The sequence below is a fragment of the Schistocerca serialis genome, chromosome 6 (assembly GCF_023864345.2).
Source record: "Schistocerca serialis cubense isolate TAMUIC-IGC-003099 chromosome 6, iqSchSeri2.2, whole genome shotgun sequence".
NCBI classification, from domain to species: Eukaryota; Metazoa; Arthropoda; class Insecta; order Orthoptera; family Acrididae; genus Schistocerca; species Schistocerca serialis.
This window is the reverse complement of record NC_064643.1, coordinates 216,912,829-217,201,186: the sequence shown is the minus strand read 5'-3', so window position 1 is coordinate 217,201,186 and position 288,358 is coordinate 216,912,829.

The following is a 288,358-nucleotide window of genomic DNA, read 5'->3' as shown; positions in this document are numbered from 1 at the left end:
TTTCTGATCGGCATCCTTTGTCACCTGCCGCCATTTGTCTCTGTCGATTGCTTTCGTTATCCAAGTCCTAAATCCTCCCCCACATCTTCGTCACCTTTTCCCTTCAGGCTTGTCTGTAAAAACTTCCTTTACACTTCGAGGTCCCGGCATTCTTGTACATGCTCAGCCCATCTCATTCTTCCTAGCTTGATTTTCACTACAATATTCATCTGTCCATAAAATCTCTGTAGTTCTGCATTTGTCCTTATTCTCTAGGTTCGTTCTTCCCTCACCGCCTCAGATATCTTTCTCAAAATCTTCCTTTCCCATCTCAATAATCTACATTCCTCTTTTGTCATCACCCAGCCTTCCGATCCATACATCACTATAGGTCTTAATATAGTCAAAAATATTTGGATTCTGGTATTCCTACTAGCATTTCTGGATTTGAATACATTCTGCAAGGACTAATAACATGGGTCTCCACTTGCAATACTTTCTTGAATTTCTGCTGATGTTCATCATCTATTATTATCGAGCCTAGGCATTTAATCTTTTCCATTCTTTGGTACTCTTTCCCATTTATTTTTATCGAAGTTTCTCCCCTATCCCCATCATGAACTCCATCGTCATGTGTATTACCTTTATTACTTTCCAATCCTAACTTCCGCGCCGTTCCTTACAAAGCAGCGTAATTATCTTTCAAGGCTCTAACATTCCTCTTAATTGATGCTACGTCTTCAGCATATACCGCCACCTGGACCTGCCGGATAAATATTTTTCTTCCTGGATTTGTTGATATTTGCCAAATTACCTTCGTTAGTGCGAAGCTGAAGAGTAGCGTATAGATAACGTCTCCCTGCCGCAGGACTCTCTCCACATGGAACTCTCCTGACAACTATTGCTATATTCTGACCTTGCAAACTCTTGCTTTCATGGTCACTTCAGTCGGCCATTAATTTTAGCGGGATTCTAAAATCCATCATACTTTGGTGAACCATATTCCTGTCTAGGCTGTCGTATGCTAGCTTAAAATCAATGTACAGCTGATACGGTTGCTTGTCATATTCATAGGCGATATATGGACGTGTGAGTCTTACTTTCTCCCAATGTATTTGTTGATCGACTGTCAACGGGTGTACTAATGGTTCATAGTGCCATAGTGACTGTACGACAGTACACCCGTGGACAGTTCGATTATTTTTGACCTATTTTTCTTCATAGTCCTGTTTTAAGTGAGTGCACTTTTTTCCTAGATTTCATCTTTAAATTGCTATTCTGGAAAGCCTATGGAATGTCCGTCTACTGCTGCCGTAATTTTCTTCATTGCACGTGGCACGTTTCCCAGCCATAAATTTATTTTAATGTAGAATTGGTGGAAGTCAGAGGATGCCTTTTCTAGTGAATATGGAGCATCTTTCACAAGTCATTGTTAGTGGGATTTTAATTTGTTCTGAAGATAGAAACAATTTTCTCGTCAATAACATTCTTCTGGGTCTGAGGCCGCATTGTCATCTGTAAAATTGCGACGTTTCGGCGACTGTTGCAAGTCGCCTTCCTCAGGGTGTATTGCTAATTGCTGAATGAGCACTTGTTTGGATACTTATATACTATGGAGGAGTGCTGTCATTGGATGTGAGGGTGAGGAGGAAGGGCATTAGGAGTTCATTTTATTGGTCTTAATAAAATGAACCCCAAATACCCTTCCTCCTCACCCTCACACGTATGGGACATCATCGAACGACAACTCCAGTGTCATCCACAACCACCATTAACCGTTCCTCTATTGACCAACTAACTGCAAAAGGCATGGAACCCACAATCTGACATCTGGCACCTGTACGACAGAATGCAACAACGTTGCATGCTTGTATTCAAATTTATGTCTGTTACAGCGGTCATTAATGCACTAACATTTCACATTCACAATGGCTTATCTCACGCTTGCAGTACCCTGTGATCTTGGAACGTTAATCACTTACATGCGTTACCTAGACAAAAGTATTGCTAAAATTTCTTGGTGGTGCGATTCTTTTTCCGTTAGTGTATGTCGTTTTGTTAGTTTTGGATTATTCGACCATAGACTAACAAAAGAAACGAATGCCGTCCGAATAGGTCTTGAACGCCGAACGGTGCCGACCGACCGCCGTGTCATCCTCGGTCCTTAGGCGTCACCGGATGCTGATACGAAGGGGCATGTGGTCAGCACACTGCTTTCCCCGGCCGTTGTCAGTTTTCGTGACCGCAGCCGCTACTTCTCAGTCAAGTAGCTCCTCAGTTGGCCTCACAAGGGTGAGTGCACCCCGCTTACCAACAGCACTGTGAAGACCCGGGCGGTGACCCATCCAAGTGCTAGCCAAGCCTGACAGCGCTTAACTTCGGTTATCTGACGGGCAGGGGTGTTACCATTGCGGCAACACCGATGGCTCCCATAGACTAATAAATAAATTAAAACCAAACCTGGTGAGCCCAAAAGTGATAATTAAAAGTCCTGCTTGATAATGAAGTTTCACCAAACGAACAACGAACATTTAGTAAGAGATAAACTGTTTTCCTTTCATTATTTTGTTGGGCTGTAAGCGAGAAAGGTGTATAAAAGGTTTGAAATAACGTGTAAAATTTGTTGGAGGTCGCTAAGTGCTCTCGTTCTCAAATAGTGGATGAATATGATATGTTTAATTTGCGCGCCATGAGTTACTCTGCCTCGAGGCAAATACACTGTAAAGCGCGCTTCTCATGTGGACGATATGTTGTGTGATACGGCACATTGCAATATAGTTTGCACGGCATGACGGCTATTCGTGTGACACTCGTGTTCCCAGAGGAGTGGTACGACAAACAACACAAAGCAGGCGGCAATAGCATCGCATTTGGCTGTTCGCTGCCAGCCTCTTTGCGGGCAACTTCCAAATATGTTACGTATTTACTCGAGGCTGGAAAGAGGTATGGATCTGCTTCCAGTGTTAGAAATCTATATATTAGCTACATTTGATATGCAGCATTGTAGGACCAAAAATGCACTATAGGTAAAATGTTCCCGACCCCCCCCCCCCCCCCCCCCTGCATGAACCATGGACCTTGCCGTTGGTGGGGAGGCTTGCGTGCCTCAACGATACAGATAGCCGTACCGTAGGTGCAACCACAACGGAGGGGTATCTGTTGAGAGGCCAGACAAACGTGTGGTTCCTGAAGAGGGGCAGCAGCCTTCTCAGTTGTTGCAGGGGCAACAGTCTGGATGACTGACTGATCCGGCCTTCTAAGCAAAACGGCCTTGCTGTGCTGGTACTGCGGACGGCTGAAAGCAAGGGGAAACTACAGCCGTAATTTTTCCCGAGGGCATGCAGCTTTACTGTATGAAAAAAAAACGTAAAATGTACAGCGACTACATTATTTTTACTGCAATTTGACTAAAATATGCACTGTGTTAGTGTACGGATTTTAAGTTTTGAACTTTTTCCTCCTGGGCGATTGTGGATGTTTCCGTTCCGTACTCTGCCGTTTACTCTACGGCTCGAAATGGTGCATGCACCACCAGTGATGGTTCCGTCTAAGAATTTTCAACGATCCAGATGTTTTTGGCATATGTCCAACTGCGTTTGCTTATACAACACCGTGAGTTGTTTCGAGACCCATCGTGCACAAACTGTATGGACCCCAAGTCTGTTGCGGATGATTCTGTAAGCAGAACCATGACTAATTTGCAGATGATGTGCCTCTTGATCAGTAATCAGTTGCCTGTCTACCAGAACCATGTCACGTACACGCTCAATGTCGTCATCATTTGTCGCCTCGCTCCTTCGTAATTTCGCAGTTCATTCGTAGACACTTCGTTGCGGCAAGACGCTGTTGCCGTGTTGTAGCGGAAGTCTTTCACCGATTGCGGCTCCCGATACACCTTCCGATCACAATAATCGGATCACCGCTCGTCGTTCCTCTTTGGAGCAGACTTCTAATGGCGCGGCCGTGGTCTGACTGCAACAAAAGTAAGACAAACGGAGGAATTACGATCAAACTCTCATTACAGGAACCGCAACAGCATAACAATAAAATGAACAAGGACAGAAGCAGTATGAACAATGTGAGACGAGAGATGTCAACATTGTGCATTATTTTTGAGTGTAGCTCTATAAAAATTTTCAAAATTTTTTTGTATATTGTCTCAATCGCATTTAACATTAAATTTTTTTACAAAGTGATGAGCAGTTCCGGTAGCTTAACTGCCATCGTCAGATCACGTGCAGTATTATTTGCAGCTAGCAGTGTATAACACTGTTGCATTGCCCATAACATTCTTATTTTAACTCTTCGTACAAAATCTGTTGCAATCAGGCACGCTGTCTGTGACAGCAGTTGAAACATAGAGCCTGTGTAGCGCTGTAAACTTTTTATTTTAGTGACACGTCGATGTAATTATTTTCATTACAGTAACTGCAAGCAGAGATTTACCACATAGAGCTCTATAAATGCAACTACGCCAAACTTAAAAGCAGAGAGTGAGGGAGAAGTGATATATATGTGTGCATTATGAACCTCTTCCTTCTAAAACATTTCCCTCTTTCATACCTCCTCTGTGTTACCACAGATGACGTGTCACTGATCTCACTCGTACTAAGATTGCAGTACATGCGAGGTGCTTATTTGCTTCTGTTGCCCAGTGTGAAATGCATAAGTTCTAACAAAAGTTCACCAAATGCAGTCGTTGTTGGCCCTTGTGCAGAAAATAGCACGTAGGTCATGAATCCGTAATCTTGAGGCTGTAAGAAACTGTTAGCGAGGAACTGCTATTTTAGAAATAGTTAAATTTCCGATCGGTTTTGTTTATACGGGATGCCACTCACTTTTTATTAGCAGATCACGAGAAACTGCACAACTGCATTGCACTTTAGAGTAACAAATGATTTCTATTTTGCAACAAATTAGTGAACTGCATATTTCTATAATTAGTATCACACTGTTCTCAACTATCTGTCCAAATAGTACATTGCTAATAAAGTCTTAACTAACACCGACCGCGGCAGACAACATTTCTGTCCTCCGACTGCCGAACCAGCTCTGATCTTACAGCCGAACCACTTCGCCCACCGTCCAAGCTAGGCGCGATCCGAAGACCACCGAAGTGCTTCGTCTGCCTTGTCGTTTAACAGCTGTTTATTATTCTGCTGGTTATTAATACTTGTGAAGTGATGGTATGATAGCACGCTATTGAGAGGTGCTTTGAATATGAAATGCAAGTAAATACGCTGTGTAGTTGGTCTATTTTAGAATATTACCATTTTAGCGCTCAACTTTCAAACGCAGCAGCCAATCCCGGAGAAGGACCACAATTTAGGCGGTCTTTCTCACGATACCCGTACCTAACAAACCATCTGTCATCGGTACCTCACACCACATTTCCTGTTGCAACTGCTGTCTTCTCAACTGCTCTTAGAAGAGCTGCTTGTATCTGAATATGATGGCTTCAAAGCCAGAAATATTACACAACCTGTTTTTCCTCTCGGCCAGTTTCGGTTGAAAAAAAGCGGAATATTTCTGCTTCCGCCCCTATAGTTTCATGAAGTTCGGATAGGTGACGGTGATATTGTAGTCTCCAAAATGGCTTCTGTAACGGAGGCACGTTCCAAGCATAGAGCTGTCATTGAGTTTCTTTTGGCGGAAAACCACGACGTCGCAGATACTCATAGGCGCTTCCAGAATATCTACGGAGACTTGGCAGTGAACAAAAGCACGTTGAGCCTTAGGGGTGAGGTATCTGTCATCTTCGCAACAAGGTCGCGCAAATTTGACCGACCGCCCGCGTGCTAGCCGGCAGCACACAATTGTGACTTCTGCAATGTTGGTAAGTGCGGACACACTCATTCGAGGTGATTGACGGATCACAGTAAAACACCTCGCTAATCACCTGGACGTCTGTGTTGATGGTGCTGACGCACTCGTGCACCAGTTGTGGTACTCTTAAAGCCGTCGGCACACGGACCGTGCTGTCGAACGTAAAAGTTGAGCGTGCTAAGTTCAACGTGCTGCTGAACGCTCAGGAACGATGCGACTTGTGCATACGGTACGTGGGCCCCAACGTGGTATACGCGATCGCAACGCACTCCAGCGGCAGTTCAGGGATGTTTCTAGTTCGTAAAATCACATTGTTTACTAAACGGGCGCGCTTAAAATTCCCACGTTAGCTCTGTTAAAACGCACATTTCCTCCATGGTCCACGAAAAGGAAAGTACCATTGTAACGTTGTTGCTTTAATTTCTGGTGTAAGCGGTGCTGATAGACAATAAAAGCGGGTTAAAAGCTGTGAGCGATCCGAGGAAATAAACCTTGCACTACTGAGCAACTGTTTCACCAAGTATCCAGTCTAGCTTATCAAATTCCCAACTAGACTAACATTAATTATAATCTTTTAATAGTCATACAACAACCGGTGATATATATATAAAAGAATTTAAATAAAAAGAAATAAATCAGTTTACATTTGGAAATTTATTTTAACATTTATCATTGAAATTTCTGCATATTAAACTTGAATCATAACTAAGTTGGTGCCTTATTTAGGACTGTGAAAATGTGAGTTTGTAATCTTACGGAACACATTAAATATGGAGTCAAGATTGGGAGACTGCATACAACACTGCATTCATAAAATAACACACCAAGAACGTTGAAACATATGCAAGAGGAAATTAACCACAACCAACCGATTCAATTTTCACCCAAAGAAGTTACATTCGTAGCGCAATCCTGTCCGTCATGAAATTACCACACCCTGGTATACTAAATTCATACTAACTGTGTGTGAAATCTTCCCGAAAAGAATAGCTGAGGGCTACTTTGATGCTTGCACCACATGCTTCACGTGGTCAACTTGGTTTACACGAAGAGTGTAACTCCACAATAATTTTGATTATTAAAATAAATTAGTTCGAAAAGCAATTTACAAAAGAAAAACCTCGAACTGGTTACTATCGTCTTACTATTAACCTGATGGGTCAAACAACTGTATAAGCACGTGGTACTGGTCTCACAAAGTACACCCCACGTGGGTTGAACATAAAGAAAAGTTGCTATATTGAAAAATATTGTCAAGACGAGACGTTATAATCTCACGCACATTCGCATTTAAGATTAATGATCTTAGTTAGAGTTATTGATCAACACGTGGTTCCACTTTACTCACAAAGTAGTGACAAAGCAACTACCTGAATATATTCTGAACTTCACACTCGAATTACACTGCTTTGCAATTTAAGATAACATTAGATATTTTAGAGCTAAACCTGAAATAAAGGTGATTAAATTTTCAGTTAGGCTGATCTTAAGAAATCCTTTGTCCTCCGTAGGACTTAGCAGACACGCGCTTAGCCGGAGATCTTACCACTTCAGACGCTCGCCGCGGACAGACTGACCTGTTCCCTTCCTGAGGGTGCCTCACAAATACAAACGGAAGTGACCAGAGAGGCAGCTTCCTATACCAACATGACAAGGGACGGACAGGACCATGCTAAGAATAGAAACCTCTCTGCTTTTAGAAAGCGTAGCTACCTGTTCTGACGTTGGTCCTACTGTTCTCTAGCAGACAGGCTTGTCTGCTATCCTCAAGCATGCAACTAGAAATACATTTGCTCATTCATCCTCTCACACAGTATCTTATCATATACAGTATAGAAAAGAAGGCGGATGTAGGTTCCGTATGAGACTGTGTGACATGAATTACATATAAACTGTGTTTTAAAGTGTAGTAGTGTGACAGATCGTTCTTGTTTATGTGTAAAAGTAACACGTTACACTACTCAGTCTCCTCCCAGATAGTCAGAAACGCCGCAGTAAATTTAGAAGAGGAATTTGTGTCGTAAATGACAACAGATTTAAGAAATCAAACATGAAAGGAATCCAACAGAGACCTTTCATAACCCCAACGCTCCGGGAAAGGACTCTGCAGGGAATTTTCTGGCCATGCTAGGACATTCCCAAGCAGGCTTCTCACACCCAAGTTAAACCAAACATGTAAAGAAAAGGCAAAAGGTCACCAGCTACTTGCTAAAACACAATAATTTCAACACATCTTTAGAATCTACCAATTTCAAAGTGAAAAAAAAAATCAATCAGTGACACCTATTTAAAAGATAGTGTAGACCTAATTCGGTCAGCAAGTAAAAACAATGGTTCCTGTGTCATTAATATGAAAACAATTTCTGGTTGTTACCCATATGGAGTTCACCAGTATTTGCTCATTGCAAGAGCCAACTGATCACAGGAAAATTTATGACTGTTTATTCACAAGTAAAATTTATGAAAATAGCAAAGGTGCCACAGCAATTAAAAAAACATGAAAATAACATCAGTATTATAAAGCAGAATATTACAATGCACAATCCGCAAAAGCAAAAAAAAAAAGATAGGAGAAAAAACATGTTTCACAAAGTGGTTATCGCAAAAAAATTCTATATCTTGTAAAACTAATAATTTGTAGAATTAAAATAACTATGTGGCACTAATTTAATCACTCTACTATATTTCAGTTAGTTAGCAAACAATGAGCACTGTGTCATTATACTGAAACTACAATAATTATGTGATTGTTACCCTTATGGGGTTTTCACTATAAATATGCCACATGCAAAGGCTAATCGATCACAGTCAAATGAGAATGAATAGCTATCTGACTGATAAACGAAGCAATGCCACAGGAATGAATTTACGAAACAAAATATCACAAAACTAATACATCACACAAGAACAAACATTGATCAATAAAACAGCTCTGAAAGTACAATAGTCAACATAAAAAAAAGAACACCAATAAATAAAACACCTGCAAAATACAATAGTCAAAGTCTAAAAAAAAAACAATAAATAGAACACTTGCAAAATACAAGAGTCAGTCTAATAAACACCAATAAATCGAACCCCTGGAAAACACACGAGTCAAAGTTTCTGTTGCAGAAACACACGTATATGTATTGAACTAAGAACCGTATAATCACTGTTCACTGACACACTCAGTAGTTCCACTGTTCCGAGGCACAATATAATGGAGGGGGGGGGGGTTCGTCGCCGCAGCTGTCAGTAGGGATTTTTGCCCATCTGTTGCGTGCAATCCCGCCGTCTCTGCCCTCTCATGAAGTTTCTCTTGGTGGCCCGTGTCACATACATCTCGATTTGGTTCCATGTTTGTGTTGTCAAATTCGTGCGGTATCCTCGTTTGACAAGCCAGGTTGATATTCCTGGGCAAGGATGACACTTCATGGCTCTTCTTTGTGCCACCCTTAAGTTACGTTGTGCAAGACGCGACAGTTGGCTGCGACTGCGACGCTGCCCCCTCCTCTTTTCCCACCCTGGCAGACGGCGACACGGCCGCAACACGACTGGAGTCGTCGCCGTTTCCCAAGCTCCGGTCGGCGGCGGCGGATTCAAATACATAAGAAAAATAAGAATTCCGATTTTCTTGCTGTAAAAAATACTGTATGTTAATGCAACAAAGTTACATCGGCTCCCAGAGTTAGTTTTTCGATACAGATTCTCCTTTTACTTTAAAAAATTGAAAAGTATCTCTTCCTGTTTTGCGTGTTTTTTTCGCTGTATATTACTTCTCTATCAATTGTGAGGAAAGTAAAAGGCACAAAAAATTGATGTTTGCGTATCTTACAGTTTCACATCACAGCTTGATAATGAGGTGTCTATTTTTCCGATATTCGTCACAGTTATCCCGATACTTAATTTACAAGTAACCTACTGCATAAAATTTGAATTGTGTACAGTGAAAAATGTGGTCGCTGGCTACTTCACGTATGGTTCACGTTAGGTCATACATCGTTGCCGATGAAAAGAAGCTAACATATCGAAATTATTTTTTAAGTTGAGATCAGATTGATATCGATCTCCGTTTCCGAGATTTGGGCTCATATATCTCCGGGAGCGTCGCGACTAGCCGCCAGTTCTGTCGACGCGCAACGAGAATCGTGTGGTCATCACACGATAGAGAATGCATTTGTTTTGTTTCGCTGAACCATTTGGACCTAATGAAACCATTTTATGTCATATTCCTCCGGTATGAGTTACTAATATTTCTCCATATGCTCTTGACAATTTCATTTAAAATGCCACGAAACGTAGGTTTCTTAAAGCCAAGTGATCAAGCAGAACCCATTTTCTTGGTTTTGCTGAGGCATCTGAACCTGTTCCAAGCTTTCTTTCTCGTTTATTTCTCTGATACGAGTCCCGAATATTCCTCCATCTGTTTTTGCACATTTCACCTAAAATTCCAATGAAAGATAAGTTTATTAACAATAAGCGCACGCTAGCTTCATTGCATTGTTTCAAGTTCTTGACAACAAGATAGGGTTACACCTTAAACATCTCTAGAATTTTGATTCTGAACGTCTACAGTATACACTGGCAGAAATGTGGAAGAAATAATGTCCGTGCTTGTTCACAAAATTTCCCCAAATTATACTTGTCAGTTTCTCCCATGCAGAAACTTTTGGAACAAGCTAAGGCAACTTTCATAGCCGACTGAATCTTTATTCCCATCCAAATGAACTTCCATATTCTTGTATTCTGACAGCATACATCGTTATGGATGACATCAACATTTAATCCATTTAATCTTGCCAAGCTGCACTCAAAAGATGACTCCAGGATTTACAAAAGACGAATTTCAATTGTGAACTGTGTCAGACCAGAAGGGCCTTGTAAAACAGTAGTGCACTTTTGGCACAAGTTTTTTGAGCACCATCTTCTACCAATGAATTGAAGTGAATGTGACAAATTACTTATTGCAGCATACTGTTTGCGCAATCTGTTGAGAAACGCCTTCCTCAAAAACGAACGTCTATTGATTACAGAAAGCTGTACAACAATCTGGCGGTGGTTTTTCACTACTAGAAGGTATCATCAAGACACCAATCTACCGTTTACTTTCAAAGTGAAGGTATTGTAAAATGTAACTTTCTCGTTGTACGTTAGATTGTTCATTTTATAATGTATTTGCCGTTTTCAATTTTTATCGTCACAAAAAAGAGTAATGCGAAAATTGACCTTCAAGTTCATTTTCATCATTCTAATTCTACATCTGCATGGATTATACTGATTTTCGTAACAGGCCTGAAAAATTTGCATTAATGGGAAAATATTATATATTTCACTCACCTGCCAGTTTCAACTGTGCACCAATTTCTTTCCAAATTCTGTCTCTGAACATAGTGTCTCTATATTTAGGGTTCTTCAAATCGTAAAGGCAAGGCTGTTGCGAGACCAGCTCACAGAGCATCACATCCTGTGAGTGGCTCATTTCAGTTTTCCTTGACTGGCTCGACATCTTTCTCGCAGCCGTACGTCTTTGTGTCGTGCGACTTCCGTCGCAACACTGCTCACTGGTGCAGTGCTGCGACAGCTGCCGCAACAGTCGCGCGTCGCATCCCAAACTCGAACTGCGCATGCGCCAGCGGACAACTTCTGACGTCACGTAGCGACCCGTCGCAGTCGCTAGTGTGCGTCGCGTCTTGGACAACGTACCTTTAGCTACCAGCGAACATCGAACTATGATTTACTGTCGCTTGACAGTGGGCATCCGCCAGGAAATGTTGATAGGCGTCGTTGAAGTCTGCCAGTTTCTCTGGACAGTATGTGTCAAAAGGCTCCACGCCCCTTGTGTTGTTACATTCTTGAGTTATCCTCAATTGGCTCGCCGGTTTGATATTCCTGGGCAAGGATGACACTTAATGGCTCTTCTTTGTGCCACCCTTAGCGACCAGAGAACATCGAACCATGATTTACTGTCGCTTGACAGTGGGCATCCGTCAGGAAACGTTGATAGGCGTCGTTGAAGTCTGCCAATTTCTCTGGACAGTACGTGTCAAAAGGCTCCACGCCCCTTTATCCCCTGTCTTCTGTCGTTTCACCGCGGCCGTCTCGTCACGGTCGCGTGCATGTGGTGCGTTGCCAGCAGATGGATTTCCGCGCGGTGGACCGCTCGGCCATCTCAGGTCATCGCCTCCACGAAGGGTCGCACTGGTGCGGCCGCCCATTAGCTCCAGGTGCAAGGGAAAGTGTTTGCCGCGTACCCTTCTTTTGTTGTCGACCGCGCTCCCGAAGTGGCCCGGTTGACAGTGTGTCCTGCTGGGAAACCCGCCTGTTTACAACTAGGCCTCCTCCTCGCTGCTCCCGCTGTCTCGTAAGAGTTTAGCCGGTTCGCTTTCACGTTCTCAATTGCACTCACAGAAATTGTACATCATAGTTATGTGATTACAAAATGTCATACATAATACCGCTTAGTATTGTCTTTCACAATTTTTACGAACAAAAGTGAGACCTATTCTTTTTTTTAAAATAAAAAAGTTACATGAATCGACTATATAAAAAATAAAAGTTAAATGACTTGACAATATAAAAAAAATAAAAGTGAAATGACTTGACAGTATAAAAATTAAATGAACTGACAATATAATATCTAAATCCACATCACTAATGTGGTTCACTTGCGTTTTAATAAATCAAATGCTACTTATTAATTCACTAAAATGAATAGGATTATGCCTTGTGCAAGTATAGGTCAGGACAGCATAGGGTTCACATGTTATTTACACACACACATGCACACCTGTTGTCTATACTACAAACTAACTACCCATAAACATGTATTACTCAAAATTCTACTTCAATCCACTACAAGTTAATCCAACAAGCTACTTCAATGCTACTTCAACACAGTGTTTATACCACTACAACATTGTTCTAATTCGTCCTCTTCTTGACGCTCGCGGCATACGTCTTGTCACATGATAAACATGGAGAAACGTTCCTTAAACATACATAGTAGAAAGAACAATGGTTATTTGCACGTCAAAACATTTATACCAGTTCACACACCTGATAAAGAGACTCGCAATTATACATTTATCATACTCATATATTCACACATAAAACAGTAAGAAAATTTAATCTAAAATTACGTTATCACAAGAATTAATCACACAGATGACTCTGAGAAGGGTAAAAATATTTTCATTATACATGTTATACTACATTTTCTTACCCATTTCGTTCCTTCTTTAAGTTACCTTTCGCTTCCAAATCAGTTATTTCGCCTGTGGTGGTCATTCTGGATTCATTTCTCATGAATGGCAAAATTGTGGTCACCTCTATTCTGTAAAACAGTTTCATCTTGACGTATTGATCTTACAACAGACACAAAAGATCCGAATCCTCCTGTAGTTTAAATGACAAATGTTTTGCTTCATCCTTATTACCTTAAACCAAGCTTTCCTTCGGTCCCATAATCAAAATTATTTAATCTTCCTCTACCTTCAAGAGGGAAATTTCCTCAGTACAAATCATATAGGCTGCAGTGCATCCCGCACCAGCGAAAACAGTAAGCTGTAATGCTCACAGCATCAGCAAAACACATACACGTCGCTTTTCTAGGACAAGTATTAAAGCAGAATAATTTTTCAGGCTCTGGCTCAACAGCTGTCAAGACTACAAAAAGGACCCATATTTCCGTTCCAATCTCCATTTGCTGGAAAACTGCTCGTCATTTGACTGCCATAATACTATTTCAGGGCCATGTAAATTACACAAACCACAACTCTTCTTTCACCTTGAAGGGAATCAATCTACTTACGAAATCCACAGACAGCACTTTACGTACTCAGCTATAAAGAACAAAAAAGATATATCATCAATATTAACATATTAGCGCATATTGGGAAGCCATTGGTTAAACAATCTTATTATCGCATCCTGTTTTCAAGATTCCAAACTTACTCGTTCCTTTCTCAGAGTTCTCCTATCTTAAAATATTCATACAGCACGCATACTATAGTAAGAGATCCTCATTTATACTGACGGATATAGAATAGTAATAGGTAGATAGTAGCACTGAAAGCAGAAAATCGTAAACAAGGCTACTAACAGCTGGGGACCTGGGTTTGCCAGACCCATAATACCCACAGATTGGATATTCCCCTGAGTTTTGCATTAATTCAACACAGATCTTGCTTCTCTCAGGAGCGACTATTTTCAATTTACACAAAAAACCATAAACATCACTTCAATCAATCACATAGAAACGTCTTTATCATTATTTTTACCAACATGTTATTCAAAATACATATGTCACAAATGTAAACTAATCAATTCATTCTCCTCTCTGTACACCCTATGTACTCATTTGCCATGTCACACATTTGTTCCGATTGGGCGCCTTCTGCGTTGATCATTTGTCATTGCCAGTTTTGTTCATTTCCATTTGCTGGATTATGTCTAGGGTTAGCCGGCCGAATTTCAACATCATGTGGGGCTCCGCCTACAGTCCTATTCCCACCGTGTTCACCGTAGTATCGATTCTGGTTGCCGTACCTGTTGCGTTCACGATCTTGTCCACGTCCTCGATCATTTCCGTTGTTCCACCTGTGTTCGCGACTGTTACCCCAGTTTCTATACGGCCGGTCCCGATTACTGTTCCGTTCTCGTCGCGACGACCAGTCACGCCGTTGATTAGTACTACGGCCACGACTGCGGTCGCACTGCTGTGCCCCGTAATAACTTTGTGCCTGATAAGGCGGGCATTCTCCTGTATTATATTCCATCTCTTGGAGAAGTGTCTTAAACGTTTCCACGTCCTATTTGCATCTTCCCGCAAGAATGACGTGGCGCAAGTGCATCGGCAATTTGGTGATGCATATCCTAATTAGTTCCGCAGGCCCGTATGGGTCATATAGAAATTGATTTGCCTGCAGCATGTGGTCGAATAGGCGTGTTGGGCTGCCGAAACCAGACTGGTTCAAATTTGGCAGCATAATTATGCCATGCCTGACCCTATCTTGTGCCGCTTCCGACCAATAGGCGGACAGAAAGGCTTGTCGAAACTCCCGGGGTGGCCAAGCGGTTAAAGGCGCTACAGTCTGGAACCGCGTGACCGCTACGGTCGCAGGTTCGAATCCTGCCTCGGGCATGGATGTGTGTGATGTCCTTAGGTTAGTTAGGTTTAAGTAGTTCCAAGTTCTAGGGGACTGATGACCTTAGAAGTTAAGTCTCATAGTGCTCAGAGCCATTTGAACCATTTTTGAAACTCCCGAGTGGAGTTGCAGTGACGCGCTGCTGACCTCATGCGAATCGCCGGTTCGCCTTCCAAATAGCCACACATATATTCTATCTTATGTGAACTTGCCCCGTCGGGGGGAAGACAAAACTCAAATTGCTCGAGCCATGCTCGTGGATGTATTCCTTTTTGCGAATTTCGAAATCTCAAACTTTCTCACCGTAAGGAAATGTTTGAAATCAAATCCCCGCATTTCCTCCCGGCGAGGCCCTTGAATGTTTTTATTTTTCTCATGACTGCCCCTCAAATTACATTCTTCCCTGTCGTCAAAATCTCCCTCGTCGCCGGAGTCCCTCTCTGCACTGTTCGTACGGCTATTTTTAGTGCTATTGGCGAGTTCGGAATCACACGCCATGCGGTTTTCCAGATGCGCCACGCGTTCTTGTAATTCGCCTGTTACAGCTTTGTGCCGCCTGTTCACTTCGAACTGTCCCTTCTGAAATCTAAGAAGCGAACGCACTACTTCGGTCTCTGCGACCACTACCGGTGTAGTATTGTTCTCCCTTTCCGTCACCTTCATCGTGCCTACGATGTCCGCCAATGCCGCAATCTTATCATGTATTTGTCTGTTGTCCTCCGCCCCAGTCTGCTTCAATTGTTGTACTTGCTGTTCGAGTGCGTGAATCGCTTGACTGTTGTCCGCTACTGTGTTGCTAACGGACGCGGGACAATGCGTTTCCGCCTCCTGGACCCTGGAAAGTACCTGCTGGTGGTCTCTTTGGCATTCTTCTCTCAGCGCTTGGAAATTCCTAAGTAGCTGTTCTTCGCTCTCTTTGGATTCTGCATCGCGACTCCGCTTGCCCTGTTCTAAGGCTTGCAGACGATCATCGATTTGTTCAAACGTATGGCCTAATTCTTTCATAATACCACTTTTTATTTCACTTGCCAGATTGTTTATTCTTTGTGAGATATCATTGGGCACTCTCTGCATCGACTTGCCGACATTATTTGTCTGCTGGATCAGTTTCTCGTCTATTTGTTCGCCTAGCTCGCAGATCGATTTTTCAGTTTTCTGCGTCATTTGTTCGCCTAGCTCTCGGATCGATTTTTTAGATTTCTCTGCGTTTTCTTTATTTTGTTGCAATAAGGCTTTCATGAGTTCTGCCAAATCAATTTGGTTAGTTGGAGGCAAATTAATTTCTGGCTCTGATGTGAGCCCGTTCGTCCTGTTTTGCATTTCCTCTGAAGTATTCCCCAATGCATTTTCGGAACCGTCCGACGCGTTGATATTCGAAATCAAATTATCCCCTTGGTCCATGTTGCGTAAGTTGTTGGACCGCCTGCTTTTAGCTTGGTTACGTGTCTGCATTAGTTCAATTTATACCCAGTACGCAACACACTAATCAGAATAAATGTATCCCCCAAAAATTACGACAGTCACACGAAAGGTACCCTACCTAGTATGCACTTTTTCACACGCAAAACAAATTTATATCTTTGATGGAAGTCAGTGCAGTTTACAAGCGAGAAAAAAACACATACATATATAACACACAAATATAGAAAACAAAACAAGACAAACAGAACAACGCCGCTCAACAACGCTGTGAATCTTTTGATAGTCTGCACAGACACAACGCAGAAGTTGTTTGAGCGCTGCAGGGAAAAAAATTAAGATTATACAACTCTCGCAATCTAACGTTTCAGAGATTCCAGAGTCTAGCGGAATCACAGAACAGGGTCGCCATGTGTAACGTTGTTGCTTTAATTTCTGGTGTAAGCGGTGCTGATAGACAATAAAAGCGGGTTAAAAGCTGTGAGCGATCTGAGGAAATAAACCTTGCACGCACTACTGAGCAACTGTTTCACCAAGTATCCAGTCTAGCGTATCAAATTCCCAACCAGACTAACATTAATTATAATCTTTTAATAGTCATACAACAACCGGTGATATATATATAAAAGAATTTAAATAAAAAGAAATAAATCAGTTTACATTTGGAAATTTATTTTAACATTTATCATTGAAATTTCTGCATATTAAACTTGAATCATAACTAAGTTGGTGCCTTATTTAGGACTGTGAAAATGTGAGTTTGTAATCTTACGGAACACATTAAATATGGAGCCAAGATTGGGAGACTGCATACAACACTGCATTCATAAAATAACACACGAAGAATGTTGAAACATATGCAAGAGGAAATTAACCACAACCAACCGATTCAATTTTCACCCAAAGAAGTTACGTTCGTAGCGCAATCCTGTCTGTCATGAAATTACCACACACTGGTATGCTAAATTCATACTAACTGTCTGTGAAATCGTCCTGAAAAGAATAGCTGAGGGCTACTTTGATGCTTGCATCACATGCTTCACGTGGTCAACTTGGTTTACACGAAGAGTGTAACTCCACAATAATTTTGATTATTAAAATAAATTAGTTCGAAAAGCAATTTACAAAAGAAAAACCTCGAACTGGTTACTATCGTCTTACTATTAACCTGATGGGTCAAACAACTGTATAAGCACATGGTACTGGTCTCACAAAGTACACCCCACGTGGGTTGAACATAAAGAAAAGTTGCTATATTGAAAAATATTGTCAAGACGAGACATTATAATCTCACGCACATTCGCATTTAAGATTGATGATCTTAATTAGAGTTACTGATCAACACGTGGTTCCACTTTACTCACAAAGTAGAGACAAAGCAACTACCGGAATATATTCTGAACTTCACACTCGAATTACACTGCTTTGCAATTTAAGATAACATTAGATATTTTAGAGCTAAACCTGAAATAAAGGTGATTAAATTTTCAGTTAGGCTGATCTTAAGAAATCCTTTGTCCTCCGTAGGACTTAGCAGACACGCGCTTAGCCGGAGATCTTACCACTTCAGACGCTCGCCGCGGACAGACTGACCTGTTCCCTTCCTGAGGGTGCCTCACAAATACAAACGGAAGTGACTAGAGAGGCAGCTTCCTATACCAACATGACAAGGGACGGACAGGACCATGCTAAGAATAGAAACCTCTCTGCTTTTAGAAAGCGTAGCTACCTGTTCCGACGTTGGTCCTACTGTTCTCTAGCAGACAGGCTTGTCTGCTACCCTCAAGCATGCAACTAGAAATACATTTGCTCATTCATTCTCCCACATAGAAGGAAAGGGGGATGACAGTATCTTATCATATACAGTATATAAAAGAAAGCGGATGTATGTTCCGTATGAGACTGTGTGACATGAATTACATATAAACTGTGTTTTAAAGTGTAGTAGTGTGACAGATCGTTCTTGTTTATGTGTAAAAGTAACACGTTACACTACTCAGTCTCCTCCCAGATAGTCAGAAACGCCACAGTAAATTTAGAAGAGGAATTTATGCCGTAAATGACAACAGATTTAAGAAATTAACATGAAAGGAATCCCACAGAGACCTTTCACCATGTCCAGTCAATAAGGACACAGGCTTATAAAAGTTCCATTACAAACAGTGCAATACAAATTTGCAATACTTGTTCACAGCCGGCCGGAGTGGCCGAGCGGTGCTATGCGCTTCATTCCGGATCCGCGCGACCTCTACAGTCGCAGGTTCGATCCTGCTTGGGGCATGGATGTGTGTGATGTCCTTAGGTTAGTTAGGTTTAAGTAGTCCTGAGTTCTAGGGCACTGATGACCTCCAATGTTAAGTGCCATAGTGCTAAGAGCCATTTTTTAACTTGTTCACATAAGATAAACATTATTTCATCATTCCCACATTTTAGTAAAACCCCAAGGTCAGTCTTACTTAATCACTGTTCCTATCCAGTAGCAGAATCTTTGCAACACGTGAATTACGAAGCGTAAAAGAAAATGGAGCAAAATAGCTTTATACAAGCAGTGCAAGGTGTCCTGTAGATCAATCCAATCGAACACCGAAAGAAGGGTGAACTTATATTTGCATAACATCAAAAATTATAGTATATACTTATATTAAATTGATAATAAAGTAACAGAACCTGATAACAACGCAAATTTTAGGAAAAAAATTTATGTACTGGCGAGTCGCGAACCACCGCCCAAACATAAAAGTTTCACGCTACTCACCACGCTAAACCAACATCATAAAATTAAGGGCCAGTCTAGGAGCTTACCAATCTTAGCACTTGCTGAAAGCTTTAATCGTAGCTATGTTACTAACTGAAATTTATATATAACAAATTGTACCAAGAACAATGCGTTTTGGGTGCATCCTCAGTGTATTGCTGCCTTCAAATCCATACTCTCATAATACGCAAGTTACAATAATTCTCTTGCCACGAATATGATGTTTCTCTTTATTTTATTACAACGGATCACACAGTTAACAACGGGTTTTCCAGTGATTCTCAATTTGCTGGTACTCAGAAACGGCATGTATACGTATAGGCTTGAAAAGAATGCCAATATGGCGGCTTACAACTTTGTGCTGAAGGGAGATGGCGTGCATGTGACGTAGGGGGCGTTGTGCTATCTGATTGGTCAACGCTCAGACTCACGCTCAGAATATGTCATGCTAGATATTGCTCTGCACGTTCGGAAAGACTCCCTTCGAAGACTAAGTTTGAAACTGCACCCTTGCGAGGTGCCGGGGCTAGCACGTTCGGAAAGACTCCCGAACGTGCTATTCCACGCTATGACGTCAGAAACTCGGCACGCACAGCGCTCAACGTTTGGATGCACGGTCCGTGTGCCGACGGCTTAAGGTCTGTGTCCGATGGGTTCCTCGCTGCTTCACAGAAGACCATAAAGTGCAACGAAGGACCATCTCTGCACAGTTGGTTGCGTGACGCTAGGGTCATTGTGACAATTTTTTGTCCATCATCGTTCCAGGCGATGAAACAAGGGTCGTCACGTCCAATAGAAAACAAGATGGCAAAGAATGGAGTGGTGTCACACCGTCTCTCCTTCGAAGACTAAGTTTGAAACTGCACCCTTGCGAGGTGCCGGGGCTAGCAGTGTATTTTAACACTAAATTCTTGTAGCATCTTCATATGGAAATGATACTCTAAGCCCCCCTTTTCTAACTCCGACTTTTGCTGTTGCACATGGAGTAAGAAGAAACGCGAACTGACTGTAATCGACCCTGCAAGTGGAGTAGAAAAGAGATGTGCACCTGCGATAATTTAATTGGATAGAAATCAATTAGGTAAAGGAAAGTTTCATTAACGTAGTGAGAAATGAAAGGGTTGCTCTACCGATTAACAGAATGAAAGTTTTGTCCAAAATAACAATTTGATTTAATATGACTAAACTCAAAATAATAAACAAAACACATGAAAAAATTACAATACATCAAATTGGATACTCAAATAAATTCTTTGAAGGTGAGGTTGTCCATAAACTAGACTGTGACATTTATGACGAAGTGGTATGTGGAGCCAATTCCTTGCAACTCAAATCTTACGAGAAACACCCAGCCAACCCAACATTAATGGCTGCTACAGTAGTGAGAACTCAGGCAATGAACATCCAGGACAGAACCACGTAAGAAAAGACGGGAACAGGCGCGCTCTGCTGAGCTCTGATTATCACAGAGCAGATTCCCTAATCTGCCGGTGCTGCGGACATACATTACCAAGCTGTCTTCTTTAACTGCAAGGACACGATCTGGCGTAGCGGAAGCGATGGCTGGTTGCTTCGACGTCCCGTCGTGGTGATGATAATGTCGCGAGTATAGCCCGAAACAAATTATCCTGGTCTGGTTGTTCCACAAATACAAATGCCTCGCTGGTAGCCCGCCAGAAAGTATTTTCACTAAGTTCCTATCAATACAAATGCGACTCTGAGGGAGACGAAGAAGGTTCGCCACACAATCACTGACGGTACAGTGATTGATATTATCAAGCGAAGTCACACAGTAACTCCGATACAGTCAACTTTAGCCAAAACTGCTCAAGACGGACAACATAGGCCGCTTGTACGCAGAACGCTCAATTGCCAACTGTACTCGGAAAGTTACGTTGAAGTCGAAACTTCAGCAGCTTCGTCAAACAGTTACAATTAATTGAAAGTATATTAGACAGCCAACGGAAGGCAGACTCTCCAGAGCAGCGGGAGTCAGTCTTGTAACCTACCACGACCGAAAGGCGAGAGCCAACTCTCTCAAGAGCACCCATACAAGCAGAACACAGAACATTCCTGCCCCCACGACATTGGCCGTGGTTAAACGTTCCAATCAGCAACTCGAAAACAGGCGGAAAATTCCACTCTATTGCCGACACACTACTAGTCCACCAATGGAGATTCTTGGCGCCAATTTCTGCGCAGATTTTGCTACATCACGGAGCTATGCCCTGAGCAAGCCAATCACAGTTACGATTTTGCAGAAAATGCGGGAATTTGCCCGCCAAGACTGCCTGGGAACACAAGTCATGCCCACGCCTCGCTGGTAGCCCGTCAGAAAGAGTTTTCACTAATTTTCTGCGAAGTAACGGAATCTCTAGCCCAGCCGCCCCTTCTGGCCCCTCTGGGCGTGTCGCTCCCGCTCTTATGACAATGTCGGCGTCTGGAAAGCATCCACTCGACTCCCTCACACCCGTCGGCTTAACCCTTTCAAGATCAGCAGTACTCGCCTGTCACCAGACCACCCGGGTGGCGAGAGACGCTGCGTGGTAAGTCCGGGTGTGAAGGAATAGCAACTTTTCACTGCATGCAATTACAGAGGAAAATCGAATTACTCAGAGTAAGATAGAAATATGAGAGGGGGCTCATGCCACCTCTCACCCTCAGGTGGTCAAGTCATGGCAACTGTCTTCTGGAACTCTGCAGGGGTTAATCTGTTTAATATCCTCCTTCGTGCTGTAAAGATCAACTCCAAAGTGGACTGTGCTTCCCTCAGGAAATTGGAGAAACGACTTCAGCGTCAAAAATGTAAACAAATTTCTGCTCTTTGCATGACATCACAAGGTCTCACACAAGTCTGCCCATCTGAACGGAGCTCAAGAAATTTCATTGGACTGTTCTTCCTGATCCTCCCTACAGCCTGGATCGCGCGGGTTCTGAATTGCGTCTGTTTAGCCCAGTGCCCTCCACGCCAAACAGTACGTGGAGGATGGGGAGATTTTTATGCAGGAAGCTGTTGGCTCCGACTGCAGGGAATCGAATGGTATCATGCGGGCATACAGCCCCTCTCAGTAAGATGGCGTAAGGCCCTTATATTGAAGGGATAGTATGTTGAAATACAGGTTTTTTTTAGTCAAAACGGCGGATAATAATATGGTGTACTGGAATCCTGAATAAAACCAACCTAGCCGAGCGGTATAAGGCGCTGCAGTCATGTACTGCGCGGCTGGTCCCGGCGGAGGTTCTAACAACCCTACCACAACAAAGGTCAAAATTTAATGATTGTGGTGTTGCTCACACTGCTAAATACTGCATTTTCGGGCAACAACAAAGTTATTATGTGGCAGGTGTCATTAGAGCACAGTTAATAAAGTCATTTCATGTAATAAAGAATAAACGAGGCACTCATCTTTTCGTGTTTCCCACGCTCGTCTCGTTGTAAAATCATGGCTCAATCGTCGAAAGTCTAGGGGGTGCAAAGAGGCCTACGTTTTATTCTGCTATATTCAAAAGTTTTGTAGATGTGCTTCACAAACTATTCTTGAAGATTAAACCTTTCAAAGTTAGCACAATGGTGATGTAAAAAAATAATCAGCACTCCGAATTTAAGTTACACTTCTTTCTTATCGCTTTTGTTGCCATAGCACGTAACACACAAAACATCACTTCACAATACAAAACATACTTGAAAACATCTTCCTCACTGTTAAAGTTCACATTTTATAAACTGGCTACAATATGGGTCTTTCCAACATGTCGTCCAAGACTTGACTTTCTCAAGGTCCGACTCTCTAACAACTAAGTAATAATCGCTCACGCGCCAAAAAATCAGAGTTACAAGTAAGTCAAAGATCATAGTGAGAAAAGAAAGAATACACATAAGAATAATATCATTGCAATATAAACATATCGATGTATCACAAATGAAATCAACTCTGAATGTTGTCTCAGAAATATGTTAAGTAGTTAACAGAAACACAGTAGAATATCGCTGGTATCGAGAGGTTCAGATGAGGTGCCGTAATGGTTACGCAATTCAAGTACCATTACAAGGTTCGAGTCCTCCCTCTGGCATGGGTGTGTGTGTTTGTTCTTAGGGTAATTTAGGTTGTTTGTAAGCTTAGCGACTGATGACCTTAGGAGTTAAATCCCGTAAGATTTCACCCACATAAAAAAACCAACCTGCTATTAAAAAAAGTGTTACTATATTTATTGAACGGTCAAAACCGAGTAAGTTTACCTAGATGGAGTCGGGCACTTATCCGCGGGTGAAAAATTCCCGAGTCATTTCCTGCTGGGCGCGCCGCACCCGCAGCCGCGGTTAATCGGCGGTGCCAGTCGCGCCCCCACTTGACAGCTGCAGCGGGAGCTCAGGCCTGAGCGGCAGCGGCGCTCATTTAATTTCCCAGCCAGCGAGGGCCGGAGCCGGCGGCCGTGGCCGTGAGGCGAGGCGGCTCCACGCCGCGCTGCCGTCGTGTCGGCCACGGGCGCGATCGATCCAGCACAGCAGCAGCAGCAGCCTGTGTACTCGTGGCTCTGCCGCACTGCACCGCCGTCCATCCGTCAGCTGCGGCGAGGCCATGCGGCCAAGTGCACCTCTACGCACACACTACTGTCTGCGTAACTTTCAGCGCGGGCAGGGGTGCAAGCAAGCACTGAGGTGAAAAGCCGGCCGAAGTGGCCGCGTGGTTGTGGCCCTGCAGTCTGGAACCGCGAGACCGCTACGGTCGCAGGTTCGAATCCTGCCTCGGGCATGGATGTGTGTGCTGTCCTTAGGTTAGTTAGGTTTAACTAGTTCTAAGTTCTAGGGGACTAATGACCTCAGCAGTTGAGTCCCATAGTGCTCAGAGCCATTTGAACTGAGTTGAAAAATGTCGTGGGATACGTCCTAATATCGCATCGGATCTACTTTTGCTTGGCGTAGTGCAGCAACTCGCCGTGCTATGGACTGCCATTAATATCTTTGTAGACAATTCTAGGCACATTACAAAACCAGTAGTAAATGGGCTATCTGACCATGGCATGCAACACCTAGAATTAAATTTTGAAAATTGTCCGGGTAAAACATCTATCAGAACTGAGTACAGAAGGCCAATAAAACAGTCAAAAACTGATAAATTTAGGAGATTACTAAAATAAATTAATTGGATGGATGTTTACAGCATCCAAGACACAAATGGAAAATACAAAACATTCATTAATAAAGTCAGCACTTTATTTGAAAAGTGTTTTCCCCTGAAGGTAACTCAAATTAAGCAGAAGTCTAATAAGAAACCATGGATCACACAAGGGATAAAGATATCATGTGAGACAAAAAGGAAACTTATCTGATATGTAGGGACACCTTTGATACTAGCATTATAGCTCATTACAAAAATTACTGCAAAATACTGAAGAAGGTTGTCCAGAAATCTAAACACCTGCATTTTGAGAAGAAGAATACATCCAGCAATAAAATAAAAACAATATGGGATATAGTTAAGTCAGAGACAGGTAGGACCAGAAATGAGGAGGAACAAATAGCTCTAAAAATAAATGAAACCCTGGTAACAAACCCATGTTGTGTTGCAAACCATTTAAACAAGTATTTCGTCTCTCTTACTGATAGCATGGAGTTGTCAGGTTCAGTAAATAATGCAATGGAATATCTGAGACCAGTGCACACAAGCAATCTCAGTAAAATGGAATTGACACTAAATTCACCCAACGAAATAGAATCCATCATAAAGTCATTGAAATCAAAGCATTCTAGTGGTTATGATAACATATCAACGAAGTTAATGTAAGAGTGTTCATGTGAGCTTGGTCATATTTAAAGTTAATTGTGTAATCAATCACTTATCACAGGAACATTCCCGGACTGGCTTAAATACGTTGATGTTACACCTCTCCAGAAGCAAGTGGACAAAGAAATGCCGTCAAATTATCGACCAATCTCACTTTTGCGAACATTTTCAAAAATCTTTGAAAAGGTTATGTTCAAGCATCTACTTAAGCACCTTAGTGAAAATAACATACTGTCAAAGTCACAGTTTGGGTTTCTTAAGGATTCTGATATTGAGAAGGCTATTTACACTGACAGTGAAAATGTCCTTAATTCATTAGACAACAAAAAGAGGCAACTGGCATATTCTGCGACCTGTCAAAGGCTTTTGACTGTATGAATCATAGCATTCTTTTAAGTAAATTAGAATATTATGGTGTCATTGATAGTGTTGCAAAGTGGTATCAGTCATATCTTACTAATAGAAAACAAAAGGTGTCATTACGTAACACTTCAGCAGTAGGCAATCAGACATCATCTGACTGGGAAGAAATTACATGTGCTGTTCCCCAAGGTTCCATACTAGGTCCACTACTTTTTCTTGTATATATTAATGACCTTTCATCTGTTACATTACCAGATGCCAAGTTTGTCTTATTTGCAGATGATACAAACATTGCAAATTTAAATTAAGAAAGGGAAGCTAATCAAATTTTACTGACATTAATAAGTGGTTCATAGCCAGTTCACTGTCATTAAACTTTGAAAAGACCGACTATATGCAGTTCAGAACCTCCAAGAGATTTCCTTCTAGTGTGTTTATAAAATATGATGACATGGAAATAGGAGAAGTTGAGAGTGTAAAATTTTTGGGATTACAACTTGATAATAAATTCAGTTGGGAGTGACATACTAACGAACTGGTAAAGCGCCTAAAGAAGTCTGTGTTTGCAATGCGAATGATGTGAGACATAGGAAATATAAATATAAAAAACTGGCATATATTGCTTATTTTCACTCCATTATGTCATATAGTATCATATTTTGGGGTAACTCCACAAACTGAGAAAAATGTGGAGTACAGAAGCGTATAATAAGAGTAATGTGTAGTGTAAACTCAAGAACATCATGTCGAAACCTATTCAAAGAATTGGGCATACTAACCACAGCTTCTCAGTGTATTTATTCCTTAATGAAGTTTATTGTAAATAATACATCTTTTTCCAACTAACTGCTTAGTACACAGTATCAACACAAGGAATAAAAACAATATACGGTACATAAAAATTTAAAATCACTTTCTCTTGCCTAGAAAGGAGTCCAGTTTCAGCAACGCATATTTTCAACAAGTTACCAGCAACCATTAAGAGTTTAATTTCAGACATGACACAATTTAAACATAATTTAAAAGAATTTTTGGTGGACAACTCCTTCTATTCCGTCCATGAATTTCTCAACAAGTGCAGCAGACCAATTTAATGAACATTTATTATACTTTTATTTTTGACAATACTTGGTTGTAATAGCCAAGTAACTAGCTACTGTGTGAATTATGGATTTAATGAAGGCAGATGTAAATATTAAACCTGTGAATATTAGAGGTTTAATTTTAATTCATGTACATAATTTTACTGTTTATTGACGGAGGATCATTAAAATTAATGAAACTCAAGGTTTTCTAATAACATTTTTGTAATGTGTTTATCTGACATGTTCTACGCCAAGGAGGATTCCCTCTTTTGTGGGTCTATGGAATGAATAATTAATCTAATCAACAAGTCGTTGGAAGTCCCCTGAGAAATATTCAGGCCTGCTGCCTGTACAGCCGTCCATAATACTGAGAAGGTGTTGCGGTGCAGGATGTTGTGCACGAACTGACCTCTCGATTATGTCCCATAAATGTTCGATGGGACGAAAATCATTCGTTCGAATTGTCCAGAATGTTTTTCAAACGAATCCCGAACAATTGTGGCCCGGCGACATGGCGCATTGTCATAAATAAAAATTCGACCGTTGTTTGGGGAAATGAAGTCCATGAAAGGCTGCAAATGATTTCCAAGTAACCATTTCTAATCAATGATTGGTTCAGCTGAACCAGAGGTCACAGTCCATTCTGTGTAAATACTGCCCACGCCACTACCGGGGGGAGCTGGCGCATTGGTTACAACACTGGACTCGCATTCGGGAGGACGGTAATTCAAACCTGCGTGCGCCCATGCTGATTTCGGTTTTCCCTGATTTCCGTACAACACTTCAGGCAAATGCCGGGATGGTCCCTTTGAAAGAACACGACCAACTTCCCTCCCTATTCTTCTCTAAGCCGATGGGATCGACGACCTTACCGTTTGATCCCCTCCCCCAACTCAACCAACCAGCCAACAAACGCACACCATTGTGGAACTTGCAAAGTGCGTTGTTGACAGCTTCGGTCCTTGGCTTCGTGGGGTCCCCGCCACACTTGACACCTACTATCAGCTCTTACCAGCTGAAATCGAGACTCATCTGACCGGACGCAGGTTTCTAGGTTCAAACCGATACGGTCATGAGCCCAGAATAGTCACGGGCTGAGGTGGGGCGCTGCCGTCGATGTCGTGCTGTTAGCACAGCCACTCGCTCCGGCCATCTGCCGCCATAGCCCATGAACGACATATTTTCCCGCAGTGTCTTAATGGATACGTTCGTCGTACGTCCCACATTTATTTCTGCGGTTATCTCACGCAGTGTTGCTTGCCTGTTAGCACTGACAACTCTACGCAAACTGCGCTGCTCTCGGTCGTTAAGTGTAGGCCGTCGGCAACTGCATTGTCCGTGGTGAGAGGTAATGCCTGAGATTTTGGTATTCTCGGCATACTCTTCACACTGTGGATATCGGAAAATTGAATTCTCTAACTATTTCCGAAATGGGATGTCCCATGCGTCTAGCTCCAACTATCATTCCGCGTTCACAGTCTGTTAATTCCCGTTGTGCGGCCATAATCACATCGGAAGCCTGTTCACATAAATCACCTGAGTACAAATGAGAGCTGCGCCAATCCACTGCCCTTTTATACCTTGTGTAGGTGATACTACTGCCGTCTGTAAATGTGCATATCGCTATCCCATGACTTTAGTCACCTCAGCGTACTTAAGGAAGAGTACCGTAGCACGGGGTTCAGACTTTATTGAACTCTACCCTCATAAATATGAAACAAGATTGTGAGAAGTGAGGTTGTAGATTACGACGAAGCAATGATACTGTGGAGGCATCTGGAATCAGTCTTTCACAGTGTGTTGTAAACTGAACCCAGTGGAATTTGCACCCGGAAAAGGTCGAGGAAACGTTCGTTAATCCTGCTGTCCGAACCGCGCAACTTACCAGGAAGGGAAAAGAGCTGAGGGCTATTACCTGGAGTACCTACTGGAAGTGATCGAACAAGAACTGTAATAAACTGCCTATTGGCTTCTGTCTCGGGTTCTTCGGTCGACGTTCATCTAATGATTTTTCTGACGTTTCGCCAGTACGAGTGGCTGGCATTGTCAGAGCTTCACCCTCCATTGCCGGTGGTGAACGGGAGCTGAGCTCGCGGCCGCAGACTATATGTACCCGGCGCGCCAACGTCCGAGGGCTTCTCCGCGGTCATTTCCGGTGCGGTTCTCCTCTTGCTACCTGCGACGGTCGTTCGCTGCAGTACGGGAAGCCAGAATCCGTTTACCTTAAGGCTTTCCTCTTTCTTGTTGAAACTGTTCGCGTGTTTTTGTATTTCTACAGCTTCTCTGAACAAGCGCGTGTGATAGTGCTTCTCTACAGCCAGAACTTCCGTGTGGAGAATTTTATTACGTGGTCGGTCTCAGTCAGTGCGTGCTCTGCCGCGGCAGATTTCTCCACCTGCCTCAACCTGCAATGTCGCTTATGCTCTTTGATCCTGATGTTAATTGATCGTCCAGTCATTCCGACATAAACTTCTCCGCATGTGCATGGTATACGGTATATTCCCGATATTGCAAGTGGGTCTCTTTTCTCCTTCGCCGATCTAAGACACTCTTCGATCTTCCTTGTCGGTTTGAAAATCGTCTTTACGCCATGTTTGCGCAATATACGGCCGATTCTGTCCGTCACTCTGGGAATGTATGGCAGAAAGGCCGTACCCGACATTTCTTTTCCTGGTTCCTTACTTCGCCGAGTGTCTGGCTGTGTTACACTTCTAATACAATTTGTAGAGTACCCATTGCTCCTCAGAACAGTTTCCAGGTGTTGCATTTCTCGTTTGAGGTGTTGCGGCTCACATATTCGTCCTGCTCTCGCTACGAGCGTATTAATCATGCCTCTTTTCTGGCTCGGGTGGTGGTTTGACAGTTTGTGCAGGTATCGGTCCGTGTGTGTCGGTTTTCGATACACGCTGTGTCCCAGGTATTCGCCGTCCCTTGTGACCAGCACGTCTACAAATGGCGAGCTCGGCTCCAGTTCACCACCGGCAATGGAGGGTGAAGCTTTGACAATGCCAGCCACTCGTGCTGGCGAAACGTCAGAAAAATCATTAGATGAACGTCGGCCGAAGAACCCGAGACAGAAGCCAATAGGCAGTTTGTCAACAAGTGGCCACGAAAGACTTAACGATTTTGTAAGAACTGTAATGCCAGAATTTTTACCATTGAAAGTGATCGTAATTTATTTTATTTTCTATCAAGTGTAATTAAAAGGTTTTTACCTATTACTAAATTTGAGAAACTAAAATACGGAAAACAAAAATGAAATTATAAAGACGGAATAAAAAGTCACATCCCCCCCACTGCTAATCTGGCCCAACTTCGCTAGTACAAAGAACTGAATGCAGCACGTCATCTGTTTTTGTATACGAAAACACCGAGTTAATGACACACGAAGCTCTGTCCATAAAAGATAACACGAATGCAATAGAGCAGTGCCTTTGTAAACTGTACTGTGTGTTAGGCTTACCATGGTAGCTGTTGCACGGAAACAAGTGGGTATGGGGTCCAAGATAACAAACCCTCTTGCAGATTTAGCTGATTTTGTGGTTTCCACCTTGCGTATCACTCATGAGTGCATGTTAAAAGACTGCGATAGTGTTAATGGCCTCTGGGCCGGAGACGCACGTTAGACAACTGCACAACTAGCCAATTAGTGCTCATTGTGTTTCCGCGTGCTGTATAAACTTCCGTCATAGTTGAGCGTTCTACAGTGTTTTACGTGCACGAAACTGCGATGGACTAATTTCTGTGGTACTCCGTCTGTTCTGTGACTTTTCTCATAATGACTGAAATACCTAGAAGGCTCCCAGTGCTCCACAAAAGGGCAAGGGACCTTATTTTTAAAGTGTATTTCTTCTTCAAACACGAGGCAGATTCAGGCGAGCCGACTGCGACTTTACCGTGGTGCAGGAACGTAACGTAGTTGCTTTCTATGTACTTTAAGCTAAGTTGACGACGGCTTAAGACACGTTTGGCACGCATCTTTGTCACAGAATGTTATGACGTGTATGCTGCGTAACTACAGAACGCCAGCACCAGTGTCATCGAAACTAAGTATGAATCTGAATAAACTTTCTGGAAAAAATACCGAGTGGGAGGAGGGTTGAAATAAGGCACCGCTTGGAGTGGTGGTTGGGGTGAGGTGGAGGTGACATGTTAAAGTAGTCGAAAGCCACCGAAACGAGTGTCTAATATGCAGTTTTCGATTTAGCTACGCTGTTAGATTGATGGCAGTATCTATGGTGTTAAACCCCAGGAGTTTGTTAAACATGAGTAGGAGGTGACACGAAAGTGGTGGAAAACGAAGATCCTGAAATTTCAAGAAAGCGCAATCCGAGTCCATTAGTGGTAAAAAGTCTGTCCTCATAAATTTTTTACTCGGTTCTTTTTTTGAGCTCGTCGGTCACAACTGAAGGTCGGCCTGATCGTTCTCCATTATGAATATTCATTCATCCGCCATTAAACATGATCTCTAGTATGGATAGGGACTGTGACTGCTGTGGTCAGTTGCGAGCTTAGTTACGCTTCACTCACAGCTCTAGGCATTGCTGGCTTCAGCCACGCAACTTGAGGCTGTTACCAATGGGCATCACTGTGAGGGGCCAGACATGACGGACGTCCAGCTAGTTCCACATGCCCCAAACAGATCGACTGCTGTGGCTGCCCCTGTGAGTGCCTGCACTGGTGTTGACTCCTGGGGTCGAGTAAGAGGTCGTTCCAGTGAGTGGCAGAGAGCGAATAACTTTCCAGAGAGCCGATATAATGGTCCCTCTCCTTCGTCTGACGAACAGGTTTCTGGCGGCATCTACATCTGATAAAGATCCTGAGCCAGAAGCGGTCGTTTGACCTGTTCCAGAGGAAGTCTCTTCACCTGCAGAATCTGGGCAGTTACAGAGGGTGGGTTTACTGGTAGTTGGGAACTCCAGTGTCAAATGTGTAATGGGGCCACGTAGGGATAGGGCTGACAAGGAGGGGAAGAAGTCCAGTGTGTATAGAGGGGAATGTCATCACAGATGTAGAACGGGTGCTTCTGGATGACACGAAGAGCACAGGTGCAGACAGCTGCTGGTAGTGCTCATGTCGGTATTCACGATGTGTGTCGTTCGGGATTGGAAGAGATTATCGCTGGTTTTGGGTGGCTATCTGAAGTGGTAAAGTCTGGCACTTGCTTTGTGAAATGAAAACAGAACTCACCATCCGTAGCGTCATCGGCAGGACCGACTGCGGACCTTTGGTACAGAGCCGAGGAAGTGACAGAATCGGGGTGGCCGAGCGTCTGGAACCGCGCTACCGCTACGGTCGCAGGTTCGAATTCTGCCTCGGGCATGGATGTGTGTGATGTCCTTAGGTTAGTTAGGTTTAAGTGGTTCTAAGTTCTAGGGGACTGATGACCTCAGAAGTTAAGTCCCATAGTGCTCAGAGCCAAGTGACAGAATCAAAGGCTCAGACGGTTCTGCGACCGCGTAGAGTGTTGCGTTTTCGGGTTCGACGTAATAGGTCAGGGTCCACTACGCACATAAGACGACTTCATGGCAGCGGGTTCTGCGTGGAGTGGACTGGGCCGCTGTTTAGGTCAGAGGGTCTCAGGAAATTGTAGAAAGGGGTCACTCTGAAAGGGTGCAGGGCAGACACAGGATGAGGGTAGACAAAGTAACAATCGGTACTGTAGTTGTAAATTATCGTAGCTATATTGGGGAAGAACCACAATTCCAAGCGGCAATACAAAGCACTGAAGCTCAAATCGTTATAGATACTGAAAGCTGGCTAAAGCTGGAGTTAAGTTCAGCCGAAGTTTATGCGAAGGATATAATGGTGTTGAGAAAGGATAGATTAAATACGTTTGGTGGTGGGAGTGTTTATTGCTGTTAGAAGTAATTTAGCTTGTAGTGAAAGTGAAATAGATAGTTCCTGTGAGTTAATATGGGTAGAAGTTATACTTGACAACCGGAGTAAATTAGTAATTGGATCCTTTTACCGACTCCCGGAGAGATGATATGGTTGTTGAACAGTTCAAAGATAACTTGAGTCTCCTTTCAAATAGGCATCCCATTCATACAATTATAGTTGGTGGTGAGTTCAGTATACCCTCGATATGTTAGTGGAAGTACACTTAAAAAAAGACACTCCACGAAGGAGTTAAGCAAAACGGTCACAAATTGTTGTTCATACAGATATCGACAGAAAATGCAAAATTGCTAACTTTGGTGGCCGATGGCTGAACTTGTGACGCGGCAGCGCAGTTTCATCGCGCATCTGGGAAGGTAGTTAAGAGGGGACTTGTCGATATCAGGGCATAAAGTCTTTACGAATTTCATTCTATGGGTTGGGTTGTTTTGGGAAGGAGACCAGACAGCGAGGTCATTGGTCTCATCGGATTATGGAAGGACGGGGAAGGAAGTTGGCCGTGCCCTTTCAAAGGAACCATCCCGGCATTTGCCTAAAGCGATTTAGGGAAATCACGGAAAACCTAAATCAGGATGGCCGGACGCGGGATTGAACCGTCGCCCTCCCGAATGCGAGTCCAGTGTGCTAGCCACTTCGCCACCTCGCTCGGTTTCATTCTATGTACTCAGTTGACTAGTAACCGTGTCTCGCAGACAGGGGCGAGAACAATATACGGCCGGTCGTGGTGGCCGAGCGGTTCTAGGCGCTACAGTCTGGAACCGCGCGACCGCTACGGTCGCAGGTTCGAATCCTGCCTCGGGCATGGATGTGTGTGCTGTCCTTAGGTTAGTTAGGTTTAAGTAGTTCTAAGCTCTAGGGGACTGATGACCTCGGAAGTAAAGTCCCATAGTGCTCAGAGCCATTTGAACCATTTTTGAACAATATACGCAGATGCCAGCATTTGAGAGAGGACGTGTAGTTGGGCTCAAAGAAGGAGGTGAAGTAATCGGCGCATCTCCCGACATTTGAGAAAGAGCGACGCCAATGTTGGATGATGGGTGCAGGAATGGGTGGACCATGGCCAAACATAGTGTCAAGAAGGGATCGGTCAGAAGCGACAGAACTTGAGGACTATGCAATCGTCAGAGAGGCACTCAGAACTCCAGAGTCATCGTCATCATCGATCCGACGTGCATATTGTGCTTCAGTCACTACAAGGAACATTAATAGGCGTCTCACAGACAGGGGGCTGGGCTCACACCTCCCCTTGCGCCGACCACCATTGACCTCAGTACAGGAGCAAGGCAGTTTGCAGTGGTGTCGGACACATTCGGCCTGGGATCTCATTGACTGGAGTAGAACTGTTTTCAGCGATGAGTTCCGCTTCCAGCTGAGCCCCGATGACCAGCAAAGACGTATTTGGAGACGCTGTGGACAGTGGTGGAATACTACACTGACTGTCGCCTGCCATATGGCCCCACAATCAGGAGTGTTGGTCTGCTGTGCCATATCATTTCATAGCAGGACTCCTTTTGCTGTCGCCTAAGGGGCCCTTACAGCACAGCGATACTTCGACAATGTTCTACGTCCCATGTTGTCACCCTTCGTGGCAAGCCATCCTGGGCTTAAATTTCAGCAACATAATGTCCGCCTGCGCACTGCGAGGCTTTTACTGCTTGTCTTTGTGCTTGCCAGACCCAATCTTGGCCAGCAAGGACGCCGGATCTCTCTCCAGTTAAGAACGTTTGGAGCATTATGGGCAACCGAGAGCGCTAACGCGCTGCTTCCTGGACTCGGGTAGGCGCGCGCCGGCCCCGGATCGAATCCGCCCGGCGGATTAACGACGAGGGCCGGTGTGCCGACAAGCTTGGATCTGGTTTTTAGGCGGTTTTCCACATCCCACTAGGTGAATACCGGGCTGGTCCCCACGTTCCGCCTCAGTTACACGCGTCGCAGACATTTGAAAACACGTTCGCACTATTTCACGATTTACATTAGACGCAGACAGTTGGGATACACTGATTCCGTCCTGGGGCGTCCAGGGTGGCGGCAGGAAGGGCATCCGGCCACCCCTTACCATTAACATGCCAAATCCGATTAACCATGTCCGACCCTGCGTTACTGTGGGACAAGGCGCAAGTGATAGAATAGGAGCGTTATGGGCAAGGTCTTACAACCGGCTCGGAAATCGTCTCTTTTTAATAACTCCACAAACCTTCTCATCTTATCAACATTAATGATAGGAACAATACTGTCAATCTCATAAAATCCTGATTTGGAGTCTGAATAGGACTAGAGATCAACGCCAGTTGTACAGAATTTGCCACGATATCCCTCAGGAGGACATCAACAACTCTATCAATCAAATCGCAGCAGAAGAATTGCTTGCGTAAGGGCAAGAGGTTATACATATCCTCGGTATAGCGAGGTAGCTTATATAAAGGCATGGCCTCCGGTCCAGATTGTATACCAATTAGGTTCGTTTCAGAGTATGGTGATGCAATAGCTACATACTGTACTTATCAATCATATTCAACTGCGCGCTCGACGAAAGATACGTACTTGAAGACTGGAAAGGTGCACGTCACACCAATATTCAAGAAACAAAATAGGGGTAATCTGATGAACTACAGGCTCATAGCACTGAGGGTTTTGGATGATATACTGTGTTCGAACATAATGAATTACCTCGAACAAAACGTTCTGTTGAGAAATAGTTCAACGTGGATTCAGTAAATAACGTTCTCATGAAACTCAACTACGTCTTTATTCAAATGAGGTAATCAGTATTGTCGACAGGGGATCTCAAATTGACTCCATATTTCTAGAATTCCAGAAACTTTTGACACTGTTCCTAACAAGCAGCTTGTAATCAAACTGCATGCCTATGGAGTATCGTCTCAATCGTTCGACTTCCCGTCTGAAAGTCCTTAGTAACTGACGGAAAGTCATCGAGTACAACAGAAGTGATATCTGCCGTTCCCCAACGAAGTGTTACAGGCCCTTTACTGTTCCTAATCTGCATAGATGATTTAGGAGGCAATCTGAGCAGCTCTCTTAGATTGCTTGCAGATGATTCTGCCATTTACCGTTTCGTGAAGTCATCAGATGATCGAAACCATTTGCAAAATGATTTAGACAAGACATCTGAGGAGTGCGAAAAGTGTCCGTTAACTCTAAATAATGATGGTTCAGATGGTTCAAAGCACTATGGGACTTAATATCTGAGGTCATCAGTCTCCTACTTAAACCTAACTAACCTAAGGACATAACACACATCCATGCCCGAGACAGGATTCGAACTTGCGACCGTAGCAGCAGCACGGTTCCGGAATGAAGCACCTAGAACCGCTCGGCCAACACGGCCGGCTAAATAATGAAAAGTGTGAAATCATTCACGTGAGTATTGAAAGGAATCCGCTAAATTTCAGGGACACTGTAAGTCACACAAATCTGAAGGCTGACATTTCAACTAAATATTTAGGGACCACAATTACGAATAACTAAACTGGAACAATCACATAGACAATGTTGTGGGGAAGGCGAACCAAAGACTGCGTTTTATTGGCAGAACACTTAGAAAATGCAACAGATCTACTAAAGATATTGTTTACACGACACCTGTCCCTCGTCTTCTGGGGTACTGTTGCGCGGTGTGGGATCCGTATCAGATAGGACTGGCAGAGGACATCGAAAATCTCAAAGAAGTGCAGTTCGTTTTGTAGAACCGCGAAATAGGGGAGAGAGTGTCATGGATATGATATGCGAGTTGTGCTTGCAATAATTAAAAACAAAGGCGTTTTTCGCTGCGGCAGGATCTTTCCGCGGAATTTAAATCGCCAACTTTCTTCTCCAAATGCGAAAATTTTCTGTTAGCGCCCACCTATACAGGGGGAAATGATGTTGTTGTTGTGGTCTTCAGTCCAGAGAGTGGTTGATGCAGCTCTCCATGCTACTCTATCCTGTGCAAGCTTCTTCATCTCCCAGTACCTACTGCAACCTTCATCCTTCTGAATCTGCTTAGTGTATTCATCTCTCGGTCTCCCTCTACGATTTTTACCCTCTACGCTGCCCTGAGTTGGTGATCCCTTGATGCCTCAGAACATATCCTACCAACCGATGCCTTCTTCTCGTCAAGTTGTGCCACAAACTCCTCCCCAATTCTATTTAGTACCTTATTAGTTACATGATCTTCCCATCTAATCTTCAGCATTCTTCTATAGCACCACATTTCGGAAGCTTCTATTCTCTTCGTGTCCAAACTATTTATCGTCCATGTTTCACTTCCATCCATGGCTACACTCCATACAAATATTTTTAGAGACGACTTCCTGACACTTAAATCTATACTCGATGTTAACAAATTTCTCTTCTTCAGAAACGCTTTCCTTGCCATTGCCAGTCTACATTTTATATCCTTTCTACTTCGACCATCATTAGTTATTTTGCTTCCTGAATAGCAAAACTCGTCTACTACTTTAAGTGTCTCATTTCTTAAACTAATTCCCTCAGCATCACCCGACTTAATTCGACTACATTCTATTATCGTCGTTTTGCTTTTGTTGATGTTCATCTTATATCCTCCTTTCAAGACACTGTCCATTCCATTCAACTGATCTTCCAGGCCCTTTGCTGTCTCTGACAGAACTACAATGTCATCGGGGAACCTCAAAGTTTTTATTTCTTCTCCATGGATTTTAATTCCTACTCCGAATTTTTCTTTTATGACAATCATAAGAAAATAAGAGAAATTAGGGCTCACACAGAAATATTTAAGTGCTCGTTTTTCCCGCGTGCTATTCGAGAGTGGAACGGTAGAGAAAGGTCTTAAGTTGGTTCGATGAACCCTGTGTTACGCTCTTATTGTGAATTGCAGAGTAGATGCAGAACCTCAGTTTTATGTCAAAATTTCGATAGGTCGGACTATGTCAAGCTCATAAACAGTATTACAGCACAAACCTCACATTTGCTTGGATTGTTGATTTTGTCACACATTTTGCAATCGCATAGATAAACAGTAGACTACGGTTCCTGCTCGTTGTTAGCGTCGTTATATTGGTGCCGACGATTAGGAAGATCTGTGACACCGCGGCCGGGTGGAGGATAGGGGAGAAAGAGCATTGTGCGGTTCGTCAGAACCAAACGTCATTTACGTTTAGAACGGCGTTCGTACATCGATAAGAGATGAGAACGTTGACAAGAGAGAACGTGCATGTCCTTGCCGTGTCACCACAACCAGCCGCAGAGCTTTTACGGAGCTGCCTCGGCGGTAGTCTGGTTTGTTTGTTTGTTTGCTTGCTTGCCTGCCTGTGCCCCTTCTGTTGTCTCCGCCGGTGCCGGACCGCCTTATCTGCGCTGCCAGGGTGCAGGAGCGCCACCCTTTTAAGGCCACGCTAATACCGCGCGAGCTGCGGAAGCGATCCTTTACGCGCCACGAAAAGCTCCGGCGACGTCCACGTGAGTTCAGCGGATTGTAAGGCGATAGTGAAGACGAGGCTAGACAAGTGAACAGAGATCCACCTGGCCGCGTGCTATCCGTCTTCAGTATACAATGTGTTGCTCATAGATCGGCTAGGGAATTTTTTTCCAAAGTTTTGCCAACATCTCTCCCATTTCCGTCTCTACACTAATTCGTATTCGTGCGCAAGAGTTTGCTTGCGCATCAGGAACAGGTAAAGTTACAATTCATCCGTTGCGTAACACCATGAATGAGTCGAGAGGGATCATATCTGATGTATATGGTGGCCAAGATACATTCCTAAGTTAGTGGACGGATTCTGAGAAATTGTGTAATTGACGAATTGGTTTTAAATATTTGGGGCCGGCCGGAGTGGCCAAGCGGTTCTAGGCGCTACAGTCTGGAACCGCGCGACCGCTACGGTCGCAGGTTCGAATCCTGCCTCGGGCATGGATGTGTGTGATGTCCTTAGGTTAGTTAGGTCTAAGTAGTTCTAAGTTCTAGGGGACTTATGACCTCACAAGTTAAGTGCCATAGTGCTGAGAGCCATTTGAACCATTTTAAATATTTGGACATCTCCAAATTCCTGCCTGATGTCTAGTGACAACCTGCTGCAGCCTTTTGCGCCAGAATAAAGAACTCTGTACTAAACCCTAAGGAAGGATGTAGAACCTATTTGGAAATTATTTCTACTTTTAGTAGTTTGGTTTTGAGTTACGGAATTCAGCCTAAATTCACACTTCTTATTAACCGTAAATACCATTAGGGCGTATATGTTTTCCCATGTAAGTGTAAGAATCCATACGCCCTTGAAGAGGCTTCTGCAAACCGTCGGTTATATCTCTACAAAGTTTTATTTCACGCTTTTGTAGAGTAAACAGTTTATCCACCTTACCTACATTGCGCCAAAAGATTGTGCCGTAGGACAAAGCTGACAATAAGTGAAAGCTTGCAGGTGAACAAAATAAGAAGGAATACCAAGTGCGCCGGCCGCGGTGGCCTAGCGGTTCTAGGCGCTTCCGTCCGGAACTGCGCGACTGCTACGGTCGCAGGTTCGAATCCTGCCTCGGGCATGGATGTGCGTGATGTCCTTAGGCTACTTACGTTTAAGTAGTTCTAAGTTCTAGGGGACTGATGACCTCAGATGTTAAGTCCCATAGTGCTCAGAGCCATTTGAACCATTTTTTGAATACCAAGTGCAAACAACAAGATCGAGCTTTCCGGTTAACATACCCACATGTTGGTTCCACTTCAATTTATTGTCCTCCTGTACTCCTAGGAACTTCACACATGGAGCCTCATTCAGTGTATGCTCATTGACATCTTCTTTTGGTACCTGTCAGTAATTCTTATTTGTTTGGAACTTCATTATAGAAAGGTTAAGCTGTTAGCTGTGAATCAGTTGCAAACTTGTTCCATTAATTTCTTGGCAGCATCAATTATGGATGTGTTTGAAAAAAATTGGAAATTTGTGGTAAGGATTATGGTACCAAACTGCTGAGGTCATCAGTCCCTAGGCTTCCACACTAATTAAACTAACTTACGCTAAGGACAACACTCACACCCATGCCCGAGGGAGGACTCGAACCGCCGACGGGGGGAGCCGCGCAAACCGTGACAAGACGCCTCAGACCACACGGCTACCCCGCGCGGCCGGATGTGTTTGATCTTTTATCAGTGTACTCGTACTTGCGGCATCAGCAAACATTACTATTATCAAGGATCCTCCAATGTCCCCGGTAAATCATTTTCAATGAGGTGACAAAAGTCGTGCGATACCTTCTAATATCGTGTAGGACCTTCTTTTGCCGGCGTAGTGCAGCAACTAGATAAGGCATGGACTCAACAAGTCGTAGGAACTTTGCTGCAGAAATATTGAGCCTTGCTGCCTCTATAGCTTTCCTTAATTGCGAAAGTGTTGGCGACGCAGAATTTTTGTGCACGAACTCACCTCTCGATTGTGTCCCATAAATGATCGATGAGATTTTTTTCGGGCGATCTGGGAGCCCAAATCATTCGCTCGAATTATTCAGAATGTTTATTGAAACCAGTCATGAACTAATGTGGCCTGGTGACATGGCGCATTGTCATCTATAAAAATTCCATCGTTGAATGGCTGTAAATGGTCTCCAAGTAGCCGAACATAGCAATTTCGAGTCAATGATCGGTTCAGCTGGACCAGGGGACCCAGCCCTTCAACGTAGCCGGCCGGAGTGGCCGAGCGGTTCTAGGCGCTACCGTCTGGAACCGCGCGACCGCTACGGTCGCAGGTTCGATTCCTGCCTCGGGCATGGATGTGTGTGATGTCCTTAGGTTAGTTAGGTTTAAGTAGTTCTACGTTCTAGGGGACTGATGACCACAGCAGTTAAGTCCCATAGTGCTCAAAGCCATTTGAACCATTTGAACCTTCAACGTAAACTCAGAGCACACCGCTATGGAGCCACCACCAGCTTGCGCAATGCCTTGTCGACAGCCTGGGTCCATGGCTTCGTGGCTTGTGCGTCCCACTCGAACCCTACCATTAGCTCTTAGCAACTGAAATCTGCATTCATCTGACCAGGCGACGGTATTTCCGTCCTTCTAGGGAACGAGCCCCGGAGAGGCGCTGCAGGCGATGTCGTGCCGTTAGCAAAGGCACTCACGTCGGTCGTCTGCTGCCATACCGCATTAACGTCAAATTTCACTGCACTGTCTTAAAGGATACGTCCGTCGTAGGTGCCACACTGATGTCTGCGGTTATTTCGCGTTAACACTGGCAACTCTACGCAAAAGCCGCTGCTCTCGGTCGTTGTCCATCGTGAGAGGTAATACCGGAAATTTGAAGTTCTCCGCATACTCTTGACACTGCGGGTTTCGGTGTCTTGAATTCCCTAACTATTTCTGAAGTGGAATGTCTAGCACTAACTACCATTCCGCATTTAAATCCTGTTGATTCCCGTCGTAAACCGTTTCGCATGAATAAAAAAAAAAGTTCAGATGTGTGTGAAATCTTATGGGACTTAACTGCTAAGGTCATCAGTCCCTAAGCTTACACACTACTTAACCTAAATTAATCTAAGGACAAACACACACTCACCCATGCCCGAGGGAGGACTCGAACCTCCGCCGGGACCAGCCGCCCAGTCAATGACTGCAGCGCCCTAGGCCGCTCGGCTAATCCCGCGCGGCTCGCATGAATCACCTGAGTATAAATAAGAGCTCCGCCAATGCACTGTCCTTTTATATCTTGTGAATGCGATAGTTCCGCCATCTATGTATGTGCATATCGCTACCCCATAACTTTTTGTCATTTCTGTGTATTTAGGCCAAGATGAGAAGGGGGCGAAGCACCGAACGTTGCATTACATCATATGTAATGTTTTCCCACTCTGAATTTGATCTTATTCCTGTTCCGTCGGTTGATAATGGGACCCACTTTTTCTGTTGTTTAGCAACCGGCACAAATTTAATGCCATGCCATTGTAGTATTCCTAGCAGAATTTTATTACCTACAAAGTCAAAGGCCTTAGCAAGATCACAGAAAATGCCAAAAGGATAATTTTTGTTGTTGTACTGGAGTTGATCATTTATTTCCATCTCAGTAGAGAAGCCTGTACGGAAATCAGACTGAGTTGTTGCTGAAACGTTATTCGGAGAAATATGTTTCACTGGTTTGTTGAGAACACGAGAAGAAGTGAGACAGGTATGTAACTGGAGGAAATTTTTTTATCTCCACCTTCTGTATATCGATGTTATTAGCTCATATGTGATCCGTTTTAATCCTCTGCTCTGTTACACTGGAAAATCAGTCGATATAAGTTTTAACAAGAGGTGGAGCCCCTCCACGCCCACACCGGCATGATGGCCAACTCAACAAGTCTCCTGCCATCTCTGCATAAGGGTTAGTTTTCACTAAAGTGAGGTGTCGCAGGATGTGGGTACTGCGCTGTTTGCGTACGTCTGGTTAAGATTAACCATTAATACGCGCTCATCTGGAGATACATTGGGTCGAAAGCCGAACGAAGGGTAGCGGTTTGAAGGGCATAGGATAAAAAGTGCCAAGGCAAGAGCCAAGGGAAAAAAAACCTCTGCTCGGGTGGTAAGAGCAGTAGCGGATGTCTTGTTGCCTACGACAGGTCATGCAAGGGTAGGTTTTGTTAGTAGTGGGTATCATGCATGTCGATACCTCTGACGTTGTGCGATGCTGTTGCTCGGCGGCTGCCGCTGGGTGCCGGTGTTGAACTTTCGGCCAGCTTCAGCAAACGTGTAACTGTTAGGTTCATAATCGTTTTGTGTCCGATAAAAAAAATGGCTCTGAGCACTATGGGACTTAACTACTGTGGTCATCAGTCCCCTAGAACTTAGAACTACTTAAACCTAACCAACCTAAGGACATCACACACATCCATGCCCGAGGCAGGATTCGAAACTGCGCCCGTAGCAGTCGCGCGGTTCCGGACTGCGCGCCTGGAACCGCTAGACCACCGCGGCCGGCTTGTGTCCGATAGGTCATATATCAGTTGCACAGTGTAGGGTGATGTTGGTGATTTGTTTGTGCGGCAGTGGGCGAACTCGTCGGTCTCCCTGCTGTAGCCTGTTAGTCAGTTTAGTAGCAGCTGGTATTTCCAGTCAAAGTTACTGATATACAGGGGCTTGCCGACGTTTGTCGCTTGTTGGTGTGTGTTATCTTGCCATAGGTGGTTATGCCCTAGCTAGCAGTGTCTTTGGCCGCTTATGCTTCCACCAATGGTTGTGATAGTCGAAATAAGTGTCACGAGCGTCGATTAAACCCGTGACAAGCGGTCAGATTTCTCCCACTCTAAAATGAATAATTACAATTCATGTAACAATCCAAGCACTTTCAGAAATATTCCGATATGCGAACAGTAGAGTGGAATGCGGTCATTCCACTTAAGGTCGCTCTGGATAGTTAGTCCTAGATAGTTTTCGTTATGTACTGTTTGTAGCAGCTTGTCATCAACAGTGTGCACAATATGTTACACTTACTTACATTCAGGTCAAAGTTCCAGAGCCTGCACCCCTCATAAAAGCTCTGTAGATCATTTTGGAAATCGGTATTCTCTTCTGGCGTTGCTAGTTTGTTATAGACAACCCCATCATCTGGGAACACTTTTAAAGAGCTTCCGACGCTTTATAGGAGATCATTTATATACCTTGTAAACAGTAACGGTCCTATCACACGTCCTTGGGGTACTCTGGAAATTGCCTTCACATATTTCTGTTTAGAGCGACGTGTTGAGTTCTATTTGTAAGGAAGTCTTGTCGCATGCAGGCAGTTTCATTGTCCATTCACACTTGGGAAAATCACTCCACTGTAAAATATTGCATGTTGCCAGAGATTTTCGAAAGTTTGTTTCTGAGCAAGAGCTTTCAAGCACCTGTCATACTATGGAAAATCTCTCGCCCTTGAGCCTGCCTCTTCGGTGTCCTCCACAACCCATGTAGGGAGATTAGGCGTAGCAACTGAAACCTTCCCGTCTCCTCTATATCTCTTTTGTTACGCAACCTTCCCTTCTACAATAACCTATGAAACCTTCCCTTAGGATTTCTATCTTTTGCTTAATTATAACAAATGAAATCGTCCCTTTGAAATTTATTCTCTTTCTCGGTCTTCTCATACAAATTTAATTGCTGCTTATTTAAAGTGATTTTCTGATTATTTCGACGAAACAGAGAATGTGTCGTCGTGGTGGCCCTCAGTCGTTACCTGCAATAACCCAAAACTGTTCCTTACCTTTTTTACTGTTACTGGATCGCCATCTGACTGCTACATCGAACTGCGACATGAATATACTTACTCTGTTTTACTAAACTCTGTTATCTGTTGGTGGGCTGTCATAATAAGTGACTGTATTTATTACCACAGCTGACGTTATTCTTTAATAGCAAAGCTGACGTTATTCTTTAATTAATTTGACTGAAGTTACGTAATTCATAGTTAAACTTTTTCTTGACAACAATAAAATTTTGCAAAGTTTTACGTTGATGGTTTTTGGGATGGATTATAACCAGTAATGCAATATTGCTGGCAAAAATTAATTATATTGTGAATTAAATGATTTTACAAACGTTCAAATGGGACTTACTTTCTTACAATAATCTTACAACTAGCATTGCGCAAACATACCTTCAGTAGTCTTGAGTTTCTAAAATAATTCAATAATATTAGTTCCTCTTATGACAATAGTTAGCTGGTGTCTCTGTACATCCGTTTATAATCTCTTGTAAATCATAGCTGGTGGCTGACAGACACACCGCTCCTCTCAACCTCTCGCTTCAGACCTGCTACCGACTCGCTTCACTTCTCGCTTACTACTGACTTCCTATGAACGCTAAAGTGCGGTCTCTCCCGCCAACAATGCTTTCTGGTGCAGACAATCCCTGCTACTACAATTATTTCCAACATGACAAATATTGATTATCTCTACTTAATCCTGTTAATAAAATACAAACATCTTTCATAAATTGTGGTTTGACAGTAGGCAATAGAAATATATACGTCTTACACAACTTTGTGCTGAAGCCTCCTTCACCCGGAAACCAACCGTGCCGTAGCGAATAACCACTGTCTGGGCGCACAGGCGCGGTGAGGGAATTACATGGTGCAACTTTATAATCACAAGCTGCGATATGGTCGCGAATTGAACAGTGACCCGAATATAGAATAAATTTCCTTTACTTCACGTCCATGGTCACAACTTTTTTGTCATCAGACTACCGGTTTCGGTCTGTAATGACCATCTTCATATCTGTTTTATAGTGATTGGTGCTTCGAGCGCTTTGCCTGTGTGTCTCAGCCTCGCAGAACGGTTCGCCGTAACACGCACGTGGTGTATCTTCTGAAAGAGGAACTGCCAGCTATTCCGTGTGCCTTGTCTCCAGGACGTGCCTGCTCCTTACTCAGCGTGTCCACGTAACCTTGCCACAACTTTACTGCGCTTTTAACTCAGTTTGCCGCAAAACGTACGTGCATATCTCTCTGCAAACGATCCTCGCGGTGTCCGTGTCTGCGGAGTGCAACTGGAATCGCTTCTTCTTCGCCAGCCGTTTGCTACGCATTTCACCGGCTGGTCATTTGACTACCGAGCATGTACGAGGGTTATTTGGAAAGTAAGGAACGATCGGTCGCGAAATGAGAGCCACAGTGAAAATCCGATGAAGTTTTGCACAGGTGTTTTGGGCAGTGTCTCTAATAAGCCCGTCGATCGCGTTACGTCGTTCTTTTTAGTTCTGAGCACACAGGGAGCACATGAAGATACCTAGAACAATAGTGCCTCCCGCGAATTAGGAGGGCCTGGTGAGAAATTTCGCCTGAAGCTATGCAACCAATATTACATAACTGTAGTGCTGTTTCTTCTTCAAGACAATTCTCAGCCGCATTCTGCAGGGGCAATGAAGAAGTTCCTGCATCGTTTTGAATTGGAAATGTTTGATTGCCCACAATACAGCCCGTAATTGTCTCCATCTGAGTTTCGTCTCTGCTCACATGAACCGCTGGCTATGAAGACAACATGTTGGCACACGCAACGAGCTGTAGGTGAGCGTAGAGAATTGGTGGAAAGCACTGGCGGCTGCCTTCTATATCGAGGGTATTGGAAAGTTGGCACAACGCTACGACAAACGTCTAAGTCGGATCGACTATAGAGATAAGTAGCTGGAAGTTGTAGCTAACTGTTGCAAATAAAACAGTTTTGATTTCCACTGTGGTTGCCATTTCGCGACCTATCTTACCTTACTTTCCGAATAGCCCTCGTAATACAGTGGTTAAGACACTGGCCTCGTATTCGGGATGAGCGAGGCTTAAATCCCCGTCAGATATTTGTGGCTTAGGTTTTCCGTGGTTTCCTTTAATCATGACTGTGTCCATGGCGTTTACTTCAGCAAGAACATCATCCATTTCGTTCCTCATACGACTGCCATAGAAATATACACTCATGCTCAGAAAAAACAGATCACTTTGAACGACTAGAGATAAGACGTCCATATTCACAGGACGTGTACATTAGTATGTTCGACAGGAATGATTAGCATTTGAACCATGTTGGCGTGCGAGTTCTAGGTTAACATCGATATCACGGCACACCACCACCACCTAGCGGTAAAGTGTGCCTACGGCTCTCGTTGTCACTATAAACCAAAGGTAATGGATCATTGTGACTTGAGTAGATGTCCAGGATGCCTCGCAAATATATGCACGAAACGTACCGTCAAATCCGTGAGTTTGAAAAAGGGCGCCTTATTGTCATGACAGAATGTGATGCATCCATCCGGGAAATTGCTGCTCGTGTGTTGTTGAAATAAACAGGTCTATGTACTTATAAAAAATAGGAGACCTTACTTTTGGGATTACCCTCGTATGTGTTTTTTTTTTTCGTTCTTCTGGGCTGTTCTATAACAGCGTCGACGTCGAAATTGGCCAAATGAAAATATATTTTGAATAAATTGCAGCTACAAGCTGAAATGACCACTTTCAAACGATTTACCGAGGCTCTGGACCCGAGCTACAAGAAAGTTCTCCAACCATTCTTATCGATATCGCTGTTCTGTAACAGAAAAACAGGAGAGCGACCAGAGTACTTTGCGTACAGTATTGCTGCTCCCCGTGCAGAGTGATGCGGTTCCCAGAGGGCTGAGTGTTTGGGGACCAGAACGGCTCGTCCATTTACAACGGGCAGACGCGACCCGATACGTGGCGTGACCCGGCGGTGCGCGCTATCAGAGGCGGGCATCTCCGCGGCTGCGGAGCATCTGGCCGGCCGACGGGCTGTTTACCTGGTCCGCAGCTGCTGGAGGCGGCTGCAGCGCCACACGCCACATGGCGCCCCAAGCTGGCGGCGGGCTACACGGCTCCGCACAGCTGGGAGGCGCCTCAGCACGCGCTGATCTGGACGCACAGTTGGGGCCGTGTTCCCAGCCTCAAACGCGGAACGAGAATAATGCAGTATATAACGCTACAAATACACTACTGTTTACCAGGCACTTTGTAGTCCCGTCAAGGAGATACATTAAAAATCGGGCGCGACATGACTATCATTAGAAGCACCGTCGTTTGACCATACCGTATGGAGGACATAGCAATAAGCATTCTTAGCTTTCATTTATCGCGAATCTCTCGCCCAACACCAAGTCCCGAACGAGTGGAAAAATGCACAGGTGACTGCCCAACATAATGATAAAAGAAAGGAGCCTCATAATTGCATAACAATATCTTTAGCATCGGCTTGCTGTAGAATCCTTTAACATGCGTTCATTTCAAATGAAGTAGATTCCTTATCCAAAAACCAGCACGGTTGTAGAAAGCATCACTAGTGCAAAACTCAGCTTGCCCTTTCCTCACATGAGATCCTGCGAACCGTGGATGAAGGCCAACAGGCGGCTTCCACGTTCCTAGATTTCCGTAAAGCATCTGACACGGGTGCTACACTGTCGACTATTAACTAAGGAACGAGCATATGAAATACACTACTGGCCATTAAAATTCTACACCAAGAAGAAATGCAGATGATAAACGGAACAAATATACTATACTGGAACTGACATGTGATTACATTTTCATGCAATTTGGGTGTATAGATCCTGAGAAATCAGTACCCAGAACAACCTCCTCTGGCTGTAATAACGGCCTTAATGCGCCTGGGCATTGGGTCAAAGAGAGCTTGGATGGCGTGTACAGGTACAGCTGGCCATGCAGCTTCAACACGATACCACAGTTAATCAAGAGTAGTGACTGGCGTATTGTGACGAGCCAGTTGCTCCGCTACCATTGACCAGACGTTTTCAATTGGTGAGAGATCTGGAGAATGTGCTAGCCAGGGCAGCAGTCGAACATTTTCTGTATCCAGAAAGGCCCGTAGAGGACCTGCAGCCGGCCGCGGTTGTCTAGCGGTTCTCGGCGCTCAGTCCGGAACCGTGCGACTGCTACGGTCGCAGGTTCGAATCCTGCCTCGGGCATGGATGTGTGTGATGTCCTTAGGTTAGTTAGGTTTAAGTAGTTCTAAGTTCTAGGGGACTGATGACCACAGATGTTAAGTCCCATAGTGCTCAGAGCCATTTGAACCATAGAGGACCTGCAACATACGGTCGTGCATTATCCTGCTGAAATGTAGGTTTTCGCAGGGAACGAATGAAGGGTAGAGCCACGGGTCGTAACACATCTGAAATGTAACGTCCACTGTTCAAAGTGCCGTCAATGCGGAAAAGAGGTGACCGAGACGTGTAACCAATGGCACCCCACACCATCACGCCGGGTGATACGCCAGTATGGCGATGACGAATACACGCTTCCAATGTGCGTTCACCCCGATGTCGCCAAACACGGATGCGACCATCATGATGCTGCAAACAGAACCTGGATTCATCCGAAATAATGACGTTTTACCATTCGTTCACCCAGGTTCGTTGTTGAGTACACCATAGCAGGCGCTCCTGTCTGTGATGCAGCGTCAAGGGTAACCGCAGCCACGGTCTCTGAGCTGATAGTCCATGTTGCTGCAAACGACGTCGAACTGTTCGTGCAGTTGATTGTTGTCTTGCAAACGTCCCCATCTGTTGACTCCGGGATCAAGACGTGGCTGCACGATCCTTTACAGCCATGAGGATAAGATACCTGAAATCTCGACTGCTAGTGATACGAGGCCGTTGGGATCCAGCACGGCGTTTAGTATTACGCTCCTGAACCCACCGATTCCATATTCTGCTAACAGTCATTGGATCTCGACCAACGCGAGCAGCAATGTCGCGATACGATAAACTGCAATCGCGATAGGCAACAGTCCGACCTTTATCAAAGTCGGAAACGTGATGGTACGCATTGCTCCTCCTTACACGAGGCATCACAACAACGTTTCACCAGGCAACGCCGGTCGACTGCTGTTTGTGTATGAGTAATCGGTTGGAAACTTTCCTCATGTCAGCACGTTGTAGGTGTCGCCACCGGTGCCAACCTTGTGTGAATGCTCTGAAAAGCTAATGATTTGCATATCACAGCATCTTCTTCCTGTCGGTTAAATTTCGCGTCTGTAGCACGTCATCTTCGTGGTATAGCAATTTTAATGGCCCGTAGTGTAGGTTCTGCTGTGGTTGGCAGGAGAGCCAACACCGTGTTACTAGAGGAGTCCGAAAGGCACGCGTTTTAGCTCACGCAGGCTGGCGTGAGGTCTGGAACAGGACAAGGAAATTAGAATTTAGAAAAACGGACGTAGCTGTTGGAATACTTAACTTTAATCCATTAATGATGAACGTCGGTCTTGACGGTACATGATTCACAATATTTATGGCAAAACCCAATGAATTTATGCACCAACCTGACAGAGGCTGGGATCTCCATCGAAGCAGAAGACTGACGAAACCTACCTCCCCCCCCCTTAAAAAAAGTAATGTCTTAGTAAGACACACATTTAATTGTTTTTGGATTTTCTGACACTGCGGGCAGAAGCTTTTATCAGGGGGGTTGCAATTTTAGGAACTATTGACTTCTGATACACTACTAGCCATTAAAATTGCTACACCAAGAAGAAATGCAGATGATAAACAGGTATTCATTGGACAAATATATTATACTAGAACTGACATGTGATTACGTTTTCACCAATTTGAGTGCATAGATCCTGAGAAATCAGCATCCAGAACATCCATCTCTGGCCGTAATAACGGCCTTGATACGCCTGGGCATTGAGTCAAACAGAGCTTGGATGGCGTTTACAGGTACAGCTGCCCATGCAGCTTCAACACGATACCACAGTTCATCAAGAGCAGTGAGTGGCGTATTGAGACAAGCCAGTTGCTCGGCCACCATTGACCAGATGTTTACAATTGGTGAGAGATCTGGAGAATGTGCTGCACAGGGCAGCAGACGAACATTTTCTGTATCCAGGATGGCCCGTACAGGACCTGCAACATGCGGTCGTGCATTATGCTGATGAAATGTAGGGTTTCGCAGGGATCGAATGAAGGGTAGAGACACGGGTCGTAACAATTCTGAAATTTAACGCCCACTGTTCAAAGTGCCGTCAATACGAACAAGAGGGGACCGAGAGGTGTAACCAATGGCACCCCATAGCATCACGCCGGGTGATACGCCAGTATGGCGATGACGAATACACGCATCCAATGTGCGTTCACCGCGATGTCGCCAAACACGGATGCGACCATCATAATGCTGTAAACACAACCTGGATTCATCCGAAAAAATGACGTTTTGCCATTCGTGCACCCAGGTTCGTCGTTGAGTTCACCATAGCAGGCGGTCCTGTCTGTGATGCAGTGTCAAGGGTAACCGCAACCACGGTCTCTGAGCTGATAGTCCATGTTGCTGCAAACGACGTCGAACTGTGCGTGCAGTTGATTGTTGTCTTGCAAACGTCCCCATCTGTTGACTCAGAGACGTGTCTGCACGATCCGTTACAGCCATGCGGATAAGATGCCTGTCATCTCGTCTGCTAGTGATACGAGGCCGTTGGGATCCAGCACGGCGTTCCGTATTACCCTCCTGAACGCACCGATTCCATATTCTGTTAACAGTCATTGGATCTAGGCCAACGAGAGCAGCAATGTCGCTATACGATAAACCACAATCACGATAGGCTACAATCCTACCTTTATCAAAGTCGGAAACGTGATGGTACGCATTTCTTCTCCTCCTTACACGAGGCATCACAAAAACGTTTCACCAGGCAACGCCGGTCAACTACTGTTTGTGTATGAGAAATCGGTTGGAAACTTTCCTCGTGTGAGCACATTGTAGGTGTCACCACCGGCGCCAACTTTGTGTGAATGCTCTGAAAACCTAATCATTTGCGTATCACAGCATCTTCTTCCTGTCGGTTAAATTTCGCGTCTGTAGCACGTCATCTTCGTGGTATAGCAATTTTAATGGCCAGTAGTGTATGTTATGTGATGACATTGTTATCGACATTGTAATCATTTCTTTATGTCGTTATAGGCTGAATACGCAGATGTCGCTAGGAATGAACAGAAAGAAAAAGTGTTACGAAGTTCCTGAGTAATCGCATCGAGTGCTCTAGTACTCGACGGAAAAGATACTCGTAGAATGAGGTAGTTGGGCCGCGAATGCAACCTGCATTCTGTGAATTACAAGTTATGTTAAGCATCATCGCAGTCACATTGGTTTTACAAAGATAAACTATTTTAATAACTAACGACTTATTGGTGACTGCTTTTTTGCCCTCCGCGTTGTGGCTTTTTTGTTTTATCCGAATCCGTTACTTTGGAGATCTCATGGAGATTCCTCGTGAAGACGTCTCGATTGTTTGCCCCAGAAGCAGAGCGGCTGAGTTAATCCTCCTTTATTAATGGCGGCTCTCGCGCCGGGCTGTTATTAACTCGGAGGGCTTCGGCAGAGTAAAACATCTTTCACGAGGAAGGCGGCCGCCCAGTGGTATACGCCGCGCCCGGTTTCCGGACTGCTGACAAATGGCGACAGGACCCCGAGGTTCGTGGGCGGCCGGGCGCTGCGCTGTCTTCGCCGGCGCCGGGGAGCCCTGGGATTTGTGCCTTCCACAGTCGGCGCGACAATAAAACCCATTCATTTCCTCTTAGCAAACCCGAACTTCATCGCTTCGTGTTTTCTCCATCAGTTTACTCTGTGATTCTCTCTCTCTCTCTCTCTCTCTCTCTCTCTCTCTCTCTCTCTCTCACACACACACACACACACACACACACACATTTCTTTCTTTCTTCCTTTCTTTTCTTTCTATGACGACATAATTGGTATATTCCCCCCACCTTATCCATTAAGGGGTTGGGTTATGTCTGCAATGGCATACATGTCTAAGAGACTTAAAAATATGACCTACCTCCCTGTAGCGTAACGGACGAGCCCACATCGAAATTTGACACAGATCACGACAGAGCACACATGAATCACTGTACCACGTAACTTTCTGAATAAACATGTCTGTTCTGTCGCTCTTATGAGGCCAAGGTATTCCAGGCACAAAACGTTATACGAGGCTACTCCAAAGTAGTTGTTGTTGTGGTCTTCAGTCCAAAGACTGGTTTGACGCAGCCCTCCATGCTACTCTATCCTGTGCAAGCTTCTTCATCTCCCAGTACCTACTGCAACCTACATCCTTCTGAATCTGTTTAGTGTATTCATCTCTTGGTCTCCCTCTGCGTTTTTTACTCTCCACGCTGCCCTCCAATACTAAATTGGTGATCCCTTGATGCCTCAAATATGCCCCACCAACCGATCCCTTCTTCTAGTCAAGTTGTGCCATAAATTTCTCTCCTCTCCAATTATGTTCAATACGTCCTCATTAGTTATGTGATCTACCCATCTAATCTTCAGCATTCTTCTGCAGCAACACATTTCGAAAGCTTCTGTTCTCTTCTTGTCTAAACTATTTATCGTCCACGTTTCACTTCCATACATGGCTACACTCCATACAACTACTTTCAGAAACGACTTCCTGACACTTAAATCTATACTCGATGCTAAAAAATTTCTCTTCTTCAGAAACGCTTTCCTTGCCATTGCCCATGTGCATTTTATATCCTCTCTACTTCGACCATCATCAGTTATTTTGCTCCCCAAATAGCAAAACTCCTTTACCACTTTAACTGTCTCATTTCCTCATCTAATTCCCTCAGCATCACCCGACTTAATTCGACTACATTCCATTATCCTCGTTTCGCTTTTGTTGATGTTCATCTTACATTCTTCTTTCAAGACCATGTCCATTCCGTTCAACTGCTGTTCCAGATCCCTTGCTGTCTCTGACAGAATTGCAATGTCATCGGCGAACCTTAAAGTTTTTATTTCTTCTCCATGGATTTTAATTCCTACTCCTGATTTTCCTTTTGTTTCCTTTATTGCTTCCTCAATATATAGAGATTGAATAACATCGGGAATAGGCTACAACCCTGTCTCACTCCCTTCCCAACCATTGCTTCCCTTTCATGTCCCTCGACTCTTATAACTGCCATCTGGTTTCTGTACAAATTGTAAATAACCTTTCGCTCCCTATATTTTACCCCTACCACCTTCAGGATTTGAAAGAGAGTATTCCAGTCATCATTGTCAAAAGCTTTCTCGAAGCCTACAAATTCTAGAAACGTAGGTTTGCCTTTCCTTAATCTATCTTCTAAGATAAGTCGTAGGGTCAGTATTGCGTCACGTGTTCCAAGATACACATTATTATGAAAGGCCAAGTAGCGCGCATTAAATACTGCAACTGCACTTCAAAGTGACAAAGATATACACTCTAAGAAAAAAAAAGACGCAGGACGAAGAAATTATTCGAATGGAAGCGAAATCGGTACATGTGATGTACTTGTACAGACAAAGGATTGCAATTTCAGAAAAATTGGAGGATTTATTTAAGAGAAACAGCTTCACAAATTGAGCAAGTCAGTAAAGCTTTGGTCCACCTCTGGCTCTTAGGCAAGCAGTTATTCGGTTTGCCGCTGATTGACATAGTTCTTGGATGCAATCTTAAGGGATATCGTGTCAAATTCTGTCCACTTGGCGCGTTAGACAGTGAAAATCCCAAGGTGGTCGGAGGGCGCTGACCATGATGCTTCAAACGTTTTCAGTTGGGGACAGATCCGACGGCCTTGCTGGCCAAGTTAGGCTTGGGCAAACACGAAGACAAGTAATAGAAAATCTCTTCGTGTGCGGGGCGGGCATTACCTTCCTGAAATGTAAGCCCAAGATGGCTTGCCACGAAGCGCAAGAAAACGGATCGTATACTATCAAATGGTTCAAATGGCTCTGAGCACTATGAGAGTTAACATCTGAGGTTATCAGTCACCTAGAACTTAGAACTAATTAAACCTAACTAACCTAAGGACATCACAGACGTCCATCCCCGAGGCAGGATTCGAACCTGCAACTGTAGCGGTCGCGCGGTTCTAGACTGTAGCGCCTAGAACCGCTCGGCCACTCCGGCCGGCCGTATACTATCGTCGATGGGTCGCTGTACTGTAAGGGTGCTGCGGATGACAACTAAAGGGGTCCTGCTATGAAATAACATGGCACCGCAGACCATCACTGCTCTTCGTCGGCTGAAGATATTTCTCCTCAAGTCAGTAAATTCCAGACGGAGGACGTATCTGGGGCCGCCCCAGACACTGGTGGGATACCAATCTGCCTGTTGGCCGCTATACGGCTCGACATCCAGGTGTGATGATCTGGGGTGCCAATTTTTTTCATAGCAAGAACTCTTTGGTTGTCATCCGCGGCGCACTTGTAGCACAGCGGTACGTCGCCGATATTCTACACCTCGTTTTGTTGCCCTTCATGGCAAGCCATCCTCGGCTTATATTTCAGAAAGCTAATACCCGCCTGCAGAGAGCGAGAGTTTCTACTGCTTGTCTACATACTTGCCAAATCCTACCTTGTCCAGCAGTATCGCCGGATCTCTTCCCAATTGAGAATGTTGGGAGTAGTGGGGACAGGGTCCTCCAGCCAGCTCCAGATTTTGTCAGTCTAAGTGCCAGTTGGACAGAAGCACATTCAACAACTGTATCAAACAGTGCCAAGCCGAATAACTGCTTGCATAAGTGCCAGAGGTGGAGTAAAGCGTTATTGACTGGCTCAATTTGTGAATCTCTTGTTCTTGAGTAAATCATCCAGTTTTTGTAAAATCCTAATCATTTATATGTATACACATCTCATCTACCGATATCGGTCCAATTCGGATAATTCCTTCGTGGTGTGTCATTTATTTGGTCATAGAGTGTGTGCCACTATTTTTCAACATAGTCATGAAGACTCTAAACAACGGTCAAAACGCTCTGCCAATTGTACAGTTTCTGAACGATAGCAATGCACTCTTACATCTACATGCATACTCAGCAAGCCACCTGACGGTGTGTGCCGGAGGGTACCTTGAGTACCTCTACCGGTTCTCCCTTCTATTCCAGTCTCGAATTGTTTGTGGAAAGAAAGATTGTCGGTATGCCTCTGTGTGGTCTCTAATCTCTCTGATTTTCTCCTGATGGTCTCTTCGCGAGATATACGTAGGAGGGAGCAATATACTGTTTGACTCCTCGGTGAAGGTATGTTCTCGAAACTTCAACAAAAGCCCGTACCGAGCTACTGAGCGTCTCTCCTGCAGAGTCTTCCACTGGAGTTTATCTGTCATCTCCGTAACGCTTTCGCGATTACTAAATGACCCTCTAACGAAGCGCGCTGCTCTCCGTTGGATTCTCTATCAACCTTCTATCAACCCTATCTGGTACGGATCCCACACTGGCGAGCAGTATTCAAGCAGTGGGCCAACAAGTGTACTGTAACCTGTTCGTCTGTTTTCGGACTGTATTTCCTTAGGATTCTTCCAGTGAATCTCAGTCTGGCATCCGCTTTATCGACGATTAATTTTATATGGTCATTCCATTTTAAATCACTCCTATGGCCTACTCCCAGATAATTTATAGAATTAACTGCTTCCAGTTGCTGAGCTGCTATTTTGTACCTAAATTATAAAGGATCTTTCTTTCTATGTATTCGCAGCACATTACATTTGTCTACATTGAGATTCAATTGCCATTCCCCTACCATGCGTTAATTCGCTGCAGATCCTCCTGCATTTCAGTACAATTTTCCATTGTTACAACCTCTCGACATACTACAGCATCATCCGCAAAAAGCCTCAGTGAACTTCCGATGTTATCCACAAGGTCATTTATATATATTGCGAATAGCAACGGTCCTACGACATTCCCCTGCGGCACACGTGAAATCACTTTTATTTCGGAAGACTTCTCTCCATTGAGTCACGGAGCCATTGCAGAACCGCTGTATGAATATTTCATCTTTCCAAAATCTCTTTCCTCTCAGATTTTCTTTCAGATTGCCGATAATCTATACTGCGCGTCGGGTGTTTCCAAATCTTTCATCGTGAACGTTGAAGCATAGCTTGTGTTGTGCGCGCCGTGTGGGGTCGTGTTCTGTCGTGCTGGAGAACAGTGCCTTTGCTTAATTTCCCACGTGATGTATTCCGTATGGTCAGAAACTTGCGCCTTTGTGTGCAGCTGATAGTGATCGTGGAACCCAGCGCGAGTACAAGTTTTGACACTGAGGACGATCTCGGACGATGGAACGAGTTGTTCTGTCTATTGAAATTTCATTTGCTTAATAGTGTTCGTGACTGTCATTCTGCGAGTGCCGTGTAAACAGTTCCTCGGTTTGGAGAAGCAAGATGACATTCAAAAAATGCAGTGTTTGCTATCCGGTTCAGCGTATCGCAGGATCGCTGCCGAAACATCTTTCGTCAATGTGGTTGACATCAGAGCAGAGGGAAGTGTGTGGAAAATCCGGTCTCTTGTGTTGTCGTATAGCTGCACCGGTTGAGAATCATAATTCATTACCGTTTCTTCTGTCGCAGTACAGCACTTGTTGGGCCTTTGGCCTGCTCAAAAATCTGGCTCCACAAATATCTGTTATGTGCTTTTCGTCTGTGACCTCGGATCTCGATCTTGCTCGTGGTCAGTCTTTCCTTCTGGTGGACTACGACCACACTTTCGTCGTTCTTTTAGGTGTCCTATCTACTGCCATCCTCTCCATGTCCTGACTATTGTATTCACTGCGATTTGACAAATTTAACTACACGTTTCCCTTTTATGACGTGTTGTAATTTAATCCAATCTGCCGCTCTCTCCTTTCTAAAGATTTTTCGTTGAAATGGTGTTAGGTTTTTCATACCCGCTTTTGTCATCACCCTTGCTTCTGATTCATTTGTGACAGCTTTTTGTACAAGAGTGTAATGTACTTTTAACTTTGTTGTTCTTGTGAATAGAAAGTTCTTGGTATTTGTAAGTTTGTAAAATAGGCTTTACTTCCTATTTATATATGATTTCTAATACATTGTCCATTATTATTATCGCTGGTTAAAAGAACGCCTAGATAACTGACGCAGGTAATACCTTCAAAATATTTCACAGATGCCCTTCATGTCCTATTGTATTCTTCTGGCCTAAGATTTGGACATTATAGTGTATTTTGTTTTATTTTTGTCGACAGCGAGTCCAGTTTTTGTTTCATATACTTAAAAGTATTTATGTCTCTTGCTGCAAATGCAATAACATTTGCACGTACAAACGTCTGATTCTATTTAATCATTACTGTATCTATACTGTCTGTTTTGTGTCGTGCTAAGTTAAACAGGACTGCGTTGAGACCATCGCCCTGTTTCTCCCGTCCTGTGCCGGCCGGTGTGGCCGTGCGGTCTAGGCGCTTCAGTCTGGAACCGCGTGACCGCTCCGGTCGCAGGTTCGAATCCTGCCTCGGGCATGGATGTGTGTGACGTCCTTAGGTTAGTTAGGTTTAAGTAGTTCTAAGTTCTAGGGGACTAATGACCACAGATGTTAAGTCCCATAGTGCTCAGAGCCATTTGAACCATCTCCCGTCCTGTAAAGTTAAAATTCTTAGACATATTGTCATTTGATGTTTGCCTACTGCACAGAGCAAAATGAAAGAACAACACAGGAATGACAAAAAAACTCTAAAGCTATGGAGATCAACTTTCGAAGGTCTCCATGTACGTCTACACTCCGCAGGCCGCCTTACGGTGTGTGGAGGAGTGTACTTCTGGTACACCCATTTTCCCTGTTCCATTCGCGAATGACAGCCGGCAAATCTCCTTATTAGCTCTAATTTATCGAATATTGTCGTTGTGTTCATTACGCAAGATTTGCCTGGGAGGAAGTAATAAGTTGCCCGAATCTTCCCAGAGAGTGCCCTTTCGGAAATTCAATACTAAACCTATCCCTGATGCCCGTTGCCCCTCTTGTAACGTATGCCACTGGACTTCAGCGAACTCCTCCGTAATGCTCTCGCGCCGACTAAAAGTTCCCGTGACGAAACGCGTCAATCTTCGTTGGATAATCTGTATCTGTTCTTATAATCGAACCTGTCGAAAGTCCCAGACAAATGAACAATAGTCAAGGATCAGTCGGACAAGTATTTTGTAAGCCACTTCTTTCAATCATTATATATATTATTATTGGTGTTTTGCCTTTAAAGAGCGCAGTTGGACTAAACTATATGGCCAGTTCCTTTTGCTGCCTTCCTTGCTGCCCAAACTTCCCTCACTCGCTCACTGTGTTTCTCTTTCCGGTCCTCTGTCCATGATTTTTGTCGGCTTTGTGTCTTCGGCTTCATCTTGATTGCCTTTTTGGTTGCCCATATTTCTTTCATCTTCCGACTGTGATCTTGCTTGCGTTCTTCGGTCCATTTTACGCCTGTTCGTTTGTCACAGTGTATCTCATGTAGTTTACTTTTCTTAATGATGTTTCTGAATTTTATTCTGTCGTTTATTGTGTCTGCTGTTATGTTGAGATGGTTCAGGTCGTTTTTTACCTCTGCCACCCATTTGTTGTTTCTAGTGGTTACCCAGTCAAAGATCTGTTTGGTCAGTCTGTGTGATGGCATTCTGTATAGGTGTCCATATAATTGTTTTCTAATCTTTTCTATATTGTCTCCGTATGTTTGTATAGTTCCTCTGTAGGTTTCTTGATCCATATTCCATTGTTGTTAGTTACGCCAAATATTTTCCTAAGTATTTTCCGTTCTACTTTTTCTAGTTGCCTGATACGTGTATGCCTAGGATTAGTGTGGTCTCTGCTGCATATAATGCCTCGGGGAGCACCACCGTGTCTTAGTGGTGTAATTTGGCTTTTTGTGAGATAGACTTCTTGTTGTAATGATTCCACACTACTTTGTATGCCTTATCCAGTTTAGTTTTTCTTTCTTCGTTTGAGTCTCTGTTATGTCCACTCATTTGTGGTGTTTCACCGAGGTATTTGAAGTTTGCCGTTTTGTAAACCGTGCCGTACTTTGTGTTCAGAGATGAGAGTTTCTTTGTGCTCATAAACTGTGTCTTTTCATAAGAGATCTGTAGTCCAGTTTTGCAAGCGATTTCATGTAGTTTTTCAAAAGTTTCTTTTGTTTCGTTTATACCTTTCGTGACAATCGCCAAATCGTCTGCAAAAGCCAGGCATTTAATCTGTAGGTTTCCCAAGGTTATCCCCTGTTGTGATGTTCCCCATTCTTTTATTACCTTATCTAACACTAGATTGAAAAGGAGAGGTGAGAGGCCATCGCCTTGTCGGACACCTATGCGAAGTTCAGAACTCAAATATTAATCCACCACAGCAGTTAGATGCAGCTGTCGAAAATTTTCGAGAAAATCGACTTTGAAGATTACCAAGTGTGGTTAATACCAAGAAGTTAAGTTGTTTTTGCAGTTGTCTGCGTGGCTCTGTGGTAGTATCTTAGCCTGCCATGTGGGTGGCCGGGGTTCAACTCTTGGCTTTCGTAAATTTTAAACAAAAGTGCAAGTCCAACGAGAAGTTAGCAGCAGCGTAAACTACATACATATGAAAAGAATTAATTTTTAATGTTTTTAATTAAAAAATCTTCATTAACAATAGTTTATAAAAGTTCAGCAATTAAGAATATTTTTTCAAAGTAATCTAGATATTGTGACCAATATACAATAACGGAAAAAAATCACAATACCAAAAACTAATTAATGTAGAGTAATGAAATTTCGGAAATATATTTGTTTACTGACTAAAATTGCAAGGTCAAAGCTTGGCGTAAGCTCGAGAAAAGCCACTGAAAATGTGAAATTCTGGTACGTTAAAAAGCGGTGTAACCACCAGAATGTTGACTGCAAGCATGCAGACGTGCATGCGTTGTGTTTTACAGGTGCCGGATGTGAACTTTGTGGGGTGTAGTTCCATGCCTGTTACATTTAGTCGGTCAATACAGCGATGGTTAATGCTGTTTATGGATGATGCTGGAGTTGTCAGCCGATTATGTGCCGTATGTGCTCGATTGGAGACAGATCTGGTGGTCGTGCAGGCCAAGACATGTCGCCACTATTAGAACATGTTGGGTTGCAACAGCGGTACATGGGCGAGGGTTATCCTGTTAGAAAACCGCTCTGGAACGCTGTTCATGAATGACGGCACAACAGGTCGAATCAGCATATTGGCGTACAAATTTGGAGTCAGGGTGCGTGGGATAACCGCGAGAGTACTCATGCTATCATACAAAATCGCACCCCACACCATAACTCCAAGGGTGGGTCTATTGTGTCTAGGCCTAGACAGGTTGGTTGCAGGCGCTCAACTGATCTCCTCCTAACCAACACACGGCCATCACCGGCACCGAGGGAGAATCAGCTTTTATGAAAAAAACGCAACAGACCTCCACCCTGACTCCATTGAGCTCTCACTTGACACCACTGAAGTTGCAAATGGCGGTAGTTTGGGGTCAGTGGAATGCACGCTGCATGGTGCCTGGCTCGGAAGTGGTTTGTAAGTTTTTTTATATCTATGTACTTGAAGTAACCGATTTGTCATTGTTTTTTGCTGCTGCTGCTGCTGCTGCTGCAGATGTAGCACGATGCGCTAGAATCGTACGCTGAACGCTGTGGTCTTCCCTCTGGGCAGTGCCACGTGGCCGTCAGGACCCCGGTCTCCTTGTGGCCGTGCATTCTGATGACACCGTTTCCAGCAATAATGTACTAAGGTTATATTCCAGCCAAGTCTTTGTGCAATACCGCAGAATGAACATCCGGCTTCTCGTAGCCCTTTCAGACAGTCTCGTTCAAACTCAGTGAATTGTTGATAATGACGACTATGTCGCTTCAGGGAAGTGCTCATAGAACATGGACCTTCGTTTTACAATGTGCATCGGGTCGGAATCGAACTCATGCCCCACACGTGACAGGCTAGCGTACTACCACAGAGCCACAGTGCCTATCGAAAAATTGACCTTACTGTGGACTATTAAAGGCCCTCGGTAAAACTTCAAAGCCTACTCTGTAAAGAATTTTTGAGAGTTGCAAAGACATTCTTTTGGCGACTGATATTTGAGTTCTGAACTTCACGTACATATATATAAAAAACTTACAAAACTCCGATTGCCGTATGAACTCCTTGTCAGCCTGGCATCTGCTTATCCTGCAGTTACTTTTATGTGACAAATCCACTTTAGGTCGCTCTGGATGCTTACTCCTACGCAGTTTGCTATAGTTACTGCTTTCAGTAGTTCGTCGCCAGTATCGTAATCAAACAGTAGCAGATTTCTTCGTCTACGCGCAGTACTTCAGGGTCAACTGCCAGCCCCTGCATCGATCATCGGTAAACTGCAGGTTTTCCTGCAATTCGTTAGTCTTGTGGCTCTGCTACCGTCTTACAGACAACCACATGATCTGGAAACCGTCTCGTGGCGTTTTCGATGATGCCCATTAGATCATTTATTTCTGTTGTCAACGGTAAAGTTCGTATCAGACATCCTTACCGAGCGAGTTGGCGCAGTGGTTAGTAAACTGGATTCGCATTCGGGAGGCCGACGGTTCAAACCCGCGTCCGGCCATCCTGATTTAGGTTTTCCGTGATTTCCATAAATCGGTTCAGACAAATGCCGGGATGCTACCTTTGAAAGGAACGGCCGGCTTCCTTTCCCGTCCTTCCTTAATCCGATGGGACCGATGACCTTGCTGTTTGGTTCCCTTTCCCAAGTCAATCAACCAAACTGATCAGATATCCTCATGGCACTGTCGATTTTGTTCCATGAAGAGCGACCTGCCGAGTGCTGTCTGCAAGGGAGTCCTGAATCCAACCACAGATCTGGTACAATACTCGGTGAGCTCGTACTTTTTATCATTTCATCATTGCAGAGCTGTATGAAATGCCTTCTTGAAGCTAAAAAACACATCATCAATCTGAGCGCCGAGGTCTGCAGCGGTCTGCATCTCAAGAATAAAAAAATGGTTCAAATGGCTCTGAGCACTATGGGACTTATCTGAGGTCATCAGTCCCCTAGAACTTAGAACTAATTAAACCTAATTAACCTAGGGACATCACACACATCCATGCCCGAGGCAGGATTCGAACCTGCGACTGTAGCGGTCGCGCGGTTCCAGACTGAAGCGCCTAGAACCGCTCCGTCGCACCGGCCGGCCTCAAGAATAAAGAGAGAACTGAGTTTCACAAGGTCAGTGTTTTCCGAATACTTGTTGAATTTTATACAGGAAATTTTCGTTCTCGAAGTACGTCATAGTAAGTGAGCGTAGAACGTGTTCCATAATTCTACAGGAGATCGGCGACAGCAATATCGGCTCATTTATGTGCACGAGTCCTATGACTCTTCTTAAAAATGAGAATGACTTGCGCTTTTTTGTAGTTGCTAGGCACCATTTCGCTTCTATGGACGTGTATACATGTCCTGCTATGCCTTCCCACAGGTGCTGTGTATGTGTATATGCGTGCTGGTTGGGTTTTCCCACAGTGTCGAATGCGTCTTGAGCTGCCGACGTCTCATTACTGCGGACGAGTTACTTTCATATCTAGCGAATAAAAAAAGTTTCGAGTATTTACGGTGCAACATATGTGCCTCATTGCAGGCTATCATTTTTTAAAAATATTTATTAATACAATACAATACAATGGTAATCATACAAATAACCCACCATCGAAATTAATTAGTGGGCCTTAATTAATACAATAAGAAATGCAGCTTCTACTTAATTTGTGTCTGGCATTATTTCTATGGACAAGGTTAATTTAATGTACTAATCTACTCTAATGCTAGTCTATTCTGCAACGTTACAGGTGTGTCAGTTATTCTACAAACCTACTCTTTGTGGCCTGCCCACCGAGCTAATCCCAGTGGGTGTGCCCCTGACAGTGGACTTGGCCAAATCGCTGCAGTCCCTGGGCTTGGCCAAATCACTGCAGTCCCAAATCTTGTTAGTATTGTTAGTTTATATCTACATTCTAACTTATACTTCTAATACCTAGTATCTAATTGGAAGAGCCGGCCGCGGTGGTCTAGCGGTTCTAGGCGCGCAGTCCGGAACCGCGCGACTGCTACGGTCGCAGGTTCGAATCCTGCCTCGGGCATGGATGTGTGTGATGTCCTTAGGTTAGTTAGGTTTAAGTAGTTTTAAGTTCTAGGGGACTGATGACCACAGTAGTTAAGTCCCATAGTGCTCAGAGCCATTTTTTTTAATTGGAAGAGCTTTACTGTTGATGAAATTCTATACACCTGCCTGCCTGAACCTAAAGCGCGACGGACCTCGGTCGTAACGGCGACCGCCCATTCAACGACCGGCGATGTTGGGCAGGTTTCGGCAGGTGCACCTCGGTCTTTGTCGGTTTTTTGTTTGTTGACCTTTTTGGTCTCTAATAAATTCCCTCATAATCTTAAGTGATACCTCGTTTGCCAACCTATTTAGTACATGATAATGTCAGCACGTCGTATTAGGGAATTAGTGTCTCTGTTCGGTAGTTGTGTCAAATCATTCACCAAGTCGTCATATATTGGACAGTGATAGATGATGTGTTCGGGTGTGCTGTCGTGAGCGCCACAGTCACACGCTGGTGTAGCCCGTTTACCAAATCGGCCTAAGTGTGTCCGATATGACCCATACGAAAGTGCAGCAGACCTCTGTTTGGCCCAAAGTAACCCATCTCTAATATTTCCTTAATATTAGGCAGCAATTTAAATACCCTTCTCCCCGTTTCTTCATTTGCCCATGATTCCTGCCGTAGCTCCTACCACCTTCTTCTAATAGCAAACTTGTCACCTACCTGTATCCCCATGATTTCCCTGTTCTTTTCGATCTTCCCTTTGGTTATCCAGTACCATGTTGTCTGTTCGCGTATCTTGATGTCTAATGGACACAGCTCCATTAGCACCATCAAGCATTCCCCCCCCCCCCCCCCCCCCCCCCCAGCAGGAGTAGTTCCATATGCCCCAAGAGAGTGTAACAGCACATTCCGCTGCACACTTCTTAACTTCCTACAGTCATGGCAGTGATCACCCCAGCGAGCCTGGCCGGCCGCGGTGGCCGAGCGGTTCTAGGCGCTTCAGTCCGGAACCGCGGGACTGCTACGGTCGCAGGTTCGAATCCTGCCTCGGGCATGGATGTGTGTGATATCCTTAGGTTAGTTAGGTTTAAGTAGTTCTAAGTTCTAGGGGACTGATGACCTAAGATGTTGAGTCCCATAGTGCTCAGAGCGATTTGAACCAGCGAGCCTGTGCGCCCCGACCCCAACACCCGTATCCTACCATTGACGTTAAAATGCTATTGTGATTTTGTTTAAAGCTTCTAGGGCTCGTTGAGATATGGTGTCTATATGTGATGTGTAATTCCACCTTTCATCAATTATAACCCCTAGATATCTGGCCTCGCGGCGCCAAAGAACTGGTGTTCCCTCGATTCTCAAGGTTGGATTTCTATCAGAAACAGATACGTGGATTTGTGTGGTGCAACCTTCATTTCCGCTTCGTGGCACCATTCAACAAGTAATGTTATTGCTTATTCCACTTTGGGTTCTAGGTCCTGACGGCTACGGTTCTAGGTCCTGACGGCTACGGCCGCCAGCCAGCAGGACGAGGTCGTCTGCGTAGGCTATCACGTCTAGCACGTCCTCTCTGAGTTCTAGTTTTCTAGTAGCGGCTCTATATTTACATCCCAAAAGAGTGGCCCCAGGACAGATCCCTAGGGGCACCCCTTCGCAATGGTTTTTCTTATTTTTCCGCCAGCCGATGATAACCAAATCTCCCTGTCCTCCCAATATCTCCTCAGACAGCCATAGAGGGGCCCTGGGCACTCCTTCTCACGTAAGGGCCCCTCTGTGGCTGTCTGAGGACCTATTGTGAGGACAGGGAGGTTTAGTTATCATCGCCAGGCTATCATTTGCAAAAAACCGCGTTTATAAGATATGACGATTGTTATGACCACATGATTCTTGATGTGCAAGGAAATGAGTGGACGCGTCGCTCGCGACCGTCCTTCGGATATAAAACCCAATAACTCGAGAATTAAGTGAGATATCCTTCTGCTCTCAATTTCAAACAAAATTTCAATACCTTATATACATTTCATTCGTTGCAATGTATGAGCTAAAATGAACGATACGCAAAATTTACAGAATTTTTATTTATCTCTGGAAAGTCTTTAAAATTTCGCGCAATGTTTTACATAATTTGATGCAGCACAGTAACTACGGTGTAAAACGAAAAGAAATTCAGTCTTTTATCAAGGGAAGATATCATACTGTAAGATGTTCAATGTTTTTCGTCCATTCATTTTCTTAAGAATCGGTGATAAGTATTTCAGCGTAGCCGGGAATTCCGCATGGACGAAACTGGGCTCATTGCTCTCGACCGTCTGGCCGATATAAAACGAAACGAGATATGGTTCTGTTCTCTATTTTAAATAAAATTTCGATATCTTACCTACGTTTCATTCACGATAAGGTATGACCTCAAATCACCCATACGCAAAGTTCACACAGTGCTTTTTACCTCTGCCAACTCTAAAATTTGAGCAATGTTTTTCTTAATTTGACGCAACGCGCTAAGTATGATGGATAGCGAAAGAAAATTCAGTTCTTTATTGAGTGAAGATATCAGACTATAAGATGCGCAAAAAACAAATTTTTCACGTAATCGTTTTTTAAAAAATAGTATGATAATTATTTAAAATCGGCCAGAATGCAGTCTTTCAGCACAGGTGCCAGCATTTGGCGAGCCACATAGTCATAACAGAAACCGTCTCAGCAGCAAAGAGCACTCTTTGGTCTTCCATAGACCTTCGATGAACAACTGCTGGAAGGGGAGCAAGTTTTTAAGCGTATGTTTGTAGAACCTCAGAGGTATGTCGTCCTGTCCAGATGCTTTTCCAGTATTAAGCAATTGTAGCTGTTTTTCTCCCTGGGAGAAGAAAGAAAAATGTTGAGAGTTGCCGATGCCATTGTAATTCAGTAAGAGATAGCAAAGCACATGTAAGAGCAGTTGAACGGAATGGACAGTGTCTGGAAAAGAGGGTATAAGATGAAGATCAAGAAAAGCAAAAAGAGGATAGTAGAGTGTAGTCAAATTAAATCGTTAGGAAACGAGACAAAGTGATAGATGGGTCCTGGTATTTGGGAAGCAAAATAACTGATGATGGTCGAAGCAGGGAGGCTATAAAATGTGGACTGGGAATGGCATGAAAAGCGTTTCTGAAGAACAGAACCTCGAGTATAGATTTAAGTGTGAGGAAGTTCTTTCTGAAAGTATATGAAAGGAGTGTAGCCATGTATCGAAGTGAAACATGGACGATAACATGTTCAGACAAGAAGAGAATAAAAGCTTTTGAAGTGTGGTGCTACAGAAGAATGCTGAAGATAAGATGGGTAGATCGCGTAAGTAATGAGGAGGTACTGAATAGAAGTGGGGAGAAGAGGAATTTATGGTGCAACCTGACTAGAAGAAGGGATCGGTTGCTAGGACACTTTTTGAGGCATCAGGGGATCACCAGTTTAGAATTCGGTGCAGGAGGGGAGGGGGAGGTAAAAATCGTAGGAGGGGACCAAGAGATGAACACAGTAAGCAGATTCAGAAGCATATAAACTACTGACCATTAAAATTGCTTCACCAAGAATAAATGCAGATGATAGACGAGGATTCATTGGACAAATATTTTATACTAGAACTGACATGTGATTACATTTTCACGCAGTTTGGGTGCATAGATCCTGAGAAATCAGTGCCCAGAACAATCACCTCTGGCCGTAATAACGGCCTTGATACGCCTGGGCTTTGAGTCAAAAAGAGCTTGGATGGCGTGTACAGGTACAGCTGCCCATGCAGCTTCAACACGATACCACAGTTCATCAAGAGTAGTGATTGGCGTATTGTGACAAGCCAGTTGCTCGGGCACCATTGACCAGACATTTAAAATTGGTGAGAGATCTGAAGAATGTGCTGGCCAGGGCAGCAGTCGGACATTTTGTGTGTCCAGAATGGCCCGTACAGTGCCTGCAACATGCAGATTTGGCAGGGATCGAATGAAGGGTAGAGCCACGGGTCGTAACACATCTGAAATGTAACGTCCACTGTTCAAACTGCCTTCAATGCGAACAAGAGGTGACCGAGACGTGTAACCAATGGCACCCCATACCATCACTCCAGGAGATACGCCAGTATGGCGATGACGAATACACGCTTCCAATGTGCGTTCACCGCGATGTCGCCAAACACGGATGCGACCATCATGATGCCGTAAACAGAACCTGGATTCATCCATCGCAGGTGCTCTAGTCTGTGATGGAGCGTCAAGGGTAACCGCTGCCATAGTCTCCGAGCTGATAGTCCATGCAACTGCAAACGTCGTCGAACTGTTCGTGCAGATGGTTGTTGTCTTGCAAACATCCCCATCTGTTGACTGAGAGATCGAGACGTGGCTGCACGATCCGTTACAGCCATACGGATAAGATGCCTGTCATCTCGACTGCTAGTGATACGAGGCCGTTGGGATCCAGCACGACGTTCCGTATTACCCCCCTGAACCCACCGATTCCATATTCTGCCAACAGTCATTGGACCTCGACCAACGAGAGCAGCAATGTCGCGATACGATAAACCGCAATCGCGATACGCTACAATCCGACCTTTATCAAACTCGGAAACGTGATGGTACGCCTTTCTCCTCCTTATACGAGGCATCACAACAACGTTTCACTAGGCAACGCCAGTCAACTGCTGTTTATGTATGAGAAATCGGTTGGAAACTTTCCTCATGTCAGCACGTTGTAGGTGTCGCCACCGGCGCCAACCTCGTGTGAATTCTCTGAAAAGCTAATCATTTGCATATCACAGCATCTTTTTCCTGTCGGTTAAATTTCGCGTCTGTAGTACATCTTCGTGGTGTAGCAAGTTTAATGGCCAGTAGTGTAGGTCGCAGTAGTTACTCGGAGATGAAGTAACTTGTACAGGATAGCTGCATCAAAGCAGTCTTTGGGCAGAAGACCACAACAACAGCAAGCCGTTTTTGTATTACACGACCAGTAATCCCAATATCTACCATTTCGGCGTTCATACAGTAATTGAAAGGAGGAGTCGTATTTCGTCGTTCCGCATAGCGTGAAATATTTCAGCAACAGTCTGTAAAGAGAAACACACTTTCCTCGCATCTACAGCTAGGGGCAGTGGATGATTTTCCGCATTCCTCGCGATGACGGCAGCGGCGCTGACTTGGAGGACGGCGTGGGACGGCGCGCGGCCCATATCGCGAACAGCAGACACACACAGGCGGCCGTTGGCTGTAATCAGCCCATCAGCCGGCTGACGTCCTCACGCCCAACGCTGTTGACGGCATCCCGGCGCTCGCATCGTGCGCCCCATCTGCACGCGCGGCTCCCCTACTTGCTGGCAGCGTTCTCGCACGAGTCGCCTCCACTTGTTAGGCCAGGAACACCGGCAGCCAGCTGCCGATCATAAATTCTGCTCGTTCCTGGCAGTCAAAGCTCTCTTGGCTTCTTCTCACGCCAATGACTGCGCCATTCGCCCGTCGTCCGTATTTGAGGCGCACACCAAATTAACCCTTACTTCTATTAAAGCGGCCGGCCGCTGTGGGCGATCGGTTCTAGGCGCTTCAGTCCGGAACCGCGCTGCTGCTACGGTCGCAGGTTCGAATCCTGCCTCGCACACGGATGTGTGTGATGTCCTTGGGTTAGTTAGGTTTAAGTAGTTCTAAGTCTAGGGGACTGATGACCTCAGATGTTAAGTCCCATAGTGATCAGAGCCATTTGAACCATTTTTCGAGGAAGCGCCCATGAACGAACTGTGCCTCCCTAAGTCCCATCAAGTCCAACGTAGACCATATCCAGTGAAAAGAATCAACCGATTTGCTCCGTTTGCCTAAGCAGGAAGAAGTGTGCAATATTCATACTTTGACTGTGTACTGTAGGACAGTTACACTAAGACGATCCTTCTGCTGGGTATACAAACGGTCTGTAGTCCAAGGGCTATCCACAACACTTGACACTACCTTTTTATCACCAATAGAACTCAAGGTGTGTACACCGGAAAATCCTGTTTTTACGCGCTGGCGTTGGTACGCATTGGTAAGCACATTGTCGCATGCACTTCGGTGTCATCATTTTGATCAGTTTGGTTTTGATGTTCTAACAGTAGCTATATTCATGTTCTTTTGAAATTTAGGTATTAGTCATATGTCTCCTCTCCCTTAGCCTTTCCACATGTTTTCGGGGTACCGGATTATAATATCTGTCACAGTTAATTCTGTGGATATATTCACTACGTTTCTTCTATTGTCTTTAGTTTTATTTACGTTACGTATCTTTGATTCCTTCCTGTGTCGCTGCTTCTTAACCTGTCTACTCTGGTCCAGCATTCCACAGCCCTAGCAAATCTCTCATTTCTGCTGCTGAGATCTTTCTTCCTGGGCGTTCACTTCTGTGAAGTAGTGTGGTAACGGCCATTACTTTATAAAACGTCATTCGTGTTATTTTTTATTTGTTTTTAACGTACCCGTTTATTGTTCAGTGTTGTTGTTGTTGTTGTGGTCTTCAGTCCTGAGACTGGTTTGATGCAGCTCTCCATGCTACTCTATCCTGTGCAAGCTTCTTCATCTCCCAGTACCTACTGCAACCTACATCCTTCTGAATCTGCTTAGTGTATTCATCTCTTGGTCTCCCTCTGCGATTTTTACCCTCCACACTGCCCTCCAATGCTAAATTGGTGATCCCTTCATGCCTCAGAACATGTCCTACCAACCGATCCCTTCTTCTGGTCAAGTTGTGCCACAAATTTCTCTTCTCCCCAATCCTATTCAATACCTCCTCATTAGTTATGTGATCTACCCATCTAATCATCAGCATTCTTCTATAGCACCACATTTCAAAAGCCTCTATTCTCTTCTTGTCTCTGACAGAATTACAATGTCATCGGCGAACCTCAGTTTTTATTTCTTTTCCATGCATTTTAATACCTACTCCGATTTTTCTTTTGTTTCCTTTATTGCCTGCTCAATATACAGATTGAATAACATCGGGGATAAGCTACAACCCTGTCTCACTCCCTTCCCGACCACTCCTTCCCTTTCGTGCCCCTCGACTCTTATAACTGCCATCTGGTTTCTGTACAAATTGTAAATAGCCTTTCGCTCTCTGTATTTTACCCCTGCTACCTTCAGAATCTGAAAGAGAGTATTCCAGCCAACATTGTTAAAAGCTTTCTCTAAGTCTACAAATGCTAGAAACGTAGGTTTGCCTTTCCTTAATCTATTTTCTAAGATAAGTCGTAGGGTCACTATTGCCTCACGTGTTCCAACATTTCTTCGGTATCCAAACTGATCTTGCCCGAGATCGTCTTCTACCAGTTTTTCCATTCGTCTGTAAAGAATTCGCATTAGTATTTTGCAGCAGTGTCTTATTAAACTGATAGTTCGGTAATTTTCACATCTGTCAACACCTGCTTTCTTTGGGATTGGAATTATTACATTCTTCTTGAAGTCTGAAGGTATTTCACCTGTCTCATACATCTTGCTCACCAGATGGTAGAGTTTTGTCAGTACTGGCTCTCCCAAGGCTGTCAGTAGTTCTAAGGGAATGTTGTCTATTCCCGGAGCCTTGTTTCGACTCAGGTTTTTCAGTGCTCTGTCAGACTCTTCACGCAGTATCGTATCTCCCATTCCATCTTCAGCTACATCCTCTTCCATTTCCATAATATTGTCCTCAAGTACATCGCACTTGTATAGACTCTCTATATACTCCTTCCATCTTTCTGCTTTCCCTTCTTTGCTTAGAACTGGGTTTCCATCTGAGCTCTTGATGTTCATACAAGTGGTTGTCTTTTTTCCAAAGGTCTCTTTAATTTTCCTGTAGGCAGTATCTATCTTACCCCCAGTGAGATCAGCCTCTACATCCTTACATTTGTCATCTTTTTCCAGGTTATTCCTACACCCTTGTCTGTCCTTTCCCAACCCGCACCTCCTTCTGCCCTACGTTATTGATAAACGTTTTGCCAGTTCTATATTTATCTCTAACGTCATTGTGTTTCTTTGTAGGCTTCGTAAGATATTCATTAAATGAAGTGGGTGCTTGTTTTCTTCATTATGCTCCACAGTTTTTCTCTGTTGATTAGCTTCATCGAAGGCTTCTTTTTTTTTTTTTTTTTTCAAATCAATAAATGCTAAGTGAGTCTCTCTAATGAATTCACCATTGTTTTTTGTGACCTGTTTCATCACAATTTACAGCATCTGTTGTTGATCTTCCATGTTTGCAGACTAAATAACGGGAATCGGATTCCGCCAGATTATGTAACTACAAGATCTTCTATTGCCCCATCGTCTTTCGACTTGTTTGTGCCGTCCTCAGTGGGTTGTTTTAATCAGATGTGAAAAATATAAAATTTTTGCAGAATAATTACTAAATGAAAAATACAAAAAACAGGAAAACTGCACGTTCTACTACATCGCTAGAAAATGTTAAATGCGCGTCTCAATTAAAGAAGGGCCTATGAATATGCCCTGCTTGGGACTTCTTTATTTTCAGGTGTACCTTGAAGCATGTGCTAAACCTGTCGAATCGCAAACAATTCGTGTTTCGTTCTTTACACGTACTACCCTCTATCAGCATGGCAAATAGTAAATTAGGGTCCTACATGGTAAATTCAGTTTTACGCATCTTTTATCCTCCAGTTCGTGTACATCATTTTTTTTTCTCCGAAGAAAACAGTCTTAATTTGTCGTTGGTGTTGTTTAGTTAAATGACTGGAGAAAACATTCAAGAATCTTTACGGTTCAGATTGGAATCCGAAGCATAGGGCTACAGTCCTCTTAACGTACACAGTTCGCAGTCAGAGTCCTTAATGTATTTCCAATATCGATGTGCCAGCAACCGGCTTCTGAGATTAACGGCTGCTGCAGAAGCGCTGGAGACACGTGTTACGGCCGCGACAACTGCGGCAAAATATCTCTGCACTGCTCTGCTTTGTCGCCGCTCTCTCTCTCTCTCTCTCTCTCTCTCACTCTCTCTCTCACACACACACACACACACACACACACACACACACACACACAACTTGCTGCGCTGCCAGTTCGCGGATGCCTGGAGTGACACTTCCTCGTATTAACGCCGCCGTAAACCGTTCCCTCTGACTTAGCATTCATGGTGCCCTTTCGACCTCTGCGTGTTGTCTTGTCTCGTGGCGTGCTGTGAGCTAGACACGGCGTGTGCATAAATACGTCGCCGTTCTCAAGTGCGAGCTATCTGTTCAGTCTGATTTCCTTTCTGTTAGCTAACGTTAATGCGAGTAGAAATGCCGGAAGTTTAGAGTTGAACGTCTGACCTCGAGATCGCTCGTTCAACACTTCTCTACTCCTAACGCTAGCCGGATTTACGGAAAAGTTAGCTAACAGGTGCAATGCAAAGGCACGGCTTATTCTAGAAATGCAGTGAAAATGTAATTTCGTTGTTGGGTGGCTTTTTAGGGCCAGATAAAAGGAAAGTTATAAATATAATTTTTTTTTTTACTATACAAATCTCAATTATTCATTTCTATTTCTACCAGTCTTCAGACGGGTTCGATGTGGCCCACCACGAATTTCTCTTTTTTGCCAACTTCCTCATCCCAGAGTAACACTTGTGCCTTATTGTTTGAAGGATGTATTCCAATCTGCCTTCAGCCTATATATAGTTTTTGCACACTATAGCTCCCTCTATCATAGAAGTTCTTCCGTGATGTCTTACACATACCCTATCATCCTGCCCCATCTTAGTGTTTTCCATGTGTTCGCCGCCTCTTCTTCTTCTTCTTATTCCGTGGAGAACCTCCTCATTTCGTACCTTACCAGTCTACAAAATTTTCAAAATCCATCTCTAGCAGCACATGTCAAACACCTCGACTCTCTTTACTTATTTATTTCTTTTTCGGTTTTCACACTGTCCATGATTCACTACTATACATTGCTCCAACGTAGTTCTCAAATTAATGCCCGTGTTTTATACTACAGTACTTCTTGTAGCTAGGAATGTCCTCTTCGTCTGTGCTAGTCTACTTTTTACGTTCTCCTTGCTTCTTCCGTTGTGTTTTATTGTGCTTCCAAGGTAGCAGAATTCTTTCACTTCGTCTACTTCTTTGTCTCCAGCTTTGATCTTAACTATATCGCTAACCTCATTCCTGGTACTCCTCATTCCTTTCGGCTTTCTTACCGAGCGGGGTGGAGCAGTGATTAGCGTATTGGACTACCATTTGGGAGGACGGCGGTTCAAATCCGACAGATGTAGGTTTTCCGTATTTTCCTAATCACTCCAGGCAAATGCCGGCCTTTGAAATAGGACCTTCGATTTGCTTCCTCATCCTTGAAATATTGTGAGTGTTTGTTCCGTCTCTAATGACGTTGATGTCGACGGTACGTCAAATCCTAATCTTCCTTCTTTCCGTCTTTCGTCTCTTTCGGTTTACCCTCTATCCCTATTCATTACCCATTACTCTGTCCATACAATTCAAAGATTCTGTTATTCGTTTTCAACTGGCGATAGCAATGTCATTAGTGAATTTTGTTATTGGATGTACTTTCACACTGAATTTTAATCCCACACTTGAATCTTTGTTTTATTCATGTAATTGCTTCTTCAATGTATAGATTGAACACTGGGGACGAAAGATCACGTCACTCACACCCTTTTTAATTCGAGCGCTTCGTTCTTGGTCTTCCATTTTTATTGTTCCCTCTTGCTTCTTATTCACATTATATATAAACCGTGTTTCACTGTAGCTTTCTTCAGGCGCTGAGTCCGGAACCGCGCGACTACTACGGTCGCAGGTTCGAATCCTGCCTCGGGCATGGATGTGTGTGGTGGCCTTAGGTTAGATAGGTTAAAGTAGTTCTAAGTTCTAGGGGTCTGATGACCATAGATGTTAAGTCTCATAGTGCTCAGAGCCATTTAAACCATTTGAACTGTAGCTTTCAACTATTTTTTCTGAGAATTTTGAATGTCTTGCAGAATATTACGTTGTCGAACGTTTTTTCTAAGTTGACAACTTCCATAAACGTGTCTAGATTTTCCTCAAATTTTGCTTCCATATAAGAGGCACGCCGTCAGAACTGCCCCTCTAGTTCCTTTACGAGAGCCAGCTGTTCGTCATCTAACAAATCCTAAGTTATCTTTCCCTTTCTTTACTAATTTCAGCATCTTGGATGCGTTAAAAGGTAAGCTGCTTGTGCGATAGTTCTTGCACTTACCTGCCCTTACTGTCTTCGGGACTCTGTGTATAAGATTTCTCCCAAAATCTGATGGGTTGCCTTCTGTCACACAGATTCTACATACGAAATTCAGCAGTTGTTTGTTTGTCACTTACCCCAATGATTTTAGAAACTCCGAAGGAATATTCTTTCTTCCCTCTGCCTTATTTATTTGCAAGTTTTTAAAAGCTCTGTAAAACTCTGACTCGGAAGGGGGATCCATGGCACAAATGGCATACGAACATTTCGTATCTTGTACTTATGTTCGTCTGTTTCACTTCTATATTGCCAGATTTAGAGATGTCCATTCCTCTTCAGCTAAACTGCCTATTGTGTTATTCATTATCGCATTATCTGCAGCCTTAGAGATCTTCAAATGTGTATCATCATTCTTTTTGTACTTGAGTATTCCAGTTCTTTTCACTTTGATTCTTCCATGAGACGATTCTTTTCATCTTCAGTCTTCTTTTCATCGTTATTAAATTGTGATATGAGTCTATATCTGTTCTTGATTAAATCTTACAATCCATTACTTCATTTCGGAATCTATTTCTGACCATGATGTAATCCACCTGGGATCCTGCTGTGCCTCCAGAGCTTTACCAAGTACACCAGCTCCTATTGTGATTTTTGAACAGTGTATTTGCTCTCATGATCTGAAATTTGTTGCACAATTCTGTTCGTCTTTTCTCCTCTTTCGCTTCTACTATCGAACCCACATTTTACGATAACTCTGTATTCTCTTCCTTTCCTTACTATGTACTCCAGTCACGAATGATTATTAGATTATCATCTCGCTTTACTTACTGAATTACACGTTCAGTATCCTCATATACTTTCTCTATCCCTCATCTTCGGCTTTTGAAGTCGGCATGTATGTCTGAATAATTGTTACTGTCGTTGATTTGCTGTCGACTCTGATGAGAACAACATTATCACTGAAGTGTTTGCAGTAATCCACTCTCCGTCCTACTTTCTACGCATAACGAAACCTGTTTCTGTTGTACTGTTTTCCGCTGCTGTTGATATTACCCTATATTCGTTTGACCAGAAATCCGTATCTTCTTTCCATTTCGCTTGACTGACCCCCACTATAGCCAGATTGAGCCTTTGCACTTCTCTTTCCAGATTTTCTTCCTTCCTTAGGACATTCCTCGCTTCGAGTCGTAGAATTTTATCCTTTCGTTGACCAGAAATCCGTATCTTCTTTCCATTTCGCTTCACTGACCCCCACTATATCCAAATTGAGCCTTTGCACTTCTCTTTCCAGATTTTCTTCCTTCCTTAGGACATTCCTCGCTCCTAGTCGTAGAATTTTATCCTTTCGTTGATTATTCTGTCTTTTTTCCCGTGGTTATCTCCCTCTTAGCAGTCCTGTCCCAGAAATGCGAATGGAGGGCTAATCCAGAATCTTTTACCAATGAAGAGATCACAGTTAATGCTTTTTCAGTTACAATCCACGTTTCCTGTGGATACTTCGAATGTGACTTTAAGGCAGTGGTTTACACTGCATTTTGTATCCTAAAGCCATTGATCATTGCTATTTCTTACGGTTTTTAGGGGCAGTTTTCCTCCCTAGGGGCAAGAGGGTGCTCGTGAAACTGTGTCCACTTCTCCGCTCTCTTTGACAAGTCCTTTGGCGATCGAAAGGAGGGTGACTTGTTACACCGGTAGTCTTCAGCTTCCGTTGCTGACGAGTTTAATTCAAAATTTAAGCAGTGACTGTGATCGCCCCTGGGAACCAGAATGTTTTCATTGGTAAATGACTCTATTACTAGACCACTAGTACAGCGTGAGCATAGTAGCGAGCTAAGGGTGTAGGCAGTTGTTTCTGACTCTAAACTTTCATAACTGTTTAAATACTTGCATGAATGTCCGATAGTGGCGCATTGTGGGACTAAATTCTGGGAAGGCCTGGAAACTTATTAGAAGATCCCCTTTTCTTCCCTTTTAATGTACACATACCTTTGGTTCCTAACGACCCCCGCCACTACTACTGTTAATACTAAGATGACGGCGACAGCTACCACGATTATACTACTACCAATAATAATAATAATAATAACAATAATAATAATAATAATAATAAACCCCGTGGAGGCCTCCGGCATGTTCTGCCAGTCGTAAAAGGCGACGAAAAGAACAAACCACTAATAGGGCTAACCCCCCTTTTAGTGTGATTAGTTGGTTCAGGACAGAACTAAAGAAGCTTCGGACAAGCGCAGTCATGGTCGGGGACGACGCTTGAACCCTATGCCCGCCCACAATGGTAACGACACTGCTAGCCAACTGGAAAATGATTTAAATCCAAATAGAGGGGTTTTGCAGGATGTGCTTCCTGCAACCACCCTAGAAGGAAAACAAAGACAGAGAATGAGATGGTCAGATGAAGTTAATCGACACCTCATGTTCTGTTATTACCAAGCAACAAACCTAGGAACCAACACAACTGGATACAGATCATAAGTATACACAACATTTATTACCAGATACCCAGAATTAAAATTTTTAACAGAACAACGACTAGCTGATCAGATCCGTGTAATAATAAAAATTACAGGATACCCCAGTCAGAATTAGAAAACATCACAAACAACAAATACTGGAACAAAATAATGTGCAATCAGAAGAAGAAGAAAATACAGTAATGGACTCAAACATCCCAGAGCAAACAAACAAAGAACAACACGCATCAATTAAACAATCAGAGGAAAATGAAATCTTAAGACAGCCACCAGAACAAGCACAAATAGAACACGAAGTGACACACATGTTAGATATAGAAGAAAAATTTCAGCTCACATATATAGAATACAAAGACACAAATACAGACGTTAGACCATTATTGCATAGACCGCCAAATAACACACAAGTCGAAACAACAATAAAAAGTATCAACACAATCATACACAACAAAATAAATGAAAACACAACTATGGAAGAGTTACAACTACTGGTTTATATAGGAGCGCACTAAATATACACACTAGGCAGAGATCAGAACCAACCAAGACACAGAAGAAACCCACAAAACCAGCATGGCAACACAGGCTACAGATCAGAATAGAAAAACTGAGAAAAGACATCGGACAGCTAACACAATTTATAAGAAATGAAATGTCAGAAAAAACGAAAAAGGTTAGGTAAAATCTCCACAACAAGAAGCGATAGAGCAATTAGATGAAAAGAAGCAGAAATTACAAGCATTGGCCAAACGACTTGTAAGATACAAAGAAAGTGAAAATAGAAGGAAACAAATTCAAACATTCAACACAAACCAAAAGAAACTTTATCAGACAATAGATAACGCAAACATTAAAATAGACAATCCACCAAACATAACAGACATAGAACACTTCTGGAGCAACATATGGTCAAACCCGGTACAACATAACAGGCATGCACGGTGGATACAAGCAGAAACAGACACATACAAGATGATACCACAAATGCCTGAAGTGATAATTTTGCAACATGAAGTCACCTGAGCAATTAATTCTACGCACAATTGGAAAGCCCCTGGAAAAGATAAAATAGCAAATTTCTGGCTAAAGAAGTTCACCTCAACACATTCACATCTATCTAAATTGTTTAACAGTTACATTGCAGACCCATACACATTCCCTGATACACTCACACATGGAATAACTTATCTTAAACCTAAAGATCAAGCAGACACAGCAAACCCAGCAGAATATCGTCCCATAACATGCCTACCAACAATATACAAAATATTAACTCCAATCATTACACAGAAATTAATGATACATACAACACAGAACAAAATTATACATGAAGAACGAAAAGGCTGCTGCAAAGGAGCACGAGGATGTAAAGAGCAACTGATAATAGATGCAGAGGTGACATATCAAGCTAAAACTAAACAAAGGTCGCTACACTACGCATACATTGATTACCAAAAAGCTTTTGATAGTGTACCCCACTCATGGTTACTACAAATATTGGAAATATACAAAGTAGATCCTAAATTGATACAGTTCCTAAACATAGTAATGAAAAACTGGAAAACCACACTTAATATCCAAACAAATTCAAATAATATCACATCACAGCCAGTACAGATTAAGCGTCGAATATTCCAAGGAGACTCATTAAGTCCTTTCTGGTTCTGCCTTGCTCTGAACCCACTATCCAACATGCTAAATAATATAAATTATGGATATAATAATACTGGAACATACCAACACAAAATCACACATTTGCTATACATGGATGATCTAAAACTACTGGCAGCAACAAATCAACAACTCAACCAATTACTAAAGATAATAGAAGTATTCAGCAGTGATATAAATACGGCTTTTGGAACAGACAAATGTAAGAAAAATAGCATAGTCAAGGGAAAACACACTAAACAAGAAGATTATATATTGGATAACCACAGCGACTGCATAGAAGCGATGGAAAATACAGATGCCTATAAATATGTAGGATACAGACAAAAAATAGGAGTAGATAATACAAATATTAAAGAAGAACTAAAAGCAAAATATAGACAAAGACTAACAAAAATACTGGAAACAGAATTGACAGGAAGAAACAAGACAAAAGCTATAAATACTTATGCTATACCAATACTGACCTACTCATTTGGAGTAGTGAAATGGAGTAACACAGACCTAGAAGTACTCAATACACTTACACGATCACAATGCGACAAATATAGAATACATCACATATATTCAGCAACAGAAAGATTCACATTAAGCAGAAAGGAAGGAGGAAGGGGATTTATCGACATGAAAAACCTAATTTATGGACAGATAGACAATTTAAGAAAATTCTTACTAGAACGAGCAGAAACTAGAAAAATGCACAAAGCAATCACTCATATAAATACATCGGCTACACCATTGCAATTTCATTACCACCTCTACAACCCTTTAGATCACGTAACATCAACAGATACAAAGAAAGTAAATTGGAAAAAGAAAACACTACATGGCAAGCACCCGTGCCATCTAACACAGCCACACATCGATCAAGACGCATCCAACACATGGCTAAGAAAGGGCAATATATACAGTGAGAGAGAAGGATTCATGATTGCAATACAGGATCAAACAATAAACACCAGATATTACAGCAAGCATATTATTAAAGATCCCAATACTACAACAGATAAATGCAGACTTTGCAAACAACAAATAGAAACAGTAGATCACATCACAAGCGGATGTACAATACTAGCAAATACAGAATACTCCAGAAGACATGACAATGTAGCAAAAAAATACATCAACAACTTGCTATACAACATAAACTAATAAAACAACACGTTCCTACATACAAGTATGCACCACAAAATGTACTGGAGAATGATGACTACAAATTATACTGGAACAGAACCATTATAACAGATAAAACAACACCACATAACAAACCTGACATATTCACAGAAATTAACACATCTAATCGAAATATTCATACCCAATACAACAAATATACAAAAGAAAACAGGAGAAAAAATTGAAAAATACATCCAACTGGCTGAGGAAGTCAACGACTTGTGGCATCAGGATAAAGTTGGCATTATACCAATTATACTATCAACTACAGGAGTCATACCACACAATCTCCACCAGTACATCAACGGAATACAGCTACATCCAAACGCATATATACAACTACAGAAATCTGTAATTATTGATAAATATTCAATTACCCGGAAGTTCCTAAATGCAATGTAACATATACCATACAGTTAAAAGGAAGTCACGCTTGATCAAGGTCCGTGTCACTTTCAATTTTTAACCAGACATAACGTCTGAGAAAGGAAAGAAGATAATAATAATAATAATAATACACTCTTATTTACAAACTAACTGGTGGACTAGACGATTGAGCGTTGTTACTTGTAAAACAGACTAACTCGATGATTCTACTTATTCTCCCCAAATCTTTTGATGACATTGTCGTGCCATGCGTGTCGACTTTCAAGTATTTGCAATAACGGTTTTTCAGTTGAGGTACAAGCAAAACCAAGAGCCAATACGCGATATTGCGCCATACTGTTCCTCAAATATATTTTTACGCGTTTAAGAAACAAAACCTCCTTTCAACTCAAGAACTTGTTGGAAGAGAGATAGAAATTACACAAAATAATTTGAAAGCGCCGGCCGAAGTGGCCGTGCGGTTAAAGGCGCTGCAGTCTGGAACCGCAAGACCGCTACGGTCGCAGGTTCGAATCCTGCCTCGGGCATGGATGTTAGTGATGTCCTTAGGTTAGTTAGGTTTAACTAGTTCTAAGTTCTAGGGGACTAATGACCTCAGCAGTTGAGTCCCATAGTGCTCAGAGCCATTTGAACCAATTTGAAAGCTTCTTGAAGAATGTGCTCTGTTTCATTTTCAGTCATTGTTTTTTCATTACGTATAGCAAACTGACAGAGTGAAGTGTTTCTTTATACTGGGAAGAAAATACAGTATCCAGTTCTACACGCAACTATGAGCGACTGATGGACGCACTACATGTTCTTAAAATTGAATCCACAATGTCTACAGGAAAATGCTGAGCATAATTGGCGAACTGAGAAGTAGCGCCTAATTTAAGGAAGAGCAGTTTATTGCCATGTGAAAATTTTGTTTCCAGTTGTGTTACAATATTATCCAATACCTCATACTACACCTGTTTCATTTTGACATCAATGGATTGCCAATGTTTTCATCAATCAATTCAACTGTATTCGTGGAAGCTTCAGTCTGTGAATTAGTCAAGCATTTTTTGAAATTTAAAAAAGCCGATGAATTTATCATCGTTTCTTAAGCTTTTTGTGTGAGCTATGCATTCTGAGAGAACATTATTGCAAAACTACACATCACTGGTTTTGTTCTACAGAATATTGAAAAACTGTTTAGTCTTTAAAAATATTCTTTTGAAATCAGAGAGAAGAAAAACAAATTCGAAGTGTAGGAGAGCACGCTTGCTACCACAGGCTCCCCTTGTACGTGTTACACTAGTGTCTGGACTATCAGTTATTTAATTTAAAATCTCAATTAGCTCCCGACGGCTTTCGAGAATGGCAGATAGTATTCTGACGTTAGGGCCTACAGTTCCATCCCCTTTCACTGTTGGAAAAAATGCGTTTACAAAATACTGTCCAGAATTGCTGTGCATTTGGAAGACGGAAGAAAGCAGGAGTAATCTGAAGCATAGTGAAAAAAATCCTTACCGATTTTGTACAAGAACAGCTCTGCCGCAAGAATTAATCTAAACGATATGCAAAACCGTGAGTAAAAAGTGCACTTGGGTGGGGGGGGGGGGGGCAATTCCACGGACCTGAGAAAACAGGCCATTTAATTCTCCTGCCAGAACGGAAGCACCATCTAGTTTCGGGCCATCAGCTAGTTCTTCATATCATAATTATAAAACACGTCACTCAGCACAGTGAATAAAGCAACAGCAGTTCTAGCTTGGCTAACATCGTGAAAATTAAGGAAACTATCTTGAATCCTGCCGTTACCGTCCACCAAAATAAAATAGAGCGTTATGACTTGTCCAAAACGTGTTGCTTCGTCCAAACTTGAATGTATACATTCATAAATGTATTCGTTTGTACATTCAATCAGTTCGTTCTGTAAGTTTTTGAAAATACCAAAAATAGCCCTTTTTTCTTCCAGCGTGCTTTTAGATCTTGGGCACAGCTTGGCACAAATTTAAAAATTGCTCTGAAATTGCAGATTCTTCAAATCGTCGAGACCCTCAGCAGACCATTCAGTTTTTCTTAAAAGCAAACAAAGCCATCAGAATAATTTTCCTTGTCTAGGGCTAGCACATACCATGAAATTTGGAATGCACGTGTTTTGAACTTATCTTTCTGATGAAGGTGTAACGACCGTGTTGGACGTCCTTTCTTCAAAATTTCATGTCGTTCAGTTTCACATATCCATGAAAACGAAAGCTGCTACATGGAAATAATTATGTCCTCGCTCAGTATCGTTCATCAGTACTGCTACATGGCTGGGCTTCATCCGTATTTACTGCGCACGGCACAACTAACGCAAGGGAAACCGAGGGAGGAGGCACCACGGCAACTGACCTCTGACACGGAGGCGCACGGCAGCGCGGCTGAGGGAGACTGTACCCTCCTCTCCTGTTTCCATCAGAGATGTAACGGTTACCATGGCAACGGAGCTTTTGCGGGTGGCCTGGCTTGTGTCTGGCCGCCTCACCGTATGCTTCCGGCCCTCGGATGCCTTAGGTAGGGCTACACTTTTGCACTTTGACTTGCTCTCTAGTGCCGATGGTTGAGCAGAAATAAAACAAGCTAGTGTCTTTCGCGCTCGCTGACAAAACTGCATAAACGCTTATTGTAAAAAATTATTGCCAATCCTACTATTACTTCTACTACTACTACTACTACTACTGCTATTACTACAGAAAAATGAGGCGGCCCCGCCCTCCCTTGCCTCCTCTGATCAGCCGCAACTGATGTCCGAAGGACACTGCGGAAGCGACTTTCAATTAAAATGGCCCTCATGTACAGGAATATATGTAATAATTGGACGTGTGCAGGTTGTTGACACATGGATGAGGACGGTGGGTGTGCGTGAGTCATGCTTGGACAGCCTAATGCTAAGGCGACTGCTCACGATGAGTGGGAAATCCGGGTTCGCGTCTCGGTTCAGCCCAAATTTTCGTTGTTGTCATTCCATTACACAGCTGATGGTTGCCTATATTCCAACCGTGAATGCATTCCATATATTTTATAACGGTTGCAGTCTCCGCATTGCTTGTCCCTTCGGATGTTCTTGCATGTCTGAAGCAACATTGCATCGTAATTCTAAACAACACGGGCACTGCAGTAGCGTACATGGGATCAATGTAAATATGTTTGAATTTCGAGGCAGAGGCACTTCCTTTCGCTGTAGTCCAGCAACACCATCACGACGCCAGGGACACGCAAGACAAGACGACTGGGCATCACCAGCAGCAGCCATGGGTTCGAGATCGCGGGCTGTACTGTTGCCGCCAGCATTGAGTTCTCCTACGGTACTTACAAGGGAAACTCCCCATCGCACGCCCTCAGATTTAGTGGTAAGATGGCGCAATGGACAGCCCGTGAAAAACTGAACACAGATCAAGCATGAAAACAGGAAGAAGGTTAATGAACTATGGAAAAAAGCAAAACTGAAACAGTGAACCGTCCAAGAGAAGAAACGCAGTAAAGAGCTGACTGAAATTGCCGGCACGGTAGCTCAGCGTGTTCGGTCAGAGTTTTTGGACTGATGTAATGGGACGTCCGCCCACAACAAATGCAACGAACGATAACGAACAAAATGAGATTAACCAAGAAAAAGTTGTTACGGTGATAGACCGTCACGCGGGCGAAGCGTGTTCAAATCTTCCTCGTGCCTTTTCGTTTTTCCCCTGTTATCTGTGTTCACGTTTGTGTCTGTGTCGTGGTGTAACGTCCGTTTACAACAGCGAGGTGTAAGGAAGGGACCTATAATGACAGCTGATTCTGCACAATTGCTTTAGCATGCGAAAGGAAGCGACTCTAAAATGAGAACCGCAAACGTTTGATGATGACAAGGCGACAAGTCAACCGAATCCTCCACTTAACACGTCTGCTGTGACATACACGGCATTAGTGACAGTATGTGTGTCAAGGACCCAACATGTACGCCTGATGAGTAAGTGAGATATACCTCCTTGCCGATTCAGGTGTTCGTATGACTGTGAATGTGATCACTCCCAAAGAAATTGATGAAAATATAATAGTCTGCCACATAAGCTACAACAAATGAACGCAACAGTTTCACAATCACACAGTTTTCTCTGTGATCTATCGAAACATATGTTTTAACGTTTTTGAAGTTGCATTCCGTTTCGGAAGTTTTAACTCTTGACTTCCTTTGTTGTAACATTGTTCAGGTCCTTTCATTTGTTGTTTTCATTTCTGTGAGATGTCTATGTTCTATCACGCCTGCTCGCACTATTTACGACATTTACTTGCGAAGTAATATATTCTTACCACATGACTGATATTCCATAACCACTGTATAGTATGACAACTGCCAAGACTACAGAAAAAGAGAGAGCAAACATTTCAGTGCCCAGAAGGACAGTTGATAATTTTGTGGAAAAAAAATTGGCGCTAGGGAGTTTGGAAGATTGCTCATCCACTTCGGAGTCGAACACCATGACCACTGAATCAAGCACTTTGGCTAAACACGCTCGATGTTGTACTTGTTTACCTTGGACCGTTCACTGTTTCTATTTTGCTTCTTTTTTCGCAGTTTATTACAGCTTCTTCCTGTTTTCATGCTTTATCTGTGTTCAGTTTTTGACGAGCTATCCGGCGGGCCATCTTACCACTAAATCTGAGGGAGTGTGACGGAGAGTTTCCCTTGTCAGTGCCTCAGTGTCAGCCGTCGCCTGACTCCAGCCAGAGAGCCGCGGGTCGAATCGAACGCTCAGCAGTCTCCACGCACCATTACAGTGAACGAATATGGGGTCGAGGCCCGCTCCAGTTGCCGTCGCCGACGGGGGAAGTAGGGTGCTCCAGACGTAACAGCCGTGGCCTACAGAGGCCAGCAGTCCATGGGCTTGCCGTAAGCAATGCAGGGCGCCTACGTAGCATCGTCTCACCAGGGTGGAGGCCCCTGCCTGTATGTCGTCGCCGGCCAGAGTCAACAGAGTGAGGCGGCTGCCATGAGGTTGTCTCCTCACTTCTGAAAATATAGAATAGGCCTGCGTAAATACTACATTATCTGAGTATCCTTCCTATGGAACATCACAACAGCAAACATGATTACGTAGCACAATATCCTACAGCCAGTAGTCAGCGAATCGGAGTATGTCGATCTATCTTTATCAGCATCTGAAACCTAATAGCATGCAGAGAAGAACTACGTATCACTCATATTTCTTAGTGGCAACTCAACAGATGATTGCCTATTCACCAGACTTCCTTCGAGTCGTGTTGTTACTTCACGTAAACAACAAGACCACTGCCATATGAAAGGGCATAGTTCACAAACATTGAGTAACAAAGAGTCCACCCACGGTAGCTGAGTAGTGCCGGCACGGTAGCTCAGCGTGTTCGGTCAGAGAGCTGGTTGGCCTCTGTAATAAAACAGCTGAGTGGAAGGATCAACAAACGGACTTGAACGGATGTCATGTGACGTCCGAAAAAAAAAAAAAAAAAAGGTGGTCGGCGGACAGAATGACAATCCTAAGGGGCCGGGTTCGATTCCCGGCTGGGTCGGAGATTTTCTCCACTCAGTTTCTGGGTGTTGCGCTGTCCTAATAATCATCATTTCATCCCCATCGACGCGCAAGTCGTCGAAGTGGCGTCAAATCGAAAGACTTGCGCCCGACGAACGGTCTTCCCGACGGGAGGCCCTAGTCACACGACATTTATTTAGTAACAAAGAATTGTATTTTGAAGTAAATCCGAAAGAAGAAGATTAATAAAAGTGTATCTTACCTTAGCACACCAGTAAGCAAGTTCACAAACCAGCATAGACATTCAGACCTATAGACATCGAGATTATTATTCGCCACAAACAAACAAAAACGCTTTCGCATTTCATAATTCTTTAACAAACAGAAAACTATTTTACACCCCAGGATAAGGTAACAATCGGGAATTTAAAAGGCGACAAAGAGTAAACATGATTTACGATGCTGCACTCAGCTTCCATTCAGCTAAATGTGCAGAACCTATTAACATCCGTTTTACTGCGCGTAAGAACACGCGGAGGGATCGTAACGAAGCAATCCCAATCTAACCTCGCTTCTAGCAATAAGTTCCACCACGGTAAATAAACTGAAATAGTCTCATCCAGTTCTTTGTTCAGTGCAGTATCTGCACTACAAAAAAACGTTCAAATGTGTGTCAAATCTTATGGGACTTAACTGATAAGGTCATCAGTCCCTAAGTTTACACACTACTTAACCTAAATTATCCTAAGGACAAACACACACGCCCATGACCGAGGGAGGAGTCGAACCTCTGCCGGGACCAGCCGCACAGTCCATGACTGCAGCGCCTAGACCGCTCGGCTAATCCCGCGCGGCTATCTGCACTACAGCATGGACCTCCGCTATACGAAGGCAGACTCCCTCTCAGCATTAGAACACAACTTAGGCAGGACAAGTCATCCGAAACCAGACACCACAACAAGAATGTCGAATTCCCTTCTAACAAAAAGAATCACAAGGTTCCACACCCGCAAACGAATCCTACTAGTCGGAAAACAAACAGATTCGCCAAGCAACCATACAGAGAAGTTGCTGCAGTGTTTTGTCGGCTGATCGAAACTAATTATAGCAAACACTTATAAAATAGGGCAAAGCTAGTTATCACGACCTGCTAAATAGGAAATATAATGGGAAGCAATGAAAGTGCCAAATGAACAGGCAACTTTCAAGGTACTTGTGAAATTTCTGGACAGATACTTTTCACATGATGTATTCATGTGAATTGCAGTTTCTTGAAAGTTATGCTGAGCGATGTGATAAACACTAATGCAAACAAATTATGTGACATGTTTTAATACAACAATAGTAATAATAATATATTGTTATTGTTAAAATGCTAGGGATCTGTGGGCAAAGGACACATGGTCTAGCGTAGCGTTTTGAGTAGTAACCAAACTGTTATGGGTCCCAGGTTCGAACGTAGCCATTGCCCAATGTCTGATGAGAACAGGATATTGCTTGAGGGTGAACTGGAAAGAGACGAAAATAATGAGAAGTAGGAGAAATTAGAATAGCGAGAAACTTAATATCAAAATTGGTGGTTACAAAGTAGATGAAATTAAGGAATTGTGCTATTCTGGAAGCAAAATAACACATGATGGAGGAAGCAAGGAGTATTTAGAAAGCAGAATAGCACAGGCAAAGAGGGCATTAATGGCAAAGAAAAGTCTACTGGTATGAAACACAGGCCTTAATTTGAAGAAGTTACGTTTGGACTACAGCGTTGTATGGTAGTGAATCAATGACATTGAGAAAATCAGAACAGAGGAGAATCGAAGCGTTTGAGATGTGCTTCTACAGAAGAATGCTGAAAATTAGTTGGACTGATAAGATAGGGAATGACGAGGTTGTCCGTGGTATCGTCGAAGAAAAGAACATATGGAAAACACTGACAACAATAAGGGACAGGATGATAGTACATATGCTAAAGCACATGGTACTGGAGGGAAATGTTGAGGGTAAAAACTGAACGGAAAGACAGAGATTGGGATACATCCCGCAAATAACTGAGGTTGTAGAGTGCAAGTGCTGCTCTGAAATGAAGAGCTTCCGACAGGACAGGAATTCGTGGCGGGCCGCGTCAGATAGAAGATTGGATTGTTTGAGGGAAGAGACCAAACAGCGAGGTCATCGGTCTCATCGGATTAGGAAGGACGGAGATGGAAGTCGGCCGTGCCCTTTCAAAATAACCATCCCGGCATTTGCCTGGAGCGATTTAGGGAAATCACGGAAAATCTAAATCAGGATGGCCGGACGCGGAATTGAACCGTCGTCCTCCCGAATTCGAGTCCAGTGTGCTAACCACTGCGCCACCTCGCTCGGTTCCAAACAGAAGACTAATGACTATCTGTGGCTCATGGACAGTGATGGAGACGGCAAGTTATAACCAGGACGAGAGGGGGGGGGGGGGCGCAGTAACAAACTGTTGCTCCCTACCTCCCCCAAACAGAAATCTAGATACATATCTGTGTGCCACACTATGTTCATAATTGGAGAATACACCAACCCTCTCTACCTCACCTTCTAATCCTCATCAGGATGCGGAGAATGAATGTTTCACAGCTTCCGAGCAGAAAGGGAAATTTACCGAAAATCGCCTTAAGGTTCACGTTCGACTTCGGCACTCTATCGAAATGTTGTAACTTTGACAGACGTATGGTGATGGGTGGTGGAAGGAAGTAGTGGGAGTAGCGGTGTTAGGTGTGCGGCAAAACCACCCGCGCCGCGCGCTTCGGCTTGTGCCGCTTCAGCAAGCAGCTGGCTGGACCGGTGTGCCGGCCGCAGCGCAGCTACAGCAGGGGCGATGACCCGGCGGCGCGCGGCCGGCCTTGCCGCAGCTGAGGGCCCTGCTCTGGCCAGCCAGCAGACGCTGCACTGAGGGGTCTGGCAGCGTTCTTCCGGCCGCTGCTCAAGGACAGAGCGTAGCCCCAGAGAACTGTCCTCAGTTATTATCAAACATCGTGAGCCGGCGCGGGGGTGAGGCATCTACGACCATCCAAAAGTATGGTACACGTAGCGTATCATTTCCAGCTCGTGCCCTTTCGGTTGCACGAGATGTGGCGACACACTCAGATGACACAGGTCATGGGATACCTCGTAATATCGTGTCGGACCTCCTTTGGCCTCTGTAGCCGTTCATAATTGCAGCTCGACGTGGCATGGACTCAACATGTCATTGGAAGTTCCGTGCAGAAATACTGAGCCATGCTATCTCTATAGCCGTCCATAATTGCGGAAGTGTTGCCGGTGAAGGATGTTGTGCACGAACTGAACTCTCGATTATGTCGATGGAATTCATGTGAGGCTATCGGGGTGGCCAAATCATTCGCTCGAACTGTCAAGAATGTTCTTAAAACCGATAGAGAGCAATTGTGGCCAGGTGAAATGGCGCATTGCCATTCATAAAAATGTCATCGTTGTTTGACAATATGAAGTCCATGAATGGCTGAAAATGGTCTCCAAGTAGCCTGAACATAACAATTTCCATTCAACAATCGGTTCAGTTGGACAAGAGGACCCAGTCTATTCTACGTAAACACACCCCACACCATTATGGTACCACCACCAGCTTGCACAGTGCTTTGTTGACAGCTTGGTTCCATGGCTTCATGCAGTCTGTGTCACACTCCCATCAACTCTTATCAACTGAATTCAGGACTCATCTGACAAGGCCAGGGCCATTCAGGGGAGCTGTACCTTATATAATCACAATGTTAAAATTGTCAGTTTTAGGTACGTTTATCTCGTGAACGGTTGATGATAATGTTATAAAATTTTAATGGCTGGTGGAGGAAGAGACACTCTCCATTGACCTATTTTTTAGGTAAGTCTCTTGCATGTATAAGAAACCATTAGCCTCGACTGCGGTAATGCAACCAACCTTTACCTAGGTTTCAGCCCAAATGATTGAGCCTTCTTCAGAAGATATATGCGTTTTTTTAGTAATAAGATAAAAAAATTAATCTTGATAATATTCTTCATTCACTGCGTGTCAGCAATAAGAAGTATATCTACATCAACTGATAAAAACACCTACTCGACCATCCGTGTACACGTTAACCGAGATTATTGCATTATGGCGTTTACATACTACAGTTTCGCTGTTTTATGTCCCATGTCATCTTTCATTAATAACGATGGGTGTTTTATGCAGCATTCGTTGTGAAAGGGCCGATATATTCTAATAGTGTAAGTCGGGGTAGTGTGTTCGAACTTATATAAATCCAAGCATAGTTTGTTACATTTTTGTCATAACCTGGTGCAGAGGCTTTATGTTTAATATTTTCAACCTTTCTATAAGTTATAGTCACTTCATAATCTGCTTTCTCCACATGGGCAGCGTCCAATTCGGAACATGCCATTACCATATTTTCCCCATGATGTATGTTTAACTTTTCAAGCAACCTAGCTCTCTTCACATTGTCATGAAAGAACTGCATCATAAACATCCAAATTCATTGTATAAATACAAATATTGTTTTTATGAATTCTAGACCGTATGACACTGTTAAATCATTAATTTGCGTTCTGGAAGGACAAGGAACAAGTGAATGTAGCGCGCAAACAGGGCAGCCAACTGTGAGCACGAAATATTTTCACAAATCAGCGAATTAGGTTTCTGAAGTTCTAGAAGTTGACAGAAGGCAAAAGGGGAGCGTGAGAGCACATGCTGCCCTTAAGGGGGGTAGGATGTGAAACGGGCCGACTTGGAGCAGGAGAGGCACCACAGGACATTTTAATTTACACTGTCTATACTTTTACAAATAAATTCATAAAACTTTGTTAGCATGACGAGGAAGGATTCAGGCTTCACACTCATAGCAGAGGAAGTTCAAAAACATAACAAAACAATTTTTTTTACATGTGAAATTTTATCGTTTTTTCACTTGGTATTGGCTGCATTTGTTGCTGTAGGTACACTTTTCTTCATAAGTAGGAGAGATTGTTCCATAAATTTTGCACAGCATACAAACCATACTTACAGGTATATGAAACTCTAGAATTTCCCAAATCTGTTAAAAACGGTGGTAAAAATTGAGATAATTAACTATAAAATTCGAGTTTTCTCTAAACACAAAGTTTAAAACGTAACAGCCCATTCATTATTCCATAGATTAAATAAATTCTAAAGTTTCATACACCTGTAAGTATGGTTTGTAAACTATGCAAAATTCACCGCAGAATCTCTCTTACTTATGAAGAAAGGTGTTCCTATAGCAACAAATGCAGCCAATAGTAAGTGAAAAAAATAATGAAATTTCACATTTAAAAAATATTATTTTTTCGTGTTTTTGAACTTCCACTACTATGAGTGTTAATCTTGAATCCTTCCTGGTCATGCTGACAAAGTTTTATGAATTTATTTGTAAAACTATAGACAGTGCCAATTAAAATGTCCTGTGGTGCCTCTCCTTCTCGAAGTCGGCCCGTTTGACGTCCTACCCCCTGAAAGTAAATGAATATTTAAAGCCTTTAATGGCTAAAATGCCCTTAGAAAATACTCTATTTGCCATTAAAATTGTTACACCACGAAGATGAGGTGCTACAGAAGCGAAATTTAACCGAACGGACGAAGATGCTGTGATTTGCAAATGATTAGCTTTTCAGAGCATTCACACAAGATTGGCGCCGGTGGCGACACCTACAGCGTGCTGACATGAGGAAAGTTTCCAATCGATTTCTGATACACAAACAGCAGTTGACCGGCGTTGCCAGGTGAAACGTCGTTGTGATGTCTCGTGTAAGAAGGAGAAATGCGTACCATCACGTTTCCGACTTTGATAAAGGTCGAATTGTAGCATATCGCGATTGCGGTTTATCGTATCGCAACATTGCTGCTGGCGTTGGTCGAGATCCAATGACTGTTAGCAGAATATGGAATCGGTGTGTTCAGGAGGGTAATACGAAACGCCGTGCTGGTTCCCAACGGCCTCGTATCACTAGCAGTCGAGATGACAGGCATCTCATCCGCATGGTTGTAACGGATCGTGCAGCCACGTCTCGATCCTTGAGTCAACAGATGGGGACGTTTGCAAGACAACAATCATCTGCACGAACAGTTCGACGAGGTTTGCAGCAGCATGGACTATCAGCTCGGAGACCATGGCTGCGGTTACCCTTGACGCTGCATCACAGACAGGAGCGCCTGCGTTGGTGTACTCAACGACGAACCTGGGTGCACGAATGGCAAAACGTCATTTTTTCGGATGAATCCAGGTTCTGTTTACAGCATCACGATAGTCTCATCTGTGTTTGGCGACATCGCGTGAACGCACATTGGAAGCGTGTATTGGTCATCGCCACACCGGCGTATCACCCGGCGTGATGGTATGGGGTGTCATTGGTTACACGTCTCGGTCACCTCTTGTTCGCATTGACGGCACTTTGAGCAGTGGACGTTAGATTTAAGATGTGTTACGACCCGTGGCTCTGCCCTTCATTCGATCCCTGCGAAACCCTACATTTCAGCAGGATAATGCACGTCCGCATGTTGCAGGTCCTGTACGGGCCTTTCTGGATACAGAAAATGTTCGACTGCTGCCCTTGCCAGCACATTCTCCAGATCTCTCACCAACTGAAAACGTCTTGTCAACGGTGACCGAGCAACTGGCTCGTCACAATACGCCAGTCACTACTCTTGATGAACTGTGGTATCGTGTTGAAGCTGCATGGGCAGCTGTACCCGTACACGCCATCCAAGCTCTGTTTGACTCAATGCCCAGGCGTATCAAGGCCGTTATTACGGCCAGAGATGGTTGTTCTGGGTACTGATTTACCAGGATCTATGCAACCCGTTTATAATCTGTATTTCTTCTTGGTGTAGCAATTTTAATGGCCAGTAGTGTACATTTCTCTAGTAAAACATTCTTGAAGGAATGTTTATGAGCAAAAAATTTTTTTTTCATTTTGCCCCCTACGAAGGCACAATCTCCCCTTAACGCTAAATGTCGCCGACTGTCCTACCGGGTACGTTCGTCTTACGTCCACCATTCATTGATTTCTGCGGTTATTTTACGCAGTTTTACTTGGTCTGTTAGCACTGACAACTCTACGCAAACGCCGCTGTTCTCGATCGTTAAGTAAAGGCTGCCGGCCACTGCTTCGTCGGTGGTGAGAGGTAATGCCTGAATTTTGTATTCTCTGCAAGCTCTTACCTCTGAGGATCTTGGGATATTGAATTCCCTAACGATTTCCGAAATGGAATGTCCCATGCGTCTAGTTCCAACTACCGTTCCTCGTTCAAAGTCTCTTAATTCCTGTCGTGCGGCCATAATCACGTCGGAAACCTTTTCACATGAATCAGATGAGTGAAAATGACAGCTCCGCCAAAGAACTGCGTTTTTATACCTTGTGTATCCTACACCAACGTCATTTGTATATGTGCACATCGCTCATCTTTTCATGTGAATCACGTGAATACAAACGACTTCCGCCAATGCACTGCCATTCTACACTTTGTGTCCGCGATACAACCGCTATCCTTATAGGTCCATATTGCTGTCCCATGATTTTTGTCACAGCGTAAAATAACGGGACTATTGCTGACAAACATTTTATTTGAAAAATATACACATTTAGATATTGTTACCCTCACTATACTCCCCTTCTCTATCCCTGCATCGCTCCATGCGAATTTTCCATTGATAGAAACAGTGCTGAAAGTCTTCCTCTGTGAGTTCCGTTATGACGCATGCCGCTTTTACTTTCATTGCTTCACCAGACTATAATCTTGTCCTTTTAATGCAGATTTGACCTTGGGGAATAGATAAAAGTCTTACGCTGCTAGGCCAGGCGAATAAGGTGGATTGTCTAGCAAAGGTATGTTGTATTTCGATAGAAACCTCTTAAGGGAGAGTGTGGTTTGAGGCGGTGTGTTGGCTTGGTGCCGAATCCATGATTTATTTTTCCACAATTCGCTCGTTTTTTTTTTCTTATTTTCTCACGGAGTTGAAGAAGACAGTAATGTTAATTAAGTGTGACCTTCAAGAACCCAGTGAAGATAACGCAATTCCACGAATATAGAAAAAATCAATCATCGTCGCCTTGAATCTTGATTTACTCATTCGAGCTTTTTTGATCTGAGTGAAGTTAGGCTCTTTTAGTGCATGGATTGACGATTACTTTCTGGATGATAAATGAAAATCCAAGATTCGTTACATGTTGTCACTCTTCTAAGAATTCTAGGCAATTTTCACTGGTATTCGAAATGACAGTACAAAAATTTTCATGAACTTGTTTTAGTTCGACCGTGATAATTTTCGGATTCACTTTGACACACACTATTTTCATGTTAAATTGTTCATGTCAAATATGCGTTGCGTATTCTTTGTCAATTCCAACAGTTTCAGCAATCGATCGAATACTGAACCGATGGTCAGATTGAATCAGTTATCTACTTTTTCGACATTTTCATCCGTTTTTGATGTTAATGGGCGTCCCAGGCGTATTCATCTTCAACGTCTTCTCGATCATCATGGAAAATCTGGTTTAGGTTTTCCGTGATTTCCCTAAATCGCTTCAGGTAAATTCCGGGATGGTTCCTGTGTAAGGGGACGGCCAACTTCCGTTCTCATCCTTCCCTAATCCGATGGGACCGATGACCTCGCTGTTTGGTCCCCTTCTCCGAATCGACCAACCAGCCACCAAGCTTGAACCGTTCAAAAACTCTCGTATGTGATAAAGAGTCATTTCCATAGATTTCTTTTAGTAAAACATAGGTTTCAGTAGCAGTTTTTCCGAGTTTCATGTCAAACTACACCACAATTCGATGCTGTATTATGACACTTCCTATGTTTACGGCGGAACTAAATAACAGCCCTTTCACAAGCGAAGGCCACGTTCCTCTGATTTTCCTACACACACACACACACACACACACACACACACACACACACACACACACACACATCAGAGATGCCCATAGTGCTCAGGGCCATTTGAACCACCTTGCCTCCTCATTAGTCCACTTAAAGCCTTTAAAAACTGTTTTCACATTGTGACTTACTTGTTTTTGGCTTTTTTTCTTTCAACATTACTTACGTCATGCTCCGTCATAGCCTTGGCCGGAGCAGTTGGTGACTCCTTGTCCCTTTCGTTCTATATAATCAGCAAACTGGTGTTCGAGATTTATCTTTCGCATATGTAGAAGAGGTAAGTGATTCACATATCTTAACCTCAGACTGATGTCAAAAATAGTATTGATTATTTCAACATACCGAAAGCCTTATCTTGACTGATTACCACACCATGCAGCGCGGTACAGATGGGCCCAACAACATGCGAATGGACTGCTCAGGATTGGCATCACTTTTTCTTCACTCATGTGTTCGCATATGCCTTCAACCAGACAATCGTCGGAGACGTGTTTGGAGGCAACCCAGTCAGGCTGAACGCCATAGACACACTGTCCAGCGAGTGCAGCAAGTTGGAGATTCCCCACTGTTTTGGGGTACGCCGCTGGTGGTCATGGAAGGCGCCGTAACGGCTGTACAATACGTGAATGCCATCCTCCGACCGATAGTGCAACCATATCGGCAACATATTGGCGACGCATTCGTCTTCATGGACGACAATTCGCGCCCCCATCGTGCACATCTTGTGAATGACTTCCTTCAGGATAACGACATCGCTCTACTGGAGTGTCCAGGATGTTCCCCAGACATGAATGCTATCGAACATGCCTGGGATAGATTTAAAAGTGCTGTTTATGGACGACGTGACCCACCATCCACTCTGAGGGATACGCCGAATCGCCGTTGAGGAGGGGGACGATCTGGAGCAACAATGCCTTGATGAACTTGTGGATAGTATGCCACGACGAATACAGGCATGCATCGATGCAAGAGGACGTGCTACTGGGTATTAGAGGTACCGATGTGTGCAACAATCTGTCACCGAGGTAGAACCAACTTTAATGAGAAAACACAATACACCTCCACCCTGACTCCAATGAGCTCTCGCTTGACACTACTGAAGTCGCAAATGGCGACGGTTTTGCGTCAATGGCACCCACACTACATGGCGTCTGCCTCGGAGCTGTCCTTGAAGTAAATGGTCTGTAACAGTTTGTTGTGTCATTGTGGTGCCAACTGCTGCTAAACTGCTGCTATAGATGCAGATGACGCGCCAGAACCACACGCCGGACACGATGGCCTTTCCTCTCGGAAGTGCCACATGGCCGTCCGAAGTCCATCTTGTTTCAACCGTACATTCCGGTGACCACCGCTGCCAGCAATCATACATAGTGGCTACATTCCTGTTCAGTCTTTCTGCAATATCGCAGAAGGAACATCCGGCATCTCTTAGCCCTATTACACGACCTCGTTCAAACTCAGTGACATGTTGATAATAGCGTCTTTGTCGCCTTAAAGACATTCTTGACTAACATCAACTCGCCACGTCCAGTCTCAAGGGTAACTAACGCACATGACCGTTACGGCGTGTAATTAAAGAAAATCTGATTTACATTCTAATAGTGGCCCTACTAGCTCCATTCTTATGCGACTGCCGTGAAAACTACATTACCTTTCAGAAGTAGAAACACGACTATCAACTTTCGTTTATGGCGCTCAACTCCTCCTTGGTGTTGCGATTTCTTTACGTCATTTTACCTGGCGGCACGGGAGCCGGCAGTATTGTAATTGTAATTCAAAACGTTTTCTCTCGAGAGCATCGCGGTTTAAGCTGTGGTTTATGGGAGGCGGCACGTAACATCGGTCATGTGGAAGGCCTTCCGCGTCTCCTTCCACGATGGAAACTTCCCTCCTCAACGTAGGTGTCACTGACTCCCCAATCTGTTCGTTTAGACTCGACATCCGAAGGACACGTCAATCAGAAATTCTTTTCCTGTCTACATGCAACTAGCAAATCACTGACTCAGCAAGTTGAAAAATCAATGTTCTCACCAAAGTGTGCAATATAATTTCCTAGTGTGAATAGCCGTGTATTCGAAGTAGCAGTTATTAGAATTCTGTTTAATTTGAATAGTAATTTTCGTTCATTGGAGTCTTTTCCGATTGATGACCCTCCCTTGTGGCATAATCTTGGCTGTCAGCTAAGTAATAACCGGTTTGCGCTATGCTTTCTATGAGAGTTGGTTCCAGACGTTCTTCTTGCATTCGGTAAATAAGTGCAAAAAAAAAAAAAAACATTTTGTGTATTACTCTAACATGTCTCACAAACGTGTTACAGTTATCAGTGATTAGCCATTAACATATTGCTGTATATTACTCTAAAATGTATTTATCGTGTTTTTAATACTAAGATCTTGTCTCGTTAACTACAGTTCAGAACCTATAAAGAGCATGACACTGTACTCTCTATTCGAATAGCCTGTGATCCGGAGACAATGTTGCCCATTTTACTAATTTGTTCCTGTAATTGCGTTCCAGTTGTGTTAATATTTAGCAATATTCTTTTTTGTAACATCAGTGCGGTGTATGTAAAGAAACAGAACTTTAATAACTACTGCTGTGGTTAGATCATTGCTGGGAGCTACTTGGACAAGATGACATGCAGTGTTTGCTTCAAGACGGTGAAAGAAGAAGTGTAAGCATTCCTCCGCTAACACAGATAATGTAAGAGATAAGAAGTAAATAAAGTACCAGGACTCTCAGTAGTGATGATTAGGGAATCATTGTCCTTAGGAAGTGCACAGATTTGGCTATCACGGTATTCTTGTTTTGGCTGACTGCTATCTAAAGGCAATTTAAAAATGAGGTACTGCTAGCACGTCGCTGTCCTTCATTCGCTATAGTCAGAGTGTACGAATAGTGGACCGCCCAGCTGCTTCAATTGCCGGGGCAGCGGCTAAATTATGAGGAAAAAGAGCAGTGCTGCCCCCCCCCCCCCCCCCCAAGGCCACGTTCCTCACAATTATGGCGAACGTGCCCGCCACATATCACAGTCTGGCGTGGGAACTTGGGAACCCCGCTCCCCCCTTTCATCCGCGATCACGCTCCCCCCCCCCCCCTCCACGTCACTTTATGAATTGACGACGCAACGCCTGAGCCGTAGTGCGCCTGGTGTCCCAGAATCACATGCAACGTCAAAGCTGCTGTGCTGTCCGCCAAGATACTGCTGCTGTCTCATTGAATTGTTGGCTCTGCTCTGGCTCGAACGTGTGCCTGTAACACTACGGTGGAGACAAGGCAATGGAACGACCAATAGTTGGAGAGCATTTCATTAGCTCTTTAGAGTAGTGCTCGGAACTCAGGCATACCTGAATGCGACAGGCTTTCAGAAGAGCTCATGATTATCCGCCGCAACCCTCTCTTTTTCAGTATAAATCGAAACGATTTTCATTTGAACCTTCATGCTAAATTCTGTCTCCTCTCTTCCCCCTCCCTTCCTCCTTACTTGTAGGTATCAGGAACTCTAATCAGGATGGTCTTGGTTGATCCTCGACCAAGCCAAGGCCTGCAATAACAACTCCCAATTTAAAGTTTCAAATTACACACACACACACACACACACACACACACACACACACACACACACACACACCTCTTTACCGGTGACAAAAAATCATTCGGGAGACAGAAAATGACCAGTTTGCAATACATCGCCTAAATCAAATACATCGTCATTACGATCAGCAGGGCAGTTCAGTCACTTGGTGAGGTGGCCTCTGAGTCTGCCCCATCTGTCCGGTGGCCTTCCCTTCGGTCATTCTTGGTAAATTCGATTCCAGTCTAGGGTTTATTCTGACCATTTGCCATCCTTTTGCCTCGTGATGACTAGGTGTTGTGTGATGTCCTTAGGTTAGTTAAGTTTAAGTAGTTCTAAGTTCTAGGGGACTGATGACCATAGATGTTAAGTCCCATAGTGCTCAGAGCCATTTGAACCATTTGCCATCCTTTCATCAAGCGCCATAACCGTTCCAGTGCGATTTCCAGGTATTTACTCTTTCCATTATGTCACTGGCCTCGGTTGTCCGTCTGATATCTACTGCTTTTTTTCTGTCTTTTTTTAGCCCACTACACACAATTCCATTCCTCTTTGGGTTACTACGAGATTTTTAACAATGAATTCATTTAATGTCTATCTCTCATAGCCAAAAGCTGTTACCGATAGTATACTTTGGTCAAAAACTGTTTCACCAGCTGCGACATAGTCGCGAATATGAACAGTGATCCAATACTGTCATATGTTTTTTAGTCCAGCCATCACAATATCAAGGAATTGATATTGTGATCAAAGACTGGAATGAAAAACATTTCAAAAACTGTTTTGCGTGGCTTAGCCAGAAAGTTAGCAGGATCTCTCCTCTATTGAGAATATTCGGAGCATTATGGCCAGGGCTCTCCAACCATTTCAGGATTTTGACCATCTGTATAGAATTTTCCTCCATATCCCTCAAGAGGACACACAACAACTGTCAATCAGTGCCAAGCCGAATAACTGCGTGCCTAAGAGCCAGAGGTGGTCCAAAGCGTTACTGACTTGCTCAGTTTTTTAAGTTCTTTCTCTGAAAAAAAAACCATCCAATTTATCTGAAATTGTAGTCATTTGTTTGTCTGTACATGTACATCATATTTACCGATTTCCATCCTATTCGGATAATTCCCTCGTGGTGAACATGTTTTTCTTTTTTCAAATAAAACAATACCATCAGCAAATGGCAAGTTATTTTTTAATCTATTTCCCATTTGTTTTCTACCTGAATTTAGATGTTGCTTTTTCTGGGACTACCTGACTGCTTAAAATAGTTTTGTTTCACACTCATTTCAATGGGGAATTCTTTGATTTCTTCAACAACATTCACAAGCGCTGTGGAGGTTTTGTGTACGTTACATAAGATACTATATATACCACTGTTCTACTCCTTGTTCTGTTAGTGTGTCAAACTCATAGATTCCATGAAGACAAGAGAAAGAGGCGGACGATGCTCCTTTGTTCTGCTAATTGTTTCATGTAGTGTGTGGGTATGGTCATTTGCACTAAATTCTGTGCCGAACCCAACTTGTTCAATGAGCCAGGTGGAGTGTAGTGCTCTACCTGGTAGTCAAAACTCTAGTAAAAATTTGGTATAGTAAATCAAATATGTAAAGAGATTATATAAAAGTTTAAGTAATAAGCTAACATAATTGAAATCGTAGGAGGTTAATAGTAAGGCCGAAAATAGTAGTAGATGAAGGTAATGAACAATTAATAGTGCGGGTGTCACATTTTCACCTGTTAAGCTGCGAAAATAGTTGTGAATTTGGAAACGATGTTGCTGTTTCAAGTAACATATGGCGCCATACACAGAACTTTATCTGACAAAACGTAGACGGAACAAAATTAAAAATTTTAGACTCTAATGGTTACCAGTATTCTAAGATATAGAAACTAGTCTTGGGAATTAGCTAAGAAAGAGAGAAGAAGAAAACAGTCTCCTGAAATGAAAATTCAACGTTAAGTTAAAGGCTGTATCCTCAGAGATCAAATACCAAACAAGATTAACGGAGAAGAACTTAATATATAATGTATAAATGAAAAAAAGGATGTATAAAATGGAAAGGACATATCAGCAAAATGTGGAAAACGGATTAGATAAAGAAGTAATCAATTGTAAACAAGTACGAAAGAGAAGTGTATGACGACTGAGGAATAAGTTGTAAGTCTACCCCATAAAGTGGAGAAGAAGATGGTCACAAATTTGCAATGCACACCGCTTGGTGCTCTTCACTTACCCTGTGAAAATACTTCTGTTACTTAACACACATCGCAAAATGTGTCAGTGATGTTGTGAAACAGTTAGTGGTGTTTAAATGGCTTTAACCTGGAGATGACAGCGGTAACTCATCTTGGCATGGACTCAGCAATTCACATGAGCTAAAGGTGACCCATCCAGACCAAATCGTATTAGGGCGTATATCGACGAAAATCTACTAGGAAGATGGATAGGCCGTAGAGGTGCTGTTGAGTATTCATCACGTTCCCCAGACCTAACTCCTCTGGAATTTTACCTGTGGGGAACACTAAAGGACGTCGTTTATCGACTAAAGCCACGCACATTGGATGAACTTCGAGAATCCATCGTACATTCATGTGCAAATATCCAACTGAACACGTTGCAGTCAGTAGTTCGTGCTGCAGTTCGGCGGCGTCGTTTGTGTGTGGATTTTAATGGAGACCATTTCGAACACCTACAGTGATATCTTTAAGTTGAACTTTAAGCTACACTTTCACCAAAAATGAGACAACTCCGTCAATTAGTTAGCAAGTTATGGACTTTTAAACAGTGGATACATGTTTTGAACCCCTCTGTATCCTTAACAGAGCAGAATCGTCGAATGTAAACGTAACGTAGGTTTTGTAAATAGGAAAGTCGCAATACAAAAATACATAGCGAAATGATACAGGAAGAGCTGCAGAGGATCGACGCTTAGTGAGAGGCTGTTTTTGACCCTCAGCGCTAATACACTGCGTAACACAATTGAAGGTCACTTTTTCGAAACCCCTTAATTATCTGTTATTGCGGCGCAGAAGTTTGAAATTTGGCTCAAAAGTGCGTACCACCACCTTCTGTATTGCTGCAAAAGCATGGCGGACTGCAACTTCGTCCTCGGGCTCGGCGATGCTTCAAACAGTTGGGTGTTGACACGTGCGGAAAAAAAAGGCCAGATCTGAGAAGATCACGTGAGGTGTGACGTGGGTTAATAATGTCATATTGGCACAGTTCTGCCCAACATCACAGTGGACGTACCACGCGATAAGAAGGACGTCACACCCTCTCTCAATTACATTTCATCACTTTCTTTGACGCCTCTGCAATGGAAGCCAGAACCGCGACGCCCAGCGTTGAAATCAAGCGATTTTTTTATGAGTGGCAAGGAAAACATTTCACACACACCGCCGCTTAGTATCGACGAGAAAAGGCCTCAGGGGGTTGCATAAAAAGCGTCACCCTTTCGTTGTAGACGTTAGAGTCCCGTATATTACGCGGTCTAAAGCGGCGGTTTGTCGTGCGATGAATGACAGGACATTTTTCAAAACCTTTGACAGTGCTGAAACCCTCGGGTTTATTCAACCCATTCTCTAAGGACATCGTGGGCCTGCAAACCCCATTGAACTTGATGGCATGGACACGCCTGAGCTCCTTTGTTGGGCACTTTAAAAGTGTACGGAGGCAGCCAGTAACAGAATGCTAGGTGCCGGCGTGAAAGGCTTCTTTTTCGACACCCCTTAGATTTCGCATGCAGCCAGTAGGTGCTTGTTCAACGAGATAGCGCCACACAGCTCAGGAGTGTCGAAATAGTTAGCTTTCTTCGTACAGACGCATTTCTGAAATGCTCAACGTTTAGGCACTGAGGATGTTGCCGGACTGGGGGTCCTAGATGGACCGTTTATCATTTAATTAACGCATGGGTCAGTGTCACCCACCCCCATCCCCCTCGCCGACCGATGTGACCGAGCGGTTCTGGGCGCTTAAGTCTGGAACCGCGCAACCGCTACGGTCGCAGGTTCGAATCCTGCCTCGGGAATGGATATGTGTGATGTCCTTAGGTTAGTTAGGTTTAGGTAGTTCTCAGTTCTAGGGGACTGATTGCCTCAGATGTTAAGTCCCATAGTGCTCAGAACCGTTTGAACCCATCCTCCTCCCGTGATCACGCCGCACATGAGCATGAGCAGTAGTCTGAAAAGGCGTAAACACCCATTTCTACTTTGGATCATCTACAGTTCCGTCGAAAGGTTTTGAACGGTCCTGTACACCAGAGCGAAAATTGCAGCCGCACTACACTCCACAAGGGTTGAGTGGCGTTACAGGCCCAAGATGTCCTTAAAGCAGGGTTGAATCCTCCGGCAGGGGTAGGGGTTTCTTCAGAAGTGTAAATAGTTCTGAAGAACGTTGTCCTGTTGGTCAACACACTGCAAGCTGTCGTTTTCCACAGCGAAAAATGGTAATCATGCCACGAGGGAAGTGTGGTGTCATTGACACCATATATGCCACCCGCTGAGGCCTTTTCGTGCCGATACTGAAGGGCGACGTGTCTGCAATGTTTCCGTCGGCCACCCATAAGATAAACGCTTGATTTCAACGCTGGGCGTCGCGGTTCTGACCTCCATCGCAGAAGCACAAAAAAAAGTAGTGAAATGTAGGTAAGGGCGGCGTAACGGCCTTCTCGTCGTGTGACACGTCTGCGGTGGCGCTGGGCAGAATTGTAATGAATTTTGGTGTCAATGTGACTGCATTAACCCACCTTACACCTCGTTTGAACATACTATTCACAAGGGATTTCAGATCGATTCCGTATTTCTGGATTTTCCGAAGGCCTTTGTCACTGTACCACACTAGCAGCTCGTAGTGAAATTGCTTGCTTATGGAATATCGTCTCAGTTATGTGACTGGATTTGTGATTTCCTGTCAGAGAGGTCACAGTTCGCAGTAATTGACGGAAAAAGTCATCGAGTAAAACAGAAGTGATTTCAGGCGTGTTATATGCCCTTTGCTGTTTCTCATCTATATAAAGGATTTGGGAGGCAATCTGAGCGGCCGTCTTAGATTGTTTGCAGATGATTCTGTCGTTTATCGACTAAGAAAATCATCAGAAGATCAAAACAAATTACAAAACGATTTAGAAAAGATATCTGAATGGTGCGAAAAGTGGCAGTTGACCCAAAATAACGAAAAGTGCTAAAAGGAACTCGTTAAACTTCCGTTACACGATAAATCAGTTAATCTAAAAGCCGTAAATTCAACTAAATACCTAGGTATTACAATTACGAACAACTTAAATTGGAAGGAACACACAGAAAATGTCGTGGGGAAGGGTAACCAAAGGCTGCGTTTTATTGACAGGACACTTAAAAAATATAACAGATCTACTAAGGAGACTGCCTACACTACGCTTGTCCGTCCTCTTTTAGAATACTGCTGCGCGGTGTGGGAGCCTTACCAAATAGGACTGAGGGAGTACATCGGAAAAGTTCAAAGAAAGGCAGCACTTTTTGTAATATCGCGAAATATGGGAGAGAATGTCACGGAAATGATACAGGATTTGGGCTGGACCTCATGAAAAAAAAGGCGCTTTTCGTTGTGACGGAATCTTCTCACGAAATTCCAATCACCATTTTTCTCCTCCGAATGCGAAAATATTTACTTGACACCGACCTACGTAGGAAGGAACGATCACCACGATAAAACAAGGGAAATCAGAGCTCTTACGGAAAGATGTAGGTGTTCATTCTTTCTGCGCGCTGTACAAGGTTGGAACAATAGAGAATTGTGAAGGTGTTTCGATGAACCCTCTGCCAGGCACTTGAATGTGATTTTGCAGAGTAACCGTGTAGATGTAGATGTACGAGCTCTGACCTTTTCTTCGCATCTCGCGTTTGAAGCATCTCTGAATCCGAGGGCGACTTCGCAGGGCGCCACGTTTCTGCAACATTACAGAGAAAGGTTGTAGGCATTTTTGAGCCAAATTTCAAACTTATGCGTCGGAATGGGAGACAATTTCGGGGTTTCAAAAAAGTAACCCTTTAACTGTTTTGTGCAGTGTAAAATACTGCGTATAAACAGGCAATTACACAATTTGCAATCAATTACTGGAAACAGTAACTACCGTAAAATATGTTGGAGCAGTGTTCGGAGCGACCTGAAGTGGGAAGAACACAAAAAAGTAGGGAAACCGGAAAGCAAACTGATTTATTCGAAGAATATCACCTACTCACGAACGAAGTAGTTAAGAAAACCCTTGTTCGGTCTAATCTTGAGTGTTTCCCGTCAGTCTGGGGCTCTTTCGATGTAATATTAATAGATTCTTCGTAAAGCAGCGTGTTCCGTCACGGATTAGTGTAAAAAGCACGAGAATTTCACTGTGATGCTCACCCAACTCCACTGATAGTGCTACAAGAGAGGCACTGCACGTACTGAGAGATTTACTGTTGAAATTCAGAAGCGAATGATGGCAAACGACTTACTAACAGATATGCAGGGTTGTCAGCAACAGTCGTGAAAGCTTGGAAGGGTTTTCAGGGGAGGATTGCCCTGATAAATAACTGTTACGGAAAAAATTCGGTACGTTGCGCCATTTAGGAGTTTTTTTTTTACCACTACATTAGCCAATCAATCCGTCGCGCTCCCAATTTCAATCAACTACATCCGCTAAAATGCGGTAACGCGCGGACATCTGTGGGTCTGTAAATTACCACTTGTTGAAATTACCAATCAAAATGTGCCTCTCTCGCAAGTGATAAATTTAACTGCTTCTACTTGCGCGCATGACAACCTGATTGGTTAACATCAATGATAAATAAAGGAAATGACGCAACGGATCAAATTTTTTTTAACAATTATTATTTTTCAGCATTATCTGCTCTGCAAAACTCTTACAAGCTTTTCAGACTGTTTCTGAGCACCGTGTATTTGGGAGGTGTTTATGACGCAAAAAGTAGAAGCTTTCGATCTCAAGTCTGCCAGAATCTTCTTAAGCATGAAAATAATGAGAGAGTTACTGGCGGAACTGATGCTATGAGGGCCGATCGTGAGTCGTGACTGGGTAGGTCGGCTGGTAGGAGTTTTATTTGGCGGTTTGCTTTCCAGAATGCTCAGCTGCATAATTTCCGAAAAGAGGACTTGCCATTCCAAAAATGAAATGTTTTACAAATCTTTCTTTGTAAGGATCCATCAGTATTTTCTGTTAATTAACATAACTAACAGTTTTGTTACGTGCGAAACTGTTCACTGTTTTGGCGCACTTGTTGCAGTACCTACTACTCTGAAACATGTGTTGTAATTTGGAGGCCATGACGCCCTTTTTTCTGATAAGAACTTCTTTTCCAAGAGAATCAAAACCTCGTGACTTATATCCACGGCTATAAACTTACTTTGGTTAAGGAAGGTCACAGATTATGCCTTAGAGGCCAGTGTAGTTTTCAGGGGAGACAGATTTGGACGGTGGGCGAGGAAGTCTCTTCAGATTTACGACCGCCGTCCAAATTATTTCCCTGCCTTTATATGGCGGCTTGAACGACCCACCGCAACGACGTCGCCTGGCATGGAAACTTCCCGTCGTAAATGGAGCCCTGTTCTTCACATAACGGTTTCTAGGTGACCTTACGTTGAATTATAGCATCAGCGACACGTACTTTATTTCTCGCCTATACAGTTATTTATATATTATGGCACACTGCTACACCCACTTCCTTAATGTACACACACAGTCATGGGAAGTTGTGTGATAAAATTTACGAAGAATGGTTTCTGATAGAAAAACTGTGTATTTTATTGTTGAGAGACTTACAACATTTCATGTTCTTAGCGAACTGATACCTTTGATCCGTCCAATACATCTGTTTCTCAGTTACCGAATTCCTAACTGCAATGTGTAGGATTTACATGACAGTCTTCTGAATTCCACAGATATTGAAAACAGCAGAAATTGTTCCAAAGCAAGACCGGAAAACCTCTATCGCTGTGGACTACCAGTCTGCTTTACAATTCTGCTTTTTATAAAAGACAGTGAAAGGTAATGTAAAACAAATTACTTCCAGGGTTTCTTTTTATAGAATAAAGCCATCATCTTCCTGGTCGGCTGCATTTAGCGGCACAGGAACACCCCTGCTTGACTCAGAAAAGCCTGTAGCGTCCGTTTATTGTGACTGATAATTGAGTAGGTTACAGAAATATGCGAGGCCAAATTTAATTTCGAAATTCCTGGACTTGGTTCTCGTGGCAGAGATTTTCTTGCTTTTTTATAACGATAAATAAACAGTGACTTTAGTTTCTTGGATTACAAAGCATAATGTGCTTTTGGTATTACCGTACAGTTTCTTCCTAAGAAGAAATTAACAAATGGAAATATCCTGTCGAAAGATTGTGTAAGCGATCGCTTCATACCTACAGGAAAATTCACGGTTAAGGAGGGTTGCGTCAGTAATGCATACAGCATGGCATCTGTTTTAGTGCAGAAATGTGAACAGAATTACGAAACTGGCGCCAACAGACGAAAAATCTTGTGGCCCCGCAGAAATAAAAAAAGGAATTAGTTTTCAACGGCACTCACGTGCTGCGCACTACCGACAATACTTCCTCAACTTTTGTGTGACGATGATGGACTGACCCATTCGACAGTCAAGCGTGCAGGTGGTTACCATCAACACTTGCCCGCAGGACACTTTGCTCACTGCAAGCATAGCTGTGCTGGAAGTGTGGTAGCTACCGCGTCTGTGTTGGTACTTCGTATTCGCTACATCACTTCTTCACTAGGTTTTCGGGATCATGAGCCTTTTGGCCTGTTTGGTGGGGCCCACCCCGTTTTCTCTATTGTACCAACCTTTTAATCTCTGAATAGACCTACACTCATCGTTCTCTAAGTGTTGCTTTGTACTTCAACTTCCTGCTAAGCCAAGTGTCTCATGTTATTGCTGTTCTTTCTTGTGTACTGACTGGCTCCACCTTTCCATTATTGTAGGCCTCCTTCTGTTTGTTCAGCCTAACAGTAGTCTGTTTTATTGACTACTTCTCTTCTATAACCTGTTTTCATTTAGTTATGTTTGCAGGTAACCCCTGCGTTGCCTTTGACTGTTGTAGATTTAAAATAATTTAGTTCATTCCGGAAATACGTCGTTTACGAGGATCAGTCAGAAAGTAAAGCCAACTATTTTTGTTTTTATTTTATAAGATGAGTAAATGCCATAGAGATAGAATGACAGCTGCAAAATTCACGACTAATTTGTCAGTTTCCAGTATAATCACCACCTTTGTCCACAGTTTTTTGCGTTCTGGACATCACAGCGTACACCGCGTAGCAAGAACGTAGTTCGCAGTAATCGTTCAAGTTACGGGCGCCATTGTCAGTGCGAGCATGGCAACGGCGCATGTAGTTCTGCTGCACTCTATCAAAGATCCCTGGTCTCTATGGTACTAGGAAACAGGCAGCTTCGACCCCGACGTAACCCCAGTGGAGTGAGTCCAGAGGTGTGAGACGCGGCGAACGCGTTGGCCATGGGACAGCACCTCCTCTTCCACTCGAAAGGTGATGGTACGTGTTGTTCAGGTGGTCATGGGTGCATGTTGTTTATCACTTGCTGCCTGTTCCAGTGTACACTACCAACTCGGGATCTTCCTTCGCTAGAGTGCGGCGGAGCGATATGTGCCATTGCAATACATTCATTGAGATTGGCGGTCCTTTGAAAATTGCTATGAGCTACGTTGTTGTTATGTGAGATACTCTGTCTATGTCCGTATCACAATAAATATGCATTTCCAACCATTGGTTCCCTGTGTCAATCGTTTTTGGACCGACTATCACCTGTCTCACAAGGGGAGGCCGCCAATTGTGAAATTCAGATTCGATTCATACTGCGCATAATAAGAGCTCATGGCCAGAGGTGTAATGTGGCAAAGCACCAAGATGCACTTCTCAGCCGTTGTCGAGAAAATCGACAGTTAAAAGAAACCGTTGCGGTGAAATACTCTCTATGATTGATAATTTTCTACAGCGTCGTGGCGCAGCGGTAAGCGCTCGGGTTCGTAATCCGAAGGTCGCCGGATCGAATCTAGCGCCATGCAACTTTTTTTTATTATTTGTTTTTTGTAATTCAAATGTATACACACACACAATAAATATATATATAATTCCCGGCAATCAGTTGCAACAATTATGCATGTAATAAGTTGTTGAAAGTCGTTTGTTGTGGAAAAATAATACTTGAAATAAAACACAATATCACAAATAATATTCAAGTGGATACAATTTACTGAAAAGTTCGGTATACACTCGCACATAATTAACAATTAGTGACCAGAAGTAGCTGGAGTATGGCACGAACCGGAGTGATAGTTATCATAGAAACAAGGAAAGCAGATAATAGCACGACATCGAGCCATCTGATAAACGATGCGTTTTTACGAGAACAATTGTTTTTTAAATTATCTGTTGGGAAACACATCTGATTGACATTCTGAAAAATTGTTCCATCGTTCATCAGGTTTAATGCATACGACGCGTATCGTATCATATCGGCAAAAATCAGAGAAGACAATTGGTGATGGACGATGGATTGGGTTTTTATACAATCGTCTCTGGAGTTGATGTCATGGTTTCGCTCGATTAAAAAAGCACAATTTTGAAGGTGCTTGATCAAATTTTTTACCTGCCGGTAAAAATACACGTCAGACGGTTGGACGAGAGGAGTGCACTTTGGAGCAATGACTTTTATAGTGCACGTTGGTAACTTCTTATCGTCCTGGAACATCTCATCGTATAACGCCGGGTTCGTTTGCCCACCCCAAGAGTCGATCAGAAGTAGAAATTCTTTCTTTTGTACGTATGGTTGCAAAGCATTACGCAAGAAGTCCATGAACAAACCCGTTGTTGGTTTACCGGATTTGGAGGATGTAATAACAACGTTGGTATACTTCTTGGCGTACTCGTCGACTGTCTTCTGTGCTTTGGGTCCAAACGTACCTGTGGACTCTTGGAGGCCTACGAAAACAAGAGGCAAGACTCGTCCAGACATCGTGATTGAATACTGTGCCGTATACGAATGCGCAACCTTGTTCATGTCGTGTCGGGTTACCAGGACAGCCTTTGACACACACACACACACACACACACACACACATATATATATATATATATATATATATATATATATATATATATATATATATATATATATATATATATTTGAATTACAATAAACAAATCTAAAAAAAAATGCATGGCGCGAGATTCGATCCGGCGACCTCCGGATTACGAACCCGAGCGCTTACCGCTGCGCCACGACGCTGTAGAAAATTGTCAATCATGGAGGGTATTTCACCGCAACGGTTTCTTTTAACTGTCGATTTTCTCGACAACGGCTGAGAAGTGCATCTTGGTGCTTTTCCACATTACACCTCTGGCCAAGAGCTTTTATTATGCGCAGTATGAATCGAATCTGAATTTCACACTTGGCGGCCTCCCTTGTCAGTTTGATCCAAAATGTTTTATGTGCCCTATATACACCTGTGGGGTAAAAACCTAGGTATTCTTATCTTCAGAGCTATACTCCCGATGAGCTACTTTGATTGGGTCGAACAAATGGAAGCCTGATGGTGCAAGGTCAGGACTGTATGGTGCTTTGGACATGACTCTACTGACAACTCTTTGAAATCTCGCCAGTAGTGAAGTGGCTGGTGTGTGCTACAGTATTGTCATGAAAAAGAGGAACGTTCACCGTAACTTTTGATGGGTGAACTCGCTGAAGACGTGCTTTAAATTTTTTGGAGTTTCACATGTTGGATAAAGTTCACTGTGCACCCTATCGCACTGCAGTCGTTAGCCGGCCGTTCCTTAGTCCCTTAGTCTGCTGACGTCCTCCATCTGGTCTCCATACCCTTCAGCCTTTCGTGATTGAGATTTGGCGTTTCACCTCCTGCTGTAAGGAACTGAATCACAGAGCGCTCCCTGATACATAAGTCAATGTCGGTCATTTTCTAAATTTTGTATCCCGCCTGGAAGGCGGCGCGTGGTGCTCCTGTAAACTGAAGGGTAGGCCGAATCTAGGAAGTTATTAGGAGCAGGAAAAGGTGAATTGCTTCGGTACTGCGGGTAGATTTTTCAAGTTTACTATAGCCAGAACTAGGATTACATTAGGCTTGCTTAACTTTGGCTGAGATGAGCACATAGGTGCGAAGCCGGATATATCAAAGCTCACAAAAGTTACACAGGCAAAGTCTGTAGTGGCTCGCCCACTGTGAAATAGAAACAATGTTGCTTGGTCGTCTACTCGGAATCAAAAGGGCAGAATCTGGAGCGGCGCTCGTAGACCTGCACAGCGCCGGCTTGAGGGCGCTGTCGTCGGTGTTGGTGTCGTGGTGCCAACCTACGAACTTGTACCTACGCCGTGGCATCGTAGCTATCGATACCACACTAAACTTATGCAGTGCTACCGTCTGTTGATGTAGAACGCTGTTATTGGTCTGTAGAAGGTTAGCGGAAGTGCGCCAAATTCATGATTACTGCATTACCAACGAAATGAAGGAGAGAAAAAAAAAAAAGGTGGCATCACTTCCTAACTCGCTCTATTAATTTCCTGACATCGAAAATGCAAAGATACGGTCATTGCTACCGTAACCGCAACCTCTGGTTACAGATTACCAGCAGTGACAGCTGTCCGCCTTGCCGTCATATTGGAGCGTTCGTGGAGCAGGGAGAGCTGTATTGCAGAGGTTCCAGGGTAAGGTTCCGCCATCTGTTTGCTCGTATGCTTGCCCGCGGTCTCCGTAAGCCGCTTACGCCACTCCGCAGAGAGGCTGCCGGCTGGTGGGCGCGCCAGAAGAATCCTGCGAGACGTCGCGGCCGCTGAGCGTGCAGGTTGGTGAGGTCTGCAGTCCAACTGGTCTCGAATCAGGCATTCTGCGTAACGTCTGTGTTCCACAGAGAGGTTTTTCAGTACTAAGCTGTCGCAGTAGAAAAAATAGGCTTTCCCTTTCCATTTTGATCTTGGGTTAACTGGCGTCAACAGCAGCAGTAACAGCTCTTTTCAACAGAGATAAGTGTAGACCACTGATCGGCTAGAACACCTACTGGGTGGTTTAAAATAAAAATCCTTTATAAGACTGAAAAAGTAAACGACAATCCACTCTCCACGGTTATACCGCGTAACGCTGCCGCAAGCCTTGATTCGACGAGGAATAGAATCCACAATTTTCTTTAAGTATGCCGCATACTGATGAAGCCACTCGCCGATGATTACATCCTATGGAGGTACCAAATGGCAGGAATGTTAATCACCACTTTTCAGTGTTCAAAATACTCCCATACGTTTTCAGTCGGATGATTTAAAAGGGCACTCGCGGTGCGTTAGAATGCCTGACTGTTGCCAAACCAGTGACGTACTACATAGAGTGACAAAAGTAGTGAGATACCTCCTAATATCGTGTCGGACCTCCTTTTGCCCAGCGCAGTGCAGAAACTGGACGTGGCATGGACTGAACAAATCGTTGCAAGTCCTCTGCAGAAGTATTGAGCCATGTTGCCTATAGGGCCGTCCATGGTTGCGAAAGTGTTGCCGGTGCAGGATTTTCTGCACGAACTGACCTCTTGATTATGTCCCTTAAATGTTTCATGGAATTAATGTCGGGCGATGAGGATGGCCATATCATTCCCTCCAATTGTCCAGAATGTTCTTCAAACCAATCACGAACAATTGTGGCCCAGTGGCATGACATCGTCGTTTGGGTACATGAAGTCCATGAATGGCTGCGAATGGTCGCAAAGTAGCCAATCATAACCATTTAAAGTCACTTCAGTTAGACCAGAGGATCCAGCCCATCCCATGTAAACGCTGCCCACACCATTATGGAGCCATCACCAGCTTGCACAGTGTCTTGTTGACAACTTGGGCCCATGGCTTCGTGGGGTTTGCGCTACCCTCAGACCCTACCGTCAGCTCTTACCAACTGAAATCTGGACTTCTCTGAGCATCCACGGTTTTCCTGTTGTCTATGGCGCAACTGATATTGCGACGAGCACAGGAGAGGCGCTGCAGGCGATATCGTGCTGTTAGCAAAGGCACTCGCGTCAGTCGTCTGCTGCCATAGCTCCGTAACGCCAAATTTTGCCTCAGGTATACGTTCGTCGTGCGTCACACATTGACTGCTTTCGTTATTTCACGCATTGTTGCTTGTCTGTTAGCGCAGACAAGAGAACGCAAACGTCGCTGCTCTCGGTCGTTAAGTGAAGGCTGTCGACCACTGCGTAGTCCGAGGTGAGAGGTAATGCATGAAATTGGTTTTTTTCGGTACACTCTTGACACTGTGCATCTCGGGCTACTGAATTCCCCAATGATTTCCGAAATGGAATGTCCCATGCGTATAGCTCCAACTACCATTCCGCGTTCAGAGGCTGTTACTTCCCGCCGGGCGGCCGTAATCACCTCGGAAACCTTCTCGCATGAATCGTCTGAGTACAAATGACAGCTCCGTCAATACACTGCCCTTTTATACTTTCTGTACCCGAACTACCGCCATCTGTGTAGGTGCACATCGCTATCCCATAGCTTTCGTCAAGTTAGTGTACAGTCCCATGAACACGCCTGTTGTCATTTTGGTAGTGTCCGCAGCGTACTCTCTAGGAGGATCTATAAGAAAGAGCAGCACTTGGTATGGAGAATTCTGAAATAGATGTATTGGTTTTTTCATGGTAACATGAACGAGTGCGCCCAAACCGTGGTACGAAAAACACCCACAAAACATCACAGAACCCCATTCGGCCTGCACTACATCCTCTACACATAGCAGAGCATACGCTATGTCGTTTGGTCCGTTGAAAACGTACAATTTTTTCTGCCGCGGTGAGCGAAGGCCTTTTGCAAGATACCCGATTCCAAACATGCACTGCACGCAGTTTCCTTCGTAGTGTTCGTTCAGAAATTGATTTAGATGTGCCTGCATTCACCTACAGCAGCAGTTCTTTTCGGTTTTCAGACCTATTGCCTTTGATAAGCCGTGACACACGTATCAGGTCCCTGTAAGGATATTTGTACGACCACTGGTCTTGAGCTGTGTTACGTGACTACTAGCGATACACCGTTTCTTATAGACTCGTTGGGCAGACCGCGTTGATAACGCCATCAACCGGGCAACTTCTTTCACTGGGTGGTGACGGACACGTCCAATTACGATTGCTCCTTTCTGCCATTCTTCTGCATCTGCATCTACATACATACTGTGCAAGCCACTGTACGGCGCCTGATGGAGTGTACTCTGTAACACTACTAGTCATTTCCTTTCCTGTTCCACTCACAAATAGAGCGACGGAAAAACGACTATCTGTATGCCTCCGTATGACCCTGAATTTCTCATATCTTATCTTCGTACCCCTCACGCGAAATGCATGTTCGCGGCAGTAGGGACTGTCTGCAGTCAACTTCGAAAGCCGTTTCTCTATATTTTCTCAATAATGTTCCTCGAAAAGAACGTAGCCTTCCCTCCCAGGGTTCTCATTTGGGCTCCCGGAGTATCTCCGTAATACTTGTGTGGTGTTCGAACCTACCGGTAAGAAATCTAGCAGCCCGCCTCTGAAATGCTTCGGTGTCTTCCTTTAATCCGATGGGGTGCGGATCCCAGGCACTCGAGCAGTACTCAAGAACATGTCGCATTAGCGTTCTTATATGCGGCCTCCTTTACAGATGAACAACACTTTTCTTCAATTCATCCAGTAAACCAAAGTCTATCACTCGCCTTCTCTATCATCTATCCGTTCCATTCCATATCACTTTGCAACGCTACGTCCAGAATTTAAACGACGTGGCTGTGTCAAGCAGGACACTACTAACGCTGTATCCGAACTTTACTAGTTTGTTTTTCCTATTCATTCACATTAATTTACATTTTTCAACGTTATGAGCTAGCTGTCCATTCACCACATCAACTATAAATTTTGCCTAAGTCATCTTGTATCATCCTACACTCACTCACCTTCGACACCTTCCCGTACACCACAGCATCATCAGCAAACAGCCGCAGATTGCTGCTCACCCTGTCCGCCAGCTCATTTATGAATTCAGAAAAAATGGGCGGTCCTACCACATTTCCATGGGGCACTCCTGACGATACACTTGTCTCCGATTAACACTAGGCGTCGACGACAACATACTGGGAACAACTACAGAAGAAGTCTTGGAGCCAGTCGCAGATCTGTGAACTTATTCCATATGCTCGTAACTTCATTATCAGTGTGCAGTGGGGCGTCGTGTCAATTGTTTTCCGAAATTCTAGAAATATGGTACTTCCTGTAGCCCGTCATGCATAGTTTGCAAGATATCACGTGAGAAAAGGACAAGCTGAATTGCTTTCTAAAACCGTTCTGATCTTTGGACAAAAGCTTTTCCGTCTCAAGTAAAGTTATGATATTCGAACTGAGATTATATTGAAGATCTGTGCAGCAAACTGATGTTAAGGATGGTGGTCTGGAATTTTGCGGGTCCGTTCTTTTGCCCTTATTATGTGTTGGAATCACGTGCGCTTTTTTATAGTCTGCTGGGACTTTGCGCTGGGTGAGAGATTCGCCATAAACGCAGAGTGCTGTTTAAAACCGAACTGAGGTGTTTCATCCGGACCTGAAAACTTATTTGTTCTCGAGTCTTTCACTTGTTTCTCTACGCCAGGGATACTTATTACTATATCTGCCATACGGAACTCTGTGCGATGATCAGACGAAGTTTTCATCTCATCGATGGTTTTCCACTGTATCTACTGGGTTCCAAATCTTCCAGTGTGGCCTTTAAGTGACTAGTATTTTTACGGTGAGCTTACTTGGGAGAAGAACCTTACAGTATCATGTGCAAATGAAAGTTTTAAGTGACCAGCAAGTCCTGTGTCTCATCTTCGATATCTCCCTTCAGTACGTACTAATATCTTTTTTAAATGGTCACCATGTTTGAGGGTCTGATTCGGAATGAAATGTGCCTTCTAGAGCTGTCCCCGTCGTTGGCAGACATAACTCCGCCTCGCCAGGCTGCTTCGCACCTGCTGTCTCCCTACATGTTTGAGCTGTCAGTTAACGTCCTGGCTTCTTGTAAACATTCGGGCGTACAAGGGGAGAACAGTGTCCCGCCGACAGCAAGGACGTTATAAGCAGGAGGACATCACGACAGCGTACACCGAGGAACGTCTGTGGCGTCAGGAAGGTATCCGGCCACCAGCTGTCACCAACACTCTCGATGTAGTATCTGTGAGGAAACTTGGCTCACGTTCGAGAGGACGGCGGCTCAACTTCTTGTCCCATCACTTCAATGTAGGTTTTCCGTTGTTCCCCTACATCGCTCAATGTAAATACCCGAATGGTTCCTTTAAAACTGACACGGCTGGTTGTTCCTCGAATTCGAGCTTGTGTTCCATCTCCGATGACCTCATAGTCGCCGGCCGCGGTGGTCTCGCGGTTCTAGGCGCTCAGTCCGGAGCCGCGTGACTGCTACGGTCGCAGGTTCGAATTCTGCCTCGGGCATGGATGTGTGTGATGTCTTTAGGTTAGTTAGGTTTAGGTAAAGTTGTAGGGGACTGATGACCACAGATGTTAAGTCCCATAGTGCTCAGAGCCATTTGAACCATTTTTTTCTGTGCAGCCAAATAGGCCCTCCCAGTAAGTTGGCGTAAGGCCGTCTCAGTGAACGTACCTTATCTTGAAAAATAGGGTTTTGTAACCAAAAGAGTGCGGATTAATACGGTGTATTGGGTTCCTGAATAAAACTTTCAGAAAAAAGTCTTGCAAACTTTCTTGTGTATTCCTGTGGCTAGAAAGGAAGTGAGTGTACGTTTCCCACAATGACAAGGTAACACTTGTTGAAACAATAGAGCGGGTCAACGTTTGGGAGATGTTATGAATGTCTCCTAGGACAGACAAACGTTTTAGTAAACGTACTGCAGAAATGTTGTTTATCAAGCAAGAAATTCGACAACGATCAGGTAGAAGACTCATAATTAATAACACACTTACTGGTTATTGTACTCCTTCCGATGCTGTTGCTCTGTAGCGTTTGTTTGTCAATAATGTCCTGGCAATGTGGCGACGTGTATGCGTTTATGTATAAACGGTTCGCAGCGCCAAGAATAAAATAATAAACAGTGCTTAAAAGTGTATAAAATTATAATCAGTAAATGCTCTGATAATCATGAAATGAATTTATGTGTAAACGGTTCGCAGCGCCAAGAATAAAATAATAAACAGTGCTTAAAACTGTATAAGATTATAAACAGTGAATGTTTTGATAATCATGAAATGAAGAATCTTAATCATCTACGACGAAGAAACGTGGGCAGCGTAACTGTTTTCCCCATATTTAGATAGCTTTGAAAATGGCGTTTTCATGTTACAGTAGTTGACCAAAAATATGGGAACGCGGCGAGAAATGACATATATCTAACACGAACGACACCTGTACAGTGTCCTCATTAAGTTGCAAGTGTCAATCGTCGTCAGAACAGTGCTCTGTGTGATTGTGAGTGCGTTCTGTAGGATCTTAGTGCATTAGAACGTGAGTAAATTGATAGCGCTCGTGTGGTGGCTACTCCCGTAGCCAAGATAGTCGAAGTGTTCCAAGAGGCGCCGTATCGAGGATTCATACCGCAAACATCACTACTATGTCACAGTGCGGTCCTAAGTGTGTGTTGACCGCGAGAGACGGCCATTGAAGAGGATTGTGACTAAAAATAAGAGGATGACAGTTGTAAAAATCCCTGCAGAAATAAATGTTGCTCTCGCCAACACTGTCACACAAAAATTCAAGTTAGTCTACAATGCAAGTTAGTAATGAATGATCTCCAAGCAAGTCACTATACGTTGGAATCGTTATACTCTTCGGTTTATTTGTGTTATTCGTTCGTGTTCTGTGAAAAATTAAGTTAAAATGTATATTTAGAACGAACCGCAGAGTTCTATGCAGTGGGACAGATTGTAAGTAGCTCTATCACCGTTTAAAATTGATAATCTTAGTGTCATATTACTCTAACAAATGCCTGTTACACATTTTTGTAGCGTTTTTGTAGCAAAACGAAACCACAACAAATATTTGGCTACTTTCAGCTAGCAAGTCTGTAACACAATATTATTCTTCCGCCGAAGATATGTAAACTCGCGAAACGCGGTGTGGGAAGAAATAAAAAGAACGACTGACGCAGATAATTGTTTTATTTGGACTTTGATTGTCACCTTGTAACATTACTACGATATTGTACAGCACCGGCGGTAGAGCAACTGCGAAAAGTTTGTGGATTGGATGTCGAGAATTGGGGTTGTTTCGGGGAAGAGGCCAAACAGCGAGGCCATCGGTCTCATTGGATTAGGAAAGGAGGGGGAAGGAAGCCAGCCGTGCCCTTTCAAAGGAACCATCTCGGCATTTGCCTGGAGCGATTTAGGGAAATCACGGAAAACCTAAATCAGGATGGCCGCACGCGGGATTGAACCGTCGTCCTCCCGAAAGCGAGTCCAGTGTGCTAGCCACTTCATCACCTGGCTTGGTTGTCATGAATTTTTTGAGACCATGACGGACGGCTAGTGCATAGTATGTGTCATTCTGGACACCGAACCTGCGTTTGTGCACTCCACTACTTATTAATGGAGCTCAGCCACGAAACTAGAACTTCGTAAATAGAGCGGCAGAGAGAAATTGGTTGTTCCATCGACCAAGACGTCATAATCCAGATTCAAACTGCACCAACTGGGAGAATCGTAACTACCACGGAGACGACCTCTGGAAGTCATAAATCGAATAACAGGATTAGTGTAGTTTGAATGCCGGACATTTGCCACCCTTGCCCCTTCTCCAGGTAGCGACCCCTCAGGTAAGGGACGCCCTTCCTCGTACTTCTTCTGTCCGCTTCCAGACCGCCGTCTCCACATCTTACTCGATACAACCAGTACGTAAGGGACCGTCTTCTTCGACATCTTGTGGCCAAATACAGAGCTTCTTTTCCGAAATCTAAATATCTATAACTTTTGGGAAACGAAAGCAATACCGACGATTATGTCAGTATGTAATTAGTTCTGCCAACTATAAATATAGATATCTCTGTCTGTACGGTAGCTTACTTTCACGATTACTGATTGCGACAGAAACAGTCCATCACCATGGGAGCAGCAAGAAAGGAGCGACGTAAAGAAAATACGAATGTACGCTAATCATTTCTTTTTGATGATTACATTTGTGCCTACTTTAATTACTACAACTGCATGCCCAAAAGACAATAAGGAAAGAAGAAATTGGTATGTGAATGTGTGAAAAGAAGAACGACATACTCCATATTAATTTACTCTCTAAAATGCGATATCCCTTGCGGCGAAACATTAGTTAATAAAGTGTAGCGTGACAATGTACAAAACGTGACTGAAAATACGTTCACTAAATAGAGATAAGAACATCTATGATTGACATGTCATCTAAAAGTCGACGTACAATTTTAAAATGTTAGAAATAAGGAAATGAAGTAATACATAATGCTATGCTTGTAACGTACGTTGTTGTTCTACATTGTTTAGCTCTGGTATTTACTTTACAGAGGAAGCATCCTAGGTTTTAGAGGGAAAAGCCGTAATTGTAATGATCTGCACTACAACAGAAACAAGAAGCACAACTTAAGGTCGCTCACGAACGACATTGAAGCAGACAGTTCCTGTGACTTAGTATGGGCAGAGGTTATATTCGACAACCGGAATAAATTAATAACTGGCTCCTTTTACCGACTCCCGGTCTCAGATGAAACAGTTGCTGAACAGTTCAAAGAAAACTTGAGTCTCATCACAAATAGATATCCTACTCATACAACTATAGCTGGTAGTGACTTCAATCTACTTTCCGTATGTTGACAAGAATACATTTTCAGACCCTATTGTAGATAGAAAACAACTTCCGTAATTGTTCTAAATGCTTTTGTAAAATTATTTTGAACAATTAGTTCATGAGGCCATTCAAATCGTAAATGGTTACGAAAACACAGTTGACCTCTTAGCCACAAATAATCCTGAGCATCACGATGGATACAGGGATTAGTGAACACACAGTCGTAGCGAGGCTCAATTCCGTAACAAAGAAGTTCACCAAAACTAAACGCGAAATATATCTGTTTATAAAAGCAACTAAAAATCGGTTGACGTCTTCCTAAGAGACAGTCTCCAATCGTTCCAAACTATGCAAGTGAAGACCATATGTGGCTTATGTTCTAAGAAATGGTATCAACAGCACTCGAGATTCATACCAAATAAATAATTAAGAGACGGAACTGATCGCCCATGGTACACAAAACACGACAGAAAGCTGCTGCAGGAGCACCGAAAAATGTAAGTATAACTTAGACGAACGCAAAATCTCCAAGATTGGCGATGTTTTACTGAGGCTCGAAATTTGGTGCGGATTTCAATGCGAGATGCATTTAATAGTTTCCACAACGAAACACTCTCTTTAGAAATGTGGCGGAAAATCCAGAGAGATTCTGGTTCTATGTTAAGTAAACCAGCGGAAAGGCTCAGTAAGCGATGAGGAAGAGGAGAAGGAGGGGGAGCAAGGGACCCAACCCTTCGGAGCAGGTAAAATCGTGGCAAACGTCCGGCTTGGCAAATGTCCGGACACCGTGTAGTTTCTTAGTGACGTTTGCCCTCTGTGATCAGAGCAGCGTAAAAAAGCATTGCCGCCGGGAGTAAACACGGCGCTTGCCTCCGTCTGGCGAGAGTACCGCCGGGCCAACAGGTTTTGAATTGCAGATTTGTTTGTCAGCGAGTGGGCTCGTCGCCGGCAGCTTTCTGCAGTGCAGGCCAGGGCACGGGGCGCAGGGAAAGCGGAAGTGGAGTGGGAGCCTCTACCCTGCCTCTCCCCCCCCCCCCTTTCAAACTGCCGGCCAGCGGCACCGCTAGCGTAATTGATTGGCTTCTCGCCCCGGGCACTGGCCAGGGCAGGCGAGGCCGATGTAGCGGCTGCGCCCTGGCCGGAGATTGATGGACTCTCCGCCCGTCCCGGCCAGCCGCCCCTCATTAAATGGCCTGTCCTCGTCCCTACAAAAATGACCGCCCTAATAGCCGCCACTCCACGGACACTGCACCACGCCCCATAACTGTGCGCGTGGACCTGGAATCTCTGACAATCTCAGCATTTTAGTCGAATACGCTAGTAACAGTTTTCAAGAGAACCTGGACATGAACGCGTACTGAGTACGAAACCCCGCTGACCGCGAGTAACGTCAGGTGAAGTAGCAACTGGTTTGCTCGTGTGAGATGCCGTTTAGAGAGCTACTGGTTCAAATGGCTCTAACAAGTGGAAGGCCTCAGACACGGCCAACGGATTCGGCTCAAATTTGGCAGGTCGCTTGTGTACAACCTAAAACAAAGGGATCTATTTTGGGTCAACACCCCCGAGTTTTTGAGAAAATCACCCCTAAAGGTTTTGAAGAGCAATCGACTCAAAATTGGAAGGATCGATAGATAATTGTAAAGAGCATTTTTCATCATCGGGTATGGGGTCCGCAAACGCAAACTTTTCCAGAAATCGAGGAAAGAAACGTATATAACTGCCGCTTCTGTACCCACATGGCAAACGCTGTTCGGTGACAGCGCTGATGGCGCACCGGCCAAGGTAACTGGCTGGGACTCGAGGAACCCGGGATCGAATCTCGAAAGATATGGCACAACAAACAATAACTAGTTACTGCAGCATAAAAAGACGAGCTAATTACTTCAACTACATACAGTACTCGTCATATGTTACTTACGAAAGGGCACTGTATTCATTCACAAAACGTGTTTCATTCGGCGCATTAACGATGGAAAAATCACTACATGTATCCGCGAGGTTCGCGGCAGCCTAATGACGGAAAACAACTCTTTCCGATTGACTTCTATAAGGCTCGTGCTGGACACCTTCACTCTTCCGGGTTCACAACTATGATATGACGAAGAGGCAACCGGGACAACTTAACTCTCCGCGCGTGCATTCTGTCCCGTGCCTCGCTATAAACAAGCGTCGCGCGGTTGGCTATCTGTGATCCATTGTGAGGAATTCGCAGCACTCTTACTCGGAGTTGTTTTAATGTGACAAGGCTTAAAAGTTTAATACTTTACCAACTCACGGCGTTTGGGAAATTAGTTTGCCTACCTTATTATTATCATTCCTTATTGATTTATTTACCTTATTAACCCTCCTATCCCTGTCAACTGAGATGTGGAAAAATAAAGACGAAAAGAATAATATCCGCTAGGTTTCTTCGAGATTCGAACCCGGGTTCTCCCATGGCGAGTCAATTACCTTGGCCATTGCGCTATCGGCGCTGCCGGCGAAAAGCGTTTTGCATGTCGGTACAGAACCGGCAGTTGTAAAAGTTTCTTACCCCAGTTTCTGGAAATGTATGCGTTTCCGGACGCCATACCTGATGATGAAAAATGCTCTAAATACAATTATCTATTGATTCCACCAATTTTGAGTTGATTGTTCAAATGGTTCAAATGCTTCTGAGCACTATGGGACTTAACATCTATGGTCATCAGTCCCCTAGAACTTGAACTACTTAAACCTAACCAACCTAAGGACATCACACACATCCATGCCCGAGGCAGGATTCGAAACTGCGACCGTAGCAGCAGCGCGGTTCCAGACTGTAGCGCCTAGAACCTCTCGGTCACAGTGGCCGGCAGAGAGTTCCTACTCAGCAGAAAACCGTTAGGTAGCGTCACACAGCTCATGCGGTTGAGTATCCGGTCACCGATTGCTGTACAGCTAACGTTTGCCAAAATCCCATATACTGGTTGCTTAACCTTTTGTCTAAAAAATACGGCCAGTACAAATCGAGCTTTTGAAAATGCAAAAACATTAAACGAGTCCAGTCTATCCATCTTTGAGTCATCCCGCTGTAACGTTCCATCTATAGCGTTCAAATCGGCTGCCTAGGTTTTGTACGAGGTAAGGTGAATTTGTTGTACATTTGAGTGCTAACGGACCCAGAATCAGGGCACGGTCGATCCTGTTAGGTGACCGGTACGGGCGAGTGCAGGTACAAAGCCAAGCAGCATGGATGGAAATGGGGCAAATCTCAGAAGGGGGAACTCACTTAGCAGAATGAGGAATTCAACAGCAGTGGTGGACTCTGAGATGACCTGCAAGATGGCTTCTGACAGCTCTTCGAAATCCGACAATACTTCACAGACAAATAATGAAGCACATCTGAACACATTGGCGATCTCATAAAAATGTGACATATGCAATGATAGAGCAGTATTTTCAATGCGAGATCTTAGTTTCTCCCAGAATGTACAATGTTCAAATAACTTATGGGAATGCAGCCAGGTGACATCGTCGACAACTGTAAATATTCCTACTGGAGCACACACTGCTATTTTATAGTCAAAACCTCCGGGTGTGCTGCTGTCAAAATATCAGCAGTTGTCGACGATGTCACCCAGCTGCAGTCCCATAAGTTATTTGAATATTTTCAGTATCTTTAAAACTAATGATATTTACGATGACCAAACATTTTCACAATGAACCTCTGAATTAACAACTTTTAAAAGCTACATGGGATTTCAACAAACACCATCTCAGATGAGAGCATTGCAGCATATCTGTCATCCCTGAGAGCTGCACGTCTGTATCTATTTTATTTATTGGCTTACAACGTCTGTTATACACACATCAAAAGAAGTTTTGCATCACCTCGGAATCGAGAAATTGAAAATTGGAATAGAGATCAACATAAGCGTCATTTCCGCCCTTTCTGTTGCTCTCGAAAACCACATATTGCCTGTTATACCACCATACAGCGAGACTTTCAGTAGTGGTGGTCCAGATTGCTGTAGACACCGGTACCTCCACCAATACCCAGTAGCACGTTCTCTTGCATTGATGCAGACCTGTATTCGTCGTGTCATACTATCCACAAGTTCATCAAGGCATTGTTGGTCCAGATTGCCCCACTCCTCAACGACGATTCGGCGTAGATCCCTCAGAGTGGTTGGTGGGCCACGTCGTCCATAAACAACCCTTTTCAATCTATCTCAGGCATGTTCGAAAGGGTTCATGGCTGGAGAACATATTGGCCGCTCTAGTCGAGTGATGTCGTTATCCTGAAGAAAGTCATTCACAACATGTGCACAGTGGGGGCGCGAAATGTCGTCCATCCAGATGAATGCCCCGCCAATATCCTGCCGATATGGTTGCACTATCGTCCGTAGGATGGCATTCACGTTTCATACAGATTTAGACTGAAATTTTCTCCCCGCAGCGGAGTGTGCGCTGATATGAAACTTCGTGGCAGATTAAAACTGTGTGCCGGACCGAGACTCGAGCTCGGGACCTTTGCCTTTCGCGGGCAAGTGCTCTACCAACTGAGCTACCCAAGCACGACTCACGACTCGTCCTCACAGCTTTAATTCCGCCAGTACCTCGGCTCCTACTTTCCAAACTTCACAGAAGCTCTTCTGCATACCTTGCTGAACTAGCACTCCTGGAAGAAAGGATATTGCGGAGAGATGGCTTAGCCGCAGCCTGGGGGATGTTTCCAGAATGAAATTTTCACCCTGCAGCCGATTGTGTGCTGATATGAAACTTCCTGGCAGATTAAAACTGTGTGCCGGACCGAGACTCGAAGGTAGGAGACGAGGTACCGGTGGAATTAAAAATGTGAGGACTGGTCGTGGGTCGTGCTTGGGTAGCTCATTCGGTAGAGCACTTGCCCGCGAAATGCAAAGGTCCCGATTTCGAGTCTCGATTCGGCAGAAAGTTTTAATCTGCCAGGAAGTTTTATCATACAGACTTCCATGACCACCAGCGGCGTACGTCGGCCCCACATGATGCCACCACACAAGAGCAGGAACCTCCACCTTGCTGCACTCGCTGGACAGTGTGTCTAAGTCGTTCAGCCTGACCGGATTGCCTCCAAACACGTATCCGATGATTGTCTGGTTGAAGGCATATGCGACAGTCATCGGTCCATTCGGCATGTTGTCGGGCCCATCTGTACCGCGCTGCATTGTGCCGTGCTTGCGAAGATGGTCCTCACCATGGTTGTCGGGAATGAAGTTGCGCATCATGCAGCCTATTACGCACAGTTTGAGTCGTAACACGAAGTCCTGCGTCTGCACGAAAAGCATTATTCAACATGGTGGCGTTGCTGTCAGGGTTCCTTCGATCTATAATCCGTAGGTAGCGGTCATCCACTGCAGTAGTAGCCCTTGGGTGACCTGAGCGAGGCATGTCGTCGACAGTCCCTGTCTCTCTGTATCTCCTCCATGTCCGAACAACATCGCTTTGGTTCACCCCGAGACGCCTGGACACTTCACTTGTTGAGAGCTCTCCCTGGCACAAAGTAACAATGCGGACGCGATCTAACTGCGATATTGATCGTCTAGGCATGACTGAACTACAGACAACACGAGCCGTGTACCTCCTTCCTGGTTGAATGACTGGAACTGATCGACTGTCAGACCCCCTCCGTCTAATAGGCGCTGCTCATGCGTGGTTGTTTACACCTTTGGGCGGGTTTAGTGACATCTCTGAACAGTCGAAGGGACGGTGTCTCTGATACAACATCCTCAGTCAACATCTATCTTCAGGAGTTCTGGTAACCGGGTGATGCAAAACTTTTTTGATATGTGTATCTTTTTTAAATGTCTGTCACATCGTATTGTCCACAATAATACAGCAAATGAATGCAGTATGAATAGCTCATATCTGGTCATATTTGTGTATTTTGTTACGGCGTAAAGTCAATCGCCGGCACGCCAGTCGGGAACGAGAGAGCAGAGAGGCCTGTGAGAAGACGTCAGCCAATTGCACGCTGACCGACCCCTCTCCAGGCCGACAACGAGACAGCAACGGCCCCCATGAAAAGGACCGCGCCCGACTGGTCGCGCCCGAGTTGAAGAGTAGCTTCAAGACTAGCGACATAGATATAAGCCTCAACGCTCGTTACTTTGCTTGTACTGTTTATGTAACATGGACATAGGATTGATTATACTGAAGAACATTGCTTATTGTGTATGTCGCCCTTTCTTGCAACACATCTGCGTAACACGTATCTACTGATGTTGTAATGAAACTCATTAATACGATTTGTTTGAATGTTGTGTTCTGATCCGAGCAAGCAGGTTTTCTAGTCACCCCACGTTTGAAGAGTAGGCTATGTTCAACATATTTACTTAATAAATAATCTACTGTTTTGCCACAAACTTTATTTAAATATTAGTTAAGTTGCTAATGCAAAAGCATGGTAATTTAACAAGTGGTCAGACGCTTGTGTTAGGTGAAACCACTATTAAAAAAGGTGCCAAAGGACGTTTCTGTCAAGCAGGCATAAATAATTGTTTAAATAATAGTTACGGAAAATCAGTTGTCATTTAATGTGAGCGCACTTTCGCAAGACTACTAACTTATTTATTTATAAATAAACCGTTGTTCACAATTATTATAATGGCCTGAGTCTGGCCGAATGTTTATAACATTTCTTTATTTAAATATTTGTGTAATATGTTAGTTTAGTGTGGGAAGTGGTTCAGCTGAGTCAAACCATGTCTGTACAACTTAAGGATGGTGTATTTGTGATGGGGACAACCTTCAGCCAATGGAAAAGCGGACAGTCTTTGATCACCATAGGAGTCAAGTGGAGAGAGACATTTTTTGTAGTGAAGAACTTAAGTGAGCGATTCTGGACACTTTTACATTGAGGTTTTGTATGTCCATCCTTTTAGCAGGAGGCGTCTGGGACGACGGCCGTTTACAATCGTGACAAGTAAATAAAAACACCTACAGCTGTTCTTATGATTTTACACTACTGGCCATTAAAATTGCTACACCACGAAGATGCCGTGCTACAGACGCGAGATTTAACCGACAGGAAGAAGATGCTGTGATATGCACATGACTAGCTTGTCAGAGCATTCACACAAGGTTGGCGCCGGTGACGACACCTGCAACGTGCTCACATGAGGAAAGTTTCCGACAGATTTCTCATACACAAACAGCAGTTGACCGGCGTTGCCTGATGAAACGTTGTTGCATGCCTCGTGTAAGGAGGAGAAATGCGTACTATCACGTTTCCGACTTTGATAAAGGTCGGATTGTAGCCTATCGCGATTGCTTTTTATCGCATCGCGACATTGCTGCTCGCGTTGGTCGAGATCCAATGACTGTTAGCAGAATATGGAATCGGTGGGTTCAGGAGGGTAACACGGGACGCCGTGCTGGATCCCAACGGCCTCGTATCACTAGCAGTCGAGATGACAGGCATCTTATCCGCATGGCTGTAACGGATCGTGCAGCCACGTCTCGATCCCTGAGTCAACAGATGGGGATGTCTGCAAGACAACAACCATCTGCATGAACAGTTCTACGACGTTTGCAGCAGCATGGGCTATCTGCTCGGAGACCGTGCCTGCTGTTACCCTTGACGCTGCATCACAGACAGTTGCGCCCGCTATGGTGTACTCAACGACGAACCTGGGTGCATGAATGGCAAAACGTCATTTTTTCGGATGAATCCAGGTTCTTTTTACAGCATCATGACGGTCGCATCCGTGTTTGCGACATCGCTGTGATTGCACATTGGAAGCGTGTATTCGTCATCGCCATACTAGCGTATCTCCCGGCGTAATGGTATGGGGTGCCATTGGTTACACGTCTCGGTCACCTTTTGTTCGCATTGACGGCACTTTGAGCAGTGGACTTTACATTTCAGCTCTACCCTTCATTCGATCCCTGCGAAACCCTACATTTCAGCAGGATAATGCACGACCGCATGTTGCAGGTCCCGTACGGGCCTTTCTGGATACAGAAAATGTTCGACTGCTGCCCTGGCCAGCACCTTCTCCAGATCTCTCACCAATTGAAAACGTCTGGTCAATAGTGGCTGAGCAACTGGCTCGTCACAATACGCCAGTCACTACTCTTGATGAACTGTGGTATCGTGTTGAAGCTGCATGGGCAGCTGTACCTGTACACCCCATCCAAGCTCTGTTTGACTCAATGCCCAGGCGTATCAAGGCCGTTATTACGACCAGAGGTGGTTGTTCTGGGTACTGATTTCTCGGGATCTATGCACCCAAATTGTGTGAAAATGTAACCACATGTCAGTTCTAGTATAATATATTTGTCCAATGAATACCCGTTTATCATATGCATTTCTTCTTGGTGTAGCAATTTTTATGGCCAGTAGTGTATTTTATTTTGTCGGTACCAGTTTCAACGCTTGAGTTTGTCATCTTCAGGCTGTTTTTGATGCGATACAGGTTGATATGATCCTTATGCATTCCACATCTGTTGCCAGCATTACTGGATACGCAGATAATGTGTCAGCACTCCAACCATCAACAGCCAACTGGCTTGAGAACCATTCAAATACGGCATCCAAAGATATGTCTGAGCTGAGCATTATCAAGGACGCGTGTGGTTGCCTGGCATAAAAAGTTCAAGGAACGACAAGAACGTGCGGAAAACCAGCAACGCGATCGCTGTCCTCGGACCAGCATTACAGACAAAAACATTCATAAGGTTAAAGACATTATTGACGACGATCGACGGGCGAGAGTATCAGAAATTGCTCAAAAAGTCGGAATTCGTTATGGGAACTGTCAGGCAATCAATTCCGTAAAGTGTGTTCCAGATGGGTCTCTAAACGTTTGATTGAAAATCTGAAGTTGAGACGTTTGGAGGTCTGTCATAGGCTTACAGCAAGGTTTGCGGAGAAGATAATGCATTTTTGAGTCGGATCGTCACCTGCGACGAAACATGGTTTCACCACTACACTCCAGAATCCAAACAAGCCAGTAAGGAGTGGCGGAGGAAAGGACAGGCAGCACCAGGGAAGGCCAAGACTCGACTGTCAGTTGGCAAGGTTCTTTCAACCGTTTTTTTCGATTAGCGAGGCATTTTGCTGATTGATTTTTTGCATGAGCGACGCACAATCAATGCTGCTTACTTCTGCAAACTGTTGAACAAGGCGAGAGTTGCATAGCGCCGCAAAAGACGAGACCAATCGATTCGACTTGTCATCCTTCTCCACGACAATGCGCGATCCCATACTGCAGCTGTCTCTCCAAGCTACGGGAAATGCACTGGACCACACTTGATCATCCTTCTTACAGCCTGGACTTATTGCCCTGCGATTTCCATTCATTTGGAGCGCTTAAAGAAGCTCTAGGAAGGCGACGAGTTGAAGATGACGAGAGTATGGAAGACTTGATGTGCAACTGGCTGGTGACACGACCCAGTTCTTTTTATGATGAGGGCATCAAAAAGCTGGCCATACGCTGGGACAAATGCATTTCCAAAGCAGGAGACTATGTGGAAAAATAAATTATACTTGCCTTTAGTTTTTCAATAAATGAATTTAAAGAAAATCCCGTTTATATTTGATCCGCCCTCGTACCGACAGACCAGGAGCCTGTGTCTTAACGACAGACTGAAATGATGTCGTATGTAGGGAGAAATAGTCCGTAGTAACTCTGATCTTTATTGATAATCCTTTATCGCTTTCTGTGCGTATTCAAATAGGCACCTACAACACTTTTTCACTAGAATATCAATATTGTTACATCTCATTGTAGACGGAATCCTCGTGAGAGACGTAGCTGTCATAAACCCGTAGTTTGCTTTGTACACCATCGTGTTTACTAGGCATGGTCATATTTCAGACGGTATACCGTTACCTCCTTCTGACCTGAGAACTTTATTATTCAGCCAGTTAAAGGGGACCTATAGCTTAAAGTGTCCTACGAACATTATAATAATCATTTTAAGTGGTGAGGTAAACGATTAATGATGGAGGAGAAGAATACGACGATCGATCGAGGATTGGAACCCGAACCTATGGATTTGTAGTCCGATACACTGCTGAACCATGATGTAGACATTAGACCACACACTTCTCATGTACTGAGATTATATCTCGAGAAAATTTTAATAAACGCAGGTGCCTTTGTGGTCAGAGAGTGGCTACACAACTAAAGCAAGCAGAGCAGACGCTACACGATTGCAGAAAACAAGGGGAAGGTGCTGCTGCGATTACCCTAAGCCTGTGCAGCTGCTGCCATGGAAGCCCTATCGGTCATCACGTTCACAGTGACTAATCGGAAACCGTGCAGCCACAGCCTGTACCGCTGTTTTTAGGTATTTTATATAAATTTGTCGAAAAAAATTTTCTCGTACTTCAGTGATGTGTTTGAAGTGGGCTTTGTGTTTACAAAACTCCTCTGAATCTTCTATGTTAGTTGAGCAGCGTGATGCTTGGATGCGAAGAAAACTATGTTATCGGTTCCATTGTTGAATTACTTGTGATGTGTACAGTGTATTGTACTTTTATGAAATATGGCGTTGGAGCCTGTTGTACGAAACTGCAAACTATGTCTGAACACAGTCCTTAACTAACATGAATCGTTTAGGTACATGTCGTTAAGCGTAAAAGATAAACGGCACTAAATAGTGGAAGGTTGCTGTCAGTTGGTCCCCTAAAGAATAAAATTCTCGGCTATTGTACAAAATATTTCATTTTCTGTGTAACTTAAATCTTACATTTTGCGTTTCACTATAGAAGACACACAAGACATAAACAAGCACTGTTAATGAAGTATTTGAAAAATACTGGGTGATCAAAAAGTCAATATAAATTTGAAAACTGAATAAATCACGGAATAATGTAGATAGAGAGATACAAATGGACACACATGCTTGGAATAACATCTGATCAGAACAGCAATAATTAGCATAACATAGTAAGACAAAGCAAAGATGATGCTCTTTACAGGAAATGCTCAATAGCCGTCGTCGAGGAATAATGTTGTGAACAGCACTGTAAAGCATGTCCGGAGTTATGGTGAGGCATTGGCGTCGGATGTTGTCTTTCAGCATCCCTAGAGATGTCGGTCGATCACGATACACTTGTGACTTCAGGTAACCCCAAAGCCAATAATCGCACGGACTGAGGTCTGGGGACCTGGGAGGCCAAGCATGACGAAAGTGGCGGCTGAGCACACGATCATCACCAAACGACGCGCGCAAAAGATCTTTCACGCGTCTAGCAATATGGGGTGGAGCGCCATCCAGCATAAACATCGTACGTTCCAGCAGGTGTTTATCAGCCAGGCTGGGGATGATGCGATTTTGCAACATATCGGCGTACCTCTCACCCGTCACGGTAGCAGTTACAAAACCAGAATCACGCATTTCCTCGAAGAAAAAAAAAAAAAAAGGCCCGATTACGGTGGATGTGGTAAATCCAACCCATACCGTGACTTTCTCGTCGTGCAATGAAGTTTCCACGACAGTTGTAGGATTTTCGGTAGCCCAAATTCTGCAGTTGTGGGCGTTGAAAGATCCCCGGAGCGTGAAATGAGCTTCGTCGGTCCACAACACGTCATTTAACCAATCGCCATCTTCCGACGTCTTTTGAAACGCCCACACCGCAAATGCCCTTCGCTTCACTAAATCGCCAGGTAACAGTTCATGATGCCGATGGATTTTGTACGGATAGCATCGGAGGGTACGCCTAAGTGCCAACCCAACAGTAGTGTATGGAATGCCGGTGCGACAGCACTAGCGCTGACTTCCCCGTGCATAGACGAACACGCTACAGTCTCCATTTCTTCCTGAACTGTCTCAGCAGCATTACACCTTGTGCTCGGTCGACCACTACGGCGTCTATCTTCTAAACAACCCGTGGCTTCGGACTTCGAAATCATTCTCGCCACAGCTGCATTTGTCAATGAATCTGTACCCGTTCGAATCCCCTTCCTATGGCGACAGGATCGTAACGCGGAACTCTGATAATACAGCTTCACTAAAAGCGTCTTTTCAGGTAACGTCAACATGCTGCGACTGCTAGCGCATCTGATTCTCTCTTTCATTACAGCTCCTTTTATACCTTCGACAATAGATACTAGTAGACTGGCCTTGCTGTGCAGAAGCTATAGGGCTGGTGTGGCTCCAACATAAACCACGTGACTGCTGGCAAAACGTGGCGGGATTTCAAATCAGCGGTCTGCCATCCTATGTTTGTATCGTATTTTGCCCACATTTCTCAATTGACTGCCAAACGCTTCCAACAAAAATTACTTTTTTATTTGCGAAAAATTATGTCAGAACTACATTTGACCTGGATTTGTTCACAGTACCATTTATATAATCTAACAAATACATCGAACGCTCCTCTGGTGGGAAGCGGGACGAAATTACTATAAACTATCAATTAAAATAAAATGCCGTTAAAATTCTTTTAAACAGTAAGAGTGGGCTCGTGTCAAAACTTTAAATATTGGATTCGCCGCGTTTTTGAGATCTAGTCACTTACAAAAGATAATGGGATATGGAAGTTATGTCAACTGTAGGTGCCAAAATTGTCGACTTTAGGAGTAGGTCCATTTTAGAGTATCAATTTTAGGTGCACTTCAAAGGTTCAGTTCCTGCTATTTTTACAAAAGTTTAAACTATCAGTTTAAAAAAATGATATTTTAGATGAAAGGTGAGACTTTGAAGTTTCAGAAAATAATTTTGGAGCCTACATTTATTTAATAGTATTAGAAGGTAGAAAAAAATTCTCTTCATATGTCGACTATAGGTGCTCTTACCTTATTATAATCTCACTTGTATATACAAAAAGGCGCGTATGTGCAGATGGCTTAAAGTTTTTCCGTTTCAGGGCCGGTATCCAAAGCTGCCTTCGGTTTCCATCCTTAGGGAACCTGTGAGTAGGAACGGGAAACAGCTATACTTACTTCTGTAACCGAATTATCACAGATACTTTCCAAAATGTAATATGAGTCTGACTTTACAGGCATCACTTTCAACACTTTAATTTACGTGATACTCTATTTCAAGTGTAAAAAACATATAAAAGTCACTTCAGCAGATTTCAATAAACGCATCTGCACTATCATAGAAACACACGTGAAATGTAATGCCATTTCCCCCGACAAAACGCTGAGTACAGCCATAAGCGCAACACGAAACAACCATGTTTTGCCACATTCACGTGACTTTAGCCAAGAGATGTTGAAGCCACGAAAATGACGTCAGGGCCAGTCTATTTATGGTCGAAGTTTTATACACGATTGTCATGCGCAGTCACTGACGTTTTGCTGTCAAGCGCCATCTGTCGGACATTTTTTGAACTTTGATAATTTTTTTTTGTTCTAATAAAGCCCCATGTCATTCCAAGCATGTGTGTCAATTTTTACCTCTCTATCTACATTATTCCGTGGTTTATTAAGTTCTCAAATTTATTCTGACTTTTTGATCACCCAGTAAAAACATGTCATCGGCCCAGTCCAGGCAACTGGTTTCCTTAATTCGGCCAGGCATTTTCCGTGAATGGACTACAGTGTAACAGGTTTTAAATAGTACAAATATAAATAAATGTCACTACATTTTTATTTTTTATTTTAAGAACCTTTTTTGTAAGTTGAAAATGAATAACACGTATTCGAAATGAAGGTAGCTAAAAGTTGAAATGTCGAATGTAAAAAAGAGACATTTGACCGATTATGAAAACGCAGACCGTTAGAAAACATATAATAAGGACCATTACTAAAATTTTGTTCTCAATGGCCAAAATAGCCCCAACGTTAGACAACATTCGAGGTGGCTCATTTCAAGGCAATGCGCACTGCATGGCTAGACGATACCTGGTCTCCGTCCACAGCACGTAGATTTACATTGTGCACACGACAAAATAATGTGAATAAATCGTACTTTCCAGTGATGGCTCCAGAAATTTAGTTACTATTACCATATCCGTATAATGTTTCAGTCATCAATACTAGTCAATTACAAGAACATAGTGCAAATTCTGCCGTTTTTGAGTATTGCTTTGTGTGTTCGTGGAACGACTTATGACTAAGATAGCGAATCTTTGGCAACACGAGGTACACTTAATGACGCGTGGTATCGGCCTGTTATCAATATCCACAGAGAAATCTAGCCGGCCCATCGATAGCAACCTTCCCCTACTATACGATATAGCACATTAATCCAATTAGTACGTTTGCTAGTTCAGTAATGCTTTATTCTGAGTTTAATATTAAATAAGCAATACCTCGTTTGCCGTCCTCTATGAAAAACTCCAGAACTTTGCTGACATTTCAACGTTACGTTTGTGACATTTGGCGAGATTAGTTAGCTGTATGGGGCTTATGGAAGCTGCATGAAAACGAATAAGTCAAACTAATGCGTAATACACAATTGAGGAAGAGTTCTGGATAGATGTTTATTGAAATAGAATGCTCTTGCTAGCAATTAAGTTGTTTTTTTATTCATACAACGTGCTTCGATTCAGTTACAAAAAATTATCGGTTATCTTAACCGGTTATAGTAGTGACAGTTGAAAATGATGCATTTCATCTGATTTTATATATTTTGTTTTGCAACCTAGCTTTTACCAGCGTAAGCACTTAAAACGCTTGGGAATAATACGTATCAGAATCGATACCGGTTGTGTGAATAAATTTACAACTTAAGTGCTACCTGTAGCGTTTGCTTTGAATAAACAAGCAATCAACACTCGCAGAGAAACACTGGCGCTTCGGGCAGTGGCAACTCAGCAACTTTCTCACAAGCAAGGCGCTCTGGGGCAGAGCTGTAGCAGTACCTATGTCCAGTGATCTCCAAGTACGTTAACGTTAGCGAAACTTGCTGCACCGGGAAATACATGTTTAACTGAAGTGAACTTAACGCCGTGCATAGGTGCATGTCAGTACACAAATGATTAATATTGTTGTTGTTGTTGTTTTGGTCTTCAGTTCTGAGACTGGTTTGATGCAGCTCTCCATGCTACTCTATCCTGTGCAAGCTTCTTCTCCTGATAACGACGTCCTCTTGAGTAGTCCCCACCCGGAGATCCTAGAGGGGGACTATTTTACCTCCGGAATATTTTACCCAAGAGGACGCCATCATCATTTAACCATATAGTAAAGCTGCATGCCCTCGGGAAAAATTACGGCTGTAGTTTCCCCTTGCTTTCAGTCGTTCGCAGTACCAGCACAGCAAGGCCGTTTTGGTTAGTGTTACAAGGCGAGATCAGTCAATCATCCAGATTGTTGCCCCTGCAACTACTGAAACGGCTGTTGCCCCTCTTCAGGAACCACACGTTTGTATGGCCTCTCAACAGATACCCCTCCGTTGTGGTTGCACCTACGGTGCGGCCATCTGTATCGCTGAGGTACGCAAGCCTCCCCACCAACGGCAAGGTCCATGGTCCATGGTTCATGGGGGGGGGATTAAGATTTCAGAACAAAATTAGTTACTTTCGGAATTCAGTATAGTTAAAGTCTCCTGTTGGTGCAGTTAGAGCCTGTAACCTTTGTGGTATGAAATTCCCCTCCACCCCCCTATGCGGTTGTAAGTCCACGAAACATCCAAAGTGGTTGCAATTCGACCGAGAGAAGAGATGGCCAACGTCTCGTATCCCACAAGTGTTGGCGGGTTGACGTTATAACACTCTTCCCTAACAGTACCAGAAAAGAAAAAAAATAATAATCCTTGTGGTGTCACCGCCAGACACCACACTTGCTAGGTGGTAGCCTTTAAAATGGCCGCGGTCCGGTAGTATACGTCGGACCCGCGTGTCGCCACTATCAGTGATTGCAGACCGAGCGCCGCCACACGGCAGGTCTAGAGGGACTTCCTAGCAGCAGCAGGAGGAGGAGGAGGAGGAGATTAGTGTTTAACGTCCCGTCGACGAGGTCATTAGAGACGGAGCGCAAGCTCGGGTGAGGGAAGGATGGGGAATGAAATCGGCCGTGCCCTTTCAAAGGAACCATCCCGGCATTTGCCTGAAGCGATTTAGGGAAATCACGGAAAACCTAAATCAGGATGGCCGGAGACGGGATTGAACCGTCGTCCTCCCGAATGCGAGTCCAGTGTGCTAACCACTGCGCCACCTCGCTCGGTGACTTCCTAGCACTCGCCCTTGTTGTACAGCCGACTTCGCTAGCGATGGTTCACTGACAAATTACGTTCTCATTTGCCGAGACGATAGTTAGCATAGCCTTCAGCTACGTCATTTGCTACGACGTAGCAAGGCGCCATTATGATTTGCTATTTATCTTGTGATACATGTACCGTCACGAACGATGTTCACCAATTATGGATTAAAGTTAAGTATTCCAGAAGCTACGTACTTTATTTACTAGACTCAACTCCTTTAAATGTTCCAGACCTCACGCCAGCCTGCGTGAGCTTAAACGCGTGCCTTTCGGCTATCTCATAGTGGCTTGGCTGTCTTGCCAAGTCACAACAGTCCTGTCACGGGAAAGCAAAACGAGTGTAACACCACCGGCTCTTACTAAATTAGCAATATACCGATTTTGTTACTCCTGTGAAAAGACTTTAATTTTGGCCGTGACTGTATGTTATGAATGAGGTATCGTACTATTTTTCGTATCTGTAAACATAACTGCTGAAAGGAAATAATACCGAAACAAACGGGATTCGAACGAAGATTCTGTAAGTTATAAAGTAAACTGTAATTACGTTGAACGATAACGATCGCTGGCCTAATTTGGCAAAGTTGTACCAAGTACTAGCACTGCCCATAAAGGAAGTTCACTATTGATACCTACTTTACTTGATACTGAAATAATGTATTTGCTTGTAGAACACGAGGCGGTAATAGACTTTAGCAAGCAATAAACGTTTTGTTAACAAACGTCTCACTTCCTATCTGTATAAACGTTTTGTTAACAAACGTCTCACTTCCTATCTGTATAACAAAGGAGCAAGGTAAAGATGATTGCAAGTAGATGACTTACTTACGGTGGAGTACTAATAACTTGAACATGAGGTTCTTTTATCAATTTAATTATTGGGAAACACCGTAACACTGTCCTTTAAATGTTTTTCAGGTAAGTATGTCACTTGTCCAGATTATTACTGGTATTCTCAAGGAGCATTCACTGTTTTTTGTACTATTTGTCTCAAATGGGACATGTGATACCTATTTGCTTACTGTGGTGCACACAAGTTATAAGAATGAATGTTGCACTTCTTCAGTACTGTTATTGTAATATGAAATTTAAATCTGGCTCAGCTATTAGCATGGGGGTCCAGAAACAAATCTATCAGTAGATTCAGATCTAGGCTGAACATTTTAGTCACAACACAATATGGGAAACACTGTTAACTACATGCACATGAAATTATAAACACTGCTGTTTCCAAACCTCCACAATAATTAACCCTGCTAACCAGTAACCAGAATGAATCATCACAGTTTTTTAGGTAACTGTAATACTGAACTGAGATTTCAATAAGAACAATCTTTAAACTGAATACTTTAAATCTTTTCTTGGCGATTGTACTGTGGTGAAATGTTGACTATCCTTTTACGAAAAATACGTGGAGTACGTGAAAACCTAGGTTCACTGAATAATTATGAAATTTACTGCTCCACGAAGTTTATTAACTATAGTGAAAAGTTACTGAAATGAGTTTTCAGCTCAATAAAATAGAATACTCGGAAATATCGCAGCACTTGAAGTGGGACCCTGTCTAGATAAACGACTAAGGATAAAATACGGGTTCTCAACACAAAGTTCAAAGAACACACACTTGTTATTGAAAAAGAAACCGCATAACTGGTTCATGCAGTTGAACAGCACTCAACTGATAATTTGAGATTTTGGTGGTGGCAGTGTCGATCTCCTGTGCGTATTCAAAAAAAGTTGGTACAGCGAGCTCTGAAAGTTCCCCTCTTAGTGCCGAATTTTCGTTGTACAGAGCTAACAGAGGTATACTATGAATAATAAGCCAAATTACTTCCACATCGGAGGCTGTATTATATAATCTTGCTGCTCTTCTTACCCAGTTCAGTTCGCAAGATGCGAACAGTTTGCCTGCTAGCCACCGACTAACTCTTGCCACAAAGGAGCATTGCAGTTCGACCGCCAAATCCAACTTTTTCTATTCCCACCAAGCCAGTTTCGTTGTGGAGGGACTTCCCTCGAAGTTCTACATCATTACAATCCTAAACGCACAGTACTGCAAATAAAGTTTTAATAGTCCATTCTTTTACAGAACATTAGTAAATGTACGTAAATAATTACTAAAACATTTACATAGTTGTTGCATCAAAGAGCTTGGTGATATGGAAGTCACATTAAGTAAAAACAGACAAAGAAGTTAGATAATATAGAGAATATCGATCTGGTGTTGTAAAGTGCCAAGCGTGTGTGCAGTACAGGAAACTATTGATATCGTACTACAATGGACAGTGTCTGCACAGTTTTGTCACTAGGCATTGTAATGCTCAAATGTGTATGTCATAATCATCATCATCATCATCATCATTTAAGACTGATTATGCCTTTCAGCGTTCAGTCTGGAGCATAGCTCCCTTATAAAATTCCTCCATAATCCCCTATTCAGTGCTAACATTGGTGCCTCTTCTGATGTTAAGCCTATTACTTCAAAATCATTCTTAACCGAATCCAGGTACCTTCTCCTTGGTCTATCCCGACTCCTCCTACCCTCTACTGCTGAACCCATGAGCCTCTTGGGTAACCTTGCTTCTCCCATGCGTGTAACATGACCCCACCATCTAAGCCTGTTCGCCCTGATTGCTACATCTATAGAGTTCATTCCCAGTTTTTCTTTATTTCCTCATTGTGGACACCCTCCTGCCATTGTTTCCATCTACTAGTACCTGCTATCATCGCCGGCCGCGGTGGTCTCGCGGTTCTAGGCGCGCAGTCCGGAACCGCGCGACTGCTACGGTCGCAGGTTCGAATCCTGCCTCGGGCATTGATGTGTGTGATGTCCTTAGGTTAGTTAGGTTTAAGTAGTTCTAAGTTCTAGGGGACTGATGACCACAGCTGTTAAGTCCCATAGTGCTCAGAGCCATTTTGAACCTGCTATCATCCTAGCTATTTTCATATCCGTAACCTCAACCTTATTGATAAGGTAACTTGAATCCACCCAGTTTTCGCTCCCATACAACGAAGTTGGTCAAAAGATTGAACGGTGCACAGATAACTTAGCCTTGGTACTGACTTCCTTCTTGATGGAGAGAGTAGATCGTAGCTGAGCGCTGACTGCATTAGCTTTGCTACACCTCGCTTCCAGTTCTTTCACTATGTTGCCATCCTGTGAGAATATGCATCCTAAGTACTTGAAACCGTCCATCTGTTCTAACTTTGTTCCTCCTATTTGGCACTCAATCCGTTGATATCTCTTTCCCACTGACATTACTTTCGTTTTGGAGATGCTAATCTTCATAGCATAGTCCTTACATTTCTGATTTAGCTCTGAAATATTACTTTGCAAACTTTCAATCGAATCTGCCATCACAACTAAGTCATCCGCTTATGCGAGACTGCTTGTTTTGTGTTCACATATCTTAATCTCACCCAGCCAGTCTATTGCTTTCAACATATGATCCATAAATAATATGAACAACAGTGGAGACGCCTTACCTTACCCCTGAAACTACTCTGAACCATGCACTCTATTTACCGTCAACTCTATCTGCTGCCTGACTATCTATGTAAAGACCTTTAATTGCTTGCAAAAGTTTGCCTCCTATTCCATAATCTCGTAGAACAGACAATAACTTCCTCCTAGGAACCCGGTCATATGCCTTTTCTACATCTATAAACCATAGATACAATTCCCTGTTCCATTCGTAACACTTCTCCATTATTTGCCATAAGCTAAAGATCTGGTCCTGACAACCTCTAAGAGGCCCAAACCCACACTGATTTTCATCCAATATGTCCTCAACTAATACTCGCACCTTCCTTTCAACAATACCTGAGAAGATTTTACCCACAATGCTGATTAAAGCGATACCTCCGTAGTTGTTACAATCTTTTCTGTATGTAACTACCCAAAAAAAGTTTTGCATCACCTGCGTATCTTTTGAAGGGAAGCAGGGAGTGAAATAAAAAGCCTTCTAAACATAATGAAAGAACTTTACCCTGAAATGAAACAATGAAAGAAAAGTCTGTGGTTTAATCCCGGCCTATTGACCTGACTATTGGCTGAGTTCAGCCTGTCTTCCCTGCGGCTCTAGGAGGAGGCGGGTCGCGGGCCCATCGCCCAGGTCACCGTTAACCCCCGAGAATGATCCTAGGTACTCATTTGATGAGCAGGCTGAGTGGATCCGGAGGCATCCTGCCTGGACTGGAATGAAGAAAAACCCCGCCGCTATCTGGGATTGAACCTGGGCCCGGTAGATCACTAGAGCCACGAAATAAAACAATACAGTAATCAAAATAAAGACAGCCTGTTCGAAAATGCACATCACTGGGATCAAAGTGTGCCGCTTGATGGCACACGATACTTTGTTGTTCTACCCCGTGCATTGTAGCTCTCTTCCTTGGCATGCTGTCGGTTTCACGTCAGCATATATTGCAAGCTATTCCACTCGTTCGGTACCTACCTCAGGGAGAATGGTGTTTACGAGGTGCGAGCGGTGCACTCCCGCATTATCGTCTTCAAAGGCGAACCGTTCGCCCTGTTGTTGACTGTCGGGCTGGATAATACGAGGGTGAGTCAAATGAAAACCTTAAATTTGTAATAACAATTCGAAATTTCGCGCCGTTATCCTGTAAGTTGGTAAGCGTGCTACAAATAGCAGAGTGGCTTGGAGGTGGCAGCATAGTGCAGATGCACACATACCGTCGCAGTATCAGTATAAAGATGGCCGCCCCACTTGCGACTTGTACCAGGGAAGAACAGCGTTCTGTTGTTCGGTTTTTGCGTAGTGAAGGTGTGAAACCTATTGAAATTCATCGACGAATGAAGGTTCAGTACGGTGATGCATGTTTGTCACAGCAGCAAGGCTACGAATGGAGTAGGAAGTTCGCAAATGGTGTGACTTCAGTGGAAGATGCTCCTCGTCCAGGTCAGGCACGAGTTGTGACTCCACAGAACATTGCAGCAGTTGAAGACATAGTGAAGGAAAACCGCCGAGTGACACTGAATGACATTTCAGCATGTTTACAGATTAGTCATGGGTCAGCACACCACATTGTGCATGGTGTGCTCCAGCTTCACAAAGTGTCTTCAAGATGGGTGCCACGGCAGCTGACTACTGAAATGAGAGAACGACGTGTTGATGCTTGTGAATAACTTCTTCGGCGCTTTGAAATGATGGCTTCCTTGCAAGAATCGTTACTGGGGACGAGGTACGCCACGCGGTGCATGAGTGGTTGCGCGGATTACCAAAATAATTTTTTTCTAAAGGAATTTATGCACTTTGTAAGCGCTGGAGGACTTACATTGAGTGTGGGGGAGATTATGTTGAAAAGTGATACAGCTCTGTACCACTTCTGCACAATAAATAATATTTAAAAAATAATTTAATGTTTTCACTTGACTCACCCTCGTAGATTGGAGGATCCTGTCCCAACGGTGCACAGCCCTCAAGTTATCTTTGACAGCGATGAGAAACATCCGACGCCTGAATATGGTAGTGGCCCTAAAATATGGTGGACCTACTTCACTCCTGAATCCGTGGGATCGCATGCCGAAGAAGTGTGACTCGTACCTGTCCAACTTTACATTTTTCTACGATGATCATCAGGCGTCGGGGATACGTATTCAATGCCACTGGTACAAGTTCAGCTCCAGATGTTTCCCTAGCCCCAATCCTCCGCGCATTGTGGTGCTGGATGGTTTGTATTGTTGTTCATAATGGACGTCTGCATGCCAAATTGATCCCTTTGAGACCGTTGTATGGTTGCTATGTCGACACAGCATTGCCGAGTTTCGGGGTACCTGCGAGCCATAATTCGTGGGTAGCGGTCATTAGCTGGTATTATTGACGATGGACGGCCACTACTCGGCAGATCTCCAATAATATGTGTCTCACGATAGCGGGTGAATGTTCGAATGTCGTTGCTGTGATACGTTGTTGTTGTTGTTGTGGTCTTCAGTCCTGAGACTGGTTTGATGCAGCTCTCCATGCTACTCTATCCTGTGCAAGCTTCTTCATCTCCCAGTACCTACTGCAACCTACATCGTTCTGAATCTGCTTAGTGTATTCATCTCTTGGTCTCCCTCTACGATTTTTACCCTCCACGCTGCCCTCCAATACTAAATTTGTGATCCCTTGATGCCTCAAAACATGTCCTACCAACCGATCCCTTCTTCTAGTCAAGTTGTGCCACAAACTTCTCTTCTCCCCAATCCTATTCAGTACCTCCTCATTAGTTACGTGATCTACCCACCTTATCTTCAGCATTCTTCTGAAGCACCACATTTCGAAAGCTTCTATTCTCTTCCTGTCCAAACTGGTTATCGTCCATGTTTCACTTCCATACATGGCTACACTCCATACAAATACTTTCAGAAACGACTTCCTGACACTTAAATCTATACTCGATGTTAACAAATTTCTCTTCTTCAGAAACGATTTCCTTGCCATTGCCAGTCTACATTTTATATCCTCTCTACTTCGACCATCATCAGTTATTTTACTCCCTAAATAGCAAAACTCCTTTACTACTTTAAGTGTCTCATTTCCTAATCTAATCCCCTCAGCATCACCCGATTTAATTTGACTACATTCCATTATCCTCGTTTTGCTTTTGTCGATGTTCATCTTATATCCCCCTTTCAATACACTGTCTATTCCGTTGAACTGCTCTTCCAAGTCCTTTGCTGTCTCTGACAGAATTACAATGTCATCGGCGAACCTCAAAGTTTTTATTTCTTCTCCATGGATTTTAATACCTACTCCGAATTTTTCTTTTGGTTCCTTTACTGCTTGCTCAATATACAGATTGAATAACATCGGGGAGGGCTACAACCCTGTCTCACTCCTTTCCCACCCACTGCTTACCTTCCATGCCCCTTGACTCTTATAACTGCCATCTGGTTTCTGTACAAATTGTAAATAGCCTTTCGCTCCCTGTATTTTACCCCTGCCACCTTCAGAATTTGAAAGAGAGTATTCCAGTTAACGTTGTCAAAAGCTTTCTCTAAGTCTACAAATGCTAGAAACGTAGGTTTGCCTTTTCTTAATCTTTCTTCTAAGATAAGTCGTAAGGTTAGTATTGCCTCACGTGTTCCAACGTTTCTACGGAATCCAAACTGATCTTCCCCGAGGTCCGCTTCTACCAGTTTTTCCATTCGTCTGTAAAGAATTCGCGTTAGTATTTTGCAGCTGTGACTTATTAAACTGATAGTTCGGTAATTTTCACATCTGTCGACACCTGCTTTCTTTGGGATTGGAATTATTATATTCTTCTTGAAGTCTGTGGGTATTTCGTCTGTCTCATACATCTTGCTCACCAGATGGTAGAGTTTTCTCATGACTGGCTCTCCCAAGGCCATCAGTAATTCTAATGGAATGTTGTCTACTCCCGGGGCCTTGTTTCGACTCAGGTCTTTCAGTGCTCTGTCAGACTCTTCACGCAGTATCTTATCTCCCATTTCATCTTCATCTACATCCTCTTCCATTTCCGTAATATTGTCCTCAAGTACATCGCCCTTGTATAAACCCTCTATATACTCCTTCCACCTTTCTGCCTTCCCTTCTTTGCTTAGAACTGAGTTGCCATCTGAGCTCTTGATATTCATACAAGTGGTTCTTTTCTCTCCAAAGGTCTCTTTAATTTTCCTGTAGGCAGTATCTATCTTACCCCTAGTGAGACAAGCGTCTACATCCTTACATTTGTCCTCTAGCCATCCCTGCTTAGCCATTTTGCACTTCCTGTCGATCTCATTTTTGAGACGTTTGTATTCCTTTTTGCCTGCTTCCTTTACTGCATTTTTATATTTTCTCCTTTCATCAATTAAATTCAATATTTCTTCTGTTACCCAAGGATTTCTATTAGCCCTCGTCTTTTTACGTACTTGATCCTCTGCTGCCTTCACTACTTCATCCCTCAGAGCTACCCATTCTTCTTCTACTGTATTTCTTTCCCCCATTCCTGTCAATTGTTCCCTTATGCTTTCCCTGAAACTCTGTACAACCTCTGGTTCTTTCAGTTTATCCAGGTCCCATCTCCTTAAATTCCCGCCTTTTTGCAGTTTCTTCAGTTTCAATCTGCAGTTCATAACCAATATATTGTGGTCAGAGTCCACATCTGCCCCTGGAAATGTCTTACAATTTAAAACCTGGTTCCTAAATCTCTGTGATATACGGTACACCAATTCACGGGCAACGGACCGTTCTGGTAAACCATTTTGTCTTTAAGCGACAATGCGCGCGCCGTCAAAGTTTGAGACGAAAGATATATTGAACACTGTATACAAATCGAATTGTCTCTTCTACCTTTAAAGACACGGCATGCGCTCTGTCGAACTCCATTTTGAATGCAGGTTAACTATAACTCTATTACACAGGTGGTTGTAAGTAGGAATTTCTTGTGATCAAAAGATTATTGAAAAAAAAGAAAGAAATAACACGCACACAGTGTTTGTAAATCATTGGGGCGGTGAAACCTTTTTTGGTAGTTAAGTTTCTTGAGGAGGGATACTACCTTTGTAGTTGCTGTTCGCGTTATCTACGCTGTGTAACATAAGATAGTGAGCTGTAGACAATGAAGCCCCAAACCATCACACTTGGCGCTGATGCTGTATGCCGTCGACATCGAAGACTGTCAGCTTTTGCTGTATGAGGGATTGAAGCCTCACGTCTCAGGAGACGCCAGCAACGGTATTCGTGTAGCCACAGCTGTCTAAGGTGTTTGTGGATTTTGACCAACGCCAGCCGAAGTACTACGTACAAGGAGACAGATCCACACAAGCTGATGCAGCAGTGATTATATCACGGCCCAGCACCTGCTCGTACAAGCGTACGACTCTTGTGTGCACTGATTCCACAACCACATGACCTTAGTAGCAGCGTGGCTTGTCCTGTCGGAAGGTCACAGTGTCACGGTGTCACAGATCCATTTCCCAGCGACTGAACATTTTGCAGTGTGTGAACTCGCTCACAAGCCAGTTTGCATACGTTGCCGTCAATTAAGCTAATGGCATTTACTTTCACTTTACCATTTCATTTGACAGCTCCCCAGTGTTTGACCTCTCGAGACCTGCGCAACACTCCGAGTACGTGTACGCCCTCTCTCTTTGTGTCACACTTTTGAAGTTTGGATTCATTCAACCAATTAAACTGCTTGTTACAATCATCTGACGTATTACTGTCTGAGATATTTCAGTGATAGATTATCATCAACGATGATTGAAAGTTGATTGTTTTTGCTGCTTTCTATCACCATTCGCAGCTAAAACATATTCACTGAGGTCACAGAACTCATAGGATACCACCTAATGTGTCGGACCTCCTTTCGCCCGGCGTAGTACAGCAAACTCGACGTGATATCGACTCAACAAGTTGTTGGAAGTCCCGTGCAGAAATATGGAGCCATGCGGTCTCTGTAGCCGACCATAACTGCTAAAGCGTTTCTGGTGCAGGATTTTCTACAGGAATTGACCTCTCGATTATGTCCTATAAATGTTCGATGGGATTTTTGTGGAGATATCTGGGTCGCCAAATCATTCACTCGAATTGTTCAGAATTTATTGCAAACCAACTGCAAACAACGGTGGCCCTGTGACAGTTCCATTGTTGAAACATAGGTAGGAGACAATCTACTGGCGAAATTGGAGCTGTGAGGACGGGTCGTGAGTCGTGCTGGGGTAGCTCAGTTGGTAGAGCACTTTCCCGCTAAAGTTTTAATCTGCCAGGAAGTCTTATATCAGCACACACTCCGCTGCAGAGTGAAAATTTCATTCTGGAATCCATTGTTATTTGGGATCATGTAGTCCATGAATGGCTGTAAATGGGCTCCAGGTAGCCGAACATAACCATTTCCAGTCAACGATGGGTTTAGTTGGACCAGAGGATCGAGTCCATTCCATGTAAAAACAGTCCACATCATTATGGAGCCACCATCAGCTTGCACAGTGCCTTGTTGACAACTTGGGTCCATGGATTCGTGGGGTCTGCGTGCCGCTCAGACCCTACCATCAACTCTTACCATCTGACATCGGGACTCATCTGACCAGGCCAAGGATTTCCAGTCAGCTAGAGTTCTACTGACATGGTCAAGAGCTCAGATAGGGCGCTGCAGGCGATGAGCTTTTAGCAAAGGCACTCTCGTCGGTCGTCTGCTGCAGTAGCCGATTAACGCCATATTTGGCTGCACTATCCTAACGACTGTGTTCCTCACACTTAGGATATTGATTTCTGCGGTTATTTCACGCAGTGCTGCTTGTCTGTTAGCACTGACTACTCTACGCAAATGCCGCTGCTCCCCGTCGTTAACTGTAGGCCGCCGGTCTTTGCGTTGTCCGTGGTGAGAGGTAATGCCTGAAATTTCTTAGTCTCAGCACACTTATGAATTTCCTAACGATTTCCGCTTTGGACTGTCCCATGCGTCTAGCTCTATCTACCATTCCGTATTCAAAATCTGTTAATTCCCCGCCGGCCGGAGTGGCTGAGCGGTTCTAGGCGCTACAGTCTGCAACCGTACGACCGCTACGGTCCCAGGTTCGAATCCTGCCTCGGGCATAGTTGTGTGTGATGTCCTTAGGTTAGTTAGGTTTAAGTGGTTCTAAGTTCTAGGGGACTGATGACGTCAGAAGTTAAGTCCCATAGTGCTCAGAGAAAATTAGAATTTTGTTAATTCCCGTCGTGCAGCCATAACCACGTCGGAAACCGTTTCACATGAATCACCGAAGTACAAAAGGCAGCGCCGCCAATGCACTGCCCATTTATACCTTGGTTACGCGATACTGTCGTCATCTGGGTATGTACATGCCGCTATCCCATGATTTTTGTCACGTCACCTCAGTGTTATGTCTTCTTGAAGTACACTACCGGCCATTAAAATTGCTACACCAAGAAGAAATGCAATTGATAAACGGGTATTCATTGGACAAATATATTTTACTAGAACTGACATGTGATTACATTTTCACGCAGTTTGGCTGCATAGAACCTGAGAAATCAGTACCCCAAAAAAAAAACCACCTCTGGCCGTAATAACGGCCTTGATACGCATGGGCATTGAGTCAAACAGAGCTTGGATGGCGTGTACAGCTACAGCTGCCCATGCAGCTTCAACACGATACCACAGTTCATCAAGAGTAGTGACTGGCGTATTGTGACGAGCCAGTTGCTCGGCCACAATTGACCAGACGTTTTCAGTTGGTGAGAGACCTGGAGAATGTGCTGGCCAGGGCAGCAATCGAACATTTTCTGTATCCAGAAAGGCCCGTACAGGACCTGCTACATGCGGTCATGTATTATCCTGCTGAAATGTAGGATTTCGCCGGAATCGAATGAAGGGTAGAGGTACGGGTCGTAACACATCTGAAATGTAACGTCCACTGTTCAAAGTGCCGTCAATGCGAACAAGAGGTGACCGAGACGTGTAACCAGTGGCACCCCATACCATCACGCCGGTTGATACGGCAGTATGGCGATGACCAATACTCGCTTCCAATGTGCGTTCACCGCGATGTCGCAAACACGGATGCGACCATCATGATGCTGTAAACAGAGTCTGGATTCATCTGAAAAAATGACTTTTTGCCAGTCAAATGGTTCAAATGGCTCTGAGCACTATGGGACTTAACTTCTGAGGTCATCAGTCCCCTAGAACTTAGAACTTAATAACTAACCGAAGGACAGCACACACATCCATGCCCGAGGCAGGATTCGAACCTGCGACCGTAGCGGTCGCGCGGTTCCAGACTGTAGCGCCTAGAACCGCTCGGCCACCCCGGCCGGCGCCACTCGTGCACCCAGGTTCGTCGTTGAGTACACCATCGCAGGCGCTCCTGTCTGTGATGCAGCGTCAAGGGTAACCGCAGCCATGGTCTCCGAGCTGATAGTCCATGCTGCTGCAAACGTCTTCGAACTGTTCGTGCAGATGGTTGTTGTCTTGCAAACGTCCCCATCTGTTGACTGAGGGATCGAGACGAGGCTGCACGATCCGTTACAGCCATGCGGATAAGATGCCTGTCATCTCGACTGCTAGTGACACGAGGCCGTTGGGATCCAGCACGGCCTTCCGTATTACCCTCCTGAACCCACCGATTCCATATTATACTAACAGTCATTGGATCTCGACCAACGCGAGCAGCAATGTCGCAATACGATAAACCGCAATCGCGATGGGCTGCAGTCCGACCTTTATCAAAGTCGGAAACGTGATGGTACGCATTTCTCCTCCTTACACGAGGCATCACAACAACGTTTCACCAGGCAACGCCTGTCAACCGCTGTTTGTGTATGAGAACTCGGTTGCAAACTTTCCTCATGTCAGCACGTTGAAGTGTCGCCAACGGCGCCAACGTTGTGTGAATACTCTGAAAAGCTAATCATTTGCATATCACAGCATCTTCTTCCTGTCGGTTAAATTTTGCGTCTGTAGCACGTCATCTTAATCGTGTAGCAATTTTAATGGCCAGTAGTGTATCATGGACTTGTTATATCTATGGAGTGAGGATGGCATATTTTGCATGTGAACATCAGAAAACCAGGATTGTCACGTGACTTGTTTGTAACGCTCCTTGTTTGCATTTTGGACTAAGGCCGAAACTTTAGCATACGCCAAGTTTTTGTACTATCGTTTATTACTAATAGTAACAGCGAATAATTATTGCTGCTGTGGATGCTAATAGAAATACCCCAAAAGAGGTATAATCTAATACAATACAGCTGTAATTACAGTTGTCATACTAGCAAAACGCGCTTTCTGTATGGAAAAATATCACGACTATGTGCAATAAGGACTTAAATCAATGGTATAATTTATTTGCTTTTACAAGACAAATACTACATAAATAGTGTTGTGTGTGAGTGTGTCGCCTGTTCATTTCTTACATATTTCAAGCAATATGAAGGGCTGTACCCAGGCCGTGGCGAAATGGGCACCCGCCAAGGGCGCTGGCACAGATGGGGCGCAAAATCTGACAAAAGATATGCGTCGTAAGAATTAACTAGGGATGTACGTGAGTTCTCCTACCTCTCGCGTTCCTTTCCTCTGCCTGTGAGAAGAAGCCTTTCCCTTGGTCCAAGACTGCAAACGTTGTCACAGTGTCATACAGAAATGACTAGTACCAAATTGGGGTCACATGGGTTATGTGCCAACATTGCGCTTGGTTCATACAGCTGCTGCCTGCAGAGCAAACTCATGATCAGCAACGTAGTTTTTGCTGGTACTTCGGTGCGATATTGTACGATATTAAAGATGGGCGAGCGGGTGCTGAATCAAATATGCTCTTTGACTGAAAGCTTCTGATTTATGCCAAATGATAATGGAATAAAACTGCTTAAGCTACAATGCTTCAAAGTCTTTGATACAATAAGTGAACTGGGAAACAGATCTCACATAGAACAAACCGTTTCATCTTAACTTTAATTTACTGTTGGAAACGCCTTAAATGACAACACTGTATCTGATTTTTGGTACCAGATATAGCAGAAATACCTATACGGCATAGCTGGTTAACGAATTAGTGCCTTTCAAATTCCAATAGAGAGAACTGATGAAGAGTACCGACATAGCTTCCCGGTTGTGGATATTTTGGAGCTTTTTTTAAAGTATGGGTTACGAGATGCTTAGCCAAACATCAGAGTAACTTTGAGTGCATTTATAACAGTTCCAGTGAAGGTAGCATCTTTTCAGCCCAGTTTCAACGAAGTAAAGCTGATAAAATACTATTAGGTCGGTGCATAAGTTCATAGCCTTATTGTTATGCATGTTGATATTCCTGTTGCTACGGTTTTTTTATCGATTGTCATTTTAATTTGTAGTTAACTATTGCTGTTTGAGTTTACATATTGTCATTTTGTCAGCTGGAGATAGTGATTGGAGGTGTGGGAGCTAGAAAAAGGCGTGCCAAATGGAAAAATGGGAATATTACCGACATATTCTTCTGTTTTAGTTCAAAAGACGGCTGGCAGCAGCGGAGGCAGCCTCAAACATTTTCGGCGTGTATGAGGGTAATGACACTGGACACAGCACGACGAGAAAATAGTTTTATCTTTTTAAGAAGGATCGGGGTTTGATGAAAAATCGTTTTAACGCATTAATCCCAAACGATCCACGTCAGTGTACTCGAGAACTGGCAAATGTGATGAACTGTGATCATTCCATCATCGTGCGACATTTGCATGAAGCGGGAAAGGTTGAAAAATCGGGTGTGTGGGTACCGCAAGCTCTAAGCCAGAACAACAAAAGTCATCTGCTTGCTCGCCATGAGTTGGCTCGTGAACAACACCGACCATTCCTCTCCTGTATAGTTACTGGTGAAGAGAAATTGTGTCCTTATGCTGACATATATAAAAGAAATGAATGTCTGAGCCCAAACAAAGCAGCAGTTCTCTATACTAACATCTGCGCTTATCGATAAAAGATAATAATGTTATGCATCTGTCGGAGCTGTGCACTATGCATTGCTTCCCCGAGGTTTACCCATCGTCCCTGACATTTATTGTTAACAACTGAGACGTCTTCCATACGCAATCCAAAACCGGCGACCAAGAAGACTGCTTGAACTGATGTTACTCCACGATAACGCCCGTCGGCATTCTGCCAGACGGCTAGTAAACACTGCACAGGAGTTGGGTCGGGAAATAATTCCGCACCCACCTCATTCACTTGATCTTGTGCCGTTAAAATTTCCGCTCTCTGTCGAACAACCTCCAAGGGACTTCCTTTCCGGATAAAAATGTGCTCGACGAGTTCTTCTCCCCCAAAACCACGTGATTACTGCAAAGTTACCCAACGTTGATAGACTGTTGTAAATAGTGGAGGAAAACATGTTATTCATGACTAAAGTCTCTGTTATGTGTATCTGTTGTGTTTATTAAACTTATGGAGAGACGCTAGGAACTTGTGCACCAAACTAATACATCATATTAAAATACAGTAGGCGCCCTGAATAATAAGATATAGCATAGGTTGAAAATACCGATTCATTTGTAAATTTATTTATTTTCACGCGACCGGTTTTGGACTGTTATAAGCCCATCTTCAGGTATGGTAGCTCTGCTGTGGTCTCCGAACACCGCGAGTACAAGGCGCGGTGTGCTGATTATGAGAGATGGATTTTGTTTTTACTACGTTTTTTAGAAGATTTATAAATTTGTAATTCATTTATTACAATGATACAGTTCATTTTTTGTGATCGATATTTTTCATTTATGTAGCTCATTTAAGTAATATTTTTCTATAACGCTTCACTCTCTCCCTTACATATTACATGATTTTCTAAATCTGTGTAGAAAAAAAATCGGAAAAGCAGTTTTTACTGGTGTAGGGGGGGAGGGGGGGGGGACGGCAGAGGGGTAGCGTTGCTTTGGCAGTTCTGCCAGGAACACAGGATAACAACGGTACGGCTCTGTACATGTGAGAGTCCGAGTGATTTCATTCATGTTAAACAGATTTACTGCGCCTCGGTGAAAGTGTGAAAGTAAACTGCTAGTACCTGCAACGTGGAGAATGGTTATGCGCTTTTAATTAGGCGTATCTTAGTTTCCCTAAAGATGAATGACGATGAAAAATATGATGCCAGTAAAGAAAACGGACACGTTCCGTCCCTAAAAATATTTGAAAGTGTGTTCAGGGTGAAGGGTACAGTGTCCATAAACTATCTCATTTTCATATGTCTGTGTATATACAGCGTAGAGCGCACAGCTATGGCGTACTCCTAGTTTGCGTTAGTTTTCTACCTTCTGTTGACAAGAGCTATTGTGTTTGAATTAATCCACTTTTCAGAAACTCTCGTGAAACACTTTTTCTTCCTCTTCCTACATCCTTCCTTGGGCCCTCGTAATTTGTTCCAGTGTCTGCAGACGTTCGCACTGCGGTTCTTTTCTTAACTTTCGAGGCGTGTCTCAGGAAAGAGAAATTTAACAAGAAGCGATGGTTACACTGTACCGCAGAGAAGAGTAATGTGGCTCAAGTTTTACCAACACGGCAGGAAGTGCGCCTTGCATTTCCAGGCACAGCGTGAAGTCTGGGGAAGGAAAGTTGGCTGCGGGCTGCGACATAACCGGAACGCAGCTGACTGCGTACGCTTCACGCTCTTGGCATACGCATATTTTATTAAAGTCGGTCCCATCTAACTTCTGGCTTCTTCATATTCATCATCGTCATAAGCAGCAACAAAAGTAGCAGCTTCCTCCTCTGGTCTTTTCCATGCTGTATGATCTTCCGCTATCCCACTTGCTCATGCATGTTTTCTTCCCATTCGACATTTTGCTCTTTTCTTACGTCTTGTAATCCAGAAAAGAACTTCCTTCGTCCATCTACTAAACGTTCACGTAGATACGTCCCGATAATGTTCCTTTTATTTTCATTACTGTCACAATTACCTGTACTATTCCAGTCCACTGATTTAGTTTTGTTTTTCAGTCTTTGCCAAAACACAGTGAAGTTCACTCAGTATATTATGTGAGAAACTGGGGAAAAATAAGGTCAGTATCTTATGATATTGCACATCCTCGGTACAAAATAAATGTGTAATGTCTTCACTTGTGTTGTTCCAAAACCCATGACATTTCTTGTTTCACCAGCTATCGACGGCCCTTAAATTTACATTATTTCATCGAAAAAATGTGTATTTAGTAGGATAACGCAGTAGATAATAAATGTTTTCCGTAATAACCACATGGCAAAAAACTCTCCTCTTTGCGCATTATCATTTGCCAAAATATTATTTCCCCATATCTCAAACTGTTTGCAAAATACAAGGAATGTTGTGGATATTTAAAAAAAATGGTTCATATGGCTCTGAGCACTATGGGACTTAACATCAGAGGTCATCAGTCCCCTAGAACTTAGAACTACTTAAACCTAACTAACCTAAGGACATCACACACACCCATGCCCGAAGCAGGATTCGAACCTGCGACCGTATCGGTCGCGCGGTACCAGACTGAAGCGCCTAGAACCGCTCGGCCACTTTGGCCGGCTGTGGATATTTCACTCTGGCTTTATATATGGCGCGGCGCTCTCGCAAATTACTGTGTCACCGTATCCTGCGCGGATAACCTTCCCTGCTGATGGCTCTGTTAGAAACTTCTTTGGTTTTGGTGATGAGGAATGGCGCCATTCCTTACTCGCTCTCTTCGTTTCCGGTTGGTGGAAGTGAACCCAGGTTTCGTCCCCAGTAGCGATTCATGCAAGGAAGCCATCACCTTCTCGTTCAAAGCCCCGAAGAAGTTCTTCACAAGCATCAACACGTCGTTCTCTCATTTCAGGAATGAGCTGCCGTGGCACCCTTCTTGTAGACACTTTCTGAAACTGGAGCACATCATGCACAATGTGGTGTGCTGACCCATGACTGATCTGTGAACATGCTGCAATGTCATTCAGTGTCACTTGGCGGTTTTCCTTCACCATGTCTTCAATTGCTGCAATGTTCTGTGGAGTCATTACTCGTTGTGCCTGACCTGGACGAGGAGCATCTTCCACTGAAGTCACACCATTTGCGAACTTCCTACTCCATTCGTAGACTTACTGCTTTGACAAACATGCATCACCGTACTGAACCTTCATTCGTCGATGAATTTCAATAGGTTTCACACCTTCACTACGCAAAAACCGAATAACAGAACGCTGTTCTTCCCTGGTGCAATTCGCAAGTGGGGCGGTCATCTTTATACTGATACTGCGACGGTATGTGTGCATCTGCACAATGCTGCCACCTACAGGCCATTCTGCACGCTGTTTGCAGCACGCTTACCAACTTACAGGATAACGGCGCGAAATTGCGTTTTTTTATTACAAATTTAGGGTTTTCATTTGACTCACCCTCGTATTTAATCTTCGAAAGAGATTTCTTGCGACATTTATTCTTGCGCAATTGTTATCGTCTTTAGCTGAATTAGACGTTGAAAGTTCATTTATTTTAACGTTGCGATGTAAGTATTGTCGAGAATTAGCACGGAGCTAAATTTTAAACTTAGAATCGCCGTTTCTGTCAACCAATTCTCACAATTTTGTTGGTTCATCAAGTTGTAGTAATCTTCAACGTGACAAGCGCATTAGAAATGAAGCCATTTTCATGAATTATTATTAGGCTTTGTCCCTCTGACACCAGTTTGAGGAAACCGTGAGTTCCATTATCACTCCATGATTTCCCACTTACGTGTGATAATAAATGAAATTTTCATCTACGTGAACAATGTCTGTTTTCCTCCCTAAACTTTTTAATCGCTCCAAACAGGCAAATCTTTTTTCTCGGGTGTTGCCTCTCTATAACAATATGAGCCTCATGGAGTTCTTTTTTTTTGCCAGCAGAAACAATTTCTTTAATAACCGCTTGACATTAATGTTGCTGCCGGCCGAGATGGCCGAGCGGTTCTAGGCGCTACAGTCTGGAACTGCGCGACCGCTACGGTCGCAGGTTCAAATCCTGCCTCGGGCATGTATGTGTGTGTTGTCCTTGGGTTGGTTAGGTTTAAGTAGTTCTAAGTTCTAGGGGACTGATGACCTCAGAAATTAAGTCCCATAGTGCTCAGAGCCATTTGAACTATTAGTGTTGCTACTTTGAAAGTATGTAGCTTCTTTCAACTTCTGTTTAGCACCTTCACCTGTACGCACTCATTTTTGGATCAGATAAAAGCTGTAAACAATTCTCCTCACAACACCCTCATCAAAACTACCAATTTCTGTAATAGTTTTGCATCTGCATTTTACATCTGGACTTACAAATTTACTTCCTCCGCTAGATTCCGATAGCCTGCCTTCCCTTTTAATTTTCTGGATAGTGCTTCGCGAAGCACCTATGACCACATCGGCTCTCGAGTGATCTTGCTGCACCAGAATGTTCCCTCTCTGAGAGGATTCATGTTCCATAAACGGACTATTCAATTCTCTGCCTTTCAGTTTTGAAGTACTAATAGACATCGTTGTTTCATTCCGAAACCACTGTGCGCTTTTAGTACAAACACGGAAGAATACACAACGGACACACGTGGCCAAATGTATTAGCACTGAACAGTACATTTCTGCGCAGGCGCGGTGGGTACCACGCCGTTTCATAGTAACGGTCGGGAAGTTTTCAGATACGGGGCGCGATGTGTACGGCCGGATTCTGTATCACTACAGTGGATACGTAACGCTGGGGCTGGAACCCGTCGAAAGGTACAGAGGACGCTTTTATTCGTCAGTGGATATCAGCTGGCTGCAGCTGCTTATGTGAGCCACGTGATCCGTTCTGCCTCGTGACTCATTCTCGGTACGATAGTGGTCAGGACGTTTCTGTGATTGCTTGATGTTTTTCTTTCCTGTAAGAAAGTACGTAGAGTGCGAGAGTGAGGAACTGGCCGGCCCGTGGCGCGGGGCATATTTTATTCGGGGTCGGGCGGGCAGCTGTGGCAGGCAGCGAGGCCCCATCAGCAGCAGTCACGCGTCTGGCGAGGCGTGCGCGGATCACCGGCCGGCAGATCGTTACTGCGGGCGGCCTCTGCCGACGGCACGGCCACTAGCACTCTCAGCCACACACCTCGCGCGTCTCGCTCACTTGCACCCGCCTTTCCCACTCTTCCTCACAATCAGGCTGCACTAACAAACCACGCAACCGCACTGATTCCCCACTTTTCTCCGGTTCAGAAAAATCTGTCCATGGAACTTCCTTGCTCGTCGCAAAACTTCTTGGAACGGATATCTTGTACAGAGGAGGTGAAAAAAATTACGGTGTACCATCCAATGCCGTGTCGGGCCTCCTTTTGTCCGGTGTGGTACAGCAGCTGGGCATGGCAGGGACAAGTTGTTGGAGGTCACCTGCAGAAATATTGAACCATACTTCCTCTATAGCCGTACATAACTGCGAAAGTATTGTGGACGCACCCACTTCTCAAATTTGTCCCATAACTGCTCGACGGCATTCATGTCGGGCGACCAGGGTGGCGAAATCTTTCGTTCGAATTGTCGAACAATTGTGGCCTCTTGACATGGTTCATTGTCATTGAGCCGTGCTCACTCCGAACTGTGCGTTATGGTGCACTTGGCTGTCTGTCTATCTGTGTTTGGTTTCACTCCATTGTTGCTGTTACGCCCTGGTTCTTCTTCCTTCTACTTGTGACAGCAGTGATGTGTACCATCTTTGTTTTTGTGCATATAGTTTAGGGGGTCTGTGGGCTGTCGGTCGGTTGCTGCGGATCAGGGAAGTTATCTCCGCGCAGTGCAGTCGGCTGGGTCCGCTGGCGGTCGCTCCGCAGTGTCGGAGCGTGTGTGGAGCTGTCCAATCGCTACGAGCTTCGTGGCTCACCGACCCAGGACGTTAAAGTTGAGTGGTGGTTTCAAGTACCCAAGCCACGTCCATTCATGTTGTGTGGTTTGTTTCAGTGTTCACTGTTGGAGAGGTTTTCCTGTGAGCAACACCGAGTGTTTGTATTGCTGAAATTTAGCCGCCATGCGGTGGAACTAACTGTATTGGTTGACCACAATTCAAGTGCACCAGCAGAATTTCCTGCCTTGTGGCCGTTAATGTTCTAGTTACCTGCCCTGGCCACTAACGTAATTTCAGGCAGTGTCCTTTCCTCATTTGTTGTCACTGTCCAACAAGGTGTGTAGTTTTGACACCTTAATACATATACATATTTGATTGTGGATAATCATGTCCGTAACATTTTGTGTTTTGACAGCTTAATACGTATTTGATTGTGGATAATCACGCCCTTAACATTTTGTGTTTGAATTATCATGTACCGATTGGTGGCAAGCAAGTCGATTGTTTGTCGGTCTGTGGCTGTCCCTTGGTTGGGTTCCGACGGATCAAGTGTACTTGGACACACCACCTGTCTCACTTAGGTGAACGAGGGTAGACGGCCCCCTGGAGGCTTCTGATTGCTGTTGTCTTTACTGTCTTTCTCACCGGTGTTTAGTTGTTTATTTATAATCTATCATAGCCAATGATAAAAAAATTTCTTTGTTTTACTGTGTTTTATGTAAGTAAGTTTGAATTCCGGCAAGTGGATATTTGCTGAACGGTTATTGCCGTTAAGTTGTCTTTTCTTTTAGTCCGGTTTCAGCAACTTAAAACTTAAGGCTTATGATTAACTGTGGGGAGTCTTCCGCCTTGGAATCTTATTCTTAAAATTACCTTTCAAGCTTAAACATTGCGGCCTTCTCCCTCTGAAAGGTTTTGGTAATTTATTTTAAAATCTTGAAAATCTTATTCTGGGCCTTCAGCCGTTTGTATTGCATCTTGTTTATGTTTTTGTCTATCAACCCGTTGCCTTGAGGCTTTCAGCCTAGCTGTGATTATATATATATATATATATATATATATATATATATATATATATATATATATAATTATTTTATTTTTAATTGTCGCTGCGTGTTTTCAGTCACTTGAAATTTACCTTGTTGATTTTTAAGATTTCTTGTTTGGAGGCCTTCAGCAGTGAAAGATTTGGAGTTCGAAACTCGTAGTTGTAAGAGTTCGGCTGTGCCCCTTTGGTTGTAAATGTGTTACTAAATTAAAATAAATTACAATTAAAGTGAAACTGTCGCCAACTTTATTTGGCCCTTTCCACAATCCTAATCACCTGTTCTGCCCAGCGGTTTAGCGGGCGTTTCAGACATCAATAAAAATCCCATCGTTGTTTGGGAACAAGAAGTCCATGAATGGATGCAAACGGTCTCCAAGTAGCCGAACAGAACCATTTCCGGTCAATGATCGGCTCCATGTAATCAGAGCCCACACCATTTTGGAGCCACCACCAGATTGCTTAGTGCCTTGTTGACAACTAGGGCACATGGCTTCGTGAGGTCTGCGCCACAGTCGAACTTCACCGTCCGCTGTTAACAACTGAAATCGGGGCTCATCTGAAAAGGACCCGGCCAGCATTTTCCTTGTCCAGGGTCCAAGCGATATGGTCACTAGCCCAGAAGAGGCGCTGCAGGAGATGTCGTGCTGTTAGCAAAGGCACTCACGCCGGTCGTCTGCTGCCATACCCATTGACGCCAAATTTCGTTGCACCGTCCTAACGGCTACGTTCGTCGCACTTCCCACATTGATTTCTGCGGTTATTTCAAGCAGTCTTGCTCGTCTGTTAGCACTGACTACTATATGGAAACGTCGCTGCTCTCTGTCGTCATGTGAAGGCCGTCGGTCACTGCGTTGTCTGAGGTGAAAGGTACTGTCTGAGGTGAAAGGTACTATCTGAGGTGAAAGGTACTGTCTGAGGTGAAAGGTACTGTCTGAAATGTGGTATTGAAAGAAATGCACACTATTTTCTTTAAATCCATCTTTTATTCTACAAGTTTGAAATTTTTACAGTGTGTAGATACATCCTTTAGGAACAATATTTTCATTTCTCCACATAATTTCCATCCCTCTCAACTGCCTTACGCCACCTTGGAACCAGCGCCTGTATACCCGCACGGTAAAATTCTGGACCAACCTGTTGAAGCCACTGTTCGGCAGCGTGCACAAGGGAGTCATCATCTTCAAACCTTGTTCCACGGAGTGAGTCTTTCAGTTTCCCAAAGAGATGATAGCCACATGGAGCCAGGTCAGGACTGTAAGGCAGGTGTTTCAGTGTTGTCCATCCGAGTTTTGTGATCGCTTCCATGGTTATTTGAGTGACATGTGGCCGTGCATTGTCGTGCAACAGCAAAACATCCTGCTTTTGCCGATGTGGTCGAACACGACTCAGTCGAGCTTGAAGTTTCTTCAGTGTCGTCACATATGCATCAGAATTTATGGTGGTTCTATTTGGCACGATGTCCACAAGCAAGAGTCCTTCGGAATCGAAAAACACCGTAGCCATAACTATTCCAGCAGAAGGTGTGGTTTTGAATTTTTTTTTTTTCTTCGGTGAATGTGCATGATGCCACTCCATTGATTGCCTCTTCGTCTCTGTGAAAAATGATGGAGCCATGTTTCATCACCTGTCTCAATTCTTCCAAGAAACTCATCTCCACCATTCTCGTACTGTTCCAAAAGTTCGCTGCATACCGTTTTTCTTGTTTCTTTGTGAGCCACTGTCAACATCCTGGGAATCCACATGGCACAAACCTTTTTTAACGCCAACACTTTCAGTATTCTGCAAACACTTCCTTCCCCTATCCCAACGTAGCGGGACAATTCGTTCTCTCTGATGCGTCTGTCAGCAGTCACCAATTCGTTAACTCTCTGCACATTGTCTGGAGTGTGTGCAGTACGAGGCCTGCCGCTGCGAGGGCAATCCTCAATATTGCCGTGCCCGCTTTCATCACGTAACCTGCTTGCCCACCGGGTAACTGTACTGCAATCGACAGCAGCATCTCCATAAACCTTTTTCAACCTCTTGTGGATGTTTCCCACTGTCAAGTTTTCACAGCACAGGAATTCTATGTCAGTACGTTGCTTCTGACGAACGTCAAGTGTAGCAGCCATCTTGAAGACATGCTGTGACGGCGCCACTCACGGGAACAGGTTGAACTAAGTTTGAAAACAAGCGGGAAGGATGTATCTACACACTGTAAACTTTCACAGATGCAGAATGAAAACTGTATTTTTACAAAAATAGTGTGCATTTCTTTTGGAGTGACCCTCGTAGATGACAGGTCCGTCAGTGCACTGCACTTTTGTACCTTGGTTATCGATACTACCGCCATCTGTATAGGTGCATATCGCTATCACATGACTCTTGTCACATAAACATACTTCAAGGAGAGTACCGTTACACGGTGTTTAGAGTTTAGTTAACTTTGCTTGCAAAAATATGAAACAAGATAGTGAGATACGAGGATGCAGAATCCGCCGAAGCATTGATATTGTTGAGGCATCCAGAATGAATCTTTCACAGCTTGATGTAAACTGCGCCCAGTGAAATTTGCACCTGGAGGTTGGTTGATTTGGATGAAGGGACCAAACAGCGAGGTCATCGGTCCCATCGGAGTAGGGAAGGATTGGGAAGTCGGCCGTGCTCTTTCAAAGGAACCATCCGAGGATTTACCTCAAGTAATTTATGGAAATCACGGAAAACCTAATTCAGAATGGCCTGACGGGTATGAAATGGTCGAGGAAAGGTCCACTAACCCTACTGTCCGGACTCCGCATCTTACCCGACAGTTAAAGAAGAGGACTGGAAATGATCAAACAAGAAGTGTAATGCTAACATTTGTACCATAGAAAGTTATCGTAATTTATTTATTTCCTGTCAAGCGTAATTACAAAATTTTTACATCGTACTAGATTTCAGAAAGTAAAAGATGAAAAATAAGACGGAATTTAAAAAAATTGCATCCCTTCTACATGGCAAAGCGGAATTTGAATATAAAACAAAATACGCTTCATAGCGCGGGCTGCCATATGGTACGTGTAATGTACATGAAATGCGTTGTGATACTAAATAAAAGGCCTGGAATATGAGCAGTTTTTATATATACGTCCGCCTCTGCAGAGAAGAGTGCGCTGTTTTGAAACTCCCAGGCACAATAAAACTGTGTTCCGAACAGATACTTGAACCCGGAATCTTGCCTTTCGCGGGCAAAAGCTCCAACCGACTGACCCATCCAGGCACGACTTACAACAGGCTCTTACAACTTTAATTTTGCCTGTACCTCTGTCCTGGTGTAGGGAAAAAGGGGAAGAGGAAAAAGAAGATATCAGATGCTGGACAATATCGAAGGAGGCAAATATTCATATACGAAAAGACTGGCTATGGACAGACAAAAGTGGAAGAGGCTTAACCCATGACAAGACCTGCCGTAAGGCAGAATACCATACTACAACTATTCTCTCCTACTTTCCAAACTTCATATAAGCTCTGCTCGCTACCTATCCAGACTAGCACAACTGGAAGATTTTTTTTTTTTTTTTTTTTTTTTTTCATCAGTCTACTGACTGGTTTGATGCTGCCCGCCACGAATTCCTTTCCTGTGCTATAACCTCTTCATCTCAGAGTAGCACTTGCAACCTACGTCCTCAATTATTTGCTTGACGTATTCCAATCTTTGTCTTCCTCTGCAGTTTTTGCCCTCTACAGCTCCCTCTAGTACCATGGAAGTCATTCCCTCATGTCTTAGCAGATGTCCTATCATCCTGTTCCTTCTCCTTATCAGTGTTTTCCACATATTCCGTTCCTCTCCGATTCTGCGTAGAAACTCCTCATTCCTTACCTTATCAGTCCACCTAATTTTCAACATTCGTCTATAGCACCACATCTCAAATGCTTCGATTCTCTTCTGTTCCGGTTTTCCCATAGTCCACGTTTCACTACCATACAATGCTGTACTCCAGACGTACATCCTCAGAAATTTATTCCTCAAATTAAGGCCGGTATTTGATATTAGTAGACTTCTCTTGGCCAGAAATGCCTTTTTTGTCATAGCGAGTCTGCTTTTGATGTCCTCCTTGCTCCGTCCGTCATTGGTTAGTTTACTGCCCAGGTAGCAGAATTCCTTAACTTCATTGACTTCGTGACCATCAATCCTGATGTTAAGTTTCTCGCTGTTCTCATTTCTACTACTTCTCATTACCTTCGTCTTTCTCCGATTTACTCTCAAACCATACTGTGTACTCATTAGACTGTTCATTCCGTTCAGCAGATCATTTAATTCTTCTTCACTTTCACTCAGGATAGCAATGTCATCAGCGAATCGTATCATTGATATCCTTTCACCTTGTATTTTAATTCCACTCCTGAACCTTTCTTTTATTTCCATCATTGCTTCCTCGATATACAGATTGACGAGTAGAGGCGAAAGGCTACAGCCTTGTCTTACACCCTTCTTAATACGAGCACTTCGTTCTTGATCGTCCACTCTTATTATTCCCTCTTGGTTGTTGTACATGACCCGTCTCTCCCTATAGCTTACCCCTACTTTTTTTCAGAATCTCGAACAGCTTGCACCATTTTATATTGTCGAACGCTTTTTGTAGGTCGACAAATCCTATGAAAGTGTCCTGATTTTTCTTTAGTCTTGCTTCCATTATTAGCCGTAACGTCAGAATTGCCTCTCTAGTCCCTTTACTTTTCCTAAAGCCAAACTGATCGTCACCTAGAGCATTCTCAGTTTTCTTTTCCATTCTTCTGTATATTATTCTTGTATGCAGCTTCGATGCATGAGCTGTTAAGCTGATTGTGCGATAATTCTCGCACTTGTCAGCTCTTGCCGTCTTCGGAATTGTGTGGATGATGCTTTTCCGAAAGTCAGATGGTATATCGCCAGACTCATATATTCTACACACCAACGTGAATAGTCGTATTGTTGCCACTTCCCCCAATGATTTTAGAAATTCTGATGGAATGTTATCTATCCCTTCTGCCTTATTTGACCGTAAGTCCTCCAAAGCTCTTTTCAATTCCGATTCTAATACTGGATCCCCTATCTCTTCTAAATCGACTCTTGTTTCTTCTTCTATCACATCAGACAAATCTTCACCCTCATAGAGGCTTTCAATGTATTCTTTCCACCTATCTGCTCTCTCCTCTGCATTTAACAGTGGAATTCCCGTTGCACTCTTAATGTTACCACCGTTGCTTTTAATGTCACCAAAGGTTGTTTTGACTTTCCTGTATGCTGAGTCTGTCCTTCCGACAATCATATCGTTTTCGATGTCTTCACATTTTTCCTGCAGCCATTTCGTCTTAGCTTCCCTGCACTTCCTATTTATTTCATTCCTCAGCGACTTGTGTTTCTGTATTCCTGATTTTCCCGGAACATGTTTGTACTTCCTCCTTTCATCAATCAACTGAAGTATTTCTTCTGCTATCCATGGTTTCTTCGCAGCTACCTTCTTTGTACCTATCTTTTCCTTCCCAACTTCTGTGATGGCCCTTTTTATAGATGTCCATTCCTCTTCAACTGTACTGCCTACTGCTCTATTCCTTATTGCTGGATCTATAGCGTCAGAGAACTTCAAACGTATCTCGTCATTCCTTAGTACTTCCGTATCCCACTTCTTTGCGTATTGATTCTTCCTGACTAATGTCTTGAACTTCAGCCTACTCTTCATCACTACTATATTGTGATCTGGGTCTATATCTGCTCCTGGGTACGCCTTACAATCCAGTATCTGATTTCGGAATCTCTGTCTGACCATGATGTAACCTAATTGAAATCTTCCCGTATCTCCCGGCCTTTTCCAAGTACACCTCCTCCTCTTGTGATTCTTGAACAGGGTATTCGCTATTACTAGCTGAAACTTGTTACAGAACTCAATTAGTCTTTCTCCTCTTTCATTCCTTGTCCCAAGCCCATATTCTCCTGTAACCTTTTCTTCTACTCCTTCCCCTACAACTGCATTCCAGTCGCCCATGACTATTAGATTTTCGTCCCCCTTTACATACTGCATTACCCTTTCAATATCCTCATACACTTTCTCTATCTGTTCATCTTCAGCTTGCGACGTCGGCATGTATACCTGAACTATCGTTGTCGGTGTTGGTCTGCTGTCGATTCTGATTAGAACAGCCCGGTCACTGAACTGTTCACAGTAACACACCATCTGCCCTAACTTCCTTTTCATAACGAATCCTACACCTGTTATACCATTTTCTGCTGCTGTTGATATTACCCGATACTCATCTGACCAGAAACCCTTGTCTTCCTTCCACTTCACTTCACTGACCCCTACTATATCTAGATTGAGCCTTTGCATTTCCCTTATCAGATTTTCTAGTTTCCCTACCACGTTCAAGCTTCTGACATTCCACGCCCCAACTCGTAGAACGTTATCCTTTCGTTGATTATTCAATCTTTTTCTCATGGTAACCTCCCTCTCGGCAGTCCCCTCCCGGAGATCCGAATGGGGGACTATTCCGGAATCTTTTGCCAATGGAGAGATCAACATGACACTTCTTCAATTACAGGCCACATGTCCTGTGGATACACGTTACGTGTCTTTAATGCAGTGGTTTCCATTGCCTTCTGCATCCTCATGTCGTTGATCATTGCTGATTCTTCCGCCTTTAGGGGCAATTTCCCACCCCTAGGACAAGAGAGTGCCCTGAACCTCTATCCGCTCCTCCGCCCTCTTTGACAAGGCCGTTGTCAGAATGAGGCTGACTTCTTATGCCGGAAGTCTTCGGCCGCCAATGCTGATTATTTATCAAAATTTAGGCAGTGGCGGGGACCGAACCCGGGACCGAAGACGTTTTGATTATGAATCAAAGACGCTACCCCTAGACCACGAGTGCCTACGAAGAATTGTTATCGCAACTTATTAATGAAACTCTCACTCTCTCTCTCTCTCTCTCTCTCTCTCTCTCTCTCTCTCCCTCCCTCCCGTTCTGTTTCTCTCTCTCTCTCTCTTTCTCTTTCTCTTTCTCCGTTACAGAAGCCATTTACTTGTTCCTGAGTGCAGAGTGATAGCTGTCAGGAGGTGGTGTTTTAGAAGTTAGTAATCCGTCCCCAGTAGCTTCGATAGTTGCAACTTTCATCAGCCTAACGTGAGATTAACGTTACATTAGTTGCTTAATAGCCTAGCGTGTCAACATCAGGTAAAAGTTGATAATGAGCAAGGTGGCTACCTTAGCATATCCGCCGAGCTCATTCTTATGGAGAACTACCATGTGTTATGTATATAACGCGGGGAAGCTTTACTTTTAAGCACCAATTACAGTGATGATTGTATGTCGACAGGATGATATTCGCAATTAAAGTGTATTACAAGTATAGACCGTTTTTGGAAGTTCAGGATGTATCATTTTATAGAATGTTACGTTTTATAGAATGTTACGTCACATTATAAACACAAATCCTTATACCCATCTTCCGAAGGATGTTCTTACCAGTAGTATGTAGTAGGGACGACACCCTCAGCTATTTTTAGGACTCATTTTACACTACTGGCCATTAAAATTGCTACACCACGATGATGACGTGCTACAGACGCAAAATTTAACCGACAGGAAGAAGATGCTGTGATATGCAAGTGATAAGCGTTTCAGAGCATTCACACAAACTTGGCGCCGGCGGCGACACCTACAACGTGCTGACATGAGGAAAGTTTCCAACCGATTTCTCATACACAAACAACAGTTGGCAGGCGTTGTCTGGTAAACCGTTGTTGTGATGCCTCGTGTAAGGAGGAGAAATGCGTACCATCACGTTTCCGACTTTGATAAAGGCAGGATTGTAGCCTATCGCGATTGCGGTTTATAGTATCGCGACACTGCTGCTCGCGCGGTCGAGATCCAATGACTGTTAGCAGAATATGGAATCGGTGGGTTCAGGAGGGTAATACGGAACGCCGTGCTGGATCCCAACGGCCTCGTATCACTAGCAGTCGAGATGACATGCATCTTATCCGCATGGCTGTAACGGATCGTGCAGCCACGTCTCGATGCCTGAGTCAACAGATGGGGACGTTTGCAAGACAACAACCATCTGCACGAACAGTTCGACGACGTTTGCAGCAGCATAGACTATCAGCTCGGAGACCATGGCCGCGGTTACCCTTGACGCTGCATCACAGACAGGAGCGCCTGCGATGGTGTACTCAACGACGAACCTGGGTGCACGAATGGCAAAACGTCATTTTTTCGGATGAATCCAGGTTCTGTTTACAGCATCACGATGGTCACATCCGTGTTTGGTGACATCGCTTGAACGCACATTGGAAGCGTGTATTCGTCATCGCCATACTGGCGTATCACCCGGCGTGATGTTATTGGGTGCCATCGGTTACACGTCTCGGTCACCTCTTGTTCGCATTGGCAACGGACGTTACATTTCAGATGTGTTACGACCCGTGGCTCTACCCTTCATTCGATCCCTGCGAAACCCTACATTTCAGCAGGATAATGCACGACCGCATGTTGCAGGTCCCGTACGGGCCTTTCTGGATACAGAAATGTTCGACTGCTGCCCTGGCCAGCACATTCTCCAGATTTCTCACCAATTGAAAACGTCTGGTCAACAGTGGCTGAGCAACTGGCTCGTCACAATACGCCAGTCACTACTCTTGATGAACTGTGGTATCGTGTTGAAGCTGCATGGGCAGCTGTACCTGTACACGCCATCCAAGCTCTGTTTCACTCAATGCCCGGGCGTATCAAGGCCGTTATTACGACCAGAGGTGGTTGTTCTGGGTACTGATTTCTCAAGATCTATGCACCCAAATTGCGTGAAAATGTAATCACATCTGAGTTCTAGTATAATATATTTGTCGAATGAATACCCGTTTATCATCTGCATTTCTTCTTGGTGTAGCAATTTTAATGGCCAGTAGTGTAGACTATATGTATCCTCCATGACAACCGCTACTATCCCTATCACATGCAATGCTATGGCGACCACCTTTAACTTTTTTTTGACGTGGTTTCGGTGCAGCCCTTTACTGTGTTGCCGTAACACACACATCGTCCATTTCCGGACACATGTTAACAGGACCTTATTTCTTCCATTTCCAGTCAGGAATCCGTCCCTGCAGTTTGTCGGGTTTTGTTAATGTTCATCTTGTATTTGTGTCAAGAATATGAAATTAAATTAAGGGTGGTGTAATACAACACAATGACTAGAAAAACATATTCAAAACATTTAGTGGCGTGATGCGTCCAAATATAAGTTACTCATTATTTAATCATTAGTTCACACAGCCACCACCACACTACTTTGTCAGCCAATGACAGTATCACAATTTTGAGGTCGCTGAGGTTGCCTGTAATCTGACACAGAGAACAGACCGCGCGAAGTGTTCCGTATGGTTCAGAGTCTTAACTGTCAGGTTGTACTACAACTACTCGATTTGTGGCTCAAAACATACTATTTTATGTAGGTTACCAATCAATAATGAGAGCGCTGCTCCGCAGTGGCGGTATCGGCTCGTGAGCAAAAAAGTTTGACGACCACTGACCTAAACCCTTCACCTCTTCAGGGCGTCATCTCGTTATTTAGTCAGAAGGATACGCAGTTGTTAAAGAAGAGTGCCCATGCGTAAGAGACATTAAGCTGCAGTCTGTGAAGCCGACTATCCGGCCGTGGCGTACCTTATGTCAGTCACTGTGAGGGGGTGAAATCAGCCTGTAGCAACCACCATTAGGACAATTATATGGATATGGTGTCTGTTCTTTCGGACATGTCCGAAAGAACAGATACCATATCCATATAAGTATATAGTTCTGGCAATACCGGCCATGACCTTCTTTTGTGCGGATGCACACATATTACCCGAACTCTTACGGGACTTGGTAAGAATGTCTTCCACTAGTAATGAGTGTGTTGGGGTGGGACGCTACGAATGTAGTGTATGGACATACAAGATGGGAATGTGGGTCCCACGGGAAGCGTGCCAGAGATAAGTCCCTGCAGGCGCACTATCCTCTGTGCCCTCGGTGGCTCAGATGGGTAGAGCGTCTGGCATGTAAGCAGGAGATCCCTGGTTCGAGTCCCGGTCGGGGGCACACATTTTCACCTTTCCCCGTTGATATATATCAACGCACGTCAGCAGCTGAAGGTATTAATATAATTCTAATTTCGTACTATTAGGACACCGTCCATTGACGTATTCCGGCGGGAAGATCCTGCAGTCTGTGAACCTGTGGCGTACTATTCAACATAAGCCACGTTGCATTAGAGTATATTTTATACTCGGATCAGAGGGCAGGGGATACTGTAAGTGTGAACCTATCCTGTATTTTAGCTGATGGTGAGATAAGTTGTACAAATCTTTTAAAATTTTGTGCATTGGCCGGACTCGAGGCTAAGCTCTCCTAGGTTGGAGGTTTTAGTGTGCTGCAGAGTGGCTCACCATTTTTGTCCAAAGGGAGACCAGCAAGTGTGTGTGTGTGTGTGTGTGTGTGTGTGTGTGTGTGTGTGTGTGTGTGTGTGTGTGTGTGTGCGTGCGTGTTTGTAAATCTGCACAAAATATATTTAGAAAAATAATTCATTTTCATTTCAGTATAGCTTTCTTTTTTAACATCAAGCAGTTTTAACCACACCCGTCTAGGTTTTTCCGGTGTAGGAGCTAAAGACCTAGTCTCTGTCTGCCCGAACAATCCTGTAATCATCAGTGTATTAAATCATCACACCTTCGCAGCATACTCACAGAGTAGGAATAATAATGGTCAAATTCCTTATAGGCGTAATCATGGTATCGGTAGCTGCTGTGTAAATTGTTTATTAATTCTGGTAGTGTACATGCAGTTGCTGAAATGCATTTTTCCGCCACGATACGCTGTTCAAACTAATCTGCGATTGTACACGACTTTAGCCTGTCATAAAAACGGTATAAAGCTGCTTCAAATAGTTGAATACATCGCAAATTAACGCTTAATTGTTGTAATAGAGTGAGTGACGAATGCAGTTTTCTGATAAAAAAAATTTTTTTGTTCTCGAGGACAATATTATGGAAATGGTAGAGGAGGTAGATGAAGATGAAATGGGAGATATGATGCTGCGTGAAGAGTTTGACAGAACTCTGAAAGACCTAAGTCGAAACAAGGCCCCGGGAGTGGACAACATTCCATTAGAACTACTGACAGCCTTGGGAGAGCCAGTCCTGACAGAACTCTACCATCTGGTGAGCAAGGTGTGTGAGACAGGCGAAATACCCTCAGACTTCAAGAAGAATATAAAATTCCAATCCCAAAGAAAGCAGGTGTTGACAGATGTGAATATTACCGAACTATCAGTTTAATAAGTCACAGCTGCAAAATACTAACGCGAATTCTTTAAAGACGAATGGAAGAACTGGTAGAAGCCGAGTTCGGGGAATATGAGTTTGGCTTCCGTTGAAACGTTGAACACGTGAGGCAATACTAACCTTACGACTTATCTTAGAAGAAAGATTAAGAAAAGGCAAACCTACGTTTCTAGCATTTGTAGACTTAGAGAAAGCTTTTGACGATGTTGACTGGAATACTCTCTTTGAAATTCTGAAGGTGGCAGGGGTAAAATACAGGGAGCGAAAAGCTATTTTCAATTTGTACAGAAAGCAGATGGCATTTATAAGAGTCAAAGGACATGAAAGGGAAGCAGTGGTTGGGAAGGGAGTGAGACAGGGTTGTAGCCTCTCCCCGATGCTATTCAATCTGTATATTGAGCAAGCAGTAAAGGAAAGAAAAGAAAAGAAAAGTTCGGAGTAGGTATTAAAATCCACGGAGAAGAAATAAAAGCTTTGAGGTTCGCCGATGACATTGTAATTCTGTCAGAGACAGCAAAGGACTTGGAAGAGCAGTTGAATGGAATGGACAGTGTCTTGAAAGGAGTATATAAGATGAACATCAACAAAAGCGAAACGAGGATAATGGAATGTAGTCAAATTAAATCGGGTGATGCTGAGGGAATTAGATTAGGAAATGAGACACTTAAACTAGTAAAGGAGTTTTGCTATTTGGGGAGCAAAATAACTGATGATGGTCGAAGCAGAAAGGATATAAAATGCACATGGGCAATGGAAAGGAAAGCGTTTCTGAAGAAGAGAAATTTTTTAGCATCGAGTATAGATTTAAGTGTCAGGAAGTCGTTTCTGAAAGTATTTGTATGGAGTGTAGCCATGTATGGAAGTGAAACGTGGACAATAAATAGTTTAGACAAGAAGAGAATAGAAACTTTCGAAATGTGGTGCTACAGAAGAATGCTGAAGATTAGATGGGTATATCGCATAACTAATGAGGAGGTATTGAATAGAATTGGGGAGAAGAGGAGTTTGTGGCACAACTTGACTAGACGAAAGGATCGGGGGGACCAAGAGATGAATACACTAAGCAGATTAAGAAGGATGTAGGTTGCAGTAAGTACTGGGAGATGAAGAAGCTTGCACAGGATAGAGTGGCATGGAGAGCTGCATCAAACCAGTCGCAGGACTGACGACCACAACAACAACAACAACAACAACAATAATTTCATGGTGCCGAGTAAGTATAGTTGGAATGTAGACATACGCAGATTGAAGAGAGTGCAGCAAATTGTGGAAGCTTGCGTACTTTTAGTTGAAAGGATAGCCCGTTTTTAACAACTCGTTCTCCCCGAAAGACTGTGACACAGTTGTATCGTAATTTTTGTAGACGCTAGGAACGGTCTGTAATAAAGCACGCTAATCATTATGATGCCGATGTTGGCAGGACAGAAAACTGCTACCTTTCTTCATTTTTCGTTTTCACCTTCGTCGCGTATTAACAGAGGTATCTGCTACTGGATCAAGGCAGTTCTTTGTAGGATTTCAAGATTTGTGGAAGACTGAGACGACAACATAATTGCATTTGAATGGATAACATTAGTAAATAGGCAGGAGAACAAGGATGCTCATACCTAAATGCATGGAAATATTTAGAGAAGGCCATTGTCGAGCAGTAAACGTGATATGGCGATGCTGCTGCAGATGGTGATCTAGTTGATACTCACTTACAAAACAGTGGAGACTGTTTCTATGTTTTAGTTGCCTATGCTACACGGCACCTCCGTGCCCTTGCGATAGAAGCCATAGCTCACAAATTGCGGGCGCCAGAGACAGAGCTCGAGGCGTCTTCTGCAGGTTAGGAAACAGGAACATCGATGAACGGAGTTGGCCTCTGCGGTGAGCGGCCGGAAACTCTGCGGTACGCCCAATAGTTTAACCTGCACAACTTCGATTCCGCCCCACCACCGACGCTGACGTACGGCGCCAGCGGTCGCGTCCTGTTATCCCTGCGGGCCGCATAGCCGCCCCGCAACTCCCGCTGCAGAGCAAATTTATGCTGCTATCTGCTCTCCCAGAGTTCTACTCTCTCTCTCTCTCTCTCTCTCTCTCTCTCTCTCTCTCTCCTTCCACAACTTTGCAGGTACAGCGCTACCGGCACGTGCTTCTCAACCTACGTGCGTGATTAATTCCTCATACTGCAATATTTCGCAGAAGGATCAAACGTGATAGACGTAAACATTTCCCACCGCAATGCTATTGGCTTGATGCATAAGTTCGTAGCGTATTAACATAAAAGTTATGATTGGTTTCGTGAGCTTCAGATAAGAATATTATCAGTCTTTGCAGCTAGTCTTACGGGATTCCTCGTTTTCCTTTTCTTTTTTTCTTCGTAGTTATTACTCGAGTAGCAACATACACGGCGATTCTCTGTGAGTATAGAAAACTAAACTAATGAGTTCAAGGAACTTACCTTTATTCTGAGAATGTTAGCTAAACACGAACATACCTACAACTGTGAAGAAGTATCGGAAGCGAGATAAAATGGCACACATATTACAGTGGCTTCCCTCTTTGTTTTGGTGTCCGTTGATCATCGAATATCATTCGTTGAAATGCGTTATAATATCCGCAAAGTGATTCTGAAACAATACTCAGAAATTAAAAGGTAATTTGAGGTACTCTGCTGAACAATGGATATTCTGGGGGTTAAAAATTTTTGCCGGATTTTCCTACTGTTGCCATATTACTAGCACAATTCTTAACTTGTTAGCAACACTGACGCGAATATGTTGTTTATACCCATGAATGCCTCATTACATTGCATCACAATTTCATTTACGGCTACAAAACAGTGACTCATTATTCACAATTGTAGCTACAATGTACCATAATTTCAACTCAGAAATTGCTAGTTCATTATCCGGGGAGCTAACTATTACACAAAGGTAAAATAATAATTGGTAGTCGTTAATTTGTGGATACTTTTTATTACTGACACATCTTTTATCAGTAAAGGAACTATGCTTTCACCGTCAGCAGTCAGAAAATTCATCAACTGAAAAAAAGCTAGCTTTCTGATAAAACATACTTGCTTAAAAATTTCTAGTCACTGTAATACAAACTACGAGATCTTTCTTTATCTTTTTAGGTTAGGAATACACGAAATTCTTTGAGTGAAAGAAATTTCCATGGATAAATTTCAGTCATCATTATCGGCGCCGAGTTATGTTTGTGTTTCCGACGTCTTCTGTCTTATTGAAAGTAGTTTGTTTTTATTTGATTTATTTGTATTTATACACACTGCCCGAGGAGAAAAAGTGAAGCACCCAGAAGGAGAGGAGGTAACGAACTGAAAGTTCACGGGTACGTGTGTTACGTGATTTTATTTCAGTGATTACAAAATCGAGTCTGATTTACTATGACCTTGGTACTGTGAACGCACTTATAAGTATGACATTACTCCTCTTTTGGTCTGGATGCGCCGGCTGGTGTGGCCGAGCGGTTTCAGGCGCTTCAGTCTTGAACCGCGCCACCGCTACGATCGCAGGTTCGAATGCTGCCTCGGGCATGTATGTGTGTGATGTCCTTAGGTTAGTTAGGTTTATGTAGTTCTAAGTCTAGGAGACTGATGACCTCAGATGTTAAGTCCAGTAGTGCTCAGAGCCATTTGAACCATTTGGTCTGTATGCATGCAGTGGTTCATTCGGGAAAAGCATCTTGAAGCCCTTGTATCCTCTGCCGAGGCAAGATAACCCACAGCTGTTGCAACTGGTCCTTGATGTCATGGGTATTGCTAATAGGACGGAGTTGGCGTCCGATCTGGTCCCACACGTATTCTATCGGGCTGATCAGTGGCCGAGGAAGCAACTCAGCACCACGCAGAGATTTCATGGAGGCCCCTGCCATCTGTGGAGCATTATTCTGTTGAAAATCGACACCACGATACTGTTGCATGAGAGGTAACACATGAGACCGCAGGATATCCCTGACGTACTGTTGTGCCGTCAGAGTTCCCTCAATCTATGCCAGCTATGACCTGCGGTCATACCCGGTGGGTTTCTACACCATGACGCCGGGGTAACAACGCTGTGCCTCACCAAATCATTGGAAGAACAGGACCTGTTTCCAGGTCGGCGCCGTTGTTGCAAACGATGGTCGTCCAGGGGTGTGCGGAACCGCGAATCATCGATGACCACAACGAGACACCATTCATCAACAGTCAATAGCTCCCGGTCACGGCATCGCTCCAAACGGAGCCGTTGGGGTTTTGGTGTTAACAGCAGCCTGCCCGTAGGACGGTAATTTCCTAGTACGGTTGCTGTTAGACTCCGACCGGTGGAGCGAAATAATACACAATGGCCTAAGGCGTCCATTACTTGTTCTCGGATGGCGGGTGCGAACGTGAAGGAGTTTCGATGTGCTTGGTGCACAATACGGCGATCCTACTTATTGGTGGCCAAACGTGATGGACCGTCAACTTGACGATGGGTATGACGGCCCTCACGTTCCCTTGCAGCCCGAAATCGGGCCACTGTCATATTCGATTGCCTCACAAATCCAGATATTGCACGATTTGACCAGCCCGGTCAAATGGCGACTGACAACGAGGCCTCTGTCAAATGCTGATAACGCTGTGTCAGACAAGTGTGGGGTAAATCCGTGTCGTCCGCCGTGATCCCTCAACGTTTGACGGTGTTCGTGTCCATTATACTGTATACAAATTAAATTTATTACTTTAAGTGCATTTGAGTCTATCTTGTAACTTAAATAAAAAAGACCATCTGTATCTTCTCAGCGTTTCTGTTTTTGGTCAGGCGTTGTAAATTGTATTCAGATTGATTCTGACGTCAGTGACATACGACACAGAATACGACATAACAGAATTTGACATAGAGGAGAAATTAAAACAGAATAGTAAATAATGGAACTATGAAACATCAGAATTAAGATAATCCTAAGTTGTTACATAATAATAATCGAAAAAAATTGACTGGAATGTTCTCTTTCAAATTCTTAAGGTGACAGGGGTAAAATAAAGGGAGCGAAAGGCCATTTACAATTTTGACAGAAACCAGATGGCAGTTATAAGAGTCGAGGGGCATGAAGGGGAAGCAGTGGTTGGGAAGGGAGTGAGACAGGGTTGTAGCCTCTCCCGATGTTATTCAATATGTATATTGAGCAAGCAGTAAAGGAAACAAAAGAAAAAATTGGAATGGGAATTAAAATCCATGGAGAACATATAAAAACTTTGAGGTTCGCCGATGACATTGTAATTCTGTCAGAGACAGCAAAGGACCTGCAAGAGCAGTTGGAAGGAATGGACAGTGTTTTTAAAGGAGGATATAAGATGAACATCGACAAAAGCAAAACGAGAATAATGGAATATAGTCGAATTAAATCGGGTGATGCTGAGGGAATTATATTATGGAATGAGACACTTAAAGTAGTAATGAGTTTTGCTATTTAGGGAGCAAAATAACTGACGATGGTCGAAGTAGAGAGGATATAAAAAGTAGACTGGCAATGGCAAGGGAAGCGTTTCTGAAGAAGAGAACATTGTTAACATCGAGTGTAGATTTAAGTGTGAGGAAGTCGTTTCTGAAAGTATTTGTATGGAGTGTAGCCATGTATGGAAGTGAAACGTGGACCATAAGTAGTTTCGACAACAACAGAATAGAAGTTTTCGAAACGTTGTGCTACAGAAGAATGCTGGAGATTAGATGGGTAGATCACATAACTAATGAGAAGGTATTGAATAGAATTGAGGAGAAGAGAAATTTGTGGCACAACTTGACTAGAAGAAGGGATCGGTTGTTAGGACGTGTTCTGAGGCATCAAGGGATCACCAATTTAGCATTGGAGGGCAGCGTAGAGGGAGATCAAGAGATGAATACACTAAGCAGATCCAGAAGGATGTAGGTTGCAGTAGGTACTGAAAGATGAAGAAGCTTGCACAGGATAGAGTAGCATGGAGAGCTGCATCAAACCAGTCTCTGGACTGAAGACCACCACCATCACCACCACCACCACAACAACAACAACAACAGCAACAACAACAATCAAAAAAAGGACACGAATTTACTTAATTTTACAAGTCTTAATAATGGACAAGGAGATAGACAATTGTCGGAAATGGCGTACTGGTAGTAACTATGCAGACATTCAACTGAAGTTATTTGCGAAACCCAAATCAGCGTGGCTGGATGAGGGAAAGGACTCTGGACCACCACAGTTGCAGGTTTCCTACTTCCTTATCCGTTTTAGGGACAATTATGACAAGACCGTCAAACAAGAGGAAGGTGGTCAAATATGAACAGTACTGTCTAGTTTTGGATACATTCCTGTAATATTTTTAAGTGGACGTATAATATTCCTGCTGAACAGACCACCTGAAAGAAAACTTCAATGTATGTTTGAAAATTTGCGGTTTGTTACTAACGACTTTTAATTTTTTGGGAAGCTGTTGGAAATCAACTCCAACGAATCGTTGAAGTAGGTAGCATCAGTCTTTTTTTACATCATATGTGAGCCGGCCGTTGTGACCGAGCGGTTATAGGCTCTTCAGTCTGGATCCGCGCTACCGCTACGGTCGCAGGTTAGAATCCTGCCTCGGGCATGGATGTGTGTGATGTCATTACGTTAGTTAGGTTTAAGTAGTTCTAAGTTCTTGGGGTACTGATGACCTCAGATGTTAAGTCCCATAGTGCTCAGAGCCACATCATTTGTGATCTAAATTGGCCATTGAAAGGGCACTGATTAGCCAATGTTGTCAATGTGTAATCCTGATCGCATAGATATGAAGCGAATTGGTAAAGAAAATGTTAGTAGCTAGGGCGCATTCTGAAGCATACCACCAGCACCAACTCCACCACCATCACCATCACCACCCGTTCGCTGTTTTTACATGTGTCGCAATTGTCGTATCGTTTGCATACTTATTTTATGGCGTGGCAGTTTTCACAAACAGTAATGTAGGCAACCCAGTTCTGCTTTGTATAATAACCGGTGATGATTCCGAGGTAAAAGGACTTACACTCCTGGAAATGGAAAAAAGAACACATTGACACCGGTGTGTCAGACCCACCATACTTGCTCCGGACACTGCGAGAGGGCTGTACAAGCAATGATCACACGCACAGCACAGCGGACACACCAGGAACCGCGGTGTTGGCCGTCGAATGGCGCTAGCTGCGCAGCATTTGTGCACCGCCGCCGTCAGTGTCAGCCAGTTTGCCGTGGCATACGGAGCTCCATCGCAGTCTTTAACACCGGTAGCATGCCGCGACAGCGTGGATGTGAACCGTATGTGCAGTTGACGGACTTTGAGCGAGGGTGTATAGTGGGCATGCGGGAGGCCGGGTGGACGTACCGCCGAATTGCTCAACACGGGGGGCGTGAGGTCTCCACAGTACATCGATGTTGTCGCCAGTGGTCGGCGGAAGGTACACGTGCCCGTCGACCTGGGACCGGACTGCAGCGACGCACAGATGCACGCCAAGACCGTAGGGGACCGCACCGCCACTTCCCAGCAAATTAGGGACACTGTTGCTCCTGGGGTATCGGCGAGGACCATTCGCAACCGTCTCCATGAAGCTGGGCTACGGTCCCGCACACCGTTAGGCCGTCTTCCGCTCACGCCCCAACATCGTGCAGCCTGCCTCCAGTGGTGTCGCGACAGGCGTGAATGGAGGGACGAATGGAGACGTGTCGTCTTCAGCGATGAGAGTCGCTTCTGCCTTGGTGCCAATGATGGTCGTATGCGTGTTTGGCGCCGTGCAGGTGAGCGCCACAATCAGGACTGCATATGACCGAGGCACACAGGGCCAACACCCGGCATCATGGTGTGGGGAGCGATCTCCTACACTGGCCGTACACCACTGGTGATCGTCGAGGGGACACTGAATAGTGCACAGTACATCCAAACCGTCATCGAACCCATCGTTCTACCATTCCTAGACCGGCAAGGGAACTTGCTGTTCCAACAGGACAATGCACGTCCGCATGTATCCCGTGCCACCCAACGTGCTCTAGAAAGTGTAAGTCAACTACCCTGGCCAGCAAGATCTCCGGATCTGTCCCCCATTGAGCATGTTTGGGACTGGATGAAGCGTCATCTCACGCGGTCTGCACGTCCAGCACGAACGCTGGTCCAACTGAGGCGCCAGGTGGAAATGGCATGGCAAGCCGTTCCACAGGACTACATCCAGCATCTCTACGATCGTCTCCATGGGAGAATAGCAGCCTGCATTGCTGCGAAAGGCGGATATACACTGTACTAGTGCCGACATTGTGCATGCTCTGTTGCCTGTGTCTATGTGCCTGTGGTTCTGTCAGTGTGATCATGTGATGTATCTGACCCCAGGAATGTGTCAATAAAGTTTCCCCTTCCTGGGACAATGAATTCACGGTGTTCTTATTTCAATTTCCAGGAGTGTATTTTAAGCCACTACAGTTCACGATATGCACAAAGTACACAATAGCGCTGAGAGTCGCAGGACTGCAGCGGAATTTTATTGCCAGAGATGTAAATTGCAGTCTCATAAGCAGAGTCGTTGGAAAAAGAGAAGCAGCAAATGTTCTGGCGGAGGCAGGCTTAGTGCTAATGAGGAGTGGTGAGGAACACCTGGACCGCGGCTTAGCTCCCAATTAGCGAGGGCGGCGGTGCCTCAGGAGCCGCTGCTGGCGCCCGCGTAATTTTGTTTACGTCGTTGCAGCCGCAGTACTGCCGCAGCGGCGCTTCGGGTCGCCTCATTTCGTGATCTTACATCTAAATATGAAACTCAGAAGCACTGACTGAAGCCAGTAAACCCCGTGGCGTGCGTGTAATACACACTGAGGTGACAATAGTCGTGGGAAGCGATATGCACAGATACAGACTGTAATGGTTCTTTATTTACGTGACCTTAACGGCACTCCAACCCCAGTTCTCGATACCAGTAATATCGTAGTACTTTTCTTTTGTGACAATATTCACATTTGGTTTTATTAATGCATAGGCACTCCGATGTATCGATATATTACAATGGTGTGGTTCTTGTGTGTGTTCATTTCTGTGAAACTATCATAATCTTTGACTTACTTGTAACCGTTTTTGCCCGAATGCGCACAGAGCAGTCTTTGTTTCACTTTGCAGAAGTTAAGTTGTTATTTCGCTTTGTAAAAGAACAGTCAAGTCTTGTGTTTGGTTAAAGTGGAAATTAAATATATGAAGATTGATAAAAAACTTTCTTTTTTGATGATGTGACAATTAAGAAGTTGTATATGTGAATTTAGAAGTAGTTTAATAAAAATGAGGATCGTGAACACCAAGTCAAAATTATTTCTACCATACCATTGTTCTGATCTGGGATCGTTTGATCATTAAGAATTTCCTGAAAAACGCATTTGTTAGGTCTTCAAATATTGCTAAAATACAGATCTGGACCTTCTAGCAGTCAAAGTGGAATCACCCTAGAATCAACAAGGTGAGCCATAACAACTTCGACGAAATCTACGTGGGATTCCATTCAAGATAAGTGCCAAAATTAATGACTTTTTTACAGTGACTTCATTATTTCCATTCTGACGATACCATCCACAGTCAATAACTTTGTTGTTGCCCGGTTAAGCGAACATATGCTGCTTGAGCAACATTATTAATCTGATTTCTAACCTACTTTGCAAGTGGTGGTATTGTTAGAAGACGGAGATAGTAAACGTACACAAGATATAAAACGGCAGTGCATATACGGAGCTGCCATTTGTACTCAGGTGATTCATGTAAAAAGGTTTCCAACGGGATTATGGACGCACCATGCGGAATGGTAGTTAGAGCTGAACGCATCGAACATTCGATTTCGGAAATCGGCTTTCGAGATACAAAGTGTCAAGAGTGTACCGAGAATACCGCATTTGAGGCATTATCTCTCACGACGGACAACGTATGGTCGACGGACTTCGCTGAACGACCGAGAGCAGCGGCGTTTGCAATAGATTTATGGTGAATCTTGAGGTTTTGGCGGCACAAAGACTGTTCCATTAACTTTCGGGTGTGCAGCCGCAAGGATTCTCCTTCTTGTGCTAAGTAGAAGAAGGAGAATTCTTGCGGCTGCACACCCGAAACTTAACGGAACAATAGATTTATTGTTAACAGACAAGCAACACTGTATGAAATAATCGCAGAAATCAATGTGGGACCTACGAACGAGGAACGCATCCGTTGGGACACTGCGGCGAAATTTGGCGTTAATGGGATATGGAAAGCAGACGACCGACGCGAGTGCCTTTGCTAACAGCACGACATCGCCTGCAGCGCATCTTCTGGGCTCGTGACCACATCGGTTGCACCGTCGATGACTGGAAAATTGTGCCGTGGTCAGATGAATCCCGATTTCAGTTGGTAAGAGCTGAAGGTAGGGTTCGAGTGTGGCGCAGACCCCACGATGCCACGAACCCAAGTTGTCAACAAGGCATTGATCAAGCTGTGGGGGCTCCATAATGGTGTGGGCTGCGTTTCTGTGAAATGACTTAAGTCTTCTGGTCATTGACTGGAAATTGTTATGTTCGGCTAGTTGAAGACCATTTGCAGCCTTTCATGGGCTTCATGTCTTCAGACAGCGATGGAATTTTTGAAGCTGACAATGCGCCTTGCCTTCATCTCACAACTGTTCACGATTGATTCGAAGAACATTGTGGACAATGCGAGCGAATTATTTGGCCATCCAGATCACCTAACATCAACCCGATCGCACATTTATGGGACGTAATCGAGAGGTCAGTTAGTGCACAAACTCCTGGACCGGCAACGCTTTCGCTATTAAGGACGGCTATAGAAGCATCGTAGTTCAATATTTCTGCACGAGGCTTCCAACGACTTGTTGAGTTCCTGCACTATGCCGGGCAGGAGGAGGTCAGACACCGTATTAGGAGGTACCGCATGACTTTTGTCACCTCAGAGAAACCATCTCGACAGTACAATAACAATAATATTTCTTTTCGTGTTATGTGATTCGCGAACGTTCCCATTCATAGTATTTTGTCTTATCGATATGTAACTAATGAAGGCCTCCTACGGATGAGAACCCGATAAATGTTTATCCAGTAACTCCCTCTATTCAGAAAAAATTCAATTTTTTAACCAGGAGATTATCCAGTTGCCTGTGCTTCTCGGCTCTAGATATTTGCGTTGAAGTGACTGTTTTTTAGCACCACACAGAGGAGACGTGTCGGAAATGTCACGAGCGCGCGAATAATCGTTGCCGTCTACAGCTGTTGTCATTTCTGTTATATTATGCTGGGGAGCTGACTGCACTATCGACATGTAGTTTTTTAGTGATCTTTGTGTAGTTACCTCGCGACTCAAAAACTCATAACTTATGTCATACTATAAATAATTCAGAAAAAGTGCGGTAAACACCCATTTTTTTGCATGAGAGCGCTACACTGTCTGTCAGCAGTGTTCAGCCGCACCAGAAGACTTCTGACGAAGATCCCAGGAGAGGGATGGGAACGTCGAGGTGTTGAAGTAGAGGAAGAGAAAAATTATCCGTCTTAATCATTCAGCAAATGTTACTTTGAGCATTTATTTTGTTTGACTGTGGGGAAAATGCCTCCATCTTCAAATAAATGAAGTAGCGTCTTGTACATAAAGAATGTGAATATCTTGCAAGTAAAGTTTAACAAACATATGTGATGAAAGTACAAAAGAAGATCGCCCCCATACCTGAGCTGCTTTAGGGAATTATCTTTGCGCATTCTGCATGACAGCTCGGAACTAGAAATAGAAGTCACTGAAGATATCTTGTTTACATTTATACAAACGAACAGTGACGAAGTACTTGTGCTTTAGTGAAACAGAACTGAGTCTTAATTTTAAGAAAAATTGTTTATTGCGAGGGACGTTCATTGTGTAATGCAACACTTTTTTTCTCCGAAAGCAGGTTGGTTTTATTAAGAATTACAGTACACCGTATCATTCCCCCACTCTTTTGGCTACAAAACAATATTTTTCAGCATAATCTCCGTTCAATGCTGCGGCCTTACCCCATTTAAGTGGGAGGGTCTGTACGCCCGCATGGTACCACTGTAAAGGTCGACGTCGTAGCCAGCGTCTTTATGCACCTATAATCTCCCCGTCATCCACGTATTGATCCCGCAACTCCCCACAAACGACCCTTCTTTGCTCTGTATGGTCTTTTGTTACGCAGCGAGACACCCAGCGTGCACACACATTTGAATATCCCATCTGGTGGACGTGTGTGTCACCACTACCAACGGAGACGTCCAGTTGAGCAGCGAAGTGTTTGATTGTGATCCGTCGATGACCTCGAATGAGAATTTTTGTATGTCCGTCCTTGTTCAAATGGTTCTGAGCACTATGGGACTTAACAGCTGAGGTCATCAGTCCCCTAGAACTTAGAACTACTTAAACCTAACTAACCTAAGGACATCACACACATCCATTCCCGAGGCAGGATTAGAACCTGCGACCGTGGCGGGCGCGTGGTTCCAGTCTGTAGCGCCTAGAACCGCTCGGCCACGCCGGCCGGCTTTTGCGACATTGTTGCTATGACGACAGTATCCTCCACCAGCGACTCACCGTGTTGTTGTTCACTGCCAGGTCTCCGTAGACATGTTGCTAAGGCTTATGAATATCTGCAATCCTCTGGATTTCCGCCGAAAGAAACTCAGTAGCAGCTCTCTGCTTGGAAAACACCTCCGTTACGTGCGCCATTTTGAAGGCCACGTGTAGCGCCGCCACCTATCGAAACTTCATGACACTATGGGGACTGATGGGAATATTCCACAATGCCCCACAACAAATCTCGCATTTATTCTGCCGAAATTGGTACAGAAAAAAAATGTTGCGCTACCTATGGAAGCCCCTTGTAAAATTCCCATTTTAAGTGCGTGAAGTTACATAGGAATGGCAGGGTACGGGAAGATAATCAATAAAAAATCCTCTGCAGGGCAATTGGGACTTCTTTACAAGCGGTGCAAAGTAGGGTCATCGGCAGCTGTAGCAAATCTATTATCTGGTGTGGCGACGTTAGTTGTCGTCATGCTGGTATTATCGGTTGCGTCACACCTGACACTGAATATGCATGAACAGCTTTCGAACGGTGTCGAGACCGATACAGGTGACGACTCCAGCCACAGTGCCTACGGGCTGTGCACTCCGCCAATGGAAATTGCAACTTTTGACTCCCGCGCTTTGAGAAAGTGTCGTTTGTCAACAACTGTAATTACGCCTTTACCGTTATCCGTTTTTTACACAATTTCGTTTGTAATGTTGCAAGGTAAATGACAAGATAATCTGTCTCATGAAATGTGGGTACGTTAAGTAACATTCTGTGTTTCGGAGGATTATACATCCATCAACAAGTCTATTTACGAGGGGCGTTTGAAAAGTCCGTGCAAAGTCCGAGAGATGGCACCACCGACGCGTATCGAGGTCATGTTTAGTTAGTAGCACATTTGGAAAGAACAAACACCAAGTTTCAGCCATATTGGTCTATTTCTTTGTGTTTGGCATTCGTGTGAATCAAGGAAGTCGAGTGATTGTCAAAAAATGGACGAAAAAGAATTTCGTGTGGTGATTAAACATTACTTTAAGAAAGGCAAATCGCTTCAGGAGACTAAAGAGAAGCTTGATAAACGTTACGGTGACTGCACCTTCGATTAGAACAGTTTATTAGTGGTTTCAAAATTTTCGGGGTGGCTATATGTGCACAAGTGATGTTGAACGTTCTGGACGTCCTGTGGAGGTTACGACTCCAGAAATCATTGATAAAATCCATGATATGGTGATGGATGACAGAAGAGTTACGGTGCGTGAGATTGCTAGTGCTGTGGGCATCTCGAATGAATGGGTACACAATATTTTGCATAAGCATTTGGACATGAGAATGCTATCCGCAAGATGTGTTCCGCGATTGCTCGCTCTTGACCAAAAACGGAATCGTTTGTAGTGTTGCAAGGATGGTTTGCAACTGTTCAGGGAGAATCCGCAGGACTTTAAACGTCGTTTCGTCACTGTGTATGAAACATGGATACATTACTATACTCCTGAGACCAAACAACAACCTAAACAGTGGGTTACCAAGGGAGAATCTGCACCAAAAAGGCGAAGACCATTCCTTCGGCCGGAAAGGTTATGGCGACTGTATTTTGGGATTCGCAAGGGATAATCCTCATAGAGTGTCTGGAAAAGGATAAGACTATTACAGGTGCATATTACTCATCGTTATTGGACCGTTTTAAAACCGAGCTGCAAGAAAAACGCCGGCGATTGGACCGCAAAAAAGTCCTTTTCCATCATGACAATGCACCAGCACACACCTCAGTAGCTGTGATCACAAAATTAATGGAAATATGATTCCAACTCGTTTCACATCCCCCCTATTCTCCAGACTTGGCTCCCAAATTTGAAGAAATGGCTGGCGGGACAAAGATTTTATTCGAACGAGGAGGTTATTGCAGCAACTAATAGCCATTTTGCATACTTCGACAATTTTAATATTCGGAAGGGATCAACAAATTCGAACAGCGTTGGACGAAGTGTAAAAGTCTAAATGGAGACTATGTCGAAAAATAAAAAAGTTTTACCCCAAACACGTAAGTAGTTTTTATTTTTGCACGGACTTCTCAAACGCCCCTCTTACGTCCATGAAGTACGTGGACGATTGGTATGTATGACTTTTGGGTGACCTGTCTCGTTCAGTACACTTGTGATGTGAATACCATCATGTGACTATTGAATGCCACAGGTTACCCAAAAGTCGTGCGTACAAATCGTCCGTTCTTTATCGACATAGATTCATCTTATGATTAAGATAACCGAACCGCTGTGTAGGAAGAAGGATAAATAGGGCCAGCTGCAGTAAATTGTATTTTCAAATCGATACTCACAGCGGTCAAGGTTAAGGTTCACCAGACACCCACCCACCCACCCACCCACACACACACACACACACACACACACACACACACACACCCTTGGTGTGTGTGTGTGTGTGTGTGTGTGTGTGTGTGTGTGTGAGAGAGAGAGAGAGAGAGAGAGAGAGAGAGAGAGAGAGAGAGAACGCCTTTCGTTATTCCCCCTGGTACATCATTACCCTCAGCCCACCCCTTTCACTTCTATTCCCCATCCACTCGCAACAGATAAAAACTTTTAATGATATCCTAGTTGGCCCTGCTGCGAAGTTTAACACATATCGTGTAATACAGCGCAGAACTGTACTGAAGGAAGTATCTCGGTTCTGTATCTGGAATGGCAACCAGAATATCTCGGTTTGTTCGTTATGTTCGTTACACGGATTTTGCATTAAGAGTGAACGTATCGCCATCTGAACAATATGGAGTACTTATACATTATTGTTGACGCATTATGTTCATTGTAAGATGCATACTAAATGTAGACTGGTTACTTTAGTACATACTGATATGCTTGTTTTACGTAATTCGCAATTTTCGTATTAGTGTTGATTACAATCTCCATATAGGATCTTACACTTAGCTCACTTCTCAAATACTGATATTTTATCATAACCATATAAAACTTTCGGTAACCTTTTTTTCACGTCTGTTTTGCGAAAAATTAATAATTTCTCCTAGATACGGTATAACAGCATTTTTTACTCATTTACCTTCTTCAACTTCCTGTTGTACATTTTATGTGCAATATTTGGCTTATACTCGTTATTTGCAGCTAAATGACGAAGAGTACTATGTTCGCTATCTTTTCTGTCAGTGGATAGCATGAGTCTTAGTATTCCCTTGCGTGGAAGAAGTCCTTTTTACGTGTCAAAAGATGACAAAGACATCTATGAATATTGTTATCTGTAGTATGCAAAGAATTAAATCATGCACAGAGTTGGCTAAGCACTTCGTTATTGCTTTTCAAAAAATAATCGTGTTGTTAACATATCTTTTATAGTGCATGACATACACAGCAGGGCTATAACATTAAACTTTTGAAACTTGAGGGGGGCCCATGAAAAAACGGGTGATGGTAGGATAATGAAACTTTGTGGAAACGTTTGTAAGAACATGGGAAGAGAAATAACTAATAAGTCATTGAAAGAAACACATTTTAATTTCCACATAAGAGGGTAACATTTGTTAATTTCCACTACAGCCAGGAGCCGCACTAGAGACTGCTCTTTTGCTGCCCGAATAATTTCAGGTGGGATGCTGGATAGCTACCTTGCTATACTTATCTTCAGCCTCTACAGCCCATCATGTAACCATACAGCCAGAAATCACACGAGTTCAAATCTGGTGATCTTGATGGCCACGCAGTTTGGAACGATCGGCTAATTATTTTGTTTTCTCCAAACGTATCGTGGAGTAACCGAGCAATTTGTCGATAAATGCGCGATGAGCAACAGCAGTGTTGCTGTTGTTTTGATAAAACAGCTTTCCGAAGGCGCAACTCACCTTGTCCAGACCCATGTTGACTGTCGGTAGCTGTAATTCACACTGATGTTTGTGTTTCAGCTCTGTGTCGCCGTCCGAGTACAGGTTCCTGACGGCAAGTCACGATACTAACACTACTAACAATGCGAATCCTGCAGCGCACACTCTGAATATCCTTCCTATACGACCCGGGACACTCAGGAGATCCGGAAAAAAACCGGGAATTTTTTAGAATTCCGAGAATTTTTCATTGTTTTTGTTTTCAGTTGAATTTTTGTGATTTTAACTGGTAAGAACCAATGCTCTAACAAAGAATATTGCTGTATCGCGCTTCTACAGAATAATACTGCAGCAACAAAACATGAACGAGAGAAAAAAAAAAGTCAGCGGGTGTGAGAATGTTTACATGACCACTGATACAAGCATCGTTGCACAACCGACGCAGTACATCTAACATGGGTTTCAGTTCTCCGGGAGGACTATCCCGCTAGTCGGAAGGCCAGTTTGACCCGCCCTCAGGGGGCTCAGCATTTAGTTGCTGCGTACGGGTTTGGCGACCCCGGGGTCCCTGAACTGGGGACTGGGAAGCGCCACCAGTCCTCAGTACCATAAGCTCTGAGCGTGCTTCAGTGACCACCGTAAGGCGCGACGATGGAACGTTGTATGGTACAGAACCCGGGGATCTTGGCTTAACTGTCTAGGTCGCGAGGTTGGTATAAACCTTTATAAAAAAAAAACTCAATCTCAAGGTGTGCTGCGCGCTGAGCAGACACATGGCTGTTGAGGTAGAACAGTTGCTAGCGCGCGACCTCTGGGGAACCTGCCGCCCCCCGGTTCTATTAGGCTTACCCAGGCAAGTGGGGCTCTGTCTGGGTGGACATTCCTTTCCCTAGCTGCCCGTGGGACCACCATGAAAAGAAATACGAATAGTGTGCAAGCACGAGTCTCTAGGAAAGGAAAGTTCAATGCTTTAAAGTATGACTCCCAATCTTTCCCTTCCCTGCCCACACCAGGGGAGGAACGGCGGTCTAAATTACCTGATGAGACGTATTCTCCTCGATTTCTGGTTTGCAGCCAAACAGATGGGGACTCATTTCTGACCACAAAGCCTCAGTTTTTTGTGGAAAATATAGAGGACAAGTTTGGAGAAGTTGAGGGCATGTCTAAAATGAGGTCTGGAGCAGTTCTCATACAGAGAGCATCCCCAGCACAGCCATGGGCATTGTTGGCTTGTGACAAGCTCGGTGATGTTGCAGTCTCCATTACACCTCATAAGAGCCTCAATATGGTTCAGGGACTTATTTTTCATCGTGACCTGTTGTTGCAGTCTGATGATGAGCTCCGTGAAAATCTCGAAAGCCGCAATGTCCAGTTTGTACGACGTGTCTTCAGAGGACCTAAAGATAGTAGGGTCGCCACTGGCGGCTACATCTTGGCCTTCGAAGGTGACACACTGCCCGAGAAGGTGGTGATATATCGATGTGATGTTAAGCCTTACGTTCCTCCTCCCATGTGCTGCTTTAAGTGCTGGAGATTTGGGCATATGTGACGCCAACCCTACCTGTCGGGATTGTGGACATGCCTCCCACCCCAACGTCCCATGTTTGCCGCCCCCTGTTTGTGTCAACTGCGGACAGAAACATTCACCTTGCTCGTCAGACTGCGTGGTTTATCAAAAAGAATGGAAGATTATGGAGTATAAGACCTTGGACAGGCTCACTTACACAGAGGCTAAACGCAAGTACGACCGACTTCACCCAGTGCGCATTTCATCGACGTATGCTGCAGCAGCTTCGATGTCGCCATCCGTGGCGATGAGCCCCCAAGCTCAGCCGCTTTTTGTGGGCCCTCCAGCCTGGCCATCTCTTCCTGCCCCTCTGGTAGTTGGGGGAACACCCTCTTCCGTTGCTCCCCTGTTTTCAACGTCAGGAGTAACAACCCCTCCTTCTTTGGGGACTTCAGTCCCCACCTCTGAGCCGGAGAAGTGCCCGCCTCCTCCGGCTCCCCACGTGCGGAAGGGATCACTTGGTTCCCTCCCTTCCACGGTTACTGCCCCTTCAGATGTCAGCCAGTGGCTGAAAAAGCCACCACCTGAGGGCCATAAGACTTCCAGGTCTTCCTCAGTCCATGAGACTGGGTCGGAAAAGCCCACCCAACCTGATAAACCGAAGGACAAACAGGACCCTACCTAAAACAAGAAAAAGCAAAAAGAGAAGGACATAGAGACAGAAAAAGAGTTCACCACTGCACCTGAAGATGATGTGGAGCATCTAGCGTCCACTCAGGAGCTAGATGTTGCTCAACCTGCAGCTCCTATGAAAGTTGATCAGGCTACTTTGCAATCGGTGGCAGCGAGCGCTTCTAAGGCGTGACCTATCCCCCCCAGGTTCTTTCATGTCTTCACAGTCGGATACAATTATCCTTCAATGGAATTGCCGTGGTTTTTTCCACCACCTTGCTGAGTTGAAACAGCTTTTGTGCCGCTTCCATGCCACTTGTCTGGCCCTACAGGAAACGTGGTTTCCTGTTCGGCGGACCCCCTCCCTCTGTGGCTACCAGGGTTACTATAAGAACCGCATAGAATACGACAGCGTTTCTGGCAGTGTCTGTGTTCATGTTCTTGCCACAATTCCTAGTGCCCCAGTGCCACTTCACATGGTTCTCGAGGCTGTGGCTGTTAGAATCCCTCTACCTTCCCCTGGATGAGGCTACCCCTCTTGCTGACCTAGCTGCCTTGTTTGCTCAGCTCCACCCCGCCATTCCTCCTTTTGGGGAACTTGGGTGGGGCCCAGATCACGGGCCAGGGTAGGAATGTTGAGGCTCTCTTGGCACAGAAGGACATTTACCTCCTTAACACTGGTGCTCCCACATATTTTAGCTTGACTCATAGCACATACTCGGCCATTGAGTAGCCCAGTTCTTCTTCCATACCTCAGTTGGAGGGTCCACGACGACCTCTGTGGTAGCGACCACTTTCCTATCCTGGTTTCTCTTCTTCAATCCCAACCCCCTGACCAGCTGCCATGATGGTCTCTTCATGGAGCTGATTGGGCAGCCTACACCTCAGCTACTATGGCCATTGCTCCGCTTCCTGGTGACATTGATTTGGCAGTGGATGAGGTCACTATGGCCATTGTTCCTGCTGCCGAGGCAACTGTCCCCTGTTCTTCAAGTACCCTAAGGCGTAATTCAATCCCTTGGTGGACACCAGAGATTGCAGAAGCTATCCGGGACCGCCAGCAAACCCTGCGACGACACCGGGGTCATCCTTCCCTAGAGAATCTGGTTGCCTTTAAATGGCTGTGGCCTGGGCTCGGCGGTTAATCCGGCGGAGTAAGCAGGACTGCTAGGAACGATATGTTGCCACCATAGGTTCTCGCACCTCCCCATCTCAGGTGTGGTCGTGGGTTCGACGCATTTTTGGCTTTCGCCCTCGTGCGTCTGTCCCTTGCCTTTCTCTTTGGAGTACACTTTGTACTGACAAATCGCCATCCCTAAACATCTGGCAGAGTACTTCGCTCGTAGTTCTGCGACAGCAGGCTACGGCGCAGAATTCCGTGCCATTAAAGAGCAGGCTGAGCGTACGCAGTTGTCGTTTCGTACGCACCGTTGGGAACGAAACAACGCCCCATTTAGTGAATGGGAGTTCCAAAGTGCCCTTACAGCTTGCCCCGACGCCTCTCCAGGTCCAGACCGAATTCACAACCAGTTTCTCCGCCATCTCTCGTCGCACTGTCAGGGTGAATTACTCGCCCTGTTTAACCGCATCTGGACAGAGGGCGTTTTCCCAACTCGTTGGCAGAATAGCGTTACCATCCCGGTGCTGTAACCTGGATCAGAATCGCTGTTGGTTGATAGCTATCGCCCTATAAGCCTTACCAACATTATGTGCAAACTCCTGGAATGGATGGTGAGTTGGCGGCTCATGTGGATCCTCGAAGGTTGGGGCCTCCTGGCCCAGCGACAGGGGGGGGGGGGGGGGGGGCTTCCATCAGGGCCGCTCAGCGATCGACAGTTTAGTCTCCCTAGAGTCGGCTATTTGTACAGCTTTTACTCAGCGAGAACCTCTAGTTGCTGTTTTCTTTGATCTTTGGAAGGCGTACGATACCACCTGGCGCCAGCATATCCTTGCTACGCTGCACAAAAGGGGCTTACGGGGTCCACTTCCGATTTTTCTACGGAATTTTCTCTCCAATCGCTCCTTTCCTGTTAGAGTTGGCACTTATTTTAGCTCTGCTCATATTCAGGAGAACGGTGTCCCGCAGGGCTCGGTTCTCAGTGTTCCTCTCTTTATGGTGGCGATTAATGGTCTTGCGGCTGCAGTGGGCTAATCGGTCTGTTCCTCTCCATATGCCGATGACTTTTGTCTTTATTACAGTTCCCCAAGTATCAGTGTCGCTGAACGGCGGCTGCAGGGAGCTATCCATAAGGCACATTTTTGGGCATCCAACCATGGTTTTCAGTTCTCAGCCTCTAAGACCTGAGTGATGCATTTCTGTCGTCGTCCACCTACATCCAGAGCTCTACCTTGCCAATGAACTCCTTCATACTGAGGAGACGCACCGCTTTCTTGGCATGCTGTTTGATGCTCAGCTCACTTGGGCACCTCATCTTCGGAGCTTAAACAACGGTGCTGGCGACACCTCAACATCCTTCGCTGCCTCAGCCACACCATTTGGGGGGCTGCATGAACAACCCTCCTACAGCTCTATAAGGCTTTAGTCCAGTCCCGTCTCGACTATGGGAGCGTGGTGTACGACTCAGCAGCATCTTCAACGTTGCAGATCCTCGACCCGATTCTCTTTTCTCTCGTCACTCGAGTCCTTTCCCCTTCCTCCATCCTTCCGGCCCTCTTCTTCTACCCCTCCTTGGTCCCTCCCTCGCTTGCGGCTTTGCTTGGATTTGTCCTGCGGCTCCAAGTCCTCCGTTCCACCTGCCAGTCTTCGTCAACATTCATGACTCGTCTTGCCTCGTTTCGCGATGCAGATGTAGTCTACACCGATGGTTCTGTGGTCGATGGACGCACTGGGTTTGCTTTCATCCACGGCGACTACGTTGAGCAGCATTCCCTGCCTTGTGGGAGCAGTGTTTTCACTGCGGAGCTGGTTGCTCGTAATCGTGCACTCGCTCACCTTTCCTCCTGCCCTGGGGAGTCATTTGTCATATGCAGTGACTCCCTAAGTGGACTGCAAGCACTCGACCAGTGTTTTTCTCGGGACCCTTCGGTGCGCGGTAATCAAGATGCTGTTTTTGCTCTCGCCGAGTGTGGTCGTTAGCGACGTTTGTGTGGACCCCGGGCCACATCGGCATTCCAGGAAACGAACGTGTCGATCGGTTGGCCAAGCAGGCCACCACTTCGCAAACCCTTGAGCTTGGTCTAGTGGAAAGAGACCTCCGGTCAGCCCTACATCGCAAGGTCCACGATGTCTGCAGCTCTGAATGGTCTGTCTTGAACACGCCAAATAAGCTCCGCCTGGTAAAGTCGTCCACGGCCGTATGGAACTCATTCTTGAGGAGCACGCGTAGGGACTCAGTTGTTCTCTTCCGTCTCCGAATTGGACATACGCGGTTGACCCACAGCTATCTCCTTCGCCATGAGAATCCGCCCAAGTGTGATGCAGGGCTGACAGTGGTCCATCTTCTGATGGACTGCCCCCTTTTAGCCCCCTTGCGGCAGTCCTTTAATTTACCAGCTGCACTTCCTTTAATTCTAGGTGACGATGCCTCTATAGCTGACTCAGTTTTACGTTTTATCCTTGCAGCTGGGTTTTATCACTCACTCTAGTGGGGGCTCTCTCGCATGATTTCTCAGGATACACCCACTCCAGCGACTTTTAATTGTGACGTGGATACCAAAATAGTGTCTTTTATGGTAACAAGTTGTGTTGGTACCTCTATCAACGCTTTCCAGCTGGAGGTTCTTCGTTTCTAGTTGAGTGGTTGACCTTTTACCTCATCCATCAACCACTGTAGTCTGTTTTACTCTAGTCAACTATTTGCTCTGCTCCTTTTAAGTGTCCTCTATTCTGTGTTATTGCGGTTTTCGTTTTAGCTCTGTACCCCTTGGTGTTCCCTCCCTCTGGGTGCAGAGGTTACGCTTTTACTGTATAGGCCTTTTACAGGTATGTCTGTCTGGAACAGGGGACTGATGACCTCGATGTTTAACGCCCGTCAAACCCCAAAACCAATCAACCAACAGTTTGACCCCCTTTCAAACTCGATCAGCTGGCTGTAAGGAAAATGAGTGCTTCACACGTTTTCACCACAGTGAGACTTGTGGCTGTGAGCGTAGCCTATTAAAGTGCAGTCACAGATGACGCTCAGGTAGCTATACCACTACGCTGTCTGTTCGGGGGCGACGTTGAAACCATTATCAGTATATCAAAAATGGCTCAAATGGCTCTTAGCATTATGGGACTAAACATCTGAGGTCATCAATCTCCTAGACTTAGAACTACTTAAACCTAACTAACCTAAGAACATCACACACATCCATGCCCGAGGCAGAATTCAAACCAGCGACTGTATCAGCAGCGTTGTTCCGGACTGAAGCGCCTAGAACCGCTCGGCCACAGGGCTGGCATCAGCATATATACTGCAACCCAGGTGGTATATGCCGTCATCGTATGAAAATCGACGTCGTCTTTTCAGGTGTACTAATCGAATGCTTGTCGAGTCTTTCGGCGAACATCCTCTTGGGAAAACACTGTTTCGAGTGGTTCATAAAAATCCAAAAGTGGTGATTTTGACGTGAGAAACGACGAGCGCGGGAAACCACCTTATTGGAAGAAGATGATACTCAAACTCAAGAGGAACTCGCCAAACAATTGAATGTGACGCAGAAAGCCGTTTCTCTTCGGTTGAAACGTGCAGAAAGTGGGAAAATGGTTTTCGCAAGAACTGAATGAAAGACAGCAAGCAAATCGAAAGAGCACTTGTGAAATGCTGCTCACGAGATACAAAAGAAAGTCGTTTCTCCATCGAATAGTGACAGGTGGTGAAAAATGGATATATTTCGAGAATCATAAGCGTCGTAAATCATGGGTGAATCCAGGCAAACCATCGACATCCATTGCAAGAAAAAAAAATTTTAATTTGTGGTAAGGTGTTATAGGACCAAACTGCTCAGGTCATCGGTCCCTAAGCTGAAGCACTACTTAATGTAACTTAAGCTTACTTACGCTAAGGACAATACACACACCCATGCCCGAGGGAGGACTCGAACCTACGACGGGGGGAGCCACGCGGACCGTGACAAGACGTCTCAGACCGCGAAGCTACCACGCGCTGCTCCATTGCAAGACCAAATCGCTTTGGAAAGAAGACAATGCTCTGTGTTTGGTGGGATCAGAACGGTGTCATCGGTTATGAGCTGCTGGAACCTGGTGAAACCGTTAACACTGATCGCTACCAACAGCAAATGGTCGATTTAAATGGAGCATTACGTGAAACACGACCGAAATGTGTAAAAACGTAGCACAAAGAGATATTGCTCCATGACAACGCCCCATCAGACACAGAAAAACGAGTCAGGGGAACGATCGAGGCGGTTAGTTGGGAAATTCTATGGCATGCGACTTATTCTTCAGAATTGGCTCCGTCCGATTATCATCCGCCGGCCGGTGTGGCCGTGCGGTTAAAGGCGCTTCAGTCTGGAACCGCGTGACCGCTACGGTCGCAGGTTCGAATCCTGCCTCAGGCATGGATGTGTGTGATGTCCTTAGGTTAGTTAGGTTTAATTAGTTCTAAGTTCTAGGCGACTGATGACCTCAGAAGTTAAGTCGCATAGTGCTCAGAGCCATTTGAACCATTTGATTATCATCCGTTAGCGTTACTGGGACACGCTGACGCTGAGCAACGCTTCAGTTCGTATGAAAATGTACGAAAATGGCTCGCTTACTGGTTCTCTTCAAAAGAAGAATGTTTTATTGGCGTAGCATTCACAGCCTGCCGGAGAGGTGGTAGAAATGTGTAAATAGCAGTGGAGATTATTTTGAATAAACTATTGTTCATCAGTTTCATACAACAGATGTGTAATTATTGCAACGAAATTCCGGTTTCGTACTTCTACACCTGGTAATGTAAACCGGAAGCACGTTATAATCCGGAAAATAATTTGTAATGTTCAATAATTTTTTCTTCAAATCTTGTGTGCGATGTGGAATAAAAGAGAAATTATGCCGACTGGACAGAAGGATGTTATCTATCCATGACAAGGGAAAACGCACTGCGGTACTGTAATTTAGCCGAGCGGTTCTAGGCGCTTCAGTGTGGAAGCGCGACCGCTACGGTCGCAGGTTCGAATCCTGCCTCGGGAATGGATTTGTGTGATGCCCTTAGGTCAGTTAGGTTTAAGTAATTCTACGTGCTAGGGGACTGATGACCTCAGATGTTAAGTCCCATAGTGCTCAGAGCCATTTTATTCTCAGATTCCAATATTCGGTGCAATTACTGTAAGTAAGGTTAAGTACCGTTTTTTTTTTTTTTTTTTTTTTTTTGTCGTGATTTATTTGAATGCCGGACATATGCCACGCAGGACATTTGCCACGCCGGACATTTGCCACACTTGTCCCTTCGCCAGGTAGCTTGAGTAGCGATCCCTCAGGTAAGGGACGCCCTTCCTCGTACTTCTTCTGTCCGCTTTCACACCGCCGTCTCCACATCTTACTCGATACAACCAGTACGTAAGGGACCTTCTTCTTCGACATCTTTGTGAAATACAGAGCTTCTTTTCCGAAATCGAAATATTTATAACTTTTGGGAAACGAAAGCAATTCCGACGATTATGTCTGTATGTAATAAGTTCTGCCAAGTGTAAATATATACCCCTCTGTCCGTACGGTAGCTTCCTTTCATGTTTACTGATTCCGATAGAAACAGTCCATCGCCATGGGAGCAACAAGAAATGAACGATGTAAAGAGAAAGCGAATATACGCTAATCATTTCTTTTTGATCACTGCATTTGTGCCTCCTTTAATTACTACAACTACACGCCCAAAAGACAATAAAGAAAAAAGAAATGGGTATGTGAATGTTTGAAAAGAAGAACGACATACCCCATATTAGTTTACTCTCTAAAATCCGATATCCCTTGCGGCGAAACATTAGTTAATAAAGTGTAGCGGGACAATGTTCAAAACATGACTGAAAGTACGTTCATAAACAGAGGTAAGAATATCTATGATTGACATGTCATCTAAAGTCGACGTAAAATTTTAAAATGTTAGAAATAAGGAGACGAAGTACTACAGAATGCTATGCTTGTAACGTACGTTGTTGTTCTACATTGTTTAGCTTTGGTATCTACAGGGTCACAGAGAAAGCATCCTAGGTTTTGGAGGGGAAAGCCGTAATTGTAATGATCTGCAGTACAACAGAAATAAGCACAACTTAAGAAAATATATTGTAATGTGTGATCCAGCTCACAAGCGACATTGAAGCAGGTAGTTCCTGTGACTTAGTATGGACAGAGGTTATATTTGGCAACCGGAATAAATAACTGACTCCTTTTACCGACCTCCGGTCTCAGAAGAAACACTTGCTGAACATTTCAAGGAAAACTCGAGTCTCATCGCAAATAGGTACCCTACTCATACAATTATATTTGGCAGTGACTTCAATCTAACTTCCGTATGTCGACAAAAATACATTTTCAGACCCTATTGTAGACAGAAAACAACTTCCTTTATTGTTCGAAATGTTTTTTTTAGTTGATGAGGCCATTCAAATTGTAAATGGTTACGAAAACACACTTGACCTCTTAGCCTCAAATAATCCTGAGCATCACGACGGATACAGGGATTAGTGAACTCAGAGTCGTAGCGAGGCTCAATTCCGTAAGAAAGAAATTCACTAAAACTAAACGCGAAATATATCTATTTGTAAAAGCAACTAAAAGTTCGGTTGACGTCTTTCTAAGAGACAGTCTCCAATCCTTCCAAACTATGTAAGCGAAGACCATATGTGGCTTAAGTTCAAAGAAATAGTATCAACAGCACTCGAGAGATTCATACCAAATAAATTAATAACAGACCGAACTGATCCCCCATGGTACACAAAACACGACACAAAGCTGCTGCAGGAGCACCGAAAAAGGCACGTATAATTTACATGAACGCAAAATCTCCAAGATTGGCGAAGTTGAACTGAGTTTTGGACCTATGTTAAGTAAACTAGCTGAAAGGTTTAGTAACGATGGGGAGGAGGAGGAGGAGGAGGGGGAGACAGTGACCCAACCCTTCGGAGCAGGTAAAATCGTGACAAATGTCCGGCGTGGCAAGTGTCGGCACACCATTTATTTTCCTGGAGGGAGGGCGCTGGTGGTAGGCCTCCGTAGCTGCGACGTGGACCGCGCAGGGCGTGTCCAATGTGTCCCGGCCGTGCCTGCTTGGAGTCACCAGCTGCCACTTGGGGCAGTAAATACGGCCGACGGAATGGGGAGAGGCGGGAGCGGGCTACCTGCCCGGCCCGTGCTTTAAATCCCGGCGATTTGCATTAACGGCTGCCGCGGCCCCTTTCGTCAGCGTCTCGGAATAGTGCATGACGTAGCAGTCATAGGTGCTCGGCTAAAGGCCACGCGGCCCGACTCACGTCTCCTCGCAAACCGCCCGCCTCCCGTCTTTCTGGCGCCGCCTCCTCTCGCTCTTTAACCAACGTCGTGTCGCAGGTCAGCTGTCCACCGCTCGCCGCAGGACATTACTCATGGAAGGAGGCAGTTATCTCGCTGCCGACCGACATTAACAGGATATTATACAACTCCTCTGTAGCGCTTTTTCAGGTAACAGGGCGTATGGTTCTTGCTTCGCGCGTTACGTGTTCTGGAAGACGGCTGCACGAATTACTAAGGAACAATACGTTTGTCATATTAACACTTGAATGGCAATTGTGATTGCTGTTCTTTTTTCTAATGATTTCCCATCGTAGGAAATTGTGCAATGAACTGCTCATCTGTTCTCTTTGTAATTCATAAATAAGTGGACAGTGTAACAGATAAAGATCTCGTTCTTATACACCACATAATTGTTTTCTTTCATCAGTATCAGATTGGTCAAAACAGCCGGAATATCAGTTGAGATACCGCACTATGTGAAGATAAACAACTAATTCACTCGGATGTTATTCAAGGGAATAAGTATCTGCAGTCAGCTTTTATGATTTATTGCAACAACTGTACGAAAATTTCTGATGCCACCTATTTTTGAAGGAGTCATCCTCAGATAACCTCAATGTTCCTTTATCATTTAGCTACAACTGGAAGCAGTTAATTCCATAAATTATCTGCGAGTAGGCATTAGGAGCAATTTAAAATGAAATGATCATATGAAGTTGATCATCGGTAAAGCAGATGCCAGACTGAGATTCATTGGAAGAATCCTAAGAAATTTCAATCCGAAAACAAAGGAAGTAGGTTACAGTACACTTGTTCGCCCACTGCTTGAATATTGCTCACCATTGTGGGATCCGTACCAGATAGGGTTGATAGAAGAGAGAGAGCAGCGCGCTCCGGTACAGGATCATTTAGTAATCGCGAAAGCGTTATGGAGATGATAGATAAACTCCAGTGGAAGATACTGCAGGAGAGATGCTCAGTAGCTCGGTACGGGCTTTTGTTGAATTTTCGAGAGCATACCTTCACCGAAGAGTCAAGCAGTATATTGCTCCCTCCTGCGTATATCTCGCGAAGAGACCATAAGGATAAAATCAGAGAGATTAGAGCCCACACAGAGGCATAGCGATAAACTTTCTTTCCGCGAACAATACGAGACTGGAATGGAAGGGAGAACCGATAGAGGTACTGAAGGTACCCTCCGCCACACATCGTCAGGTGGCTTGCGGAGTATGGATGTAGATGTAGCGAAGGAGCTTAAAACACTTAAGAAAGGTAAGGCCCCCAGTCCAGACGATATACCAGTCTAGTTCGTTTCAGAGTACAATATCTCCGTACTTAGCAATCACATATAATTGCTGGCTCGTGAAAGATCCGTACCCAAACACTGGAAAGCTGCACAAGTCACACCAATATCCAAGAAAGGAAATAGGGGTATTCTGCTCAATTACAGACCCATATCACTAACATCGATTTGCAGCAGGATTTTGGAATATATACTGTCCCCATTACCTGAAAAAAAAAAGATTTATTGCCAAACAGCCAACATGGATTCCGAAAATATCGGCCTTGTGAAGTAATGGTTACTATCGACAGGGGATCTCAAATTGATTCCATACTTTTAGATTTCCAGAAGGCTCTTGACACCATTCCTCACGAGGGACTTCTAAACAATTGTGCGACTGGATTCGTGATTTTTTTGGTTCAGAAAGGTTACAGATCATAGCAATTGATGGGAAGTCGTCGAATAGAACAGAAGTAATATCTGGCGTTCCTCAACGAGGTGTTATAGGCACTCTGCTCTTCCTGATCTACATAAACAATTGAGGAGACAATCTGAGGAGCCGTCTTATATTATTTGCAGATGATGCTGTCATTTGCCGTCTTGTGAAATCATCATATGATCAAAACTAGTTGCAAAATGATTTAGACGAGATATTTGTACGGTGCGGAAAGCCACAATTGACTCTAAATAATGAAAAGTGTGAGGTCATCCACATGAGCACTAAAACGAATGCGCTAAATTTCAAATGGTTCAAATGGCTCTGAGCACTATGGGACTTAACAGCTATGGTCATCAGTCCCCTAGAACTTAGAACTACTTCAACCTAACTAACCTAAGGACAGCACACAACACCCAGCCATCACGAGGCAGAGAAAATCCCTGACCCCGCCGGGAATCGAACCCGAGAACCCGGGCGTGGGAAGCGAGAACGCTACCGCACGACCACGAGATGCGGGCGCCGACGCGCTAAATTTCGGTTACAGGATAAAACACACAAAACTAAAGGCTGTAAATTCAACAATATATTTGGGGATTACAGTAACGAATAACTTAAACTGAAACGATAATGTTGGGAAGGAAGCAAACCAAAGACTGCGATTTATTGGCACAACATTTAGAAAATGCAACGGGTCTACTAAAGAGGCTGCTTACACTACGCTTTTCCGCCCTCTGCTGGAGTATTGCTGTGCGGTGTGGGATCCGCATCAGATATGACTGAAGTAGGACATCGAAAAAGTTCAAAGAAGGGCAGCTTGTTTTCTATTATCGCGAAATAAGGAAGAGAGTACAACGGATGTGATACACGAATTGGCGTGGTAATCATTCATTAAAACAAAGGCTTTCTTCGTTGGAGCGAGACCTTATCATAAAATTCCGGTCACCAACTTTCACCTTTGTGTGAAAATATGGCTCCCGCCTACATAAGTAGAAATGAATAAAATAAGAGAAATCAGAGCATGCACGGAAGGGGGTTGGTTCTTCTCGCGCGCTGTTCGAGAGTGAAATGGTATAGAAGTAGCTGGAAGATAGTTCGATGAACCCTCTACCAGACACTTAATTGTGAATTGCAGACTAATGATGTAGATGTAAATAGTTTTCAATGTAGTATGTCGACCATTGAATAATATTTTCAGTACCACGAGAAAACAAGGTCGTGGACTGAACAGCAATCCACGTGTGCACCATTATCTTTGCCTCTTGAACGGAAACGATCGATCCGAAAGGGGGCCGCGCCTATTCGTCATCACCGATTTCGCCAAATTTATGGCACATCAGGGCTTGGCCATAAATGAAACTAGTGAAAGAGGAGGCTCCCGATATCCAAGCGTTTATCAGAAATAGCATTTTTGGCGTGGGTCCTGCGATACGTTAGCCATTTATGCTATGATAGTTACCAGACAGAAGTTGGCATAGCGGAAAGAGTGCAGAACAGTAAACCGGGGACCGTGGGGTCGAATCCCTATGCAGAAAAATTCTTTTATTTTCCGTTTTATCGTTGCCTGCATTACAAATAAACCAAAATAATTCTCAGTGTATTGTACGAGTACGTATTTAGTGACATTTTCATGAACGGCGTGAAAAGGAAAGGCAGATAAACATTCGAGATTGTAAATAAATTTTTAGGAAGGGGTTGTAAGACGTACAAGGGAACTTCGTACATAAAATTGCATACTGTTATTTTATAGATGATGATGTACACTTGTCGGGGTGATATTCACCGTAAAAACATGGGAAGCGGTCATTATCTCGGCATCTAAAACTTGTCATAGACTCCACAATTTTTACGGTTCGAGGCTTCTTTTAAAGAAGCAGACTTGGTTTACATTCATAAAATATTCTCTCTCATCGCGAAATTTTGCAGCAAACTACGGTTAACGCATTGTTTCCCCAAATATTGGCGAGGATGGCTGATGATGTACAATGAAATGTATTTTGATGCAGTATTCACGGGATGTGATTTCATTTTCTCTCTCGCCGGGACGAATTCACATGCACCAGGGACCTTTTGCCCGCGTACACCTACGGAGTGCTGCTCTGAAGTTAAAATGAAACACACGGAATACGAACTGCTGTACGCTTTCATTAAAATCTCTTCTTAAAAATTTGTTTACCGAGTCCTCGTGGATGCTGTAAGTACAATCCTTTTGGTAATTTATTTGCTGTTTCAAATTTTCCTTTGCCTTTCTTTTCATGCCTCTTATGAAAATATAGTAAATACATAAATTGGGTATTATTTCGGTTTATTTGTAGTGTAAGTGAAGTAAAAACTCAAATAAAACTCAAAATAAAAACATAAAAAAAAAGGTTCCGCACAGTGACTCGACTCCACGGCCTTCGGATTACCGTTCTGTACTCCTTGCGATGCGTCAACCGCTGCCTACCAACTACGCTAAAATAAATGGCTATTACCTCGCCTGACCCGCACCAAAAACACACTTTTTTTTATACGCTTGGCCATTTGGAGCTCTCGCTTCTGTCACTTGCATTTCTGGCCATGCCGTGCGTGTACGATAAGTTTGGATAACATCGGTGTTGACCAGTAGGCCCGGCCCCCCTGTGAGTGAACTAAACAAATAGGACTCTCATGCTGTATGGTCTGAATGCAGGATTCTCCATCACTTCAGAAAGATTCTGAAAAGTTTGAACGCTGTGAGTGGTTCTGATAAAAACCATGCCGTTCGGAAGTTGGTTTTGTCGTTTGATTCGAACAGCGGACTTCAAACTGTTGTAAGGCATAGCTTACATTGGTTACGAATGACACTTTCTGGAAGTAATGTTCTATAATTAGCTGTTTTGTGTCGCAAAAAACTGAACATCAGTTTTTCTTCAGAGGGTTGTCTCTTCTTTTAGACTGGAGGTGCTGGATGTTTTCATTCCATGCTCTGGCACGAAGTTCTGGGTCTACGTTTCGTCTCCAGTGATGATTCGTGTAGACTACTTTCTGCTTCGTTAGCATGACTCTCCAACAATTTGTTGACAGTTCCTCAATTGGCTGCTCTTGTGTTCGTCACTGAGTTCTTTGTGGACCCACCTCGTACCGACTTCATGTAAGTTGAGACTTTATGTATGATTTAAATGCAGACTGATGTAAATATATAGGAATTGCAGTGACTGTGTTGTTCAGAAACGCGATGCAATGTTCGTTTGGATTTGCACGCACATATGCACAACCAACAGCTCTATAATGGCAAGACGATAAAGAAATTTGTGCTGGGTCAGGACTCGAACCCGGTTTTCCCGCTTATCGCGAGCGATCGCCTTACCAATAAGAACTTCTAACATTGCAGCGCGTCAGCAATCGTGAATAATTTAATGGTTATAAAGAATCCGCCTCGATTGCAAATAGAAACAGGATGTTGACCTAGGTTTCGGCGCGGATAACCACGCCTTCTTCGGAACACAATAAAACTACAAACTGCCTAAAGAGGCATTGTCCAACATTAATACAGAACGCCCAAAAGTGCAAAAGACTCGCATAAAATGTACCTGAGAGCCCGCGGCCCACCGAACGTTGGCTGGGGTGAAGAAGCACGCTAAGTACAGCTATTGATATGGTACACACGTACCGCTTACTTTGGTGGATTCTTAATAATCATTGCCTTACCATTAGGCTGTCCAAGCATGACTCACGGCCAGCCCCAAAATTTCATACGTCGTCAACCATGTGTCTACTGCCTGCACACGTACATTCATTATGCACATTCTCGTATAGGGAAGAAATTTTAATAGAAAGTCGCTTGCCGGGTGTCGGTGATAAGCGGCAAATTCGGGTTGGACTCCCGGTCCGGCACAAATTTTCACTGTCGTCATTCCACAACACAGCTGATGGCTGTTCAGTTTCGCAAATGCGAATACATTTCATGTAATTCATGACGGCTGTATTCGTCGCAGCGCCCGTTTCTTCGAACATGGATGCATCTTCGAAGGAACATTGCATCGTACTTCTGAACAACACAGGCACTACAATATCGTATTTATCCGCCTTCACCGGGCAAGCGACTTTCAATTAAAACTTCTTCCCTGTACGAGAATATTGACAATGAATGTACAGGTCCAAGTTGTAGACACGTGGTTGAGGACGTATGGAAGTTCGGGTCTGGTGGTGACTCATACTCGGATAGCGTAAGGGTAAGGCAACCGCTTGCGATAAGCGGGAAATCCGGGTTTGAGTCCCGGTCGGCTCCAAATTTTTATTGTCGTCGTTCCATTATGCAGCTGACGGTTTCCATATTCGCAATTGCAAATACATTTCGTGATATATGTATGATTTGACATTTCATCAATAGCCGTTCCGCTCCAGTCTGGAACCGCGCGGCCGCTACGGTCGCAGGTTCGAATCCTGCTTCGGGCATGGATGTGTGTGATGTCCTTAGGTTAGTTAGGTTTAAGTAGTTCTAAGTTCTAGGGGATTGATGACCTCAGAAGTTAAGTCCCACAGTGCTCAGAGCCATTTGAACCAATAGCTGTTCGTCGGCCAAAATAGGGCACTCAGTAGTACCACCAGTAGTGGACGTGTGTGGACGACCTGCTGTTTCTTCACCCATCACGCTTCTTCTACCATTTTTGAATTGTGCAATCCATTGGCAACCAATTCTCTGTGTTAATGCTTTGCCCTCTAGTCCTCTGAGAATTCTCGCGCCTGGCACACATTCAGACCAGAAAGAACGGGATAGGGAACGCTCTTCTCCACAGGCACAAACGCACAGTGGCTCAGTCATATTTACTTTGTAACATCAAAACGTGAAATGAAATCACAACGGCGAAACTTGGCGTAAACGAAGAGAGCTGTGCCATCCAGCGGTGTGCGGGCGCAGTTAGCGGTACAACCAGCCTATGCACCATTACAGCAAAAGTAAATTATTCTCGAAGTCAAATTAACTGTTTTACACTAGTAAAGTTTTTTCTTTTTTTTTTAAAAAAAAAAGACTTTCTTCGCCTGAACCACTCAGCTTGTAATTCCCCCTTCGTCCATTCAGCTATCTTGTGTTACCATACGGTGTAACAAGAGGTCGTGGTGTACAGTAGAGCCGTTAGAGAACCATTTATGTATGACTTCGCTGCTTCCATATCCACCGACGATGATAGTACACATGTAATTAATCCGACATAAGAATATTGGAATCGATAGCTCGTAAATTTGTGGTAATATATCAATGCACCACCTCTGCAAACGTAAATATGTCAGTTGACATTGTTTGTGTACTTTTTGCTTAGAGATCATATACGAAGATGATGCGTGATCATTTAGCTGTTACACCAGAATATTTTGCATTTTTCAAGGTTCGGTGCACTTGAGTTGCAGTCTGTTGCTTACACCGATGGGCAGTGAAATCTTGTGCTTCTCTTCTTCAAAGGCCTTCCATTCTTTGTAAATGAGTCCGATGTCATAAAATTGCTTTTCCAAATCCTCTGTTGTTACCGCACTCCGTAAGCAAGTTCTTACTCTACTACTGGCGTACTGTGCCTCAGATTCCGATGCTTCTCATTACTGAAAGCTTGCAACGCATTCATGCAATCAAAGTGATCGGTGCGACTGAACTAGACGTGTTGTGGCGCTCAGTTATGTGACATATGTTCAATATATGAGTTACGTCGCTATCTAACGTGTTTAGGTTAGTCTGACTATGTAACTCTCTATGCAGGGGCGTACCTAGCCAGGGCTGGGGAGGTAATTCCACCTCCCACTGTCTCCGCCCCAGAAAAATAGTATCTTCTTAAACCGAATAAACATCCAGCCCCACAAAACACATGTATCAATACAGTATCAGTTTAAAGAAAGCCAAATAACGCAATGAATATTGATCAGACAAGAAGTGTTCCCAGAGCCATTTGTGGTAGAAACTATCTAATAGCCGGCCTTTGTGGCCCAGCGGTTCTAGGCGCTTCAGTCCGGAACTGTGCTGCTGCTACGGTCGCAGGTTCGAATCCTGCCTCGGGCATGGATGTGTGTGATGTCCATAGGTTAGTTCGGTTTAAGTAGTTCTAAGTCTAGGGGACTGATGACCTCAGATGTTAAGTCCCATAGTGCTTACAGCCATTTTGGAACTATCTAATACTATACTGTCCAGTCACCTAAATGTGACTACCTATCAAAAGACTGAATAACCACCACAGCGAAACCTGCAGGAAGAGACCGAGGTAGTGCGAGTTACCGACAGGGATGTGGACTTATGCCGACTCTTGTGCCGTGGCGAGCTGCGCTAGTTTTCTCGGCTGAAGATCCATTCCGCGAACAGCATGATCGAGAAGTTCCCACTGATTCTCGGTTGGGTTTAAAATCCAGGGAGTTTGGTGGCCAGGGCATTACGGTAAAATCATCCTGGTGCTCTTTCAACCAGACAGGTACAGTGGGAGCTGTCTGACAAGTTGCATTGACCTGTTGGTAGATGCCATCGTGTCGAGGAAAAACAATCTGCAGGTAGGGCTGTGCATAGTCCCCAAGGACAGATGCATACTTGTGTTGATCCACAGTGCCTTCCAGAATGACGAGATCGGAGCTGTCTGACAAGTTACATTTACCTGTTGGTAGATGCCATCGTGTCGAGGAAAAATAATCTGCAGGTAGGGCTGGACATGGTCCCCAAGGACAGATGCGTACTTGTGTTGGTCCACAGTGCCTTCCAGAATGACGAGATCGGAGCTGTCTGAAAGGTGCATTGACCTGTTGGTAGATGCCGTCGTGTTGAGGAAAAACAATCTGCAGGTAGGGCTGGAAATGGTCCCCAAGGACAGATGCATACTTGTGTTGACCCACTGTGCCTTCCAGAATGACGAGATAACGTAGGGAGTGCCCTCCAACCCGGACCCTTCCGACAGTTGTTGCAGACATTTCAAGCTGTACACACCAACGCCCATCTGCCGGATGGAGCATAAAACGTGCTTCATCTGAAAAGGGTACCTGTCGCCACTCAGTGGACGTCCAGCTGCGCTACTGGCGTGCAAATTCCAGCCTTCGTCACCGATGAACGGCAGTCAGCAGGGGTGCGTGAACCAGGCGGCTGCTGCGGCAGCTCCACACGCAGCAACGTTCGCTGAACGGTCGTTGAGGAAACACTGTTGATAGCGCTTTGATTCATCTGGGTGATCAGCTGCTCAATACTTTCACTTATATTCGCCTGCATACATCTCCTCGACCGTCGTTCACCTCTGTCATCTATGGATCGTTGTGCAGCATAGTTACCTTGGCGCCGGTTTTGGATACCGCCATTTTGCCACGCACGGTATGCTCTAACCACGGCGGTGCGCAACGATTAACAAACTTAGCCGTTTCGGAAATGGTCTTTGGGGCGTCAGGTAAATCCCCTGTTTCCCCCTGCCCCCGCCCTCCGACATGCTGACGTTGACCGTCGAATATAGGCAGTGGTCACATTAATGTGAGTGGTCCGTGTATTTCGCGATTCAAACGAAAATTGTCAGGAGTTGTCAGCTACATCCCCCACCTCACCATACCGAGCTCAGATACTGGGGGAGTTCTTGTCTCTACGAGTACTAATACTGCACTTCAAACTGTCAAAGGTAAGGCAACCTTGACAGGATACGTTGAACTGCCAACTTAGACCCTTTAAGTGTCTTGAGGCGACGTTAAACCCTAACCTACCCAATTACACTACTGGTCATTAAAACTGCTACACCACGAAGATGACGTGCTACAGACGCGAAATTTAACCGACAGGAAGAAGATGCTGTGATATGCAAATGATTAGCTTTTCAGAGCATTCACACAAGGTTGGCGCCAATGGCGACATCTACAACGTGCTGACATGAGGAAACTTTCCAACTGATTTCTCATACACAAACAGCAGTTGACCGGCGTTGCCTGGTGAAACGTTGTAAGGAGGAGAAATGTCTATCATCACGTTTCCGACTTTGATAAAGGTCGGATTGTAGCCTATCGCGATTGCTGTTTATCGTATCGCGACATTGCTGCTCGCGTTGGTCGAGATCCAATGACTTAGCAGAATATGGAATCGGTGGGTTCAGGAGGGCAATACGGAACGCCGTGGTGGATCCCAACGGCCTCGTATCACTGGCAGTCGAGATGACAGGCATCTTATCTGTACGGCTGTAACGGATCGTGCAGCCACGTCTCGATCCCTGAGTCAACAGATGGGGACGTTTGCGAGACAACAACCATCTGCACGAACAGTTCGACGACGTTTGCAGCAGCATTGACTATCACTCATAGACCATGGCTGCGGTTACCCTTGACGCTGCGTCACAGACAGGAGCGCCTGCGATGGTGTACTCAACGACGAACCTGGGTGCACGAATGGCAAAACGCCATTTTTTTCGGAGGAATCCAGGTTCTGTTTACAGCATCATGATGATCGCACCCGTGTTTGGCGACATCGCGGTGAACGCACATTCTAAGCGTGTATTGGTCATCGTCATACTGGCGTATCACCCGGCGTGATGGTATGTTGTGCCATTGGTTACACGTCTCGGTCACCTCTTGTTCCGATTGACGGCACTTTGAACAGTGGACGTTACATTTCAGATGTGTTACGACCCGTGGTTCTACCCTTCATTCGATCCCTGCGAAACCCTACATTTCAGCAGGATAATGCACGACCGTATGTTGCAGGTCTTGTACTGGCCTTTCTGGATACAGAAAATGCTCGACTGCTGCCCTGGCCAGCACATTCTCCAGATCTCTCACCAATTGAAAACGTCTGGTCAGTGGTGGCCGAGCAACTGGCTCGTCACAATACTCTTGATGAACTGTGGTATCATGTTGAAGCTGCATGGGCAGCTGTACCTGTACACGCCATCAACGCTCTGTTTGACTCAAAGCCCAGGCGTACCAAGGCTGTTATTACGGCCAGAAGTGGTTGTTCTGGGTACTAATTTCTCAGGTTTATGAACCCAAATTTCGTGAAAATGTAATCCAAAAAAATGTTCAAATGTGTGTGAAATCTTATGGGACTTAACTGCTAAGGTCATCAGTCCCTAAGCTTACTCACTACTTAACATAAATTATACTATGGACAAACACACACACCCATGCCCGAGGGAGGACTCGAACCTCCGCCAGGACCAGTCGCACAGTCCAGGACTGCAGCGCCTTAGCCGGCCGGTGTGGCCGTGCGGTTAAAGGCGCTTCAGTCTGGAACCGCGTGACCGCTACGGTCGCAGGTTCGAATCCTGCCTCGGGCATGGATGTGTGTGATGTCCTTAGGTTAGTTAGGTTTAATTAGTTCTAAGTTCTAGGCGACTGATGACCTCAGAAGTTGAGTCGCATAGTGCTCAGAGCCATTTGAACCATTTGCAGCGCCTTAGACCGCTCGGCTAATCCAGCGGGGCAAAATGTGATCACATGTCAGTTGTAGTATAATATATTAGTCCAATGAATACCCGTTTATCATCTGCTTTTCTTCTTGGTGTAGCAATTTTAATGGCCAGTAGTGTATATTGTTTATTGAAAGTAGAACTTCATCAAAGTAGGAGATGAAACAGTGTCCAGTGTCGCCAGGAATAAAAGAAACGTCGCAAACGCGTGCCGTATGATTTAAGAAGTGAGCAGATGAGGAGGGGGAGAGGTACGCTGGATGCAGAGGGAGAGGCCGGTGAGGAGTGTGAAACCGGCTGAGCGGCTTCGGGTTCGGCGTTGATGTCAGACCCCCGTGCAGCCGCGGAGAGTGCGGAGACCTTCTGGGAGTCACGCGCGTCCCACTAACCGCCTGCCAGTCGAGCCCCCGAGCTCAAAGGAATAAATTTTCACTCTCTTCTCTCAACATACTGGCGATGCTATCCCCTGGCTATAGATATAAACACGTAGCTGCCCCTGGCCTACTCACAAAGGCACGCTAGATGCTGCATGAAGCTATAAAACGTCTTAGGTTCAGAGGGACTACTTTGTTCTTCCACATTTACTGCTTTGCGTGCAACAGGCTGTATCCAGATTAAAACAGAAGCTAATGGCACCATAACAGCAATAAATGCAACTGTTGCTAGCCGAGCATGTATGAAACGAGGCCTATTCTAGCAGACCACTGAAAGTCATTTGTTGGACGTGGCGGAACCGGTTTATAGTATTTCGTGACTTCAATTACTTATAAATGATATTTCAGGTAGATAAAAAAAAATAATACCAGTTACCTATTCAGAATGAGATTTTCACTCTGCAGCGGAGTGTGCGGTGATATGAAACTTCCTGGCGGATTAAAACTGTGCGCCGGACCGAAACTCGAACTCGGGACCTTTGCCTTTCATGGGCAAGTGCTCTACCAACTGAGCTACCCAAGCACGACGCACGCCCCATCCTCACAGCTTTACTTCTGCCAGTACCTCGTCTCCTACCTTCCAAACTTTACAGAAGCTCTCCAGCGAACCTTGCAGAACTAGCACTCCTGAATGAAAGGACATGGCTAGTTCTGCAAGGTTCGCAGGAGAACTTCTGTAATGTTTGGAAGGTAGGAGACGTGGTACTGGCAGAAGTAAAGCTGTGAGAACGGGGCGTGAGTCGTGCTTGGGTAGCTCAGTTGGTAGAGCACTTGCCCATGAAAGGCAAAGGTCCCGAGTTCGAGTTTCGGTCCGGCGCACAGTTTTAATCTGCCAGGAAGTTTCAGTTACCTATTGTCAGCATAACAATTCGTTTGATCTCAAAAATGATTATCCCGGCTAATATTTGTCACTCTGCTAAAGAAATCTCCACTTGGCGTTGTGTAGAAATGTTGTCTGTATAGTCGTGTGAGTGCCACTAAATTGATATCATTTATCAGATTTTGCACAACTGTTACTTAAGATGGAATCACTTTTCTCTAGCAAAAGGAACATTCAGTCACAAAATACTACCCGCGCACAACACTGACGTATGTCTCCTATTAAAATACTTCATGTAATTCGTCCGAAATAATTAGGCTTCATACATCAGCAAATAAGAAATTGATATTACGTAACGTGCTGTGAGCACTATTTTTAAAGATTCAATCTCAGTTGAATTCTGCCTTTTAAAGTAGATTCGGGACCACCTGTGTATATTTATTTCCATTCAATTATATCTAACATTTATGTTTGTCAAAATTCTCGAATCGAAACTGCCGCGTAGATATTTTTGCTGAGATGGCGGCAGACAGACCATAGTCACTTTTTCTATTGTTATTCTCGATTCATTTTATATCAAGTTAATATATTCAGATAAAAGTCTTTAAGCCTTTTGTTCTCTATTCTTTAGCATTTAAAATTATTCTCAATGAAAAATGTTTCATATTTTTTTTATATCAGCTACTAGTAAACTCCGCTGTAAGTAACTAACGTTAATGGTTTTTGTATCCCGCCTGGAAGGCGGCGCGAGAATCTGCTCCTGAAAACTGAAAGGTTGGCCGAATGAAGGAAGTGAGCAGGAGCAGGAAAAGGTAAAACACGTCGGTACTGCGTGTGTCAAATTATAGATGTTTACTATAGGCAAAAACAAGTTAATAAATGGTTACATAACTTTGCACTGAGGTGCGAAGCCTTAGACACGTCGTGAAAAAAGCGAAGCAGCCGTCTGCTCTTGATCATATGGGCTGACTTTGGAGCGGAGCTCGTAGAGCTCCACAGCGCCGCCTTCAGGGCGCTGTCGTCGGTGTCTGTCGTAGTGCCAACTTAAGAACTTGCACACCTACGCCGTGGCTTCTTAGCTATCGGTACCACAATGGCTAAGCTTCTAATTGCGGAGCTGAAAATTAACACTTAAAAACATTAATTCGATTGGATTACCATTGAAATAAATACAAATCCATGTCTAGGCAATAGCGACTCTATTTTTCAAATAATAATTAACAATGTAGTTACAGGTTTTCTCTTTACAGATGTCACACGTCTTACGTCCGAACAGTTCATCGGTTAGCTCAGGAAGAACAACTGAACCACAACTATCACAAATAACAAAAAAAGATTATATTTGTCGTTGTCTATGATTTTAGTTCTCTGATAATAGTTTTAATTCACACAGAAATTAAATTATTACAGAAATAATGAAATAATTATCGTCATTTTTACACGATGCAGTCTTTTTTATACGTAGTATCGATAATATTTGTTGAAGTTTGTACACTTAGTTCATTTTAACATCTTATGGCTAGAACATAGTGTCGTGGATATTACATGGAGTTCCATTACATAGATCGCAATTCAGTAGAAGTTGTATACAAATATCGGTCGGACTGGTCGCCTATTTTGGTTTTCTATTATTTCTGTAAGCTTTGCTTCAGTAATACTATTAAAGATTGCTTCCCTCATCTTCAGTTCATCTCTGCTTCCAAAACGCACTATTTTCTGTGATTCTCTATACGTTACTCAGATAAATATAGGCTTATTTAATTTGATGGTACACTCAATTATCACCACTAATAATGGACTTATCCATCCGGCAGGAAGGGTATTGAATCAGGAACTCATCGTCATGGTGCCATATATGTTTTTCAGGTTATTCATTGCGTTGTTGTTGAACTCTCGGGTGAACGACGAATTGTTAATAACGGGCTTGCATAAGAATTCAACACAAAATGAGTTATCTGCATGACACGAACTGATGGATTTTGCCCGTTCTGCTTTCATCATTCCCTACACAGATGCAGAGGATGGGTGCTTAACATTCTTGGTTCTTCGCCGTCAAATACAAGGAAGATGGAGGAAGGGGATACTCAGTTGCGAAAATTGGGCGCAACCAAGTATTTGTGTGTGTGTGTGTGTGTGTGTGTGTGTGTGTGTGTGTGTGTGTGTGTGTGTGTGTGTGTGTGCGCGCGCGCACGCGCGCATTTGTCTCCTTAAAGTGTAACAGACGCGTCTGTCCCCTAACGTCAGTAGTTGTGTAGTGACCATCGAGGAAGTCCATTATCGCCCTTTGCTCGTAAAACACGTACAGAAATCGCAGAATTTAGGCCTATGACGATGCCGCTGGGAATAAGTACGATTGCCCAAACGTGAAACACGTAGGATGCGAATAACTCAAAAAGAGAGCAAGAGCTGACGAGAGATAGTGTGACAGTATCTATGATGGGTGGAAGGAAGAAAGACGTCCTAGTTTCGACGACTTCGAGGCCACTACAGACGGTGTACTGGGGCAGTTAGAGAGGAGTAATGGAAGTAAGTTTCCGAGGCGCGTTGAGGGAACCATCCAGGCATTCCCCTGAAACCTATAACTGGATGGACAAAGGGGGATTTACAAACCAGCTCACTCGAATGCGAGTTCAGTGCCTTAACCACAGCGTCACTAACTACACTGCTGTCACAAGAACACAGCCTCGATAGCTTTGCCTGTTTTTGGGAGAAGAGACGAACGGACGTTTCTAATTCTGGCGACAGTTTGTGTGTGACTATTATGTAATTTAATGTTTAATTTAATGATTAATTTACGAATTCTTTAGATACTGACATTATTTGTGGAGAAATCTCCAGCGGGTGCTCTCTCGCCGCGGTACTGAATTATTCATTCGACAAACCAGGCTGAGTGTTAGTAACATTTGTGAGGGTACTGTTCGTGCCGCGCTGTTGCCAGTTCCCTTGTTGTGAGCCGACGGTCGTATAATTCATTTCTGTGGGTCAAGTGCAGGTGCAAACCGTTATGGCACCGCTTGGGTGGCTTCCGTGTCATGTGATCTCGAAGGGTAACTGGCATACAAAGGCGTAGTTCTGTCTTACAGTGTGGAAACATCCACCTGGAAATATATGTTTCCGTCTGTCGTTTTGATCGTAATATCCTGGGCAGCGAGCAAAGGAGTGATTGGATCAGGATCTACACTTAATTTGTGTAGATCTTTACGGAGTTTCTTGAATCCCTCCACAAGAGGTTCGGGGTGATATTCACTGTTGTCGCTCACCCTCCGTAAGCAGCGCGAAATCTCGTTTGTGGTGAGTAGAACCTTGTTTCAGATGATCTGCAAGCAGCACAGATGCGCAGGTGCACTACGACTGGTATACGATGGCGAGTTGTTAACAATTCAGTAATCATTCGGCGTAGAAATTGTTTACGTGAAGATGATTAGAGTCTCGTGGTAGTGGAGATTTTAAATAGAATCGTGTTCTGGAAACGACTGAGTCGAACGTAGCGAAATTGAACTGTTTGTAAAATAGCTCAACGAAGAGCGGCGCGTTTCGTCACGGGATCGTTTAGCTGGCGAGAGAGCGTTACGGAGATGCTACACAAACTCCACTGGCAGACGTTACAAGAGAGGCGTTGTCCATCACGGAGAGATTTAATATCGAAATTTCGAGACAGCACTTTTCAGGAGGAGTCGGACAAGATATTATTTCCCCCTACATGTATCTGGCGTATTGGCCGCGAGGAAAAAATTCGAGAAATTAGAGCTAATACAGGGGCTTACCGACAATCATTCTTCCCACGCACTATTCGCGAGTGGAACCAGGTTGGAGGGATCAGATAGTGGTACCAAAATTACCCTCCGCCACACACCCTTAGGTGGCTTGCGGAGTATGACGTAGATGTAGATGTAGATCTTTCTTCGTAGCTGCCACCAGTGTTTCTCATTGAACGCGGCCACTTGTGTTGCCAACCATGGTGTTACAGGTTCTACGAGCTCGTCATCATTGTGGAATTTTTGACCACCAAGGAATGTTCTCAGGTACAAAAAGAGATGCAGATCGCTAGAACCCAGGACGGAAATATAGAGAGAGCGGTGAAACCGGCTCCAGCCAAAATTCTATAAGATTGTGTCTTCTTCGCTCTGCGACGTCGGGCATTGTCATGGACCAAAACAATAACGTTTGTGAGTCGTGGGAAGCACTTCTTCTGCGTTGAGTGGTGGAGTTTCATAAGCGTCTTACAGTACACATTTACATTGATTGTTTCACCTCACTGTAAAAAAATGTACAGGTAGAATTTGTGTCTATCCCAAAAGATTAAGCCCATGAGTTTTCGAGGCGCCGATATTTACTAGGCTTTAGTCTTTACTGGTGAATCAGTGTGTGTCCGTTCCACTGATTGTTGATTCGACTGGAGGGGTTTCTTAAGCGACCTAAATCTCCTGCCTGGTCACTATCTTGCTTGGCAAATCATCACCATATTTGTTGTAACGTGTCAAGAATTCGTGTACACTGCCCGTACTCTGTTTCTTGCGTTGGTGTGTAAGTGCTTTTGGCGCCCAATGAGCACAGAGAATTCGAAAATTCATTTTTTCAGAAACAATTTCATGGAGAAATGTTCTTGGAATTCCCGGAAATTTCTTAGAAAACTCGGATACTGTAAAGTTACGGGTTCGCTTCACGTGTTCTTCAACTGCACAAGCCAATTCTTCATTAACTGAACGTGGATGTCAACTTTGTTCGTCATCGCAGACTCGATAACGTCCTTCGTTGAACTGTCGGGCCCATTTAATTTTCATTTGAAGCCATTGTGACTATTTTTCGACCGTGACTGTTTCAGGAAATATGTAAATTTTTTTTTTAAATTACCGCTACCAGTCACGAACTTTGTCACTATTGTATTACTTATTTATTTAGCGACATGTTTCGAAGGTTAAACCTCATCTTCAGGCTAAATGGCATTACAAAAATAACTTTACAAGAAGGTCACACTGATGTTACATAGTCTTTTCGTAAATGCTGTGGTCATCCTGTGGAAGAAGAGAAAACTTAGTATCAGGCTATGTCACTTTGGAAGTTGGACTGATGTTTCCACGAAAATGTTTTGTAATAGTCACTCACTTTGCCCTTCTGGCGTGGCAAAGTGAGCGACTGTTACAAAACATTTTCGTGCAAACTTCAGTCCAGCTTCCAAAGTAACATCACCTGTTACTAAGTTTTCTCTTCTTCCACAGGATGACCACAGCATTTACGAAAAGACTATGTAACATCAGTAAAACCTTATTGTAAAGTTGTTTTTGTAATGCCATTTAGCCTGAAGATGAGGTGTAACCTTCGAAACATGTCGCTAAATAAATAAGTAATACAATAGTTGACAAAGTTTGTGACTGGTAGCGGTAATTTAAAAAAACCTTTACATAATTTTCATTTAACCACCCATCGCATTTTCTCCGTAAACCTCGCTAGTCTGCCGATCATTGTCAACTGCTTTATTGCTCTTCACATTCAGAAAACGAATTACTGATATAACTGCGTGATTTTTAGCCAACTTCGCCATTATGAACAAGTACTTAACAGCGTAAAAAATACACATAGGACTCAAAATGGTGTAATGTCTTCCTTGACTCAAAGCAGATACCGAGCATGCGCCAAACTGCCATTGTAGCGCTTCTCCAGGGAGGGAAAAAATACGAACAGAATGCCCTTCCTGGACAGCCTCGTGTTGCTCAAGTGTCCACGTGGACTTCAACCATCGCCAGCAGACTAATGGAAATTTCCTGTTCATTTTCACCTCAGTCGTTCCTGGTACGAGGTCCATAATTCGCCCTTCTTCATGGGCGCTGAAAATTTGTGTCGTCGCCATAGAAAGACCCTGTATAATTTTCCATGGAAAACAATGGAGTCCCGCTCCGGCAGCTGTGAAAAGCTACCGATAATCTCGCAGGGCCTAGGGAAAAATGTACCTGTACGCAGATTGTCGTCGGTATTGCCGCCTATCACTGCAACTGTGTGGTAACAGGTTGGGTGGTGGAGCGCTAGGCGTAGAGGTACGTGGTAACCGAGCCGGCTGACCCGCTTTTGCTGCGCTTTCCGGAACTGGTGGCGCAACCGTGGGTGTTGCCGCCGTACCTCTCTCCGGCTAATGCCACGGACGCCACGGTTCGAATCCCGGTGGACTCCTCTGCATGGAAGCAACTTGAGTGTAGTCCTAGTGCAGTAACTGTTGTACGTATTTTAAAATCGCCGTATTTCTTGCAAGTTTGTCCTCTGTGTCTGTACATAACTCCAACAACTTATTAGAGTCGATAGTTGACAAACTTGTCCGTTTTTCCCCAGACTTTCCTCATAGCTCCCGAAGTTATTTTTTTCATTTTTTTCTTATAACCATGGTTTCAGGCTGTCTCCACTTCTGACAGAACGTTGCAACATACACCTGGGACTATTATAAGGTTTCTGAGAGATATTGACCTCCTTCGTCGCCATCACAGCCGCGCCTCTTCTACGAAGATTAACTAATTTAATATGACAATGTCTGCATGGTATGCACAAACATTAAACTGAAATTGAATAATAATAGAATAACGTACAATGGATACCAATAGGTTCTCATGAAATTTATCCTCTACAAGACGAGAAGTTTTGTGAATATTATAAAATGGTTGTGAAACTCTGCGACTGAGAAACAGTGGTTTCTATCTTATTATAAAAACATATGTCGCTGCCAGTCACCATTTTTCTTTGAAAAATTCTTGTAAAGCGTAAACATCAAACAACAAACTATCACAGAGATATTGTGCACACACCATAATCAAAATTAGAGAACAAGACAGACATAGCAACATAATGTTACAGATCGTCAAATTTCTCTGCGTAGGGGATATTTTAGCAATACAGAGCGTCCCAGGAATGGTCAGTATTCAGGGATAGGACGGGAAAGATCACGCGAAACAAAAAAGTTAGTAAACATGGGCTGCAAAATGCGTACCTTAAGATGCATGAGCACTTGTTCAGTAGAGTATTTCACAGTAGTGAACTCCTCACACTAATTAGAAAGTTTGTGTGTCATCTTGTGTCTTCCTGCAGCCACTCAACTTCGACACCTTTCCGTACACGACATCATCATCGACAGAAGCGCATACTGCTGCCTACTCTGTCCGCCATATCGCTCTTGCGTATGGAAAATACAGGGTGTTTCAAAAATGACCGGTATATTTGAAACGGCAATAAAAACTTAAACGAGCAGCGATAGAAATACACCGTTTGTTGCAATATGCTTGGGACAACAGTACATTTTCAGGCAGACAAACTTTCGAAATTACAGTAGTTACAATTTTCAACAACAGATGGCGCTGCGGTCTGGGAACCTCTATAGTACGATATTTTCCACATATCCACCATGCGTAGCAATAATATGGCGTAGTCTCTGAATGAAATTACCCGAAACCTTTGACAACGTGTCTGGCGGATGGCTTCACATGCAGATGAGATGTACTGCTTCAGCTGTTAAATTGTTTCTGGATTCTGGCGGTACACCTGGTCTTTCAAGTGTCCCCACAGAAAGAAGTCACAGGGGTTCATGTCTGGCGAATAGGGAGGCCAATCCACGCCGCCTCCTGTATGTTTCGGATAGCCCAAAGCGATCACACGATCATCGAAATATTCATTCAGGAAATTAAAGACGTCGGCCGTGCGATGTGGCCGGGCTCCATCTTGCATAAACCACGAGGTGTTCGCAGTGTCGTCTAAGGCAGTTTGTACCGCCACAAATTCACGAAGAATGTCCAGATAGCGTGATGCAGTAATCGTTTCGGATCTGAAAAATGGGCCAATGAATCCTTTGGAAGAAATGGTGGCCCAGACTAGTACTTTTTGAGGATGCAGGGACGATGGGACTGCAACATGGGGCTTTTCGGTTCCCCATATGCGTCAGTTCTGTTTATTGACGAAGCCGTCCAGGTAAAGATAAGCTTCGTCAGTAAACCAAATGCTGCCCACATGCATATCGCCGTCATCAATCCTGTGCACTATATCGTTAGTGAATGTCTCTCGTGCAGCAATGGTAGCGGCGCTGAGGGGTTGCCGCGTTTGAATTTTGTATGGATAGAGGTGTAAACTCTGGCGCATGAGACGATATGTGGACGTTGGCGTCATTTGGGCCGCAGCTGCAACACGGCGAACGGAAACCCGAGGCCGCTGTTGGATCACCTGCTGCACTAGCTGCGCGTTGCCCTCTGTGGTTGCCGTACGCGGTCGCCCTACCTTTCCAGCACGTTCATCCGTCACGTTCCCAGTCCGTTGAAATTTTTCAAACAGATCCTTTATTGTATCGCTTTTCGGTCCTTTGGTTACATTAAACCTCCGTTGAAAACTTCGTCTTGTTGCAACAACACTGTGTTTTAGGCGGTGGAATTCCAACACCAGAAAAATCCTCTGTTCTAAGGAATAAACCATGTTGTCTACAGCACACTTGCACGTTGTGAACAGCACACGCTTACAGCAGAAAGACAACGTACAGAATGGCACACCCACAGACTGCGTTGTCTTCTATATCTTTCACATCACTTGCAGCGCCATCTGTTGTTGAAAATTGTAACTACTGTAATTTCGAAAGTTTGTCCGCCTGAAAATGTACTGTTGTCCCAAGCATATTGCAACAAATGGTGTATTTCTATCGCTGCTCGTTTAGTTTTTATTGCCGTTTCAAATATACTGGTCATTTTTGAAACACCCTGTAATAGCGCTCCTGTCACACTTTCTTGGGGCAGTGCTGACGATACCCTTACCTCTGATGAACACTCACCGCCGAGGACAATATATTGGGTTCTGTTGCTAAAGAAGTCTTCGAGCCATTCACATTTCTGGAAAACCTATTCCACATGCTCGTAGCCTTGTTAACAGTCTGCAGTGGTGCATCGCGTCAAAAGCTTTCTGGAGATCTAGAGCTGTGACTCCTGCCTGTTGCCCTTAAATCGTAGTATGTCATGTAATGTCTTTAGATCCTTTTGTCAAATAATTTTATACATGTCAGATTAGATAGAAAAAAATATCCGTAGTTAACTATAGTTCTGTTACAGTTTTGTTCTAATCCGCTCCCTAACAAGCACGGACTAGATTTATACCAGTTTCGACTCAACCAGTTTCACGTATACTTCTCCAAATACCGCACTTTACTTCTCCTTTGCAAGAGATGTTAACTGAAGCAAGGAGGAAAATCATTCGCAACACTCTTACATAAAACAGACTCTCACATAAAACACATTTCACAGTAGCGAAGATGGACAAGAGCTCATAGCTCTTAAGGTACGTACTTTAGGAGCCGATGTTTACTCGACATTTTTTTTCTTATTTTGGTCCATACTATTATCTCTCAATATATGAAATGCATAGAGCTTGCAGTAGAAGAGATATGTTTCACAGTATCGAAAATATAGCAGTTCTCATTTTTCTAAAGGTATGCATTTTAAGGGCCCATGTTTACAAGACTCTTTTACTTCGAATGGTCGTTCCTATCACATTCTTGAATACTGACTATTCCTCCTCCGACAACCTGCATAAGAACATCAGTGTCTTATCAAAAAAATATATGGTGAACGTTTTGGGGCTGCCTGCAATGAGATCAGTGCTCGTCACTAATTTAGCTGATGCAAAGTTTCGGAAGATTGGTCTGAAAATATCGTTACCTATCATTTAAGTTACATCTACATGTACATCTATAATCCGCAAGCCACCTGACGGTGTGTGACGGAGGGTGCCTTCAGTACCTCTATCGGCTCTCCCTTCTATTCTAGTCTCGTATTGTTCGTGGAAAGAAAGATTGTCGGTATGCCTCTGTGTGGGGTCTAATCTCTCTGATTTTATCCTCATGGTCTCTTCGCGAGATATACGTAGGAGGGAGCAATATACTGCTTGACTCCTCGGTGAAGGTATGTTCTCGAAACTTCAACAAGAGCCCGTACCGAGCTACTGAGCGTCTCTCCTGCAGAGTCTTCCACTGGAGTTTATCTACAATCTCCGTAACGCTTTCGCGATTACCAAATGATCCTGTAACGAAGCGCGCTGCTCTCCTTTGGCTCTTCTCTATGCCTTCTATCAACCCTATCTGGTGCGGATCCCACATCGGTGAGCAATATTCAAGCAGTGGACGAACAAGTGTACTGTAACCTACTTCCTTTGTTTTCGGACTGCATTTCCTTAGGATTCTTCCAATGAATCTCAGCCTGGCATCTGCTTTACCGACGATTAAGTTTATATGGTCATTCCATTTTATATCACTCCTAATTCCTACTCACAGATAATTTATGGAATTAACTGCTTCCAGCTGCTGACCTGCTATATTGTAGCTAAATGATAAAGGCTCTTTCTTTCTATGTATTCACAGCACATTACACTCGTCTACATTGAGATTCAGTTGCTATTCCCTACACCATGCGCCAATTCGTTGCAGATCCTCCTGCATTTCAGTACAATTTTCCGTTGTCACAAATCTCTCGATATACTACAGCATCATCCGCAAAAAGCCTCAGTGAACTTCTGATGTTATCCACAAGGTCATTTATGTATATTGTGAATAGCAACGGTCCTACGACACTGCCCTGTGGCACACCTGAAATCACTTAGCCAGCAGGTACGAATTTACGAATTCCTATACCATTACATGTTACTTACACATTCATGAAGATAAAACTCAGCTGCCGTAGCACTCTTTGACTTCGTTTTCTCGTCTATTTTTTACAAAACGCTCAACTAAAAAAAGAATCATAAATGTTGCACCCATTTTCTAGTGGGACAGAAAGTTGTAATTAAACTTATATTTCAAAAATTTTCTAATATCAGCAATAAAGCAAAATACGTACGTCTTTTGTGTGTTACCATGTGCCGAAGAACTTTTTTCGGGGGACTTAAAGTGCTTATAAAGTTTTATGCGTATCACTGAACGTGAGACAGTCTCGTGGTTAGTCACACAGTTATATACGAGGGGTGCTCAATAAATATTGCAACACTTTTTCTCTCAACCAGTTTCGCTTGTAAAAATGCGGAATTTATTGTGGGATATCGTGAAATATTCCCGCTTTAGCCGCTGGAGTTTCATCATGTTGTAATACGTGGCTGCGCTGTACGTAGCCTTCAAACTGGCGTCTGTAACAGGGAAGCGCTCCAATCAGAAAACTGTCATTGAGTTTCCTTTCGCGGAAAAGCAGAGCTTTGCAGATATTCATAGCCGCTTGCAGAATGTGTATGGAGACCTGGCAGTGTACAAAAGCACTATGAGTCACTGGGCGAGCCGTCTATCGTCATCGCTACGAGGTCGCACAAACCTGTCTGGCCTCCCGCGTGCCGGCCGGTCGGCCGCACACAGTTATGGCTCCTGCAATGTTGAAACGTGCGGACACTCTCATTCGACGTGATTGGCAGATCACAGTCAGACAGCTCGCTGCTCAAGTGTACGCCTCTGCTGGTAGTGTTGACAAACTTATTCATCAATTGCCGGCCGGAGTGGCCGAGCGGTTCTAGGCGCTTCAGTCTGGAACCGCGCGACCGCTAAGGTCGCAGGTTCGAATCCTCCCTCGGGCATGGATGTGTGTGATGTCCTTAGGTTAGTTAGGTTTAAGTAGTTCTAAGTTCTAGGGGACTGATGACTTCAATATCAAGTCCCATAGTGCTCAGAGCCATTTGCACCATTTTGTTCATCAATTGGGATACTCAAAAGTGTGTGTGCCCGTAGGGTTCCACGCACTTAAGGGAAGACCATAAAGAGCAAGGAGGGACAATCCATGCGGAATTGCTTGCGCGTTACGGGGACAATTGTGACAATATTTTGTCAAACACAGTCACGGACGTTGAAACATGAGTTCATTATTTCCAACCGAAAAAAACGGCAATCCATGGGGTGGCGCCACACCACTTCTCCTCCGAAGAAAAAGTTCAAAGCCGCACACTCAGGCGGTAAAGTCATACCGACGGTCTTCTGAGACTCCGAAGCGGTTATTCTGTTTCATGTCCTCTCTCATGATGCAGCGATCAACTCTGAAGTGAATTGTGCTACCCTCAGTGAAATGAAGAAACGACTTCAGCATGTTCGACGGCTCAGAAGTGCAAATGAACTTCTCCACGACAAATCAGGGCCTCACGCAAATCTGTGCTCCCGAGAGGAGCTCATAAAACTGCACTGGAGTGTCAATTGTGTCGCATCACTCTTGGAATGTATAGCAGAAAGGCCGTACCCGACATTTCTTTTTCCGATGTGCCACTTCTCCGCGTATTTGACTTCGTTACACTTCTTATACATCTGGTGGAGTACCCACTGGTACTCAGAACGTTTTCCAGGTGTTGCATCTCGCGTCCAATGGGCTGCGGCTCACATATTCGTCTTGCTCGAGTTACGAGCGTCTAAATCATGCCTCTTTTCTGGCTCGGTGATTTGACCGTTTGTGAACGTATAGGTTCGTGTCTTCCGGTTTTCGATACACGCTGTGTCCCAGGCTTTCATCATCCCTTGCGATCAGCACATCTAGAAAAGGTAGCTGTTTGACCTTTATGATGGGGTAACTGGCTGACCAATCAACACCAGTATCACACAACATAAGCGGCATTGCAGGTTGGTACAGTTGGAGAAATCGACCGTGGGTGAGCACGCGCTATGTGAGGCCAAATACACAGTAAAATTCGCCGACACGGAAGTTCTGGCTGAAGCGAAGAGCTATCACACCCACCTGTTCAGAGAAGCTGCAGAAATATACAAACAAGAGAATAGCTTCTACAGGAAAGAAGAGAGTCTAAACGTGAACGGATCTTCGATTCCAGTGCTGCAGCGAACGACGTTTGCAGATAGCAAGAGGAGAACTGCACCAGAAATGACCACGGAACAGCCCTTGGATATTGGCGCGCCAGGTAAATATAGCTTGCGGCCGCCAGTTCGACTCCAGTCCACAAACAGCTATCGAGGGTGAAGCTTTGACGATACCAGCCACTCGTGCTGGTGAAACGTCAGAAAAATCACCAAAAAAATGTCGGCCGAAGAACCTAAGTCAGAATCCAACAGGTAGTTTGTCAACAAGTGGCCCCGAAAGCCTTAACAAATTTAGAAAACTTTTTTATCATCTTATACGTTCTTTGTACGAAACTGTTAAATTTTCTCGGATTATAATTCTGAATACTACTGCAGTACAAACTGTTCGTGGGCGGAGTCATTCTGAACAATATTTGGCACAACGGCAACACATTCGTTTCGCTTTATACTAACATCTCAATCAGTTTCGAACGTCTACATAAATTCCTTCCAGCTTTCTGAGGGGTTCATTAATGAATTACGCTATACTTTACGTTTCATTTGAATTCCGATCAAAATACCAGACACTCGAAAGTTGTAATGGTTAAAGAAGCAGTTCTAGAAACCGCTTCAGCGTTGTGAACATTGGGGTAGGTCGCAGAGGCTGGGATGCGTGTGTAAAGTGGAATAACGCAGCAAAAAGAAAATGGGCGAACGTAATGGTCGCACAGAAATTGGCACTGCTAGAGCTAAATTGGTGATGGGCGTGAGGAGTTATTTCGGCTCGAATTGTAACAGGGGATGTACGTAATGGCGTGGAAATTAGTGTGGAATTTGTGTCACTGGAGTCGCAGAGCAATCTCGGAGCAGTGTGCGAGGGTGGGAACAAGCGAGGCGCCCTCACGCAGCTGCAGGCAGGACGTGGCCAGATCTCTGGACAGGCAGACACTTCGCACAACGAAGCAATCTATTACAGTACGGTCTGCTCGATTAAAATTTCTTCCGCTCATAATAGGAACATTACGTTACCATCCACTTACGAGAGGCCTTCAATAAGCAATGCAACATTTTTTTCTGAAAGCAGGTTGGTTTTATCCAGGATTCCAATGCGCCATATTATTCCCCACTTTTTTGGCTACAAAATCCTATTTCTCAACATAATCTCTGTTCAGTCCGATGGCCTGACGCCACCTTACTGGGAGGGCGTGTATGGTACCACTGTACTGGTCGACGTCGGAGCCAACGTCTCGCTGCATCAGTAACCTCCCCATCATCTCTGCCCTAAAGACAATTTACAAACCTACAGAGAAAATCAAATAGTGTCTCAGATCGGCAAAGGAGAAAAGAGACCCACTTGTAGTGTCGGGAATACACGGCATACCCTGCACGTGCAGAAAAGTTTATGTTGGAATGACTGGACGATCAGTCAATACCAGGATCACAGAAAATAAGCGGCATTGAAGTTTGGGGCAGGTGGAGAAATCAGCCGTGGCAGAGCATGCGCTGTGTGCGGCTGACCACATAGTAAAATTGGCCGACATAGAAGTTTTGGCTACAGCGAAGAGCTATCACACCCACTTGTTCAGAAAAGCTATAGAAATACACAAATACGAGAATAGCTTCAACAGAAGGAAGAAAGCCTCAGCGTGAATGGATCCTCGATTCCCGTGCTGCAGCGAACGATGTTTGCAGGTAGCAAAAGGAGAACCGCATCGGAAATGACCACGGAAAAGCACTAGGACGTTGGCGCGCCAGGTTCATATAGTCTGCGGCCGCGACTTGCACTCCAGTCCACCACGAGCAATGGAGCGTGAAGCTCTGACGATGCCAGCCACTTGTGCTGGTGAAACGTCAGAAAAATCATTAAACAAACGTCGAACGAGACAGAAACCAACAGGCAGTTTGTCAAAAAAGTTTTCGTTCCAAGGCTGTATAGAATTGGTATACCAATCAGGCGAAATCGACGTGAGTAGTAACGCAATCATCCGTCCGACGCCCGCATCTCGTGGTTGTGCGGTAGCGTTCTCTCTTCCCACGCCCGGGTTCCCGGGTTCGATTCCCGGCGGGGTCAGGGATTTTCTCTGCCTCGTGATGGCTGGGTGTTGTGTGCTGTCCTTAGGTTAGTTAGGTTTAAAGTAGTTCTAAGTTCTAGGGGACTGATGACCATAGATGTTAAGTCCCATAGTGCTCAGAGCCAACCATCCGTCCGACGCACCAGGATAAAGCTACCTGTTTGGTAAAACACCTTGTCCTGCTGCATGAAGAAGTCCGTAACTGCCCGCTGCACATCTGAAAGCGTGGTAAATGCGTATGTTGGTGGCAGTAGAATCGGTCTGCTGTTCTTCACAAATAGCGGTTCACCAAACTTTCTCAATAGCGTTCGACGAGAACTTCTTCCCTCCAGCGATTTTCTGCACGGAAATTGCCACACCAATCCACAAAGGCGGTTTTCAACAGACATGCTGCCCCATATACATTCTTTATCCGCCGATGGATGTCTATCGGGGTTCGACATTCGGCAGTCAAGGAAAGAATAACAGCACGTAGGTACTGCCTGGACGCATTTGGTGGTAACGTCGCCATAACTCACTTTTCCGTGTTTACCACACGCACGTTGGATAGACACGAATGCCACTCTAATTCCTTATCTACATATCGATGGTTATATACCCACATCGGAGTCACGCTACGTTGCATATACGCTGCAGCGCGTTATAATTATCGGCATCAAGACACACATTACGTATTGAGCGACTGTAATATATCTGATGTTTTCAGATCTCCAGCTGGACTTCAGCATAAATCTGATAAGCAGCTTTCTCATTCTAAACAGGCCAACAATTGTTTATGAAACTTTACTATTATTGAGATCGATAATTGTCGTGTGCATGAACTATCAGAAGGCCAGTTATAAAGTCTTCATACTGTTGTTGTGGTCGTCAGTTCAAAAACTGGTTTGATTCAGCTCTCCATGCTACTCTAGCCTGTGCAAGCCACTTCATCTCCGAGTGACTACAGTAACCTACTTCCTCCGGAATCTGCTTACTGTCTTCATCTCTTGGACTCCCTATACGATTCCCCCCCCCCCCCCCCCCCCCACGCTTCCCGCTAGTACTAAATAGGTGATCCCTTGATGCCTCAGAATGTGTCCTACCAATCGATGCCTTCTTCTATTCAGGTTGTATCACAAATTTCTCTTCTCCCCAGTTCTGTTCAGTATCTCCTCATTAGTTACACGATCTACCCATCTAATCTTCAGCATTCTTCTGTAGCACCACATTTCAAAAGCGTTTATTCTTTTCTTGTCTAAACTGCTTATCATCCATGTTTCACTTCCATACATGGATACACTCCATGCAAATACTTTCAGAAAGGACAACCTGACACTTAAATCTGTACTCGATGTTAACAAATTTCTCTTCTCCAGAAACTCTTTCCTTGCCATTGCCAGTCTACATTTTATATCCTCCGTACTTCCAGCGTCATCAGTTATTTTACTTTCCAAACAGCAAAACTCATCTATAACTTTAAGTGTCTCATTTCCTGATCTAATTCACTCAGCATCACCTGATTTATTTCGACTACTACCTTGTTTTGATTTTGTTGATGTTCATTTTATATCCTCCTTACAAGACATTGTCCGTTCTGTTCAACTTCTCTTCCAAGTCCTTTTTTGTCTTTGACAGGATTACATTGTCATCGGCAACCCTCAAAGTGTTTATTTCTTCTCTCTGGACTCCTAATCCCAATTTTTCTTTTGTTTCCTTTACTGCTTGCACAATATACAGATTGAATAACATCAGGGATAGGCTACAACCCTGTCTCACTCCTATGTCAACCGCTGTTTCCCTTTCGTGCCCTTCGACTCCTATAACTGCCATCTGGTTTCTGTACAAATTGTAAATAGCCTTTCACTCCCAGTATTTTACCCCTACCACCTTTAGAATTTGAAAGAGAGTATTCCAGTCAACATTGTAAAAAGTTTTCTCTAAGTGTACAAATGCTAGAAATGTCGGTTTGCCATTCTTTAACCTATCTTCTATGAGTAGTCGTAGGGTCAGTCTTCCCTCGCGTTTTCCTACATTTCTCTGGAATCCAAACTGATCTACCTCGAGGTTGGCTTCAACCAGTTTTTCCATTCTTCTGTAAACGATTAGTATTAGTATTTTGCAACCGAGACTTATTAAACTGATATTTCGGTAATTTTCACACCTGCCAGCGCCTGCTTTATTTGGCAAGACAAGGCGCTAGGGCATGACGTATGAGGAACAGTAGCACGCTCTAGGGGGAAACCATGCGTACCGTAACTGTGGCTTCATGATAGGGAGCGTATTAGACCGCAGTCTCTACAAAAAAGTATGACTGAGTAAATGGTATCTCCAGAATATGTACACGGTGGAAAAAACCACCCTGTATAATATACAATACTACTGTCCACCCGAACGACTATGGAATACAGCGAGCAAATTAAATAGCAAACACATGAAGATCCATTATGTAGGCCAACGTAAAATGAATGTACGTAAGGAAGACATAAAGCCGTCCTCACACGAGACAAGGCAACCAACGTTGACGTGGAAGTGGGCGCTGACGCGACATCCGACCCCACGAGAGAGCGCCTACGGCACGTAGGATGAGCTGGTTAACGTGATTTGCGTTCTCAGCACTCTGCAGCGACCGTTGTCGGATTTATTTGGCTCATAAATCACAAAATAGACGCACGTAAAGAAGCTGCGTTAACACTGTTACAGATTGTCGAAGAAGAGCAGAGAAATATCACGAAGAAGATTCTGGGGTCGTCCGTGACTCGAACAGCGTATTGCTACAAGAACACTACATAAATGCTGTACAACGATTTGACATGTATATTAGCAGAAGTTATTCAGCAGGGAAACTGAATCTCCATCACATTTTCGGTTTTAAAATGATTATAATGTCAGTTTGCGCGTGCAAATATACATATTATCGATGTTGCACTCACTTCCAACACACTGAAATAACGTATTTCGTCACATAGAATTCAAGATCGAGATTCGTTTCGTAATTTCATTCGAATGGAAGAGGAGATTGTTTCGAAGCTGCTCACCATCATTGGAAAATATATTTGCCGGCAAGGTACAAACGTGAGCCAGTCCTCACACTCAGAGATAGGTCGATATTTTTTACAGGAAGTTTTATAGAGTATAACCCCGCTTTTACGCTCCTGGAATTAACGTTTCCCCGCCGTTTACGACATTTTTTATCGGTCCCGTCAAATTTCCTATGCCCACAATGTTAATTTGCACCTGATTTTGCGTCAACATATTTATAATTTTCGCGTGATTTACGCATTACAAAAAAAATGTTGGAGAGAAAATATGATGCTGGCATGACGTTGGCCGTCCAGTAGTGTTTACAGATATCAACTGGTTAAGTTTCTTGAGACCAGGGCACTCCATTCAGCGGATTTCAACCGGTAAACGAGGTAAAGTTATAACAATTTGTGCCGTATCTCCCGCCGCTGCCAAGCTCTACTTGGCGTGGTGGCTGATGGGAGTAACTAGGTTCGTTCAAATGAAGATATCATGACCAATCATAACCATTTCCAAATTGTCCCTGCGGCGCAAATGCAGTTTCATGATTGTTGTGATCATCGTGAGACCTTTGCCGAACCATATTTAGCGTGTTTCGGCGTATGGCCACGTGGAGCGCTAGTTGACATCGTCATTCACTTTGCGTTGCTCAAATGTTGTTGGTGTAAACACAGAGCCGGTTACGTATTGTATTCATGCAAAGCAAAACGTGTTTAGAGAATTTAATCTCGTTGTCAAGTGCAGTATTTACGTATGTATTTTTTTTTATGTTACACAAACAGGCATTGTAAGTGGCAGTTTGCGGGCGGGCGCGTTTGTGTGTGTGTGTGTGTGTGTGTGTGTGTGTGTGTGTGTGTGTGTGTGTGTGTGTGTGTGCGTGCGTGCGCAGGGGGGGGGGGGGGGGAGGGTTCTACATGACTGATGAGGAACAGTACCCGATAACCTCTAAAAGACGACTACAGTGGAAGAGATGCAGAATAACACATATTCAGACACCATATAAAATACTTATTTACATATTTGCACTTGACAATGATAAAAAATTCTCGAATCGCGTCATGCTAATCGTGAAAAATACGTAATTAGTGCAGTATTTCATTACTTAAACAATGAATGACAGCTGGAGGCTTTCAAAAACATCGATTATGACATGAAATTGAGTCAGACATTCGTACTTCCCAGACAGTTATCAGTTCCAGGTACATCAGTGGTTTTTATTAGATAATAAACTTTTATTAGTTAGTAAAAAAGTCACCGACAAATCTTTTGATGCCTGTTATGAACATATATCATACATAAAGTGCAATGGGGTATACTATACGTAACTTTTACAGCTTAAAACGTTGTTTCCCACATTTTACATTTTCCGCGTTTTGCACCATTTTTTTTTTTTTTTTTTTTTTTTTTTTTTTTTTTTTTGAAGTCCCTTGAAAAGTATAAAAGTGGGATTTCATGGTAGTAGCAAAAATTTCCGATGTGTAACTTGTGTTTACTTTCACACTTATATAGGCAGTCACGCTAAGATCTCTGGCTACTGGAGAAACATTCCTGCCTTGACCTGTGCAACAAGAATTGCTGCAAATACATTATTGATAATAAATAATATGGACTTTAGAGGTAATACTTATATTAAATGAGTAAGAAAGATCCAGAATCTTTTAGAAAACAAAAGGTGAAACAAAAATTTGGGAAGGAAATGGACGCTAACCTGCTTCCTTCCACTTCACAACTCATGAGCTCATGACTGTTAACTAAGCTGCAGCCTTGGCATAGTAACCACACCTCAGTATACGCCTTTGTGGCATACTCTGTAAGGACTGTCATTAAAAATGTCATTATTTTATACTTAATTTAATTGTACAAGAAAGACGCGCTTTTGATACATCATCATTGTACCTTAGAATTGAAACTGTATATTTTCGTGACACCCAAGTTGTAACACAGATAGCATCAACTGCAGGAAAACTTTACGTATCAAAATCAAATGGCTCTGAGCACTATGGGACTCAACTACTGTGGTCATCAGTCCCCTAGAACTTAGAACTACTTAAACCTAACTAACCTAAGGACAGCACACAACACCCAGCCATCACGAGGCAGAGAAAATCCCTGACCCCGCCGGGAATCGAACCCGGGAACCCGGGCGTGGGAAGCGAGAACGCTACCGCACTACCACGAGATGCGGGCCTTTACGTATCAATATGTAGTTTCCTGTCATTTTATTGTAACAAATCGTAGCTAAAACGACACATTTTCGAGAGATTCTCCGTTTGCTGATGCTTTGAAACAGCTTATTTTCACACTACGTACTCTGAGAGAGGAAACCCACTAAATATGATGTTTAACGCCATATAATATGGCGGCTCCTAAGTCGTGCCTGTGATGTAGATCGATGTCACATCTCACTGGCCACGTTCCTCTCCACGAGGAAAAAAAAAAATTTGACATACCAGATTCTTTATTTCACGCTCCGCAGTAAAAGTGAGCTTGCGCACTGTACATTTTTTGTGTACGCTATCTGATTTGCTGGCTGTATTCCAAGGTCTAAAACTCAGATATTCATAACGCACTTCAGTGAAATTGTGTTGTGTCCGATTCACTTCTCTTGCTGACTCACCTTGTGGGAGATGTGATGCAGCGTTGTACGCAATGATTCCGAATCGAGAACTTGCCGACACAGTGTTTACTTACGGAAAGGCAAACGCCAACGGTCGGTGGGCACCAAGGCTTTATCAGCGGACCTATCCCAGCCGGCAACAACCACAGCACTCAATGCTTGCAACAGTGTTTCGCCGTTTGTCTGAGAAGGGTCGTTTCAGGAAGCAGAAAATCATGAAGGATGTACCACAAATGTTCAGACACCAGACTTGGAGGAAAATGTGATTAACACTGTGGAAGGTGACCGCCAATACAGGATAAGCCAGACGACCGCCTGGAACATTCTCCATGACAGTTGTTACTATCTCTTTCACTTACCTCATGTGCAGGGCTTACTAGCGACAGATTTTCCGCTTCGGGAGCAGTTTTGTCACTGGTTTCTTCACCAGGCAACCACGATTCCGGGATTTGTGTCATCCATCCGATTCACAAATGAGGGCACCTGTACGCGGAATGGTATCTTTAGCTTTCATAACAGTCGTCTGCGGGATAGTATGCAGAACGCCCATGGTGTAGTGACAGCGAATCATCAGCATCGGTGCAGTCGGAATGTGTGGGCCGTGATAATTGTCGGCCGTATTTTGGGACCCGTCTGCAGAACGCCCATGGTGTAGTGACAGCGAATCATCAGCATCGGTGCAGTCGGAATGTGTGGGCCGTGATAATTGTCGGCCGTATTTTGGGACCAGTCTTCCTTCCACGTCGCCTAACAGGCAGGAACTATCGGCGTTTCATGGGAGTGACTTTGCCTCTCCTACTGGAAGAAGTGCCACTGACGATTCGCAGGGTTATTAGGCTGCTACATGATGATGCTCCATCCTGTTTTGCCGTTAACGTCCGGACGCATCTCAATCGTGTCTTTCCTGGTCGATTGATCGGAAGAGAGGGTCCAATTGCATGGCTTGCTCGTTCACCGGATTCATCCTGTGCGATTTCTGGTTATGGGGCCATCTCAGAAGTATCCTATTGCAGAGCCCATTCCAGATGTGGAGATACTGAAGCAGTGTATTCATGCTGCCTTTCACGCTGTTCGGATGCAGCCTGCTCGATATGAACGTAGGAGGCAGAACATGCTACGTGCATACACGCATGCGTTGAGGCACATGGAAATCATTTTCAACACGTACTGCGACTGGCTGCATGGTACAGCGCGTATTAGACTGCAATGTATGTATCATCGTATGAATGGATAAGTGGTCTCTAACGTGGAAACCATGTGTTTCCAGACAGGTTGAATAGACCTTTTTTGTTACGTATCCTCTCATCGATCAATCCCTAGAGTTTGTACGCGGTGGAAAAAAATCACCTCGTATAACTCTGAAGTCCATAATCTATTGTGCACGTTGTTGTTGTGCTCTTCAGTCCGGAGACTGGTTTGATGCAGCTCTCCATGCTACTCTATCCTGTGCAAGCTTCTTCATCTCCCAGTACCTACTGCAACCTACATCCTTCTGAATCTGCTTAGTGTATTCATCTCTTGGTCTCCCTCTACAATTTTTACCCTCCGCGCTGCACTCCGGTACTAAATTGGTGATCCCTTGATGCCTCAGAACGTGTGCTACCAACCGATCCCTTCTTCTAGTCAAGTTGTGCCACAAATTTCTCTTCTCCCCAATTGTGTTGAATACCTCCTCATTACTTATGTGATCTACCCATCTAATCTTCAGAATTCTTCTGTAGCACCACATTTCAAAAGCTTCTATTCTCTTCTTGTCCAAACTATTTATCGTCCATGTTTCACTTCCATACATGGCTACACTCCATACAAATACTTTCAGAAACGACTTCCTGACACTTAAATCTATACTCGATGTTAAAAAATTTCTCTTCTTCAGAAACGCTTTCCTTGCCATTGCCAGTCTACATTTTATATCCTCCCTACTTCGACCATCATTAGTTATTTTGCTCCCCAGCAAAACTCATTTACTACTTCAAGTGTCTCATTTCCTAATCTAATTCCCTCAGCATCACCCGAGTTAACTCTACTACATTCCATTATCCTCGTTTTGCTTTTGTTGATGTTCACCTTATAGCCTCCTTTCAAGTCATTGTCCATTCCATCTATTGTGTATATAAACATAAAAATAGAGCTAACTGACTGAAAAAATGTTGCCCACATATTCTTAATAAATACGACTGAACACCAAGGAATCCCATTTAGCAAAATGCATCACCAGAAACGGAGAAGCTGTCTGTCAACTGTATATGACTACGGTGGTATAAAAACAAAAAAATTACGCATGCAGAGAAGGGAACGAGAAAGAGAACAAAGAGAGCATGAGGGGCTTGGCTGAAACCATACGGCGGACGGCCTTATGGGCATCAGAACGGGAAACTCGGAGTGATGGATGGCGGGCTGTTGTTGCTGTGAAATATGGCCGCGGATGCTGCCGTCGGTAGACCGTGGCGGCCGCTGTTCGCGGGAGGACGCCATCCGAGCGCCGCGCTGCCAGACAGACGTGCGCCGTCATTCCGCGGTCCTCCCCAGGAAGCAGCGGGCTTTTTATCGCCGGCCTCAGGTGCTGTGCGCCCCAGCTTGTCTCATCCGTAGCTTGCAGTTGCTGTAATGAAGTCTCAGGCCCATTATGTGACTGTATTTACTGCCTGAACCAGCATTCCCACAACGCTGCCCTGTTGCTAAAGACGCTTTCGGTTTCTAGGAAAATGTCATAAATCTAATTTAGAAACTAAGTATTACAGAGAAACGAATTAACTCTGTCCCATTTGAATTTGACATGCTGGCTACAAGGGGGAGGGTCATTAGAAAACGCAATACGACAAAAGTAAGCGAAGGAATCGGCCGTTACCTTCTTTGAGAGACCATACTGGCATTTTCCTAAATCTGTTTAGGAGAACCTCGGAGGACTGAAATCGTAACAGCGTTTCTGTCTCGCTCCTCTCAAACACGCATTCATTGTTAACGTAATAACAATTAATTTAGGTGCGACAGATCAATTAATGTGCTCATATAAAATGTGTAACAGATTGGTTCGTTCACACTTACAAACTGTCATCTAGGTAACAATAGGTCTTACCACGTCGAAAAGTATATTATTGTTTCGAAAGTACATTAGTGTAATGCATAATTACACAGAATTATGGTAATTCATTTATCCGGTATTATACAAAATTATGTTACGTAATTCTTCCGGTACAACTACTTTATGGTTGTAGATGAAATACTCTAAAATGCGGATGTTCGTCTTGAAAGAGATTATACTGCTGGTTAACACATGGAGCGAGCACTGTAAAAACGGAGTAGATGTTACTTTTGACAATGCAATTTAGCATAGTTAAAAATATTTAAGCTAAACAGTAAACGTTGAGAAAACATCCGAGAACACATCGATGTATTCTGTAGTGATTCTTTTTATTCTGTTGTTTTATCATGTGTACATCTTCGGTGCAGTAAGTGTAATTCTTCACACCTTCCTGAATAGGGTTTATTGTATTTCCAACCATGTTATATTTGTTGGTGATATCTTTTACTCCTTTTCTGTATTACTCTTGTCTTGCATTTATTGTGTTCTATTGAGATTGTAAATTTAATTTAAATGGTTATGTAGGCTCTTTTGTTTGTTTTAACACATTCTGAGTGTAATTCCGTTGAACGTAATTCATTGTTCATGTTGAAATGGTTCAAATGGCTCTGAGCACTATGGGACTCAACTGCTGAGGTCATTAGTCCCCTAGAACTTAGAACTAGTTAAACCTAACTAACCTAAGGACATCACAAACACCCATGCCCGAGGCAGGATTCGAACCTGCGACCGTAGTGGTCTTGCGGTTCCAGACTGCAGCGCCTTTAACCGCACGGCCACTTCGGCCGGCATTGTTCATGTTGTCATCAACGTAGCGAAGAGGGAGAGCGGGCTCTCTCTCTCTCTCTCTCTCTCTCTCTCTCTCTCTCTCTCTCTCTCTCTCTCTCACACACACACACACACACACACACACACACACACACACACACACACACACACACACCGGTTTTTTACGTTTAGTCGTAATGTTTTCTGGTATATTCTCTTTATACTTATTTAATAGCCTTCGCCTCTCAGAGATGTCAGGACTCGCCTGTAACTGTAGATCCCCTTTCCCCAGTTGGATAACTAAGTCTGGTTATGGACGTGCAAGACGCCGAAGTGGTTCCACCTGGAAGACTTGCACCAGGCCATTGAGCCAAACGAAATTATTATTGCAGTTATGTTACTAGAGCATTGTCAAAGACATTTACTCTTTTTTGCACCCTGTGCCTCATGTGTTACGCCTTTCGACTCAAACTATCATCCGTTTCAACAAAATCTATGTGTATTTTTTTAATAATTTTTTCGTCTTCAAGATGATATACGAGGTGCGACAATAAAGTAATGAGACACATGTGCAAAAAATTGTTGCTTAGCGTTTTAGTCAAGTTCAGTGTTGTCTCCGACAAATTAGTTCCCTTCTGATTGCACACACTTTTTCCAGTGCTTCTGCCATTGATGGTAACATTCCTGGAACTCATCTTCTGTAATATCCTCCAAGACCTTCGTCACAGCTTTTTGGGCCTCTAGCGTTGTTTGAAAATGGTGTCCCTTGCCCGCCGTTTTAACTCTTGGAAATGGAAAAAAAGTCTCATGGAGCGATATCTGGTGAATAAGATGGCTGTGGTAGTACTGAATTTGTTTTCAAGTTAAAAATTGCTGTACTGACAGAGCAGTATGGGATGGCGCATTACCGTGATGCAGAATCCAATTATCAGTAATGTTGGCACAGACACGAAGAACTCTTTTACAAAGTCTTTCTAAAATTTCATGGTAGTAATATCGGTTAACTGTTTGTCCAGGAGGCATCCACTCTTTATGAACAATTCCCTTGCAATCAAAGAAGCACACAAGCATGCTTTTCACTTTTGACTTTGACATGCGAGCTTTTTTTGGTCTGGGTGATCCCTTTGAGCATCATTGCGAACTTTGGCGTTTTGTCTCTGGATCTTACTGAAAAAAAAAAGCAACGTTCATCTCACGTCTCAACAATTTTCGATTAATTTCCGTTTGCTATAACAGAGCGGCTGCCACATTTTTCCGTGTTTCTCGCTGTTGTGGTGTGAGATTTTTGGGGACCACTTTTGCAAAAATCTTTCTCATACCAAGATCTTCAGTTATTATTAGACGAACCGTTTCTCGATTGATGTTAAGTTCTTCTGCAATCGTTTTCACGGATAATTTTCGATCAACTCGTACGAGTTCACGCACCCTGGCCGAGTTGACATCTGTCCGTGAGGTTGCTGGTCGTCCACTGCGGTCTTCATCTTCAACATTCGTTCTGCCTTCACTAAACATTTTACACCAACGAAAACTCTTAACATTCTTTCCAAAATCCTTCTGAAGCTTACCATAAGGTGTCGTCGCGTTTTCACCCAGTTTAATGCAAAAAGAAATGACACACTGTCGTCCAATATTATGCGGTTCCATTTCCATGGCGAGAGACACAAACACGTGTTAACTTATTACAGCACAACTCACGACTGAGCAGTTGCATCGATGTGCCGCTTGGACCAGAAGCTGCTTATAGACCACGGTCAAATATATTGTGCCTAAGCAAGCCTACAGGGTTGCCACATCTTACAAAGAAAATCAGTCTCATTACTTTATTGTTGCACCTCGTATATCAAATGCTTTAAAAAGATTTTGCACTATCTGCCTGTTTGCAGACGTCTGTGGGCTTTCATTCAAAGGAGCAAAAGAATGAAAGAATAAGCCTTATGCTATTGAAAAGAACAACTTTACAGAAATAAAGAGAAAACAATAACCAAAATAAAGGCAGCATGTTCCGCGGTATATGTCTGTGAAATCAGAAATGAAATGAAATGTCGTGTGGCTAGCGCCTCCCCTCGGGTAGACCGTTCGCCTGGTGCAGGTCTTTCGAGTTGACGCCACTTCGGCGACCTGCGCGTCGATGGGGATGAAATGATGATGATTAGGACAACACAACACCCAGTCCCTGAGCGGAGAAAATCTCCGACCCAGCCGGGAATCGAGCCCGGGAGCTTAGCATTGACATTCCGTCACGCTGACCACCCAGCTACCGGGGCCGGGCTGTGAAATCAGAAACTGCTGCTGGCTAATATTCTATGCCCTGTTGCTCTAACCTGTGCACTGCAACATTGCTGAATCCTCCTTGGCGTGCAGTCCACAAAGACGTCGAGGCTGATCCCACCCCTGAACGACGATCGTCCAGAGGCCACGCAATGTGCAAGAAGGATTCCTGCCACGTCGCACTACAAGTTTCAAGTCGTCCCGGACTTGCTCGATCAGATTCGTGTCTACAGTTATTGTAGGCCATTCCATTTGGTTGAGCCCCATATCCTGTGGAAGATATTCACTAGAAGAGCGGAGAGTGCTCGTGCATTATCCCCGAAATGTTGACTGTGGGCTGTAGAGCAGGTTGGAGGATCAAGTACCTATACTGAACATTCCTCACATTATCCTCGAGCCGGCCGCGGTGGCCGAGCGGTTCTAGGCGCTTCAGTCCGGAACTGCGCGACTGCTACGGTCGCAGGTTCGAATCCTGCCTCGGGCATGGGTGTGTGTGATGTACTTAGGTTAGTTAGGTTTAAGTAGTTCTAAGTCTAGGGGACTGATGACCTCAGATGTTAAGTACCAAAGTGCTTACAGCCATTATCCTCGACAGCGATCAGGAACATCCGACATGCACATGTAATACCAGACGTGAAAGTGACTGAGCCCCGACCCCCTTCCTACTGAAACTACGTCACTGCATACCTGAGACGTGTATTTACTAACTGATAATCTCCAGACACGTATTTGACAATTGTTGGGAAACACAGTATCCTCCACTGGTCAGAGAGGACATTCCATTGACATTGATCTGTGTTCCGTTCCAGGAGCCTGGCCACACTTGTCACGCTGCAGGGTGCTGTGGGGTTTGTGTTTTTGTAATGGATGCTTAGATACCAAATTCGTCTTGTGGAGATGGTTGCGCACTGTCATGGGTCGACACAAATCTTCCACTTGTCTCCAAAAGAGCCAGAATGCTGTTCTGTTTCATTCTCTTTGGGGTACCTAAGAGGCGCCACTTGTAGGTGGTTGTCACTATCTGGTGTTGTAGACCGAGGGCAGCAGCTATGAAGCAGTCTTCAGTCCTTTGCGTCTCAGCGCTCGAATGTTCGAGTGACGTTACTATGGCGTATGCGAACTAGACTGGCAACTTCCCATTCTGTCAAACCGCCTTGTCGTATTGTGACAATATGCACATGGTTAAACCTTGAAATGATTCTTGAATTCCTTTTGTTGGACCAAACACTGTATACATTGTCTCATTTAGGAATGGAGACAGTACACTCTATTGAACTGCGCTGAGAATACATCTTTAGGTTTACCTTTATTACACAGGTGGCTTTATTAAGCGATTTCTTATGATAGAAAAAGTTTTTGGTTGGGCTTCATATCAAAGAAACACAAATTATGAATGTTATAAGGGTGATTCAAAACTTCTTTTGAGCAACTTGCGTTGTTCAACTCTTCTTTAAGCCTCCTACTTCAGCGATTTCTTTGTTTCACTGAGTACCATTGGGGTCACAAGCACCCCAAGTAGTTTACACAGGATATATTGGCAGTATTTTAATATACTAACAAAAATGGTTCAAATGGCTCTAAGCACTATGGTAGTTAACATCTGAGGTCATCAGTCCCCTAGACATAGAACTAGTTAAACCTAACTAACCTAAGGACATAACACACATCCATCCCCGAGGCAGGATTCGAAACTGCGACTGTAGCAACTGCGCGGTTCCGGACTGAAGCGCCTAGAACTGCTCGGCCACAGCGGCCGGCAATAAAGTAACATAAAACCATACATTGCAGCTGTTCAACATTTCATCATTCTGTTTTGATATGTGTTACTTTTAAGAAAGAAATAGAGAATTAAATTGGAGTCTTATTATCTCCAGTGGTACTCTCTGGAATTTTAATGTGTTGTAAATATGCAGCTGAAAAAAACGCCATTGGATACAATTGGCTTGGAATGAGACAGTCACATATTTTGGAAATAGCAGCTTTCAAAACAAGGCAGATATACGAGTGTCCCAGAAATGTTGAGACAGGGTTGGTTCAAATGGTTCAAATGGCTCTGAGCACTATGGGACTCAACTGCTGAGGTCATTAGTCCCCTAGAACTATTTAAACCTAACTAACCCAAGGACATCACAAACATCCATGCCCGAGGCAGGATTCGAACCTGCGACCGTAGCGGTCTTGCGGTTCCAGACTGCAGCGCCTTTAACCGCACGGCCACTTCGGGCGACAGAGACAGGGTTGTAGACGGCGTGTTGAGAAAGAAATCGAACATAGGAACCCTTGTCTGGAAAAGCCGTGCAATGGCGCAACAGAGCGTCGAAGTTATAGGAGCTGGCGCCTGCCAGTAGGCCACCCCTTCGGCAGCAAACGTGGCTTCGTGCGCTGACGAACCGTAGGCGAAACGTCTCGCAATGTTGTTTGTTATTCAGTGATCGCGTGTAATTGCCACGATCGCCAATTGAAGAGATGGAGCTAGCTGTAGTGTAGAAACGCCTTGTCACCTATTAATTTGATGCTCTGTTGCCTCAGTTGATGACGATTTTGGACATGGATTCCAGCTGCAGTTTATGTTTCTCCTGGAAACTTCTAAAATCTCCATTATTTTTCAGTATACAGGAGTAAAATGAACTGCAGATGGAAACCCGTGTCCGAAACTGTCATCCACAAAGGCAACAGGGCATTGAATTCGTAGGACACAAGCCCTATTTGCTGCCGAGAGGGTGGTTTCCTATCCTCGATTTATTCCTCAAGACACCCTCTAAAACCTGTCGAACTTTGTCGCAACATTTCTGGTAAACCCTGTAAATTTCCATTGTGCTCGTATGTCCATACTGACCCCAGTGATACTAAGAGGTTAGATGTACGCTCTCTAAATTTAAATTCCTTGATGCACAACACTTCTTATTATCTCCTTCCACAGGAATTCGATAAGCGTCTTCCAGACGTTCTTGCTCCTACTACCCGAACCCGTAACAGACTGCACATTTCTTAGAATCTTACACATGCGCTCCATTATTTCTATCTGAGTAGGCTCCCACTGTGATGATGAAGTACTGATGGAATTAAAGCTGTGTGGGCGGGCTGTGAGTCGCACTTGGATAGTTCAGTCGGTACAGCACTTCCCCGCGAAAAGCAAAGGTCCCAGGTTGGAGTCTCGTACCGATACACAGTTTTAATCTACCAGGAAGTTTAAATCAGCACACACTCTGTCGCAGTATGAACATTCATTCTGGATTCTGTAACATACTACTTGGTAGAATGAGCTACCGCTTTCTTGTTTGAATTTCACTTAGGAAAAATTCTCATGACGAATCGCAGTCTGGTACTTTTCCTGGAACTTCGAGGGCGTGCTGAAAACTAATGCCTCCGAATATTTTATTCTGTTCTCAATTTTGGTTGAGGTGTTTCATGTCACTCATATTACTCGGACGACTCTCCTGCTTCGCTATCGCAAGTTGCAACCATATGCCGCTAGAGGCATTAATGTAAGATACACACGAAAACTTGAAATGCCTTATAGCTTCTCCCTTATTTGACTTTTGGGCGCGAATATACCGAATGTGGAAAGTAATGCCACTATTAATCAACAGAGTTTTCTAATAAAGAGAAGAACCCTAACAGCTACAATAAAGCACATGGTTTTGTTTGAGAATATCCGTTATTCTGCTGACACTCTGACACGGCAGTTTTAGGTGAGGGGGGAAGGGAGTAGGAGATAGATGACGTATATTGGAGATCGCTTGTGCCGTTGACTGTATCCTGCGCGTTTATTTTAGGAGGCAGTGGTAACAAAGAAAGTCCGTTGGAGCTGTCAGGGGGACGAGACTGAAGTTCCACAGCCAGTGTCCTTCCCTTTCTCCCTTTCCTCCTCCCTGGGTGTCAGATTTTATCGCTGGCGCGCCAGCGCGGCCTCCTAGCGCCAGTCTGCACAGGGCTTCATCGATCGCTGGCGCGGCCCGCCGGACCAGAATTAGTTCGCAGGGAGGCTTCAGATCGTATCGCACAAAGTCTAGAGGGTGCCACATGAAAGCGACGTGGGCGCAGTGTCTACAAAGTAAGCTCAAGAAAGGGAGCCGACAGGGAGTAGATGAGGCCTGCAGCGTGGAATGGCGATACTTCAAACACCGGCATCAGTTCCTGCTAAACTTACTGAAAGACAAACCATGGTACATATGAACCCGACAAGACTCGTGATACATTTTCTGTACACGTTTCCTTCCCATCTTACTTTCAAAAAATAATGCAGACACACACTTAATTTTTCGCTGAACTTGGGTCCACGGTTACGACGAATTGTTAAAATGATTGCATCCCGCCAACAACTGTAGGTTTTACTTTAATTATTGTACCATCGTACATGCGGATGATGCTGTAGTATACAGAGAAGTTGCAGCATTAGAAAATTGCAGCGAAATGCAGGAAGATCTGCAGCGGAAAGGCACTTGGTGCAGGGAGTGGCAACTGACCCGTAACATAGACAAATGTAATGTATTGCGAATACATAGAAAGAAGGATCCTTTATTGTATGATTATATGATAGCGGAACAGACACTGGTAGCAGTTATTTCTGTAAAATATCTGGGAGTATGCGTACGGAACGATTCGAGGTGGAATGATCATATAAAATTAATTGTTGGTAAGGCGGGTGCCAGGTTGAGATTCATTGGGAGAGTCCTTAGAAAATGTAGTCCATCAACAAAGGAGGTAGCTTACGAAACACTCGTTCGACCTCTACTTGAATACTTGAGTATTGCTCATCAGTGTGGTATCCGTACCAGATCGGGTTGACAGAGGAGATAGAAAAGATCCAAAGAAGAGCGGCGCGTTTCGTCACAGGGTTATTTGGTAAGCGTGATAGCGTTACGGAGATATTAAGCAAACTCAAGTGGCAAACTGCAAGAGAGGCGCTCTGCATCACGGTGTAGCTTGCTGTCCAGGTTTCGAAAGGGTGCGTTTCTGGATGAGGTATCGAATATATTACTTCCCCCTACTTACACCTCCCGAGGAGATCACGAATGTAAAATTAGAGAGATTCGAAAGCGCACGGAGGCTTTCCGGCAGTCGTTCTTCCCGGGAACCATACGCGACTGGAACAGGAAAGTGAGGTAATGACAGTGGCACGTAAAGTGCCCTCCGCCACACACCGCTGGATGGCTTGCGGAGTATAAATGTAGATGTAGGTGTAGATTTTCGACCTTAAGCTATTTTCAGGCATCGTAATAGAAATAACCGATAAGAATTTAGTACACGAAGAATCAGTTAAAAGTAAACAAAGTAACAAACCAGATGATAAAATACGCTAAGGTTGATAAGGGCTTATTGAATATTTGTAGACAATACGTTTGTCAAAATTCAGCGATGAAACACTACTGTCTTATTGTGTTTGAAGAGTGACTATAGCCATTGTACCTTTGAGTGCAAATGTCAGAGCACGATACTGTTTGCCAATATACGTAGTTTTAAATCTGTGTCGTGCACCCATATTATAGGTGCTCGTGGTACAGTTTTTTAATTACAACAGTCGCATTTGCTCTCACAAGTACAATGGCTGTGGACACTTCAGATACAACACTTGAAAGAGACTAGTATCATCCCACTGTTTATCAATGTCTTTGAATCCGTCGTCTCTCAGCACTTCCATAATTACCTTAACTCCGTGCGAACAGACCGCGTAAGGCCCAACGGTACTGACCGACCACCGTGTCATACTCTGCCGGTAGGCCTCACTGGATGCGGATATGGAGGGGCATGTGGTCAGCACACCGCTCTCCTTGCCATTGTCAGTTTTCGTGACCGGACCCCCTACTTCTCGATCAACTAGCTCCTCAATTTGCCTCGCAAGGGCTGAGTACACCCCACTTGCCAGCAGAGCTCGGAAGACCGGACGGTCACCCATCCATGTGCTAGCCAAGCCCGACAACGCTTACCTTCGGTGATGTGACCGGAACCAGTGTTACCACTGCGGTAAGGCCATTGGCTCAGCGTACACTACTACCTACCTCTAATTATAAACCAGTGTGGCTTCAGTCCTAACTTCATTCTGATGACGAAATCCTGGATCTAACTCATCTCCTATCCCATAATAATCGTAAATCCGAAGTTTTTGTGTCCCTTGATATAGAAATGCCATCCATGTATGGCATTCCTGTCTGCTCTTCGAACTCCTGACATGCGGACTTACAATAAACTACGTCTGCCTGATTGAGTCTATTCTATCTGTCTACCTTTTGTCACTATTAATAATACTAATTCCCGAACCTGCTACCCTACTGCGGTTGCATCCAAAGCATTATCCTTTCTCCACTCCTATATAGTCTTGACACTCCAAAATCGCCACCTCCTGTCCGTCTCCTCCAGTATACTGATGACACCATTTTTCAAAATGTTCCCGAAGAGCGAGCCAATTCGGGAATGGCGCCTTACATGGTACATCGTGTCCTTCGTTCATTGAGATCTATAGCCCATGGACTTCTTTGCATCTGATATCCAGCACGGTAGCCAGTCTGTTACGGTGGGGCCATCATGTATCCTGTTGGTTGTAGCCCCCTGACAATACAGGGATCGCTCTGCTAACGCCTGCGCCGTTAACTTCCCATGTATGCCAAGGAGTAGATGCCCATCACCCTGAGACATCGGAACTCCTGGCCATTGCCAGATGGCCTTTGCTGCGGATGGGTGGCGCCCATGGGAAGGGCCCCTGGTCGGAGTAGGTGGCATCAGGGTGGTTGACACACCATGAAGCGTAGTACGTCATCTCTTGCTGTGGTCTGCCGCCAGCAATCTCTAAGCGGGGAAAGTCTAATTTCAATGCTACGAAATATGACCCCAAGTGATTCCCCTCCCTGGCCACACCATGGGAGGAACGTCAGGCTAAGGATGGCAGTGAAGCTTATTCTCCCCAGTACCTCATACGTACGAGAGTTGATGTGGAATCCTTCATGTCCATGAAACCTCAGGTTTTTTTGTTGAGCATTTCGAGGACAAGAATGAGATTTTCACTCTGCAGCGCAGTGTGCGCTGATATGAAACTTCCTGGCAGATTAAAACTGTGTGCCGGGCTGAGACTCGAACTCGGGACTTTTGCCTTTCACGGGAAAGTGCTGTACATCTGAGCTACCCAAGCACGACTCACACCCCGTCTTTGCAGCAAAGGTTCCGAGTTCGAGTCTTGGTCCGGCACACAGTTTTAATCTGCCAGGAAGTTTCATTTAGAGGACAAGTTTGGGGAGGTGGAGTGATTGTCCAAAATGCGCTCTTTGTCAGTTTTGGTAAAAACAGCATCCTCTGCCCTGTCACAGTAATTACTCGCTTGTGGCAAGTGGGGTGATGTTTCTGTTACCATAACGCCTCATAAGAGCTTAAATATGGTCCAGGGTATTATATTCCACAGGGACCTTCTTTTGCAGTCTGACGACGATCTGCATACCAATTTAGAGGTGTGAGGTGTTAATCTCGTCCGGTGCATCCATCTAGGTTCGAGGGATAACCAGATTGCCACCAGCGCCTTTATCTTGGCCTTCGAGGGTGACACATTGCCCAAGAAGGTCAAGGTGATGGTCTACCGCTGTGTGGTCAAGCCATATATCCCTCCCCTGATGCGGTGCCTTAAGTGCTGGAAGTTCGGCCATATGTCTTCCCACTGTACTTCCAGCCCCACCTTTCGAGATTGTGGATGTCCATCGAATCCCAAAACTCCATGTGCCCCGCCTCCCATCTGTGTCAACTGCGGAGACCATCATTCACCTTGCTCGCCAGACTGCAGGATTTTATAGAAAGAGAGGAAAATCATGGAATATAAGACCCTGGAGCGACTGACCTACACTGAGGTTAAGAGGAAATTTGAGCACCTACATCCTGTGGCTATGACCTCCTCATATGCCACTGCTACGAGAACAGTTGTCACCCCATCAGTTCCTCGAGTTCCTGTCGCCTATCAGAACTGGGTGACTACACCTGCCCCCTTGATGGCGGGGGGCACTTCCCTCCCTGTTGCTGCCACACTACCTACTTCAGGAGCAACATCCCCCCCCCCCCCCCCCGTACCATCAGGGATTTCAGTCCCCACTTCTGAGCCAGAGAAGCATAAGGCTTCTTCGGCTCCTCCCGCTAGGAAGGGGTCGCTTGGGTCACTCCCTTCCCAGGTTTCCGCTAGTGGAAAAGGACGACACCCACCAGTGGCTGAAGAGCCCAAAAGCAGCTGGTCGTAGGGCTTCACGCTAATCCTCAGTCCTGGAGACTGATTCAGTGAAGTCCTCCCAGCCAGGGAAACCCAAGGAACAGTGCGAGGAATCGAAAAAGGAGACCCCCAAGAACGAGGAACTTGCGATGGCACCCACATCACCACTACCTAAAAACTCTGTGTCTGAGGATGGGGTGGTGATTCTGGCGTCTGCTGAGGACCTGGATCTCGCTGGACCGTCAGAGACAATGGATGTAGAGTGCTCAGGCAAAAAGTCGGTGGCAGCAGGTGACACTGAGGTGTAAACTGCCTCACTGAATGTTCCATGCCTTCCCAGTCTCACAATGATGTAATCCTCCAGTGGAATTGAGGCGGCTTTTTCCACCGCCTGGTTGAGCTATGGCAACTGTTAAAGCTCTACACCTGCTTTCTGCATTCTGCATTGCCCTCCAGGAAACCTGGTTCGCGGCAATGCAGACCCCCTGCCCTCTGCAGCTATAAGGGATATTACAGGAACTGTAGTGACTATAATTGAGTGTCAGGTGGAGTTTGCGTTTATGTCTTTAATGAGAAAAGATATATATGTATATATATATATATATATATATATATATATATATATATATATATATATAAAATGTAAAATGAATGGATGAAAATGGGGAAGAAATGGCTTTAAATATTTTTGTTATTTACTCTTTCAGTACGAACTTTGTTGTAGAACCCCTTTTTTGGCGCATGGTAATAAAAATTCATTTAGACAGAATTAAGCACTAAATAATTACTATTAAAAACAGTCTTGATCACGATTTATTTAACAAGGTGACCGGTTTCGACCACTACTGTGGTCATCTTCAGACCATTGAGTAGGAACCCCTTTCTGTTGGAGAATCACAATAGTTGTGCTTCTGGGGTGGAGGTTTTAATGTGTTGCAGAGTGACTGACTTCTCCTTTTTTATTCTCATGGACAGCCAGCCATGGTAATGTGCTTCGTTGTTTTAATCTCTTCATCCCGTTTCTTGCGTTTCTGTGGTTTTCTTGTCCACTTTTGTCCATTTACATGTTTGTTGCCCTTCATCGTTGTTGTGATTTTTCCTTTCATTTCGTCTTGAGTTGTCAGTCTAGTTTATTTTATTCTCACACTTGTGGCATTGTTTTATTCTGAAAAAGAGGCTGATGACCTCGTTATTTGGTCCCTTTCCCCCTCTTTTAAACCACCCAACCAACCAACAACCAATAGCGTGTACAGCAGTATAGTAGCCGTCATGTAGTTACTACTGTGTCATGCTGTCAATTAAGTCCTTTATCTGTCTCGAAGGAGTAATGAAGTAATTTCTGGACTATTGCAATTACTGTCTACAACTTGGAGAACACATTGTCTTAAGATATTTTGCGTTTGTTACGTATATGTCTACTTTTATCATCAGCGATGTACGGAACAAAGCACAAGAATGTGTGTAGTTGGTGGACTGTGTAAAGAACGTGTAACCACCACCGAATTAATGCTACTGATTGAGAAAAAGTAATTATTGATAACATATATAATCAATATTAGAGTCTTACAAAGTTGTGGTAAAAGTAATGATCTTTTGAAAAGAATGTAATTTCGTGACTGACACGGAATCGAATATTTTCGTTTTTACCCCTAAGAAAATTTCATTTTACCTATCAGGGGGTAATTACCCCCAGGGTGGGAACCACTGTTCTAGGACATTGACGTGTGTAATTTAATGGGATTAAGGTCAAAATAAAATGTTGTCTTAAATTTCGTCTTAACACTTCTTATTTTTAGTCAGCTTCATATTCTATATCATTTTATTGTGCTTCAGAATTTAATTATTTATGAAACTCGGCTTTTAGACTTTCCGTTGATAAATGATGCAGCGAATGATATTCATGGATATAAATTGAAAACAGCTTTTAGCGCGGTTGTTCATCCCAATCAAAGTAACGTAAAATTCAAATGTTGAAGCGGAACATCTCTTACTTTGACGCCGGCCGCGGTGGTCTCGCGGTTCTAGGCGCGCAGTCCGGAACCGCGCGACTGCTACGGTCGCAGGTTCGAATCCTGCCTCGGGCATGGATGTGTGTGATGTCCTTAGGTTAGTTAGGTTTAAGTAGTTCTAAGTTCTAGGGGACTGATGACCACAGCTGTTAAGTCCCATAGTGCTCAGAGCCATTTGAGCCATCTTACTTTGACAAAACAAAGCGAAGATCGGACCGTGAAGCCTATAAAAACCAACACCATTTTGTCCCCCACACAGCCATTGTCGGAAGTAACTTCGGAAGAGACCTACACAAACGAATCCGTAGCTGCCTCAGGGCACGGCAGAGATAAAAAGTGGGAAAGAATGAAGCGCTCGACATCTTTGCGCTGCGCCGCTCCGCCTTTGTTCCCCCGGGTATGAATGGGCGCTGGGCAGCGGAGCAGCTGAATGCGGCCAGTCTGCCAGCCCGGAGAACCAGTTGACGAGCACGTGTGGCGTGCGCTCGCTCGCCCGCACGTAGCGGAACCGCGGCATGGCGCAGCAGACCGCCGAGATCCTCATCTCACGCAGGTGGGCCAGCCACGACGTACCTCCGCCTCTGCAAACGGATACTGCCGTTACCCGTCACTTCTTCTCCTCTGCATGCGTTAACTGAATCGAATTTTTGTTTAGAAAAGCTAAGCAGAAGGAGTGTAACAGCTGTGGAGTACTTTTGGTAATTTAAATAGCATCTTCCAGACTAAACTTCCCATTTGTATGAAAAGCAAAATCTTTAATTAGTGTGTATTGCAAGTTACAGTGTGTGCAGTTGTACGAGCTTATATGCACTGAGGCGCCGAAGAAACGTATAGGCATGCGTATTCAAATACAGAGGTATGTAAAGAGGCAGAATTCGTAGCTGCCTCGGTGCACGACAGAGATAACGCCTATATAGGACAACAAGTGTCTGGCGCAGTTGTTGATAGGTTACTGCTGCTACAATGGCAGGTTACAAAGATGTAAGTGACTTTGAACGTGGTGTTACAGTCAGCGCACGAACGATGGGACGCAGCATTGCCGCGCGGAATTGCCGCGTGGTTTGAGGCACCATGTCACGGATTGTGTGGCCCCTTCTGGCGGAGGTTCGAGTCCTCCCTCGGGCATGGATGTGTGTGTTGTTCTTAGCATCAGTTGGTTTAAGTAGTGTGTAAGTCTACGGACCGATGACCTCAGCAGTTTGGTTCCTTAGGAATTCACTCACATTTGAGCTTATTTTTGACACAGCATCTCCGAGGTAGAGATGAAGTGGAGATTTTCCCGTACGACCATTTCATGAGTGTACCGTGAATATCACGAATCCGGTAAAATATCAAATTTCGGACATCACTACGGCAGGAAAAAGATGCTACAAGAACGGGACCACCGACGACTGAAGAGAATCGTTCAGCGTGACGGAAGAGCAACCCTTCCGCAAATTGCTGCAGATTTCAATACTGGGCCATCAACAAGTGTCAGCGGGCGAACCATTCAACGAAACATCGTCGATATGGGCTTTTGGAGCCGATGGCCCACTCGTGTACCCTTGATGACTGAATGACACAAAGCTTTACGCATCGCCTGGGCCCTTCGACACCGACGTTGAATTGTTGATGACTGGGAACGTGTTGCCTGGGTGGTCGAGTCTCGTTTAAAATTGTATCGAGCGGATGGACGTGTAAGGGTATGGGGACAACCTCATGAATCCACGGACCGTGCATGTCAGCAGGGAACTGTTCAAGCTGTGGGGCGTGTGCAGTTGGAGTGATGTGGGACCAATGGTGCGTCTACATACAACTCTTGACAGGTGACACGTATGTAAGTATCCTGTCTGATCACCTGCATCCATTCATGTCTATTGTGTATTCCGACCGACTTGGTCAATTCCAGAAGGACAATGCGACGTCCCACACTTCCAGAATTGCTACAGAGTGGATCCAGGAACGCTCCTCTGAGTTTAAACGCTTCCGTTGGCCATCAGACTACCCAGATGTCAAATGTGTGTGAATTCTAAGGGACGAAACTGCTGAGGTCATCGGTCCCCAGACTTACACACTACTTAAAATGCTAAGAACAACACACACACCCATGCCCGAGGAAGGACTCAGACCTCTGGCGTCTCAAACCGCGCGGCAAAGTTCCCAGACATGAACATTATTGAGCATATCCGGAATGCATTGCAACGTGCTGTTCAGAAGAGACCTCCACCCCCTCGTACTGGACTCGCATTAGGTGGGACGACGGTTCAAACCCGTCTCCGGCCATCCTGATTTACGTTTTCCGTGATTTCCCTAATTCGCTTCAGGAAAATGCCGTGATGGTTCCTTTGAAAGGGCACGGCCGATTTCCTTCCCCATCTCCCTGGTCGGAGCTTGTTCTCCATCTCTAATGACCTCGTTGTCGGCGAGATGTTAAACACTAATCTCCTCCTCCCTCGTCCTCCCCTCGTACTCTTACGGATTTGTGGACAGCCATGCAGGATTCATGGTGTCATGTCCCTCTAGCGCCACTTCAGACATTAGTCGGGTCCATGCCACGTTGTGTTGCGGCACTTCTGCGTGCTCGCGGGAGTCCTACACGATATTAGGCAGGTGTACCAGTTTCTTTGGCCCTTCAGTGTATTTTTATTGTAATCAACCGACGTAAAGCGCTGACAGTTTAGTACAGGTGCTTTATCAACAGCCAGACCGGACGACAACAAATTTGTTTGAAGCCGTTTCCAACACTGAGTCCGATGACAATAGACTGAAACAAGTTCTTGCCGCTTTTATTTACCGGCGGAAGATTGGGGTAGCACGTTTTATCTTAGCGTTAAAGATTTAAAACGTAACTGATAAGTTTTCCCCTCCTTTTAGCGATCTTGTGTGTTCTGATTCCTGTGCCTACTTTAGATAAACTTTGGCTCTGCGTAGCTTTCAACTGACTCATTCAGACTTCTGAACCGAAATCACTATTCTAATACTTAACATCCACTTCGCAGAATGACCGAATGAATTGTATTCATATATAGGCCTGTAGTCAACGCAGAAACTTTTTGTGATACTGGTCCTGGACAACGATCTGGCAAATAGCTGTTCGTTTTCCCACAACCACAGATAATCAGTAACCCCGAGCGTTTGACTTCCCGCTTTAACTCTTCAGCTTTTGAACATCAGAGAAAAGTAACTCTAACAACACCTTATCTGACACATTAGACACAACCTGTACTTTCGATCAGGTCAGTTTCTCGTTTACTATCTGGTAACCATTTTACTAGTTTCTCTTACCTGACTTGCAGTTTCAGCAAACAGAGATTACTTACATAATGTAGTCGCTATGAAATGTGTCACGAAAATTATTCCTATCGTCCACTCACACTTAAAAATGGTTCAAATGGCTCTGAGCACTATGGGACTTAACTTCTGTGGCCATCAGTCTCCTAGAACGTAGAACTACTTAAAGCTAACTAACCTAAGGACATCCCTGAGGCAGGATTCGAACCTGCGACCGTAGCGGTTGCACGGTTCCAGACTGTGGCGCCTAGAACCGCTCGGCCACCCCGGCCGGCTCCACTCACACTCCAGTCAGTTGAAGCCACAGCTGGAAAAGGTTGTGTTCTTTTGATTATTACGAAAAAGCATTAGTAGCAACCATCACGTTAATTGCAACACAATTCAACAATTTTACTTTTCACAGACACTATACTACAACCGGCGCTTCATAAAGAATTACAGAATCCTGATCGTATGTAAATTTCATCGACAGTGACTGAAGTAATGCAGTACATTAATCTTTACATAGCCAGATCCCAACATGAACTAACCCTTTTTTTTACAACGTTCATTTACTCTTTGTTTTTTTGTTTTACTCTTTATTTTGTTTCTTGGCGTCTTATCCGTTAATCGGCCTTCGGCTATTGGCTGAATTTTTCCGACGACGGCATCCTGGTATTTGCGGTACTACTTCCGCGACGGGCGAAGACTGCCGTCCAATGTGCGTTACTCGCCGCTCCTTACGTAAAACGGAAAAATCACGAAATAAACTTTTTTATCGATCCTATTAAAACACTATGAAATTATCATTGATTAACATTAGCAACCTTAAAACTTCTCCCCATGAATCGTAGTTGCGGGAAAAGTCGTGCAGTTTTTATATTGCCACACTTGACACACGGCAGTAGTTAGACATGCTCTTTCAGTGCATAAACTGTTGAATAACTGACGGTAACGCAACTAAAAACGGAGCAAGGCACAAGTATACCGATGTGACAAAACATTTTGGCCACCTGCTTGTACTGGTAACCTTCCGAACGCAATACAAGAGCGATTCCGCTTGGTACGGATTGGACAAGTCCTTGCTAAGTTGCGGAGGTTATGTGGCACCAGATGTCAGTGCAGGAGAAAATGGCTCTGAGCACTATGGGACTTAACTTCTGAGGTCATCAGTCCCCTAAAACTTAGAACTACTTAAACCTAACTAACCTAAGGACATCACACACATCCATACTCGAGGCAGGATTCGAACCTGCGACCGTAGCGGTCGCGTGGTTCCAGACTGTAGCGCCTAGTACCGCTCGGCCACTCCGGCCGGCTCAGTGCAGGAGACGCAAGTCCGTTATATTACGGGCAGATAGTTTGTGGGCGCGCAGCTCGGTCCCGACAGCGCCTGAGATGTGTTTCATCGGCTGCAGATCAGGCCAACTTGATGACTAAGACAACGCATGTCCAGTATTGTGCTCCTCAAACCACTGTAGCTCGATTCTCCTGCTGGAAGATGACGTCGGGGAAGACATCAAGCATGAAAGGATGTAGGTGGCCCGCAGTAATGTTCGCGTAGTCGACAGCTGTCGTCGTGGAAATCCAGGTGAATGTCCTCCATAGCATAATGCTGCCCCAACCGACTTGCGTCCGTGGCGCAGTCGTTCTCCTAGCTAACGACGTAACCGCAGACGACCATCGGCAAGCTGGCACAAGAAATATGATTTATCCGACCAGTAACATGATTCACAGTCCGGTCTCGGTGACTCAGTGCCCACTGAATGTGCATTTGACGATGTCGTTGGGTCAACATGGGAACACTTAGGGGTCTACTACGGAGCGCTGAAAGGTGTGCTCCCTGTCCGAACCATTTTTCCTGCACTAGCTTTGTACCTTGTCAGTCCTCTCGAGGTCTTTCTGCATTTCGGCACAATCTTCTAGCATTGCAACGATCCTACAGACAACAGAGTCGTCCGCGGATAATCTCACTGAGACTCCAACACTACCCACTAGACCATTAGTACGGACGATCGTTTGTCTAGGACGAGTAATGGTACAGGCAACGAACAGGGATTAACTCAGTGACGAGGCTATTGTTTGCACATGGAGCGCAGTGGAGTGTCATGCGGTCCGTCACTGCCAGCATTCTGTTTGGCGCACGCGAACGGGGAGCACTCCTGGGGGAAATAACGCGCGCGCGATACGGCGCGAGGCGTCGCCGTGTCCCGGTCGGAAAATTAGCCACCCGGACGCAATTAGCTGGCGACAAATAAACATTAATAACAGAACGGCGCGGAACGGAACGGAGCGCTCGCTGCCCTCTCCCTTCACCCTCCTAACCTCCCGTGTCTGTAATTACGTCGCAGGGTCGCTGCCGGAGTTCATCAAATACTTGCTGTCTGATTTGCCAGTAGTGATTGGTGGATTCCTCCCTCCCTCATGGGGGTTTCTCACCGACCGTAGGTACCCTGAAGGCAAATTTATCGTGTCGAGTCACTTCGGAAGCGACTACTGCAGCACATGGGTCATGAAATACGTCACATGGTGTGCAGTAACAGTGTTGCTACATACAACGTGTCAAAAAAGTTGCTCATTTCGATGAATGGTCGTAAATTTGTAATTATAATTTCGGGAAAATAGTTATATAGTTTTTGTTTGTTTGTAGTTTCATTTCTGCAGTCGTAGTTGACATAGAAAGCTCCGTACCATAAACGCCGCAAGAGGAGCCAAAAGAAAAAAAGGCAACTTTGTTGCTGTGGCGCACAGATTTCAGTTTGTACGAGGACTGCAGACGTTTATCTGCAACTAAAAAGAGAATTAAATACGTAACTTTATTCTTTTAGAGATGCTAATTAAAACTGTATGTCGACTCCTCGTGTTTGGTGTCGGATACCTGACTTCGGATACCTGGTATGAACATGAGTTTAAGAATACTTTGTTTGAAAGATACTTTGTTTGTTGTTGTTTCAAGTGGTTCAAATGGCTCTAAGCACTATGGGACTTAACACCTGAGGTCATCAGTCCCCTAGACTTAGAACTACTTAAACCTAACTAACCTAAGGACGTCACACACATCCACGCCCAGGCAGGATTCGAACCTGCGACCGTAGCAGCATCGTCGTTCCGAACTGAAGCGCCTAGAACCGCTCGGCCACAGCGGCCGGCTGGTGTTTGAAACTGTTACATATGCCACGTCAGTTGAAACAACTGTTCATTACACTTTTCATCTGCTGCATTTTCTCCATTGTCCAGCTCACATTTCAGCTCCTACTCTAGTGAATTCCAGACTCACTTGAATATATTGCCTATAATGTTTTGTAGTGATACCTTTTGCTAGCATCACTTTGGGAAATGGTTTTATATGACGATGAATTTATAATAATTTGCAGCTTTTTGGGTAACTGCGTTCTTGGAACACGAAAATTTCATTTAAGTGCAATGAGTTTTAATTGATAAATAATAAAAGAGTTCTGTGCATCACTTGCAGAAATGTAATTAATCTACGATTTAATAGTTTTTATTTCCACAAAAATTGAGTAGTTTGGACGACGACTAAACTGATGGTACTTAACACTTACAAACTTACTTAATTACTCCCTCTTAAGTGTTTAAATCCGACCAGCTCACCTCTTTTTATTACGCTCTAGCTTTAGTGTTTTCTTTATCATAATGTCAGGGTTGCTTTTGTGGAAATCAGAGAACTATTTCATGCGGAATTTCACTGGGATGCTTTGTATATGTCCCGTTTGTTGGCTATGAGTAGCTTCTGGCATTCGCGCGAGGCGCATGAGACGGAAAGCAGTGGCCGTATGTCCCGGTTGCAGCCCAGAATGACTGTTCCAGGCATTTTGTAGTAATGACTACGTGATATTCCTTTTGTTTCACCCAACAGGAAAGTCATGAATTACGTTCCAGTACGTGAAATGTGCCACATCAGCTGTAGCAGCAAAGCTATGATGTTTTGTTTGTGGGGCGCTCAACTGCATTCGTCAGCGCCCGTAAAAATTCCAAATTTTTACATAGTCCAATTTTTTACACAATCCAATCGAGCCACTGTCACGAATGATGATGATGGTGATGAAATTCCACGCGGGATTAGCCGAGCGGTCTAAGGCGCTGCAGTCATGGACTGTGCGGCTGGTCCCGGCAGAGGTTCGAGTCCTCCCTTGGGCATGGGTGTGTGTGTTTGTCCTTAGGATAATTTAGGTTAAGTAGTGTGTAAGCTTAGGGACTCATGACCTTAGCAGTTAAGTCCCATAATATTTCACACATATTTGAACATTTTGGTGATGAAATGATAAGGACAACACAAACACCTAGTCCTCGATCGGAATCGAACCCGGGACCACGTGATCCAGAGGCAGCAATACTAGCCACTAGACCACGAGCTACGGATGTAGCAGCAACGTGTTTCACAGTAGGTAGATATATAATACTCCGCTCTGGAGGTAGCTTTTTTTTTGGCTGACCAAAGTGAGGTCTTTGTTAGCAACTTTTGTTACTCTTGAATGTTGTCTTCTTTTCCGATGCTAAAAACCATTCACTTGCCAGAAAATTTTCCTTCTAAAATCACATCAGAGTACTGCTTAGTTTGCTGGCGAAGAAATGCAAGTAGTATGGCATTGCTTTTTTAGATTTTTTTGTGATCCCAATGGGTAATTTCAGTCACCTTATCGGAAAGGCTTTCCTTCCTCAGCACACAATGGCCCCATTCCTTGCAGTTTGGTGAAAGCTGTTTTAATTTTATTCTTTGAGTGTAGGTGACTCCACTGTGTCTGCTTACGTATCTCTGATGTCCGTGTTGTATGACAACGGGAGAAGGGAGACGATGAAATCTGGTGCCGGCATGTAGCACCAAAGAGATACCACCCGATGAACCACCAGAGAGATTTCGAATTTAGTCCATAACATTGGCGCAATGTCTAGTGATCAGGAACTTAGCGCTACCGTCACTTATGTAGGAATTGAAACAGCTACCTCCCAGTCGGGCGCCACCACACGGACGTGCGTTAGCAGTCACGGCCATGGAGACGTGTTTCCGGCATCTGTCCTAGAATCTGAAAACTTCGTGTCCTGTTGGGCCGTACAGCTTAAGGGCCGATCAGTCATAACTATAGCCCGTTCATTGCGCTTTATCGCCCCTGAGCAGCAGACCAAACAAGTCAAAGTTCCTCGCGCAACTAAAATGGCTCTTCTGGAGGGTCGCCAGGAAGGAATGAAGGTTCTTACCACTTTTTTGACTCCCACTATGAACAGATATTCTACAGAGTCGCGTGTTCCGTTGTCTCGCATAAGAAGAGATGTCCTTTCCATGTAACAGCACAGAAAGAAGCACGTTGCGTTGAAGTTGCAGGATTTTGTAAACCAAGGAAATCTTTGTAGCTGTGTCTAGGGGCATGTGTGTTAATGTCCGCTCGACCACGCACAATGAAATGTCCAGGAGCACTCAGTAAATGAAATATGTACCGCTACGGACTGCTAGTGGCATGTTATCCATGTAACCTATTACAGCAGTTTGTGAACTATTAAGAAGTTATTAATAAATACACAAATGAGAATTTAGTCATAAACGTCTGTCTTATCACTCACAACACTTGGCATTTCCAGATCTGTGGTAGTGAAAGTTCATCTTCCTGTCGTTCCACGAGAGGTCTGATTCCTATTACAAAAAAGAAAAATGGTAACCCATATGAGGAGACTTACAATACACCAGTTGACAAATCGTTCACGTCCATAACGTACAACGTCCATAACGAGTAAATTTAAGTTATTTACCAGAGTACATAATTGGGATAAAGGACGGTATTAATGCTGATAACGATGGTTCAAAATGGTTCAAATGGCTCTGAGCACTGTGGGACTGAACATCTATGGTCATCAGTCCCCTAGAACTTAGAACTACTTAAACCTAACTAACCTAAGGACATCACACAACACCCAGCCATCACGAGGCAGAGAAAATCCCTGGCCCCGCGTGGAATCGAACCGGGGAACCCGGGCGTGGGAAGCGAGAACGCTACCGCACGACCACGAGATGCGGGCGATAACGATGGCAAAGACTGAAAGGGTAATTTATGTTTATGAACGTCAGCTACTATGGTGTATCAAGCCCAAGCCACGTTCGGCAGTATAATAGCTCAAAGTCGAAATCAACTAGAAGGCTATCAAATCCCTGTGTGCCATAACAGTTGTGCGCACCATGCTGCTTGTGGAGCATTGGATGGTACGACGGTACGGCGACGTAAATTCTTGAATTTTCTAGGAACTACAGAAATGGAATTACAGCTCATTGGTGACGGGGTGACGGATAGCCATGTCCGTCGTTTTTTCCTTCAAGATTTCTGTTTCAGAGGTTTAATCACAGTGTTCGTATTCTGCAGGAATAAGGTCCGCCCCCGGTAGCTGAATGGTCAGCGTGAATGATTGTCAATCGCCTGGGCCCGGATTTGATTCCCGGCTGGGTCGGGAAATTTTCTCCACCCAGGGGCTGGGTGATGTGCTGTCATCATCATCATCCTCATCGACTGCAGGTCGCCGAAGTGGCGTCAGATTGAAAGACCGGCACCCGGCGAACGGTCTGCCCGACGGGGGGTCCTAGCCATACGAATAAATAAAAATCGGAATAACAACAGCGAATTTTTTCGTTGGTTGCTATAGGATTCTTAATCCCTGAGGGAGACACTCTGGGCTGATATGACTATCCTCTGAGAATACTCTCACACGTATGTGCTATCTTATCTGGAGATATTGGGGTCTTACAGATGTGTGAATGACTTTCACGTTTCCCTGGGCGGTCCTTCGGAAGTACCGTAAAGGAATATTATAGACTCATTTTTGTTCACAGTATACAGATAAGCTTTTTGTTTGTAACGTGTGAAATAGTAAGTGAAAGAAATATTTATTTAGATGGATAGAAGTAACTTTCTACGGAGTTATGAACATAGTTCATTAAATTATTTTTCAAACAGCTACAACAGTGAGGTATACTTGATTACATATAACATTCTATGATTTAGATTATGTATTTAAACCAACTGCGTACAGATTAATTTAAATCAAATTTCTCTCGATTGTAGTCAGGCAGAAAGCAACGTTTAAAGATTTGGATTCAACGAGATGTTCATAGTTGGCTGTGTTCATAGGGGTGTTCACATTATGCTGATGAAGCTGCAGAATTCACATATTTATTCCTAGCGACCCGCCCCGGTTTAGCGCGGGTAGCGCTGAGTATACAGTATGCGGCCGCAGAACTTGTCTGGCATAGCGGTAATAAATTATACACATAGACCTTCCTCGTCTATCAATCAAAACCGTATCAAAATCGCTATTGTAGTTCCTGAATTCACATGCAGGAGAGAACTCCAATTTATAATATGTGTAGATTTTGTATAGCATCGTAAGATGAATAATGTGATATTTCTCGAAGGCTATTAGGACAGATTTTGTTGCAATCTAGGGAAAGGTAGAAAACTAAATCAAGATGACTGTGTCAGAATTTGAACCCATACCTTCTTACTGACAAGTTCGTCTTCTACTACAGTTCCTCATCGCCTGGGTGGTTATTACAGTTGCAACGCTCAGCTGGTTCTGTTTAGCAGTTAATTTAAAAGTTATCAACCAAATCTATCCAAACATTTAACTTTGATCACAGTTTTTAGGACCCTGCTATCATAAGCACACATTTCCTGCGTAGTGGCTAAATTTTAGATGATGAAACTTTGTCTGCATCGAGACTGCCTTTACCTTAATTAAACCCGACTCCGCTGTCGCTAGCACATACACGTTTCACGTTTCAAATGATAATATTTCCTTTACAACAGTCCGCTGCGTGCATAAAATGAAATAATATGCGGTTGCAGTCCCACTCTGTTTCGGTGCAGTGCCTGCTCATACTTAATTAACACTAAAAACATAGAGAAGCAGATGAGCGGAAAACTAAGCGAAGTGAAAATTTTAAACTACATACGATTTTATCGTTCGTCCCATTTAGAGCGCAAAAGCATCGGCCGTTGCACAGCGGCGCTTTAATATCAATATACGCCATGTTTATTATTCAGATATTGCCGCAGCAAAAAAATCCATATGTAGAGAAGATCGAGCACACAACGAACAAATTTCCGCATCTCATTACATTCAGTTTCATTTAAAGAAATTACTCGTAGAGTTCCGTTATTCTATTCGATGCTTTTTGGGTGTACGGCACGCTATCTCGCAAATGACCAAATTTCTTACTGTTAAGGATTACACCACACACTATACAGTGGTCACGCATAAAGCACTCCCACCACCCAAGTAAACGGTAAATTAGAGGGCTTATATCTTGCCACGGTTTATCATATACGCTATGGCGTCGACGCCGTCTTTCAGGAAGCTAGTGTTGATGCCCGATAGCTCAGTGACAACTCGCTTTGGAGGTATGCACAACGAAACATGGCAGGCGTCACGTCGTCCGAGTACGCAAACCACGATGGACAAGACAATTTTCCTCATCTATTCTTGAGAACGCTAAGCTGCTTCTGCTCGATGTTCTATGTGCGCTGGCGAACTCTCGAACAGAGTTTTATTAGAAAGGTGGCTTAATTTCTTTCTTTCTTTTTTTTAAAAAAAAAAGATTGTGAGGACTTAGTGAGGATGTAGTACCTGATAATACATCATGTTAACTGACAATAATCGCTATCATTTTATATTATTGAGGGAAAAAGGGTGATGAAATGTATTTGAATACAGCAATTTGTGAATGTTCTACAGTACAGTACAGAACTAGAACATCCACATTTTTTGGCTTTTCATTCATAAATATGAAGTTATTCTACCAAGCAACGATGGAAGAATCGGTTAATATTTATTCCCAGCTGTAATTGTTTTATGGTCTTGTTATGCGATGCCTTCCGTTAGGTAAAGATTAAATATCACACACATACATACATACAGCACTATTATCTCATAGGGCAATCAATGGGAAGGTACTATTATGTGCAACATCTTTTCCCCCATCAGTCTACTGGCTGATTTAGATGTGACCCACGACGAATTCCTCTCCTGTGCCAATTCGTCGTCTCAGCGTAATACTTAATCCAACGTCTTCAGTAATTTGTTGGGTATACAGGTATTCCAATCTCCTCTATTGTTTTTTACTCTCTACAAGTCCTCCTAGTTCCATGGAAGTTATTTCTTGATGCCTTAAAAATTGCCCTATCATCCTGTTGGTTCTTCTCGTCAATTTTTCCACATGTTCCTCTCGTCGCCATTTTTTCGGAGAATCTCCTTATTCTATATGTTATCGGCGACCTTATTTTTAACAGCCTTCTGTAGCAGCACATCTCAGGCGCTTCGGTTCTCTGCTTTTCCGGTTTTTCCGCAGTCCTTGATTCACATTCACAAAGTGCTGTGCTCTGAGAAATATCGAGAAAGGAAGATTACACTTTAACGTCAGGTCAGTAGAGACGGAGCACAACCTCCGATTACGAAGAGATGGGGGCGGAGAAATGTAGGGAAATCATTGAAGAACTAAGCCGGGAAAGCCTCCGAATGCAAGTCCAGTGTGCTAACTACTGTGTCGCCTCTTTCGGTCTTAGATATATCGTCCTCAACTTAAGGCCGATGTTTGATACTAGTAGACTTCGTTTGACCAGCAACGCCTTCTTTGCCGTTGCTAGTCTGCTTTTTATTTCCTCCTTGCTACGCCTGTTGTTCTTTATTTTGCTTCTGAGATAGCAGAATTCCTTCACTTCGTGTATTTCGAGGTCCCCAGTTTTGTTGGCGAGATAGTGGGTAATCTCTTTTCTGCTAACTGTTCCTCATTTTCACACAGGAAAGCAATGTCGTCAGCGAATGCTGTAAGTTGTTGTGTTTCCTTGTAAGAGTGTAGTGGTTCAAATGGCTCTGAGCACTATGGGACTTAACATCTGAGGTCATCAGTCCCGTAGAACTTAGAACTACTTAAACGTAACTAACCTAAGGACAACACACACATTCATGCTAGAGGCAGAATTCGAACCTGCGACCGTAGCAGTATAGTGGCGACGCTAGTGAGAAATTGTTTCAGCGTGGTTAGTCTCTAGCACAACCTGGGTTCAGGGTCACGATACCGCTCGCACGAAAAGAATATTTGATTTAAAATCACCTTCTCGAGCTGAGTCGTGCGAACAATTCGGGGTCTCTCTGCCTCCTGTATTGCGAAGGTGCCTGTGGAATTGTTCGTGAACATACGAATCCTTATTAAGTGCGTTCAAATGGCTCTGAGCACTATGGGACTCAACAGCTGAGGTCATTAGTCCCCTAGAACTTAGAACTAGTTAAACCTAACTAACCTAAGGACATCACACACATCCATGCCCGAGGCAGGATTCGAACCTGCGACCGTAGTGGTCTTGCGGTTCCAGACTGCAGCGCCTTTAACCGCACGGCCACCTCGGCCGGCTTTAAGTGCGTTAGGTCAAGGTATATCCAATCCGTAAACCGAAATACTCAGAGGGAATGGAAAGGAAGGTTGATTCATTTTTTGTTCAAAATGGCTCTGAGCACTATGGGACTCAACTGCTGTGGTCATAAGTCCCCTAGAACTTAGAACTACTTAAACCTAACTAACCTAAGTACAGCACACAACACCCAGCCATCACGAGGCAGAGAAAATCCCTGACCCCGCCGGGAATCGAACCCGGGAACCCGGGCGTGGGAAGCGAGAACGCTACCGCACGACCACGAGATGCGGGCTTCATTTTTTGTGTTGACTGCCTTTATTACACAACGAGCTTAGTCCGATCACTTACAAACTCTAAAATTGACGTTTGTGTAAATTTTACGTAACAGTTTTATGAATTTTAACAGCATAAAATGAACAGTTACATGGTTGTATTAGTCAGGCCTTTTGGGCACAAAACTCTTGTGCTTTTAAGGGTTAGATTTGGATCGAATTGTCATAACGTAATTATTTTTAGCGTAATGTTTACAAAAGTAGCTTTTCTTTCACTACTGTCACAGGGAGGTTTAAGTTAGAAACATTAACGAAATAGCCGACTATGCTGGTGGCGTAATACCTCCAATTAATGGAGACCAAACAAGATTGAACTTCGGGAATAGTTCATGTAATCGGAAATTTTTGTGCATTGGTAGGAGGGAGTGCCACGAACAGTATAACAAATGTTCAGATGTGTGTGAAATATTATGGGACTTAACTGCCAAGGTCATCAGTCCCTAAGCTTACACACTACTTAACCTAAATTATCCTAAGGACAAACACACACACCCATGCCCGAGGGAGGACTCGAACCTCCGCCGGGACCAGCCGCACAGTCCGTGACTGTAACTCCGTGGATCGCTCGGCTAATCCCGGGCGGCACAATATAACAGAAATCATGACTGGCGAGGGGTAAGTGTGGGTGCGCAGGTGCGTTTGAAGATCACATCCGAACGTTTTTCTGGAATAACTCGAAAGATCCGGCCTCTTGCGAAAACGTATCACAGTAAAAATTTTAGCTACCTTAAATTTCCTACAAAGATGTCCTGTTGATTTTCTCTGTAGGACTAATAATCTGCTCGTAGCGAGCGAGAGAATATGAAAATCTGGCCCGTGGTTGTTGCAGGTCAAATATAACACTGCGGGTTGCATAAAACGACATCGGTAGGGGCATCTGGATCACCTTGTACGTTTCAAACACATCCTACAAGAAACTATCAAAGAAGCGATATGCACGCAGAAGAAGAAAGGCCAACAACAACAAAGATCAATCAGAGAAGATGCTAGAGATAGGTCGTGCAAATAAAGAGCAAACACAGAAATTAAAGCAATCAACGGTGTGGGAAGCAGAGGTATGCTTTGAATAAGGGGCAGTCAAGTGAAAGTGAGGCATATGGAAAAAAGTAGGTAAAGTGTTTATTATTTCAAAATTGATTGTCATAACTGTTACTACATTTACCCCACTGTGAGACAAGACGGTCACTGCCTTCACCGAAAAATGTTTGCAGTTGCCCAGGGAAACATGATTGTATCCAGGCATACAACTCTTCGTCTGAGACAAATCGGTGGCCCCAGGTGTCTTTCTTCAGGTCTCCAAAAATACAGAAGTCACATGGGAAGAGGTTGTATGGAGGATGTGTAAGGGCTTCCAAGGAAATAAGTGGTCCTCTCCACCTGATGCCAAAGTTGATTCGACTAGGCTGCAGAAGCTTCGCTGGGAAAGTCTTACACATCCTACTCACGGTCCCGATGTCTCTCTCTCTCTCTCTCTCTCTCTCTCTCTCTCTCTCTCTCTCCCTCTCCCTCTCTCTCTCTCTCTCTCCGTGCGTTTCGACGTTTTCGGAGCCCTGAGGAGAGATATTCGTGGCTGTTGGTTTGCTTCGGTCGAAGGTGCAATCGTTGTTCCCTATGCAAGCATAAACAATTTTCCATTAAGGAATTAATCAGCTTGTCTCACTGTGGAGTAATTGTATTAACACTTTGAGACCCCACTTTACGAAAGAAACATATCATTTTACAAATTTTCACAAAATTACTCTTTGTTATCGTAGTTAGCGTCTAATACAAGGGCTGTCCAGAAAGTAAGTTCCGATTGATGGCTATATGGAAGCCACAGTGTAAATCAGAATTGTTTTATTTGTAACAATTAGCTACACCTTCCAGCTACTTCTCTACGTAGTCGCCGTTCTTAGACATTTGTCGTAGTGTTGTACCAGTTTTCCAATACCCTCATCATAGAAGGCCGCCGCCAGTGCTTTCCTCCAATTCTCTACGCTGGCTGCAGCTCGTTGTCTGTGCCAAAATATTGTCTTCATCAGCAGCGGTTCATGTGAGCAGAGATGAAACTCAGAGGGAGATAATTACGGGCTGTATAGTGGGTAATCAAACATTTCCAATTGAAAACGATGCAGGAGCATCTTCATTGCCCCTGAAGAATGCGGCTGAGAATTGTCTTGAAGAAGAAACCGCGCGACAGTTATGTAATGTTGGCTGCATAGCTTCAGGCGAATTTCTCACCAGGCCCTCGTACTTGGCGGGAGACTCTATTTTCTAGACATCTTCAGGAGCTCACTGTGAGCTCAGATATCAGAAGAGCGACGTGGTGCTATCTGGGATCTTACTAGAGGCAATGCCCAAGACATCTGTGCAAAGATTTATCGGATTTGGATAGTCATTTCCATTTCGCGACCGATCGAAACTTACTTTCTCGACGCCCCTCGTATAAGAGGAAATTGCCAAAAACTAAACAATCAGTTGTTTCAAGGAGGTGGTTTCACTTTGGAACCACTGATACGTACAGTTTTCAACCAGCCATCGTTTCACGTGATACCTGAGAGTCCGCAGTTAAGGAATAACCTTAAATATCTGGGTTATTATCAATAGGAAAACAAAATAATTTTAAGTTTATATTTAATAGCACAAAATCAGCATGTTCATAAAGCTACAGCAGCAGATAGGTAATACTTTTATTGAACTTTTCAAAAATACATAAAACAGGAAATGCGCACTCTTCCGTTCACCTGCACTTAAGAGTACACAAAATATGCCCGAAGAGTACGAATTTGCAAATGTCGCAAATGAACGCAATATCACCGTCAATTGATGAGCATTGTTTGTGCCACCGTCTCCCACACTTAATGCACTGGGTCCAGTCTTCTGCAAACGCCAAAATCTGTGTTCTCTATTCACAGCTTTCAGTCTTGTCCTTAAATCAAACTCCTTCGTACCAAGAGCAGTGGCAACCTAATTTGAAGTGATTCAGAAACAAAACCTGTCCTTCGGACTTCACAGCACACCTGAAGAGGTATAAATTAGCAGTCGTGCCCTAAATACAACGCACGACTTTTTGGGGACGTTATATGCGCGCTCTTTCGTATAGAAACAATGATTCCAAGAGAAGTCAACAGTTGGCAGCACACGTCACATTCGCGAAATTGTGGCTGCAGTATGCTAGACTGCAAGCCAGCCTTTCAGTATGCAATCAAGAATTACAGGGTATTGCTGGTGTGTTCTGTGTATAACTTACGCAACAGAGTATCAGAACTACATCAAGAAAGGTGAAAAGCGATTCTTCCCTGTTTCACTTCGGAAACTCAGGATTTCTTCGCATAACTTTTACGAGGTGTTTCTGTCACCACTCTGAATACAACTATGTCGGTGGCGAGCTGATCAGTTTTGTCAGCTGTCACGAACACAAGCTGCGCTTTCTTTGGGACTGCGTACTGTTTGGTACGTTTACCCAGTATTCGAAAGCAAAGTCGCATTTGTCCTAAACGAAGTCCTCCACCTCGAAACTTCCATGATTTATAACGCCTAATACAAATTAAATTCCTAAATAACAAGCAAAAAACGGGCCTAAAATTTAATAAATTTTGTATCAAAACTACATACGGTCACAGTGCTTTTAATTTCGATAAGTCGTATAAGCAGTAGTACAAACTCGGACTTATATTACGATAGCTTAGATATACTTACTTTGGCTGTCAAAGATCTCCTCAATATGGCGATTATACAAAAATAAAAATAAATAAATAAAAACGCATACCAGAATCTGCTACAGTCACGTAGCACAATCGCCGTGTCGGAACTCCTCGTCTACCGAGTGCTGTTGGCAAGCGGGATGCTTTCAGCCGTTGTGGAGGAGTTACGTGATTGAGAAGTAGCGGCTCCGGTCTCGTAAACTGACATACGGTCGGGAGAGCAGTGTGCTGACCACATGCCTCTCCATATCCGCATCCGGTGACGCCTGTGGCCTGAGGATGACACGACGGTCTGTCAGTACCGTTGGGCCTTCCGAAGTCCGTTCGGACGGAGTTTAGTTTTTAGTTTTTAGACTGATGCTTTGAACACTATAAGTGACTGCTATAAACCACTATATTCGTAGAAGTATCTTAGTGTACCACTGGAAGTCTCTGTGTTGCTGTAGCAACGGTGGTTACATGCGAAAAGCACTGGTACAAAAATATTATTAAAAAGGTGGTTTCGGGCAGAAATCACTAGTAATCAAAGCGTTAATAGATATGGCGCTTATTTTTGAATTAATAAGAAGTTTACGTGCAGTTTTTCTGTCTGTCTCGTTTGCATTTTACTGCCCCTCATACACCGAAGCGCCAAAGAAATTGTATTCAAATAAAGAGATATGTAAGCTGGCAGCTGCGGTCGGAAACGCCTATGTAAGATAACAAGTGTCTGCCACAGTTATTAGATAGGCAGGTATCAAGATTTAAATGAGTTTGAACGTGGTGTTATAGTCGGCGCACGAGAAACGGGACACAGCATCTCCGAGGTAGCGATGAAGTGGGGATTTTCCCATACCGTGAATATCAGGAATCTGGTAAAACATCAAATCTCCGACATCGCTGCGGCCGGAAAAAGGTCCTGCAAGAACGCGGGACCAACGACGACTGAAGAGAATTGTACAACGTGTGTAACCCTTCCGCGAATTACTGCAGATTTCAATGCTGGGCCGTCAACAAATGTCAGCGTGCGAAACATTCAAGAAACGTCATCGATATGGACTTTCCGAGCCGATGGTCCACTCGTGTACCCTTGATGGCTGCACGACACAAAGCTTTACACCTCGCCTGGGCCCATCAACACCGTCATTGGACTGTTGATGACTGGAAACATGTTTTTTTAACATTCTTATGCAGCGACAGCAACTGATATTGTTTATGTAAGAATATACAGCCGAAAGTTGCAGGTTAACTTTATCGTTTATCTAGGTTCCAACGTTAGTAATAACTCTCCAGAAGGAATAAAGCAAATCTCCGCAACGTTTAACAGTCTACATGAAAAAATAAAATTCACACAAGAATTGGAATCAGCTGATAGATCACTAAATTATCTTGATTTAACGTTGACAATTAAAGATGCTAAAATAGAGTTCAACATATTCCGGAAGGCAACTTATTCAGACAACATCATCCCGGCCGATTCAACCCACCCCCAAGCGCATAAAATGGCGTTTTTCTATTCTAGTATCCATCGGGCGATTTCTATCCCGTTGTCAGATGTCAACCTCGAAAAAGAATTACAAATTCTCGAGAGTATTGCACAGAATAATGGCTATGATCCAAAGATAGTGAGGCAATTATATCATAAGAAAACGCAAAAAAGGACGACGACTTTAGTAAACACAAATACTCAAACCCAAGATCAGACCAAGAAATGGTTGTCGGTTCCTTATATAGGTAATGTCTCCTACAAGATAGGGCGCCTGTTGAAAAATTCAGGTTTTAAAATTTCCTTCTCGACGAATAATAGTTTAAAGCGGAATTTGGTTCATACCCTTGAGAAAGACTGTTATAAGTCAGCGAAATTAGGCGTATATAAGATTATGTGTGATGATTGCCCATGTTATTACATAGGTCAAACAGGTAGAGCTATAGCAGTAAGGTTTAAACAACATCTTCCAATAAAGGGCGTAGGAACACGGGGGTCAGCCTTTGCGGAACATGTGGTGCAAATGGCTCATACACCTAAGCCTTTACGTGACATGGAGCTACTACATCATGAAGTTAAGGGCTATAGACTCGACACGCTTGAGGAACTACAAATTTATATACACCTAATTACAGATAGAGGCAGTTTACTGAACGATCAACTGTATCTAAAAAATAGGGCATACTTCGAAGGCTTCCAGCCTATATTATGTTTACAATAATTCATAATGCATGTGACCATTACAGTTTCTGTAATAATAGAACCTTTCCTACAGATGTTCATACGAGATTTGTTGGTCAGTTTATAAGGCTCTGTAGTAGAATGTAAAACGTAGTCATGCTGGATACTGTAATTTAACTTACAATAATAAAGTATAAAATTAATTCATAGCAAAAATGTTCATCTGACGCGTGCGTAATAAGAGGTTGATTCTATACGTCTCGCGCATGCGCGCCGCCCTCTGTGAGGCAGACCACGAAGCCCTCGCGGTCCGCAGTCTCTAGTCACACGACAAGGCCCATACAACGGGCTTAAAGTGAATTTGCTACAGCTTGTTTAATAGAAGTGACAAAACCTTATGGTTATGCATCAAGTTTTATAGAGTTGACTAAGGACATGGCTTGTTTTAGGCAAACATTTAAATAATATTTTATATAAGTACTACACGTTGCATCCTGTACGATGACTATATCTAATATAATTTACTAGCACATTATAATATTAACTTTTTGCAGGTTCTGAAGAAGACGTTATTACTAACTTTGAAACCTGGGTAAACGATACAGTTAACCTGAAACTGTAAGCTGTATATTCTTATATATATGAAAACATGTTGCTTGGTCGGACGAGTCTCGTTTGAAATTACGGATTGACGTGTACGGGTATGGAGAAAACCTCATGAATCCTTGCACTGTGGATGTCAGCAGGGGACTGTTCAAGCTGGTGGAGGCTCTGTAATGGTGTGGGGTGTGTGCAGTTGGAGTTATATGGGACCCCTGACACGTCTAGATACAACTGTGACAGGTGACACGTGCATAAGCATCCTGTCTGATCGCCTGCATCCATTCATGACCATTGTGCTTTCCGACGGACTTGAAAAATTCCAGCAGGACAATACGACACACCACAAGTCCGGAATTGCTACATAGTGGATCCAGGAAAACACTTCTGAGTTTAAACACTTCCGGTGGCCATCAAACTCCCCAGACATGAACATTAGTGAGCATATCTGTGTTGCCTTGCAGAACGTGTTGTTTAGAAGAGATCTCTACCCCCTCGTACTCTTACGGATTTATGGACAGCCCTGCAGGATTGATGCTGTCAGTTCCCTCCAGCAGGACCTCAGACATTAGTCGAATCCCTGCTACGTCGTGTTGGGGCACTTCTGCGTGCTCGGTGGGGCCCTACACGATATTACGCAAGTGTACCAGTCTCTTTGGCTCTTCAGTGTAGATACGTGCCTTGTTGAGGGGAAATACGCATAGGGATCTACTTGGGAATTTATCTTTCATTAGTTTATTTGTGAATTTATTTCACCTGACGAGGTGTGAACCTTCGTGACCCTCTCTTAACACAGTCCGGAACGCGAGCCTGTCCTCCTGATCTGTCTTGCTGGCGTTCAGACAGATGTCTGCTGCTAGTGAGGTACGCATGTGACCCCAGCCGTCTCTTGACCGTGGCCAGCCGGCTAGCGAGTGAGTATGCAAATAAAGCCGCGCCGTACCGGACCTGGTAGCGTGGGCGGTGCCGCCGTCTCCACGGGGACTTTCCGCTGGGCACAGCAAATACTACGCTCCCTGTTTCCGTGACGTCAGGGTCCTTTACTGTACTCCGCTGTGTTAGCTATTCGGACCGAGGCAGAGGAGGCGCCACGCCGTGGTGACAGCGGTAACCGGATTCCGTGTCGTTAAAAACTCCGCCCAGGCGCTGTTCTGCCAATGCTGTGTAATCAACGTCGAAAATATTGCGTTCTCAGTCCTGCGCGCTCCTGCTTTCTCGTCGCACTGTTTCTTTCTTCCGGTTATTCACATACCTGGAGCAGTCACACTCTTCGCTAACAGCCGGTAATGCTGTAATCGGAATGTAGTAATTGGGTCTGATTGTCAGTATACAGCAAGGACTGGCCATGCGGAACGGAAGTTATCATCTCCACGATGTTGGTGCGTATTCAAGTGGACTACAGCCATTTCAGAATCCGCTTCAATGCCAACGATCTGCATCTACACTCTGCAAATCACGTTTAAGTGCCTGGCAGAGGGTTCATAGAACCACCTTCACAATTCTCTATTATTCCAATATCGTATAGCGCGCGGAAAGAATGAACACCTATATCTTTCCGTATGAGCTCTGATTTCCCTTATTTTATCTTGGTGATCGTTCCTCCCTATGTAGGTCGGTGTCAACAAAATATTTTCGCATTCGGAGGAGAAAGTTGGTGATTGGAATTTCGTGAGAAGATTCCGTCGCAACGAAAAACGCCTTTCTTTTAATGATGTCCAGCCCAAATCCTGTATCATTTCTGTGACACTCTCTCCCATAATTCGCGATAATACAAATCGTGCTACGTTTCTTTGAACTTTTTCGATGTATTCCGTCAGTCCTATGTGGTAAGGATCCCACACCGCGCAACAGTATTCTAAAAGAGGACGGACAAACGTAGTGTAGGCAGTCTCCTTAGTAGATCTGTTACATTTTCTAAGTGTCCTGCCAACAAAACGCAGTCTTTGGTTAGCCTTCCCCACAACATTTTCTATGTGTTCCTTCCAATTTCAGTTGTCCGCAATTGTAATACCTAGGCATTTAGTTGAATTTACGGCTTTTAGATTAGACTGATTTATCGTGTAACTGAAGTTTGAGTTCCTTTTAGCACTCATGTGGTTGGTTCAAATGGCTCTGAGCACTATGGGACTCAACTGCTGAGGTCATTAGTCCCCTAGAACTTAGAACTAGTTAAACCTAACTAACCTAAGGACATCACAAACATCCATGCCCGAGGCAGGATTCGAACCTGCGACCGTAGCGGTCTTGCGGTTCCAGACTGCAGCGCCTTTAACCGCACGGCCACTTCGGCCGGGCACTCATGTGGATGACCTCACACTTTTCGTTATTTAAGGTCAACTGCCACTTTTCGCACAATTCAGATATCTTTTCTAAATCGTTTTGCAGTTTGTTTTGGTGCAAAACTGCAGAAGTACTCTTGAGTGAAACGCGAAAAGTAATTTATATCAATGAAGAAACTTCTTGTAGCAGACGGTGATTCGTTTTAACGGCATTTTGATGTGGTTCAGTATGATTGCTGTTGTTTCTTAGTGAGGGCGCTAGGTAGCTGGAGAGACCCATCCTTTGGTTAAGTTTAGTCTGAATTAAGGTACTGAAAACTGATCGTGACATTCCAAAGCATAACAGTACAAGGTAATATTTGCTAAGCGGGACCTAGTACACGTCAGGTCTTTTTTGCCATCCAGATGAGGACATTTCTATGGTTGAGTATAGAAAAAATAAACAATATTGAGCTGTATGCGACACATACTTTGTGGCGATCCTTGTTTAAAGACTGTCTGTCTGTCTGTTTGTCTGTCGGCCTGTGGTACGATATAGCTGCCTCTGTCTTGTTTGTCAGATTCAGTGTTAACGAATTTATAGAATTAAGGTAAAGCCCGAATTCCTGAAATATGTTTTTATCTTGCCTATCATTTTGCGAGGCGGTATGTGTCTAATGTAGAGCATGTTGTACATTTTATGTAAGTCTGAATTTCGTGGGTTTTATTTAAATAGTCATTATTATAAAGTTGCCACCCTTCCACCGTAAGAGCCCTTTTAAAAACAAATTGCACTTTTGGTGGCAAATAATTTTTCGTGTGAGTGTTTGTACCATTTCCATCACTCTTACGGGGTTGCATGGTTAATGTGTTTGTGTGAGTTGTTAAAATTTTTAGTTTAAAGTAATCTGGTGCGTTGCAGATTTACACCAGTGTAATTTTTCAGAAGTCGTTGTGAGGGGTCGTGACTACGGCCGTGTTGAAGGGGAGCGGAAGCTTCTCAGCCCGAAGGCTCCTACTGTTAAAAAAAAAAAAAATGTTATTAATGTTATTCTGCCTCTGAATAATTGTAACTTGATATATTTAGAGGGTGCTTTCTGATTGTAATTTTAAAACTGTTTTTGAAAAGGCTTTTAGGAATAAAATTCACATTTGTTAAAGGTAATTTTACTTTCCATCAGTTACTTCTTGGCAACTACTTCCACGCTCACGTAGAGTGTTAATGTTCTTGATAAATCGATAGTAAATAAAGTAAATTCTTTAAAGAAAAAGATTTTGAAAGTAAATTTTCACGTTCATTACTGCTTCGGAAAAAGAGAAGCAGCTGTACGAATATCAAGATCTCAGATGCAAAACGAGTACTAAGTGAAAAAGAGATAGCTGAAAGGTAAAAGGAATACGTTCTAAAAAAGGAAATGAAATTGAAAGGGAAGAGGAAGTAGAAGGAGTGAGATATGAGATGGCAGATATTATACTGCGAGAAGCATTTGATAGGCCACTGAAAGAGCTAAGCCAAAACAAGGTCCCTGGTGTAGTATCACGTTTCGATGCCACACTGGCGGCGTCATTAAGTTGGCAACGGAATTGCACGTTTCCGTCAGACGCAAATAGCGGTCGTGCGGGATCTGGCGGAAATTTGGAACACGTATTATGGTCGAGTATAATGACTTTTCTGGAGACTAGAAATCTACTCTGTAGGAATCAGCATGGGTTTCGAAAAAGACGGTCGTGTGAAACCCAGCTCGCGCTATTCGTTCACGAGACTCAGAGGGCCATAAACACGGGTTCACAGGTAGATGCCGTGTTTCTTGACTTCCGCAAGGCGTTCGATACAGTTCCCGACAGTCGTTTAATCAACAAAGTAAGAGCATATGGACTATCAGACCAATTCTGTGATTGGATTGAAGAACGCAGCATGTCATTCTCAATGGAGAGAAATCTTCCGAAGAAAGAGTGATTTCAGGTGTGCCGCAGGGGAGTGTCATAGGACCGTTGCTATTCACAATATAAATAAATGACCTTGTGGATGACATCGGAAGTTCACTGAGGCTTTTTGCAGATGATGCTGTGGTGTATCTAGAGGTTGTAACAATGGAAAATTGTACTGAAATGCAGGAGGAACTGCAGCGAATTGACGCATGGTGCAGGGAATGGCAATGGAATCTCAATGTAGACAAGTGTAATGTGCAGCGAATACATAGAAAGATAGATCCCTTATCACTTAGCTACAATATAGCAGGTCAGCAACTGGAAGCAGTTAATTCCATAAGTTATCTGGGAGTACGCATTAGGAGTGATTTAAAATGGAATGATCGTATAAAGGTGATCGTCGGTAAAGCAGATGCCAGACTGAGATTCATTGGAAGAATCCTAAGGAAATGCAATCCGAAAACAAAGGAAGTAGGTTACAGTACGCTTGTTCGCCCACTGCTTGAATACTGCTCACCGGTGTGGGATCCGTACCAGATAGGGTTGATAGAAGAGATAGAGAAGATCCAACGGAGAGCACCGCGCTTCGTTACAGGATCATTTAGTAATCGCGAAAGCGTTACGGAGATGAAAGATAAACTCCAGTGGAAGACTCTGCAGGAGAGACGCTCAGTAGCTCGGTACGGGCTTTTGTTAAAGTTTCGAGAACGTACCTTCACCGAAGAATCAAGCAGTATATTGCTCCCTCCTACGTATATCTCGCGAAGAGACCATGAGGATAAAATCAGAGACATTAGAGCCCACACAGAAGCATACCGACAATCCTTATTTCCACGAACAATACGAGACTGGAATAGAAGGGAGAACCGATAGAGGTACTGAAGGTACCCTCCGCCACACACCGTCAGGTGGCTTGCGAAGTATGGATGTAGATGTAGATGTAGAACCAATGGTGCGCGACCCCTGTGCCACGTCTCCAGCTGCTCAGTACTACGTGCGGCCTCTGCAACAGCAATATGAAATGGCTGGTGCCACGCACTCAAGCCACCAGTTCTCGGAACCTCATCACTGTGACACCAACACGCTTAGTTCAAAGAGTCTGTACCTTGCCGCTTTATTTGTTATGAGTCTTCGTATGCTTGGAGAAATACAAGTTAAGTTAGCTGATCATTTCTGCTTCAGTCCAGCTTTCCTACGACGACAGTTGACACACTACTGTGTAGCTCACGTCTCCTTATTGTTGTGTACGAAGTCGAACACGACACCTGGAATAGATCACAATCTCTCAGAACTACTCGTATCCCAGGGAGAGCTAGCCATGACAGAGCTATTCTCCCTGATGTGAAAGATACGAGACAGGCGCAGTACCCACAGGCTTGAGGCAGAATGTGATTCCAAGTTCAAAGAAAACAGGTGCTGACAGGTGTGAATATTACCAAACTATCAGTTTAATAAGCTGCTGCTGCTGTTGTTGTTGTTGTTGTTTTGGTCTTCAGTCCAGAGACTGGTTTGATGCAGCTCTCCATGCTACTCTATCCTGTGCGAGCTTCTTCGTCCTCCAGTACCTACTGCAACCTACATCCTTCTGAATCCGCTTAGTGTATTCATCTCTTGGTCTCCCTCTACGATTTTTACCCTCCACGCTGCTGCCCTATAATACTAAATTGGTGATCCCCTGATGTCTCAGAACATATCCTGCCAACCGGTCCCTTCTTCTTTTCAAGTTATGCCACAAATTTCTTTTATCTCCAGTTCTATTCAGTACCTCCTCATTAGTTATGTGATCTACCCATCTAATAAGTTATGGTTACAAAATACGAATTATTCACAGAAGAATGGAAAGCAGGTCGAGGCCAGCCATTGGAAGATAATGAAACTTTCTGGCAGATTAAAACTGTGTGCCGGACCGAGACTCGAACTCGGGACCTTTGCCTTTCGCGGGCAAGTGCCCTACCAACTGAGCTACCCAAGCACGACTCACGCTCTGTCCTCATAGCTTTAATTCCGCCAGTACCTTATTTCCTACCTTCCAAACTTCACAGAAGCTCTCCTGCGAACCTTGCAGAACTAGCACTCCTGGAGGAAAGGATATTGCGGAGACATGGCTTAGCCACAGCCTGGGGGATGTTTCTAGAATGAAATTTTCACTCTATAGCGGTGTGTGCGCTGATATGAAGCTTCCTGGCAGATAAAAACTGTGTGCCGGACCGAGACTCGAACTCGGGACCTTTGCCTTTTAATCTGTCAGGAAGTTTCATATCAGTGCACACTCTGCTGTAGAGTGAAAATTTCATTCTAGAGTCATTGGGAGAACAGCTTGGACTCCAGAGAAATGTAGCAACACGAGACCCTACAACTTATTTTAGAAGACAGGTTGAAGAAAGGCAAACGTACGTATATAGCTGTTGTAGACTTAGGGAAAGATGTTGAAAATGTCGACTGTAATACGCTCTTACAAATTCTGAAGGTAACAGGGGTAAAATACAGGGAGGGAAAGGTTGCATACAACATGTACGGTAACCAGACGGCAGTTATATAAGTCGGAGGACCTGAAAGCGAAGCAGTGGTGTGGAAGGGAGTGAGACAGGGATGCAGCCCGTCCCCGATGTTAGTCAGTCTATGTGCTGAGGAAGCAGTTAAGGAAACCAAAGAAAATTTTCCAGTAGGAATTAAAGTGGAGGGAGAAGAAATAAAAACTTTGATGATGACGGTGTAATTGTGAGAGATAGCAAAGGACTCAAAACTGCTGTTGAATGGAACGGACGCTGTGTTGAAAAGAAGATGTAAAATGAATGTCAACAAATGTAAAACAAGGTTGTGGAATTAAATCAAGCGATGGTGAGGGAATTAGACTAGGAAACGAGACACTGGAAGTATTAGAAGAGTTTTGTTATTTGGGCCGGAAAATAACTGCTGACGGGGAAATTAGAGAGGAAAAAAAAGGTAGACTGCCAATGGCAAGAAAACGGTTTTTGAAGAAGAGAAATTTGTTAATATCGGATATAAGTTTTTAATTGTTAGGAGGTATTTCCCTAGAGTGTAGCATCCTACAGAAGTGGAATGTGGACCAAGACAGTTCTAAATGGTTCAAATGGCTCTAAGCACTGTGGGACTTAACATATGAAGTCATCAGTCCCCTACACTTAGAACTACTTAAACCTAACTAAACTAAGGACATCACACACATCCATGCCCGACGCAGGATTCGAACCTGCGTCCGTAGCAGCAGCGCGGTTCCGGACTGAAGCGCCGAGGACCGCTCGGTCACAGCGGCCGGCCCAAGACAGTTCAGACAAGGAGAGAATAGAAGCTTTTGAAATGTGGCGCTGCAGAAGAATGCTGTAGATTGAATGGATAGTTCGCATAACAAATAAGGGCGAACTGATTTAGAGTTGGGAAAAAATGGAATTTGTGACATAACTTAAAGAAAGGATGAGTTGGCAGGACACATTCTGAGCGATCAGGGAACCATTAGTTAGTCCATCTCACATGGAGTAAGGTTCTCCACAAGTTCGCTAGATGGCACACATGGCTGCCAGCTACCGGGTGGGGGTGCGGCCATCTCTTATGCTGAACCTCTGACACGTTCTATGATTCGACGCCGAAGCTAGGTGGCTGGCTTGAATTTGTGAACGGCAGGGCGCGCGAGTCGGTTGAACTGCAGTCTCTGTGTCAAACGACTGGAAAGAATTCCGCAGCTCGTGGTCTAGTGGCTAGCGTTGCTACCTGTGGATCATGGGGTGCTGGGTTCGATTCCCGGCTCGTTTGGGGATTTTCTCTGCCTGAGGACTGGGTGTTCGTGTTGTCATCATCATCATCATCATTCGTGACTGTGGCTAGATTGTACTGTGTACACATGGGGAATGTGTACGGGCGCTGATGACCGTGCAGTTGAGCGCCCACAAACCAAACATCATCGACTGGAAATAAACTATGCGGTAAAAAATTTAATTTTATCCTCACACATCTTAGAGCTTTATTCGTCAGCTTCGTGAGGAAATGCCTAACATTTTGTTGATGTATTTGTTTTGATACTTTAGAATTAAGTAAACTGCCGCAAGATATTCGGGAAGTTTGCAGTGTAAATAGAGGTTGCTACGAATTTGCGTTTGCTACGTGTTAACTTATATGTTGTTGCGTATCAAATGCAGCTAACATACTGAATTTTTCTTTAAACTTTGAAGGATACTGCTGTCTATTACCAACCTCGAGAAAATGGATCGTATATAAAGTGCTTCGCCGCGAACTCGCGCGCCAGCGAAAATCCCAGAATGAAATAAATGTTCAAATGTGTGTGAAATCTTATGGGACTTAACTGCTAAGGTCATCAGTCCCTAAACTTACACACTACTTAACCTAAATTATCCTAAGGACGAACACACACACACCCATGCCCGAGGGAGGACTCGAACCTCCGCCGGGACCAGCCGCACAGTCCAAGGCTTGCAGTGCCGAGACCGCTCGGCTAATTCCGCGCGGCAGAATGAAATATTCACAGAATTTCTCGTATGTCTAAACGGCTTCAGATATCGAAACAATATTTTGCATATGGTAGTATTTGAAAACGAGAGTATTTTGTCATATGATTAATATGAGAATTTCCCATATCTACTGCAACGTTCAAGCGACTACAGATTTATTCGAGGAAATGATGTAATACTCGTATTTAAGTGCCATCGATAGCTGACAAAACGGGAATTACTGTGGGTTTGGAAAAATATATGTGAGATAGTTTAACTTGATTTTAATACCGAGAATGGGGATTTTCATTAACTTTTGACATGTCTGCATTAGAATGTTAGTGACATGAGTATTTACAAATTCTGATATGTTTTGGCGAAAGAATTATCTTACTGCGTTACTCCTTTGGCATAATGTTATACTTTTTAATAAGAAGATATGACGGCATTTTAATTTTTTATAACCAGCCAATAATTATATAATATCAAATTTTTGTTGCTCCTGTATGCCATTAGCTAGGCAAGCTGGAACTGGGATCAGACACCGTTAACCGTGTTACCCATTTAGTAAAATAGTGACGTAAACTTCGTGCGACCGATCGCCGTGTCGACCTTCGCCAGTGACGTCATTGGATGCGGTATGGAGGGGCGTTGGGACAGCACACCGCCCTCCCGGTCGTTGTCATTTTCCGTGACCAGGAGCAGCTACCATGCGGTCAAGTAGCTCCTCAATTGGCATCACGAGGCTGTGCGCACCCCATTCTAGTCCTCCTACCAAGGAAAAATGCCTGTCAGTACCAGAAATCAAACAGGGGCCCTCTGCATGGCAGGCAGCAGCGCTGACCATTTTTTTGTTCTCCAATCTATCTGTTTCTTCGTCGAAAGTCGTCATTTCGTCTGTGTTGGAGGTTTGTTCTATCTCTTCATGGTCATCGTTAAAAACTTCCCTCAGGTTTTCTTTTTTTTTTTTTTAAAGGATAGTGGCCAGCCCCCTGACGGAACACGCTGAGCTACCCCGCCGGCAATCTATGAGCTATGAAGACGGATTCAGTAATATAATTGTGTTACCGAGTATTTGAAGCACATGGCACCCAGTGCGTGCTCTGTATACAACAACTCATTTTTGATGTCAGGAATGACAGTAGCAGCTTTAGTGTGCTCTTCACTTGTGCTCTTCACTCTTAAATATGTAATTGTTGTTGTACTAAGAGACGGAAGGGTCAATTAATGTGATTAATTGAAACTTCCTGGCAGATTAAAACTGTGTGCCCGACCGAGACTCGAACTCTCCGCAATATCCTTTCTTTCAGGAGTGCTAGTTCTGCAAGGTTCGCAGGAGAGCTTCTGTAAAGTTTGGAAGGTAGGAGACGAGGTACTGGCAGAAGTAAAGCTGTGAGTACCGGGCGTGAGTCGTGCTTCGGTAGCTCAGTTGGTAGAGCACTTGCCCGCGAAAGGCAAAGGTCCCGAGTTCGAGTCTCGGTCGGGCACACAGTTTTAATCTGCCAGGAAGTTTCATATCAGCGCACACTCCGCTGCAGAGTGAAAATCTCATTCTGGAAATGTGATTAATTGTTTTCTTTTCTTCTTTTCAGGTGAGTAACTGATTGGTCACACGCGTGCCACGGAACTGGTGAGTTCTGCGCGGATGCAATATAATAAGAAACAAAAGCAGACTGTCCGATTACTTACTGTAAGTAAAATGTCGCTCTTCGCGGAGTAAATTCTGACAACAGCGACTAACTCAGGTGTATGTGACAACAAAGGTTTAGACGGACATTTGCTTCATTGCTAGGCTGCTGTCATCATCTCCGTCATTGGCCTGTTAACATCAGAGAGGTAACTTTCTCAAAGGGCAGTAGGTCGGGCTCAGTATTTCAGAGAACAGTCTCCATTATGATAGTGGTAGTAGCATTAGTGAAAGTAGTAGTAGTAGTTGTTGTTGTAGTTGTATTCATTTATAGATCTCTTCTACAACGACACTGATCTTGTCGCGGTGCTGCCATTTAAGAACAACAAAAATAAAGTAATTCACATATAGAGATATTCACGGACTTTCATATCCACTATGAGAACGATGGGACAGGTATTCGGCCATGGCCTTGTAGTAGCAATCATCTCGGCATTTTCCTGAAGTTGTTGTTATTGTTGTTGTGGTCTTCAATCCTGAGGCTGGTTTGATGCAGCTCTCCATGCTACTCTATCCTGTGCAAGCTTCTTCATCTCCCAGTACCTACTGCAACCTACATCCTTCTGAATCTGCTTAGTGTATTGATCTCTTGGTCTCCCTCTACGATTTTTACCCTCCACGCTGCCCTCCAATGCTAAATTTGTGATCCCTTGGTTCGGAACCACGAGACTGCTACTGTCGCAGTTTCGAATCCTGCCTCGGGCATGGATGTGTGTGATGTCCTTAGGTTAGGTAGGTTTAAGTAGTTCTAAGTTCTAGGGGACTGATGACCTCAGACGTTAAGTCTCATAGTGCTTGGAGCCCTTTGAACCTTTGTGATCCCTTGATGCCTCAAAACATGTCCTACCAACCGATCCCTTCTTCTAGTCAAGTTGTGCCACAAACTTCTCTTCTCCCCAATCCTATTCAATACCTCCTCATTAGTTACGTGATCTACCCACCTTATCTTCAGCATTCTTCTGTAGCACCACATTTCGAAAGCTTCTATTCTCTTCTTGTCCAAACTGGTTATCGTCCATGTTTCACTTCCATACATGGCTACACTCCATACAAATACTTTCAGAAACGACTTCCTGACACTTAAATCTATACTCGATGTTAACAAATTTCTCTTCTTCAGAAACGATTTCCTTGCCATTGCCAGTCTACATTTTATATCCTCTCTACTTCGACAATCATCAGTTATTTTACTCCCGAAATAGCAAAACTCCTTTACTACTTTAAGTGTCTCATTTCCTAATCTAATACCCTCAGCATCACCCGATTTAATTTGACTACATTCCATTATCCTCGTTTTGCTTTTGTTGATGTTCATCTTATATCCTCCTTTCAAGACACTGTCCATTCCATTCAACTGCTCTTCCAAGTCCTTTGCTGTCTCTGACAGAATTACAATGTCATCGGTGAACCTCAAAGTTTTTACTTCTTCTCCATGAATTTTAATACCTACTCCGAATTTTTCTTTTGTTTCCTTTACTGCTTGGTTAATATACAGATTGAATAACATCGGGGTGAGGCTACAACCCTGTCTCACTCCTTTCCCAACCACTGCTTCCCTTTCATGCCCCTCGACTCTTATAACTGCCATCTGGTTTCTGTACAAATTGTAAATAGCCTTTCGCCCCCTGTATTTTACCCCTGCCACCTTCAGAATTTGAAAGAGAGTATTCCAGTTAACGTTGTCAAAAGCTTTCTCTAAGTCTACAAATGATAGAAACGTAGGTTTGCCTTTTCTTAATCTTTCTTCTAAGATAAGTCGTAAGGTTAGTATTGCCTCACGTGTTCCAACATTTCTACGGAATCCAAACTGATCTTCCCCGAGGTCCGCTTCTACCTTCCTGAAGTAGCTTAGGAAAACCACGGAATAGCTAAATAACGATGGCTAGGTGGAGATTGGAACTTTCACCTTAGAGTTTACAATACTGTTTTACAAATAAGTAATGTATAATGTAAAAGGCTAACACTGCACTGTTCATTCATCTCTCACTCCCAGTCACTGGACACACTATACACATGTTGTTTCATGACCCGATGCAGACTATGCGTTGACGTCAGGAACGTTTCCTGTACTACAGCTCTCCGTTTGCTGGCCTGAAAAACTGAGTCAGCATCCCTCTACAACGAGTGAGATGTCGAGCTCTGAAAGAGGCTAAGGTGTTAGTATTATATACTCTAAGAAAGAAAGAAAGAAAGAAAAGAAAAAAAACGATACACCACGAAGAAATTGTGCAAGTGGGACGGAAATCGGTAGATGTGTTGTAAATGTATGGACAAATAAATTATTACAATTTCAGAAAAAATTGGACGGTTTATTCAAGAATAAGAGCTTCACTAATTGGGCAAGTCAGTAACGTATTTGTCCACTTCTGGCCGTTATGTAAGCAGTTATTCGGCTTAGCATTGATTGATACAGTTGTTTGATGTCCTCCTGAGGGGTATCGAGCCAGATTGTGTCCAATTGCAGCGTCAGATTGTCAAAATCCCGAGCAGGTTGGAGGGCCCTACCCATAATACTGCAAGCGTTCTCTATTGGGCAGAGATCCAGCGACCTCGCTGGCAAAGGTGTGATTTGGCAAGCACTAAGACAAACAGTAGAGACTCTCGCCACGTTTCGGCGGGCATTATCTTGCTGGAACGTGTAAGCCTAGGGTGGCCTGCCATGAAGAGCAACAAAGGAGGGCGTGGAATATTGTCGACGTACCGCTGTCCTGGAAGGATGCTGCAGATGACAAAGAAATGGGTTTCGCTATGATATGAATTTGCACCCCAGACCAACACTTCTGCTTGTTGGGCGGTATTGTGGGCGACAGTCAGGTTGGTATTCCACCGCTGTCCATGGCGTCTCCACATACTTCTTCACTAGTCATCGTGGCTCAGTTCGAAGCGGGACTCATCACTGAAGATTGCTCAACTCCAGTCAATGAGATTCCAGGCTGAAGACGTCTCTGGAGGCGCTTCAGACAGCCGACACAGTAGCCCTATCTCGTCAGGGTCTTAAACTATAATTGGATCAACGGTGTCCTCCTTTGCAGTGGCGAGGTAATATCTTCGTTCCACTTCTTAAGCTGGGAAAAAACACAGCATGCATGGACAGTTATCAGCCGATTAGCCACACCAAGTTGCTCTAAGAACTACTTGAAATATCGTTGCCTACCAATGGCGCTAGGCTTTCGAATCTCGGGTTCTTTATCCCCCTATCAGTGTGGTCCCTGGGAGGGATGAGCCATAACTGACCATCTGGTTAGGCCGGAAGCTGAAATTAAAGAGGCCCTTTGTATTCACCAACATTTCATTGCTATCCTTTTTACCTATGTATGACGTACGACATCGCCTGGTGTGATCACATTTTACTTACCCTCCATGAATGGGGTCTTGAAGGGTACTACCAATTTTTATTCGTCAGTTTTTAACTCACTAGTTGTTTCAGATTAGAGTTGGTAATTCAATCAGTTCCCAATGGGTCCAAGAGAATAGCATACTGCAGGGCTGCATGTGCTAAGTTCACACTCCTTCTCATCGCCATCAATGGGCTAGTAACCCCTGCGCTGTATGCTGAAGACTTTTGCGTATGCTACTGTTCCCACTCTGTAGCCTTGGCTGAATGCCAGTTTCAGGCTGTCATCTGGTGGGACTCTGCTTGGTTCTCTTCCCACGGTTTCCAGTTCTCTCCCGCAAAAACGCAGGTCGTGCATTTTTGTTGGCATAACACGGTCGATTCTTACCCAGAAGTCGAGTACCCAGTGCTTGGACATTGTTGCACATACCAGATTTTTGGGACGATTCTTTGACAAGAAGCTGACTTTACTGCCCCATATACGACAATTAGAGACTACTGCATGCAAAAATTTAATGCTTTCTGCTTCCTTGCCCACTCCTCTTTGGGTGTGGATTGTGCTACTCTCCTTCATATCTATCGGATTCCGGTGTAATAGCAGTAGGACTATAGTTCATGGCTTGATGGCATGTTTGACTTCGATATTGCTAGACCCACTCCATCATCGTGGAGTCCGACTGGCTACTACCTTCTGGACTAAGAAGATCTTCCCTCTTCAGTTCCAACGATAGCAACTTCTGCACAACTATGCAATCGCCATTCGACAATTTCCTTATCATCGAACATCTCGTATAATTTTTGGATACTAGGGCCATCAACCCCTGACACCCGCCCTCAGGTGGGATTACCAGTTGTTTTTGGATACTAGGGGCATTAACCCCTGACACCCGCCCTCAGGTGGGATTACCAGTTGGAATGCGTCTAACAGCCCTCTGCCAGGACCTCCGCCTATCCGCCTTAGAATACACTCCCCTTGCTTTCTCGCTCACCTCTTCCCCCTTAGCTGACACCTAGGCTACGAATTAGTCCATTCAAAGACCTGAAGTCCCAGTCGCCCTCAAGACCTTTCAGCGTATGTTCCTTCAGTTTCTCAACAGTGTCACGGTGCTGCCGTCATTTACACTGATGGTTCTAAAACCACGGATAGGATGGGTTATGCTTTTACATCTCCCGCTGGTAAGGAACACCAATCACTGCAGGGGCAATTAGTTCTTTTTTATGGCGGGGATGATGGCAGATGTCACCATTTTATTACATGGGCCTCTGTTTATTAAATGGGCCGCGTGTAAATATGTAGTTACTCATGAGCAGTCTCGAGGCCACTGACCGGTTTTAGTCTTGTCACCCTGTGATATCTGCTGCTCATGACCATTCCTCTTAATCATACTGCTTGCTCGGTTGTCCTTAGTCCCAAGTCATGTGGGTGTTAGAGAGAATGAACTGGCTCACCGTTTGGCTATTTGTGGATTCACCTATGGCTCCTGCTCATTCGGAGATGGAACAACGTCTGGTTGACTACTATCCCCTCTAATAAACTCCGCACTATCAATTAGACTACTACTGCGTGGCACCACACCCACTGTTCCTCCTGGATAAGATCCATCGTTCTATATTACCTCTGCACCGGTCATAACAAACTGACACATAGTTTTATTTCGCGTAACGAGTCACCCCCAAGTTGTAGTTGTGGAGCCTTACTAACAGTAGCTGATATCGTGGTGGAATCACCTCTCCTTCTGGCTGTGCATCTTCTCATCCCTCCTTTCATCTGTTTCAATTGCTGTTAGGCGGTTTACTGTTTTTCTGCCGCAGCCAGTTTTCCATTTTAGGAGTACCGCTTTGTTGATTAGTGGGTGCTCTCCTCCTCTTCAACGCTTTGCCTGTGATAGGTCACAGGTGAGACGGCTGTGGCAGGGCCTGCTAAATTTCCACCCTGAGCCCCGGGAGACGCACGAGTGAAACTTTAACTATTTCTCTCTGTTTTTATTATTAACGGTCCAACTGGTGTCCATTACACTTCTAGCCTTTTATCTTTTACTGTTATGGATCTCTTGACTAGAAAGTAGTCTTTATACCCTAGCTGTCTTTCCCTTATGGCAGGGGTCGATTGCAGAGGCATTTCTCTCACCACGGCTGAACCCTGGGATCCCAGTTGTCTAACGTACGTAGTGACCCAATACGTACAAATTTACTTCTCCGTAAATAGTTTTTCAGTTCTGGCATCAGCACATCCTTCAGGGCCGCGCTTTTACCACTCCTACGTGCTTTCCTCAGATGAGCACATTCCAGGTGAACATCACTATCTCTGGACGAGCGGACCCTTGGCTGAGGGACTGTCGACCTCGCTGCTAAGTCCATCACCCCCAGCCAACTAAACAACCATACGACCAACCTGTGCTCATTGGTGTTTTGGCCTCTTATTTACACATTCTGCAGACTACTCCTTTTTCGACCACAACCTCCGTTAACAACGAAGGAAAAAACAGTGGTTTGCTGATATGTAAGCAAGAGGCAAAAAACACCAACCACCCCAGAAAATGCTTCATACTTAAAAGCGAAACGCGTCTGATGAAAAATCTCTCTAACTGCAGGAAGCTTAACACGGAAAACCAATAGCAAACGAGCAGAAATGAAGTTCATTAGATCTATGGACTAGATAACGACCAAATAAAACAAATCGCGGGAACGGATGATGCCAGACATTTATTGGAAGAATCCTCAGGGACTGTAGTCCATGCACGGAGGAGCTAGCTTACAATACACTCGTTCGGCTGATAGTTGCATATTGATCGTTATTCTGGGACCCGTTCCAGAAAGGATTGGCAGAGGAAATAGAGACGACCCAAAGAAGATTGTGGCGTTCCACGAAAGCCACACGGTGATGCTCATCCATCTCCTGTGGCTGACTTTACAAGGAAGGCGTTAAATTCGTAGAAGAGACAAAAATGTATTGCTTCCTCCTCCGTACATTCGGCGATGTGACCATGAAGACAAAATTAGAGAGATACGAGCTCACACGGATTCTTTACCAAAATCGTTCTTCCCTCTCACCATTCGTCACTGAAACAGGAGAAAAGGAGAAACTGGCACTACCCTTCGCCACGCAGCTTAAGGTGGCTCACAGAGTGTAATGAAGAATTACGACAAGACTTAGAAAAATGGGAGAGTTATTGTCGTTAATTAGTCTAAATCTGTTGCTGTAAGTGTTCAAAAATGGTTCAACTGGCTCTGAGCACTATGGGACTTAACATCTGAGGTCATCAGTCCCCCTAGAAGAACTACCTAAACCTAACTAACCTAAGGCAGGATTCAAACCTGCGACCGTAGCGGTCGCGCGTTTCCAGACTGAAGCGCCTAGAACCGTGTAATGGAAATGAGCATACGGCATTATGAGCCGGGAGTCCCCCATTCGGCGATGTTCGGCCGCAGAGGGCAAGTACTTACTCCATTCGACGCCACATTGGGCGACTTGCGCGTTGGAGATGGGGATGAAATGATGTTGAGGGCAACACAACACCCAGTCCTTGAGCGGAGAAAATCTCGTGGCCCAGACGGGAATCGAACCCGGGCCCCTTGGCGTGGCATTCCTCTCCGCTGACCACTCAGCTAACGGGGGCGGACGCTGTAAGTGTAATAATAAAAGAAGAGGTCATCGGGGTAGAAGTCAATTAATACTTTTTGTAAATAATTAGAAGGAAACTGACCAAGCGGGAAACTGCTGTCGAGATAGAAATAAACAGCAGAGGTCTGTGGGAACAAGCGTAGCAAGAATGGTAGGAGGTGATGTGTGAGATGGCACAATTGTTAACACACTATATTCCCATTCAGTCCGCAGCTCGTGGTCATGCGGTAGCGTTCTCGCTTCCCACGCCCGGGTTCCCGGGTTCGATTCTCGGTGGGGTCAGGGATTTTCTCTGCCTCGTGATGACTGGGTGTTGTGTGATGTCCTTAGGTTAGTTAGGTTTAAGTAGTTCTAAGTTCTAGGGGACTGATGACCATAGATGTTAAGTCCCATAGTGCTCAGAGCCATTTGAACCATTTTTTTATATGTCCATTCAGGAGGGACAGGGGCTCAAATGCAGTTTAAAGCCGTCTGTGACTTCCCTAAACCATTTAAGGCAAATGCGGTGACAGTTCCTGTCCGAAGGATGGAACCGGTTTTCTGCCCTGTCCTTTCTCAACCGGAGCTGGTTCTCCATCCCTTGTGACGTCGTCCGTGGCGGCAGGACGTTAAACCTTAATTTTCCTTCTGCCTCCCACTATTAGGTTGGTGCACAAGTTCTTGGTGTTTTTGCTTTGCATGTTGGTATTCTCGTATCTGTGGGTTCATTTATCAATTGTCACTTTTATTTGTAGTTCACTGTTGATATGTGAGTTAACATATTGTCATTTTATCATTTGGACATAGTGAATGGAGCTTTGTACTATGAAAATGGAGTGCAAAGTGGAGAAAACGAAACATTTCGGACGTATTCTGTTGGATAATGGAGGGCTGACAGCAGCGAAGGCAACAAGAGACAGCGCCGTGTATGAGGAAATGCCATTGGACAGAGCACGGTAAGAAAAACTTTTTTCTCGTTTCAGAGAGTATCGTTTTGACAACGGTGACACTATGTTCAGGAAGACCTTCGGTGTTTGATGAGAATCGTTTAAACTCATTAATCCACAATAATACAAGTCAGTGTGCTCGAGAACGGACAGAAGTGATGAACTGTGATTATACCACCATCGTGCGACGTTTGCATGCAGTGGGGTGCGACATTTTCATGCAGAGCGAGAGGTTCAAAAATCGGGTATATGGGTACCGCATGTATCGCATGCTCTAAGCCATTAGTTCCCAATCTTTACGGGACCATTATCTCTGAGTACAATCAGATAGGAGCTAGTTACCACGCCCTCAGATTATCCCCTAACTAAGCTTCAGTACGAAAAAAACATTTCTTTGAATATTAATTTTTAAAATGACGAAATATAAATGATATTCAGTGTTTGCAGGCATTTTATTAAACAACGGACTAATGAGTCAATGACAGTTGATATTGATTATTTATAACAACTTTTTTCTTTTATAGAATGACTAGCTGACAAACGCAGCATTTCCTGAGTATTCATTTTGGCAATTTTCCATTATTAACGAGACCTTATACGACCTCGTGCAGTAGACTCGGCGTGTGATGGTCGCTGACAGATCCTGTACTCTGGTCGCAGCTGCTTCGCAGGTGTACAACGCGATCTTGTAAACATCTCCTTGGCAACGCCTCTTCATAACTCTATACATGGTTATTTTTTTCGCCTACTGCAGTTTGCGCTTCGATGCCAGGTGCGAGGGATATCCATATGTCGACTCGACTGTATGAGTGTCTTAGTAGTAAAGAATAAAAGTATTACAGCTTCGCGCGCGGCCTTAGGGGATACGGAATCACCTATCCCCGCAATGTTAATATATGCCTACTATAGGGAACATTTTCTCACAAACTACTGGAGACAGAGAGGTAAAAATTTTACTGTATGTGCATTCATATGTTACAACAATACTGAAACAACAGTTTATTGTCAAAGTATTTTCTTACAGAGATATTGTACATTTATTTTTAAGTAAATTTTTTCCATCGCTTTTTACTAGACTATCACCCCTAAGTCTTTTGTAAATCAAGTAATTAAAAAATCGTTGTTTCAGTATGTAATAGGGACCTATGTCACTACGTCATAAAAATTTCAGACTTCTAGGTTGACCAGTACCTGAGATAATGTTCCTAGATGAAGTAAAAAGTAAACTTACGGGAAACGGAGAAAGAAGATTAAAACATTCCTGATCCGTAGCTAATACCCCCTTCACAGTCTTCATAATCATCTTCAAGTCTTCTTTTGGCACCCCTCTGCACCTGTCTTGCTTTTTTCACTAATGTCTTGATTATATTATCAGCATGCCTTAGTCTGTGCTGATCTAAAAAGAACATAGCACGTACCGTACGGGAACCAACACACATACCCAACTTTTGAAGGACCTGGCATTTAGTTATATTTCCAAGATTGAAGGTTGCCACAGCATCATACACACCAAAATGTAGTGTATTAATTCAGACAAACACTGTTTTTGGGAGACGATACCATATCACACTATTCAAGCACTCGTTGGGGTTCTGCGTTTTTCCGTGAAGACATTTCATCAGAAGACTTCTGTCAGCCAGATCTCTGAAAATAGGCTTTATTTCTGCCATGATGGCTGATGGTAGACTGTGGTGGTGAATGTATTTCTCTCCTGTTGTTAGTCCCCTATTGTATTTACACCAACTGTTTTCACCTTTGGGGCACAAACCATGTTGTGGATGCTCATCCGTGGATGCGGTGTGGAAATATAAAGCCCATATAGCTCTCCTCATTTCTTCAAGATTGCCTGTATTTTGCCTGATTGCAAGGCCATAGCAGTTCTGAATGTGGTCTATTATGGAATCAGTCAATCTTCCTCTGCCATCCAAGGTTTTCCCATCATCTAGTTTTTTCCCTTTCATAACTGATTTTAACCTTCTCAGCCTGGCACCCATTCTCTTCTGCACATGTCCTATACATTCAAGTTTGCTTATATTTACACTGTTCCCATATGGTTTGCTTTCCAAAACTTCTTTGAATGCTTTAGAGTCACCATCTCCCAGATATTTGACATAGCGAACATTATACCACTGTGAAGAGCGATGAAAAATTTTCTTCACCCCAGCAACCTCCATGCCACCACTACTACCATAATAATTAGCAATACAGTCATCACTGTCTTCATTTTTCAGCCTGCCTGTGCACCTACAGTATTTAGACATTATTGCAACATCAATAACCTTGCCAGTATCAACACTAGTTGCTGTTACAACACCATTGTTGGAGGTGTGGCCCCTTTTCTGCCACGTGCCATCAAACGCCACTGTGAGGTCACGACTGCCGTCATTTTCTTCCACTGCTTCTTCCACAGCAACCTGCATTAACTTCTGTGCTACATCTTCAACTGCAGATCCTAGTACATAATTGTAAGCTTCAAACTTTGAAGGTGCACTTGGAAGATTTAGAACACCACATAGCATATCACCAGCTGCTTTGCCCTTACCAATTGCTCGCAATCCATAAACTAACCTAATATTTACACTATAAAGTTCAGTTTTCTTGTATCCATTATTTACAGTTACTGAAACCGAACTTGGAAACTTACAGCTGTATTTACAAACATTGCATATTAAATTAAACTGGACAGCCAGGCCAACATGGGATTCTACTTTCAGAGAAACGTTTCCATGACATTTTTTGCAGCACAAACTGTTTTCAAGAGCTTCACACAATATATTCGTATCAATGAGTTCAAAAACTTCATTCCCTCTATCAAGTAAATTATATTTCTCTTCCAAATCTCTTAGTTTTTTATGAGAAGCACTGTTTTCATTTGGTGTAAGTTCGTTCGGCAAATCAGTAATAAGTGGATTCACATTTTCCAACAGTGATGATGATGAACTGCTTTGCTTTGCTAATGAATCATTATTTCTTTTCTTTTGCCAGTTCACACGCTTTTTAAATACTTTTGCTTTAGCTCTAGGCATTTTCACTGCGAAAAATGAAGCACTAAATACGAAATAACTCAACAACAACTACTTTCTTATATCACACTGTTTACAAAACAGTCCCGCCACAAAGTCAAAGAGTAACTTGAGGAAACCAGAGAGAAACATTTTCGGGCAACTAGTGTATAAATAGTCGCTGGAAACCGGGATATTTGAATTCATGTCACTTTAAAGGTACTGCCAAAAAGTTCATGGTCAGCCACGAGAGACGTGTATAACTAAAGCGCAATACCCGATCTCACAAATATATAAAAATAAAATAGTTATAATTGTAGTAGAGCTATGTATGATACGTCATTTTAAAGAGGAAACATGGCAGAATATAATACGCCAATAAAAAAGAATTCTATTTTTTAACCCAAAATCCGATTCCGTATCCCCTTAAGGCACTGCAGTCATGGACTGTGCGGCTGGTCCCGGCGGAGGTTCGAGTCCTCCTTCGGGCATGGGTGTGTGTGTTTATCCTTAGGATAATTTAGGTTAAGTAGTGTGTAAGCTTAGGGACTGATGACCTTCGCAGTTAAGTCCCATAAGATTTCACACACACATATTATAGCTTCATGCATGATGGGGCAATTCTTCGCGCATTTCAATATCTATGACGCCATATCTCCCAACCTATGTCAGACAATGGTATATTTTTGTAGGTACGTTCAGCGGCATATGTAGATATTGTCTGCTAAATGTGTTGTGAAAAGAGATAGTAGCAAAGAAAATTACGTGTAGTCCATGATATAGTTTTGCTGTTGTATTTAGCGGCATACGTGTATACTGTCTGCGAAATTTACTGAGAATAGTTAGCAGTACTGAAGTAATAAATTTAAACGTTATATGCATGATGCGGCAGTTCTTCGCGCAACTCATTGTTTATGGCGTCATAACTCCTGAACTATGTTATGTAGGTGGTTCTTACCCCAACAACGATTGTTGTCTGACGGTAAGGGATATGTGTACCACCTTTGGAATCGTTCCAGTAGCTTAGCAGATGAGAAACATACATCCACACATACATAAATATATTTTTATAATATGTATGAATGAAGCAGTTCTCAGTACATCGTGATTGCGACCTACTACTCTTTCTCAGAATAGAAAGCACACTGAGTGTAGACACTTGTTACAAAAAATGGTTCCTCTACAGCACTCCACTCCCTAAAAACTTTATCCACTCCCTGCAACCCTGAATAGAACCAACTAAGTTAAAATGTGTGCACTATACGTACCGCTTGAATATCACTTAATTGCTGGATTCATTACTTCTGAACTGGCACAAATTGGAAAACTACGGCAATAATAATAATAATAATAATAATACAATGTGGGACCTACCTCAGTGAAGCCACAACTAAATACAGTAGTTACAATAAATATTGCGTGTCGCTTTAATGTTAACACTGGACATCATGCGAAACAAAACTGATTTTGTGGCCGAGCGGTTCTAGGCGGTTCAGTCCGGAACCGCGCAGGTTAGAATCCTGCCTTGGGCATGGATGTGTGTGATGTCCTTAGGTTAGTTAGGTTTACGTAGTTCTAAGTCTAGGGGACTGATGACCTCAGATGTTAAGTGCCATAGTGCTTAGAGCCATTTGAACACTATCCTTCTCACTCGAACGAATTAATTTTCCGAGCTTATAATGTACATCCAAAATATCCAATAAAGATTTTGCCTTCTAGTTGTCACCAGTAAACGTGCGATTTCAGTCCGTATGTTCCGAACTATATGATATTTTTATCCTCAGGACGCGACAAACTCACTCTTTCTTGTATTAATCTTATGGGTTTTTCACAGTCCATATGTGAGAATATCGGTCGATTTGACCGACGAAAGCAAACTGATTTGAATTTCACCGATTGTCGTCCGAAGTCTACACGTTCGGATCACCGGCTACAGTGTGACCGCGCTCATAGTGACGTACTGATTTTAAAAGCTCGGCCATCTTCGACCGATGTCGACCATCGGCGGAATCCGCCGATATCGGTGTCACTGGGACCGAAGCCTTAGATTTTCACCTTTTCCGCTCTCTGTCGAACAACCTCAAAGGAACTTCGTTTCCGGATGAAAATCCTCTCCGAGCACGGCTCGACGAGTTCTTGCCCACAAAACCAAGTGATTTCTACAGTCGCGGAATCGAAAGATCAGAACTATCCCAGTGTTGGCAGACTGTTGTAAATAGTGATGAAGAATATATTATTGATGAATAAAGTCTCTGCTATGTGTATCTAACGTGTTTATTAAACTTAAAGAAAATTTATACACAAACCCGATACATTTGGGGATGACGATGAATTAATATTAATACTGCCGGCGTGTTACAGGGATGACGTAGAATTAATATTAATACTGCTTGTGTGTTAAGGTATTTTTAACACCATCGTTAATTACCTTCAAGCTGTTTTTCAAAGCTCCTTATCTCTGAACGCGCAATGTGGCACGAGATTAATGTTTGTCCAACCATTTGAATTATTGTAGATTCTCCGTGGGCGACAACATCTATACTAATATGTTTATATAATATCCTTAAATTCGAGGGCACAGTTTATTAGTTCTCTTCGTAACGTCTGATGATGAAGATCGTGCTGGCTGTACTGGACGCCCCACAATAATATTTTTAGATTGATTGTCATTATTTTGTCTCTGTTTTAGTCTAAATCGTCCGCCCCGATAGCTGAGTGGTCAGCACGGCGGTCTGTCACGCCAAGGGGCCCGGGTTCTATTCCCGGCTAGATCGGAGATTTTCTCCGCTCAGAGTCTGGGTGTTGTGTTGTCCTCATTATCATTTCTCATCACTAGCGGAAGGCAACGGGAAACCACCACTGGAGTCACTTCTATAGATGCTCATGCGGTGGACCTCTCAGACGAGGCTTCCCCCATGACAAGAGCTGCCGTAAGGCAGAACACCAAGCTGTTTGGTCTAAATCAAATGTGTTTTACTTTCTACCACACGCATTTCTTATATTTTGTTTAGGAAGTATCATTGATATCCTGAAATACAAATTCTTGCATTTATGTATAATTAGATAAGTAATAACGTAAGTTTAACTAAGTTTGCCGGCCGCGGTGGTCTAGCGGTTCTAGGCGCTCAGTCCGGAGCCGCGCGGCTGCTACGGTCGCAGGTTCGATTCCTGCCTCGGGCATGGATGTGTGTGATGTCCTTAGGTTAGTTAGGTTTAAGTAGTTCTAAGTTCTAGGGGACTGATGACCACAGATGTTAAGTCCCATAGTGCTCAGAGCCATTTGAACCATTTAATTAAGTTTCGTTTTCGTAATTTTTAGCGTTGCCTTCTACTGTCATGTTAAAACAACACTGGTTGCTTTCTGTTAGGACTTTGTGTGGTCCCACCTTCACGTCTGTGCCGCGGTGTTATGACCTGTTTCAGGTCAGTCGTTCACGGTCGTGGTTTATGAGACTGACTAGCTGTTTTAGTATTTCGTATTTCGTATTTGGTTGTCTTGTTCAGTTCATGAACATTTGCTTGTAGATTTCAGAATTTTCACATTTCACTAGATCGTTTGGTGGCCGGAGTGGCCGAGCGGTTCTAGGCGCTACACTCTGGAACCGCGCGACCGCTACGGTCGCAGGTTCGAATCCTGCCTCGGGCATGGATGTGTGTGATGTCCTTGGGTTAGTTAGGTTTAAGTAGTTCTAAGTTCTAGGGGACTGGTAACAAAATGGTTCAAATGGCTCTGAGCACTATGGGACTCAACTGCTGAGGTCATTAGTCCCCTAGAACTTAGAACTAGTTAAACCTAACTAACCTAAG